We start from the raw sequence: 251,959 nt of genomic DNA, 5'->3' as shown, positions 1-251,959 counted from the left end.
CCGCCCCCACAATGGCTCCAGCGGCCCTGAGACTCCCCCGGCCTGCCTCCCCAGCGTGTTTCCCAAGTGCTTAGTACAGCGTTCTGCACAGGATAAGCGCTTAATAAATACGACTGAATGAATCTGGCCACGCTTGGCCCACCCGAGCTTTGCCCCGGTGGGTTTGGGTGACCGCCAGGGGGTTCTCCATCCCAGTCGGGGACAGGACAGTCCGCCGGGCAGGGAGGTCAGAGGTCAGAGCAGGGGGTGGGGCACAAATCCGCGATGCTGGGAGCAAGGGGCAGGAGAACCCGGTCAGCAGGGAGGTCAGAGCAGGGCACGGAGCAGGCGCACACGATGCCGGAAGCAGGAGGCAGGAGAGCCCACCCGGCAGGGAGGTCAGAGCAGGGCGTGGGGCAGCAGTCGGGGCAGAGCTGGCCAGACCGAGGCTGCGGGGGGCCCCCCCGACAGGCCATCTGGAGCAAGGATCAGACAAGGGTAGGGGCAAGGACAGCTAGGAGCCAGGCCAGGTCTTCCTCCGGGGGCTTGATGTCACGGTGACGTCATGAGGTCCCCTCCCGGCCCTAGTTGGCCGGGCTGGGCCGAACGGTGTCACGGTGGCTTGTCCGAGGGTCAGGGCGGCAGATGGGCGGGCTTTCTCCCCCTTCGGGGTCCTGTCCTTCCTCCCGGAGGCTGGGCGCAGCGTGTGATGTGATGGCAGTATGGTCTAGTGGATGGAGCGTGGACCTGGGGGTCCGAGGACCCGGGTTCTGCTGCCAGATCTGCCCCTCGTCTGCTGTGCGACCCTGGGCAAGTCACTTCACTTCTCAGGGCCTCAATTACCTCATCTGATTAGGACTGTGAGCCCCATGTGGGAAAGGGACTGCATCCAACCTGCATTTAGTACAGGGCCTGGCCCAGAGCAAACACTTAATACCATTTAAAGAAGAAGTCAGTTCTCTTTTCTGTGCCTCCGTTCCCTCATCTGTAAAATGAGGATTGAGACTGCGAGCCCCGTTGTTGACACGGACTGTGTCCGACTTGATTAGTGTGTATCTAAGCGCTTCGAACAGCGCCTGCCACGTAGTGAGTGCTTAACAAATGCCATTAAAAAAAAATGGGTCCATCTGGCTCAGACAGGTTAGCAACAGGCAAATAAGTCAGTCGATCTTATTTACTGAGCGCTTATTCTGTGCAGAGCACTGTACTAAGCTCTCGGGAGAGCACAGTATAATAATATAATAGACACACTCCCTGCCCACAACGAGCTTGTGGATGAATAAAGGGAGCGAGTCAGGGCGAAGTAGAAGGGAGTGGGAGAAGAGGAAAGGAGGGCTTAGTCAGAGAAGGCCTGATGGAGGAGATGGGCCTTCAAAAAGACTTGGAAGGAGGGGAGAGTCATTCTCCGTCAGATATGAGGAAGAAGGGCGTTCCAGGCCTGAGGCAGGACGTGAGCAAGAGGTCGGCGACGAGATAGATGAGCTGGAGGTACGGTGAGAAGGTTAGCATCAGAGGAGGGAAATGTGCGAGCTGGATTGCGCTAGAAGAGTAGCGAGGTGAGGTAGGGGGCCTGTTTACCGAGCGTTTGAAAGCCTACGGTCGGGAGTTTCTGTTTGACGAGGAAGTGGAGAGGCAACCACGGGAGGTTCTTGAGGTATGGGGAACCGTGGACTGAACATTTCTGTAGAAAAATGATCCGAGCGGCAGAGTGAAGTACGGGCTGGAGCGGGGCAGGGAGGTCGGCGCCCAGGCTCCGCCCTCCCACTTGGAAGAGCGAGGCGACTCGGCTCCCTAACCGGGAGAGCCGGGTCACGTTCCCGTCCGAAAGCTGCTCCGCCTGGGTCCTGGGTGAGCACTGAGCTCTCCCCCCTCGCCCCTCCACCTCCTTCCTCCCCTCCCCACAGTCCTTCGCCAGAGGTGACACCTCCTCAGCTCTGCCTCGTCATTTAGGTCAGCCCCAATCCTCCCCTCTCAGGCGCACAAACCCATAGGGCTCCGGGAAATTAGAGTGGGCCTCTTAGAATCCGTGCCCCTCGGGGCGGGCCGCCCCGCTCCTCACTGGTCCAGACTGTGGTTGGGGGCGTTTGCGGGTGGGGGTCGTTTCCCGGTCCGGCGTCTCTCACCTGAACTGCGGCCCGGAACCGTGCTAACTGGGGCCAGGGTGGGGACGGAAGGCTGTTGGGACCCGGGGGACCCCGTGCCCGGGGACTCCAGAGTGACCTCTGCAACCAGGCCCTGGGTCGGGGGGGGCAAAGGTGAGCTAGGTGCCGCGAGGTTCGGGGTTTTCTCCAGAGATGCCCCGAGGGGGGGCCCAGGGCAAGGAGGAGACACCGCTGACCCTTAAGACGAGAGGCTGGGGGGCAGGAGGGGGCAGTGGCTCTGCGGGGATCTTTCTATAAAGTCCAAGACCCCTTGGAGCAAGGAAGAGGCGAAATCGGACTTTGTTCCCCACGACGCGGGTGACCGTTGAAGAAGCGGATGCTGTCAGAAGGCACGGCTCCACTCCTCTGATCTTCTTAATAATATTTTAATAATAACGATAAAAACTGTGATATTTGTTAAGCGCCTACCGTATGCCAGAGACTGTATTAAGTGGAACTGTGATATCTGTGAAGCGCTTAATGTGTGCCAGGCACCTTACTGAGTGCTTGGGGTGGATACAAAGAAATGGGGTTGGACGTAGTCCCTGCCCCACTTTGGGCCCAAAGTCTTAATCCCCATTTTACAGTTGAGGGAACTGAGGCCCAGAGAGGTCAGGGGACTTGCCGAGGCCACTCGGCAGGCAGGTGGCAGAGCCAGGATCGGAACCCAGGTTCTTCTGCCTCCCGGGCTCATACTCTTATCACTAGACCGCGCGGCTTCTCCTCTAGGCTTGTAAGCCCGTTATGAGCGGGGAAGGTGTCTGCTCATTCCGTTGGAGTGAAGTCCCCCAAGTGCTTAGTCCAGAGCTCCGCACATAGTAAGTGCTCAATAAACGCCATTGATTCTGCTGACCGGACCCCTCCCCAGGACCATCCCTAATCCCCACGAGTCCGGGCCGTCCTCATGCCCCAGGGTGAGGCCCCGGGGGCCCAGGGGTGGCCTCTCTGCATACGCGGGGAACGTGGCACTTTGGACTTCCCACTGCAGCTGGATGCAGGCAGGGCCGGGCCGCCTGGACATCTTGCCCTTCCTCCCCCCGAGACCAGCGCAACTCAGCCTAGGATGCAGCCCGCCCAGCAGAGGAGCGGGGAATAATAAGAATAATAATAATTATTATTATTATTATTATGGCATTTGTTAAGCGCTTAACTATGTGCCGGGCACTGTACTAAGCGCTGGAGTGTATACAAGCTGATCGGGTTGGACAAAGTCCCCGTCCCATGTGGACATCCCCATTTTACAGATGAGGTAACTGAGGCCCAGAGAAGTGAAGTGACTTGCCCAAGGTCGCACAGCAGACAAGTGGCGGAGCTGGGATTCGAACCCATGACCTGACTCCCAGGCCCGTGCTCTATCCATTAGAAGAGAAGCAGCATGGCCTTGGTGGCCTGGGAGTCCGAGGGACCTGAGTTCTAATCCCAGCTCCCCAACGTGCCTGCTGTGTGACCCTGGGCAAGTCGTTTCTGGGCCTCAGTTCCTTCCTCTGTAAAATGGGGGTTAAGACTGTGAGCGTCAAGTGGGACGGGGACTGTGTCCAACCCAATTTACCTGTATCCACCCCAGCGCTTAGCGCGGGGCCTGGCGCCTAGTAAGTGCCTAACGAACGCCACAGCTACCACCAGTATTAGTCTCCCATCCTCCCACCTCCCCTCCACCCCGCTTCCTGCCCTCCCCTCCTCCCATCGGGCGTCTCCCAGGGGAAGAAGGGGCTGCAGCCTCCGCTCCTGGCTACTCCTTCTCTGGGGGGAGTCCGTTGGAGGAGCCTGAGGGGTCTTCACCCGCCTTCGTGCGTCTCCCGCCCTTCAGAGGGGGCCAACGAGGTCGGCGGTCCTCAACTCACTGCCCCCCGGGAACACCCCCCCGCGGGGTGAGTCAAGTCCCACCCCACTGCTCCTGGGGGGAGACCCTGGCGTTCGGGGGTGCGCCGAGGGCCCCGGGACTGAGAACGTGAGATAGGGAGCGGCCCCAGCCCGGGACGCTGTCTCCAGTGAGACCCGCCCTCGGGGTTAAGGGTGGACTGTCCAGTACCCCAGTTTTCCTTTTTTTATGGTATTTGTTAAGCGCTTACTGTGTGCCAAGCACTGTACTGAGCACCGGGGTCGTTACAAGCCATTCAGGTTGGACACGGTCCGTGTCCCACGTGGGGCCCACTGTCTTCACCCCCATTTTACAGATGAGGTCACTGGGACGCGGAGAAGCCGACTGCCTTGCCCAAGGTCACAGGCCTCCTGGGCTCCCCTCGACCCGTTGCCGTGGGATTTAGGGAAGAACGGCATTTCCAAGTGCGCCCTTCCCGGTTCGGCATACGCTTCCAGTCCCTGGGCCCCGGGGCCTTTCGGATCGTGGAGTCTGGACCCCCACCTCAGTCCATCGGTCGCGCGTGCCGAGCGCCTACCGTGTGCGGAGCGCTGTACTAAGCTCTTGGGAGAGGGCAGTGTAAAGAGCGGGTAGACGCGTTCCGTTAACTCCAGCTCCTCCTCCAACGGGTCCCTTCCAGCCCGGTGACCGGAGACGCCCGGTGGAGCCCGGCCCCTGGGGGCTCAGAGTCTCCGGGAGGATCCAGAGGGGGACAGGTGGATGGCGGGGGTGGGGGGAGTGAAGGGGCGGTCTCTGGAGGCCCAGGTCAGGACTTTCAGAGAAAGCGGCCCGGCCCTTAAGGGAAGGAAGAGGCTCTCTCTGGCTGTCGGGAAGCTGCTGGGGTTGGGGGAGCCCCAGGGGGAGGGAGAGCGCGTCAGGAAGTAGCCTGGGCTCTGTGGGGTTAGAGGCCGGTTCCTGCGGGCGAGCCCGGCACACAAATTGTTTCCTGGAATCGAGCAGCCGAGCTCCGCCCCGCCTCCACTTCAGCACAGCACCTGCCCCGGGGTGGACTGGGGGGGCCGGTGGACCCCGGAGGGGGAGGGATGGAAAGCCAGAGGTTCATCTCCCATTTCCGATGGGACCGTGCAGGGTGACCGTGCCGGCTGCCCGGGAACGGAGGAGTCCGTCCGTCCGTCCGTCGAATTTATCAGACGCTTACCGAGTGCAGAGCACTGTACTCGGGGAAGCGGCGTGGCTCAGTGGGAAGGCCACGGGCTTGGGAGTCTGAGGTCGTGGGTTCTCATCCCGGCTCCACCACTCTGCTGTGTGACTCTGGGCAAGTCACCTCACTTCTCTGTGCCTCGGTTCCCTTACCTGTAAAGTGGGGAGGAAGACTGGGAGTCCCACGTCGGACGACCTGATTACCTGGTATACTCTCCCTTCGCTTACGGTAGAGCTTGGCACATAGTAAGCGCTTAACAAATACCATCATCGTCATTATTATTATTATCACTAAGCTCTCGGGAGAGGGCAATACAGCATTCAAGTCACATTCCGTGCCCACAACGAGCTGACAGTCTAGAGGGGGAGGCAGACATGATGAGAAATCATTCATTCATTCATTCAATCGTACTTATTGAGCTCTTACTGTGTGCAGAGCGCTGTACTAAGTGCTTGGAAAGTATAATTCAGCAACAGGTAGAGACGATCCCTGTCCACAAACGGGTTCATAGTCTAGAAGGGGGGAGAATCAGTGAATTACAGATCTGGACATAAGTGCTGAGGGGCTGGGAGGGGGGATGAATAAAGGGAGCGAGTCAGGGTGACGCAGAAGGGAGCGAGAGAAGAGGGAAAGCAGGGCTTAGTCGGGGAAGGCCTCTCGGAAACAAGCCTTCGATAAGGCTTGGAAGAGGGGCAGGGTGACCCTCTGGTCGGATAGGAGGCGGCGAGACGGGCAAGATGGAGGCACGGTTAGCGGTAGAGGAGCGAAATGGGCGGGTTGTAATAGGAGAGTAGTCGTGGACAGGGAAGGTATCCGTTTATTGTTCTCTTGTACTCTCCCGGCTGCAGAGCCCGGTGCTCCGCACACGGTAAGTGCTCAAAAAATGCAACTGAATGAAAGGTAGGAGGGGGCAAAGGGGATCGAGGACTTTAAAGGAGCAAGGATGCAGGCTAACAGGAAGGCGGCACCACAGCCCTCCAGGTCCAAGGAGCCGAGCCCCCCGGGACGGCAAGCGGCCCCCAAAGTCCAGGCCGCCCAGGGTTTCTGGGGCGCAGCCGTCGCCGCTCCCCCTCGCCTGGGGCCTTCCCTCTTTGCTCCGGGACCCATTCCGCCCTCTCCCCACCCCCAATCCCGGCTCCCGTCCAACCCCGGCTCCGGTCGAAGGTCCCTCTCGGGGGAATTTGAGACCCAGCTCAACCGTTGAGGCCAGAGATCGTGTTTACTTATTCTCCGGTGCTCTCCCAAGCATCGAGGACATTGCCGTGCACACTGTCGACGCTCAGTGAATGCTCTTCGGTCGATCAATCAATCGATGTTATCCGTTGATGCTTACTGTGTTGGGGAGAGACACATTCCCTGCCCACGGGAAGCCGCGTGGCCTAGTGGATAGAGCGTGGGCCGGGAAGTCAGAAGGACCTGGTTTCTAATCCCTGCCCTGCCGCCTGTCTGCTGTGTGACCTTGGGCAAGTCACTTCACTCCTCCGTGCCTCGGTGACCTCACCTCTAACACAGGGACGAAGAACGTGAGCCCCACGTGGGATGCGGACTCTGTTCGACCTGATTAAACTTGTATCTACCCCGACGCTAAAAAAAGAAGGTGACAGCCCAGAGGGCGGGGGTCAGATATTAAATAAATTACGGCTATGTACATAAGTGCTGCTGGGCTGAAGGTGGTGTGAATATTAAGTGCTTAAAGGGTGCAGATTCAAGTGCAGAGAGGAGAGGGAGCCCGGGAAATGAGGGCTTAGTTGGGGAAGAACTCTCGGAGATGTGATTTTAATAAGGCTCTGAAGGTGAGGAGAGTGAGCATCTGTCGGATGTGAAGGGGGAGGGAGTTTCTGGCCGGAGGGAGGAGGTGAGCAAGGGGTCGGCGGCGAGACAGACCAGATTGAGGTACAGTGAGTAGGCAACTGTTAGAGGAACGAAACGTGCGGGCTGGGTTGTTGCAGGAAGTCAGCAAGGGAAGGTATTCATTCATTCAATAGTATTTATTGAGCGCTTACTATGTGCAGAGCACTGTAACTAAGCGCTTGGAATGAACAAGTCGGCAACAGATAGAGACAGTCCCTGCCGTTTGACGGGCTTACAGTCTAATCGGGAGAGACGGACAGACAAGAACAATGGCAATAAATAGAGTCAAGGGGAAGAACATCTCGTAAAAACAACGCCAACTAAATAGAATCAAGGCGATGTACATCTCATTAACAAAATAAATAGGGTAATGAAAATATATACAGTTGAGCGGACGAGTACAGTGCCGAGGGGATGGGAAGGGAGAGGGGGAGGAGCAGAGGGAAATGGGGGAAAAAGAGGGTTTAGCTGCGGAGAGGTGCAGGGGGGGCGGTAGAGGGAGTAGAGGGAGAAGGGGAGCTCAGTCTGGGAAGGCCTCTTGGAGGAGGTGAGTTTTAAGTAGGGTTTTGAAGAGGGGAAGAGAATCAGTTTGGCGGAGGTGAGGAGGGAGGGCGTTCCGGGACCGCGGGAGGACGCGGCCCGGGGGTCGACGGCGGGATGGGCGAGACCGAGGGACGGTGAGGAGGTGGGCGGCAGAGGAGCGGAGCGTGCGGGGTGGGCAGTAGAAAGAGAGAAAGGAGGAGCGGTAGGAAGGGGCAAGGTGATGGAGAGCCTCGAAGCCTAGAGTGAGGAGTTTTTGTTTGGAGCGGAGGTCGATAGGCAACCACTGGAGGTGTTTAAGAAGGGGAGTGACATGCCCAGAGTGTTTCTGGAGGAAGATGAGCCGGGCAGCAGAGTGAAGAATAGACTGGAGCGGGGCGAGAGAAGAGGAAGGGAGATCAGAGGGAAGGCTGACACAGTAATCTAGCCGGGATATAACGAGAGCCCGTAGCAGTAAGGTAGCCGTTTGGGTGGAGAGGAAAGGGCGGATCTTGGCGATATCGTAGAGGTGAAACCGGCAGGTCTTGGTAACGGATCGGATGTGTGGGGTGAACGAGAGAGACGAGTCAAAGATGACACCGAGATTGCGGGCCCGAGAGATGGGAAGGATGGTCGTGCCATCCACGGTGATAGGGAAGTCTGGGAGCGGACCGGACTTGGGAGGGAAGATGAGGAGCTCAGTCTTGCTCATGTCGAGTTTTAGGTGGCGGGCCGACATCCGGGTGGAGACATCCTGGAGGCGGGAGGAAATGCGAGCCTGAAGGGAGGGGGAGAGGACAGGGGCAGAGATGTAGATCTGTGTGTCATCTGCGTAGAGATGGTAGTCAAAGCCATAGTAGAAAGGGGTGAATGTTTTAAAGCCGATGGTGAGGGGTTTCCGTCAGATGCGGAGGTGGATGGGCAATGGTCCTTGAGGAGTGGCGAGACGTGGACTTAACATTTTTTCGAAAAACAATCCAGGCAGCTGAATGAGATTTGGACTGGAGCGGAGGCAGGGAGGTCGGCAAAGAGGCCGATAAAGTAATGAAGGTGGGATTTTTAAAGCATTTTAAAGCACCACCCTACCTCACCTCACTAACTACAGCCCAGCCCGCAGACTCTGCTCACACTCTGTGCCCCCTCCTCGACTACCTCGCCACCGACCCCTTTCCCGCGTCCTCCCCCTAGTCTGGAGCTCCCTCCCGCTTCATATACCTCCAGACCACCAGGCTCTCCGCCTTCAAAGCCTTACTAAAGTCACATCTCCTGAAAGAGCCCTCCCTTCTACAGCATCTAGGCACTTCCATCTGTGACCTTTGGACACTCTTCCCCGTCCCCAACTCCACGGCACTCATGTACATGTCTTCGAAATCTACATTGTAGATTATTTCTTCATATGAATGTCTGCCTCCCCCCACTAGACTCTAAGCTCATTCTGGGCAGAGAACACGTCTGCTGATTCTGTTGCACTGCACTCTCCCAAGCGCATAGTACAATGCTCTGCACGTAGCAAGGACTCGTTAAATGCAATCGATGGATTCACCGGTTGATTGATAAGTGCTGGGATCAGCAAAGTAATAGTTGGATGGAGAGGAAGGGCCGTTGGTTGACTGGGGCCTGGCCTGCGTTGAGGCCACCGTCGGAATTTCCCAGGGACCGTGTGCTAATTTACCGATCCCAGGGCGTGGGCCTCTCTCGGATGGGCAGTCAGCCCCCGAGCGACAGGGCCGTTGTCCGTCCTTGGTCGGTCGGTCTTCCGGAGTGCCAGACCTAGGCCTGGGAGATGGGCGTTCCCCCGTCCTGCCTGGGTTTCCAGGATCAGAGGCTGGACCACGAGGGATGGGGGTGCTCGCCTCTGCACAGGCCCCCGAGCCAGGACCGTGAAGCCCGGCACCACCTCAAGGCTTCGTGACCTCGTGACCAGCGAGCGTGGCTACGAGAAGCAGCGTGGCCTAGTGGAACGAGCACAGGCCTGGGAGTCGGTTCTGATCCCGGCTCCGTCACTTGTCTGCCGTGGAACCTTGGGCAAGACACTTGACTTCTCTGAGCCTGTTACCTCACCTGTAAAGTAGGGATGACGACCGTGAGCCCCATGTGGGACGGGGACAGCGTCTAACCTGAAAGCTTAGTACGGTGCCTGGCACACAGTAAGCACTTTAACAAACACCAGGTTTTTTTAAGAAAAGAGGGAGGGTTGGGGGGACCAAGGCCTGCAGCCGCAGGAGACTGCCCTCCCCCTCTAGACCGGAAGCTCGTTGCGGGCAGAGAATGTGTCTGCCAACTGGTATTTTGTCCTAGCGTGCCCTTCCGAGCGCTTAGTACAGTGCTCTGCACGGAGTAAACGCTCCATGAATACGATGACTGACCGGCGGCCCAGGCCTGCTACCCTCCGAAGGTGGCTAGGAGTCGACCGCGGCGGGCGGGGCCAGGCTGGTCGCCGAGGCGGGGAGAGAGGCTGGGGTCAGGGCGCCGCTCACCGGGACACGTGGCCTCGCCTCTCTGTCCTGCTCACACAGAGCTGACCCTTGCTCTGGGTCAGGGAAGGGGAGGGAATGGTGGGGAGGGAGAGAGCGGAAATCCTGAGGACCGGGGGTGGGGGAGGGTCAGACTAAGGTCAAGAACCGCCGCCCGCCCCCTCCCTTTCTCCTGCCCTCCTGTTTCCAGCATCCAGAGGGATGCAGGGGGAGCCGCGGGACAGAGGCAGAGTGGGAGGGGCTGGGATCCAGGGGACGGCTTGTCCCTGGCAAAAGACGGGGTGGGCGGGTGGGACGGAGAGAGGTGGGAGGTGGGGAGATAGTGGGGGGAGCGGAAGAGGCCGCGGGGGTGTAGAGAGGGATCGCTGACCGCCCCCCCTTCTGTCTCTCCCCACTTCACTCTGCTGCCCGCATCATTTTCCGACGAAGCATGCGGGCCATGTTTCCCCACTCCCCAAGAACCTTCCAGTGGTTGCCCATCCACCTCTGCGTCAGACGGAAACTCCTCACCGTTAGCTTTAAAGCCCTCCCTCACCTTGCCCCCTCCTACCTCACCTCTCTGCTCTCCTACTACAAATCAGCCCAACCAGGGCTCTCCTCTAATGTCGACCTTCTCGCTGCGCTTCGATCTCGTCCATCTCGCCGCCGACCTCTCACCCACGTCCTGCCTCTGGCTTGAGGTGCCCTCCCTCCTCTTATCCGACAGTTCCCCTCCCCTTCTTCCAAGCTTATTGAAGGCTCATCTCCTCCAAGAGGCCTTCCCTGACTTAAGCCGTCCCTTCCTCCCACTCCCCTCTGTGTCGTCCTGAATCACTCCGCTTATTCATCCCCGCTCCCGGCCGCCCAGCACTCGTATGCATATCTGTCATTTTATTTTTCTATTACTATCTGTCTCCTCTGGGCAGGGAATGTACCTGCTGTATTGTTACGTAGTACTCTCCCGAGCGCTCAGTACAGCGCTCTGCACACAGTAAGCGCTCAACAATTACAAATGGCTGTCTGTTCCCTGCCCACCAGAGAGCCCGACCGGCCCGTGCTCCCCGTCGGAGACCGGCTTGCCGCGCCCGGTCCTGGCCCTGGCCGGAGTCCCAGCAGCAGGCCGGTCTGCCCGCCGCCCCGCCCCACCTCTCTGGGCCGCCGTTTGCTAAGGGCAGAGCTGTTTGCTCAGGAGATGGCATGACTCACCGCCATCTCTCCTCTCCCGGAGGCTTCTGGGCTCCAGCCCGGGAAGGTGTCCGGCCAGCCCGGCGGGCAGCTCAGAGCCGCTGGGATTATCCGCCGGAAACCGTCCATGCCAGCTGCCGCCGGGAACTCTCCGAGCCCTGCCCTCTCTCCTCCCCGTCCCAGCCGCCGGAGCTGTGGCTTCTCGCTCTGCCCCGCTCCGGGGGCCGGCGCCGTCCCCCGAGTGAATGGTCGGGGGAAAGAGGGAAGGAGAGGCCAGGTGGACCAGGCGAGGGGCCGGGGGGTGACGTCGGGGGGCCCGGGGCTGCAGGCCGGGGATGGACTGGTTCCCCCAGGGAGGGGGATAATAACGATGATGGTATTTAAGCGCTTACTATGTGTCAAGCACCCTTCTAAGCGCTGGCGTACAGCGTACAGCGACGCAGTCCCGATCCCGCTTGGGACGCACAGTCTTAATCCCCTTTTCACAGACGAGGGAACCGAGGCCCAGAGAAGCGAAGTGACTTGCCCAAGGATGCAAAGGAGACAAGTGGCAGAGTCGGGATTAGAACTCACGTCCTTCCGACTCCCAGGCCCGGGCTCTAGCCATTAGGCCACGCGGTAGGGGCGGTGACGGCGCTTCTCCCCTCCCGGCCCCGGTCCTCCTCATCCCCTCCCCATCGGGTCCCCCATGTTTCTCTCCCCTCAGGGTCCCCCTATGTCTTTTCCCCCGCCAGTACCCCCATATCCCTCCCCTCACCTGGACCTCCCGTACCCCTCTCTTCACCAAGTCCCCCAAGTCTCTCCGCCCGCCCGGTCCCCAGATGTCTCCCCGCACCTGTCCCCAACAGTCCCCGACTGCCTGACTCAGCCTCTGCCGCTACCGGCCAGGCCAGGGAAATCCCCTCCGGGGTCCCGCTCCCCGTTCCTTGCCCCCCCGCCACCCCCGGACTCCCCCTCTCCCCCCGCCCCGGCCCCGTTCCCGGTACATCCACCACCACAGTGCCGGCCACAGTGGAGGGAGGAAGCCACAGTGGACTGACTTCCTGCCATCTCGGTCTCCCAAGGATGTGAACAAGAGGGTGACGCGAGGCTGAGGAAGGGGTGACCCAGATCTGAGACCGCAGGGCCAAAGGGAGATGGGAGGGGGACACGAGCGGGTCTCACTGTGACAGGCGGCCAGGGACCGCGGCGAGGAGTCGGGGGCAAGAGGAAAGCCCACCCGGCCCACCCACTCGGACATCCAACCCCCCAACCCCAACCCGTGCGCTCATCCAGCCATCCAACCCACCGACCTTCACACTGACCACTTCCATCCGGCCTCCCTCCTTGGCCACCGTTTCCCTGCTCCGGATGACCAGAGCCGGCCTGCGGCCGGGTTGAAAATCAGAGTAGGCCGCTCAACGGCAGGTGCCCCGTATTCTCTGGCAAACCCTAGTGTATCTTGGATTTCTGTCCCTCCCTTGTCCTCCGTGCCCCATCCACCGCCCCCCGCTCCGATCCTTCTCCGGTGACATCCCCAGATCTGCCTGCCTCACAGCCACCGGCCCCAGCCCTAAACGGGCCCTAGCCCTCGGCCGCAGCCGCCTCCTCCTCCTCCCGGGGCCTGACTTCTCACAGCTCCAGCCGGCCCAGGCACCTACTTTACATCATTAATTATGGATGGTGAATGGATGGATGGATGGATGGATGGATGGATAATTGTAATAATAACTGTGTGGTATTTGTGAAGTGCTTTCTATGTGCCAGGCAGGGTAGATGCAGGATGGATGAATGGATGGATGGACGGATAGATAGAAGGAAGGTGAATGGATGGATGGATCGCCGTATGAATCATCGGACGACTGGATCATGGGATGGCCGGGACGTCTTTCTGAAACATAGTTCTGAACCCATCTCTTCATCTCTTACAAGTCACCCAGTTCCCTCCACGTCAAGCAGAAAGCTCTTCGCCGCTGTTTTCCAGGCTCCCCGTCCGCCCTTACGTATGTACCTGCTCACTCCACCCGCTTCCCCCCGGCTCACACTCTTCAGCCCCACAGAGTTAGCTTTTAGGCACCCCATTCTCAACGCTCCTGTCTCTGATCGCCAGCCCACTCACTCTACTCCGTCTGAAAATTCCCACCCCTTTAAAATCCACTAGGCCATATTCCTCCATCTTCAAAGTCTTCCAGAAAACCCACCTCCTCCAGGAAGCCTTCCAGTTAATCTCCACCTTCCCGAGTTGAGTCATCCCAAGAGGCCTCCTTGGGACTTATTTATGTTTCCAGTCTCACACTCTGCTTATTTAGTCATTTACTCCTTTACTGTTGGTATTACAGTTTTTTTGGGCATTTCCCCTCCAGCTCCCAGTATATGTATTTATTCATTCATTCATTCATTCATTCATACTGATTGGGTGCTTACTGTGTGCAAAGCACTTGGAAAAGTACATTACAGCAATAAGGAGAGACAATCCCTGCCCACAACGAGCTCACAGTCTAGAGGGGGAGACAGACATCAATCCAAACACACAGACATCGATACAAATAAATACAATTACAGATTTTTACATAAGTGCTGGGGGGCTGGGAGAGCGGGGAAGAGCAAAGGGAGCAGGTCAGGATGACGCAGAAGGGAGTGGGAGAGGAGGAAAAGTGGGGCTTAGTCAGGGAAGGCATGTTGGAGGAGATGTGACCTCAGTAAGGCTTTGAAGCGGGGGAGAGTAATTGTCTGGCAGATTCGCGGAGGGAGGGCGTTCCACGCCGGAGGCGGGACGTGGGCCAGGGGTCGGCGGCGAGACAGGCGAGGTGGAGGCACAGCGAGAAGGTTAGCACCAGAGGAGCGATGTGTGCGGGCTGGGTTGTAGAAGGAGAGAAGTGAGCTGAGGTGGGAGGGGGCGAGGTGATGGAGAGCTTTAAAGCCAACGGTGAGCAGACTTTGTTGGAAACAGAGGTGGATGGGCACCACCGGAGATTTTCGAGGAGGGGGCTGACATGCACACAGTTTACATCTGCCCGCCTTCACAGATTAGATTGTAAGCACTTTAAGGGCAAGGATGGGGTCTTACTCTTTTATTGTACTCTCTTGAGCGCTTCAGATGGTCTCTTGCACACTCGATAAATACCACTGAATAAAGGAAGGAAGGAAGAAAAGAATGGTGAATCATCATCACAAAGCAAGACTGCACTGAGCCCTTACTGTTGTCTACTAATTCTACTGTCCTCTCCCCAGCTCTTAGCACAGTGCTCTGCACCACAGTAAGCTCTTAAAAAATACCATCGATTGGGTGACTCAATCCCCGGGCCCGCTCCTACTTTACCTCCCTCATTGCCTACCACAACGCAGCCCGCACATCTCACTCCTCTAATGCCGACCTACTCACTGTACCTCCGTCTCATCTATCTCGCCGCCGACCTCTCCCCCACGTCCCGCCTCTGGCCTGGACAGACGATCGCTCTCCCCACCTTCCAAGCCTTATTGAGGCTACATCTCCTCCAAGAGGCCTTCCCCAACTACACCGTAAGACCCACGGCACTTATGTACATGTCTGTTATTTCTTTATTTCTGTTACTGTCTGTCTCCCCCTCTAGACTGTAAGCTCGCTGTGGGCAGGGAATGTGTCTGTTATATTGTACCGTCCCAGGAGCTTAGTACAGAGCTCTGAACAGTAAACACTCAATAACTACCATTGATTGACTGATTGACTGATTACCCTGGGTGCTTATGAACCTACAATAGAGGTGGATGACTCCACACCTGCCCTCTAGAAGCTTAGAGTTCACTGTTGGAGAAAGAATGGTAATTCTCTGCCGAACAGAACAGCTGAAAGAGTAAGGGCGTATTGGGGGAAAACACACAGTAGGCAATTAAATGAGCACATCGCAAGTGGAAACGGCGTGGCCTACTGAAACAGCACCGGCCTGGGCCCCAGAGGACTTGGATTCTAAACCCGGCTCCGCCACTTCTCTGCTGTGAGACTTGGGCAAGTTATCTAACTCTGCTGGGCCTCGGTTCTCTCATCTGCAGAATGGGGATACAATATCTGTTCTCCCTCCTACTTAGACGGTGAGCCCCGGGGGACCTGATGATCTTGTATCTACCCCAGTGCTTAGTACCGTGCTTGGCACAGAGTAAGCACTTAAATACCATTATTGTTATTATTACAGTGCTTGGCACAAAGTAAGTGCTTAACAAATACCTCTATTATTGTGATCATCATCCTCATCGTCATTACTTTGTGCTAAGGTGGTTGTTGGGATGCAAGACCAGGATCGGGTCAAGCTTAACACGTCCAAAACGGAACTCCTCACCTCCCCACCCAAACGTTCTCCTCCCCACAGCTTTCCCGACGCCGTAGTGTAGTGTAGCGTAGTAGCGTAGACGACTCTACCAGCCTCCCTGTGTCCCAAGCCCTAATACTGGCATCGTCTTGACTCGTCTCTCCCTTTCAACCCGCATATCCAACCAGCCACCAAAATCCAGTCGGTTCTGCCTTCTCAGTACCTCCAGCACCCGTCTCTTCCTGTCCATCCAAACTGCCGTGCCGATCCAGACTAAGCGACTGATCCGACCTCTTATTCTATCCCACCTACTGCATCCGCCTCCTCGCTGACCTCCCTGCCTTCAGCCTTCCCCCCCTCCAGTGCATGCTTCACTTGGCGGCCTGGATCGTTTTTCTGAAAAACTGTTCTGTTTATATCTCCCCTATCCTCAGAAACCTCCAGTGGCTGCCCAACCATCTTCACATCAAGCAGAAACACCACAACATCGGTTTTCGGGCGCTTAATCAGCTCTTTTCCCTCCTACCCAGCTTCTTTCCTCTCCCTCTGCAACCGGGCCCGCTACTCTGGCATCCACCTGTCCCTCGATAGCATCTCTCTCACTACCCACCCCTTGCTCACACCCTCCCCCCTTCCTGGAACTCCGTCCCCCTTCATATCCGACTGACCACCCCTCTCCTCATCTCAAAGCCTTAGAAAAAACGGTCAGGGAACGTGTCCACCGACTCTTTTACGTTGTACCCTCCCGAGCGCTCAGTACAGTGCTCTGCCTGCAATAGGTGCTCAATAAATATGATTGCTCCCCGTCCTATTCTCCCTCCTTTGTGTGTGATCTCACACTTGGGCCCATATCCCTAAGGCATTTTAATACTCACTCCTCTTCCACAACGCTTGCGAACGTATCCTTATACTCTGCTTCTTCCCCTGTCGTTATTCGTTTTATAGTCTATCTTCCCAACTGGATTGTGAGCTCCGTGTAGGCAGGGATCATGTCTCGCAACTACACCGTATCGTCCCGTTGAGCAAGTCACTTCACTTCTCGGGGCCTCAGTTACCTCATCTGTAAAATGGGGACTGAGACTGTGAGCCCCACATGGGACGGGGACCGTGTCTAACCCGATTTGCTTGTATCCACCCCAGCGCTTAGTACAGTGCCTGGCACATAGTGAAATACTTAACAAATACCATCGTTATTATCATTATTATTACCGGCCCAAGCGCTTAATTCAGGGCTCAGCACAGAGTCAGCGTCCCACTGCCCGAGCGCTGAGAAGCAGCACGGCCTAGTGGATAGAGCCTGGGGCCTGAGTCAAAAGACCTGGCTTCTCATTCCGCCTCTGCCCGTGTCTGCTGTGTGGCCTCGGGCAAGTCGATTCACTTCTCTGTGCTTCAGTTCCCTCATCTGTAAAATGGGGATTAAGACTGGGAGTCCCATGTGGGACGTGGACTGAGCGCAACCTGATTAACTTGTTTCTGTCCCGGCACTCAGTACAGAGTAAGCGCTTAATAAATACCGTAAAAAGGTCGGGGGGGAGGGGGAGAGCTGTTCTTATAATCCCGCCGGGCGGTCATGGCTGGACAGACCTGAATGAGTGGATGCGGACCGACTGATGGCAGACAAAACGATGACGAGATGGACGGCAGACGGATGGACAGAAAAAGGCAAACGAGAGGCAGGATGGCTGAGTGAAATTCTTGTAATTTCAGGCTTCCCTTTGTCTTTTCCTTTGCCCCATATTGGGTTAATTCTGCCTCCCTAAGACCAGGGGCTCTCTGAGAGAGAGGCTGTGTGGCTTGATTTCCCCACCTGCAAAGCATTATTGAAAGTACATCTCCTCCAAGAGGTCTTCCCTGAATAAGCACTCCTCTCCTCGTCTCCCACTCCCTTCTGCATCACCCAGGCACTTGGACCTGTACCCTTTACTCACCCCTCATTCATTCAGTCATATTTATTGAGCACTGACTGTGTGCAGAGCACTGGAGTGATCGCTTGGAAAGTACAATTCAGCAATCAAGAGAGGCAATCCCTGCCCACAACGGGTTTACGGTCCAGAAGGAGGGAGACAGACGCCAAAACAAGTGACCAGGCATCAGTATAAATAGAATTATAGATATATGCACATCAAAACAAGTAAACAGACATTAATGTAATAAATAGAACTATAGATACGTACACAAGTGATGTGGGGTGGGGGGGGTAGAGCAAAGGGAGCGAGTCGGGGCGAAGGGGAGGGGAGGGGGAGCTGAGGAAAAGGGGGGCTTAAACTGGGAGGGCTTCCTGGGAAGTACAGTCCCTCAGCACTCGTGGCCATATCTGTCATGTATTCATTTATATGAATGCCAGTCTCCCCCTCTAGACTGTAAGCTCGTTGTGGGCAGGGAACGTATCTACCAACTCTGTTAGATTTTGCTCTCCTAAACCCTTAGTACAGAGCTAAGCACTGGGATAGATACAAGATAATCGGATCGGACACAGTCCCTATCCCACCTAGGGTTCGCAATCTCAATCCCCATATTACAGATGAGGTAACTGAAGCACAAAGAAGTAAAGTGACTTGCCCAAGGTCACGCAGCAGACGAGTGGCAGAGCCAGGATTAAAAACCAGGACCTTCTGATTCCCAGGCTCGTGCTCTATCCACTAGGACATGCTGCTTTCCTGCTCACAGAAGCTCTTACTATGAGCTAAGCACTGGGGTAGATAGAGGATTATCAGATCAGAGACTCCATTCCTGTTTCCCACAGGGGTCTCATAGTCTAAGGGGGAGGGAGAACATGGAATCCCCATTTTACAGTTAAGTTAACCAAGGCCCAGAAAAGTCAAGCGACTCGCCCAGGATCCCACAGCGGCAAGTGGCAGAGCCGGGATTAGAACCCAAGCAGCTTGACCTAGTGGGAAAACCACGGGCTTTGGAGTCGGAGGACCTGGGTTCTAATCCCTGCTCCACGACTCGTCGGCTGTGTGACCTCGGGCAAGTCACCTCACTTCTCTGGCCCTCGGGTACCACATCTGTAAAATGACGATTAGGTCCGTGAGCCCCATGTGTCCAACCTGATGAGCTCGTATCCCCCCCAGTGCTTAGTACAGTGGCTTGGCACATAGTAAGCGCTTAACACATACCATATTTTAAAAAAACCACACGTTCCTGACTCCCAATTCTGTGCACTTTCCACACGCCACCTTGCTTCTCTTGGTCGTGTAGAGGCCCACGCCTCAATGCCATCGGGCCCCGAGACGTGACAAAATGTGCCAGCTGCCTTCCTGGGGTGGGGCACTTGACGCACGTAGACACGCATCCATGGGTGCCCTTTAAAATGCCCCAGCTCCCCAATAAATTCTTGGTAAAATCTACAAGCTACCTCACGCGTTATTATTGTTCAGAACGAAAGGAGATGAAACTGCTAGTGGGCAGGACTTTCATGGGGTGACAGAAAGAGACAGATGAGGAGAGTCTGTTTTCCCTCCTAGTCATTCATCCAATCGTATTTATTGAGCACTTACTGTGTACAGAGCACTGTACTAAACGCTTGGGACAAGACAACAATAAACTGACCCATTCTCTGCCTACGATGAGCTTGCAGTCGAGGGTGGGGAGACTGACATCAATATAAATAATCGACAGAGGGGTACATAAGCGCTGTGGGGCTGGAAGGGGGGAAGAACGAAGGGAGCAAGTCGGGGCGATGCAGAAGGGAGTGGGAGAAGAGGAAAGGGGGGGCTTAGTCAGGGAAGACCTCTTGGAGGAGATGGGCTTTTGATAAGATGGGCTCTGAAGGACGGGGGAGTAATTGTCTGTCAGATATAAGGAGGGAGGGAATTCCAGGACAGAGAGAGGACGTGGGCCAGGGGTCAGCGGCGAGATAGATGAGATGGAGACCCAGTGAGAAGGTTACCATTAGAGGAGCGAAGTGTGTGGGCTGGGTCGTAGTAGGAGAGTAGCGAGGTTAGGGAGGAGGGGGCAAGGGGATCGAGTGTCCTAAAGCCAAGGATGAGGAGTTTTTGTCGGATGCAGAGGTGAACGGGCAAACGCTGGAGTTTTTTGAAGAGTGGAGGGACGAGTCCTGAGCGTTTTTGAAGAAAAATGATCTGGGCAACAGAGTGAAGTATGGACTGGAGTGGAGAAAGACAGGAGGCCGGGAGGTCAGCGAGGAGGCTGATGTGGTAATCCAGGCAGGACAGGATGAGTGATCGTTTTGACGCGGTAACAGTTTGGATGGGGAGGGTGGATTTTAGCCACGTTGAGAAGGTGGGACTCTGTTCTCCCTCCTATTTAGGCCATGAGCCCCATGCGGGACGGGGACAGTGTCCCGCCTAATTAACTTCTATCTACCCCAGTGCTTAGAATGGTGTTTGACACATTAGAAATGCTTAACAAATACCTTTTTTTTTTAAAAAAAAAGGCACCCTTTCTCTCTCTATCTCTCACTCACTCTCTCTTTCTTGCTCACACACAGACACACCGCACATTCTTACAAACAGCCCCAGAAATACCCTCCGCAATGTTATTCCTCGCAGAAGACAAATGGTCTGAAGTGGCGAGGGCAGCAGAAGGAGGGACCCAGCAGAAAACAACCCCCTCCCCTGCCTCTGTGGGCAGCCCTACTCCTTACTCAAGGCTGAAGGGTCTGTTGAAGCCCCTACCGATCCCAGGGACCCCCTCCTGTCCAAAGCAGTGTGGCCCAATGGCTAGAGCACAGGCCTGGGAGTCAGACGGACCTGGGTTCTACTCCCAGACCTGCCCCTCGTCTGCTGTGTGAACTTGGGGAAGTCACTTCACTTCTCTGGGCCTGTTATCTCATCTGTAAAATGGAGATTAAGACTATGAGCCCCACATGGGACAGGGACTGTGTCCAACCTTATCAGCTTGTATCTACCCCAGCGCTTAGTTCACGGCCTGACACCTAGTAAGTGCTTAAAAGATACTATAAAAAAAAATGTCAGCACGCAGGGCCAGGTCAAAGAGGGGACACGGCCCCTGGGCTGGGGGTGGGTGGGGGGAGATGCCTAGGAGGACATCACCGCCAACCCCACCCTTTTTCTCTGGGCTCAGGACAGGGCGGCCTGACCCAGGTCCAGCCCCCAAGGGTATCGCACAGTGGAAATGTTTAAAAAAAATCAACCACCGGATCGACCTGACAAACCTCAACCACTCGTTCGCCATCTCGGGGGGTGGGTGTGAATGTAGCTGTGAGGGTGTGTATGTGAGACTCCTGGAGAGAACGTGTGTGTGGTAATAACAATAACAACTGTATTTGTTAAGTGCTTACTATTTGCCAGGCACCGTTCTGAGCGGTGGGGTAGATACAAGTAAATCGGGTTGGACACAGCCCCTGTCCCACATGGGGCTCACGAGGGAGGATTTAATCCCCATTTTACAGTCGAGGAACCTAAGGTGCAGAGGATGTGCCTGTTTACCGTTATACTGTCCTCTCCCACGTGTTCTGCACACAGTAAGCACTCGATAAATACAGTTGAACGAATGAATGGGAAGTGAAGCGACTTGCCCGCGGTCACGCAGCAGACAAACGACGGAGCCAAGATTTGAACCGGGTCCTCTGACTCTCAGGCTCGATCTCTTTCCACTAGGCCACGCCGCTTCTGTTTCCCAGCCGGCCCGTCACCCGAACATCGGATCGTTGCTGAGCGAAGAAGCGGGACTTGTTGGCCTGCCAGGCCTGAGGTTTGGGCAAACATTCCCTGCACCCCGTGAGGGCCGTAACAAGGATGTGTCCTCTGGGTGCTAACTGAATTTTCTCTTCTGCTTTCGTGTTTGTTTTAGGGATTTAAAAGCGCTGCAGCCTACAGCTTCCAGAATCACCCCTTTCCTTGCCGGCAGAGAGTTCCACGCCGATTGGCCGTCTCTCCCTCCAGACTTTAAGCCGATCCTCCCCCGCCCCCCCCGCCCCGACCCTTTTATGGTATCTGTTCAGCACGTACTATGTGCCAGGGACTGTACTAAGTGCTGGGGTAGATACAAGCTAATTGGGTTAGACACAGTTACTACTCCACATGGAGCTCACAGTCTTAATCCTCATTTTACAGATGAGGGAACTGAGGCATGGAAAAGTTAAATGACTTGCCCCGGGTCACCCAGAAGGCAAGTGGTGGAGCGGGGGTTAGAACCCGGGTCCTTCTGACTCCCAGGGCCCACCCGCTAGGCCACGCTGCTTCTCAGCCCCTTGTGGGCAAGGAAAGTGTCTACCAATGCTGTTTTACTGCCCTCTCCCGAGCGCTTAGTACAGTGCTCTGCACACAGTAAGCACTCAGTAAACACTACTGATTGATTTATCGATTCCCCGCCGAATGAGTTACGGTACTTATTGAGAGTCTTCTCTGGAATAGGTTGGAGAGGATGAGATCCCACCAGTGCCAGGCCCTATTCTACCCGTGGCTCGCCATCCAAGAGCAATCGATCAAGGGCATTTACTGAGCCCTTACTACGTGCAGAGCACTGTGCTAAGCCTTTGGGAGAGAACAATACCAACGAGACGGTATGAGACACATTCCCTGATCACAAGTCTAGAGGAGGAGCTTACGGTCTAGAGGGAGAAGGAGATATCTTCTCCCCATTTGCAGATGAGGAAGCTGAGGCCCAGAGAGGTTAAGTCACTCACCCGAGGTCACCCAGCAGGGCAATGGCAGAGAAGGGACCAGGTCTCCGGAACCCCGGCCCACTGCTCTTTCCACTAGGCCACTCTGCCCCCAGAGACCAAACGTGTGGTATTTTAAGCACCCACTATGGGCCAAGCATTGAACCAAGCACCGCAGTCAATACAAGGTAACTGAGTCCCACTCGCGGCCCACAGTCTAAGTAGGAGAGCGAACAGCAAAATGATAACTGTGGAATCTGTTCAGTGTTCACTCTGTGCCAAGCACTGCACTAAGCACTGCAGTAAAGACCAGATAATTAAGTCCCGCACGGGGCTCATAGTCTACGTAGGAGAGAGGGCGGCTGTTTTGCAGACGAGGGAACGGAGGCAGAGGGACGTTGGGAGGCCCGCCCAAGCTCATCTAGGAGGCAGCTGGCGGAGCCGGGATCAGAGCCCAGGTCCTCTTCTTCTCCCGGGTCGGGCTCTTTCCACTAGACCACACCGCTACCCCAAGCCAATCACCCCCTCCTGGTTGGCTGAACGATGCCGGGCAGATTTTCCCAGGGTTTCCCTGTAAACTTTGCTGCCAAAGCTGGTTTTAATAGGTCAGCTTCCCCACTTGCACCCCTGGGGGTTTGGAGAGGGTTTTTTGGGTATTTTTTTGGAACAAAGCATTGTTTCTATTAATAAAAGTGTCAGATCCCCTCAGGGAGAGCGGAGGCCTTTCAGGCAGGACCGCTGCCCCTTCCCCTCCCAGTCTGCTTTCCCCATCCCCCTCCTCTGGGGTCCCCTCTTTGTTCTCTCCAGTCTGGGGAGCCCTCACCTCTGGAGGAGAATCCCTGCTCAGCTCCCCCTTCAAAACCCAGCCCACCCACGACAGAAAACCTCTCGGGCTCCTCCACAGGCTCTAATTACCCACCAGCTGGTGGGGGAGAGATGGGGGACGGGGAGAGAGGGTCACGCAGATAATTGAAACCCATCCACAATCCAAGAGTCTCATCCTAGCCAAGAGTTTCAGGCCATCTCCTCCCCCTCTCATTCTGACCAGAAATGACACAAGGTGCGGGGGCAAAAATCAGCGGGTTTCAACTTTCTCATTCTGGCCGAAGGACGGGCGCTCACGACAAGCGGGAAGGTGAGAGAAGCCAAGGCCCCGGATCACCCAACCCTGGGTAATAAGGGGTTGGCCATTTTGTTTTTCGGGACCAAGGGTAGCCAAAAGCAGGGAAAGGGGACTTGCGCCAGGGAGATCTTTGGGTCTTCTCAGGTTTCTGGCTTTCTGGGATTTCTACAGATTCAGACAGAAGCGACCATACCCGGAGCCTTGTCGCTCAGCAGAGCAGATCGGGTGGCCCTACCCCCCCACACCGGCCCACCTCCGTCCCCCCACTACAGGCTGGGGGTTCCCTTGCATCGGACGACTTTCCAGAACTGGGCCAGGCACCAAAAGGCCCGGCCTTAAGGGTGGAAAGCCAGGTGCTCCAGTTCCAACTAATGAGGTCTGAGCAGGCCACGCACACCGTTAATAGAATCCCTTATCAGGGGTTTGGACATCCCGTCGCTCTGGGACGTCTAGCGGAGGTCCCCCGGAAAGCGGAGCGTGGGGAGGGGGCCCCCGGAAGGCCAAGAAACCGTGTCTGTCCTCCCCCCACTCGGGGAAGACCCGGATTTTAGTCGGGGAGGGAGGAGGAGGAGGAGAGTGGCTCCTTTCTCTTCAGGACAGACTTTGGTCCTAGCCAGGGGCTAGCGGAGAGCAGGCCTCCTCCTCCTTCGCAGGTAGGGTCAGGCTAGGTTCCCCATTTCCCCTGGCCCCGGCTGGTCAGAGACAGGAAGGGCCCTGACTCATTTCCTATCCTGCCGCCCTGCCCCCTCCGGTCAGCCGTGGCACCGGACCATATCCTTTCCCCGTCAGGGTCCCGCGGGAAGCCCGCCAGACCAACTCCTCGGCGAGGGGTCACCTGGAACCCCGGGAACCTCCTTCGCCTGCCATCTCTTTCAGACTGTAAGCTCGTTGCGGGCAGGCAACGTGTCTGCCGATATATCGTACTCTGCCGAGCTCTCAGCACGGTGCTCAGAACAGAGTAAGCGCTCAGTGAATACTATTGAATGAATGAACAAAAGGAGAAGCGTTCAGATCAGCATAGTAGCAGTTTGGGTGGAGAGTCCGGCAATGTCGTGAAGGTGTCAGGCTGACGAGATCTGGTGACAGACCAAATGCGTGGGCCGAATGAGAGAGACGAGTGGGGGATGACACCGAGATCACCGGATCGTGAAACAGGGAGGATGGTGGTGCTGACTACAGCGATGGGAAAATCAGGACGAGGACAGGGTTCGGGTGGGAAGATGAGGAGTTCTGTTTCGGGCATTTTCAATTGAAGGCGGTGGAAGGGCATCCAGGTAGAGATTTCCTGAGGGCAGGAGGAAGTGAGAGAGAAAAAGAGAAAGAACGGGGCTGGAGAGATAGATTTGAGAAGCATCCTTGAAGAGATGGTAGTCGAAGCCCACGGGAGTGGGTGTAGATGGAGAATAGAAGGGGACCCAGAGCTGAGCCTTAAGGGACTCCCACAAGTTAGGGGGTGGGAGGCAGAGGAGGGGCCCGCGAAAGAGACGGAGAGTGAGCGGCCGGAGGGACGGGAGGAGAACCAGGAGAGGACAGTTGTCGGCGAAGCCGAAGTTGGAGAAGTTTCCGGGATAAGGGGGTGGTCAGTGCCGAAGGCAGTTGAGAAGTCCGGGAGGATTAGGATGGAGTAGAAGCCCTTGGATTTGGCAAGGAGGTGGTCACTGGTGACTTCTGAGAGGGCAGTTGCTGCGAAGTGAAAGGGACGGAAGCCAGGTCAGAGAGGCTCAAGGAGAGAACTGGAGGAGAGGAAGTGGAGACGACGGGCATAGACACCTCGCTCAGGGAGTTTGGAGTAGAATGGCAGGGGCGAGATGGGGTGATCGCTGGAGGGAGCTGTGGGGTCAAGGGAGGCTTTGGGTTTGGGGTTTTTTTTAGGATAGGGAAGCCATGGGAATGTTTGAAAGCAGTGGGGAGGAAGCCATTAGAAAGCGAGTGGATGAAGGCGGCGGTCGGGGAGGGAAGAAGGGAGAACGGTGGGGGCAGCATGGCCTAGTGGATAAAGGCACAGGCTCAGGAGTCAAAGGACCTGGCTCCACTCCTTGTCCACTGTGTGACCTTGGACAGGTTGCTTCACTTCTCTGTGCCTCTTTTACCTTTCTGTAAAATGGGGATGAAGACTGTGAGCTCCAAGTGGGACAGGGATTATGGCCAACCCGATCATCTTCTCTCTACCCCCATGCTTAATACAGTGCTTGGCACGTGATAAGTGCTTAACAGAGAGCATAAAAAAGATGATTTTTTTTAAGTATTCGGCTGGAGGTGCGACGGAACGGGATCGGAGGTGCAGGTGGCGAGGGTAGGTTTAGAGAGAAGGCGGGAGATGTCTTTGGGAGACGCCGCGAGAGATGGGAGAGGAGAAGGAAGGTCAGGAAGAGGGAGGGGCGGGAGGGGAGCAGGGCACCTCTTGACTGTACCTCCATCTCATCTATCCTGCCCCCAAACCCTCGCTCCCTCTGGCAAATCTTCCCTCTGGCCGGGACCTATTTTCATGTCTGTCTCCCCAGCTAGACTGTATTTCCTTGTGGGCAGGGATCCTGCCTACCCATGCTGCTGCCTGGTCCTCTCCCACGTGCTCTGCACGCAGTAAAGTGCTCGATAAATACTACCGATTGAACTCATTCCCCATCTTCAAAACCCTCCTCGAATCACCTCTCCTCCAGGAAGCCTTCCCTGACTAATCTCTTGCTTCACCACCCTCTTCACCCTCCCTTCTGCGTCACCTTTGCACTTGGCTCTGACCCCCTTTAGGCACTCTGATACTACACACTCGCAACGCTTACGTGCGTATCTTTTTACAAGAGAAGCAGGTCGGACACATTCCATGTCCCACCTGAGGCTCACGGTCTTAATCTCCATTCTCCAGGTAAGGTAACTGAGGCCCAGAGAAGTGAAGTGACTTGCCCAAGGTCACAGATCAGACGCATGGGGAAGGCGGGTTTAGAACCCAGGTCCTTCTGACTCCCAGCCCCGTGCTCTAGCCACTAGACTACATGGTTCCCAGGTGAGTTGAAGACTGAGAGGACCCCGTAGGCCCAGCAGGGTGCTGGAGAAGCAGCGTGGCTCAGTGGAAAGAGCACGGGCCCTGGAGTCAGGGCTCATGAGTTCGAATCCCAGCTCTGCCACTTGTCGGCTGTGTGACTGTGGGCAAGTCACTTAACTTCTCTGTGCCTCAGTTCCCTCATCTGTAAAATGGGGATTAAGACTGTGAGCCCCATGTGGGACAACCTGATTCCCCTATGTCTACCCCAGCGCTTAGAACAGTGCTCGGCACATAATAAGTGCTTAACAAATACCAACATTATTATTATTATTATTGCTCGGCATGGAAGCAACAGCAGGGTGGATTCACGCCCAGCCCAGGCCAACCTGGGCAGGGCAGGAAAGTAGGGGACAAAGGTAGTACGGCCATTTTCTAGTAACAGGGATTCCGGGCGGGGGATGGGGCCTCCCGTACTGGCTAGAGCACGGGGGTCTGGGCGTCAGAAAGACCTGGCGGGGGGGATGTCTCATCGCGGCTCTAGCACGTCTGCTGTGTGACATTGGGCAAGTCGCTTCACTTCTCTGGGCCTCAGTTACCTCATCTGTAAAACGAGGATGAGGAAGGTGAGCCCCATGTGGGCAGGGGCTGTGTCCAAGCTGATTACATTCTAATAATACTACTACTAATCGTGGTATTTGTTAAGCGCTTACCGTGTGCCAGGCTCCGAACTCAACACTGGGGTGGATCTAAGCAAATCAGGTTGGATACGGTCCCTGTTCCACACGGGTCTCCCTGTCTCAATCCCCGTTTTACAGATGAGATAACCGAGGCCCAGAGAAGTGAAGTGATTTGCCCAAAGTCACACGGCAGGAAGGTGGCAGAGCCGGGATTAGAACTCTTGACCTTCTGACTCGCAGGCCCGGGCTCTATCCACTATGCCATGCCCCAGCTCTTGGCATAGAGAGAGCCCTTAGCAAGTATTATTATTATTATTATTATTATTATTATTATTATTATCCCTCCTCAGCCTGCTGGGGGGCAGCTCCTCCAGCCCCTCACCCCACCCTTTCCCTTGAGAGTTTTAACAAGGGAAACCCAGGGATCCATTAGCAGGAGATGATCCCCGTCTGCTGGACGTGGACACGTTTCCCGCGGGCCTCCCCCCACACGGACGCCCGGCCCCCAGAAGAGAGGACACTCGGGCCTGGAGGAAGAGGGCGGGAGGGGACGCGTCCGCCGCCGTCCTCAGCCTCCGGGACCCACCTTCTGCCCCCGCTCTGCCGCAAGTCCATCTCTGGAGGCCTCGGTTTCCTCATCCGTCAAACGGGGATTAAAGCCGGGAGTCCCCCGTGGGACGGAGACCGAGTCCAATGCGACGATCTTCCATCTCCCCCAACGCCGAGAACGGCGCTCGACACGTAGAAAGTGCTTAATGAGCGCCGTTATTACTACCCTTGGGAGGATCAAAACGGGTTCACGGACGCGACAGAGCTCTGGACCTTCCAGACTACAAACACGCTGCGGGCAGGGGACCGCGTCTGTCCCTTCATTCATTCAACTGCCTTTACTGAGCGCTTACTGTGCAGAGCACTGTACTGTGCGCTTGGAAAGGACAGTTCAGCCATCAAGAGAGGCGATCCCCGGCCGCCCCGGCCTTACGGTCTAGAAGGGAGGGGGGAAACAGATATCAAAAGAAGTCTGTTACGCTGCCAGGCTGTGCTCTCCCGAGCGCTTAGGACGAGGGTGAGCGCTCAGTAGGGTTGACCGAGTTGGGAAAATTGGAGAAAAATCAAAGGCCTCGACGGGGTCGACGCGTGCTGTGATGATGGGGGGCACCCAAGGAGGTTATTCCCCATTTATTCCCCTTGCTGCCGGGGGGTGGGGGGCGGTTGGAAGGAGGAGCCCCCCCATTGTGGGGAGGGGGGCGGGGCGGCCCCAGCGTCCGGCCTCGGGGCGGCGCCACTGCGGCCTCCTCCTCCTCCTCCCCTTCTGCCTCCTCCTCCTCCTCCTCCTTCTTCTTCTCCTCCTCCTCGTCGTCCTCTCCCTCCTCCCTCCCCCCGCCGCCGCTGTGACTTCCTGCAGCGTTGTGGCCGCCGAGTCCCCGAGCCCAACGCCCAGGCCTCGGGGGGCAGCAGGGGCCGGGGGGCAGCAGGGGCCGGGGGGCAGCGGGGGCAGGAGCAGGAGGCGGCGCAGAGCCGGGGGGAGAGGGGAGGGGGAAGGGGCGGCTCGGCGGCCCGGACCAGCAGCAGCAACAGCAGCAGCAGGAGGAAGAGGAGGAGGAAGAGGAGAGGAGGAGGAGGAGCCGGAGCGGCCTCTGACAGCGGCCCTGAGTAAACAAGCCTCCGCCGCCGCCGCCGGGCCGCTCCGGGCTCCAGTCGACGCTTTCCCCCCGGCGGCAGCGGCCGGCGGAGAGCCGGGGCCCCCAGCAGCAGCAGCAGCAGCAGCAGCAGCAGCAGGCAGCAGCAGCAGCAGGAGGACCCCCGGCCTCCAGGCCCTCCCCGCCGCCGGCGCCGGCGCCGGCCGAAAAGTTTGCCCCTGCTTGTCTCCCGGGGTAAGCGTCGGCGGCTGGGCCCCGGCCTGCCGTGCGGAAGGCCGCGCCGACCCCCACGCAGCCCCGCACCCCCCTCCCCCCGCACCCCACCACTACCGGTAAGCTTTGTGGGGAGACCCCGATCCTCCCCACCCACCCCTCTTTCAAAAATCCCCGCCGCCGACACCCCGTCCTCGGCCCTCAGCATCCCGCGGGCGGCCGGTCCCGGCCCCCCTGCCCTTCCCATCCCACCCCATCCCCTGTCAGCGCCCCAGGGGTCACCGTTCCTTGCCCGCGGCCCATCGGGGGGCTCCGGGGCCGGGGAGTCGGGCCGGACCTCGGGCCTGGGCCCGCGGGCTCCGAGCTGGGCCTGCGCCTCCTCCAATCGTACCTCGGCCCCCGGGGGTCGAGTTTCTCGGTCAGCTGGGAAGGACTTTCCCGTGTCGGGGTCCTCCCCGAGGCCCGTGGCCCAGCCGCGGAGGGGGCACCTAGGGGAATCCAGCCCCGACCCCCGGACCTCGCACCCCTCGGGGCCCCCCTTCGAGCTCCTGCCCGCCGCCCGCCCCGCGATTTCCCCCCCTGCCTCCCCACGAAGCACGTGTGTGTCCACACACACCCATGTGGCGGCGAGGAAAGGGGTTGTGCCCGTGACTCACGACGGGGCTGTGCGGGCGGCCCCGGCCCCCTCCCCTCCGCCCCCAAGCCGGGAGCGGGCCCGGGAGCCGCTCACGTGGGAAGGGATCATGGGTGTCTCACCCCAAACCGGTTGAGACTTGGTGGGTGGGTGGGTGAGTCAGAGTCTGGGGGTGATGGGAATGTGAGGAAGGCCGGACACCGGGGGGCGGGGGACCGTCCTGGGGGGCGAGGATGCAGCGGGCCCGGTGACCGCAGGCCCGGCTTCCAGCGCTGTGCGGGCTAATTAAATATTTCTTTAATCACCTTTAACATCAGGCAGCTGCTGGCTGATCCCGCAGAGCCCTGAAACAGGCTTCGCCTGGCGAGTTTGGGCCGTGGGTGTGTGTGTGTGGTGCCTGTGTGCGGCCTTAGGCCCGAAAGCCCAGCCTGAGGGTGTGGAGGGGAGCAGAATCCGGGGACCTCTCCGGATCCTTGGGGGGAGAATTCGGGGACGCCCCCTCTCCGGGCCCCCCAGCCCAGATCCACCGGGGGGGGGGGGGGAGGCCGCCGACCAGCCCGGACCGGCCCCCCCAGCCCATCCCGGAGAAGGGAGCGGCGGTGAGGGGGTCGGGTGGCCTGGTGAGCGCCTCGTGCCTGGGGACCAGACGGCGGGCTGGGAGCAGCCCGAGTTATTTTGGTGTAAACTGAAAATATCCCAGGAAGTACAGGTGGTTTGTGTGTGCGTGCGTGTGTGTGTGCGCCCAAGGGAGGGTTGGTATGTGGAGGCCGGGGGAGGAGGGGAAAGGGCAATTTCCGGGTAGAGGATGGGCCAGGCCGGGTCTCGTTGCCCACGGACGGACCGGCGAGCGTGACCGCCTGTGGAACGCCCTCCGCCGGGGCCCCGTGGACGAGGACGAGGCCTGCTTTCCACGCGACCCCCCGTTGGCTCCCTCCGGCCCCGAAGGCGGGGGCGAGGGCACGGGGCTGGAGGTCTGGGTCACCTGGATCCTTCTCCAGGCTCCGCCGCTTGAACCTCACTGCGCCTCGGGTTCCTCGGCTGCGAAGAGGGCGTAGGATGACCCGTCCTCCTTCCCGGGAGCCCCCATGCGGGACAGAGATGGTATCATCTGATGGGATTATCGTGTGCCTACCCCAGCGCTTTGGCCCACGGTGTAATGCGTTTAATAAATCCATCCCCGGTGGGGTCGTTAAGCCTCCGGGGCTGGCGCCGAGGCTTTGGGGGGCTGGCCCACGGGCTTTCAGACTCCATCCCGTCTACCTGTGCCCGAAGGGGGGAGGGGTGGGGGGGGCCTTCTGGGGCCAGACCTGACACCCCCCACCCCCGCCAACTCCCCAAGCTGACTGCCCCCCACCCCCACCCCCGTCATTCTCCCCTCTCCCCGGCCTCCCCGGGAGCCCCCCTTGATCCTCTCCGCCGGGATCCTCTGACTCAGGAACCGGTTTGGAGAGCGGCTGGCCAGGGTCCCCGTGAGGGACAGTTATTCAGACGTGGGCAGCGGGACCGCTTCCGTTGTGTATGTTTGCCGAGGGAGGAGAGACAACACACGCACCAACTCCCTCCCTCCTCCCCCCCGCCCCCCGTTATTGATTTCCCTCCCCGCTCCCACGGTGCCGGGTGCGGGTTTGGTTTCGAAAGGCCTGGCGGTTGGGGGAGGGATGGGGGCTGATGTCACCAAATCAGGCCCCCTACCCCCACCCCCGGGGGGGCTGGTCCGCCTGTGGTCCCGGAGCCAGGCGGGGCTGGGTGGGGAGGAAGTCCCGGAGACTCCCCACCGTGCCCCTCGCACCCCACCCCTTCCCAGTGGGCCTGTTCTCTGCTCTCCAGGGAGCAGCGAGGGGTTCAAGGGCCCCGAGGCCTCCGGCGAGGGTCGGGGGAGCCCTCGGTGGCGAGTCCTGCCGTGGTCACCCAGCCGCCTTCCCACCCCCATCTCGGAGAGGCAGCCTGAGTGGGATAATAACAGTAATACTTGTGGTTTTCGTTGGAAACTTATTGTATACCGAGCGAGCACTGTACTAAACGCAGGGGGAGGGAGTTACCGGATAAACCGAGCAGATGCCGGTAGACTGTGATGTGCGGCGGGACTCACGGTGTAACGGGGAGGGGGAACCAGATGTCTCATCCCCATTTTTACAGGTGGGGAAACTGAAGCCCAGAGAAGTTAAGTGACCTGCCCACGGTCGGGAAAACGGGATTCAGACCCAGGGTTCCCCGACTCCCGGGCGCGCGCTCTTTCCCCTCTGCCACGCTGCCCGGTCCGGCCCGCCCATCGGGGGAGCCCCTCCCATCCCCAGTCGTCAGTGGCATTATTGAGCACCTAACTGGGTACAGAGCACCTTACTGAGCGCTTGGGAGAGTATAATGCCGCAGAGTTGGTAGACGCGGTCTTACCTGCCCCCAGCAAGCTCCCAGTTTAGAGGGGGTGATGGATAGTAATATGAATAAATAATTCGTCGTGTACGATTGAAAGATACGCACGGACTCGCCGACCCGAGGCAGCTTCCCCCACTGGCCCGGGATCAGCCCCGGCAGGGCGGGTGGCGAGGTGGAAAGAGCCCGGGCCCGGGAGTCGGGAGGCACTGGGTTCTAATCCCGTCTCTGCCACCTGTCTGCCGGGTGACCTTGGGGAAGTCACTTCACTTCCCTGGGCCCCAGGTCCCTCGCGTGAAAAACGGATGAAGACTGAGCCCCCTGTGGGACGGGGACTGTGTCCACTGTGTGATTGGCTTGTGTCCACCCCAGCGCTTAGTACGGTGCCCGGCACCCAGGCAGCACTTAACAAAGACCACAATAGTTGTTATTATTATTACTAAACTTCACCGTGGCTTGAGGAGGGAGGAATTGGGGGTGACCCAGAGCCCACCTGGCCTGGGCAGTGGCTTTCTGCCAGACCCAAGGTCCAGTGGGTCCAATCGGACTCTTCCTTCCGTTGGGCGGCATTGTTGTGCTGAGAGCTCTGTATTGTCATGCGGCAAGGGGTGGGGGCCGGGCTGAGGAGGAGCCGGCTCTTCCCCTCCCCCACTCTGTGGTGAGGTGGGGGTGGCAGGGGTGGAGGGTGGGGTGGGGGGGAGTGCCGTCTCCCAGGCCGGTCCCCGGTTGGCGGGGGAGGAGGTGGGCGACGTTCATCCCTTCTTCTCTGGTTGCTTTTCCAGCGTCCAGCCCTGCCCCGGCCTGGTCCTCCCTTCCCCGGGTGAGGGGCCACATGCCCGGCCCGGGGGTCCGGGCCGGGGGCCTTGGTCCGGCAGCCGAGCCCCTCTGACCGGGCGCGGAGGAGCGCAGGAGCGGAGCGGGGCTGGGCCCGCGCCCTTGCCCCATGGAGCCGCCCCAGCGTTGGCTGCAGTGGGCGGCCGTGGCCACGCTGACGCTACTGGCCGGAGAGGCCCTGGCCCAGACCGTGTACACCAACACGTGGGCCGTGCTCATCCCCGGGGGCCCCGCGCAGGCCGACCGGGTGGCCCGGAAGCACCGATTCCTCAACCTGGGGCCGGTGAGTATCTGTCCGCTCCCACCCCGGGAGACGGACGGAGGGATGGACGGGGCGGGCTGGGCCGGAGCGGGGGCGGGCCCTGGAGGTAGCCGCCGGCCCAGTGGCTGCCTTACCCTCGTCCTGGGGGATATCAGCAAACCAGCAAACTGGAGGACTCGGGCCTCCAGTCATCCCTGTGGCTGGCTGCTTTCCCCTTCTCCTACCCTTAGCCCACCTTCGACCCCCGCCATCCCTCGGCCCCTTTTCCGGGGAGAGCGGAGTCTGCCGTGCAGAGGGGATGGAGTCTGAGCGGGTCAGAATTCCCTCGGCAGCTGCTGCCGGAGGGGAGCCCCTGCAACCCCACCCACACACCCACACCCGGCAGCCAGCTGCCTCCTGGCTATATTAGTCTTGTGGGGGGTAGGGAGAGGGCTGAGGGGTGGTGAGGGTGAGAGCAGAGAGGAGAGGTCCAGAAGGCCCAGAGCAAAGAGATGAAGTCCGTCCCTGCCGAATGGGCAGCTGCCGCGTAGGCCAAGCAGATTGTGCCTGTTTGGACCCAGTGCTCCACGTGAAAGAGTGCTCTTACACTAGGGCAGAGTTGTGCTCAGAGGAGGAGGTGAGACCGCTTCCTCTGGAGCTGAGGCAGGTTTATGCAAATGATCAGGCAGATGAGCAGAATGGGGGGATCGGGGGAGGTAGTTAGACCACCGCTCCCCCACACTCCACCACCCTGCTGCCAGAGTTTTGCTGTCAGAATAGCTAATCAGATCCCGAGTCCTACTTTGTGCAGGGCACAGCGTCGAGCACTTGGTAGAGTGCAGTGGAGTTAGGACCCCTGCCCTTAAAGAGCTTACAGCCTAGTGGTATTTGGTATTTGTTAAGCGCTTACTATGTGCAGAGCACAGTTCTAAGCGCTGGGGTAGACACAAGGGAATCAGGTTGTCCCACGTGGGGCTCACAGTCTTAATCCCCATTTTACAGATGAGGTAACTGAGGCACAGAGAAGTTAAGTGACTTGCCCAAAGTCACACAGCTGACAAGTGGCAGAGCCGGGATTCGAACCCATGATCTCTGACTCCAAAGCCCCTGCTGGCTCATTATGGGCCGGGAATGTGTCTGTGCTCTGCACACAGTAAGCGCTCAGTAAATACGAGCGATTCGTTGATCTAGCGCGGGAGACGGACACTAAAATACAGAGTGGGTCGGAGGAAAGAAAAGGGAATCCGCCTGTGAGTTAGTACTTAAGTGATAGCGTGTGTAAGACGTGGACGAAAATGCCATGGGCGGTAGCGAGGAAGGACATCGATGCCGAGACGGTGCTGAGGTGATTTTTTTTTAATGGTTTGTGTTAAGCGCTTACCGTAGGTCAAACGCTAAGTGATAGGGTAGATTCCAGTGAATTAGGTTGGACGCTGTCCCTGGCCCGCATGAGGCTCTCAGTCTGAGGAAGATGTAAACGATCGATCGATCGATCGGTGGTATGTGTTGAGTGCTTACTGTCTGGAGAGCGCTGTAGTAAGCCCTCGGGGGAGTATAGTATAGTGGAATCGGTAGGTGCCTTCCCCGCCCTCAGAGAGCTTCCATTCTAGAGGGGGAGAAGTAAGGGAGGTTAGAAATGAATGGGGGGAGGCCTCCTGCGGAAGATGTGATTTCAGAAGGTCTTTGAAGATGAGGAGGGCCGAGGATGTGAAGTGGGAGGCGGGCGGAGGGTGGGAGCGAGGGATTGGGGGCGGGAAGAGGGAGGGAGCTTCAGGGAGGGGCCGGGCGGCGAGCAAGAGGTCAGAAGCAGAGAGACCCCGACTCGGGGTTCCGTGAATAGGTGATGGGTTCAGGGAAGCAGCGTGGCCCAGTGAAAAGAGCCCGGGCCCGGGAATCAGAAGGACCTGGCTTCTAATCCCGGCTCCGCCACTTATTTGCCGGGTGACCTTGGGCAAGTCACTTCACTTCTCTGTGCCTCAGTCACCTCATCTGTCACATGGGGAGTAGGACTGTGAGTTCCACGTGGGACAGGGACTGCGTCCAACCTGATCAGCTTGTATTTTCCCCAGCGTTTAGAACAGTGCCTGACCCATACTAAACACTTAACAAATACCATCGTGATTATTATCGTTATTATTACGGGTTGACGTGAGAGAGACGAAGGGCGTGAGATGGAGTGCGGTGGGAAGAGAGAGTGGATAGGCGGGAGGAAGGAGAGAGCCGGGGGCCCGGTGTTTCCCCTGGAGGCGGAGAGGAACGAATGGGTGACAGTTGGCGCTTTCGGAGGATAGGGAGACGTGTGCGTTTTAGGAAGATGATCCGGTCAAGGGCAGATTGGCTAGGGGAGAGACCGGAGGAGACGAACCAGCACGAGTCAAGCCTGGAGGGGACAACTGCCTGAACTTGGGGAGGGGGGGTGCTTTTGAGATGGAGAGGAAAGGCGGGGTCCCATCAGAGGTGTCGGAGAAGGACAAGATAAGGATACAGCCAGGACTGGGGGCTTCGGAGATGAAGAGGGTGATGGCGGCGAGGTTAACTGGGATGGGAAAGTTAGAGGGAGGATGGGATTCGGGATCGGCCTTTGGACGCTACCGTAGTGGTAAATGGTATGTACTAAGTGCTTACTGCGTGCAAAGCATGTGCTAAGTGCCAGGAAAGCCCAGGTAGAAATTAGATACAGTCCCTGGCCCTCGGCAGCTTACAACGTAATAAGGGCCGAGATGCCGTCGGACGGACGGCTAGGGAGTTGTCCTGGAGGCGGGAGCTCGTGGGAGAGAGTAGTCTAGTGGGCATGGTGTTTATTGCGCACCCACTTAGGTGCACTGTACCTAGCACTTGGGAGAGACTAACCAAAGCCCAAGACTCATTCCCTGCCCACAAGGAGTTTATCCTTTAATGGGGGAGACGGACAGATATTGATTGGGGGCCAAATCGGGGTGCTATCCGCCTCTCCCTTTTTTTTTTATAACAGTCATTGTGAAATGCTTACATTCTGCCAGGCACCATACTAAGCGCTGGGGTAGATACAAATTAATCAGGATGGACACGGTCCCGGCCCCACATGGGACTCACACTCGTCACCCCCATTATTCAGATGAGGGAACTGAGGCCTAGAGAAGTGAAATGACTCGCCAGCGATCACACAGCAGACAAGCAGCAGATCCGGGATTAGAACCCAGGTCCTTCTGACTCCCGGGCCCGGGCTCTATCCACTAGGCCACGCTGCTTCCCGACCCCCTCGGGGTTCCTACTCCAGCTCGCCCTCTCTTGCCGTTTCAGATTTTCGGGGACTACTATCATTTCTGGCACCGGGCCGTGGTGAAGAGGTCTCTAACCCCTCACCGGCCCAGGCACAGCCGCCTGCAGCGGGAGCCCCAGGTATGACACCCCCCCCCCACCTCCCTGTCCCCATCCCTCTCCTAAAAATAATAATAATTATGGTATTTTTTAAGCACTTACTATGTGCCAAGCACTGTTTTAAGCACCGGGGTAGATACGAGGTAATCAGGTTGGATGCAGTCCCTGTCCCACATGAGGCTCACACCCTTAAGCCACATTTTCCAGATGAGGTAACTGAGGCACGAACAAGTTAAGTGACTTGCCCAAGGTCACACAGCAGACTCCTCTCCTCTCCTTGTTCTTGTCTGTCCATCTCCCCCGATTAGACCGTAAGCCCGTCAAACGGCAGGGACTGTCTCTATCTGTTGCCGACTTGTTCATCCCAAGCGCTTAGTACAGTGCTCTGCACATAGTAAGCGCTCAATAAATACTATTGAATGAATGAATGAATGAATCCTTCTCCCCACCACCCGCCTTTGATCCGGTGCTGTGTAGGGACCGGGGGGATGGGAGTCGGGTGGAGGGCGGATGGGGCCGGAGGTGATCTGTTTGGAGCTGAGCGAGCTCGGTTGAGTTCTTTCTCTCCCGGCCCCCGACCCCTCGCCTATTCCAGGTGCGGTGGCTGGAGCAGCAAGTGGCAAAGGTGCGCAAGAAGCGTGACATGTTCACGGAGCCCACGGACCCCAAGTTCCCCCAGCAGTGGTACCTGGTGGGTAGAGCCGGGTCCCCTCCCGGACCCCTCCCTCGGGACCCCTCCTTGACCCGTGCCCCCGGTCAATCGTGGGAGGCAGCGTGGCCTAGTGGATAGAGCCCGGGCCTGGGAGTCAGAAGGACCTGGGATCTAATCCTGGCTCCGCTGTGTGACCTTGGTCAAGTCACTTCACTTCCTCTAGGCCTCGGTTCCCTCATCTGTAGAATGGGGATGAAGACCGCGAGCCCCATGTGGGACATGGATGGCGTCTATCCTGATTATCTTGTCTCTGCCCCAGCGCTTAGCACGCGGTGCCTGGCATATAGTAAGCGCTTAACAAATGCCATTTAAAAAAAAAATCAGCCGATCGACAGTATTTACTGGTGAGCGCCTGCTGGGTGCAGAGCACCGTCCTGAGCAACTGAGTTGGTAAACGGGATCCCCGCTTCCCCATCCGGCTCCGACTAGGAATGCCGCTGAGCTTCCCAGCCCTCTCCCGCTCCCTTCAGCTGGCAGGGGGGGAGTGGCCCTGGCTCCCTCGTCGGGGGTGCTGAGCCAGGCCCGGTGGGCGTCCCCACAGTACAGCGTGAACCAGCGAGACCTGAACGTGCGCGGAGCCTGGTCCCAGGGTTACACGGGCCGTGGCATCGTGGTTTCCATCCTGGACGACGGCATCGAGAAGAACCACCCCGACCTGGAGGCCAACTATGTGAGCGGTGCTGCGGTCTGCCCTCCCCAGAGAGGGTGGACGTGGTCGGGGCGGGGTTGGCGGAGGGGACCCCCGCGGGCCAATGCCTCCCACCCCCCTACCCCCTTGCTCCGGCGGGGCGGCTGACTGGCTCGCGTCTCCCAGGACCCCGGCGCCAGCTTTGACGTTAACGACCAGGACCCCGACCCCCAGCCGCGCTACACGCAGATGAATGACAACAGGTGAGGGGGGTGGGGGGCGGCCGCGGGGGAGGGCGGGGACTTGGGGACCAAGCACTTGGCCAGAGGAGGGACCGAGGAAGGAGGGTAGGCAGCTGAGGGGTGGCCAAGGGGAGCGAGGCACACAGAACTGGCTCTTTTACCGCCTCCTCCCTCCCTCCCCTTCCCCGTTAGATTGCAAGCCTCTCCTCCGACGGTAAACTCCCTGAGGGCAGGAACTGTGTCTTCTTGGATGCTCCTCAGTGCTTTGTACAGTGCTCTGCACACAGTAAGCGCTCAATAAATACCCCCGACCACTGATCCGTTTCCCCAATCCGACAGTGGCATTTATTGAGCACTCACTATGTCCAAAGCACTGCACTTGGGAGAGTGCAACGGAATTAGCCGACCCGTTCCCCACCCATAAGCACTTAATTCAGTGCTCTTCATACAGTAAGGGCTCAACAAATACGATCGCTCGATTGATAATGAGCTTACAGACTAGAGGGGATCCAACTCGGTAATTTGTATCTACCCTGGCACTTAGTAGAGTGCCTGACTCATAGTAAGCGCTTTCGATTTTTAAAAATACTATTCAAAAAAAAAAACTTAAGGAAGAACCTGGCCCCAGGTGTGTCGTGTCCCCTTTCCCGCCCCTCTGCCGCTGCAAAAAAAAAAACTGGTGTCAGTTCCGGGGAACAGGAGTGCCAGCCGCTGTACTGAATGCTTGGGAGAGCGTTGTGGGCGGGGAATGGGTCTGTTATATTGATGTTATAGTCTCCCAATCGCTTAGTTCAGGGCCCTGCACCACAGTAAGCGCTCTGTTAGTATGATTGATCGATTGAGAGTACAGTGATTGATAGGCCCAATCCCAGCCCTCAAGGATTTTTGCAGCCTACCAGACGGTAATCTCAGTGACAGACAGGAGGATGAAGGAAAAGCGGAGGTTACGTAGTGCTTTAGTAACAGGGTGTGTAATAGATGGACAGAAGTGCTGTGTTGAAGGGGCAGTGGAGAGTTCTAACTGCCACTTTAGGCAGCCTGGCTCCTGGAAAGAATTCAGAACCGGGAGTTGGAATCTGGGCTCTAATCCCGGCCCTACCCTCTTGTCCGCTGCATGACCTGGGCGGAGCGCTTAACTCTTCTGGGCCTCAGTTTCCTCACCTGTAAAATGGAGACAAGATACCTGCCCTCCTCCTGGCGAGTCCAGGGTGGGACAGGGACTTAGTCTGTTGTGGTGCTTGACACGTAGTAAACACATAATCGGTCATATTTAGTGAGCACTTATTGTTTGCAGAGCTCTGTGCTAAACAATGTTTAGTGGCCTAGTGGATAGAGCACAGGCCTGGGAGTCAGAAGGACCTGGGTCCTAATCCAGGCCCCGCCACTTGTTTGCTGTGTGATCTTGAGCAAGTCACTTCACTTCTCTGGACCTCAGTTCCCTCATCTGTAAAATGGGGATTGAGACTGTGGGCCCCATGTGGGACATGGACCGTGTCCAACTGGTTAAATTGTTTCTACTCCAACGCTTAGTACAGTGCCTGGCACATAGCATGCACTTAACGAGATCGAGGCACAGTGAGAAGGTTAGCGCCAGAGTAACAGAGTGTGCAGGCTAGGATGTAGAAGGAGAGAAGGGAGGTGAGGCAGGAGAGGGTAAGGTGATGGAGAGCTTTAAAGACAATAGTGAGGAGGTTTTGCTTCATACGGAGGGTTGATGGGCGACCACCGGAGATTTTTGAGGAGGGGGCGTGACACACCCAGAGCGTTTCTATAGAAAGATAATCCGGGCAGCAAAGTGAAGTACGCACCGAAGTGGGGAGAGACAGGAGGTTCGGGGGTCAGAAAGGAGGCCGATGTGGGATGGGATGAGTGATTGCACTGACATGGTAGCGGTTTGGATGGAGAGGAGAGGGCGGATCTTGATGATGTCGTGAGACCGGCAGGCTTTGGTGATGGGATTGGATCCGTGGGTTGAATGAGAGAGCGGAGTCAAGGATGACACCAAGGTTACGGGCTTGTGAGACGGGAAGGATGGTTGGGTCGTCCACAGTGACGAAATGCCAGAGGAAGAAGCGCTTGGGAGAGTACAGTACGACAGAGTTGGTAGACACGTTCCCTTTCCACAGAGTAAATTCCGGCTTTACCGTCACATAAGCAGAGGACTTGGATTTCTAATCAGGGAAGGCCTCCTGGAGGAGGGCTGATTTCACTAGAACTCTGAAGATAGGAGGGCTGTGATCTGGCAAGTTTGAAGGGAGTTCCAGAAAAGAAAAACTGGATGTAAGGCGGGAAAGACAAGAAAGAGTAGTTTAGCTGGAAAGGAATGAAAGCCGGGGGGAGGGGGGTGGGTAGGAGAACAGGACGGGTAAGAAGGAGAAAGGCTGAGGGATAGATAAAGCCTCAGGTAAGCATCATGGACTAGTCAATAGAGCACGATCCTGGGAGTCAGGACCTGAGTTCTAATCCCGCCTCCACCACTTGTCTGCTGTGGGACCTTGGGCAAATCACTTCACTTCTCTGGGCCTCAAGTCTCTCGTCTATAAAATGGGAATGAAGGCTGAGCCCCACGTGGGAATGTGTCCAACCCGATTTGCCTGTGTCCACCCCAGCGCTTAACGAGTACCACAGTTATTATTAGGCAAGGAGTTTGCTTGACGCAGAGAACAATGGGCACCCACTGGAGGGTTTTTCCAGGAGGGGGAAGACATGTACAAACTATGTTGTTTAAAAAAAAAACAAACAAAAAGAAAATTGACCCGGGCAACAGAGCGAAGGGAGATCTGGAGAGTGGAGAGACTGGAGGCAGGAGAACCAGCGAGGAAGCTGCCAAATTAGTAATGGCAGGCCCGGACAAGTGCTTGGGACAATCTAGGGGTCGTTTGGTTGGACAAGGAAGGACAGATCCTGGAAATATTGTGAAAGAAGAAAATTTGGCAATGGGGTTTGAAAGAGAGCCGGAGTGTGTCAAGGATCAATCAGCCCATGGTTTTTATTGAGCGCTTAGTGTGTGCAGAGCATTCATTCATTCAGTCATATTGATTAAGCGCTTACTGTGTCCAGAGCACTGTACTAAGCACTTGGGAGAGTACAACAATAAGCAGACCCATTTCCTGCCCACAGTGAGCTTGCCACGTAGAGGATGGGGACACAGACGTTAATAGAAATCAGTACATTTCGGATATGTACGTAAGGTCTGGGGGGTGGGGGATGAGTAAAGGGAGCAAGTCAGGGTGACCAAGAGGGAGTGGGAGAAGAGAAAAGGGGGAGCTTAGGGAAGGCCTCTTGGAGGAGATGGGCCTTCGATAAGACTTCGAAGGAGGGGGAGAGTAATTGTCTGACAGATTTGAGGAGGGAGGGCGATCCAGGCCAGAGGCGGGACTTGGACGAGGGGTCGACAGTGAGACAGACGAGATGGAGGCACAGTGAGAGGCATTAGAGGAGTGAAGTGCGTGGGCTGGGTTGTAGGAAGAGAGTAGCGAGGTGAGGTAGGAGATGGGGCAGGGGGATCGAGTGCTTTGAGGCCAACGGTGAGTTTTTGTTTGATGTGGAGGTGGATGGGCAAGCCCTGGAGTTTTTTGAGGAGTGGGAAAACATGCCCTGAACGTTTTGTAGAAAGCCGATCCGGGCAGCAGAGTGAAGTGTGGACTGGAGTAGGGAGAGACAGGAGGCCGGGCGGTCAGCGAGGAGGCTGATGCAGTAATCCAGGCGCAGAGGATGAGTATTAACTGTATTAACGAGGTAGCAGTGTGGTTGGAGAGGAAAGGGTGGATTGTAGCGATGTTGTGAAGGTGGCACTGACAGGATTTAGTACAGAGCACTGTACTAAGCGCTTGGGAGAGTACAGTACCACAGAGTTGGAAGTCACGTTCCCTAACCACTAGGAGCTTACAGTCTTAGAGGGGGAGATAGACATTAAAATAAATTATGGATATGTTCAAAAGTGCTGTGGGGCTGAGGGTGGGCTGAATAAAGTGCACAAATCCAAGCGCAAGGGTGACGTAGAAGGGAGGGGGGATACGAGGGTTTAATCGGGGAAGGCCTCTTGGAGGAAGTGTGATTTTTAATAAGACTTTGAAGATGGGGAGAGTGGCGGTCCGTCGGATAGGAAGGGGGAAGGAGTTGCAGACCGGAGGCAGGATGTGGGCGAGGGGTCGGCGGCGAGGTAGACGAGATCGAGGTACAGTGAGTAGGTGGGCAGTAGAGGAGCGAAGCGTGCGGGTTGGGTTGAAGTAACAAATCAAAGGAAAAGGATGATGCCAAGGTTGCGGGGTTCAGCGACAGGGAGGATGGTGGAGGTGGTTTCCACTGTGAAGAAAAAGCAAGGTGAGGGAGAGGATTTGGAATGAAAAACAAGCTCAATTTTGGACACGTTGGGTCTGAGGAGTCGGCTGGACATCTGTGTAGAAGCAGGAGGAAGTGAGAGATTGTAGAAAAGGGGAGAGGTTGTTGCGTGAGAGGCGGTAACGATGAATAATAGTAATTATGGTATTTGTTAAGCTCTTACTATGTGTCAAGCACTGTTCTAAGCACTGGGATAGGCACAAGTTAATCAGGTTGGGCACAGTCACTGTCCTCCATGGGGCTCACTGTCTAAGTAGAAGAGCAACAGCATGATCTAGTGGATAGAGCACAGGCCTGGGAGTCAGAGGACCTGGGTTCTTAACCCAGCTCCGCCGAGGGCCTGCCCCGTGACCTTGGTCAAGTCACCTAACCGCTCCGGGCCTCAGTTTGGTAGGGATTTAATGCCTGTTCTCCCTCCTACGTACATTACCAGCCCCCTAGTGGGACCGGGACTGTGTCCGATCTGATCATCCTATATCTTCCCCAGTGCTTGACACACAGTAAACCGCTTAACCAGTGCCGCAATTACTGGGAAGAACGGGTATTTAATCCCCATTTTACAGATGAGGAAACTGAGGCACAGAGAAGCCAAGTGACACATCCAAGGTCACGCAGTAGGCAATCGGTGGAGCCGGGATTAGAACCCGGGTCCTCTGACTCTCAGGCCCTCGCTCTTTCCACCAGGCCATGTTGCTTCTCTGGTAGATTTGGGAGTCATCTGCGTAGAGGTGGTAGTTGAAGCCATGGGACTGGACGAGGTCCCCAAGAGAATAAGGTTATAATGTAGAAGAGAGGAGGACCCGGAACAGGGCGTTGAGGAACATCCATATTCACGATGGGAGGCAGAGGGAGATCTGGCCAAAGAGCCAGAAAAGAAGCGGGTAGAGAACCGAGGTTTGGTAGAGTCTCGAGCGTCAGAGATGGCCCAGAAGCCAAGGAGCAACATGGGAAAGAGCACGGCCCTGAGAGTCAGAAGGATCTGGGTTCCAGTGCCGGCTCCGCCACTTGTCTGCTCTGTGACCCTGGACGAGTCACTTCACTTGTCTGTGTCTCACTTACCTCATCTGTAAAGTGGGGATTGAGACACTGAGCCCCACGTGGATATGATGTGCTCGTATCCACCCCAGCATTTAGTACAGTGCCTGGCACATAGTAACCTCATAACAGATCCCACAGTACCTAATACCACAGTACCGTGATAATAAGGAGAAGGTGGTCTCTGTGGAGTGACAGAGGAGGATCACAGATCGAAGGGGGTCAAAGAAGGGAGCTGGAGAGGAGGAAGTGGAGGCAGTGGGTGTATACCACCCGTTTGAGGAGTTTGGACCACCGTCAGAGGTGGGAGATGGAGCTGGATCGTGCAGGAGGCGGTCCTGAGAAGGCTTTTTTAGGCTAGGGGACACTAAGGAGCCCTGGGAGTTAGCAGTCAAAGATGGCGGTCAGGAAGGAAGGAGGAGGGACGCGGGCGCATGGGGTCGGAGACGCGAGAGGAAGGTTGGTTTGTGAAAGTGGGTGGGAGATCTGTCCTCGAGGCAGCTGAGGAGAATGTGGAGGGGGGTAGGTGAGGGGGAGACTTTGGGACACTCACGCTCCAGGGTGCTTGTCAGTTTTGTCAGCCGCGTAGTGGGCACGGCACACCGAGGGAGATGGGGGCCTCGGGCAAGATGGGGCGATGGCGGTGGGGCGGGACAGACAACAGACAAGCCTGATCCCAGGCAGCTCGGGGGGACTCTACAGGAGCGTGGTGTGGGGGAGAGGGGATGCGAGGGGCTAAAGGCCTGAAGGTTGTGGGGGGAGAGATGGAGGTTCCCGTGCGGCGTCCTCGCTCCCAAACTGCCCCTTCCCCTACCCGCTACCCCCCCAGCTGGCTCGAGGCTGGATTCTGGTTCCTTCCCTCCTGCCCAGGCCCCCGCCACCTGCTCCCCTGTGACACCCCGCCCCCAACCCCGGTTTCTGCCCCGGCACAGGCACGGCACTCGGTGTGCGGGAGAGGTGGCGGCAGTGGCCAACAACGGCATCTGCGGCGTCGGCGTGGCCTACAACGCCCACATTGGAGGTGGGTTTCAGGGTCGTGGGCGCCCAGGGTGACCGGGGGCTTTGAACCCGGTGTCCGAGTCCTCCATGGCACCTCCGGGGCGGGGGCCCTTCTGGTCCTGGCATCGCCGCTGGCTGTCCTGGCCGGGCCAGGCTCGGTCCAACAGCTCCGGCTGCCGGCCGGCCTCCGCCCAGCTGGGTCTTGAGCCAGGGAGCCTCCGCGCGACGGGTTGGGGGGGTCTGGGCGGGGAAGGGCTGGCGGCGGTGAGCAGCAGGCGGGTTCCCCGCGGTGCCCCTCCGCAGGCGTGCGCATGCTGGACGGCGAGGTGACGGACGCCGTGGAGGCCCGCTCCCTGGGCCTGAACCCCGACCACATCCACATCTACAGCGCCAGCTGGGGCCCCGAGGACGACGGCAAGACGGTGGATGGGCCGGCCCGCCTGGCCGAGGAGGCCTTCTTCCGGGGCGTCAGCCAGGTGGGGCCCTCGCCCAGGGGTGGGCACCGGCGGGAGGGGGAGGAAGGACGGGCAGGTACTGGTGGGGAAGGTAGGGGGGCAGGGGGTCTGCAGGGGTAGACTAGTCCTTCCTTTAGATTATAAACTCGTCGTGGGCAGGGAATGTGCTATTTATCGTCGTTTGTACTCTCCCGAGCACTTAGTACAGTGTTCTGCGCACAGTAAATGCTCAAATAAATACGACTGAATGAATGAGCGAGGTCTCTTCGCCCCCACTCTCTTCCCCTCTATACACACACATGCAGACACACACATACACACAGCGAACCCATCTCTGCTGAGGTCTCCTTTCCCCTGTATGCTTTTTTTTTTTTTTAAAGAAAATGGTACTGGGTAAGCACTTTCTGTGTACCAGGCACTGTACTAAGCACTGGGGTTAGGTACGAGCTAACCAGGTTGGACACAGTCTGTGTCCCACATGGGGCTCACAGTCTTCATCCCCATTAGACAGCTGAGGGAACCGAGGCCCAGAGGAGTGAAGTGACTTGCCTAAGGTCATGCAGCAGAGAAGTGGCAGAGTCCTTTCCGACTTTCAGGCCCGTGCCCTATCATCTAGGCAACACTTTTTCCTCATAGACACACCCACATGCATACTTACATACATGCATGTGTACACACACATGCACACACAATGACGCCTCCCCGCTGGAGTCTCATTCCCCTTCTTGCTCACCTCACCACTTCCGCTTCATGCCCACACGCACCCAGACACACAGGCAGCGACCCCTCCCCGCCAGGGTCTCTCTCCCCCACCCTTTCCCAGTGCAGAGCGTGCTGACCGCCCCCGTCTCGCTCCTCCCTCCCCCCAGGGCCGGGGCGGCCTGGGCTCCATCTTCGTCTGGGCGTCCGGCAACGGCGGGCGTGAGCACGACAGCTGCAACTGCGACGGCTACACCAACAGCATCTACACGCTGTCCATCAGCAGCACCACCCAGCTGGGCAACGTGCCCTGGTACAGCGAGGCCTGCTCCTCCACCCTCGCCACCACCTACAGCAGCGGCAACCAGAACGAGAAGCAGATCGTGAGTCGGGGCCTCCCAGACCGGCACCCGGGGAGAGGCCCCGCAGGTGGGGGCCCGGGCCCTCACCCCCACCCTGCCCCGCCCTCCCCCGGCCTAGGGCTCCCTCAGACGGGGCCGGGATCGCCCTGCGGGAGGGCTCCGTCCCTCCTCGGGTCGGGGTGGGGGGCACATGGCCCACAGGCTCCCTCTGCCCGCAGGTGACCACGGACCTGCGACAGAAGTGCACCGAGTCGCACACGGGCACCTCGGCTTCCGCCCCGCTGGCCGCTGGCATCATCGCCCTCACCCTGGAGGCCAAGTAAGGGCCGAGGTCACTGGGGCGCCCGGGGTTGGGGGATGGTGTCAGGAAGAAGGACGAGGAATAGGCACCCCCGCCTTCATCCCCAGCCCCACAGCCTCTGTAGGCCGTGGTCTCTCCTGAGGTGGGGCGGAGAGGCACTCGGGCACGGAGAGCCCGCTGGACCCGGCACCCCCGCCGCCCCCGGTCTCTCTCGAGGCGGGGGCCGGAATGCCCGCTGGACCGGGCACCCCCCACCGCCCTTAGTCCCATCATCTCGGTGGTCCCCGGTGTCTCCCGGGGGGGGCACCGAGGCACGGGGGTCCCACGGGGCTCTCCGGGGATCCGGCCTCCCCCAACGCCGGCTGCTCCCTCCCCACGGCCTGTAGCAAGAACCTGACATGGCGCGACATGCAGCACCTGGTGGTGCGGACGTCCAAGCCGGCTCACCTCAACGCCAACGACTGGGTCACCAATGGCGTGGGCCGCCAAGGTCAGGGGCCGGGGGCGGCCGAGCCGAGGGGCTGGGGAGGGCGCGTTCTCGTCCTCGTGTGGGCCCCCTTCCCGCCTCAGCCGTCCGGGGCGCCCCCTGACCCTCGCCTTCCCCGACAGTGAGCCACTCGTACGGCTACGGGCTGCTGGACGCGGGGGCCATGGTGGCGCTGGCCCAGAACTGGACCACGGTGCCCCCGCAGCGCAAGTGCCTCGTCGACATCCTCACGGAGCCCAAGTGAGGGGGCGGGACCTTGGGGGCGGGCAGGGGCGGGGCCCGGCTTAGCCCCTTCCTCCCACCACCGGGCTGCAGCCGTAGGGAGGCCCGGGGCTCGCTTCCCGAAGTCGGTTCAGCCCTAGGCTCCTCCCGCAAAGCGCGATGTCCACCCCGATGTAACGACGGCCTCCAGAATTGGGGCCAGAAGCCCGCCGCACGGGGAATGTAGTTTGCTCTCAGCACGTGTGCTCTTGCCCGGGCCTGAACGCCTCCAGTCAATCAGTCGGGGGTATTTATTGAGCGCCTACTACGTAGGGAGCTCTGTACTCAGCGCTTGGGAGAGTCGGATACAACCGAATCGGCGGGCACGTCCCCTGGCTACAGCGAGCCGACGGTCCAGAGGGGTCCCTCGATTCCCAGCCGTGGGGTCTCCGGAGAGGTGGGCCCTCGTAGCGAGGGGGGGTTCCTGGGTCCCAGCGGGCAGCAGGTCCTCCCTGGCCCCTCTCTCACGGTGGGTCACCCGGGGAGGCGGCGCCAGGGACCGAGTTGGGCAGGCTCTGCCTCGCCCACCCACGCCCGTGCCGGAGATGCCAGCCGCCAGCCCCAGCTGGTGGCCCTGGTCTAGCTCCGTGGGGCGCCGGTGCATGGCTTCCCCCTCCACCCCCCCCAGTGGTGCCCTCAGCCCCCTCCCCTCCCCTGCCCGTTGGCGCCGAGGCGGCCCCCGCTCTGACCCGGCGGGCATGACCCCCCGGCAGGGACATCGGGAAGCATCTGGAGGTGCGGCGGAGGGTGACGGCCTGCCTCGGGGAGGCCAACCACATCACCCGGCTGGAGCACGCCCAGGCCCGGCTCACCCTATCCTATAACCGCCGCGGGGACCTGGCCATCCACCTGGTCAGTCCCCTGGGCACCCGCTCCACCCTGCTGGCCGCCAGGTAAGCCCCTCCCCGACCCCCCGCCCCGGCATGTTCCGCCTTCCGCCCGCCCCTCCCCACCCCGCCTCCACGCTCTGCCCGCCCTCTCCCGCTCCAGGCCCCACGACTACTCGGCGGACGGCTTCAACGACTGGGCCTTCATGACGACGCACTCGTGGGATGAGGACCCCGCGGGGGACTGGATCCTGGAGATCGAGAACACCAGCGAAGCCAACAATTACGGTCCGCGGGGGCGGCGGGGGCCCCTCCGGGACGGGGCGGGTCTGGGGAGTGGAGAGGGAAACCCACGGGCCGGGGTTGGGGGAGGGGTCCCGGTAACCGTTGGCCTCCCGGACCCAGGCACGTTGACCAAGTTCACCCTGGTGCTGTACGGCACGGCCCCCGAGGGACCCGCCCTCTCTCCGTCCCCCGAGAGCAGCGGCTGCAAGACCCTGACGCCCAGCCGGGCCTGTGTGGGTGAGTGAGGGGCCCGGGCACCCCCACCCCGGGGAGGGGCACACCCGGCACGTGGATACAGGCGCGTCGGGCCGAGTCCCCGGGGACGGGGACGGGTCGGTGCCCTGGGGAGATGGGGCCCGGCGGGGTTCCGGATTCCGGCCCCACCCCCGCTCTCCTGGGATGGCGGGATGGCCTCGGGGAGGGGCACGGCTGGTGGGGGCAGGGAGAGGGCAAAGGGCCGATGGGGTGGAGAAGCACAGTCCCGGGGGCTTCGTGGGAGATCTGAAGGCAGTGGGGGGTTGACGGGGACCCGCACCCACTGGACTCCCCCTCCCCTTCCCCACCCGGGGCCTGGACACCCACCCGCTGCCCCACTGACCCCCGTTCTCCCTCCGACAGTGTGCGAGGAAGGGTTCTCCCTGCACGAGAAGAGCTGTGTGCGCCACTGCCCGCCCGGCTACACCGCCCTGGTCCTGAGCACCCCGTACGGCGCGGAGCGCGGCGCGGAGCCCGTCGGCCCCAGCCTCTGCGCCCCCTGCCACCCGACCTGTGCCAGCTGCCGGGGCTCCGCTCCCACGGACTGCCTCAGCTGCCCCGCCCACTCCCACCACGACCCCGCGCGGCTGACCTGCTCCCATCAGAGCCCGAGCAGCCGCGAGTCGCCCCGGGCCGGGGGCCGCCCGGGCGAGGACCTGCTCCCGGCCCACCTGCCCATGCTGGTGGCCAGCCTCAGCTGCGCCTTCATCGTGCTGGTCTTCGTCATCATCTTCCTGGTCCTGCAGCTGCGCTCGGGCTTCAGCCTGCGCGGGGCCAAAGTGTACTCTCTGGGCGGCGGCCTCATCTCCTACAAGGGGCTGCCGCCGGACGCCTGGCGGCGGGGGGGGGGACGGCGACGACGAGGAGGGCGGCCCCTCCGAGTCGGACGAGGACGAGGGCCGGGGCGAGAGGACTGCCTTCATCAAGGACCAGAGCGCTCTCTGACCAGGGCCCGTCCCCACCCCCCGCCCCGGCCTCCCCGCCCTCACCCTGCGGGCACTTTTTAATTCACCAAAGTATTTTTCTATTATCGGGACTCGGCCGGGGGCGGGGGGCCGGGCAAGGAGGGGGCTGGCCGGGCCCCGCTGGACCCCTGCCCCGCCCCTCCCACCCGGAAGCGGGTGCAGGGCCGGGGGTGGACCTCGGTCGCGTCCGTGACCGGGCACAGGCTAAGCCTCTGGCCCTGCCGAGGCCGGTTGCCTGGCTGCTCCTCGGGTCTCCCGCTCTCCGGAGAGAGGGCCGCGAGCCTGGAGCAAAGCGGTGGGTCGTGCGGCCGGGGGCCGGGGGGAGGGCTTTTTGGGGTGTCCGGCCCTGAAGGTCCGGGATGGGGGAGATGATTCCTTGTGGGGTTCCCTGCCCTTGCCCATAGACCCCTGCTGCTGGCTGCCCCCTTCTATAGCAATAACGGGCCCCAGCCAGGCCAGCGGGCAGCTTGGGGCACCGCTCCTCCCCATCCTCCACCCCGCCCCCCCCACCCCAGCCCACCGCCCACCACCGGGCATCAAACCTGCAACTCTGCAGCCCCTCCCTCCCCCCACCTCCCCCCACCTCCCCCCCCCCGCATCTCACCCCTCACACCCCCCGCCCAGGCTCTGGGGGCCTGAGCCCTCACAGCGGTCATAGGAAGAGCCCCGGGCCCAGTGAAGGGCAGGCGGCTTCCCCGGGGAAGAGACCCCGTGCCTCCTCACCCACTGCCCCCCGCCCGTCCACCTGCCTCCGCGCACACGCAGACCCACACGTGCACACGCAGACCCACAAGTACACACCCCACCCATGCCATGTGCGTCCACGGCACCGTGGGCTCCCGGGCTCAGCCCAGGCCGTGGGTTAGGAAGGCCTCATCCCCCCGCCCCTCACCGCCCTCCCATCTCCTGCCCGGCTTGGTCCCACAGCTGGTCTGGGCCCCACCCCTCCCACCCCCTACCCTGCGCTGGGCGGACTGGGCCCCCACACACCTCTCCCCCCCCCACCCCCAACCCAGCCGCTGGGCCTCTACTGCTTCCCTGTTCTCTGAGCCTGGGGCTTCTGGGCTCCCCTCCCTCTCCCAGCTCTGGAGCCCCCCTCGGGGGGGAGGGGAGCTATTCTCTTCCCCCCCGCCCCCAATGCTGCTTTCCCCCGTGGGGATCTCAGGGGCCGTTCGAGATATATTTTTCACTCTGTGATTTCACTTTAGATGCTGATTTTTTTTTTATATTTTTTTTTTAACTTGGGGCAGTAGCCAGGACCCCCCTCTCACCGTCCCCCGCACCCCCCCGCCCACCTTCCATCTGGCCGAGAGCCCCGTCTCTCTCCCACTCCGGCCCCAGCCCCTCGGGGGGAGGGCAATACTGAGCTGGGTCATTAGCTGGTGTGCAATGGGGGTTGGAGCCCACCTCTGTCCCGAATCGCCCGGAGCCCGGGGCGGGCAGGGTCTCGGGGGGGTCCCCTCCCCACCACGGGCCTTCAGGGGGAGAAGCACTGACTCTGAGGGTGTCCGCCCTCTCCCCCCTTCCGACGTGCCTTCTGCACCCCCTGCCCGCCCTATGGGACAATCAGCTCTCCCCCTGCCCCCACCCCCACGCCCCCTCCGTCCCCCCAAGGCCGGCCCAGGCTGGTTTTGTATGATACTGGGTTGGTGCACACAGTGACTCTGTTTTCTTGTAATTTAACGGGCCCAGTGTGGTGGGTTCTATTTAATGGACACGAGATGATGATAGAGATTTTAAAAAGTGATTAAATGTGCAGAGACTATGCAATTTCAGTGCGCGCTTCCCCTGCCCCCCCCTCCCCCATACACACAAACACACACCCACACACTCGTGACTTGTTCCTGCAGCCTGTGACCCCGCTGCCCCACGCCGTGCCCCGCCCCCGTGGGAAGGATGCCCTTCGCCCCGCCTTAGCTCTCCCGTGCGGCCCCTGTCCTCGCTGCCGATTTCATGAAGTCGCCTGCTTCCTTCCCCCTGGGTGTTGCATTAACCGCAGCAGTGGCAGCCCCCCCGCCCCCACTACCGCCACCACCACCACTCTACCCGGCAAACCCCGCCGCTGCCACCCCCCATCCTCAGTCTCTCAGTCCAGCGTATTTATTGAGCAGTTTGTGCGTACAGAGCACCACCGAACGCTTGGGAGAGTATGATACGATAGATACGTCCCCTACCCACAGCGAGCTTACGGTTTTCTCCGCCAACCCCGTGAAGGGGGGAGAGCTCCCGGCAGCGGCTGGCCTTCCTGGGCACGGGACCCTCAATTCCTGCCCCACCCCGGGCTCCAGAGGTGGCCCAGGTCCGGGGTCTAATAAGCGGCGCCTGCTCTCCCGGCTCCCTGTTTACCCCGTCCCGGGGAGCCGTCCCCCTGGCCTGCTGTGTCCCCCGGGCCTCGTGCGTCCCCCTGGCCTGGTGTGTCCACCTGGGCCTTGTGCGTCCCCCCGGCCTGGGGCGTCCCCCGAGCCTCGTGCGTCCCCTTGGCCTGGTGTGTCCACCTGGGCCTCGTGCGTCCCCTTGGCCTGGTGTGTCCACCTGGGCCTCGTGTGTCCGAGGGCCCTGGGGCACCGAGTGGTGTCCCTGGGGAGCTCCGCCCAGGCACCCTCGAAGCTTGGCAGTTGTGCGACTGGCTCGGGAGGGTGGGGGGACAGAGGGTCAAGACGGGAAGGGCGGAGGGCCGCCATTTGGAGGGTGGCGCAGCAGGGGGAACGGAAGGCCGAGGTTGGGGACTCTGGGGAGCTGCGGTGGGGTGGAGAGTTGACAGGAGTGCCACGGTCGGGGGTGCTGAGATTGTGGGGGGTGATGAGCAGCCACAGAGAGGAAGGGGGAGGTCCTGAGGTGGTGGGGGACGTGAGGACCGTGGTTGGGGGAGCTGCCGGACAGACCGGCCTCCGGGCTGTGAAGACGGCCCGGGGCGGGGGCCGCCCGACTTCTACGGCTTGGGGAGGGGGCCCGGCCGGGAAGGAAGACCCGGCGTCGAGCCCCGGCCCCGGTGGGGCGGGCGGAGAGCGGGGGTCCGGGGGCGGCCGCCTGCGGGGAGCCCCCCGGGCGGGTTGGCGGGGGGTCTCGGCATCCCGGCCCCCCCGCCCCCCCATTCCCCGGACCCGCCCCGGCGCTGCGGCCACGTGAAACGGCGGGAGCAGGAAGCGGCAGAATCAGGAACTGGTCAGGGCGGCAGAGGGGGCCGGACAGGGGCCGGACGGGGACCGGACAGCGACAGGGCCCGGAGCGGGGGCCGGAGAGGGGCCGGAGAGGGGCCGGAGAGGTCCGGGGTCCGCGCCATCCCCTCCTCCGGGAGCAGCGAGGAGCGCCGGTAACGGGTCCGGGCCCGGGGGATGGGGCGGGGGGCGGCGGCCAAGGACCCCGGAGGCTGCTGACGGGCGAGGGGCTCCGGCCCCATCCCAGCCCCGGGCCGGAGGGAGGGAAGGACGGACGGACGGACGGACGGACGGACGGACGGACGGGAGAGCGGGCGCCACCACCGTCGCCCGCAGCGACGGGCGCGATGGCCAGTCCCGCCCCCGGGGACCGGAGAGGCGGGGGCGAGGACGAGGGAGAGGGAGGGTCTTCTCCGCGCGCGGTGGGGCGAGGGGAGCCCCCGGGCCCGGGCCGGGGAGAGGGGAAGCCGGCCGCCTCCACGCTGGCCGCCGGCCCGCCTTCCGTCCGTTCCGCGCCCGGGGGGCATCCCTCTGCCCTCCGCGCCGGAGGCCGGCCGGAGGGACCGACGGGGCCTGTCCGTGGGCAGGCCCGGGGCCATGGGCTTCGCGTCGGAGCTGAGCAGCGCCCAGGGGCACGGGGCCCTGCAGCGCCTGCAGGAGGCCGAGCTGCGGCTGCTGGAGGGCATGAGGAAGTGGATGGCCCAGCGGGTCAAGAGCGACCGCGAGTACGCGGGCCTGCTCCATCAGATGGCCCAGCACCAGGACGGCACCGACCGGACGGCGGGACCCATCGGCCAGGTGGGCGGCGGACGGGGACCGACTCGCCCGGACCCCGGAGCTCACCCGGGCATCGGGGCCCCTGCCCACCGGGGCCTCCCGCTCCCTCCCGCCCTTGCCCCTGCCCCTGTCCCTGCCCCCGCCCCTGCCCGGGCCCCGGGGGACTAGGCCTCACGCTCCCTCACTCTCCGTCCTGCCCCTGCCCGGCCCCTGGAGGACTAGGCCTCACCCTCCGTCCTGCCCCTGCCCGGGGCCCCGGGGACCCGGCCTTCCGCTCCACCGCTCCGGCGGCCCCGCGGCCTGCACGTTCTCCCCGTTGTCCTGCAATCCCCAACTTCCTCCCACCCAACCTCCACATTCCCAACAACCCAACCTCCCTCTTCCCCCGTCCCCGACCTCCCTCCCTCCCTCCCTCCCAATCCCCAGTCTCCAACCTCCTTCCTCCACCCAATCGCCAACCTCCTTCCCCCGCCCCCCGCTTCAATCCCCGAGCTCCAACCTTCCTCCCCCAATGCCCGACCTCTCTCCTCTCCCAAGCTCCAACTTCCATCCTCTCCCTAGTCCTCAACCTTCACTTCCTTCCCCCATTGCCCAATCTCCTTCCTCCCTTCCATCCCCAACCTCCGACCTCCTTCCTCCCCCTCCCTCGCCAGCCCGCCTCCTGGCCCCCGCCGACCCCGACGTCGGTCGCTGCCCCAGCCCTGACCCCCGCCCCGTGCCCCTTCCACCTGCCCCCCGCAGTCTTGGTCAGAAATAGTCAGTCAGACGGAGGGCCTGAGCCGGATTCTGCGGCAGCACGCGGAGGATCTGAACTCGGGGCCCCTGAGCAAGCTGAGCGTCATGATTCGGGAGCGGCAGCAGCTGCGCAAGGCCTTCGGTGAGCAATGGCAGCGGCTGCAGCAGGATCTCACCAAGGTAACCGCCCCCATACCCCCACACCTCCACGGCCAGCCCCCCACCCGCTCTGCAGGGACCCGAGTCAGGGAACGGGGGTCTGGCGGAAAGAGCCTAGGTCCGGGAGTTGGAGGACCTAGGTTCTAATTCCAGCTCCGCCGCTCGTCGGCTCTGTGACAGTGGGCGAGTCACTTCACCTCTCTGGGCCTCGGTTCCCTCATCTTTCATTCATTCAGTCGTATTCATTGAGGGCTCACTGAGTGCAGACCGCTGTACTAAGCGCTTGGAAAGTTCGACAGATTCGGCAACAGATCGAGACAATCCCTACCCGACAACGGGCTCACGGTCATCCATGAAATGGGGATTAATGCCGCGAGCCCCGTGTGGGACAAGGGACGAGCGACCGACCCGATTAGCCTGTATCCGCCCCGGCACTTAGTACGGTGCCTGGCACGTAGTAAGCGGTTAACAGATGCCATTAAAAGGGAGGGGGACGCGGCAGGGAGCGGCGAAGGGCAACTCCAGGGGTGTGACGGCTCATGCCCTCCCCGCCCGCCAGCCTCGATCACAGGCACCGGCTCCCTCGGGGAATAAACGAAAGTGGTTTTACTCAGAAGCGGTTCCGTTCCCTATAACCACATGTTCCCCTCTCCGGGTTCCCCATCCCGGCCAGCCTGCCAGGTTTCCCTTCTCTGGGCACCCCGTCCCGGTCAGCCCGCCAAGCTGCCTCCCCCCTCCCCCCTCCAACTTTCTGTTGACCCCCGACACCGAGCTCCTCCTCCTCTTTCTCCTTCTCCTCCTCCTTCTCCTCAACAATGGTTTTGATTGAGTGCTTACTACATACAAGGCACTGTACTAAACTCTTGGGAGAGTACAACTGAGTGAGTGGACACATTCCAGTCAATTCGTCCTAATTGTTGAGCGCTTAACTGTGCAAGGCACTGTCCTCAACATTTGGGAGAGTACAATACGATGGAGCGAGCAAACACATTCCGATCAATCACTTGAAATTGTTGAGCGCTTACTGTGTGCGGGGCACTGTACTAAACACTTGGGAAAGTGCAATGCAGCAGAGTTAGCAGACACATTCCAAGCAATCGCTTGCAAATGTTGAGCCCTTTCTGTGAAAGTACAATTCAGGAGAGCGAGCGGACCCGTTCCAGTAAATAAACCGTATCCGTTGAGCGTTTACTGTGTACAGGGCGGTATACGGAACACGTAAGAGAGTACAGTACAGCAGAGTTAGCGGACGCGTTCCAAACAGCCAATGGATCACATCTGTCGAGCGCTTACTGTGTGTAGAGCAGTGTACGAAGCGCTTGGGAGGAGACAGTACGGCAGAGTTGGTAGACAGGTCCCCCGCCCGCAAGGAGAAGCAGCGTGGCTCAGCGGAAAGAGCCCGGGCTTGGCAGCCAGCGGTAGTGGGTTCTAACCCCGACTCCGCCACTTTTGTGTGGCTCTGGGCAAGTCACTTCACCTCTCTGGGCCTCAGTGACCTCATCTGTAAAATGGGGATTAAGACTGTGAGCCCCACGTGGGACAACCTGATGCCTTATTATCTACCCCAGGGCTCAGAACAGTGCTGGGCACATAGTAAGCGCTTAACAAATGCCATCACCATCGTTACTGTTATTATCTCTCGTCCGGCCTCCCGACCCCCGGTGGTTCCCCGCGTCCCTCCCGACCCCTTCCTGGCCGTGAGCCCCGGGCGCTGCGGGATAAGGGTGGGGGGCCCACCCAGCTCTAAACCCTCAAATCCCTCCTCAGCCCCCACTTCTCTTGAGGTCCCTCCGAGTGACCCCTCCAGGTCTGGCCATTAACAGGGTGGCGGACCCCCGTCCCTGGCGACCCCTGGCGACCCCTCCCTCCCTTCCCCCCGTCCCTTTGTGCGGGCTGGCGCTCCCGGCCTCCCTTCCTGCCTGCCTTCCGCCGCCGAGCCTCCCCTGCCCCCAACGTGCCACTCAGGGGCCTCCTGGAAGGGCCAGCGACCCCGGCCTGGGGGCCACTGGACCGGAAAGCTTTGGGCCCCGCCGGCCAGCAGAGGGAAGGATGGCGGCGACACCTAGTGGCCGCGGGGGCCCTCCGGGTGGCCCTCCCCACCCCACCTTACTAAGGGCTTACTATGTGCAGAGCACTGTACGAAGCGCTTGGGAGAGCACAGTGTAGGAAGATTCCCCGAGTGACGACGGGGATGGCGGCCACGGTATTACTAGATGATGTAGACCCAGGATGATCCGACAGGCCCCAGTCCCCAGGGGGCTCGTGGTCTGAGAGGGAGGACCTTAACGCCGCTCTCTTGATGAGGAGACCGAGGCACGGAGCAGTTAGGTGGTCCGTGGGAAAGCAGCGTGGCCTACTGGAAAGGCTCCCCTGGGAGTCAGAAGGACCTGGGTTCTAATCCTAGCTCTGCCACTTGTCTGCCCTGTGACCCCGGGCAAGTCACTTCACCTCTCTGTGTCCCGGTTCCTTCATCCGGAAAATGGAGATTAAGTCTACGAGCCCCACGTGGGATACGGACTGTGTCCATACTGGTCGGTTAGCTTAGTATAGTGCGAGCCACTTAGTAAGCACTTAAATACTATTTAAAACATAAAGAGGCTTGCCCAAGGGCACCCAGCAGGCAGGCGACAGAGCCGGGACTAAAGCCCGGGATGTCCCGACTGTTCGTCCCTTATGCTTTCCACTAGGCTTCATTGCTTCTCTTCAGTCTCCCCCCGCCGCTCCCCCCAGCCTCTCTTTGTAGACTCTGAGTCCCATATGGTACAGGGACTGTCAGACCTGTTTAACTGGTGTCTACCCCAGTGCTTAGAACAATGCTTGACACGTAGTAAGTGCTTAAGAAATATCTTAATAATAATAGTCCAGAAATCCTTTCAGTCTAACCTCTCTTTTGCGGGCTAGAAATCCCAGTTCCTTCAGCCTTCGTTCTGAGGTTCGTGCTACGTTCTCACTGGCCCCCGCCAAGTCTCCCCCGTCCCCACTTCTTCTTTCTGCGGTCGAGCCCCAAACCCGCTGACCCACCTGGGCCCGGAGGGAGGGCTCTGGCTGTCACTGCTGTCTCCGAACCTGGTCCCCTCCCGGGCCCCGGGGGCCGCCCACACCCAGCCGGGGTGGTGGGGGGAGAGGGTCTCGGCTGCTACCCCCCTGTCTCCCCCAGATCCACAGCCAGGAGATCGAGAAGCTGAAGAGTCAGTACCGGGTCCTGGCCCGGGACAGCGCTCAGGCTAAGCGCAGATACCATGAGACCAGCAAAGGTGAGTGGCCCACACAACGTGCTCGGTCTGCAGGCCCTCCCCCGGCCCCCTCTCCCCCCCGGCCCTCCCCCGACCCTCGGGGTCAGCTGGCGGGGGTGGGGGGACGGCCGGGCCGACGGGGTCCAGCCCCATCGCCCATCTGGCCCCCCGGGGCAGAGGGGCCTGGGGGAGAGGGCCGAGGGACGGAGAGGGGCACGGGTCGGGGTGGGGGGGCGGCGGTGGGAAAGAACCTAACTCTCCTCCTCCTCCTCCTCAACCTCCCCCAACCCGGGCCGGGCAGACAAGGACCGAGACAAGGCCAAGGACAAGTACGTGCGGAGCCTCTGGAAGCTGTACGCTCAGCACAACCGCTACGTGCTGGGCGTCCAGGCCGCCCAGCTGCACCACCACCACCACCACCAGCAGATGCTACCCACCCTCCTCCAGTCCCTGCAGGACCTGCACCAGGAGATGGCCCACATCCTGTGAGGGCCCAGGCGGCGGCGGCAGCCGGGAGAGGGGGCGATGGCTGAGCCGCGGCTCACTCGGGGGCGGGGGGCGGCAGGGGGACGGGGACTGGGGGAGGAGGGAGGTTGGGGATTGATGGGGAGGAGGGAGGCTGGGCGTCGAGGGGGAGGAGGGAGGCCCGGCTGATGGGGCTGCCGTGGGAACAGGAAGGAGATCCTGCAGGAATACGCCGAGATCAGCAGCCTGGTGGAGGAGGAAGTTGTGGCCGTGCATCGGGACATCGCCGCCGCCGCCGCCCGCATCGACCCCCACGCCGAATACCACAGCTTCCTGCAGCAGCACCGGTCAGCTCCCGCCCCTGCCCTCGCCTCGGCCCTAGCCCGGCCCATCCCTGGCGCCGCCATCCCATATCCCCTCCTTTCCCCGGGGTCCCTCCCCTGCTCTACCGTCCCGTGTCTCCTCCTGCCGCTGGCACGCCTCCCTCGGCCTCCCTGCGGCTCCACCACCCCACATCTCCTCGCGCCTCAGGGAGCGGATGCCCACCGGCACTCTTCACACAGCGTGTCCAAAACCGGACGCTTCATCTCCCCTTTTCAGCCCGCTCTGACAGCCACCCCCTGGTCCAAGCGGTCATCACCTTCTGATCGGATGACTCCATCCGTCTCCCCACCGCTCTCCCCGACCCCAACCTCTCACCCCTCTTCACTCTGTGCTGCTGCCCGGATCACGTTGCCAAAATGCAATTCGGAAGGCTTCGCTTTCTTCCTCGCAGACCTCCCGTGGCTCCTCTTCTCTCTCCGCGTCCCCTGGAAAAGAGGCCCCGACCCTTGACCCCAGACTCTTCGCCGGCCGATTCCTTCGGCTCCCCCCTCTCTTCTCACACTTTGCTTCTCCCAAGCTCCCCCGTTTATCGTGCCTGGCTTCCGGCTCTCCCATCTCCGACCCACCGCCCGCACCCTTCCGCGGTGGCGCCTGGTTGAGTGCGAGCCGAGGGGGAGCGGAAGGAATCAGCTGGTGGGGAGCCCGGCGTCGAGGGTCGGGGCCTCCTCCTTGCTAGGTGATGCCACGAGATGGTGTTGGTTGACATACCGTGTGCCAGGAACTGTGCTAATTGTTGGGGTAGCTACAAGACAGTCGGGTTAGACACAGTCCCCGGTCCACATGGGGCTCACAGTCCGAATCCCCGTTTTACGGCTGAGAGGCCCAGAGAAGTGATGGGACTTGCCCAGGTCATCCAGCAGACACGTGGAGGAACCGAAATTAGAACCCAGGCTCTCTGCCTCCCGGGCCCCTTGCTCTATCCACTAGGCCATGCTGCTTCCCCTTCTTTAAAGGCTCTTAAAAAGCCACTTCCTCCATTAATTTTTGCTGTAGCTTCTCACCAGCCATTTGTGTCGCTCACATTGTTTATCGATTCCACTGATGTAGTGATTTTTCGCTAATCCTGGCTCTTCTCAGCTGTGGCTACGTTTTTCCACCTGTCCTTACTCCCCGGGCCTGCCTGTCTCAACTATTCTACGGAAAACTCCACAGGGGGCAGGGCTATGTCTTCACATCTTCCATTTTTATGGTACTCACCCGAGCGCCTTGTGTAATCCTCTGCACACAGACGGAGCTCAGTACAGGATTCTGCATACAGAAGGCACTTAGTAGAATGCAACCAGAACAGCTCTAGGCACACAGAAGGGACCCGCTACAGCTCTCTGTACACAAAAGGGGCCCGGCACAGTACTCTGCACACAGAAGTCACCCGGTGCAACACCGTGTACACAGAAAGTGCTCAATACAGTTCTCTGTGCTCAGAAAGTGTTCAGTCTAGCTCTCTGCACGCAGAGGCGGCAGCAGCGTGGCCTAACGGAAAGAGCACTGGCCTGGGAATCAGAGGACCTGGGTTTTAATCCTGGATCCTCCACTTGTCTGCCGTGTAACCTTGGACTGTGTCCAACCTGATTAACTTGCACCTACCCCAGCGCTTAATACAGAGCATGGAGCATAGAAAGCGCTTAATAAATACCATTTTAAAAAAGTATTATAATAATGGTGGCATTTGTTAAGCGCTTACTATGTGCAAAGCACTGTTCTAAGTACTGATCAGGTTGTCCCACATGGGGTTCACGGTCATCATCCCCATTTTACAGATGAGGTAACTGAGGCACAGAGAAGCGAAGTGACTTGCCCCAAGTCGCTGACAAGCGGCAGAGCCGGGATTAGAACCTATGACCTCTGACTCCCAAGCCCATGCTCTTACCACTGAGCCGCGCTGCTTCTCTAGTGTCTAGTACAGCACTCTGCGCAGAGATGCCTAGACATCCAGTAAATAGATGCCGATGACTGACTGCCCTCGCCTTAATCAATCAATCAATCAGTAGTATTCATTGAGCTCTTATTAGGTGCAGAGCTAATAAGCACTCGGGAAAGTCCAAAACAAGAGAATGAGCAGGAATCCTGCCCCTGGCTCCCTCTCAGAGCCCGTGACGTCCCCACAGGTCGCCGCCAGACATCCCGCCCTGCGTGACCTTCGACAACTCCCTGCTGGAGGACTGCGAGCAGCTGGAGCCGGGCGAGCTGCAGCTGAACGAGCTGACCATCGAGAGCGTGCAGCACACGTGAGCCTGCGGGGCGGCCATGGGACGGGGAGGCGTGAGGGGGGGTCCCGGCAGGCCGGCCTCCCCGGCCCGCCGCCCACCTCCGCCAAGGCCAAGCCGGGCCAGAGGGGAGGGGCGTGGGATACACGCAGAGCTGGGCCGACCAAGGGCTTTGCCTCATGGCCCCAAACAGATGCGGGCGAGGGGCTGTGGCTCCCAGAGGTGGGCGGGGGCCGGGGGTCTGACGGCTTCTCCGGGTCGCAGCCTGACTTCAGTGAACGAGGACCTGGCCCAGGCCAAGGAGACGATGCTCCGACGTCAGGAGGCCATGGCCCAGCTGCAGATGGAGATCCAGAGTGAGGAGCGGAGCCTCCCGCCCAGGGACAGGTGAGGCCAGGCCGGCGGGGCCGGGGCCGGGGCCGGGGTCAAGGCCCGGGCCTCCCCCTCCCCCAGCCCCGGCTCCCAGCCCCTGAGCCTCCCTCGGCCCTCCCTTGCAGAGTGCAGTTGTTGGGGAAGCGCCAGGCCCTGCAGGAAGCCATACAGCAGTTTCAGATAGCCCACTGCAGCCAGGCCAAGCTGCAAGCCCAGTGTGACCTGCTGCAGGCCAAGCTGGACAGCCTGGGACCCGGGGAGCCACCCCCCGTGCTCGTGCTGCAGGATGACCGGCACTCCACCTCCTCCACGGTCAGCGCGCCCCTCCCTCCGCCCGCGGCCTCCCCACCCCCTCCCCGACCTCCCGGCCCAGGGGCACCTCCGCGTCCTCATGCCGCGGAACGACCGGCACTCCAGCTCTTCCAGTCAACGCACCCTTTTCCCCACACCCGGCCTCCCCTCCTCCCGGCCTCCCTGGTCCCCTCCCCGACCTATCCTTTGGGGACACCCCCCGTGCTCGTGTGGACTGGTCTTCCTCCTCCTCCACGGTCGGTCAGCCACCTCCCCACACCTCCATTCAGCCCAGCCCTGCTCAGAACCCAGCTGGGCCTCTGCCAGCCCCCAGTCAGCTCTGACCCCCCCTTCATTCATTCATTCATTCATATATTCATATTTATTAAGCGCTTACTATGTGCAGAGCACTGTACTAAGCACTTGGGAAAGTACAATACAGCAATAAAGAGTGACAATCCCTGCCCGCAACGAGGTCACAGTCAAGAAGGGAGGAGACAGACATCAGTACAAATAAACAGACATCAATATAAATAAATAAAATTACAGATATATACATAAGTGCTGTGGGCCTCGGAAGCGGGGAAGCGCAAAGGCAGAGGCAACACAGAAGGGAGCGGGAGATGAGGGAAAGTGCGGCTTAGTCTGGTAAGGCCTCTTGGAGATGTGCCTTCAGTAAGGCTTTGAAAAGGGGGAGAGTCTGGCGGATTCGAGGAGGGAGGGCGTTCCAGACAAGAAGTAGGACATGGGTCAGGGGTCGGCGGCGAGACAGGCAAGGTGGAGGCCCAGTGAGAAGGTTAGCACCAGAGGAGCGTAATGTGCGGGCTGGGTTGTAGAAGGCGAGAAGTGAGGTGACGTAGGAGGGGGCGAGGTGATGGAGTGCTGGTGAGGAGTTTTTGTTGGATACGGAGGTGGATAGGCGACCACTGGAGATTTTTGAGGAGGGGGTTGACGCGTCATGAACGTTTCTGTAGAAAGATGATCCGGGCAGCGAGGTGAAGTATGGACTGGAGTGGGGAGAGGCAGGAGGTTGGGAGATCAACAGTAATCTAGGCGGGATAGGCTGAGCGATTGTACTCACGAGGTAGCAGTTTGGATGGAGAGGAAAGGTGGATTTTAGCCATGTCGTGAAGGGGTGACCGACAGGATTTGGTGATGGTCTGAATATGTGGGTCGAATGAGAGCGAGGAGTGAAGGCTGATGCCAAGGTTAGGGGCTCGTGAGATGGGAAGGATGGTGGTGCCGTCTAAAGTGACGGGAAAGTGTGGGAAAGGACAGGGTTTGGGTGGGAAGATAAGGAGCTCTGTTCCTCCCCAGGAGCAGGAACGGGATGGGTCTCGCACCCCCACCCTGGAGATCCTCAAGAATCACATCTCAGGCATCTTCCGCCCCAAATTCTCAGTAAGTGGCCCTGCCCCCCTGGGGGTTCCGGCTCCCCCCGTTGGCCTTTCCCACGTCTCCCCGGGACGGGGAGGACCTGTGGGGGGTCTCAGGAGGATTGGACTCACTCAGTTGGGGTGCGAGAGGTCAGCCCATGGGCGGTGTTGCAGCTGCCCCCAAAGTGAGGTGACCTTAGTATCGGAGGCACCCACTGGGGGACCCGCCCCATCCCCGCCCTGCCCACCCTCCCCTTTGCCCTGCCCCACCCCGTGGCTTCTCGGTCGGGTCGGGGTGGGGGGCGGGGGGCGGCCCTGGCCTCAGCCGGGCCCAGCCTCTCTCCGTCCGCCAGCTCCCTCCGCCGTTGCCGCTGGTCCCGGCCACGCAGAAGCCCCTGCAGGATCAGGAATGGTACCACGGGGCCATTCCCCGCACAGAGGTGCAGGAGCTGCTGCAGGCTTCCGGGGACTTCCTCGTGCGCGAGAGCCAGGGCAAGCAGGAGTACGTGCTGTCCGTGCTGTGGGACGGGCAGCCCCGACACTTCATCATCCAGTCGGCCGACGTGAGTGCCCGGCGCCGGCCCACGCAGAGCCCGAGGGCCGGCGGGGAGAGCCCAGAGGGTGGTGGGGAGCCTGAAATGGTGGTAGTGAGATGGAGAGGAGAACCTGGGGGGGCCAATGGGTAGAGCCCATAGAAGAGCCCAGGGATTGCAGAAAGAGCTCTCGGGATGGCAGGGAGATGCTGCGGGGTGGTGGGGGGCCTGGAGGGCTGATGAGAAGAGCCCGGGGGTAGCAGGGAACCTAGACAGTTGGCCAGGAGAGGCTGGGACTGGCAGCAAGAGCCATGGGGTGGGGGGGGCCTGGAGGGCTCGGGGGGAGAGCATGCGGGGTGGCAGGGAGAGTACAGGGGATGGCAGGAAGAGCCTGCAGGGTGGCGGGGAAAGCCCTCGAGATCACAGGGGGAGCCCACGGGGCAGCAGGGAGCCTAGAGAAGTGGTGGGGAGAGCCCACTAGGCAGAGGAGAGAGCCCGCTGGGCAGTGGGGAGAGCCCAGAGGGTGGTGGGGAGGCTGGGGGGCTGGAGGCTGCGGGGCTAGCAGGGAGAGTCCGAGATGGGGGCGGCTGGGAGCCTGGGGAAAGCTCAGGGTTGGAAAGGAGAGCCCAAGGGGCAGTGGGGGGAGCCCACAAGGTGGTGGGAGGCTGCAGGGCTAGCAGGGCTAGAACCTGGGATGGGGGCAGCGGGAAGCCTAGAGAGGTGGCAAGGAGAGCCTGGGGATGGCCGGAGCAGCCCCAGGGGTGGTGGGGAGAGCCCGCGAGGTGGGAGGGTGAGCCCAGAGAGTGGTGGGGAGCCTGCAGGGTGGCGGGAAGAGGCGGCCGGGGCCGGGAGGGCGCCTGTGGAGAGGGAAAGAGGGAGAGAGCGAAGGAGGGGTAGGGGCCCAGACGGCCTATCGCCCCCTCCACCGCCCTGTGCCCGGGCCCGGCCGCCCCCTCGGACCCGCTCGTTCTCCCCGCCTCCGCAGAACGTGTACCGGCTGGAAGGGGATGGCTTCCTCAGCATCCCGCTGCTCGTCGACCACCTGCTCCGCTCCCAGCAGCCCCTGACCAAGAAGAGCGGCGTCATCCTGAGCAAGCCCGTCCCCCGGGTATCTGCCTCTGCCCCCGTCCCGCCCTCGGGGAGCCCGCCGTGGGGGAGGGAGGCGTCATACCTACGGGGTGGGGGGAGGAGGTCCGTTCCCTACGGCCCCTCCCGCGGAGCGTGGCCGCTCTTCCCCGTGGCTGACCCCATTCCCCCCCGCCCCCCAGGACAAGTGGGTCCTGAACCACGAGGACCTGGTGCTCGGGGAGCGGATCGGACGGGTGAGTACCTACTCCGACTCCCACCCCACGCCCCAGCAGGCGGACCTCTTCCCCCGCCACGCCCCCTGTGACACGAGCCACCGCCCCAGGCCCTCCTCCTCCGGGAAGACTTCCCCGGCGAAGCCTAAGCGGGCCCGGGCACATCCCCTAGCCCGCCCCGGCTCCTCGACCATTCCCACCTGTGCCCGACCGGATTCCCCGGCATCTACCCGCTGCAGCCCCCGGGAGGCCATGAGCTCCAGAAATACCCTATGACTGATGGTGGTGACAGAGCTGGGCCCCATCAGGGGGCAGCCCGGCCTGCTCCTGAATGCCCCCAAGTCTCGCCACTCCAGCCCGGCCGGACCGACATGTTACCGGCTTTTGGGACATCCAGGCCTTTACCCTCGTTCTCCCCTGGAGAATACGCACTGCCTGGCAGGGCGGTTTAGGGCCAGCCACCAGGCAGGACACAATCCCTGCCCGCGAGCAGCCTCAGGCCCGGGGACCGGGGGCCGGCGATCGGGGCAGACCTCGGGCAATGAGATGTACAGGAGTTAAGAGTCTGGGAACTGGGGAAAATTAAGGGCCCAGGTGAATAAAGAGGCATCAAATGCACACAGAGGAAGGGTCTAAGGAGGGAGGAGGAGGAGGAGGAGGAGGAGGAGGAGCCCATCAAGGAAGCCCTCCTGGAAGAGTAGGAGAAGATGGGGGTGCTTTTCAGGGGGTTTGGAAGGTGGGATGTCGTGACAGCCAACGGTGGGGTGGGAAGGCCGGTGAAGCCGAGGCAGAGGTCGGGGGGTGGGAGGGGTGCCTGGGTGCGAGGGGAGACCTGGGTTGTAGGGTGGGGCTGCAGGGGGCCCCAGCAGGGCCAGCGGATGGAAGGCCAGGTTGTTTCAGGGGAACTTCGGGGAGGTGTTCAGCGGCCGGCTGCGGGCCGACAACACCCTGGTGGCGGTGAAGTCCTGCCGGGAGACTCTCCCGCCCGAGCTCAAGGCCAAGTTCCTGCAGGAGGCAAGGTGGGTGGCCGGCGGGACCCCAGCCCCAGCCAGCCCCGGCCCGGATCGGCACATTTCCTCCCCCAGCGCCAGCGCCCCTCCCCGCAGGGCCCTCCTAGGAGGGGCTATCACCTCTGGGCGTCCCCTGACTTGTGTCTCTGGGAGACCCCAGCCCCGGCTTGGGAGAGGCCAAGGGAAAGAGGAGGCGGCCACATCCCTGACCCCGCTCGGTGGGTCCGCCCCTGCACCACCCCCACCCCCACCCCCACCCCCATCCCCACCCCCACTCCTCCCCGCCTCGCCCTCACACCGGCTTCCCCCCAGGATCCTGAAGCAGTACAGTCACCCCAACATCGTGCGCCTCATTGGAGTCTGCACCCAGAAACAGCCCATCTACATCGTCATGGAGCTGGTGCAGGGTGAGAGGCCGGGCGGGCGGAGGGGCAAGCAAGTGTGGCCCTCTGGCGGGCTCCGGGCCCGGCTCTCCTCTTCCTTCTCCTCCTCCTCCTCCTCCTCTTACTTCCGAAGGTGCCCCCCCCCCCCCCCCACGCCGAATGACTTTTGGGCAAAGGAGGAAGTTGGACCCGCCAACTGGACCCGGCGGGACCTGGCACCGGCCAGGGTTCTCTTCCCCGGGGGGAACTCCCTAGGTCCGTGGGGCCCGGCGTCATCCGGAGCTCTCCTTCCCAGGCGGAGACTTCTTGACCTTCCTGCGGACGGAGGGCTCCCGGCTGCGGGTGAAGCTGCTGCTGCAGTTTGTGGGGGACGCGGCGGCGGGCATGGAGTATCTGGAGAGCAAAAGCTGCATCCACCGGTGAGGATGGCAGGAGGGGCGGGGGATGGGGGGCAGAGCGGTGGGGCTCCCGGCGCCGTGCCCACCCCTGACGGCACACGTGGCGGGGGTCCTCCGCCCAGGGATCTGGCCGCCCGGAACTGCCTGGTGACGGAGAAGAACACGCTGAAGATCAGCGACTTTGGCATGTCCCGGGAGGGAGCCGATGGAGTCTACGCGGCCTCGGGAGGCCTCAGACAGATCCCCGTCAAGTGGACGGCACCCGAGGCCCTTAACTACGGTACCGGCTTCCCCTCCCCGCCCCCAGCTGAGCCCCGGGGCCGCGGACCTGGGTCAGACCCCCCCTTTCCTCCAGCCGGACTTCATCTCCGAAGGCCCTCCCCCGACTCAGTCTCCCCCACCCCCCGGGCAGGACGCTACTCCTCCGAGAGCGACGTGTGGAGCTTCGGGATCCTGCTGTGGGAGACCTTCAGCCTGGGGGCTTCGCCCTACCCCAATCTCAACAACCAGCAAACCCGGGAGCTGGTGGAGAAAGGTGAGCCCTCCCCCGGGCCTGATCCCAGCAGTCAGGAGCCCCCACCCCCAACCCGCCCCCCGCTGCCCGGTCTCCCGGTGCTGGGCCGGGAGTGAATCAGTCAGTCGGGGAATCGTATTTATTGAGCGCTTACTGTGTGCGGAGAACTGTATTAAGTGCTTGGGAGAGTACAGTAGAACAGACACATTCCCTGCCCACCACGAGCTCACCGTCTAGAGGGGAGGAACCCTCGGGTCCCGTCCCGCTGCCGAGCCCCCCGAGAGATGCCCCGCCGGAGCCGCCCCGTCCTGACCTCGGCCGTGCCCGCTTCGCCAGGAGGGCGCCTGCCCTGCCCGGACCTGTGCCCGGATGCCGTGTTCCGGCTGATGGAGCACTGCTGGGCCTACGAGCCCAGCGACAGACCCAGCTTCAACGCCATCCACCAGGAGCTGCAGGCCATCCGCAAACGGCACCGGTGATACCCGGAAGGGGAAGCTCACCCCTCCGCCGCGCCCCCGGGCCTCCCGCCCGACACCCACCAGCCCAGAGCCTGGGGCCGAGGAGCCCGACAGGAGGTTGGGGGGCCTGGCCGCCACCCTCCTCCGTTGCGGCCGGAGCCCGTCGCCCCCGGCGGGCACACCCCGCCCCGTTCCGCTCTTCCCCCAGGGCCCAGCTTTGCCTTTTGTTCTGAATTAATAATAAAGTCAGGGGCACCCAACGCTGGGCCTCACGTGTGTGTCTCCTTGACGGGGGAGGTCTTGGGGGAGAGAGGCCCGGGACCCCCCCGGGTACCGGAGAGGGCAAGCAAGCGAGGCTTGGGGCCACCGGGCCTGCTCTGTGCTGCTAGACTCAATCAATCAGTGGTATTTATTGAGTGCTTACTATGCACAGAGCACTGGACTAAGAGCTGTACAACAGAGCTGTACAACTGTACAACACAACAGAATTAATAATAATAATGACGGTATTTGTTAAGCGCTTACTCTGTGCCAAGCACTGTTCTAAGCGCTGGGGTAGATACGAAGTCATCAGGTTGTCCCGTGTGGGGCTCACGTCTTAATCCCCATTTTACCGATGAGGTCACTGAGGCACAGAGAAGTCAAGTGACTCGCCCAAAGTCACACAGCCGACAAGTGCCGGAGCCGGGATTAGAACCCAAGACCTCTGACTCCCAAGCCTGTGCTCTTTCCATTAAGCCATGACACGTTCCTAGAAGCAGCAGGGCCTAGTGGCTAGAACCCGGGCCTGGGAGTCGGAAGAAACTGGGTTCTCATCCCCGGCTCCACCGCTTGTCTGCCGGGTGACCTTGGGCTTCTCTGTGCCTCAGTTCTTCATCTGTAAAATGGAGATTAAGACTGCGAGCCCCACGTGGGACAGGCACTGGGTCCAACAATTAACTTGTATCCATCCCAGCGCTTAAACCAGCGCACGGCCCATAGTAAGTGCTTAACAAGTACCGTTATTATTACAGTCTGGAGGGCAGGAAGGAAGAGGCTGGGCGTCTACTCCATCCCTTCCGAGAAAAGCACGAAGAGCATTGTCGTAACGGCCCCCTTCCCTCCCACCAGCGAGGGGGCCCCGCTCTGGGCCTGCTCCGTGCCCACCGGGCTGGGGATAAAACTTGCTCCCGCTCAACCAGTCGGTCGGACTTACCGAGAGCTCAGGTCATACAGAGCACTGTACTAAGCGCTCGGGAGAGTACCGTGGGACAGAGTTGGCAGATGCGCTCCTTGCCCACAACCAGCTTCCAGTCTGGAGGGAGAGGCAGACGTTAATAGAAATCAATACATTTAAGATCTGGGCAGATCCTTGGGGCTGAGGGAGAGGTGTCCAAGTGCGCTCAGGACCTCTTCGTCGCCACCGAGACTTCGAGCTCGCTCTTTGTGTTTCATGTCGTGATTGATTGTTTCATCCCCCCCCCGATGCGTCGGTCTCCAGTCTCTTCCCATTTTAACTCTTTCACTCATTCATTCAATAGTATTTATTGAGTGCTTACTGTGTGCAGAGCACTGTACTAAGCGCTTGGAATGTGCAAATCGGTAACAGAGACAGTCCCTGCCCTTGGACGGGCTCACGGTCTAATCCGGGGAGACGGACAGACAAAAACAATAGCAATAAATAGAATCAAGGGGATGAACATCTCATTTAAACAATAGCAAATAAATATTCATTCAATAGTATTTATTGAGCGCTTACTATGTGCAGAGCACTGTACTAAGCGCTTGGAATGAAATAGAATCAAGGTGATGTACATCTCATTAACAAAATGAATAGGGTGATGAAAATATATACAACAGGGACCGTGTCTAAGTTCCGATTAAATATCCTCTCCCAGTGCTTAGAACAATGCTGTGCAAGCAGTCAGCGTGTAATAAATACTATTTCTGTTACCGTAAGCCTCGCTGTGGGCAGGGATCGCATCTACCGACTCTACTGTATTCTCCCCAACACTTAGCACAGGGCTCTGTACATGGTTAGGCGCTCAATAAATGTCAGTGATTGATTACTATGAACCGGCCCGAGAGGTGGGCTGCCAGAATTTTTTTTATTTTTTAAGGTATTTGTTACGCACTTCTGATGGGCCAGGCTCTGTTCTAAATGCTGAGGTAGATAGGGGGTAATCAGGTGGGACGCAGTCCACGCCCTCCACGGGGTTCCCAGTCTCAATCCCCATTTGACAGATGAGGGACCCGAGGCCCAGAGAAGTGAGGTGACTCGCCCAAGGTCACCCAGCGGGCCAGTGGCGGAACCGGGATCGGAACCCAGGTCCCTCTGACTTCCAGCCCCCTGCTCTTTCCCTCAGGCCACAGCGCTTCTCTGCCTAGGCCGGCCCGCCCTGCGGGGGCGGAGGGGGAGACTCTATGTGGGGGAGAAGGACGAGCCCCTGCGGCTCCCCCGATCAATCGATCGATCAGCGAGCGGTTACTGTGCGCAGAGCACTGTGCGGAGATCTGGGGCTGGAGACCCAAGGAGGAGGGGCAGTTGGGGCAGAGTCTGGGTGGACCTGATGTGGGGGGAAGGGCCTGCGGGAGGGGCCTGGGGGCAAGGCTGATGTGATGATGATGATGATGGTATCTGTTAAGTGCTTACTATGTGCCAAGCACTGTTCTAAGCGCCGGGGTAGATTTTGTGTTGTTGTCCGTCTCCCCCGTTTAGACTTGTGAGCCCGTCGTTGGGCAGGGATTGTCTCTCTCTGTTGCCCAACTGTCCATTCCAAGCGCTTAGACCAGTGCTCTGCACATAGGAAGAGTTCGATAAGTACTATTGAATGAATGAGTACAAGGTAATGAGGCGGTCCCACGTTAGGGTTCGGCTCTGCCACTCATCAGCCGTGTGACCTTGGGCAAACTTCCCTCCTCCATGCTTCAGTGACCTCATCTGGAAGCCCCACGAGGGACACCCTGATGACCTCGTATCCCCCCCAGCGCTTAGAACAGTGCTCGGCACATTCATTCATTCAATGGTATTTATTGAGTGTTTACTCTGTGCAGAGCACTGTACTATGGGCTTGGAATGGACAGTTCGGCAGCAGATAGAGACAATCCCTGTCCACTGACAGGCTCACAGTCTAATTGGGGGAGACAGACGGACAAAAACCATAGCAATAAATAGAATTAAGGGGATGTACATCTCAACAAAATAAATAGGGTAATAACAAAATAAATAGGGTAATTAGGGGGTCCCACATTAGGGTTCCGGCTCCGCCACTCGTCAGCCGTGTGACCTTGGGCAAATCACTTCCCTCCTCTGCACCTCAATGACCTCATCCGGAAGCCCCACGAGGGACACCCTGATGACCTCGTATCTCCCCCGGCGCTTAGAACAGTGCTCTGCACATTCATTCATTCAATAGTATAGATTGAGCGCTTACTATATGCAGAGCGCTGGGCTAAGCGCTTGGAATGGACAATTCGGCAGCAGAGAGTACATAGTAAGCACATAGTAAGCGCTTAACAGAGAGTACCAACGTTATTCAGAGCCCGGGCTTGGGAGTCAGAGGTCACGGGTTCGAATCCCAGCTCCGCCGCCCGTGGGCCCGTGGGCCTGTCACTTTGCTGTCACCTGGTCTGGAAAACGAGGATGAAGAGTGGGAGCCTCCCGTGGGAGCGGTGGATGAGCCCGTGGCTCCCCCAGCGCTTAGAACAGTGCTCGGCACATTCATTCATTCGATAGTATCGATCGAGCGCTTACTGTAAGCAGAGCTCTGGGCTAAGCACTCGGAATGGACAATTGGGTGACAGATAGTACATAGGAAGCACGTAGTAAGCATATAGTAAGTGCTTAACAGAGAGTAGCAACGTCATTCAGAGCCCAGGCTTGGGAGTCAGAGGTCATGGGTTCGAATCCCAGCTCCGCCGTCCTTGCGACTGCGGGCCGGTCACTTCGCTTCTCTGGGCCTCGGCGATCTGGTCTGGAAAACGAGGATGAAGAGTGGGAGCCTCCCGTGGGAGCGGTGGATGAGCCCGTGGCTCCCCCAGCGCTTAGAACAGTGCTCGGCACATTCATTCATTCGATAGTATCGATCGAGCGCTTACTCTATGCGGAGCGCTGGACTAAGCGCTTGGAATGTACAGTTCGGCAGCAGATAGTACATAGCAGCGTGGGAAGCAGAGTGGCTCAGTGGAAAAGCCTGGGCTTCGGAGTCAGGGGTCATGAGTCTGACTCCCGGCTCTGCCACTTGTCAGCTGTGTGACTGTGGGCAAGTCACTTGACTTCTCCGGGCCTCCGTTCCCTCATCCGTCAAATGGGGATGAAGACCGGGAGCCTCGCGTGGGACCGCCTGAGGACCCCGGATCTCCCCCGGCGCTTAGAACAGCGCTCCGCACATAGGAAGCGCTGAACAGATACCAACATTATTAGGCAGCTGTGTGACTGTGGGCAAGTCACTTGACTTCTCCGGGCCTCCGTTCCCTCATCCGTCAAATGGGGATGAAGACCGGGAGCCTCGCGTGGCACCGCCCGAGGACCCCGGATCTCCCCCGGCACAGAGTAAGCGCTTAACGGATACCAACATTATCACATAGTAAGCGCTTCCCAGAGAGCAGCCACGTCATTCATTCAGAGCCGGGGCTTGGGAGTCGGGGGTCACGGGTGCGAATCCCGGCCCCGCCGCCCGGGTGCCCGCGGGCCCGCCCCTTCCCTGGGCCTCGGCTCCCCGCTGGACCTGGGCCTGGGCCTGGGCCTGGGCCTGGAGGACGCAGCGTGGCGGATGAGCCCCCTTGGAGGGTCGGGCCACCGAGCGCGGGCCACATGACGATGACGCCGCGGATGCTGGTGCGGGAGGCGTGGCGGCGTCCGGGGCCCGTGGGGCGTGTGCGGGCGATGCCGTCGGAGCGGCGCGGGTGTCGCCGTTGGGCGCGGGAGGCGGCCGTGGCGGCGGCGGCGGCGGCGGCGGTGGAGGCGGCCGTGGCGGCGGCGGCCGTGGCGGTGGCGGCGGCGGCGGCGGCAGCGGGGGGGTCGGCGGCGGCCGTGGCGGCTCGGCGGGGCCGGGCCCGGGGCCCCGAGCCCTGAGCCCTCGGCCCCGGGGCCTCCCGGGCCGGGCCGGGCCCGCTCCCTCCCACCCCGCACCTCCGGAGCGGGACGGAGCCGAGGGAGGGGAGGGGAGGGGAGGGGAGGGGAGGGGGGCCCACCCTGGGGCGGGCTGGCTGGCTGGGGCTTCTCTCTGCAGGGGGAGGGGCGGCCTCGCCGGCCGACGGGCCGCTTAGGACGGCGCTTCGCACCCGGCAAGGCCCCGGTAAGAGCGTGCGGCCCGCCAGGTAGGTGCCCGGCCTGGGAGGGGGCCCCGGGGCACCTCGGTAACCACAGCCCTTCCTCTTGCCCTTCCCCCTCCGGCCGCCCCCGCCGACTAAAAATACACCGCCGGCCGCCAGCCGGGAGCGGGCTAAGTAGGGCACCCGCCGGGCCTCCCCCATCGAGGCCCTCCGGGACCTCCCGCCTTCTATATATAGACCCGGACAGACAGACGGGCAGAGAGAGTACTTGCTAAGCGCCTACCGCCCGGCCCGCGCCGTTCGAAGCGTCGGGGTGGCCACCGACTCGCCCGGCCCGTCGTCGGGACACCGCAGCGACACCCAGACGCGCGCCCGGCCCACCACGATCTCACGGTCCCCGGCCCGCGCGGGGTCCCAGGAGGAGGGAGGAGAGGGCGACGGGGGCACGGTCGCCGGCCGCGTGGCCTCGCCTCTCTGGGCTCTCACGGCGTCGGTCACGGGCTCGCCGCGCGCCGGCCACCGCTCCGAACAGTGGGGTCGCTACCGGCCGGTCGCCCGCGGTCCCCGTCCCGCGCGGAGTTCGCGATCTTAATCCCCGATGATGATGATAACGATGAGCGCTTACCTTGCGCCACCCGCCGTTCTGAGCGCCGGGATAGATACCGACCTATCGAGGTCGGACGGTCCCTGTCCCACCCGGGGTTTACAGTCTTAATCCCCGTTTTGTAGATGAGGTGACCGAGGCCCAGAGAAGCGACGACGCGACTTGCCCGAGGTCACTCTCTCACCAGACAAGGGGCGGAGCCAGGATTAGAATCCAGATCCTTCTGACTCCCAGGCCCGGACTCTTTCCACTAGGCCACGCTGCTTCTCTTTGTCCACAGAGCGGGTGAGTCCTAGACTGGATTCCACCCCCCGCCGCCCCCCATCCCGAGGCTTTGCCCCAGAGTGAGCCTTAAAGCTTCCTGAGCCCCACATCCAAACCCCGAGGTCGGGGGCCACAGCTCTACTTGCCCGGTCCCCGGGTTGGGGGCCGCGGAAGGCCCCGCCGGGTTCTTATGACTCCCGAAGCTGCGTCGTGCTCCTCTGCTCTGGGGCCCGGGGGTTAGCGGGGAAGGGGCGGCGGAGCGGAGCGGACCCCACGGCCTCGGAGGGCCCTCCCGGCCGGCGCAGGCCGGTCGGGGGGCCCGGAGAAGGACTGGCCCTTCCTGGGGGGTGGGGAGGGCAGGGAGAGCACCCCTTCCCCAGTCCAAACGCCCAAACCGAGAGATACGGCCCGCCGGGTCCGTTTCCTGGGCCGTAGGCCGGAGGCCCGGGATCCCGTCTCGCCTGCGGGTCGGCGCCCCCCCGGCGGAGGATTCAGCCCCCCCCATCCACCCGGGATCAGGGGGTCCGTCCGCCTGCTCAGCGGAGGCCCCCTGCCGCAGGTGCGCGCGGGGAGCCCGGCATGAAGCTGAAGAAGCAGGTGACGGTGTGTGGGGCCGCCATCTTCTGCGTGGCCGTCTTCTCCCTCTACCTCATGCTGGACCGGGTGCAGCATGACCCCGCTCGGCACCAGAACGGCGGCAACTTCCCCCGAGTGAGTCCCTCCCCCTGCTCCCCCAGTACCGCCCTCCTCCTCGGAGAGCCGAGGCAGGGATCTGCTCCTTGGGCCTCGGGGCCCACCCAGCTGGCCACCCCATCCCGGCCCCGGGTGACTCTTCTGGACCGGAAGGGATTTAGGGCATCTCCGGCCAGTGCCCCAAGAGTGAGGCCTCCCCCGACCTACCTACCTCCCGGCCACCGTCCCCAGTCCGGCCGAGTGGCCCGCCGGGCTCGGGCGATCTCCCCGGAGCCGGGCGGTCGAAGGGAGGGAAGGCGGCGGTTTGCCGGTAGGCCAGAGCCGGAGAAGATCGCCAGCTTGCAGCAGGCATCGGAGAGGGGCCTTCCTCTTCCCCTGCCCGGTCTCGCCGGGCCAGCCTGCCGGGATGGGGGCCGGGGCCCTGCCGGGCGAGCCGCGGGTAAGCGGTCCCGGCCTCCGGGCCTCCCCGCCTCCCAGCAGAGCCAGATCTCGGTGCTGCAGAACCGCATCGAGCAGCTGGAGCAGCTGCTGGAGGAAAACCACGAGATCATCAGCCACATCAAGGACTCGGTGCTGGAGCTGACGGCCAACGCCGAGGACCCCCCGGCCCAGCCCCCGGTCCAGCCCCCCGCCCGGCCGCCCTTCCGCGTGCTCAACGGCTCCTGGGGGCTGCCGCCCGAGCCCCGGCCCAGCTTCCTCTCCATCGCCCCCCAGGACTGCCAGTTCGCCCTGGGGGGCCGGGGCCCGAAGGCGGAGCTGCAGGTGAGGCGGTGGGAGGGGGCGGGAGGGGAGGCGGGCCCCCCCGCCCCCTCCCCGGGGTGGGCCGCTGAGCCCCTCGGCCGCCCGGCAGATGCTGGCCGTGTCGGAGGAGCTGCCCTTTGACAACGTGGACGGGGGCGTGTGGAAGCAGGGCTTCGACATCCCGTACAGCCCCCACGACTGGGACTCTGAGATCCTGCAGGTGTTCGTGGTGCCCCACTCGCACAATGACCCAGGTGAGGCCGGAGACACCCGTCGGGGGAGAGCGGTAGGCGGGACGCGGACCCGGTGGGGCCCAGCGTCCAAGTGGAGGCGCCTCCCCCACCCCCGCCCTATTTCTTTTCAAGCGGGAAGCGGCTCGGCCTAGTGGTAAAAGCCCGGACCTGGGACTCAGGAGACGTGGGTCCTAATCCCTGATCCGCCACTCGTCCACTGTGTGACCTTGGGCAAATGGCCTACCGCCTCTGTAAAATGGGGTTTAAAGCTGTGAGCCCATGTGGGACACGGACTGCGTCCAACCCGCTAACTTGCGCTACCCCGGTGCTTAGTTACGGTATCCGGCGTGTAGGAAGCGCTTAGTCCGTGCCGTGAGAAACAAAAAAGTGGGAAATGCTGGGGCGGAACTGTGGACCCTCCGTCTGGGCCGGGAAAGTGAGTGAGTCAGTCAGTAGTATCAGACTGCTTACTGCCCTGTACTGAGTGCTTGGGAAAGTACAGTAGAGCAGCGGGGAGGGTCAGGGGGCCGGTCGACCCTGCCCCTGCCTTGGGCGCTCAGTGCGTCGACCGGCCCGCGATCCCCCCCCCGCCAGCGTTCCGGGAGCCGCTGCCAGAGCCACAGCCCTGGGCGGGGGGCAGAGGGGGGCAGCCAGGGTCTGGGCTGCCCACCCGGGACGGCGGGGGACCGTCGCTGTGGCCGGAGCCTGCGGTGAGCCCCTCCCCTCCCCCCGACCTCAGGCTGGATCAAGACCTTCGACAAGTACTACGTGGAGCAGACCCAGCACATCCTGAACAGCATGGTGCTCAAGCTTCAGGAGGATCCCCGCCGACGCTTCCTCTGGGCAGAGGTGTCCTTCTTCGCCAAGTGGTGGGACAATATCAACGCGCAGAAGCGGGCGGCCGTGCGCAGGCAAGATGCCCCCCACCCCCACCGCGGCCCCCGACCCGCGGGGCCCCGGGTTCGGGGGGAGCCACCCTCCACAGAGCCCACGGCTGCAGGGGCTGGGGAGAAGGCGAGGGGAGCCGGGAGAGGGAGAGGGCGGAGTAGGCGGCTAATGGCGACTCTACGCTGTCAGCTCCTCGTGGGCAGGGAATGTGTCAACCGACTCTGTGTTGTACTCTTCCGAGCGCTCAGTACAGTAGAGAATAATAATAATAATAATAATAATAATAATAATAATAATGTTGGCATTTGTTAAGCACTTACTATGTGCAAAGCACTGTTCCAAGCGCTGGGGGATACAAGGTGATCAGGTTGTCCCAGATGGGGGTCACAGTCTTAATCCCCATTTTGCAGATGAGGTAACTGAGGCATAGAGAAGTTAAGTGACTTGCCCAAAGTCACACAGCTGGCAAGCGGCGGAGCCGGGATTTGAACCCATGATCTCTAGCCCGTGCTCTTTCCACTGAGCCACGCTGCTTCTCAAAGCAGCGTGGCTCGGGCCTGGGGGTCAGGAGGACCTGGGTTCTAATACCGGCTCCGCTCCGTGTCTGCTGTGTGACCCTGGACAAGTCACTTCACTCCTCCGGGCCTCCCCGGTACAACGGGGATCAAGACTCTGAGCCCCGTGTGGGACAGGGGCTGTGTCCAACCTGCTTAACTCCAACCTACTCCGGCCGCTTGGAGGACCACTTGGCACATAGTGAGCGCTTAACAAGTACCATTATGGTGCTCTGCACACGCTCAGTAAATGCCACTGATGTTGATGCCGCAGGCCTGGGAGAGGCATCGGGGGTGGACCCGGTGGTGGTGGGGATGGGGGGGCGAGCGTGCCAGGGGAGGGGGGGCATCCTGAGCCCGAAGTCTCCGATCCGCAGACTGGTGGGGAACGGTCAGCTGGAGATGGCCACCGGAGGCTGGGTCATGCCGGACGAAGCCAACTCCCACTACTTTGCGCTCATCGACCAACTCATCGAGGGACACCAGTGGCTCGAGAAGAACCTGGGTGAGTCCCAGCCGGGCCCCGCGCCCGTCCGCTCCCCCCTCCCCGCAGAGCCACCCCGGAGCAGCAGGAGCAGTAACTGTCTTCACCAAGTCCTCCCGGCGTGCGGAGCACTGTTCTGAGCCCCGCAGAGGGGCCTCTGTCCCTCGGGGACTCGAGATCTAAGCTTACAGGAAGAGGGGACGGGTGACAGATGCACGCGGAGCGGTGCGATGAAAAACATTAAAACAACTTACAAGATCAGGATAGATACCGAAAGGGGTGAATAAATAAATACATAAATAAATGCAACGCACAGTAGGGCACCGGGGTTAGAGGAGTGGAGTTTTGGGCTTTTCACGGCTCGGAGTCCCGCGAGCGCGGCCACCACGACCCTCCCCAAGGCCTGCGTTCTGTGGACGTCTCCCCGCTCCTCGGAAACCTCCCGGTGTTGCCCGTCCACCTCCACATCAAATGGAAACGCCTCGCCGTCGGCTTTAGAGACCTCAGTCGGTTCCCCCCCTCCTACCTCAACTGATATCCTACGGCAACCCAGACCCGAACATTCCCGTCCAGGGTGGCCTAGTGGCTAGAGCCCGGGACCGGGAATCAGAAGGACCTGGGTTCCGATGTCGGCCGTGCCACTCGTTTCCAGGGTGACCTTGAGCAAGTCGCTTCTGTGCCTCAGTTTCCTCACCTGTAAAATGCGGGTCAAAGCTGTGAGTCCCATGTAAGACATGGGCTGTGTCCCACCTGATTGACTTGTGACTACCCCAATGCTTAGTTCACGCCTGGCACATAACAGATGCCATAAAAAAGCAAAAACGAAACCTACTCTCTGTTCCTCCATCTCATCCATCTCACCATCAGCCCTCCCTCTTACCTGGAGCTCCCTCCCCTTACATATCTGACAGCACGCCACTCTCCGCGGCTCCCAAGCCCCGCTAAAGTCACCTCTCCTTCCCTAGCTTCTCATCTGCCCTCCCTTCTGCATCGTCTAGACACTTGCGGCCTTTTATCCCCTAAGCACTTGGGTACTCGCTCCCCCTTCCCTGCTCTACAGGACTTAACTGTGGGTCCTTAATACTCAGCTGCCTCCCCTACCTGTAATTCATTTTAACGTCCGTCGCCCCGACTAGGCCGTCAGGTCCCTCGGGGCAAGGTTTGTGTCGATTTACTCTGTTTTGCTCTCCCGAGCGTTTAGTACAGTGCTCTGCCCAGAGTTAAGCATCCAACGGATACCATGGAGGGATTGATTGGCTGTGGAGGTTGTGGGCTGCCACAGCTTGGGGCCTTCCTCCAGAGGTGGAGCGAGGCGGGATAGGAAGGGGAGGCGGCACGGCCTTCCGGCGGGCGGGCAGGAGGCCGCCTCCGTCCGGGCAGGGAAGGGGACACCGCGGGCAGGGTTGGGTCCGTCGGGGCGGGGAGGGGTAGCCCGGGGCCGCCTTCCCGCAGATCCCGCCGTAGCCGGCGAGGTAGCCCGGGCCCGCCCCACACTCGGGCGGCGGGCAGAGGCCGGGACCGTCGGCCCCGGGCCGGGCTCTGGGACTTCAGTCAAGGCTCATGACCTGCGCCCCGTCCCCGCCCGCCGCAGGAGTGACCCCTCGGTCCGGCTGGGCCGTGGACCCCTTCGGACACAGCTCGACCATGCCCTACCTGCTGCGCCGCTCCAACCTGACCAGCATGCTCATCCAGAGGGTCCACTACGCTGTCAAGAAGCACTTCGCCGCCACCCACAGCCTGGAGTTCATGTGGCGACAGACGTGGGGTGAGGGTGGGAAGGAGGGCTGGACCACGGGACCTGGGAAACGCCTCCTCCCTCCCTCCCTCCCTCCCTCCCTCCATCCAATCACGGGCCGGCTCTTGGGCAGAACGGGGTCGGAGGCAGGCCTGCTCCTCGTGGGGAGCTTGCTCCGTCTTCCCTGGCCCGCCCCGGGTTCAGGGGCCTTGAGTCCGTTCCCCCGTCCGTTTCCCTCCGGCCCCTCCACAGTCTTCCCTCCCCACCGGGCCCACCCACCTGCCCCTCACCCCTCCGTGCCCTCCGCAGACCCAGACTCCGGCACGGACATCTTCTGCCACATGATGCCCTTCTACAGCTACGACGTGCCCCACACCTGCGGCCCCGACCCGAAGATCTGCTGCCAGTTTGACTTCAAGAGGCTGCCCGGCGGGCGGATCAACTGCCCGTGGAAGGTGCCGCCCCGGGCCATCACAGAGGCCAATGTGGCGGAGAGGTACCCGGCCCCCGGCGGTCCCCCGGGCTTCCTACCGGCTCTCACCGTTCAGCCGCGTCAACCTGCCTCCCCCAGCCCCGGGAGGCCTCGGTTCCCAGAGTGCTCGTCTCCTGCCGGAGAAGTGACTTCTTGAAGGGCCCTGGCAGTGCTCGGAGATCACGTTTCGCAGCATCCTCTTCTCCTGGCAGAAACGTGGCTTCTTTTTTTTTTTTGGGTGGTATTGTTGAAGCGCTTCCTATGTGCCAGGCACTCTGCTAAGTCCTGGGGTATAATCGGGTTGGCCACGGTCTCCGTCCCATGCGGACTCGCGATCTTACTCCCCGTTTTACAGGTGAGGGGACCGAGGCCCGGAGGGGTGAGATGACCTGCCCCAGGTCACACAGCCGACGGGTGGCGAGGCCGCGATTAGAACCCAGTCCTTTCTGACTCCCGGGCCCGTGCTCTATCCACTGGGCCTGGCTGCTTCTCCGAGGTCCTGGGCAACCGCCCCCCTCCGGGAGACCGTGTTTCCCAGCCAGCTGTTCTCCAAGGGTCCCGGCAGGCCCGCCCAGCACGCGCCCACCTGCGTCCCTGCCCTCCCTCCCACCTCGACCCCACAGTCCCACGTCCTCCCCCGCAGGGCGGCCCTGCTCCTGGACCAGTACCGCAAGAAGTCCCGGCTGTTCCGCAGTAACGTGCTGCTGGTGCCGCTGGGGGACGACTTCCGCTACGACAAGCCCCAGGAGTGGGACGCCCAGTTCTTCAACTACCAGCGCCTCTTCGACTTCCTCAACGGACAGCCCGGCCTCCGTGTCCAGGTCGGGGCTGGGGTCCGGGAGGGATGAGGCCGGAGCACCGCGGCCGCAGGGACCCCGCCGCCCTCGGGTGGGCCGGGGCGGGGGGAATCGGGCCGACCTCTCTGAGCCCGCGCGGGCTGTGGGGCTCCCCGACTCCCTGCACTCGGCCGGCTCCCGGGGGGAGTCCCGGGGGGCACTGACGGGCCGGGGCGGGGGTCTCCTCAGGCCCAGTTCGGCACGCTGTCCGACTACTTCGACGCTCTGTACAAGAGGACTGGGGTGGAGCCCGGAGCCCGGCCCCCCGGCTTCCCCGTGCTGAGCGGGGATTTCTTCTCCTACGCTGACCGGGAGGACCACTACTGGACCGGCTACTACACCTCGCGGCCCTTCTACAAGAGCCTGGACCGCGTGCTGGAGGCTCACCTGCGGTGAGGGGCCCAGGGGCGAGGGGGAGATGAGGGTGGCCCGTTGAGGCCCGTATGTGAGGCGTGGCGGGGTGGGGGTGGACGTACGAGGTGCTCGACGTAGCGAATGAAGTGGGCATGGTGGGCCGCGGGGCGGAGGGGTGTGTGTGGGGCAGGTGAGAACGAGGCACCTGCGTGGCGTGCGAAGCGCTCGTGGTGGGTATATGTGAGGTGCGTGTACGGGGTGTGCGATGGGTGCATGTGGAGAACGTGGGAGGCGCACGCGTGGGGCGACGTGTGGTGTGGGTGGCGTGTGGTGTGCGTGAAATGCGAAAGGGGTACGTGAGGTATGTCTGTGGTTTCTGTCTGACTCTTACGTCGCAGTCTCAGCACCGCGCTCCGCACCCAGGGAGCGTTCAACGGATACGGTTGATTGATGTCGGGGGGGGAGGGGGCGAGAGGGGCGCGTCGGGCAGGCGTGAGGCAGAGCCCGGCGGGAGCCGGGGAGGGCGACGCGGGGCCGGGGTCGACGCCGGCCTCTGACGGGTCGGCGTCCGCGGCCGGGCAGGGGGGCGGAGATCCTGTTCAGCCTGGCCAGCGCCTACGCCCGACGCTCGGGCCCCGCCGGTAGCCGCTACCCGCTGTCCGACTACGCCTCGCTGACCGACGCCCGGCGTGCCCTGGGGCTCTTCCAGCATCACGACGCCATCACGGGCACCGCCAAGGAGGCTGTGGCGGCCGACTACGGCGTCAGGTGCGGCCCCGGGGGCTTCCGCCCGGGGGCGGGGAGGGAAGGGGGAAGCCCAGCCCCGGGGGGGCTTCAGCGCTCTCCTCTGGCCCCCCACCCCGTCCCCGCAGGCTCCTGCGCGCCCTGGTCAGTCTCAAACGGGTCATCGTCAATGCCGCCCATTACCTGGTGCTGGCGGACAAAGACACGTACCACTTCGACCCGGACGTGCCCTTCCTCAGCTCGGTGAGGCCGGGCTCCGCTCTCCCGGGGCGGGGATGGGGGCGGGAACCGCCGGTCAAGGTGTTGGCAGGAGGAGCCTGGCATTGAGCAAGATGTGGGTGGCCAAGGCCCCCGGGCCTCAGGCGCTGGGGCTGGGAGAAGGAGGAGGGGGCCTAGAAGTCGGGGCACCCGGGTTCCGATCCCGGCCCCGCCGATTTCTTGCTGCGTTACCGTGGGCAAATCGCTCGGCTCCTCCGAGCCTCGGTTCCTCAACTGAAAAACGGCGATTCGGTCCCCGTTCTCCCTCCTGCTTAGACCGTGAGCCCCATGCGGGAGAGGGACTGCGTCCGACCTGATTAACTCCCATTCATTCAATAGTATTTATTGCGCGCTTACTATGTGCAGAGCACTGTACTGAGCGCTTGGAATGTACAAATCGGCAACAGATAGAGACAGTCCCTACCTACGCCAGCGCTTAGAACAGTGTTTGACGCATGATAAGCGCTTAACGGGTACCGTGAGGAAGTGTGGCAATTTTGCTGTGTTGTACTCGCCCAAGCGTTTAATAGAGTGCTTTGAACATAGTAAGCGCTTGATACATACCGTTAGAGTGATCGATCTGCGGGTCTTCGGGGTGCAGCCGAGGCATCCGGCTGCCCCACCTGTCAGTCGATCAATCGATTGACGGGTATTTATCAGACACTTACCTCGTGCAGAGTTCTGTACTGAGCGCTTGAGGGGGAGAAGTACAACAGAGTCGGGAGACCCAATCCCTTGCCATCAGAGCTCACGGTCCAGATGGGGAGAGGGACCCGAGAATAAAGTCCAGGTTAGGGAGGCAGCCCTGTGGAGGCTTGGGCGAGGCCAGGTGGGGAACTGGTCGGATAGGGGAGAGTACGTGGGTTCCCCCCGCCCCCGCCCAAGATCCTGACGGAGGCTGTTTCCATGTCCCGGGTCCTCCTCCGCCCTGACCCGCCCCCCCCCCAAGGACGACACCCGCTCGAACCACGACGCTCTGCCCGAGAGGACCGTGATCCGCCTCGACTCTGCCCCGCGGTGAGCCCGGCCTGCCGGCCCGAGCCCGGCCTGAGCCGCCTTCTCGGTCCCCTCCTTCCGTCCTTCCCAGTCCCCTCCCCCTTGGTTGCCCTCCGTGTGACCCTCCCATCCCTTTCCCGGCCTCCCCTCCGCCTTGGCCTGCTCCGGCCGCTCCTCCACCTGGCGATCCCTAACCTGGCCCGGCACCGTTTCCCGGCAGGTTTGTGGTGCTGTTCAACCCGCTGGACCAGGAGCGTCTGTGCCTGGTGTCTCTGCTCGTGACCTCCCCCTATGTACGGGTCCTGTCCGAGGACGGCCGGCCCTTGGCAGTCCAGCTCAGCGCCCACTGGGCCTCGGCCACCAACATGGTGCCCGGCATCTACCAGGTTCACCTAGGGGCAGGCGCGGGCGGGCTGGGGAGAGCGGGGAATTGGCCGGCGGGGCTGGGAGGGCGGCCGACCGGGTGAGAGGGCGCGTTCACGGGTCGGGAAGGCTGGAGACCGCGTTCCGCCCCTTCCCCCGCCTGCCGGGCGACATCGGCCCGGTCACCTATCCTCTCTGGGGCCTCGTCGGCGATTGGGCACGATGCCATCCGTCTCTCCCCGCCTCCCAGGGATGTGGGCGGGATGAGGTGGGAAAGCCCGTTAGGAAAGTAAAAGTACGGGATCATTTCAGGCTCATCCCCAGCCTGAGAGATTGGAGGTTGACCCATTACTCTCCCCGAAGGTCCCAGAGTCTCCCTCGCCCCTCTCCCTGCCCGCTGGTAGCCAGGTGGGCCCCTGGTCCGCCCGCCGCCACCTGTCCCCTCCCGTTTTGCTTCCTCCTTCCCTTCCCACCGCACCCACCTGGGGCCCGGGATGCGGGGAGCGGGGGCCCCCGGGGTCACAGGGTCCGCGGAGGGCGGAGCTCAGCGAGGGGCGGGGGCGGCTCCGGGCTCACCAACCCCGGCCCGCGCAGGTATCCGTGCCAGCCCGCCTGCCCGCCCTGGGCCTCAGCGTCCTGCAGCTGCTCCCGGGCAGAGACGGACAGCGCACACTGCCCTCGTCGGTGCACGTCTACCTGCATGGCCGCCGGCTGCCGGTCAGCGACCACGAGGCCTTCTCGGTCAGGGTCAGCGAGGCCGCGGACGGCGATTTCGCCCTGAGCAACCGCTACATGCAGGTCTGGTTCTCCGGACGCACCGGGCTCCTGAAGGTAAGGCCGGACGGGACGGATGGGGCCCCCGGGGGTGAGCGGGGGGCTGGGGAGGAAGCTGTCCGGGCTTTGGAAGGGAGAGGTGGGGCCGGGGGCGAGCTGGACGTCGGGGGCCATTCTGGGCGCTGGGGCAACAAAGGTCTTTCGGACAGAGCCGGGGTGGCGGTCCTTTTTTTGGTTTATTCAAAAAGACTAATAGTAATCATTCATTCATTCATTCAACCGTATTTATCGAGCGTTTACTGTGTGCGGAGCACTGTGCTAAGCGCTTGGATGTACAGTTCGGCAACAGCTAGAGACGGTCCCTGCCCAACAGCAGGCTCACAGTCCAAAAGGTGGTACTCGTTAAGCGCTTACTAGGCGTCACACGCTGTACCGAGCACGGGGTAGGTGTAAAATCATCACGTCCCACATGGAGCTCACACTGCATGTCGGGAGAACAGGTATTGAGTCCCCATTTTACAGATGAGGAACTGAGGTACAGAGCAGCGAAGCGAGTCGCCCCAGCTCGCGCAGCAGGCCAGGGGCAGAGAGGCGTTAGAACCCAGGTCCTCTGATTCCCAGGCCCGTGTTCATCCCACTAGGCCACGCTGCTTCTCAGACCGACGGAATATGGTGGCGGGGGTCGGGGGGCTCATTGGGAAGGGGGAGGGAACCCAAGCCACGGCCCAGGGGGCCGCCCCTGTTGAAGGCCCAGATCCGGAGAGGGAACAGAGGAGGGCTGTCGTCACGTTCAAGGGGATGGAGAGGCCACGCTAGATCGGGAGAAGCAGCGCGCCTGGTGGGTAGAGCACGGGCCTGGGAGTCAGAAGGTCACGGGTTCTAATCCCGGCTTTGCCCTCGTCCGCTGCGTGACCTTGGACGAGTCACGTCACGTCTCTGAGCCTCAGCTACCTCATCTGTAAAATGGGGGTTAAAGCTGTGAGTCCCATATGGGATATGGGCTGTGTCAAAACCCGATTTGTTTGCATCCAACCCAGCGCTGAGTATAGTGCCTGACACACGGTAAGCACTTAACAGATACCACAATCATTATCATTATAGGGGGAGGAGGAGGAGGGATTAAGACTGTGAGCCCCAGGCGGGACAGGGACTGCGTCCAACCCGATTTGCTTGTATCCGCCCCAGGGTGTTGTACAGCTTCTGGCACACGGTAAGTACTTCAAGAGGGCGGTGGAATCAAACTAACAGAAGGAAAGACTTCTTCCTACCCCTACCTCCCCTTGGCTGCAGGGATTGCCTTGCAGAGGGGGTCCTGAGCGTTCCCCTCTCAGCTCGGACTTGGGGGTCCTGGGCACCCCGTCAGGCCCAATCCTGAACTGACTGCACTGATGTTGACCTTGGGCAAGTCACTTCACTGTGCCTCAGTTTCCTCTTCCGTTCTCCCTCTTAGCAGGCAGGGAATGGTTCTCCTGATTCTGTCGTATTGTGATCTCCCAAGCACTTTAGTACAGCGCTCTGCACAAACTCAAAAAATACGATCGATCGACCGGAAACCTTGGTAATCTGCTCCATCCCTGGGGCCCCCTGAGCCCCTGAGGTACGAGGCAGCCGAAAAGCACGGGCAGGTTTGGCGGGGTGCAGGTTTGGTCGCACGGTCCACTCCGGAGGGACCACCAGCCCCCAGTTGCTCCGAGTGTCCCGGTGCCGCTGTCGGAGACAGAGTCCCGGGCTGGGAGGGCGGGTAGGCTGGGCCCGATCAACCAACCGATGGTACGGATCGAGTGCCTACCGTGTGCAGAGCGCTGTTCCCAGCCCTAGGGGAGAGTACAGTGCAGTACGGGTGGTAGACCCGATCCCCGCCCTCTAGCCTGGAAGCAGAGTGGGTAACAGCACGGGGCTGGTGGTAAGAAGGACGTGCTGTCCGCCACTCGTCCGCTGTGTGACCTTGGGCAAGTCGCTTAACTTCTCTGCGCCTCAGCTCCCTCAACTGTAAAATGGGGATTTAAGAGCGTGAGCCCCATATGGGACGGGGGCCGGGTCCATCCTGATGATCTTGCGTCTTCCCCAGTGCTTAGAACAGTGCTTGGTACCTAGTAAGCTCTTAACGAAAACAAATACCATCATGATTCGACGGTAGGCTCGTCGTGGGCCGGGAACACGTCTCCCAACTCTTGCGGTATTGTCCTCTCCAGGGGAGGTGGGCAACCAAGTGAGCGAGGATCGGACCGGTCCGGGATCGGGGTCACGCCCGGTGTCCGAGCTTCAGCGCCATCTGTAATATCTATTCATTTATTATATCTGCAGTGTGTTTATGTATATCGATGTCTGTCTGCCCCTCTAGACTGTAAGCTCTCTGTGGGCAGGGAACGTGCCTGTTCTGTTGTCCTCTCCCAAGCGCTCAGTACAGTGCTACGCAGGCATTAGGCGCTCAATAAATACGATTGACCGACAGAGCGTCAGACGACTGGACGAGGAGCGGGAGCAGCGGGTGGGCGTGGAGTTGGTCGTGTACGGCACCCGCGCCTCCAAGGACAAGAGCGGGGCCTACCTCTTCCTCCCCGACGGCGAGGCCAAGGTGTGTACCCGCGGGGACGGGAGGGAGGGGCCCGGCGGGCCGGGCACGGCCTAGCGGGGCTCAGCGGGGATGGCATCTGCTTCGTCCCCAGCCCTACACCCCCAAGGATCCCCCCGTGCTGCGGGTGACCGAGGGCCCCTTCTTCTCCGAGGTGGCCGCCTACTACCAGCACGTGCAGCAGGCGGTCCGGCTCTACAACCTGCCAGGTGAGGCCGGCCGGAGCGGGTGCTCGGCAGCCTCCCCCCGCCTCCACCCCCCGGGCCCGCCGGCCCCGTCGTCCCCGACCCCGTCCCACTCGCGTGTCCCCCCCGGCCCCGGCCCCCAGGGCCGGAGGGACTGTCCCTAGACGTCTCCTTCCTGGTGGACATCCGCGACCACGTCAACAAGGAGCTGGCCCTGCGCATCCAGACGGACATCGAGAGCGACGGAGCCTTCTTCACCGACCTCAATGGCTTCCAGGTAAGGCCGCCTTCCCCGGCAGGCGGGCGGGCAGGGGAGGGACCCGACAGAGTGGCAGGGGGAGGCCGCCCGGGAGTGGGCCGAGGGAAGCCTCGTGCTGGGGAGGTCTCTCAGAGGGTGCTGGGGATGGGGGGGCCGGGGCGGTGGGAGGCCAGGGGGCCCAGGCCCGGGCGTCTCCCCCTACCACAGGTGCAGCCCCGCCGATACCTGAAGAAGCTGCCCCTCCAGGCCAACTTCTACCCCATGCCCGTGATGGCCTACATCCAGGACCGTCACAACCGCCTCACCCTGCACACCGCCCAGGCCCTCGGGGTGTCCAGCCTGGCCAGCGGTGAGCCGGAGACCCCCCCGCCTCCCTCTGGGCCCCCTGCCCCCTAATCCTGCAGCCCTTTTTTTTGTTTTATGGTATCTGTTAAGGGCTTACCGTGTGGCAAATACCGCTCTAAGCGCTGGGGTAGATACCGGTGAATCAGGTCGGAGACGGTCCCTGTCCCGTGGGGGGGGGTCACGGTCTGAGTAGGAGGGGGGACCGGGAGAACTGAGGCCCGGAGAAGCGAAGTGACTCGCCCCAGGTCACCCGGCAAGCGTTAGGCAGAGCCAGGATGAGAACCCAGGTTCTCTGACTCCCAGGCCCCTGTCCGCCCTCCCCCCGGTCCCTCCTTGGCTCCCCACCCCTCCCCTCGGACGGGCCGGGCGGCCGCGGGCAGGGTGGGGGCCGGGCGGGGTCGGGGGTGCTAGCGGCCCTCCCGGCTCACGTAGGCCAGCTGGAGGTAATCCTGGATCGGCGGCTGATGCAGGACGATAACCGGGGTCTGGGCCAGGGCCTGAAGGACAACAAGCCCACCTGCAACCGCTTCCGCCTGCTGCTGGAGCGCCGCACGGCCTCTGCCAAGGTCAGTCTGCTCGCCGGGAGCCCCCGGGCCCCCGCCCCGGGCCCCCTTCCCCCCCGGCCCAAAGGGGTGCCCCGTTGGGCCCGGACCGGTAAGCCCCAGGGAGAAGCGGTATGGGCTAGCGGCTAGAGCGTGGGCCTGGGAGTCAGGAGGGCGGGGGTTCTGATCCCGTCTCTGTCACCTGTCCGCTGTGTAACTTCGGGCGAGTCACTTCACTTCTCTGGGCCTCAGTTCCCTCGGGGGGATTAAGACTGGGAGCCCCATGCGGGGCAGGAACCGGGTGCAACCCGATTTGCTCGTATCCACCCGGGCGCTTAGTACAGGGCCTGGTACGTAGTGAGCCCTTACCGAATACCACGATTATTATTATTAGTGTAGGAGCCAGTTTGGGGCCGGGCGGAGGGAGGGGGAAGCCGTCCACCGTCCCATTCGTCTCTTTCCTGCCGCCCTGTCTCAATCGGTGGTAATTATTTGAGCTCTTACTAGGTGCAGAGCGCTGCAGTAAACGCCTGGGAGGGTCCAGTACAATAGAGTCCCCTGCCCATCCCAAGCCTCTGGGCCCAGCGTGCCCTCGGTCTCCCCCGGTAACCCTCCCGCCACCTCCCTCCCAGTCCCCCGGCTTTCTCTCCCACCTGGCCTGCATGCTCAGGAGTCTGGCCTCTCGCGGCAGCTGCGGCCAAGAGGTAACGGGGCGCGGCCTCGTCGTCGCGGTCCGCGGTGCCCGTAGCCAGACCCCCGGGGCCCTGGCCCGCTCAGTGTGGAGCGGGGACCACCCCCCACCAACCGCCGACCCTCACTGAGCCCCAGCCTGGCAGCTGTGATCATCTGATGGTGGGCCGGGCGGGGGGCGGTCCGTGGGTGCTCGCTTGGGACCCCGGCCCTGGTTGGTGTGAAAGGGGGGTCGAGGCAGGGACGCCCCCCGCTGAGGCCCAGCCCGGCAGCTCTGGTCAGCTGATGGTGGGCCGGGTGGAGGGTGGTCCCGGGGGCCGGCCGTGTGTGCGTGCGCGTGTCCCACGGCCCCGGGGACCCCGGCCCTCAGCCGCCCTCCCCGGCCCCACAGGTGTCAGACAGCCGCCCCACCAGCTTCCCGTCTCTGCTGAGCCACCTGAGCTCCATGCACCTGAACACTCCGGTGCTGGCCCTGCCCGTGGCCGCGGATCGGCCGGCCGGCTCCACCCTGCGCTCCTTCCACCCCTTCACCTCCGCCCTACCCTGCGACGTGCACCTGCTCAACCTGAGAACTCTCCAGGGCGAGGTCAGCGCCGACCCCCGGCCACCCTCCAATCAGTCAGTCGGTCAGTCCTAGTTATTGAGTGCCCGCTGTGTGCAGAGCACTGTATTAAGCACTCGGGAAAGGGCAGTGCAGCAATAAGGAGACACATTCCCTGCCACCACGAGCTTACGGTCTAGAGGGGGAGGTAGACGTTGATAGAAATAAACCGTGGGCACGTACGCGAGGACCGAGGGGCTGGGAGTAGGGATGAATGAAGGGAGTAAGTCAGGGTGACACAGAAGGGGGTGGGAGAAGAGGAGAGGAGGGTTTAAGGAAGGATTCCTAGAGATGATCGGATAGGAGAAGGGAGGGCGTTGCAAGCCGGGGCCGGGACTCGGGCGCGAGATCGGCGGCAAGATGGATGAGATGGAGATGAGCCATGGCCCGCGGGTGTCCTAGGCCCAAATCCCCAGTCCTGCGCCCTGGGCCCTCCGCTGGGCAGCGGCTGCTCCCGGGCCCGAGGGGGCCGCTCTTAACGCTCCTCCAATCTTTCTCCACCCTGGCCCCTCGCCTCCCTGTCCTCTCCAGGACGACACCCTGCCCTCCACCGACGCCGCCCTCATCCTCCACCGCAAGGGCTTCGACTGCGGGCTGGAGGCCAAGAACCTGGGCTTCAACTGCACCACGAGCCAGGGCAAGGTGGGCCGGGAGCGGGGTCCGGGCTGGCTCTTTCCGTGCCGTGCCTTCTCGGGGGGAGGGCGGACGCCGCGCCGGGGGTCCCGGAGGGAGCTCTGGGGACCGGTTAAGGTTGCCGGGTGGTCCGTCCCCTCCCCGGAGGGCACCTCGTTCCTCTCAGCATCCCGCCATCCGGGCCCGGGACCCTGGTGTCACTGGGCCCTCCGGCCGCCCTCTGACCTCTGCGCAGGTGGCCCTGGGGAGCCTGTTCCGAGGCTTGGACGTGACCTCCCTGCAGCCCACCTCGCTGACCCTGCTGTACGCTCTGGCCTCGCCCTCCAACGGCACCGACGTCCACCTGGACCCCATGGAGATCGCTACCTTCCGGCTCCGCCTGGGCTAGTGTCCCCCCGGGACCGTCGGGGATCCCTCCCACGTGGCGAAGATCGCCGCCCCACCCTGCCGCGGCCGGTGGGCCGGAAGCCCCCCCCCCCCCAGCTTCCCCCCAAGGGACGGGCCGGGCCTTGCCCCCTGTTCTCTGTTTATTGTTGCTTCGGTGTTGGAGGGCCCCCCGGGGGCCGGGCCCGGGCTTCGGGGGCCGGGGCCGCGGTGGTCGGTCCCTGGGCGGGGGAGCCGCCGGCGTGGCAGTGTGAGGTGTAGGGATGCAGGAAACGGTGCCCTCCCTTCTGGCTGCTGACTTGCAGTACGAGGAGATGCCCAGACCAGCATGGGCTCAGGAAGAGCGGCAGGCCCGAGGACCGCCGCCCCCTGCTTTGGTGGGGCGGGGACTTGAGGGGCGAGGCGGGGCCCGTCCGTCTCTGCTCCTGCCCCCCCCCCCAAGGGCCCCCAGAGGGGAGGGGGCCGTCACGGAGCTCCCCACCACCACCACCACCTTCTGCAAGGCAGAGCTGACCACCTCTCCGGCTCCAAAGGAAACCCCTCGAGAGGGCTCAGTGTGTGTCCAGAGTGGGGCAGGCGTTTGGCACCGGACCTGGGTCTGTGGCAGCCGCTGCTGGTTTCGCCCCCGGGGCCGGGTGCAGAGGAGAGCGGCGGGGAGGACTCTGGGTGGAAATGGAGGCGGGGACTGTGGCCGTGTGCCCACCACACCCATGTGAACAAAATTCCATTGGAAACTCAACACTGACTCTGCCCTTTGTGTCACGGCGGGTAGCTGGGCGGGGGCCCGGGGGATCAGCGGGCTGTGGTCACCAGGGCGAGAGCGGTCCAGGCCCCCGGCCCGCCGCTGCCCTAGGCCGGCCTCTTCCTCTGGGGCGGGAGCGGGGAGACTCCACGCCGCCCTGGGCGACGGGGGGCGGTCTCTGCTTCGCCCTGGGCGACGGGGGGCGGTCTCTGCTCCCTCCCTCCTCACCAGTCCTGGCAGCGATGTTTCCTCCGAGCCCGGTGGGCAGGGGCAGCCCCTTTACCAGTCGGATTCTTCACCCTCTGTCCCCATCCGGCCGGCAGGTGCCCGCGGCAGCTCCGGGCAGCTGCCCCTGTCCGTCCCTTGGCGCTCGCTGACTCCCGAGTGTGGTCGGCCTTTCGGGTCGCTGCCGAGCCTCCTCCGTCCACTCCCCGGGCCCTGCCCCTCCAGCCTCTGCCCACGCTCCCGGCCCCTGCCCATGTTGGCCTCTCTGTCCCCCAGCCTCCGCCCACACCCCAGACCCTGCTCCCTTGGCCCTGTTGTCACCCCAGACCCCTGCCTACTCCGGGCCTCTGCTTCCTCAGCCTCTGCCCATGCTCTGCTCCCCCGGCTCATACCCACGTCCGGGCCCAACTCCCCCGACCTCTGCTCGGGCCCTGCTCCCCCTTCACCCGGGCGCAGGCCCCGCTCTTCCGGCCTCCAACCCCAGCCTGGACTCCTGCTGGTGCTTGGGCCTCCGCCCCTCCTTGGCCTCCATCTCTCTGCGCACAGCCTCATCCACTCCCCAGACTCACCTGGCTCACGCCGGCCCTCTGCTCCCCCAGGCCCCTGCCCACCCTGGCCTTCTATTCCCTGGCCTTTGCCCATGCCTGGGTCTTGCTCCCCAAACCTGGGTCCTTTCTTCCTCGGCCTCACCCCGAGTCTCCTCTCCGCCGGCCTCCGTCCCCAGCGTTCGCTCTCCCCCAGCTCCCTTTCTTTCTGGCACCAGCCAGCAGCACCCCACGGGCCTGCTCCCTCCATCCAGTTCTGATGGGAGTGGGGCGACATCCCGTATGCATCTTCCCTTCAGGGCGGGCTGCCCCCGTTCCCCATTTCCCCCCACTCTTGGGAGCCGGCCCTCTCAGATCCCGTCCTGTTCCCAGTTCTCCCCTTCTGGACGGAAGTCCCATGAGGTAAGATGCCAGGTCCTGGACCCACAGAGGTTTCCAAACTGAGGCAGAGGGCGGTCTCTACCCTACCCCTCCCTCCCCAGCACCTCAGGTCCCGAGGGGAAGAGGGAGAGCGGAGGGTTACTGGAGGGGTACTCGGTGACTCTCTGGGGGGTTGGGGGAAGGGGGTTTGACTGGTGGATCGAGAGCAGGAAGAGGTTTTCTGGAGCCCGGCCTGTTTCAGATCCTGGCCCAGCCTGGGACATGTCCCAGGCCTCAGGGATATGGTTGATTGGCACGATCTACCGTGATGGGAAAGACGGGAAAGCGGAGTTTGGGCGGGAAGATGAGTTCTGTCTCGGATGTGTTTATTTGAAGTATCGGGGGGGGGGGGGGCGGGCATTGAGATAGAGACGTTTCGAGGGCTGGAGGAAATGGGAGACTGCAGAGAAGGAGAGGGGTAAGGGTTGGAGACAGATTGGGGAATCTGATGTCACCTACCTAAGGGATGGCAGCTGAAGCCATTGGAGCAAGTAAGTTCTCCAAGGTACGGGACTTGGGGGGGGGGGGTCAGAAGGACCTGAGTTCTAATCCTGCTTCTGCCATTTGTCTGCTGTGTGACTTTGGGCAAGTCACTTCACTTCTCCGTGCCTCAGTTCCCTCATCTGGAAAATGGGGGTTAAAGCCGTGAGCCCCATATGGGCTGTGGACTGTGTCCAACCCGATTTACTTGCATCCACCGCAGCGTAGTAGAGTGCCTGGCACAGAGTAAGCGCTTAACAAATACCACGTTTATTCAACACGCCTAACATTCCCCTCTCTGCACTTGCCTCCCCCCAACGGGGACCGATTCTGCTGGGCTTCAGCACAGCCCAGTGGATAGAGCACGGGCCTGGGCGTCAGAAGGACCTGGGTTCTGATCCCAGCTCCGCCACTCGTCTGCTGGGTGACCTTGGACAAGTCAATTCACTTTTCGGTGCCTCAGTTCCCTCATCTGTAAAATGGGGAGGAAGATTGGGAGCCCCATGTGGGACAAGGACTGTGTCCAAGCAGATTGTATCTGCCCCAGCGCTTAGAAGAGTGCTTGACACAGGGTAAGTGCTTACCAAACACCATCATCATCATCTTCAAGGTCTTCTGGGATCCAAGACGCTCGGGAGACTATCAGGAGGTGCTTCTGGAGGCTTCCGGAGCAGCAGCTATGCCAGTCTATAGGGAGGGGCGGGCGAGGGCTGTGTCCCGGTGCCAGGATGGGCAGCAGCAGAGCAGAGTGGGCTCTCGCTGTGCCTAAGGCCAAGGCGCCGATACTTGGGGGAGGATCCCTGAACTTCTGGCTCGTTCCCGTTCCCCTCTCTTTGCGACGGGTGATGGGGACAGCACTTTCATTTATTCATTTGTTCATTCATTGAACGGTATTTATTGAGCACTCCCTGTGAGCAGACCAGTGTACTAAGCACTTGGAAAGTACAATCCTGCAACAGAGACCATCTCTACCCAACAACGGGCTCACAGTCTAGAAGGGGTTGATAGATAGCAAAACGAAACAAGTAGACAGGCATCAATAGCACCAAAATAGGATGATAGATCTATACACATCATTAATAAAATAAATAGAATAATGTGTACAAATATACACAAGTGCCGTGGGGCGGGGAGGGGGGTAGAGGAGAGGGAGGAAGTGAGGGTGATGGGGAGGAGAGGAGGACCAGAGAAAAAGGGGGGCTCAGTCCGGGAAGGTCTCCTGGAGGAGGTGAGCTCTAAGTAGGGCTTTGAAGAGGGGAAGAGAGTTTGGCAGATGTGGGGAAGGAGGGCATTCCAAGTCAGTGGTAGGACGTGGGCCAGGGGTGGGTCGGGAACGAGGCCCAGTGGGGAGGTGAGCGGTGGCAGAGGAGCGGAGCGTGTGGGCTGGGCTGGGCTGGAGGAGGAGAGGAGGGAGGCGAGGTAGGAGGGGGCCAGGGGATGGAGAGCTCTGAAGCTCAGAGTGAGGAGTTTTTGTTTCATGTGGAGGTTGCTAGGCAACCCCTGGAGGTTTTTGAGGAGGGGAGTGACATGCCCAGATGGTTTCTGCAGAAAGCTGATCCGGGCAGCAGAGTGAAGTATAGACTGAAACGGGGAGAGACGGGAGGATGGGAGATCAGAGAGGAGGCCGATGCAGTCATCCGGTCGGGACATGATGAGAGCTTGTAACTGCAAGGTAGCAATTCGGATGTAGAGGAAAGGGCGGATCTTGGCGATGTGGTGAAGGTGAGACTGGAGGGCGTTGGTGACCGATTGGATGCGTAGGGTGAATGAGAGAGCAGAGTCGAGGACGACCCCAAGGTTGCGGGCCTGTGACACGGGAAGGATGGTCGTGCCGTCCACAGTGACGGGGAAGTCAGGGAGAGGACGGGGTTTGGGAGGGAAGATGAGGAGCTCAGTCTTGGACCTGTTGAGAGGATCCCCCTCTTCCTGACTTCCCCGTCACTGTGGACGGTACGACCATCCTTCCCATCTCTCGAGCCCGCAACCTCGGCGACTCGGCTCTTTCATCCACCCCACACATCCGATCCGTCACCGAGGCCTGCCGGTCTCACCTTTACAGTACTGCCAGGATCCGCCCTTTCCTCTCCATCCAAACGGCTACCGTACTGGTACGGGCTCTCGTAATATCCCGTCCGGATTATAGTGTCAGCCTCCTCTCGGATCTCCCTTCCTCCCGTCTCTCCCCGCTCCGGTCTATTCTTCGTTCCGCCGCCCGGCTCATCTTCCTGCAGAAACGCTCCGGGCCTGTCACTCCCCTCCTCAAAAGCCTCCCGGGGTTGCCCATCGACCTCTGCCCGAAACAAAACCTTCTCCCTCTAGGCGTCAAGGCTGTCCGCCACCTCGCCCCCTCCTACTTCTCCTCCCTTCTCTCTTTCCACCGCCCGCTCCGCTCCTCCGCCGCCCACCTCCTCACCGTCCCCCGTCCTCGCCTATCCCGCCGTCGACCCCCGGCCCACGTCCTTCCACTGTCCCGGAACGCCCTCCCTCCTCACCTCCGCCAAACTGACTCTCTTCCCCTCTTCAAAGCCCTACTGAGAGCTCGCCTCCTCCAAGAGGCCTTCCCACACTGAGCTCCCCCTTTTCCCTCTGCTCCCCCTCTCCCCCCCTTCACCTCCCCTCAGCTAACCCCTCTTTTCCCCCCTTTCCCTCTGCTCCTCCCCCTCTCCCTTCCCCTCCCCTCAGCACTGTGCTCATCTGCTCATCTGGATATATTTTTATTACCCCATTTATTTTGTTAATGAGATGTCCATCCCCTTGATTCTATTTATTGCTATTGTTTTTGTCTGTCTGTCTCCCCCGATTAGACTGTAGGCCCATCAGTGGGCAAGGACTGTCTCTCTCTGTGGCCGAATTGTCCATTCCAAGCGCTCAGTCCAGTGCTCTGCACATAGTAAGCGCTCAATCGATACTAGGGAATGAATGAATGAGCGAATGGGCTCCGCGTCGGGTCGGGCCGCACTTGGGAGAGGATCCCTGGGCCCGGCCACGCCCCCTCGGTGACGTCACGGGGCGCATGCGCACGGCCCGAGGAGGAGGAGGGAGGAGGGAGGGAGGAGGAGGAGGAGGAGGGAGAGGGAGAGGGCAGAGGCCGCCATGGAGCCGGACGAGGTGAGGGTCCCCGCCCTTCGCCCCGCATCCTCTTCCTCCATCAATCAATCAGTCAATCAATCTATCTATCCATCCCACCGCTTGAACCCTTCCCCTGCGCAGAGCGCTCTGGAGAACCCCAGGCCACAGAATTCATAATAATTATTCAATCAGTTCAGCGCTCACTAGGTGCCGAGCCCTGTGCTAAGCGCCGGGGGAGAAACCCACGTGAGGACCCAGTCTTCCCATTTGACAGATGAGGTCACCGAGGCCCAGAGAAGTGACTCGCCCGAAGTCACCCAGCTGACCAGGGGCGGGGCCGGGATTCGAACCCATGACCCCTGACTCTTGCCCCCGAGCCACGCGGGCTCTACCCAGCCCTAGCGCGTGTCCCGTCTAGAGGGGGACGCAGGCCTCGGTATAATTAGTGCTAATTAGTGGGTGCTGATTCTGCAAAGAGCACTGTACTGAGCGCTTGGCGGGGCGGGGCGGGGGGGGGGGGTCCAAAACAAAGCAGAATCAGCCCCCTCCCTGCCCATAAGGAGACGCGGTCGTTAATATAATGCGTTGGGGAGGCATCTGTTGAGCGCTTACTATGTGCAGAGCACTATACTAAGCGCTTGGGAGCGTCCAACCCAACTGAATCAGCCCCTTCCCTGCCCATAAGGAGATACAGTCGTTAAAGTGTAATGCGTTGGGAGGGTATCTGTTGAGCGCTTACTAGGTGCAGAGCACTATACTAAGCGCTTGGGAGCGTCCAACCCAACTGAATCAGCCCCTTCCCTGCCCATAAGGAGATACAGTCGTTAAAGTGTAATGCGTTGGGAGGGTATCTGTTAATAATAATAATGTTGGTATTTGTTAAGCGCTTACTATGTGCAGAGCACTGTTCTAAGCGCTGGGGGCGACACGGGGGAATCAGGTTGTCCCACATGGGGCTCACAGTCTTAATCCCCATTTTACAGATGAGGGAACTGAGGCCCAGAGAAGTGAAGTGACTTGCCCACAGTCACACAGCTGACAAGTGGCAGAGCTGGGCACTCATGACCTCTGACTCCAAAGCCCCTGCTCTTTCCACTGAGCCATGAGCGCTTACTATGTGCAGAACACTATACTAAGCACTTCGGAGCGTCCAACCCAACAGAATTAGCAGAAACACCCCCTGCCCGTACTGAGTTTAGAGTCTAGAGGACGACACGGACGGTAATGGTAATGTGGGTTTTTGTTCAGCGCTTACTCTGTGCCAAGCACTGTTCTAAGCGCAGGGGTAGATACAAAGTAGCTCACAACCTTCATTTGTACAGATGAGGTCACCGAGGCACAGAGAAGTCAACTGGCTTGCCCAGAGCCACCCAGCTGCCAAGTGGCGGGGCCGGGATCAGAACCCACGACCTCTGACTCCCAAGCCCGGGCTCTTTCCACTGAGCCACGCCGTAACCCATCAGTGCTGTCTTACTACGTGCAGAGCGCTGTGCTACGCACGTGGGAGAGTGCGACATTAGAGATTTTTCAGACCCGTTCCCTGCCCGCGACGAGGCGACAGTCAAGGGGACCGTGAGTCGTTCCCTCGCTCCTTCCTCCTTTCCCCAACCCTGTTTACCCGACCCCTCGTCACCCCGGGGGCCACCCTGGAGGTGCCCGGTGGGTCCAGAGCCCCTTTCTCGCCCCCCAGGCCCGCGCAGCCCGGCTGCGGGAGGAAGGCAACGAGCTGTTCAAGAGCGGGGACTTCGAGGGGGCCCTGACGGCCTACACGCTGGCCCTCCGCCTGCCCGCCGCCCCGGGGGACCGGGCCGTGCTGCACCGCAACCGAGCTGCCTGCCACCTCAAGCTGGTGAGTCCCCGGGGGACCGGGACCTTGCCCGGCCACGAGCCAGGCCGCTGTCCTCCTGCCCGATCCATCCGTCGCATCCGTTTACTCTCATGGTGTCTGTTAAGCGCTTACTGTGTGGCGGGCACCGTGCTGAGCGCTGGGGAGCATACAAGCGAATCGACGGTCCGCGGCCCGACGTGGGCCTCCCGGTCTCAAACCCCATTTTGCAGATGAGGGAACCGAGGCACAGAGAAGGGAAGCGGCTTGCCCGAGGTCACGCGGCCGACGAGCGGCGACGGGGATTAGAACCCGTGACCTGGCTCCCGGGCCCGTGCTCTATCCACTACGCCAAGCCGCTTCTCGGGGTGGAATCGGCCCCCGTCCCACCCTTACATCCCCATTTTACAGATGAGAGAACAGAGAAGTGAGGCGACTTGCCCCAAGTCCCACAGTAGGCAGGTGGCTGAGCCGGGATTATAATCCAGGTGCTTCTAACGCCCGGGCCTGGGCTCCGTCCACTTGGGCCACGCTCCTTCTCTTTTGGAGCGCTTACTACGTTCAGAGCCCCGTACCAAGCGCTCGGGAGTGTCCAGAGTGACAGAGTTGGAAGACACGTTCCGTGCCGCCGCCGAGCTTACGGTCTAGAAGGGGAGACGGACATTAATAGAAATAAATAAATTTCCAGATATGGGAGTCAGTGCTGTGGGAATGAGGGAGGAGCGAGTAAAGGGAACAGATCCAAATGCAGGAGCGTTGCAGAAGGGAGTGGGAGGAGGGGAAATTAGGGCCTCGTTGGGGAAGGCCCTCCCTTCCCTCACGCACACACTCATATTCAGTCAGTCGCATTTATTGAGCACCTACTGCGTGCAGAGCACTCAGCTAAGCGCTTGGAATGAGCCATCGGGCAACAGATAGAGGCAATCCCTACGTATGCGCGCACACCACGGTTTTAGGGGGCAGGAGACCAAACCCAGGAGCCCGGTGAGGTCGGGAACGTCCGTCACGCGCGCCCGCCCCCGCTCCCAGCTGACACCCAGGAGTCGCTCCTCCAGGAGGCGGAGGCTCAGGCTCTCAGTCGCCCGCCGGACGAATCCCGGTGCCCGCTGCCTGCTCTGGGCGGGGAGCTCAGACTGGGCCCGGCAGCTCCAAGTTAAAAAAAGAGCCTCGGTCTCCGCCCGCAGGGGAGGTTGCCAACCGAACGGGAGGCGTCCGCCAAGTACCACCCGCCCGAACACGTAGCTTCCCCCGCCACGGGCTGCGCCTCCGTAGTAAGCAGGGCAGTGTCCTAGGCGGGACCAGACCGAAGTTCCAGACGGTTCAGTCAGAAGATCGGTGGTGTTTGCTGAGCGCTCGCTATGTGCGGAGCCCTGCACTGAGCGTTTGGGAGGGTACGGTACCACAGACGTCGTGATCTCTACCCTCAGCATCGGTCGATCATATCTACTGAGCGCTTACCGGGTGCGGAGCACCTTCCCGAGCGCTCGGAAGAGTCCAATATAACGTATTCCCCTCCTACAACAAGCTCACGGTCTAGAGGGGGAGACAGACGTGGATAGAAATACATTTCAGATATGTACGTAAGGGCCGGTAGGAGGGGTGAATAAAGGGAGCGAGTCAGGGCGACGCAGAAGGGAGTGGGAGAAGGGAGAAGAGGCTTCACCGGGGAAGCCCTCTCGGAGGAGATGTTGGTATTTGTTAAGCGCTTACTATGTGCAGAGCACTGTTCTAAGCGCTGGGGTAGACACAGGGGAATCAGGTTGTCCCGCGTGGGGCTCACAGTCTTAATCCCCATTTTACAGATGAGGTAACTGAGGCACAGAGAAGTTAAGTGACTTCAATAATGAGAAGCAGCGTCGTATAGTAGATAGAGCACGGGCCTGGGAGTCGGAGGGTCATGGGTTCCAATCCCGGCTCCGCCACTCATCTGCTGTGGGACTCTGGGCAAGTCACTTCACTTCTTTGGGCCTCAGTTACCTCATCTGTAAAATGGGGACCGAGACTGCGAGTCCCGGGTGGGACGGGGGACCCCGTCCATCCCGATTTGCTTATATTCATCCGTTCATTCAGTCGTACTTATCGAGCGCTTACTGTGCGCAGAGCACCGTACTGAGCGCTTGGAAAGTACAGTTCAGCAACAAATAGAGACAATCCCTGCCCAGCTGCAGGCTCACAGTCTAGAGGGGGGAGAGAGACATCAAAACAAATAAACAGGCATCAATAGCCTCAATATAAGTAAATAGAATTATAGATATATACACATTAAAATAAATAGAATAATATATACACAAGTTCTGTGGGGCGGGGAGGGGGTTAGAGAAGAGAGAGCGAGTCGGGGCGATGGAGAGAGGAGGAGGAGCAGAGGAAAAGGAGGGCTTAGTCCGGTAAGGCCTCCTGGAGGAGGTGAGCTCTCAGTAGAGCTTTGAAGAGAGGAAGAGAGGTAGTTTGGCGGAAGTGAGGAGGGAAGGCATTCCAGGACGGCGGGAGGACGTGAGCCGGGCGTCGACGGTGGGACAGGCGAGAACGAGGGACCGTGAGGAGGTGAGCGGCGGCAGAGGAGCGGAGTGTGCGGAGTGGGCAGTAGAAGGAGAGGAGGGAGGTGAGATAGGAGGGGGCAAGGGGATGGACAGGTCTGAAGCCAAGAATGAGGAGTTTTTGCTTGATACTCAAGCAACCACTGGAGATTTTGGAGGAAGGGGGGTTACACGCCCAGAGCTTTTCTGTAGAAAGATAATCCACCCTGGCGCTTAGTACAGTGCCTGGCACAAAGTAAGTACTTAACAAGTGCCATAATTAATAAGGCTTTGTAGGTGGGGAGAACAATTGTCCGTTGGAATGAGGTCACGGTGGGGCCTCGGTGGATGCACGTGCCGTAGTTGAGAGAGAGAGATCAGATGTGTGTGACAGGCACAAGAGGCTAAACAAATCGAGGAGGAATCCCCAGCGCCGAGGAGGCTGTTGGGATTGCACGGCTCGGTCGGGTGACTCGGGGAAGGCCCCAGAAATACCCCCTGGGTTCCTTTCCTCTCCCGGGCGAGAGAACGTCACTGTTTCTGTTGGACCAGGGACGAATCCGGGGAGCGGGGAGGTGGGCCCGGGCCCAGGCTCCGAGGCGCAAGGGTGGTGGCGGGGTCCGGACCACGAATCCCCCCTCTCTCTCTCTCTCTCTCTCTCTCTCTCTCTTCCCGCAGGAGGATTATCCCAAAGCCGAAGCTGACGCATCCAGAGGTATCCGCGGTGCGGGCTCGGGGTCTCTGCGCTGGTCACACGCTTCTCTCTCCCTTAGGCCGGGACTGTCAGCTTCTCCTGGGACTGCTCCTCTCTTCTCTGTCTCTCCCACCTGCCCAGCCGTTTGCTCCTGGCCGGCCGCACCCCACCCCCCGCCTCCTCCGGCGGTCCCGAGACGCGCCCGTACACCAGTCCGGGCCCCCCGCCCCCCACCGGTCGCCGCCCCGGCTCGGAGACCCGTGGGCGCTCCGTGGAGCGCCCCGCGGAGCCCTGACGCCGCTCCCGTTCGTGCTCAGCCATCGAGGCCGACGGCGGGGACGTGAAGGCGCTGTTCCGCAGGAGCCAGGCGCTAGAGAAGCTGGGCCGCCTGGACCAGGCCGTCCTCGACCTGAAGCGCTGCGTCAGCCTGGAGCCCAAGAACAGAGTCTTCCAGGAGGCCATGCGTGCCCTCGGCAGCCAGATTCAGGAGAAGGTATGGCCGGGGGACGGGAGGGGAGGGGCGGGCCGGGGGCCGAAGAGAAGCCGAGGGTCGCGGAGGTCCACGCCCGGGCCGCCGGAACCGCCGTGGGTTACTGTAGAAAAAGAAACACACCCAGAAACCGGTGGTCGTGATCGAGGCGGATACTCCGCGGGGACCGTGTCTGTTGTACCGTCAGTCGGTCGGTCAGTCGATCGGATTTATCGAGTGCTCCCTGTGTGCAGAGTACAGTGTAACAAAATAATAAGTAGATGGTTGTGTCCTACTCTCCCAGGAGTTGAGTACAGTGTCCTGCACGCAGTAAGTGCTCAATAAACACCGTCAATTAACTGATACTCCGGGAGCAGAAAGACTTCTGGGATAATTGGTTTATAGCAAGAGAAGGGGGGCCCAATTTCATCTCTTCCTTTAGTAGTACTATTATTTATTGAACACCCGCTTGGGCACTGCGTTGCCGTGAGCTGTGGGACAAACTATACTGTGAGCTTCACCTCGAGACGTAAAAGTTCCTTGTAGGCAAGGAACGTGTCTTCCGACTCTGTTGCGGTGTCCTCTCCCCCATCGCTTAGTACGGTGCTCCGCACGCGGTAAGCGCTCAACGAATGCCACTGGTCACGAAAAGAAGAAGCGACGTAATCCCCGCTGTAATAATATCAGTGGTAGTTCAGTGCGTACTCTGTGCCAGCCTCTGTGCTGACAGTATGGCCCAGGGGAAAGAGCCCAGGCTTGGGAGTCGGAGGCCGTGAGTTCTAATCCCGGCTCCGCCGCTTGTCTGCTGGGTGACCTTGGGCAAGCCACTTCACTTCTCCGGGCCTCAGTTACCTCATCTGTAAAATGGGGATGAAGACCGTGAGTCCCACGTGAGACCGTCCGATGACCCCGCGTCTACCCCAGCGCTTAGAACGGTGCTCGGCACGTAGTAAGCGTTTAACAAATACCATCATTATTATTACTAAACGCCGGGGAAGATGCGGTGGAATCAGGAACTTACAGGCGAACGGGGGAGACAGACTTAAAAATGTTTACAGATAGAGTAGTCAGAGCGAGCGAATACGGGACTGAACGAACACGTACACGAAAGTCTGCGGGGAGGAATAAATACGCTCAAACCGCCAGAGGAGGTGGGTATTTGGATTTATAGGACTTGGGGTGCTGGGAAAGAATCGGGAAAGGCTTGTGGGAGGCGGCGAGATTTTATTGTGCCACTGGATGTAAAGTCCAGAAGTACGAGAATACGGTCTCTGCCACGAGGAGCGTACGCTCTGATATGGGAGACGGTCAGAAAAATCATTGCAGTTGGGGTAATCAGGATTAGGCGACGGTACAGTCGATCGTACCTACGAACGTACGTGCCGAGGGAAAATGGAAGATTTTTAGGTCAGACACTTGGGCTGTTGGAGTTCATCGAGGAGGAGGAGGAGGAGGTAGGCTTTTTTTTTTGGAGATGGGGAGAGCTGTGGCCCGTTGGACTGGGGCGGAGGGAGTTCCAGGCTGGCGGAACAGCAGCTGTGAGGGGAAGGAGGCGGACGTGTCGAGCAGCGTGGCCTACTGAGTAGAGCCGGGCCTGGGAGTCCGAAGGACGTAGGTTCTAATTCTGACTCTGCCATTAGTCTGCTCTGTGACCCTGGGCGGATTGCTTCGCTTCTCCGGACCTCAGTGACCTCATCTGTAAAATGGGGAGTAAGACGGCGAGCCCCAGGTGAGGCATGGACTGCGTCCAACCTGTTTAGCTTGCATCTACTCCAGTGCTTAGTACAGTGCCTGGCACAGATTGCTTAAGAAATAAAATGAGAGAGAGGGAGGGAGAAAGAGAGAACGAGAACATGGGACAGATGGGGAAAAAAGGGAGTTGGGGAATACCCGAAAGGAGAAGGGAAAGGTGTGGCAGAGCCAGGTAGCGGAGAGCCTCGAAGCCGACCGGGAGGGGTCTTGGCTTGATATGGAGCAGCGAGGGGAGCCAGCGGAGGGCTTTGGAGCGAGGAGAGCTGTGGGCCGGGCAGCGCCTCAGGAAGACGGTCCTGGCCCCGGCGGCCGGGAGAGATTGGAAGGGGAGAGACTGGAGGCGAGGAGGCCGATGCCTAGTCTAGCCGGGGTGAGATCAGAGCCGTCAAGTTGGACAAACTCCCTGTCCCACGTGGGGCTCACGGTCTTAATCCCCACTTTACAGATGAGGTAACTGAGGAACTGTGAAGTGAAGGGACTTGCCCAGGTTCACACAACAGACAAGTGGTGGAGCCGGGATCAGAACCCAGGTCTTTCTAGCACTTACCTGGCACCGTTCTGAGCGCTGGGGTTATCGACCGACATGGGAAAGCCAGAGAGAGGACCGGGGAAGCGGAGGGCTCTCACCCCGGGAAGCCCAGATTGGGGGTGAGGGGGTTAAGTCTGCTGCTCCTCATTTGCCAACAGCACCAGGGAGGGGCTCAGCTCAACTGAGACCCCTCTTGCCCCCCAGTTCAGAGGAGAGATGGAGGGGCGGGGTGGGGGGTGGGGGTCTCCTCCAAGGCCAAATTGACAATAACCGAGAAAGGGAAAGAGCCCTCCGGGGACCGCTGGAAGTTGCCGTCTATCCCCACCACCCCACCGTCATAGCTTTTTTTAAAAAAAAGATATTAAGCGCTTACTATGTGTCAGACACTTTCCTGAGCGCCGGGGAGGTCCAGGTTAATTGTCGGACACAGTCCCTGTCCCACATGGAGCTCACCATCTATGTAGGAGGGAGAACGGGGTCTCATCCCCATCTGATGGATGAGGTAACGGAGGCCCAGAGAAGTGAAGTGACCGTGGTCACGCGGTAGACAGGTGGCGGAGCCGGGATTAGAATCCAGGTCCTTCGGACTCCCGGGCCCCGGTTCTTTCCTCTAGGCCACGCGGCCTCTTTCTCCGAGCTGACCGGTCAGGCCTGGGGTGAGCCCTGGGTCAGCCTGGGGTCCCGGGCCGGGCGGGGATTAGCGAGGAGCAGAGAGCAGAGGTGACACGGTCGGGGGTTGCTGGTGTGTCTGGCGTCGGGTCTCAGGTGCGGTACAGTCAGTCGACGGACTCCAAAGTGGAGCAGATGTTCAAGATATTACTGGACCCCGAGGAGAAAGGCACGGAAAAAAAGCAGAAGGTACCAGCCCCCGACAGACCCCCGGGGACCTCGGGCAGAGTGGCGGCCCCCCGGTCCCCGCCGCGGCTTCTCCCGGGCCTTGTTCCATCCCGGGAGGACCGAAGAGTGGCCGGCTGCGGTGGAAATTGCCCCCTCGCGGAGGGCCGGGACCTGGGGGCTCCGGAGGGGCCGGGGGGCCGGGGGGAGGGCTCAACCCAGAAGCCACGGTTGGGCCCGGTGAGGGATCCCGGGGATCTTGGCAACCGGGATTTTCGTTGGACTCGCCGGGCTGGCCCCGGGACCCCTCGTGACAGGGTGTGAGCGCCCACTGCGACGCTCCTCCACCTTCTTCCGCAGGCAGCCCAGAACCTGATCGTGCTGGCCCGGGAGGACGCGGGCGCCGAGAAGATCTTCCAGAGCGACGGGGCCCGGCTCCTGCTGCGGCTGCTGGACACGGGCGAGGCCGACCTGATGCTGGCGGCCCTGCGCACGCTGGTCGGACTCTGTTCCGAGCATCAGGCCCGGGTGAGCGGGACGGGGCCTGGGACCCGCCGCCCTCCGGAGCCCCTCGCCGGGGCGGGTGGTGACGGAGAGGGAGAGATCAGGTTGGCCCCGAAACGCATCTGGCTTTTTTGCTGGTTTTGAACGGTATTTCTTAAGCGCTTGCCACGTGCCAGGCACCGTACTGAGCACTGGGGCGGATGCAAGCGAAGCAGGTCGGACACAGTCCCCGTCCCACAGAAAGCTCACGGTCTTAGTCGCCATTTTACAGACGAGAGAATGGAGGCCGGGAGAGGTGAAGTGACTTGCCCGAGGTCACACGGCAGACTAGGGGCGGAGCGAGCAGGGAATAGAACCCAGGCCCCTTTGACTCCCAGGCCCGTGCTCTCTCCACTAGGCCACGCTGCTTCCCCAGCTGGGTGGAGCCAGGTTTGGGTGCTCCCCTCTCAGTCAGTCAGTTGTATTTATTGAGCGCTTACTGGGTGCAGAACACTGTAGTAAGCACTCGGAGAGGCCGGGGGTAACGATAAATAGATGCATTTCCGGCCGGAGGCCAGGACTGCTGCCCCTGGCTTGGAGGTGTGGACTTCCATTCCTGGCCACCCCAAGGGCCACCTCACAGAGGAAGCAGCTTCCCCCGCTTCCCCAACCCACCTGGACCCATTTTGTTCACTCAAGATCCTCTGCTCCAGTTCGACATTATTCCCTCATCCAGTTCAGGAGGATTTAGGGGGCGCTCACTCTGTGCGGAGCGCTGCACTGAGTGCCTGGGAGAGTGAAACGTAGCAAGAAACGTTCCCTAGGGTGCTAGAACCAGGGTCAGCCCGGGTCGGGGTGAGGATCTCTGGCGCCCGGACACCGTCACCATCCGGGGCCTCCCGGGGTGGCGAGGGGGTTGGGAGCGGGTGGACCCCCGGGCCCGGGAAAGACCCAGATGTCCCCAGACAAGTCCAGGAGATCCCGGTCCAGACGCCTTCCCTCGGGCCAGGGCCACCACCCAACCTGAGGCTCCGGTGGGTCTGGGGGAGACGGGCCACGGGGCAGCGTTCAGGACCAGCCCTGCTGCAGCTGCGCTGGAAAGTGGGTCCCTCCCCGGCTTCCCCCGTCCTCGAAGGCCCCAGCGCGAAGAAGGACTTCAGCTGGAAGCAGCGTGGCATAGTGGAAAAGGCCTGGGAGTCAGAAGGACCTGGGTTCTAATTCCTGGCTCTGCCACTTGTCTGCTGGGAGACCTCGGGCCTGTCACCTAGCTTCTCCGTGCCTCGGTTACCTCAACCGTAAAATGTGAGCCGTTAAGACTGTGAGCCCCATGTGGGACAGGGACTGTGTCCAACCCGATTTGCTCGTGTCCACCCCAGCGCTCAGTATAGTACCAGGCACGTAGTAGGCGCTTAGTAAATACCATTAAAAAAGGGTTGGGGGGGGGGCCGTGTCTGTCCCGTCCTTGCTGGTGTCTGACCCTGCTTTCCCAGCTGGGGTGGGGCGGGCCCGGGGAGAGGCCCGGACTGAGGCATCCGACCCCCGCAGACGGTGGCGATCCTGAGCGTCCTGGGCACCCGGCGAGTGGTGGGCACCCTGGGGGCGGAGAGCCCGCAAGTCTCGCTGGCCGCCTGCCACCTGCTGCAGGTCATGTTCGACGCCCTCAAGGAGGGGACCAAGAAGAACTTCGGCGGGAAGGAGGGCGCCATCATCGTGGGTGAGCGGATGAGCGGAGGGCATTCTGCCCCGGTGCCGGACAGGTCCCCGCCCACTCCCCACGACCCAGAGCTGGAGGGGCGTCGGCCTTCCAGCGCCTCTCCCCGGCCCGGTCCGACACGGGGCCTCCTCGGCACCCCGTCGCAACCGATCGCCGGTACCCACCGAGCGCTTCCCCGGCAGATCCCGCCCGGGAGCTGAAGCTGCTGATCGGCAGCCTCCTGGAGGTGCTGACCCAGGCCGGGATCCCCGCCCAGGGCCGGGACAACGCGCTGACCCTGCTCATCAAAGTGGTTCCCCGGAAATCGCTGCGGGACCCCGACAACGGCCTGGCCCTCTGGGTCATAGACCACGGTAAGGGCCCGGGCCGGGGACCCGAAACTCCGCGTACGGGCCCGCCTGCCCCTGGGGCACCCCTCCCTGGCCCCCGTCCGTCCGCCCGGCCCCCGCGGTGCCCCACCATGGCCCTATTTCCATCCCCCCACCCTCCGGCACCCCACCCCGGCCCCCCATCCATCCACCTGCCCCTATGCCATCCCATCCCGTCCTCCTGTCCGGCACCTGCCCCGTGACCCCCGGTCCCCTGTCCACCTGCCCTGTAAGAATATTAGCTCCTCGTCTTCCCCACGGCAGCCCAGCCGCCCGTCAATCAGTCGGTGGTATTTATTGAGCGCTGACTATGTGTGGAACACTGTACCAAGTGCTTGGGAGAGGACAGTCCAACGGAATCAGCCGACACGTTCCTGCTCGGTGGAGAGCTAGGGGCCGGGCATTCTCCTGGCTCGGTGGGGATGACACCCGTGTCCCGGCGTTTCTCCTCCTCCCCACGGACAGCTGGCCCAGGGATTATCCAAACCCCTCTGGCCCCTGCCAACAGTCGCCCCCGACCCCCCCCAGCAGCCAAAAGCCCGTCGTGCCGGGCAAACGAGCCGTTGGCCGGCGTCAGCCACCGAGCCCCCTCCCCGGCCCTGGTTCCGCTCCGCCGGGGGCACGGGGGAGAACCGGGCCACAGCCGAGCCGGGCGTTCGTTCTAGGTCTGAAGAAGATCCTGGACGTCGGGGGTTCGGTGACGGAGACCCCCGGGGGGGGGCCGTGACGGAGAACACGCGCATGAGCGCCTCGGTCCTCCTCAACAAGCTCTACTGATGACCTGAAGGGGGACGCCGAGCGCGAAAACTTCCACCGGCTTCTGTGAGAGCTACATCAAGTAAGGGGGCCCGCCCCCGGGGAAGTCAGGCGATCAGTCGGTCGTTTTATTGAGCTCTTACTTGTGTGCCGAGGCGCTGTACTAAACGCTCAGTGTAAGCTCTGTCTGGGTAGGCAATGTGTCGGTTGTATCGTTGTGTTATACTTTCCCAAGCGCTTAGTTAGTGTTCAGATATCACACTGCTTGCCCGATTCGCTGTAACAGTAGGACAGATCCACTCCCTGCCCCCAAAAGGATTTTAGAGGGGAAGTCTGCCTGTAACGGGGAGAGGAGGCCCCGTGCAGAACGACCCTCCCAGGGTCCTAGGCCACACACCTGCCCTGCATGGCTTCCCCCAGAAAACCAGCCCTCGCCTTCTCCCTCTCCTCCCTGGGCCGGGGCCCTCCCGGGTTTTTCCCAGCCGGGCAAGGGGCTGAAGGGATGGGGTGATGTCTCAGAGCTGTCCCCTGGCCTGCTCCCCTTGACTTTGAATCCTGAAGCGTCTCTCCCAGTCTGCCGCTGGTAGTCTCCGCGTGCTGTGGGCCCTTTGAAGAGACGCAGCCGAGCGCAGTAGGGGATAGAGCACTAGGCCTGGGAGTCGCAATGTCGGGTTTCATTCATCAGTCGCGATTTATTGAGCGCTTTACTTGTGTGCAGGAGGCCGCTGGACTAGCGGTGGAACGTACAGTTCGGCCACCAGATAGAGACAATCCCTGCCCAACGACGGGCTCACAGTCTCAAAGGGGGAGACAGCAAAACAGAACAAGTAGTCAGGGCATCGATACCGACATCGGAAAAAGGTAAATAGAATCATAGATATATAGACATCGTTAAAATAAAATAGAGGAAATAATATATACAAATACACACAAGTGTCGTGGGGAGGGGAAGGGGGTAGAGCAGAGAGAGGGGAGTGGGGGCGATGGGGATGGGAGAAGGAGCGGAGGGAAAGGGAGGGCTCAGTCTGGGAAGGCCCCCTGGGGGAGGTGAGCTCTCGGCAGGCGCTTTGAAGGGGACGAGAGTTCGGGCGGAGGTGAGGAGGAGGGCATTCCAGGACAGCGGGAGGACGGGGGCCGGGGGTCGACGGCGGGACGGGCGAGAACGAGGCCCAGTGAGGAGCGGAGCGTGCGGGGTGGGCAGGAGAAGGAGAGAAGGGAGGCGAGGTAGGAGGGGGCCAGGGGATGGACAGCTTTGAAGCCCAGAGTGAGGAGTTTTTGCTTCGCGCGAAGGTTGCTAGGCAACCACTTGGAGGTTTTTGAGGAGCGGGAGAGACGGAGAGGATGGGAGATCAGAGAGAGGGCTGACGCAATCGTCCAGCCGGGATGTTATGAGAGCTTGTAGCCGTTCGGATGGAGAGGAGAGGGCGGATCTTGGCGATGTTGTGGGGTCTAATCCCAGCTCCACCACTTGTCTGCTGCGTGACCCCGGGCAACTCACCTCATGTCTAAATGGGGATAGAGTCCGTGAGCCCCACCCGGGACGGGGACCGCGTCCACTCCAGTTTGCTTGTATCCACCCCGCGCTTAGCGCAGTGCCCGGCACCTAGTGAGCGCCTGACAGATACCACGATCATCATTCTAGGAGCTGGTTTGAGGGCCAAGGACCGGCCGGGAAGCTGCGGGCCATCCAGACGGTCTCGTGCCTCCTGCAGGGCCCCAGCGAGGCCGGGAATCGGGCCCTGGAGCTGGGCGGCGTCATGGAGGGCGTGATCGCGCTGTGCGCCTCGGAGCGCGAGACGGAGCAGCTCCTGGCGGTGGAGACGCTGATCCACGCGGCTGGCAAGGCCAAGCGCGCCTCCTTCATCACCGCCAACGGCGTCGCCCTGCTCAAGGACCTCTACAAACGCAGCGACAGGGACACCATCCGCATCCGGGCGCTGGTGGTGAGCCGGGGACCGGGCCGCCCGAAGCAGCGGTGGCTCCGTGGAGAGAGCGTGGGCCTGGGAGGCAGAGGGACCTGGGTTCCTATCCCGCTTTCGCCATGCGTCTGCTGTGTGACCTTGGGAAAGTCACTGCACGTCTCTGGGCCTCAGTTGCCTCGTGTGTAAAATGGGGGTTAAGACTGTGAGCCCCAACGTGGGACGGGGACTGTGTCCAACCTGTATCTGCCGTGGCAGTTAGAGCAGCGCTTGGCACATAGTAAGCGCTTAAACAGGTCCCATTATCCGAGTCCGCGCGCCGGGTTTCCGCTGCTATCCGCCATTTTCCTAGGCGCGCAGAGGCCACCCTGGTGGGCCCACGCCATGGCAGCCTTATAATAATGATAACCGTGATATTCGTTAAGCCCTTACTCTGGGACAGGCACCGTACCGAGCGCTGGGGTGGAGTCAGTCCCCATCCCACCTGGGGCCCACGGTCTTCATCCCCACTTTCCAGATGAGGGAACTGAGGCCCAGAGAAGGAGAAGTGACTTGCCCAAGGTCACACAGCCGGACCTCCCTCAGAGACCAGAGGGCAGGCCGGATGGGCGATGGGGGGGAGGGGGTGTGGACATCTCTCTCTCCGTTCCTCCCGGAGCTCTCACCCTCCACTCCCCGCTCCCCCACAGGGGCTCTGCAAACTGGGCTCGGCCGGGGGGACGGACATCAGCATGAAGCAGTTCGCCGAGGGCTCCACCCTCAAGTTGGCCAAGCAGTGTCGCAGGTGAGCGGGGCCCCGACGGTCCGGTCTGGTCCGGCCCGGGGCGGGGGGTTGGGGGGGACGCGGTCAGCCAGCGCCCCGCCCCGTGCCTCCCCGCCAGGTGGCTGTGCAACGCGACATGGACCCGGGCACGCGGCGCTGGGCAGTGGAGGGCCTGGCCTACCTGACCTTCGACGCGGACGTGAAAGAGGAGCTGGTGGAGGACGAGGAGGCCCTGAAGGCCATGTTCCAGCTCGGCCAGGTAGCCACGCCGGCGTGGGGCTCGGGGGCGCCGCCCGGCCCGCGGGGCAGAGATCCTCCGGAAGCCCGGCCCGAAGCTCTCGCCCTCCGGGGAGGGCGGGGGGCGGGCTGCTGGCGGTGCCCTGCACGGTGGGGCGGGGGGTGGGGCCTCCCCGGGACTCGCAGGAGGCCCAAAAGCAGGTCCCGGCCTGGCCCGGGAGTCGCCCGGTTGCCCTTAGGCGGAAGCTCACGGCGCAGAGCGCCAGATCCTGGCCAGAGTCGTCCCCCGCCGCAGGCGGGGACGGGGGGACGGGGCGACGGCGGCGTGGCCTAGTGGGCCAGAGCATCGGTCCGGCGGCCACGCGGACCTGGTTCCAATCCCGGCTCCACCACTTCTTCTGCCGTGCGGCCCGGGGCAAGCCACTTCACTTCTCTGGGCCCGAGTTACCTCACCTGTAAAGTGGGGATTAAGATCGAAGCCCACGTGGGACGTGGTCTGTGTCCACTCCGACTGGCTCGTATCTACCCCAGGGCTCAGTACAGTGCTTGGCACACAGTGAATGCTCAACAGATACCAGAGTTATCATCCTTCTTCTTCTCTGGGCCTCAATTCCCTGATCCGTAAAATGGCGATTGAGACCGAGCCCCACGGGCTGGGTCCAACCTGATCAACTTGGATCTAAAATGGGGATGAAGACCGTGGGTCCCACGTGGGACAACCTGATGACCTTGTCTCTACCCCAGCGCTTAGAACAGTCCCTGGCGCCTAGTAAGTGCTTAACAAATACCGACGTTATTATTATTACCCCACCCCGTGCTTAATACAGTACCCGGAAGGTAGTGAGCACTCGATAAATACCAGAATCATCATCATGTTTATTCTCTGAGTCTCAGTTCCCTCATCTGTAACATGGGGATGAAGAACGTGAGCCCCACGTGAACCGTGTCCAACCTGATTAGCACGTATCTACCCAGCACTTAGTATACAGTGCCTGGCACGTAGCGAGCACTTAACAGATACCAATTTTTAAAAAAAAAGGCGGCAGCCGGCTGACCTCCTTGTGGTCCTGCAGTCGGAGGAGAGGTCGGTGCTGTTCGCCGTGGCCTCGACGCTGGTCAACTGCACCAACAGCCTACGACCCACGAGGAGCCCCGACCCCCAGTTGCTGGAAGCTGGCCAAGTATGCCAAGCAGCACGTGCCCGAGCAGCACCCCAAGGTGAAGGCGGGGGGCGGGGGCAGGTCGGGCCAGACCCCACCCTCCCGGGAGGCCAGAGGCCGGCCTGGTCGCCCCCATCTATCCCCAGCCTCCGGGAAGGCCTGGCCCCAGTCCCCCAGCGGAGACGGTCGGACCCCCGCCGCCCTGCCCGGAGGTTCTTCCTTGGAGCTCACCTTCAGTGCCCCTGCTGCCCAAGCGAAGGGGAGTTTGGGCATCGTTGCCGGGGGGCGGGGGGTTCTCCTCCCTGAGCCGGGCCCCCTCCCTACAGGACAAGCCCGATTTTGTGCGGGAAGCGGCGTGGCAGAAGCTGCTGGCAGCCGGCGCCGGTGTCGGCCCTGACCTGCATGGTGAAGAGCGAGGAGCCCGGCGCTGACCGATCCCTAGCCGGGAGCTGGAATCTCGAGGTCTGGCGGAAGGGGCGGCGGGTGGGGGGTGGGGGCTCGGGGGAGGGGCCCCCCTCGGGATTGGCTCTCGGGGCCGGGGTGGGGGGGAAAGGGGGAGGGCCCCAAAGAGCGAAAACCCTGCTCCCTCTCAGCGCCAGGGCACGGGGAGAAGCCTGGTGCCCCCGGGCCCCCAGGTGGGGCCTGATGGGCCGGGCTGCGGGGGGCCGCGGGGAGCCCCCCCCCGGAAAATCCTGGCGCGACGGTCCTCTTCCCGCCAGAGTGTTCCTGGCTTTGGTGCAGGGAAGCGGCAGGAGCGGGGACCGTGGTTGCCCAGGGGGGTGGCAAGAGTGGAGCGGGGTGCCAGGGATGCCCGGGTAAGACGGCCGGCGGACGAGATGCGCCCCTGGGCCGCGGTCTCCCTGAGGGCGGGGGCGTGGTCTGGGATGGGCCGGTGGGGGCCCGGCGTCCCCAGAGGGGGAGGCGCGGAGGCGACGTTCCCGGCCATCCCCCCAGCCCGCCTCACCTTGGGCTCTCTGTCCCTCTCTCCGCAAGGCGCTCCTCCCGCTGGCTTCTGGAGGGCACCGACACGGGGCAGACCAAGGCGGCCCAGGCCCTCGCCTAAGATCACATCACCTCCAATCCGGAGATGACCTTCCCTGGAAGAGAGGTCGATTCCCCTTCCTCCTCCTCCCTCCTCTCCGACCTGACGGCCCCCTTCTCCCCCGGCGGGTCGGGGAGGGGACAGCCGCCGGTCCCTTTCGGGGGGTGACTGCGGGGTGGCCTGTCCGTTGCAGCCTGACGCCAGGCGGGCTGGCGGCGTGTGACCTTCGAGCGTTCTGATACTCGCCCCCCACCTTCCGACCCCGCCGCATTTACGTACCTCTTTAAATTACAACATTATAAAGTATCTCGTTAATATACGTGTCCCCCTCTAAACCGCCCAGCTCGTCAGGGGCGGGGAACGGTCTGCTGATTGTGTCGCGTCGTCCTCTCCCGGCTGCGCTTAAGCGCAACGGTCTGCGCACGGTGAGCGCTCAGTAAATCCCAGTGATTGATCGTTCCAGATCTACGAGGTGGTCCGACCCCCTCGTCTTCTTCTGCTGCGCCTCAACTGCTCCGGGCTGCAGAACTTCGAGGCGCTGATGGCCCTGAACCAACCGTCGGCGGGATCAGCGAGAGCCTCAGGTAGGGAGCCGGGTGCGGGGGTGGCGAGGCCCCCCGGGGAAGGGACCGGGAGCGGGGTGGCTTAGTGGATAGAGCGCGGGCCTGGGAGTCAGAGGGACCTGGGTTCTAATCCCGGCTCTGCTGCTGGGTCTGCTGTGTGACTTCACTTCTGCGGCCTCCGTCCCTCAACTGTAAAATGGGGATTTAGGACCGTGAGCCCCTAGTGGGACAGAGGCCGTGTCCAATCTGATGAGCTTGTGTCGGGCGCTTAGAACTCAGAACAGAACTTGGCTTAACGAGTCCCCTAATCAGTGTGATTATCATGGGCGCGGCCTCACCGAGGGCTCCCCGTGCTCCCCGCAGGCAGAAAATCCTGAAGGAGAAGGCGGTGCCCATGATCGAGGGCTACATGTTCGAGGAGCACGAGATGATCCGCCGGGCCGCCACCGAGTGCATGTGCAACATGGCCATGAGCAAGGAGGTGCGGCCGGGGCCACGCGGGGGGGGGGGGGCGGCGGGCGGCCGCGGGCCGGACCGCGGGGCCCACTGGACCGTCTTCCCCCTCGCCTCCCGACCCCTCCGCAGGTGCAGGAGCTCTTCCTGGCCGAAGGGAACGACCGGGCTGAAGCTGCTGGTGCTGTACTGCGGGGAGGACGATGAGCTGCTGCGGCGGGCGGCGGCGGGCGGGCTGGCCATGCTCACGGCCTGCTGCCCCCGCCTCTGCGCCCGCATCCCGCAGGTGGTGAGTCCGGGCCGCCCCCACGCGCTCGGGGGGGCGGGAGGGAGCCGGTCCCCTCGGCCCCGAGGGGGGACAGGAGGAGAGCGAGTAAAGCGGTGCGGTCCGATGGAGAGGGCCGGGCCTGGAAGTCGGGGGGTGTGGGTTCTAATCCCGGTCCCGCCACGTGTCTGCTCTGCGACCTTGGCCGAGTCACTTCTCTGGGCCTCGGTTCCCACCTCGGAAACACGGGGGACGGAGGCTACGAGCCCCAAGCGGGACGGGGACTGTTTCCGACCCGATTCGCTTCTGTCTACCTCGGCGCTTAAAACGGTACTCGGCAGAGAGTAAGCGCCTGTCCGGGACCACAGTTAGTTTTCCCGGTCCTCCCGGCCGGGTGCCTGTCCCCCGAGGGAGGACAGGAGGGGCGGGAGAAGCAGGGTGGCCCAGCGGATAGAGCACGGGCCTGGGAATCGGAGGGACCTCGGAGGGGGCCACCCCGGGGCAAGTCGCTTCACTTCCCTGTGCCCCCGTTCCCTCACCTCGGAAGTGGGGACGAAGACCGAGAGCCCCACGGGGGCCGGGGCCCGTGCCCGCCCCGATCGGCCCGTATCCCGGCCCCCGGTAAGCGCTCGGGGGGCCGCGTGACTGAGCCCGGGGCCCCGGCCCGACTCCGGCCCCGCAGACCACGCACTGGCTGGAGATCCTGCAGGCGCTGCTCCTCAGCCCCAGCGCCGAGCTGCAGCACCGGGGAGCCGTGGTGGCCCTCAACATGATGGAGGCGTCGCGGGAGCTGGCGGCCGCGCTGATGGAGAGCGAGGCCCTGGAGATCTCGCGTCCTGGCCAAGGCCCGGCCGGGGCCCGGGGCCGCCGCCGCCGCCGCCTGTCTCGGGCGGGCGGTGGCCTACGGGCTCATCAGGCCCAACCGGGAGGGGGACTGAGGGCTCGGGGGGGCCCCCCGGCCGCTCGCGGGCGACACCGGCCGCTACGCCCGCCCGCGGCCCACCCGGGTCCCGCGGCCTCCGGGGGTCGGCGGGTACCCGGGGGAGGCCGGGCCCTGGCTGTCTTGGGCCCCACGGCCTTCCTGACGCTACCGGCTCGCCACCGATGCGCTCCTCGGGCGGGGGGCTGGGTGACCCCTCCGCTCCCCCTCCGTCCCCCCACACCCAGGGACCAGGCGACCCCTCTACTCCCCATCTGCCCCTCCTCCACCCGGGGACCACGTGACCCCTCTCTCCCCATCTGCCCCCCCCCACCCCCAGGGACCACGTGACCTCCTCTGCCCATCCGTGCCCCCTCCACCCAGGGACCACGTGACCCCTCTCCCCCCTCACCCCAGGGACCAGGTGACCCCTCCTCGCCCCTCCCAGCTGATCACTCCGCCGGGGGACAGCGGGAGCCGGCCCCCCACCCCACCCCCCACCCCACCCCCCACCCCCGCCAGTCCACGGGCACAGCAATAAATGAATTGAGAGCGTGGGAAACCACGGGCTTCGGCTGCTTGATGGGTGACGCGGGGTGGGGGGGGGAAACGCATGCTCCTCTGCCCACGTGATCGCGGGGGGGCGGGGCCGAGCGGAGATAAAGGGCGTGCACGGGCTGCGCGTGCGTCGAGGGGCGGGGCCGAGCGGAAAGGAGACGGATCTGCGCATGCGCCGAGCGGGGACGGTTGCGCGCCGGGGGCGGGGGCCGAGCGGGGGCTAAGGGGCGGGGAATGGGTGTGCGCAGGCGCCGAGGCGGGGGGGCCGCGTGGTTCCCGGCGGCGCGGGCCGGGCCGGGGACGATGGCGCGGCGGTCGGGCTGGTTCGGCTTCGGTTTCTGCGGCTTCGGGCAGGCGCTGGGCGGGGGCGGCGGGGCCGGCGGGGCCGGGCCGGCGAGCTCGGTGCTCAGCCCGGAGCCGCTGCGGCTGGGAGGCGGCGCCGAGGACGAAGGGGAGGCGGACGCGGGCCCCGCCGGAGACGACGGCCACGCCTGGCGGGTGCGACCCAGCTGGAGCTACAGCGCCTTCCTCGGCGGTGAGCGCGCGCCTCCCTCTTTCCCGACGCCCCGCCCCCTTGCCGCGAGACCCGCCCCTCTGTCGGGGGTCTCGCGCCCGACGCCCCGCCCCTCGTCGCGAGCCCCAACCCTCCCTCGCGCCCGGCGCCCCGCCCCTTGCTCTAAGGCCTCGCGCCTTTCTCCAGGGCCTCGCGCCCGGCGCCCCGCCCCCTCGCCGCGAGCCCCGCCCCCTCGCCGCGAGCCCCGCCCCCTCGTCCCTGGGTCGGCGGGGCCGGCGCCCCCTGGCGGTCGTGGCCGCGCTGACGGCCCGCCGGCCCCTCTGTCGTGGCCCGTGGTGTGTCTTCGTGGTGTGTCTTCGTGGTGTGTCGTCGTGGTGTGTCTTCGTGGTGTGTCGTCGTGGTGTGTCGTCGTGTGTCGTGGCAGAGGGCGGGCGTCTGCTGCTGTCGGGCTCCGCGTCGGGCGGCCTCCCCGCCGGCTGCCGGGACCTGCTGGGCTCCGAGCGCCACCTGGTCCTGCTGCTGGAGGGGCCGGAGGGGCCGGAGGGACCGGGCGAGCTGCAGGCGCGGGCGGCCGGCTCGGGGCTGCGCGGGGAGCCCCTCTGGAGGCGGGCCCTGACCCCCGGGCCCCCGACCCCCGGGCCCCCGACCCCCGCACCCCCGCCGCCCCTGCTGCCCGGACCCGGACACGCCAGCCCCCGGCCCCCCTTCTACCGGCCCTTGGCGGCCGGGCTGCGGGCCCGCAAGCTGGCCCTGGGCCGCCGCCACGCGCTGCTGCTCGCCCACGCCGGGGCCCTCTTCGCCTGGGGCGCCGGCAGGTGAGCGGCCCGGGGGGGGACGGACGCCCCGGGGGGGCCCGGTGACCCCGGCCGCGCCCCCCCCCCCCCCCCCCCCCGCCAGGCACGGACAGCTGGGCCACGGGACCCTGGAGTCGGAGCGGGAGCCGCGGCCGGTGGAGGCCCTGCGGGGGCTGCCCGTGGCCGAGGTGGCCGCCGGAGGCTGGCACTCCCTCGCCGTCGGCGGTGAGCGTCCCCGGCCGGGCGCCCGGAGCGGAGGCGGGCTCGCGCGCGGATCCCCCGCGACGCCGACGAGAACGGTCGGGGGGCGGAGGGGGTCCCTCCGGCGCTCACCCCGGGCCGGGCGCGGTCCCCGTCCCCATTTGACGGGAAGCGAGCGGCGGAGCCGGGGTGCGAACCCCCGACGTCAGACGCGCGGGGCGTCGCCACGGGTGCTTCCCGTGGGCCGGGGCGTCCGTCGGGTCGGACCCGGTCCCCGTCCCCCACGGGCCTCTCGGACTCACGCCCGTTCTCTAGACGGGGGAACCGAGGCCCGGAGAGGCGACCCGCTCGAGGCGGCGGCGGGGTTCCAACCCGCCTCCCCCGCCTCCCGGGCCCGTGCTCTCTGCGCGAGGCCGGGCGGCTTCCCCGGTCGCCGAGAGCGGTTATTGAGGGGTCGCCACACCCCATCCACCGACCCGGGGACGAGGGAGCCCCCCGCCCCGGGACTTGGCGGGGGAAAGACGGAAGGACGGAGGGAGCCGCCCGGCCAAGGGATCTTCTTCCCCTCGCAGAGAGCGGCGACGTGTACGTGTGGGGCTGGAACGAGTCGGGGCAGCTGGCCCTTCCCTGCCGAGCCCTGAGCGGGAAGCCGCCGCCTCGGCCCACCCAGGCCGCTGAAGGTGAGGAGACCCCCGAGGAGAGGCTGGGCGAGGGGCGGCGGGGGGACGGGGGGAGGTGGGCCGCCCCCGCCGTGCCGAGGCAGCGGCTGCGGCGGCCTTGAAACCGGGCCCCGGCGTCCCAACGGTTTGGGCGCTCGCCCCTCTACCTGCCCAGCGGCCCGTGGCCGGCCCACGTCTCCCCCGGGCTCTAAGCCGGGGCGCCGTCCGGCGGCCTCGAGGCCCTCCGGCGGCTCTCTCCTTCTCACCCGTGGGCGCTCTCCACCCTAAGCCATCAGGGCCGTCGGCCGGGATTTACGGGCGATCCCCAAAGATCACTTTTTGCTTCCGGCGGGCACCCGAGCAGAGTTTGCCCACGGCAATCCCAGCGGGCACGCAGGTCTCCTCCGTTCGGACAGAGGCCAAACGGATTCCTCCCGAGCCTCCTCGGCCTCGCTCTGCCCACGCTAGAATTCGCCCTCCCCGACCCTTTTTTCCAAATGGCATTCGTTAAGCCCTTCCGACGCGCCGGGAACTGTCCCGAGCACGGGGGTAGATACAAGCCGATGGGGTCGGACGCGGTCCCCGTCCCACTTGGGGCTCGCTGTCCCGATCCCCGTTTTACAGGTGAGAGAATCGAGGCCCAGAGAGGCGAGGCGACCTCCCCGACGTCCCACAGCGGACGAGTGGCGGAGCCGGTCTCGGAACCCAGGTCTTCTGACTCCCGGGCCGCGCTCTATCCCGCCTCGGCCACGCCGCTTCACTGCGGGGCGGGGAGCGCGTCCACCGATTCTCGCGTCGAGTACGGTGCCTCCGCACGCAATAAACGTTCAGTCGATCCCACCGATCGGTGGATCGACTGCAAAGTTAAGAGACCGGCGCCCAGCTCTCCTGACTTCCCGGTCCCTAACTCTAACCGCTTTACCGCTTCCCGCTGCGTAAAACGTTCGGCCATTTCAAGCGGACACGCTTAGACCGATCCGGGGATGGGTATCCAGCCAGCGTTTAGCACGAGGCAGGCACCTTTGCCGATACCCTGCTGTTTTGTTGCAGCTGGTTCTCTTCTCGTTCTTCTGCTCCCGCTGTTCATAAATAACTTAGACCAGCCGGTGTCTTCGGCGAGATCGTCAGCCCCCTCGGGGCCGGGACTTGGCTCCCGGGCAGTTCAGTGCCGTCCGATGACGCCGCTGTGGGCAGAGCGCCTGGACCGAGCCCTCGGGAGAGTCCGGAAGAGCCTTCTGCGGTCCGGAGGTGCTCACTAAAATAGCCCTGCTTAGTAGATTTTCCATCGTCGATGGAATTGAGCGCCTGCGTCCGTGGAACCGTCACCTGGCATTTATTGAACGCCTACGGCGTGCAGAGCACCGTACTGAGGCACTCGGAAGAGTACAGTAGGGCCGAAGTAACGGACACACTCCCTGCCCGTAACGGAGAGCGTCCGTGTGGCCCAGTAGAAGCGGCGTGGCCTAGGTGGGTAGAGCACGAACCTGGGAGTCAGACGGACCCGGGTTCTAAATCCCAGCTCCACCACTTGCGTGCCGTGTGACCGGGGCAAGTCGCTCACTCCTCTGGGCCACCGTGGCCTCATCCGTCAAATGGGGGTTTAAGCCGGTGAGCACCCACGCGGGACGGGGACTGCATCCAACCTGATAACCTGGTCTTCCGCCCCACCCGCTTGAAACGGTGCTTGGCCCGTAGTAAGCGCTCAACGGCGTCGTCGTCGCGATCGCGCGCGGAACCTCTACGAGCACTCGGGGAGAGCACGGTAGAGCATTTTTGCGGTGGAAGCGGCTCGCTGACCCGCGGCGGTCGGCCGATCTTCCAGGAGCCCGGCCCGGCTCGATCAGCCACGACGTCCAGAAGCCAGCGGCGGACGGGGACGGGGACGGGGACGGGGACCCGTTTATCGCCATCCAGCCGTTCCCCGCGCTCCTGGACCTGCCCCGGGAGCAGGAGGCCAGCAAGGCCAGCTGCGGGTCCCGACACACGGCGGTGGTGACCCGTAAGCCAGTGGGGGCTCGGGTTGGGGCGCGTGGGCTGGGGGGAGGCACTTTAGACTTACCCATCCCAGGGATGGGTTGGTTGGCTTAGGTTGGAGAAGAGAAGGCAGAGAGGGGTACGAGGGGGCTGACCGGTGTCCTCCCTGGCCGCCGAGGAGCGGACGGCAGTCAGGGCCGGAGCGCCGGCCCCGGACACGAGCGGCTCCCGCCCACCCGCTCTAGAGAAGCGACGTGGTCTAGCCTGGTCTAATCCCGGCTCCGCCACCTGTCTGCCCTGTGCCCTGTGCCCTCGGGAAAGGCACTTCTCCGAGCCTCAGTCGCCTCCACTGTAGAAGGGGGATTTGAAGCCCCACGTGGGCCGGGGACCGCGTCCGAGCCGATCGACCCGAATCCACCCCAGCGCTTAGAACAGCGCTCGGTGCGTAATAAGTATTTAACGGGTACCGGCCTTACTCTTCCTCTCCGGGCCTCGGTTCCCCCATCTGTAAAATGGGGATTAAGACCGCGCCCCAAGCGTCCAACCCCATCCGCTTGCCCCGGCGCTTAATACGGCGCCTGGCACGTAGTGAGCGCTTAACGAAGACCACGACCGTTATTATCCGTTGGCAGGCAGCGGGGAGCTGTACACCTGGGGCTGGGGTAAGTGGGATCGCCTTTCCCGTCGCCGCCGTCCGCGTGGGTGGGGCGGGGGTACCCGAGCTTCGCCTCCGTGGGGGCGGAGGGACAGCGAGCGGGCCTTCCCTACAGGGAAGTACGGGCAGCTGGGCCACTCGGACAGGGCCAGCTCGGATCGGGCCCGGCGGGTGGAGTATTTCGTTCGGCACCGGCTGCGTGTGGAGGAGGTGACCTGCGGCCCCTGGAACACGTACGTCTACGCCGCCGGCCGAGGACCGCCGACCTCGCCCTCCCGCCCCGGCGCCGCGGGGGCCCCAGCCGAGCCCAGGTGACTGCCGGACCTCAGCCGTCGGCGGCGCCTCGGGGTCCGGGCCCGTGAGCGGCGGCTCGGGGCGCGAGAGGGGAATCTGCCGTCTGCCCCACGCAGAGCTGAAACTGCGTTAAAATGTTTACCCGAGTTTGCCTTGCACCGGTCCCGCCTCGTCCTCCAGAGCCAGCCGGGTCCCGGCCGGGGCGGGGGAGAACGGGCAGTCCTCTTTATCGAGCGCTGACTGTGCGCAGAGCGCCGTACTGAGCGCGGAGGGGAGGGCGATGCAGTAGGCACATTCCCTACCCCTGTTAACCCCTTTGGTCTCACACGAGCTCTTCTGGAGCCAGCTGGGCCCCGGGCCCGTCGCTCAGGTTCGCTCCCGTGAGCTGATGGAGTCTTTATTAAAACGTTTCACCCTGTCGGTCTCTCCCGTGCCTCGTCTCACGCGGTCGAGCCGGCTGGGGCCCGTCCCTCCGGGGGCCAAGCGAGCTCCCGCCCCCCGACTGCTGGAAGCTGCGTAAAAACTCCCCCCCCCCCCCCCCCCCCCCCCCCGGGTCTCACCCTCTAGAGGCAGCTGGGGGGGCGGCGGAAGGAAGCAGACACGGAAGCGTTTGATAACCTTTTAATCGATAATATAACCATGTGAGAGAGCAACAGACCCCAGGCCCTGTCCAGGCAGGAGTGGGGCGGGGGGGCGGCCGGTCCCGCTGCCAAATAAATAACAGCAGTGGGTGGGGGCGAGGGGACTGTAGTGTCGGGAGGCAGACAAGGTGCACAGGTGGCCCCACCCCCCAGGCCGAGGCAGCTGAAGCTCGCGGAAGGGCAGGGGCCGGGGACGGACCCTCCCGCCCGGCTTCGGTGCCGGCCGAGCTCGGCACCGTGGGCTGGAGAGGAAAGGGCGAGACGGATGCGGGTTTCCTCCACCCCCTGCCCCGGGGAGGACGGTTGCAGGGCACCTCTTCTCTCTCCCTGACTCTGGAGGGGGACGGAGGGGGGCGGGACAGAGGAAGACCTGGCCCCCCCCCCCCCCCCGGCCCACCGCATTAAGCTTTGCACTTTTGAGCTGGATCCATTAACTAGCTTTATTGAGAGTCGGGGACTAAAAAAAATAACAGAGGAAAGGCAAGGGCCCGGAGGGCAACCCCCCCCCCCCCCTTCTGGAGCCCCGGGGAGGGCGGGGAGGTCCGGAGGGGCGGCCGAACCCCGGCCCGCACGGGCCCCGGGCCCCGCCCGCGGCCCCGTCACGACTGGATGTTGGTGGAGTTGAGGATGCGGGTGGTGACGTCAGATCTGGAAGCTTTTGAAAGTTCGCGCTGCGGGCGAGAGAGGGAGAGAGAGGGAAGGTTAGGCCCGGGGCGGGGACCGCCCCCCGCCTCGGGAGCGGCCGCTCGGAGCCCAGCCGGCTGCTTCGAGAGCACGGGGTCGGGAGCTCGGGGCGATAAGAGGATGAGTCGCGGCCTCTTCCCCTCCCGGACCCCACGCTGTCCGAGGAGCCCCATGCAGAGAGAGAGAGAGAGAGAGCGGGTCCCGCCCCCGTGATCGGCCAGCGACCGCGGCGCAGCCCGAGAGGGAATCCCCACCGGAGCGTGCCAAGAGGAGGCCGGTGAGCGGGCCGGGCGCCAGGCGGGACCACCACGCCGTGAGCCCGGGGCCGGCGGGCGACCCCTCCGCGCCATCCCTACGGGAGAGGGATCGCTTCCGGGCCGCCGGCCGGGCCGCCCGGGAACCAACCCCGGCCCCAGACACCGCCGAAGCTTCCTCCTCCGCCCCGCGAGGCCGTGGTGCCGGGGGCCCGGTTCACCCGAGTAAGGTGGGACGAAAGCAAGCCGTCGGGCGGAGCGGATGCTAGAGGGGCAGAGACGCCAGAGAGCAGACGGGAGCGGCAGCGCGGGGAGGGGGGACGGACGAAGAAAAAGGCTGGCAGCACACAGGCGGGCTTCCTCCTCCCCCCCGCAGCTCCCTCCCCTGACTAACTCGGCCGCCCCCGGGGCCGCCCCGGATCCCGCTTCGGGGGCGGCGGGGCCCGGCCCGCCCCGGCCCGCGGAGCTTCGGTCGGGGGAGCCGGGGGTCAGCGGGCGCGAGGTCGGGCGCGGAGAGAGCGGGGCGGGGGGGCCCGGACCGCCGTACAGACCTGAGCCCCGCCAGACGAGCGGTCAGAGAGGGAAGAATCCTTCTAGAGGGGAAAGAACGGGATCGGAACCAAGCAGAGGCGGGGGGCTGGGTAGGGGAGAAGAGGAGCCAGAGAGGGGGAGAGGGACCGTGCCCGTTCTCTCCGGCCCGGCGGCCCCGGGTGCCCCGCCCCGCCCCGCCTGATGTCTCCCAGGAAGATGGGCCGATTGGTTAGAAAAGGTGAATTACCGCAAACTCAGAATAGGTGCTGGCAGACAGAGATTAACGCCGAGGTTACGCCGGAGGGGGCCTGAGTGAGGACACCCACCGCTCAGGACTTTGCCATTCAACTCAACGTTCTCCTTGTCGGAGCCCTGCCGGCTCTTACTGGGGGTCTTGGGGCCCAGGCGGCCGGGGGTCCGGGCCGGCTGGCCAAACTGGGCGGAGGAGAGACGGACAGAAGGCCGGGTGAGCGGGCGGGGCCGCCGCGCCCCACGCGGCCCCGCTTCTCCGCGACGGGGGCCCCGGCCCCAACCCCCGCTAGCGCTCCACGGGGACCACGGCAGAGGGCGCCGGGTGGGGAGGTGAGGGGGGAGCGTGACCGGGGGCGGACTGACCTTGCCTCCGGAAGGCGGGAGGCGCGACGCGGGGGAGTGGCAGACCGTTCCGCCGAAGACGGAGCGCACGGTGGTGTTGGGAGTGGCGCTGGAGATCGAGGTGGTGTTAAACTGAAGGGGAAGACGGCAGGCGGGGGTGGGGGTGTGCGCCGGGGGCCGGGGGCCCGGGGGCCCGGGGAGGGGGCGGACCCGTCCAGTGAGGGGGGGACGCCGCCGAGGCCAGTGGGCCACCGGGGGACGGATGACCCGGTGAAGTCTGCCCGGTGTGCGGACGGCGCAGCTCCGGGGCGGGTGACCGCCGCCCCCTGCTCCGTCCCACCCCTTCACCGGCCCCGTGGTAGTCGGTGGGGGAGGAGCAGAGCACAGCTTTCCAGCCACCGGAATCCTAGGTGCCAGGCTCGGCTCCCCCCCGCCCCGCCGCCGATTCGCGGGGCGGGCTCGGGGGCCGGCGAGGGTGGGCCCCGGGCACCGTGGAGGGGCCCACCTCGGCTCCCGCCCCGGAGCGCTCCGCCCGCCTCCACTGCGGCCGCCCGGCCCCGCCGAGCCCCCTCCCGCCCCCGTGGCCACGTCCGCCCGGCCCTTACCTTGCGGATCTTGGTGGGGGTGGTGGGTCCCAGCCCACGCCGCTTGCTGGGGGTCCTGGGGGCGCTCCCGTACAGCATCTCCTCTTCCGTCTGCCGGTTCTTCTTCTGCTGCTGCAGCGAGCCAGGATTGGAGGAACGGACCGGATCAACGCCGGGGCCGGGGCCGGGGCGACGCCCGAGGACCCACCCCGGACCAGAGAACCGCACGCCCCGGACGCGAGTCTCCCGCCCGGGGCCCTGCCGGATGGCAGAGACGGGACCCGGGTGGACTCAGGCTCCCGCGGTGTCCCGGCAGGGGTTCCGGGTGGCAAGAGAGATGAGGGAACGGATCAGAGACACCCGCCCCCCGGCCAACGGGGATGCTAGTTAAGCTCCTCAGCGATCCTCCCCCCGAGCCCGCGGCAGGTGAGGAGGGGCTACGTCTGCGGGACCCTCTTTGGGTCAGCCTTCTCTGGTGGAAACAAGCTCCCGGCCAGACTAGCGCTGCCCCGGGGGGCCACCGGGGCCTAGCGGATGGAGCCTGGGCCTGGGAGTCGGAAGGAACCGGGTTCTGATTGCTCCGTGACCTCGGACGAGTCGCTTCACTTCCCCGCGCCTCCGTTACCTCGACCGGAAAATGGGCATTTTCCCACAGGGGACAAGAACCGCGTCCAACCCGTTCCGCTTCTATCCGCCCCGGCTCTTAGCGCGGTGCCTTGCACATAGTAAGCGCTCAAACGCCACGGTTATCATCGTCACTATTCTTAAACCTGGGGACGGAGCTGGCCGCAAAGAGCCACGAAGGCCCACGGGACGACGAGGGCCCCCGGGCGAGGCTTCGGTTCTGGGCCCGCGGGGCGGAGAGGGCCGGGGGGCTGGGGATCTTCCGGGTGCCCGGTCTGACCCCAAGGAGGCCCCACGCGACAAGAACGGACCCGGGGGGAGGCCGGCTGGCCGGCCCTCGGCCCCAAGGGCCCTCCGGCGCCCGGGACTTACTCTTTCCTGCTTTGCCCTCTCCTTCTCGGAGTGGTGCCTCTCCCACTGCAGCTTCACGTACTCCATGAATTTCTGTCCATTCACCAGGAAGGCCTTGGCGTGCTCCTGTTCCCACAGCTCGATCTGGGTCTTCAATTCCTCTTCCAGCTGGAGGCAAACAGAGAGGGGTGAGTCCGGTTCCCCCGGGGAGAGGGGACCTCATTTCTTTTTTTTTTTTTTTAAATGGTATCTGTTAAGCGCTTACCACGCGTCAGGCTCTGTACTAACCGCTGGGGTAGATACAAGATAATTGGACCCGGTCCCCTGGCCCACACGGGGCTCCTTAATGCCCATTTTTTTACGGACCTGCTCAGGGTCTCCCGGCAGATAAAGGGCAGAGCCGGGATGAGAACCCAGGGCCTCCGACTCCCAGGCCCCAGAATCCTTCCCCGAGGCCCTGCCCGCTTATCGAGTTTCGCTCTTGGAGTTTCGGGAGAAGGCCTGCCGTAAGCGGGGCCTGTGGGCCGGAACTCCCGCTCCCCTCCGAGACCACCGCCTTCCCTCAAGGGGGTCTCCACGGCGGGCCCGGGCACCCACGTCGAGGCCCGAGAGATGGCCCCGGAGAGGAGAGGGGTAGGGGTCCAGAAGCACCCTAGAACCCCGGGCCTTCGACCCGAGATGGAGCGGCCGACATCTCCCCTTCCCCGCCGCCCACAACCGACGTCACCTTGGGGAGAGTCTTCTGGAGCTTGGCCCGCTGCTTCTCTTCCTTCAGGAGGTTCCCGCCGCGGTTCGTAAACCGGCTCGGGTCCGACGCTTTCCTCTAAGGAGAGACGACCCGGCCCGGTTGGAGCCGGTCCCCTGCCGGCAGACCCCGGCGGGCCCCTCCCGGGCCCCGTTGCCCCCGACGCGCGGCCGGCTCGAGGAGGCCTTGGGAGGAGCGGGAGGGTGCCATTCCTGACGGGAGTCGAGGATACCCGACCCCCGGGGTCTTGGGCCCCTGAGAACGGTCGGCGGGTAGGGCCTCCCTTCAGAACAGGGAGGAGGGGTAGTTTTTTTTAAACGATATCCTTTAAGCGCTTACTATGTGCCGGGCACCGTACTGAGCACTGGGGTGGGTACGAGCTAATCCAGGTCGGACCCAGGCCCTGTCCCACATGGGGCTCACGGTCTTAATCCCCATTTTCCAGATGAGGGAACTGAGGCACGGAGAAGCGAAGCGACTCGCCCAAGGTCTCACGGCAGACCAGAGGCAGCGCCGGGACTGGAATTCAGGTCCCCCCGACGCCCGGGCTCCGGCCACCGGGCCGGGCCGCGTCCGGTTCTGGCCGGAGGCATCCGAAGAAGGCTCGCGGGGCCACTCAACTCTAACCGGATGGAATTCGGGAAAACTCCCCTCGTGCAAGGTGCCGGTGGATCAGGAGGGCCAGGCGATGAGCTCAAGCTAACAGTGAGGTTCTCCATCCGGGTTTGACCGATCTGGGGTGCCGGCTCAAGTTCTTCCCCCCCAGTTACTCCTCCCACCGGCTGCCTGATGCGGGGGGGGGGGGGGGGGGGGGGCGGGGGGCGACGGCGTTACCTCTCCCAACCCCCAGAACCCGTTCAGATCCCGGGTCGGTTCCCGCGGGGCCGGCGGACGGTACCTCGAAGTCCAAGAAAAGCCTCCAGCTCTCTTCCCACTTGTGGACCGCATCGAAGAGCTCTCTGTGCACGTCATAGTAGAGTTTCAACTGCACCACCTCGGCGTCATGGAGTTGGAGGAGGGTCTCCGTGAAGTCCTCTGCGGGGCCCGGAGGGAGGCCGTCAAGGCCGAGACCCTCGCTCTCCGCGGGTTCCCGGCCCGCGGCCTCCCTCCCCCGCCCTCCTGTCATCGGGCCCGGCGCCGGGAGCCTTGGGGGACCCAACCCAACAGATGCGGGCACAGCGGGGCCGGGCCTCCCTGCCCAGGCAACGGCCCCGTCTCCTCGGGGCGGGGGCGACGGTTGCTGGGGAGAACAGGAGCTCGGTCCCCCCGCCCAAGGGGGAGGCGCGTTTCGGGAGCGGCTCGGGCTCACGCGCCCCGGGGGGACTGACCGTCGTAGTAGGGGGCGAAGGCCCGCCGCTGCTCCTGGCTGTAGAAGCACTTGTCCCAGTACTGGGCCAACTCCACCCTGATGGCTTCGATCACCTTCTTCATGTTCTGGGCCTTCAGCTCCTCCAGGCGGTCTGCTTCTAACTGCAGCTGTGGAGGGAGGGGACTTCATTCAGATATTTATTCGATCGTATTGGAGCGCCTACTGTGTGCAGAGCACTGTACTAAATGCTTGGGAAAGTACAATATAACAATAAACGGGAACATTCCCTGCCCACGACCGGCTCACAGACCAGAGTGGCGGAGAGAGACATTGATCCAAATAAACCGACAGATATGAACGGAAGTGCTTTGGGGCCGGGAGGGGGGAGAAGAGCAAAGGGAGCCAAGTCGGGGCGACACGGAAGGGAGCGGGAGATGGGGAGAAGTGAGGTTTAGTCTGGGAAGGCCTCTTGGAGGAGATGGGCCTTCAGTAAGGCTTTGAAGCCGGGGGGGAGAGTGGTTGTCCGTAGGATTAGAGGAGGGGAGGGAGTCCCAGAGGCGGGACGTGGGCCAGGGGTCGGCAGCAAGACGGGCGAGATGGAGGCAAATGTGAGAAGGTTAGCACTAGAGGAGCAAAACGCGCGGGCTGGGTTGTAGAAGGGAGAGAAGCGAGGTGCAGTTGGGAGGGAGCGAGGTGATGGACTGCTTTAAAGCTAACGGACAGGAGTCTTTGCTGATAGGGAAGCGGATGGGCGACCGTAGGGGTTTTTGAGGAGGCGGGGCCACGCGTCCGGAACGTTTCTGTAGAAAAACAATCCGGGCAACAGAGTGAGGTGTGGACTCGAGTGAGGAGAGACACGAGGCCGGGAGGTCAGCAAGGAGGCCGTAATGCAGGCGGGAGAGGATGACCGTATTAGAACAGCGCTTTGCGCATAGTAAGCGCTTAACAGATACTATTATTGTTATTATTATTAACGCGACAGCGGTATGGACGGAGAGGAAAGGGCAGATTTCAGTGATGGGGTGAAGGCGGGCCCGACGGGATTCGGTGACGGATCGAATGTGTGGGTTGAAGGAGAGCGAAGCGTCAAGGGTGACGCCAAGGTTAGGGGCTGGGGAGACAAGGAAGGACGGTGGCGCCGTCTGCAGCGGTGGGAGAGTCAGGGGGAGGACGGGGTTTGGGTGGGAAGAGGAGGCGCTCTGTTTTGGACAGGTTAAGTCTGAGGTGACGGGAGGACATCCAAGTAGAGAGATCTCGAAGACAGGAGGAGACGCGAGAGTGGACAAAGGGAGAGAGAGAGAGAGAGAGAGAGAGCACCGTGCCATCGGGCAACTCCGCCAGGGCTGGGAGAGCCGGCTCTCGATCCTATTTCTCGAGCACTTACTGTGTGCAGAGCACTGCACTAAGCGTTTGGGAAAGGACAGGGCGTCGGAGTTGGTAGACGAGTTCCCCGCCCACGACGAGCTTAGGGTCTAGGGGCGGGGAAGACAGACGTTAATACAGACGAACTTAGAAATACGTACCTAAGCGCCGTGGGGTGAATAAAGGGAGTAAATCTAAGGGCCGGGGGGACGCGGAAGAGAGTGGAAGAAGAGGAAACGAGGGCTTAGTCAGGGCCCGGTCATGGTCAACAGGTCCCTCCGGGTGGGGGAGGGGTGGGTAGGGGGAGTGGGCCACGTGCGACAAGGGACACGGGTCACGCGTGGCTCTTCCGAATGGGGAAGCCACGAAGGAAGACGGTCATCTCCTCGAAGGCGGCGCCCGGGTCTATCTCCTCTACTCTACTCCGCACGGGGCGGGCACTCGACCCATGCCCCACGAGGGGAACGGGGCAACCAGCTGGGGTAAGCTCACCGTGGGCAGAGGATAGATCCTTTCTATCGTTCTCTCCCAGGAGCTGGGCCCGGTGCTCTGCACCCAGTGAGCGCTCGATAAATAGGACTGACCGACTGGCGTTCCAAGCCGGGCGACCCTCCGCCCGGCCCTCCCCTCCCCGCGGCGGCAGGGCCCGGCGCGTTCCCTCACTCACCGCTGCTTTCACTTGGGACTTGGAGCCGGTCATGTAGCCGGCCATGGCCGCTCTCTCCTCGTCCGGGACCTGGAGCCGGTCCCAGAGCTCCAGGATGCGAGCCCGCAGCCCCTCGCACACGGCCTCGTTCTGAGCCTTCCGCACCCTCAGCTGCGTCGCAGGAGGCCGGGGGGCGGGGGTCAGTGCCGGCCCCCGGCCCCCGCACCCGCCCACGATCCGCCGCCCCTCCGGGGACCCGACGTCTCCGCCCGGCAGGCAGCCGCCCTCAGGGAAATCTCTCCGGCGGGAACACATCCCCCCCCCACCTCCCCGCCCAGTCCCTTCCCCTACTTCGGGGCTTTCGCCGGCCCCACGGTCCCTCGGGCGGGGACCTCCCCCCGGCCGCCGCCCACCTGCTGCAGGAGCTCTTGCAGAGCAGCGATGTTGTCGAGCGACAAGCAGAAGGCATCTTCCTCCTCGCACACGACGTCCTTCTCGAAGCTGGTTTCGGGGAGGTGCTCCAGCTCCTCCATGCACGTGATGATCTGCCTCTTGGTAGCGACGAATTCCTCCCTCCGGCAAGCCTGGAAGGGGGAGGCCGACGTGTGGGGCCGACCCCCTGTGGCGGGCCCCGGGGCCGACTCCCGGGGTTGCCCCGGCCCCGTCTTGGGAAGACCGGGGCGGGCGCCGTACCTTGAGCTCCGCCATCTCGGCCAGGTGGCGCCGGAAGCGGTCCAGTTCGTCCAGGCTGGGCACGGCGCCGCAGTCGACGCCGTAGGGGGTGGTGCACAGGATCTCGCACAGGTCCCGGTCCTGTTCCTGGAGGGCGGCCAGCTCCCACTTCCTCTCCTTCCTCTGCTTCTGCAGCACTTCCACTCGGGTGCGCAGATCCTTCTCCAGCTGCAGGATGGTCGTGTCCTCCTCCTCCTGCCCGAGAGGAACGGCGGGGCTCCGGGGCTGCTCCTCCGGCCCGGGGGAGCTCGCTCCCGGATCCCAGCCCTCCGAGGAGCCGCAGCGTTCCTCATCTCATTCCCGCTCCTCCCAGGGAAGTTGGGGTCGAGGGGGCTCATTCGTCCCTTTAGTCAATCGTATTTATTGAGCGCTTAGTGTGAGCAAAGCACCGTGCTAAGCGTTCGGGAGGGGACGGGACGATTAACAGACACATCCCCCGCCTGCCGACAGCGAGCTGACGGTCCACAGAGGCAGCCGGACGTTAACACGAATAAAACTACAGATCTGGAGCCGCGAGGGAGGACGAGTCAAGGCAGCAAGTCGCAGAAGGGAGCGGGAGGAGAAGAAAGGAGGGCTTAGTCGGGGCAGACCTCTCGGAGGAGGAGATGGGCCCTCAATCGGGCTTTGAAGGAGGGGAGAGCGATCGTCTGTCGGATATGAGGAGGGAGGGGGTCCCAGGCCAGAGGCAAGACGTGGGCGAGGGGTCGGTGTCGACGCCTCGACCCAGGCGGTAGAAGAGATGGGGAGGGGAGGGGGGCGGAGCTCCGGGGCCGCGGCCTCAGTCCGGAGGCCCCGGGGGACAGCTCCCGGACCAGCATCAGCCCCCCGTCTTGGGGCTGGAGCCTCTCCTGCCTCATTCCCGGAAAATCCCCCACGTTGCCTGGGTAGAGGAGAGGCAGGTGGCCTAAAAGTGTGGCCCTGTATCTGGCCTAATCTGTATCTACCCGGTGCTTAAAGCCGCTTGACACAACGTACCCTTCTTTAAAAAAATTAACAGAAAGTGTATACCGGTGCTCTACACATTGTAAGCGCTCAGTAAATACCATCGATTGATTCTCTGTGAGGCATTAGAAGTTTACAGCCTTGAGTCTTGAGTTTAGGTAAAACTCTCTTGAACGCTAGAGCTGACGACCCTCTCCACAGCTGAGAACAGGCGACGAGGGCGGCGTTACGGAGGAGAGGCACGGTAAGGGCGCCCACCAAGCCTCATTAGCCCCAGGTCTTCTGCCAGGGGTCCGATTCCTTCCCAGACCCTGCTTCTCTTCCCTTGACCCGCCCCGGGGCCCTCGGGCGGGCTGAAGCGGGTCCCCGGGGAGGGGCCGGGGTAGTTATCGTGCCCAGAAACGGTAGTTCAAGGGGATGGGTGGCCGCCGGCAGGAACCGGTGCCCGCTTCCCGCTGCACCGTTGGACCCCCGGGTAAGGTGAGACAAGAACGCTGTGTGTGTTGGGGATTGGGGGGGGCCTGCGCGGACCCCAGGATTTCCCCACGTACAGTGAGTGGACTCTGTTACAGAGCTGTGAAAAATCCAGTCAGATGTCGCGCGTTCCTCCGTTTCCCGGCGCGTCGGTGACGGGAAAAGGAGGGCGTAAAGGGCGGACGGGTGGGCCTCGAGAATACCGACACGGCAAAAGCCCAACGTGAAGTTTCGGCGGTCCGCGCCCTCGGGACGGGGAGGAGGCGGCCCCCGGCCTCTCGCGACCCAGCCCGGCGACCCCGAGCGGCGGCCGCTGGCTCTCCGCACTCCCGCTCGCCCCGACGCTTACCTGGAAAGGTTCCAGGCTGAGCTCCCGGCACAGGGTATCCAGTTCCTTGCGACACAAATCAATGTTTTTCAGGAGTCTCCCTTTCAAATTCTCTTCCTCGGTGATCATCCTGTCCAAGAGGCTCTAGGGAGAGAGAGAAATTGGTCCCTACCGGTTATCGGGGGTTGGGGCGGAGGGGAAGGACTGAGCTCAGGAACAACTACGGGGAGATTTTTGGCCACGACCCAAAGCTTCTGAGGCAATTGGCATTGCCACCGGGCACCCAACAAAGACGGGGTGTCTCCCCCGCACCCCACGCCAGCCCACGTTTCCCCGTCCCCGGCCCCCCTCCCCCGGGGGACGTGAGGGCCGTAAAAGGAGATCCCGCTCACTTTGATGTGCTTCTTCACCACCTCGGTCCTCTGCAGGCGCTGGTCCTCGGGAATCCCGATCAGCTCCCAGATCTCCCGCAGGTGATTCAGGGCTTTGTTGAGGCAGGTGACCGCCTCTTCCGCCAGCACATCGCTGAAGGAGGGAGCCAGCAGACGGGGCCCGAGTCAACCCGGACGGCCCCGGACCACGATCAGAACGGCGATCGAGCCAAGCGCCGGGGCATCTACGGGGCGGCCGACCCGAGCGGTCTGAAGCGAGGGATCTGGGGGTCCCAACCTGAAGTGTTCTCGGTCTCCTTCGCAGGCTTCTCCTCCCCCTCCCATCCTCTAACTGTTGGGGTTCCTCAAGGGTCAGTTCTTGGCCCTCTTCTGTTCTCCATCTACCCTCACTCCCTCGGTGCGCTCATCCGCTCTCACGGCTTCAACTATCATCTCTCTGCAGATGACACACAGATCTACATCTCTGCCCCTGTCCTCGCTCCCTCCCTCCAGGCTCGTATCTCCTCCTGCCTCCAAGACGTCTCTACTTGGATGTCTGCCCGCCACCTAAAACTCAACATGACCAAAACTGAGCTCCTCATCTTCCCTCCCAATCCCGGTCCTCTCCCTGACTTCCCCGTCACCGTGGACGGTACGACCATCCTTCCCGTCTCTCAGACCCGCAGCCTCATCGTCATCTTTGACCCGGCTCTCTCCTTCACCCCGCACATCCGATCCGTCACCGAAACCTGCCGGTCTCACCTTTATTATATCGCCAAGATCCGCCCTCTCCTCTCCACCCAAACGGCTACCTTACTGTTACGGGCTCTCGTAATATCCCGGCTAGATTACTGTGTCAGCCTGCTCTCTGATCTCCCTTCCTCCTGTCTCTCCCCGCTCCGGTCTATTCTTCACTCCGCTGCCCGACTCATCTTCCTGCAGAAACGCTCCGGGCCTTGTCACTCCCCTCCTTAAAAACCTCCAGTGGTTGCCCGTCGACCTCCGCACGAAAAAAAAACTTCTCATTCTGAACTTTGAGGCTGTCCATCCCCTTGCCCCCTCCTACCTCTCCTCCCTTCTCTCTTTCCACCGCCCACCCCGCACGCTCCGCTCCTCCGCCGCCCACCTCCTCACCGTCCCCCGTTCTCGCCCGTCCCGCCGTCGACCCCCGGGCCACGTCCTCCCGCGGTCCCGGAACGCCCTCCCTCCTCACCTCCGCCAAATTCTCTTTCCCTCTTCAAATCCCTACTTAAAGCTCACCTCCTCCAAGAGGCCTTCCCAGACTGAGCTCCCCTTTTCCCTCTGCTCCCTCTACCCCCCCCTTCACCTTCTCCTCAGCTAAACCCTCTTCTCTCCCCTTTCCCTCTGCTCCTCCCCCTCTCCCGTCCCCTCCCCTCAGCACTGTACTCGTCCGCTCAACTGTATATATCTTCATTACTCTACTTCTTTTGTTAGTGAGATGTACATCACCTTGATTCTATTTATTTGCTGTTGTTTTAATGAGATGTTCTTCCCCTCGATTCTATTTATTGCCATTGTTCTTGTCTGTCCGTCTCCCCCGATTAGAGCGAGGGCAGGGACTGTCTCGACCTGTTGCCGATTTGTCCATTCCGAGCGCTTAGTACGGTGCTCTGCACGTAGTAAGCGCTCAATAAATACTATTGAATGAATGAATGAAAATGGGCCCGAGGCCCCCGGCAGCCATCGCCGACGTGCCGTGGACAGAGCCGTGTATTCCTCCCTCCTTAGCACTCATTTCCCCTCCCTGTCATGCGAGCCGCCTGCTTGACACACAAAGGGACACTTAACACCTCCCAAAGGGATAGACCCCGGCACCGGGAACGCAGCCGGGACACCGTACCTCCCAGATCCCACCAGTGGCCCCACTACTGCCATCGATATAAAAAGTCTCACTCGGGGCGAGGGCGGCGAGAGGCCGCTGATCACCTTCGGGGAGAAGAGAGCTGGGGAAGCCCCTTCCGGGCCGGGTGACGACAAGAAGCGGACGTGAGGGACGAGGGGAGAACAAGAACTGATTTAAGGGGCAGCTGGAGCAGCTGTCCACTTTCCGCCCCTGCCAGGGCGAAGACGCCCCCCCACGCCCCCCATCGTCTAGTCTCTGCTACCCCGGGCCGCGCGCAGAGCCGAGCGAATAGAGACCCTCCTCCCACCGTTAACCTCGGGCCTGAGATCACGGTTCGGTGAGCAACTCGATCCCATTCTTGCGGCTCACCTCCAGGCCGTCTCCTCTTCTAGACCGTAAGCCGCTTTTACTCTCCCGAAAACTCACTAAGCGCGCCGCTCTGCACACAGTAAGGACTCAAATACCACTGGCCCACGGACCGAGAGAGTGAGGATACTCAACTGGAATTCATCAAAGTGCCGGTGGTATGAATCAGTGCCCCCCAGCAATGGTTTCCCTCCCACCCCTGGTGGCTTGCGGGTCACCCTCTCCCCCCTCCGCCGACTGGGGCCCAGCCGTTTTCAAGACAGCCCTTCGTTCTCAAAACGATTTGACCGATTCAGACCATTTAGGCTGCGATGCTTCCAGTTTGGCCTTTAGATCTGGCCGCTCTCCAGGCACGATTAATCATCGATGGCATGTACTGAACGCTTACCGTGTGCACAGCACTGTGCTAAGTGCCCGGGAGAGTGCAACACAACAACAGACACATTCCCTGCCCACTGTGAGTTTACGGTCTAGAGGGGGAGACCAGACGTTGATAGAAATAATCGTATTTACTGAGCACTCACCGTGTGCAGGGCACTGTACTAAGCACTTGGGCGAGTCCAACACAATGGGACACATCCCCTACCCGCAACGAGCTTACGGTCTGGTTTTAATACACCGTCACCCAAGATCACGGCTGAGGGCCACCTCGCCTCACCCTCAGATGAGAATAAATGCACGTCGTGCCCGTGCTCTCACTTTTTCCGTTGTTTTTTTTTCCTTCTACGGTATTTGTTAAGCGCCTTCTCTGTGCCAGGTACTGTTGTAAGCTCTGGAGTAGATAACGAGATAATTTTGTTGGACGCTGTTCCTGTCCCACGTGGGCTCACGGTCTTCATCTCCATTTTACAGAGAAGGCATCTGAAGCCCAGAGAAATGAAGTGACTTGCCCAAAGTCACACCCCAGAAAATAACAATGATGACGACGATGGTATCTGTAAAGCGCTTACTCTGTGCCAAGCACCGTTCTAAGCGCTGTTGGAGAGACAAGGTCATCAGGTTGTCCCACGTGGGGCTCACGGTCTTCATCCCCATTTTACAGATGAGGGAACTGAGGCAGAGAAGCGAAGTGACCGGCCCAAAGTCACCGAGCTGACAAGCGGCGGAGCCGGGATTCGAACCCACGGCCTCTGACTCCCAAGCCCGGGCTCTTTCCATTAAGCCACGCTGCCTCTAGAGCCGGGATTAAAACCCAGGTCCTCCTGACCCCCAGGCCTCTGCTCAATCCACTAGTCCACGCTGATTCTCATCCAGCGTGGCTCGGCGGGGGGGGGCGGGGGGGCCCGGGGCTCGGGGGTCCGAGGGCACGGGTTCGAATCCCCACTCCGCCGCTTGACAGCTGAGTGACTGTGGGCCAGTCACTTACCCTCTCTGTGCCTCGGTGACCTCATCTGTCAAATGGGGATGAAGACCGTGAGCCTCACGGGGGACAACCTGATGACCCCGTGTCTACCCCAGCGCTCAGAACAGTGCTCTGCACAGAGTAAGCGCTTAACAAATACCAACATCATCATCGATATTATCAGCCCTTCGAGATGACAGGAAAGTCAAAGGGCCTCGCTCCGAACAACGCCACCTCCCGAATCGCCTACTACTCTAGGCCTAGGGCCAACCGCAACGCGGGCTCGGCTGAAATTCACACCGTCTCCTCCTCCTCCTCCTCCTCCTACCAGGGCGTCCGGGCCAGCCCAGGGGAGCGGCTGGCCCCTTCCACTTCCAAGTTTCTCAGCCGCCTCTTAGGGGCGGGGCCGGCAACTCTCGGGCGCTGGGGGTAGGGAACGACTGGAAACCGGAGAACTAGGGTGACCTGAATCAGGCCGCGGGAAGCCAACCTCTCCTACGGAAAAAAGGGTGGAGCAGTCAGGGCAGAGCCCGGCGGCTGCGGGCAGCGGGACGCTCCCCCGTCCCCACCCCTCCCCAAGGAACGCCTTCCGGGAGGAGCTGAGCGACCAATGCCACCTCCGAGGAGTTTAGGGTGGACGGGTATCGGGACAAGCGTGCCCCGCAACCCCCAACCCACCCCCCGGGATGTTTTAGTCCCCCTCGGCCTCGAGCGAGATCCCTCCAGGCTCACCACGGCCGGCGTCATGGCCTACGCTCTTCCCTTTGCGAGTCTGCCTGGTCCTCGAGGTGGTGGATGGGGAAGCTGGGCGGGTTCTAGTTCACCCCGCCGCCTCAGAGCAGGCTTCCCGGGACGATTCCCGGCCAACGATCTCACCCCAGCAGGCTTCCCGGCAGTGGGATGGCCCAGCCAGTTTTTATGGTGCTCCAGGGTGGGAGGGTTCACGCTTCCTTGAGTAAATCGTCTTTGCACTTCCTAAACTCAATTATCCACACCAGAGCCGAAAGCAAACCCAAATGCATCCTTCAAGAGCAGCTAAGCACGGGGCACAGCGGACTGATCGAATTTACTCCTCAATCTTTCCCCGTTCACCGTAGGCCTGAAGAGCTGGGGGGGTGTGGGGGGGGGCGAAGCTGGCAGGGGAAACCCCGGGCTCACTACGAAGAGAACCCCAGCCGATGGAGCCCCAGCCCCAGGTGGACACGGCAACAGAGTGACGATGATCACGGCGGCATTCGTTGAGCGCTTACTACGGGCCAGGCACCGTGGCGGACACAGGATGGACACCGTCCACGCCCCTCGTCGGGCTCACGGTCTGAGCGGTGGTATTTACTGAGCATTTACTCCGTGCAGAACACCGCGCTAAGCATCTGGGGGAGTCCAAGGGAATGAGCAGACACACTCCCCGCCCACTGAGAGCGGGAGAACAGACGAGGAGACCGAAGCGTAACGAGGTGACTCGCCCAAGGACACCCGGCAAACACCGGGGCAGTCGGTCGGTTTGTTTTCTCACGGCGTTCGGGGTAGACACGAGATAATGGGGTTGGCCGCGGTCCACGGCCCAGGCCGTCCCTGATCCCGCGGGTCACGCTGCTTCTCGGGCCGTGAGCGGGCACGGACTGGATGCCGAGGACTTCCAACTCCCAGCTGGGATGGGGGGCAGAGGGCGCCGAGCCCTCCTTCTGCAAGGAGGGACCCGGGTTCTAATCCCGGGTTCCACCACTCGCCTGCTGGGCGACCTCACGCTCCTCTGTGCCTCAGCTCCCTTTTCTGTAAAACGTGTGGGCGGGACGGGGACTGGGCCCAAACGCCTTCTCTTTTATCCACCCGAGCTCTCGTTCATTCAATCGTATTTACTGAGCGCTTACTAAGGGCAGAGCACCGTACTAAGCGCTTGGAATGGACAAATCGGTAACAGACAGAGACAGTCCCTGCCCTTCGACGGGCTCACGGTCTAATCGAGCGCTCGGTTCGGTGCCGTGGTGAGCGCTTAAGAGACGCCGTCGGAAGAGGCCCTCGACTTCTCCGTGCCTCAGTTTCCTCCTCTGCGAGATGGGGGTGAGGACGGCGAGCTGGGTCCAACCTGCTTGGTCCTCCATGTATCCCAACACCGAGTAGGGGGGTCTGCCACGTGGGAAGCGCTTAGCAGATGCCATTCAAAAGCCCAAAACACCCCCGCAACGCCGCAGGGGAGGGGAGGTCGGGGCAGGCGACCTCCTCCTCTCCCCACGGCACCGGAGCGAGTTTGTCTATATGGGGAAGCGGCGTGGCTCGGTGGCAGGAGCCCGGGCTTGGGAGTCAGAGGTCATGGGTTCGAATCCCGCCTCCGCCACTTGTCAGCTGTGGGACTGTGGGCAAGTCACTTCACTGGGCCTCGGTTCCCTCATCTGTAAAACGGGGATGAAGACTGGGAGCCTCAAGTGGGCCAACCTGATGACCCTGTCTGTCCCCCAGCGCTCAGAACAGTGCTCTGCACAGAGTAAGCGCTTCACAAATAGCAACGTTATCTATCCCTCTGTTTATTCGGTCACCCGGGTGCCCGTCCCCGTGATTCTCTTGATCTTGACGCCGTCGACGCTCGCTGTGGGGAAGCAGTGCGGCTCCGCGGCGAGAGCCCGGGCTGGGGAGTCCCAGGGCCCGGGTTCGAATCCCGCCTCTGCCCCCTGTCAGCTGGGTGACCATGGGCGAGTCACTTCCCCGGGCCTCGGGGGCCTCATCTGCTAAATGGGGGTGAAGGCGGGGAGCCTCCCGTGGGGCCAGCTGAGGCCCCCGGCTCTCCCCCCAGCGCTTAGAACATCGCTTAGAACACGTAGGAGGCGCCTAACAGCTACCAACACTCTTATTCCCCCTTTACCTCTCCGCAGCTAAACCCTCTTTTCCCCCCTTTCCCTCTGCTCCTCCACCTCTCCCTTCCCATCCCCACAGCACTGTACCCGTCCGCTCAACTGTATATATTTTCGTTACCCTATTTATTTTGTTAATGAATTGTACATCGCCTTGATTCTATTTAGTTGCCATTGTTTTTATGAGATGTTCTTCCCCTTGACGCTGTTTAGTGCCATTGTTCTTGTCTGTCCGTCTCCCCCGATTAGACTGTAAGCCCGTCAAACGGCAGGGACTGTCTCTATCTGTTGCCGACCTGTTCATCCCAAGCGCTTAGTACAGTGCTCTGCACATAGTAAGCGCTCAATAAATACTATTGAATGAATGAATGAATGAATGAATATTCCCCCGTCGCTCCGCACCTCGTCAGCGCTTTCCCCCCCGACCCCCACCGTGTCCCCTTGCAGCCCGCCCGCCCGAGGCCCCGCACCTTCTCCTCATGGCGGCGGCGGCGGCGACTCCGGTCCCGGGGTCCCGGGGTCCTCGGGGGGGTCGGGGGGGGTCGGGTCGGTTCGGGTCCGGTGGCGGCGCAGGCGCAGAGGCGTCGGCTCCCCGGCCCGGCGGCCCCTTGCCCTCCAACCGTTCGCGCTGCGCCAAGATTTGAAACGCAGCCGCCGCCCCGCGATTGGTGGGGCGTCACCACGCTCCGCTCCCCGTCGTCAGGGCGACGGCGGCGCGCGTGGTGACGTCACGGGGGCGGGGAGGCGTCGGCGTGCGTGGGGACCACCCGCGGGCGGGGGCGACCGTGGAGGGGGGAGACGTCGGCGTGCGTGGTGACGACACGCGGGCCGGGCGACGGCATTGTGCGTGATGACGTAAGGGGGCGGGCCGCCAGCGCCCCGCGCGTGATGACGTAAGGGGGCGGGCCGCCAGCGCCCCGCGCGCGATGGATTCAGCCGCTCGCGTCTCGAGCCGCCGAGCGCGCGCGGGGCCCTGCGCGAAGCGCTGAGGAGAGCAGGCAGTTGGCCAGAGTGGGTCGGCATGGCCCCTGCCTAATAATAATCGGGTTGATATTTGTTAAGCGCTTACTATGTGTCGAGCACTGTTCTAAGCGCGGGGGCAGACACGGGGGAATCAGGTGGTCCCACGTGGGGCTCCCAGGCTTCATCCCCATTTTCCAGATGAGGCCACTGAGGCCCGCAGTCACACGGCTGGCAGGTGGCAGAGCTGGGATTCGAACCCCTGACCTCTGGCTAGCAAGCCTACACTGACCTTGCCGGCTGTCAATCGGTGCTAGTGATGGAGCACTCCCTGTGTGCAGAGCACTGGAGTAAGCACTTGGGAGAGCACACGATTCACCCGGGTGGGTTGGGGTGGCCAACGGAGTCGGTAGGCACGTTCCCTCTCCACGATGAGCTTACAGTCAGTCGATGGATAAATCGGTGATATTTGAGCGCTTACCCGGTGTGGAGCCCTGTACTAAGCGCTTGGGAGAGCACCGGACGACAGAACCCCCTTCCTACAACTTGCCCCCTTTATTCATTCCCCCCCCCGGCTCCCCCGTCCCAGCCCCGCAGCATTCATTTACATCTCCCATCATTTCATTCATTTCTAGTAATGTCCATCTCCCCCTCTAGACTGTAAGCTCGCTGTGGGCAGGGAATGTGTCCGTTACATTGATTTTACTCTCCCAAGCGCTTAGTACAGAGTTAGGCCCACAGGAACCGCTCAATAAATACGATTTAACCGAAAGCGCTTACAGTCTGTCGTCAGTGGTATTTGAGAGCTTACTGGGTGCATTGATTCATTAAGTCGTGTTAAGCAGCATTAACCGTACTGAGCTCTTGGGAGAGCGCACAGTACCACAGAGTCGGTGGAACACGTCTCCTGCCCGCAGCGAGTTTACAGTTTATCGATGGGTGGTATTTGAGCGGTTAATTGCGTGCAGAGCACTGTACTAACCGCCGGGGAGAGCATAATACGACCGAGGCGGTAGACACTTCCCCTGCGCACCGTGAGCTCCCACATCTCCACAGCTCCGTCATTTCTACGAGCGACCCCTCGGATACATGTAACCCTAACAAAGGAACCCGGAGAAACGCGACGACCTGACCCGGGGAGAACAGCCAAAGGGCCGCTAAAAAGCAAATGGTTTTTTAGAAGTCGTTGGCAGACACCCTACAGACCCGTATGCAAGCCAAGGTGCAAGTGGGCGCGTTCTTTGGCAGTAGAGTGGGTCTAGGCCTTCCCGCTTTACAAACCGGGATTCGATCCAAAGCCGCCGGAAAGCCTGTGTGATTCCTTTACGTGCCCTGCGAGCATCGCTAACCCGTCGCTTCCTTTTTACCACAGTAATTCCAAGTACGTCACAATAGTCAATAAAGGAGAAGCTACCGTGCGACTGGACCTTCTGCGGAGGTAGAAATTGTGACCTTTCCATTTCGAGGAGAGGATCTGCTCATTTTAGGTTGAACGACTTTCCTTCGTAAAATGCCTTGGCAGGGTAACTCCTCGATACCACTGGGCTCCTCTTCACTCTCTCCAGCGAGGCGGTCTCCGATTTTCTCTGGGGACCTCTGAGCCCCTTTGAAATTCTTTCTTCTCTGATTTATAGCGATAGAGGCATCCGGTTTTTTGCCATCTTTAATCCCGAGGTTTTGGTGGATGGTGGGGAAAGAACCTCTTCAGCTGCTTCGACATTTGGCAAGGTGGCCTTGCCTTGTGGAAGTTCGATGAGGTCCTCTTTGGACTGTTGCTCCGAATGAGATGCAGTTTAAACTCCTCGCCCACCTTTACATTGAGGCCTATGGCTTTTTGGGTTATCTGACGCTGCTCGTGGCCAGAGTTTTCTCCGAGATTCAATCATTGCTAATTGCTTAATCCGGCTGTATCCCTGGACTGCGTGTACCTTGAGATAGCTGTGACCCGAGATATACAAAGCCTCCAGGTGAAAAGTGTACCACAGAACAAGAAAATGGTGAATTAATCCATCGATGGTATATCATTCATTCAATAGTATCTATTGAGCAATTACTATCAATCGCCAAGATCCGCCCTTTCCTCTCCACCCAAACGGCTACCTTACTATTACGGGCTCTCGTTATATCCCGGCTAGACTACTGTGTCAGCCTTCTCTCTGACCTCCCTTCCTCCTCTCTCGCCCCGCTCCGGTCTATTCTTCACTCCGCTGCCCGGCTCATCTTCCTGCAGAAACGATCTGGGCATGTCACTCCCCTTCTTAAACAACTCCAGTGGTTGCCTATCGACCTCCGCTCCAAACAAAAACTCCTCACTCTAGGCTTCAAGGCTCTCCATCACCTTGCCCCTCCTACCTCTCCTCCCTTCTCTCTTTCTACCGCCCACCCCGCACGCTCCGCTCCTCTGCCGCCCACCTCCTCGCCGTCCCTCGGTCTCGCCTATCCCGCCGTCGACCCTGGGTCACGTCCTCCCGCGGTCCTGGAACGCCCTCCCTCCTCACCTCCGCCAAACTGATTCTCTTTCCCTCTTCAAAACCTTACTTAAAAATCACCTCCTCCAAGAGGCCTTCCCAGACTGAGCTCCTCTTCCCCCTCTACTCCCTCTGCCATCCCCCTTTACCTCTCCGCAGCTAAAGCCTCATTTTCCCCTTTTCCCTCTGCTCCTCCACCTCTCCCTTCCCATCCCCACAGCACTGTACTCGTCCGCTCAACTGTATATATTTTCGTTACCCTATTTATTTTGTTAATGAATTGTACATCGCCTCGATTCTATTTAGTTGCCATCGGTTTTTACGAGATGTTCTTCCCCTTGACGCTGTTTAGTGCCATTGTTCTCGTCTGTCCGTCTCCCCCGATTAGACTGTAAGCCCGTCAAACGGCAGGGACTGTCTCTATCTGTTGCCGACTTGTTCATCCCAAGCGCTTAGTACAGTGCTCTGCACATAGTAAGCGCTCAATAAATACTATTGAATGAATGAATGAATACTATGTGCAGAGCACTGAACTAAGTGCTCGGGGGGACACAATACAACAGAATTAGCAGCCAGGAGGAGTTTGCAGTCTAGACGGGGAGACGGACAATGTAATCAATCGGTGGTATTTATCCAATCGTTCAACTTATTCAGTCGTATCTACCGAGCACTCACTCTATGCAGAGCACTTTACTAAGCACTTGGAGAAGTACAGTACAACCATGAGAAGCAGCGTGGCTCAGTGGAAAGAGCCCGGGCTTGGGAGTCAGAGGTCGCGGGTTCTAATCCCGGCTCCGCCGCTCGTCTGCTGCGTCACCTCTCCGTGCCTCCGTTACCTCATCCGTGAAATGGGGATTAAACTGTGAGCCCCAGGCGAGACGACCTGATTACCTTGTATCTACCCCCCCAGCGCTCAGAATGGTGCTCGGCACATAGTGAGGGCTTAACAGATACCATCGTTATTCACTATTATTTTTATTAACGAAGAGTTGCATTCCCTGCCCACAACGAGCTCACGGGCTAGAGTCGGGGTGACAGACGTCAATGCAAATAAATAAAATTACAGATGTGTACATCACCGCTGTGGGGCCGGAAGAGGGGAAGAGCGAGTCAGGGCGATGCAGAAGGGAGCGGGAGATGAGGAAAAGTGGGGCTGAGTCCGAGAAGGCCTCTTGGAGGAGATGGGCCTTCGATAAGGATTTGAAGGGAGGGGGAGTCATTATCTGGCGGATTGGAGGAGGGAGGGCGTTCCGGACCAGAGGCGGGATGCCGGCGAGGGGTCGGCGAGAGACCGGCCAGACGGAGGCCGAGTAAGAAGGTTAGCACTGGAGGAGCCCAGTGCGCAGGCTGGGTTCTTACTCTGTGAGGAGCGCCGTACTGAGCGCTTGGCAGAGCGTGCTACAACAGAGGTGGTGGGCACGTCCCCTGGCCGCCACGAGTTTACAGTCGAGAGGGAACCAAACGCAAATCCGGCCCAGGGAACCAGCACATTCATCACCATCATCAGCAGCGGTATTTACTGCAACTACCGAGGGCACAGGACCGCACTGAACGCGGGGGGAAAACAGGACGCATAATAAATAATCATAATAATGTTATTGTTCTTGTCTGTCTCCCCCCATTAGACCGTCAAAGGGCAGGGACTGTCTCTATCTGTTACTGATTTGTCCATTCCAAGCGCTTAGTACAGTGCTCTGCCCATAGTAGGCGCTCAATAAATACTATCGAATGAATGAATAATGTCGGTATTTGTTAAGGGAGTAGGATTTGATCCCCATTTTACAGATGAGGAAACCTCCACCGTTATTATTAGAGAAGAGAGAATATTATTATATCAGAGAAGCGGCGTGGCTCAGGGGAAAGAGCCCGGGCTTGGGAGCCAGAGGTCATGGGTTCGATTCCCGGCTCTGCCACTCGTCAGCTGTGTGACCGTGGGCAAGTCACTTCACTTCTCTGGGCCTCAGTTCCCTCATCTATAAAATGGGGATTAACAGTGAGCCTCACGTGCGACAACCTGATGACCCTGTGTCTCCCCCAGCGCTTAGAACAGTGCTCCGCACACAGTAAGCGCTGAACAGATACCAACATTATTATTACAGGGTGATCAGGTTGCCCCCTTGGGGCTCCCAGTCTTCATCCCCATTGTCCAGGTGAGGTCACTGAGGCCCAGAGAAGTCAAGCGACTGGCCCACAGTCACCCAGCTGGCGGGTGGCCGAGGTGGGATTCGAACTCATGACCTCTGCCTCCCAAGCCCGGGCTCTTGCCACTGAACCAGGCCCTGGGGGGAGGGAGGGAGGGAGAGAGATGGTGAGGGAGACTCCATCTCCCGGCAGGCCGCGCGGCCGATTCTCGACGTCATCTTCGGCTCGGGCTTCGGCTTCGGCTCCTTTCGCCGTCCCCTAGGCGACGGCCGCATCTCCCGGCAGGCCGCGCGGCCGTTTCTCGACGTCATCTTCGGCTGGGGCTTCGGTCGGGGCTCGGGTTTCGGCTCCCTTCGCCGTCCCCTAGGCGACGGCCGCATCCAAGATGTCCGCCGTCCAATGGGAGGAGGGAGCGGGCGGGCGGGCCCGGCTGCCGTCTCCATGGCGACGGGGGCGGGGATGTCGGGGGCCGCTCGGGGGCCCGGGGCGGGCGGAGGCGGCGGCGGCGGCGGGGTCCCCGGCGCCCGGGAAGCCCAGCCGGCTCCGCCGGGCCAAGCGCTGGACGGTAGGGGAGCCGGGACGCCCGGCTTTCCCCCCTCCACCCTCCCCCCCTTTAGGTTTTCAGCGGGATTTGTTTGAGCGCCTCCTCCTAGGAGCCGGAGGGGGGGGGGGGGTCGATAGACGCTAATCGGGTCTGCATCCCCATTTTACAGATGAGGTCACTGAGGCCCAGAGGAGCGAAGAGGCTTGGCCAGGCCCCCCACCACCACCACCACGGACGGGGGGCAGAACAGGGATTAGAACCCAGAGCCTCCGCCCCCCACGTGGGGAGCCTGAATGAGCCCCTTCCCTCCCACCGGGGCCCACAGAGCCTCTCCCGCGTCCCTTCTGACCTGCCCCTTTTCTCACGACCCCCCCATCGCCCACCTCCCTCGCCCCCATCACCCTCCCTTCAGCCTCACGACTCATAATATTAACAATCAGAACCGGGGTAGATGCTGAGCGCTTAGGAGGACTGGGGTAGATAGAAGGCAGTCAAGTCGGACACGGCCCCCGTCCCGCATGGGCCTCCCAGTCTCAAGGTAGAGTGAGAACGGGGCCTCGGTCCCTCTTTTGCAGCAGCGGTGGAAACTGAGGCACGGAGACGGCGACTGACTTGCCCAGGGTCAGGACGAGAACCCGGGTCTTCCGACCCCCAGGCCCGTGCGCCCGCCCCTCGTCACCCCGCTCCCGGAGCCCGTCCTCCACCATCCCTCGCCCCACGGACCACAGTCCCCCTACTCTCCCGGGCGGGGAGGGTCTTCCCGTGATTAGCCTCTCATCCCAATCGATAAGAGGAATAATCGCGGTGTTTGGTGAGCGCTCACTGGGTGCCAAGTACCGAGGTCCAGGCAGATCCGGCTGGACACGGTGGCTCTCCTCAATCTGCAGCCACCCCGGCCCTCCGAAGCGACAACGTAGCGCTCGCGTCGGTAGAGTTGCACCTCATTCCTCCCCCGTACCCGGATTTCCCTAAAGTGTCTGTCTCCCCTGCTGGATGGCAAGCTCCCCGAGGGCAGGAGTCGTGTCCGCCGATTCGAGCGTACTCTCCCAAGCACTTAGTACGGTGTTCCGCGCCCGCTAGGCACTCGATCGATGACGGATGTGCCCCTCGCACCTGAGGCTCCTCAGTAGGATGTCCACAGCCGGCGCTCGAGAATGCCGGAGACTGAGGCTCACGGCATTGCGGGCGTGTGCTATAAGTGACGTTTTGCAGAAGCGTGCCGAGCTCCCCCGCCACTGAAACACGTTCCGCGGGGAAGGAGGAGTGCGAGGGAAGGGATCCTAACGGCCCCCTTCACTTTAGAGCCTTCACGTTCCCCTCCTAAGGCTGCGTGAGCCCCGGAGCTCGGAGGAAAGAGCCGAGGCGCAGGGAGGCCGGGCCCTTAATCGATTGCATTCATTGAGCGCTTAGTGGGTCCTGAGCACTTGGGAGGGTACGACAGAACGGAGTTGGGAGACACGTTCCCTGCCCGCAGCGAGCTTACGGTCTAGAAATACCGGGTATCCTCCCGCCCAAGCACTTAGTACGGTGTTCCGCGCCCAGTAAGCGCTCGGTAAATGCCACTGCCGATAAAGTGCTGGGCGGGAGCCTGCCGTAGGGCGGTACTCGACCGGCTCAGAAATGAGAATGTTGAGTAGCCACCCGTTTGACACAACGGGAGCTTGCCCGTTTGATTCCCCATGTCTACCCCAGCGCTTAGAACAGTGCTTGGCACATAGTAAGCGCTTAACAAATACCAACATTATTATTGACACGCGCGTACCCATCTTTCCTCAGCCAACCCTCACGTCCCCCCGCCCAACTGTGAATCTCCTCCACCGGTCCCCTCCCCTCACCCGGTCTCCAGGTCTCTTCAACCAACCCCACCTCCTCCTCCTCCAGCCACGCGGACGCTGTCCCGGCAGGCAGGCCGAGAGGTCTCACGGGAGAGCGCCGGTCCGGTAGCCGGAGGGCCTCGGTTCGAGTTCGAGCTCCACGACCGGCCCGCCGCGTGTCCTTAGTTAACCGCTCCGTGCCTCAGTTTCCTCATCTGCAAAATAGGCGCGATGACACCTGCCTCCCAGCCTACCTCACGGGGTCGTCGTGAGGGCGAAAATGAGAAGTCCCAAAACGGGAGCACCACGTATCGATCCCGGCACCTGGTACGGTGCTCGGTGCATAGTAAGCGCTGTACAGATACCACGGTGATTAGTGTTATTTTGGAACGCAGCATCAGGACCCCAAGGAGGGAAAGTAAGCGGAGGTTGGCTCTCACCTGCCCCAGAACCCCATCGCCCCGTTTCCCGCCCGGAGACACCCCACCCCCGATGCCCCTCGAGCCCTCGGGCCTCGCTCATCTCTGTCCGGCTCCGCCGTGTGTGTCCTGCCTTGCTCGCAGCATCTGGGAGGATGGAGCCGGTGGTGCCCGAAGCCGGCGAGACGGAAGATGGGTCCAGCGAGGGGGAAGGCCGGTCGGAGGAGTCGGAAGAGGAGAGCGACGGAGCGGGCAACGGGAACTCCCCGGGGTCCCCGTCCGGGCGGGACGCCTCAGAGATCGGCGGGGAAGCCTGCGGGAGCGTGGCGTCGTCGACCTCCGCCTCCCAGAGCCCCCTGAAAAAAGCCAGGCCCCCGGAGGACTCGGATGTCGGGAGCAGGAAGAAGAGGCAGAAACCGAGGTAGGGGTGGTCTGGTCTCTTCCCAGCTCCAGGGAACTCTGGACGGCCCCGGGTGCAGGGCGGGTGTCCGGGCCTGGGGATCGTCCCTGTGGGAGGGCGTGGGGGAGTCACAGAAAGTTTCACCGCCAATCGGTCAATGGTATTTATGGAGTGCTTACTGTGTGCTAAGCACTGTACTGAGCGCTTGAGAGCGTCCACCGTACCAGAGTATGACGCATTCCCTGCTCACAGCAAGCTTACAGTCTAGAGGACTGCCTACACAGAAAAGGAAAATACACCCGTCGGCTCTGCTCTAGACTGCGAGCTCCTTCTTTTTCTTCGTGGTATTCGTTAAGCCCTACCTACCCCAGGGCTTAGAGCGGTGTATGACGCATAGTAAGCACTTATTAAATACCATAATCATGATGACTATCCAGTCGTCGCCCAAGCCTTCTGCCCAGGGCCTTTCCCCGGCCGGATTGGGATTTCTGGATCCCCTTTTTCCTCCTGCTCCTTCCTTCTGCCCTGCGCTCCCCGCCCACCCCCGTTTAACTTTTCCTTCTCCTCTCCACCCTCCTCCATTTTGCAGGCTCCTGGCCATCAATCTGACCAACTGCAAATATGAGAGCGGTAAGCCCTCTGCCTTCTGCCCGGGGCCGGTGGAGGGGTGGGGCAGGGAGGGGCTCCGCCGCTGGGGACCCCGCCGTTTCAGCCCCCGGCCCAGGGTCCGCCACCCAAGGGTCTGCTGGCATCCCGGGCTGGGCCCGTCGTGCCGGCGTCCCCAGTGGAGCCGTGCGGACCGGAGCCGCGGCCTTCCCCGGACACGCCAGCGGCCTCCCCGGGCCCAGCCAGGGGGCCGTTGGGCGGTGCCTCTGGGGACAGTCGGCCCTGGTGGGCAACACGGGGCCCAGGGAACTGACGCCCCGACTCCTCTCCTCCGGGAGCCCCGTACCGGCCACGGACTCCCGCGGGGAGCCCCGTCCGGGCAACGGTTTTGCGGCCTGCCCCGGGCCCGGCCCGCCTTGTCCTCCGAGGCGGCGCTGGAAGGGAGGGTGGCTCTGGACTGCGCCGACCCGAACGGAAGCGGGTTTCCGTGGGGCCGGGTTTTGGCATCAGAGTGACCGGCCCAGCGGGCTGCCTGCCGGAACACCCTTCCCCGGTCAAAAGCGAGGCGGGGGCCAAAGGCCCCCGTTCCCTCGGCCGAGGACAGGTGCGGTGTAGGCTCGGGGGGTCGGGAGTGGCATCTGGAGCCAGCCGGGCCTCCCTCTGGGACCGATGGAGCCGGGGTGGCTGGGCCAGATTTCAAGTGGCAAATACCCTCTGCCCCAGGGAGATTCCTGGGATTCCTCCGGAAAACCGTGCGTGCGGCCGGAGGGGAATCGCGGGAGGCCTCCCCAGGTAGCCTCCTTTGCCCTCCGAGGCGAAGAGAAGCAGCGTGGCTGCGTGGAAAGAGCCCGGGCTTGGGAGGCAGAGATCAAGGGTTCTAATGCCGGCTCCGCCGCTTGTCGGCTGTGTGACTTTGGGCAAGTCGCTTCACTTCTCCGGGCCTCATCTGTAAAACGGGGATGAAGACTGAGGGCCCCACGTGGGACAACCTGATTGCCCTGTATCTGCCCCGCCCCCGGGGCTTAGAACAGCGCTGGGCGCGTAGGTTAACAAATACCGTCATTATTATCGTTATTATCCCGAGGTGGCCGTGGCTCTGCCAGTTCCATCCCCCCTCCCCTTGGGGGTGGGGGCGAGGGAACCCCCCCGGTGAGCCGTCTGTCTCCGCAGTGCGCCGGGCGGCCCGGCTGTGCGGCCTGCAGGAGGTCGGGGAGGACGAGGAGTGGACGGTGTACTGGACCGACTGCTCCGTCTCGTTGGAGCGGGTCATGTACATGAAGAGGTTTCAGGTGAACACCGCCGGGCCAGAGGCGCGCCCGTCGATCGAGCGATCGGTGGGATGGACGGATGGATGGATCGAGGGGTTCCGGGCGGTGGGAGAGGGGTCGCGGGGTACCCCCCGCCCCGTCGCCGGCCGTCTCCAGCCCGCTCTCTGCGTTCCAGAAAATCAACCACTTCCCAGGCATGACGGAGATCTGCCGCAAAGACCTGCTGGCCCGGAACCTCAACCGCATGTACAAGCTGCACCCTGCCGAGTACAACATCTTCCCCCGCACCTGGTGCCTGCCTGCCGAGTCAGTGGGCCGCGGGATGTTGGGGTCCCCCCGCCCCGGGGGAGCCTCCGGGAGAGGAGAGGCCGAGGAGGGGGGGGGGGACGGAGCCCGGCGAGGCGGTCCGAGGGGGCGGGCGGGGGGTGCCGCGTCCCCTCCGACCGGTCCCTCCCGCCTGCAGCTACGGGGACTTCCAGGCCCACGGGCGCCTGAGGAAGAGCCGCACCTACATCTGCAAGCCGGACAGCGGCTGCAGGGGCCGAGGCATCTTCATCACCCGCAACCCCCGGGAGATCAAGCCCGGAGAGCACATGATCTGCCAGCAGTACATCTCCAAGGTAGGGACCCTCTCCCCCCCACGGCCCCGAGCCCGGGGAGCCCCCGAGCCCGGGACCTCCCCGACTCCGGGCCCCGCTGCCCCCTTCCCGCAGCCCTTCCTCGTCGACGGCTTCAAGTTCGACCTGCGCGTCTACGTGCTGATCACCTCCTGCGACCCGCTGCGGATCTTTGTGTACGAGGAGGGCCTAGCCCGCTTCGCCACCCTGCCCTACGTGGAGCCCAGCGTCGGCAACCTGGTAGGCGTTCAGGCCCCCCGCCAGCCCAGCCCTACCCCCGGGAGGCCCACGTGGCCCCGGGGCCTCACCCGACGGCGGGAGAGGGCCCCCGGCTCCGGCGGCCGTGGCCCCGGCCCTAAGATCCCGGCTTCGGGAGCCGAGGGAGTCTCAGGAAAGCGGGAGGAGAGACCCGAGCTGTGGGAGGGGAAAAACCCCACCGCCTCCTCTGGCTGCCAGAGTCGGGGCGGGAGGGAGGCCCTCGAAACCTCAGAGCCCGGCTCCGGCCGAGCGCCGGCGGGGGAGAGGACCGGGGACGGGCGACCCCACGGACAGAGAAACGGGCTCGGGGGTGCCGGGTGCCGGGACCGCCCTCGCGACCCGGCCCGAGGAGCCCCCGGAGAGGAGCCGAGAAGCCGGAGTGAAACCCGCACGGCCCCGGGGGAGGGCTGAGGGCAGTTTGGAGGCCAGGGAGCCGAGCCGAGAGGCGGGACGGCCCGGAGGGGCGCTCGGCCTCCGAGCCTCCGAGAGAGCCGGCCCAGGGACGCTGGTCAGGGTCCCCCCCTCCGCCCCCAGGACGACGTCTGCATGCACCTGACCAACTACGCCATCAACAAGAACAACGAGAACTTCATCCGAGACAGCACGACAGGCAGCAAGAGGTACCTCCTCCCGTCTCTTGGCCCTCGGTTTTGTTTTTCTCCTCCCGCGGTATTTGTCGAGCCCTTACCGCTCTAAGCACCGGGGTAGATACCGGCTGATCGGGTCGGACCCGCTCCGCGTTCCATCGGGGGCTCACGGTCGTGATCCCCATCTTCACGTGAGGTAGCCGAGGCACAGAGAAGTTCAGTGACCCGCCCCCGGGTCACGCACAGCAGACGTGAGGGGGCGTCGGGACCAGAAGCCGGGCCCTTCCCACTCCCAGGCCCGCGCTCTATCCACCGGGCCACGCTGCCCCTCCGGTTTCCAGGAGCCCCGGAGGCCGAACGGCCGGGCCTCCCCCTTCCCCCGGCTCGGCCTCTCCTCACCGTGGGCCTCCCGCCACGCGGCACCCCCGACGAGCCCGGGTCCCGCCCGGCGCCGGACGGCGGGCTTGGGGGCCGGCGGGCGTGGGGTTGGGGAGCCCCCGCGGCCGGGTGCGGGGGGCCCAAGAGCTGCGACCCCCTAGGAAGCTGTCCACGCTGAACGCCTGGCTGAAGGAGCACAGCTTCGACTCGTCCAAGCTGTGGGAGGACATCGAGGACGTCATCATCAAGACCGTCATCTCTGCCCACTCGGTCCTGCGTCACAACTACCGCACCTGCTTCCCCCAGCACCTGGGCGGCGGCACCTGCGCCTGCTTTGAGATCCTCGGCTTTGACATCCTCCTCGACCGCAAGTTGAAGCCCTGGCTGCTGGAGGCGAGGGCCGGGGGCCGGGGAGAGGGGCCCCGGGGACCGCCCGCCCGGCGGCGGGTCGGTGGGGCGGGGCGGGGGATGGGGGCGGCTCCCGAGCCCCGGGCGCTCGAATGCCACCCGTGGGGAGTCCGCGGTGGGCGGCCCGAGGGGCCCTCGCCCGGGAGAGGCCGAGCCGGGCCCACCGGGGGTGCTGCACGGCCCGGCCCCTGCCCGTTGGCCTCTGGGCCGGGCGGCGCTGTGCTGGACGGAAGCCGGGGGGAGAGGCGCCCGTCCCCAGCCCTCTGCCGTCGTCTCAACCTGCGGCCTGCGACCCGGTGGCCCCGGCCAGGGGGTCCCCGATCCGGTGACCCCGGCCCGGAGGTCCCCGGCTTGAGGTTCCCGGCCCAGTGGTCCCCAATCCAGTGACTCCCCCCCACCCAGATGATCACTAGTCAGTCAGCCGTATTCATTGAGTGCTTCCTTTGTGCACAGCGCTGTACTAAGCGCTTGGGAAAGTACAATATAACAGTATGACAGACGCGTTCCCTGCCCACGGCGGGCTTACAGTCTCGAGGGGGAGACGGGCGTTAATAGAGATCAGTAAATTACAGATGCGGTCCTCGGTGCCGGGAGGCTGCCGGGGGGATGAATAAAGGGGGCAAGGCGGGAGAGTCATCGCCTGTCGGATAGGAGGAGGGAGGGAGGGCGTCCCGGGCCGGAGGCGGGACGTGGGCGAGAGGCCGACGGCGAGACAGATGAGGTGGAGGCCCGGTGAGGAGGCTGGCATTAGAGGAACGAAGCGTGCCGGCTGGGTTGTGGGAGAGCAGCGAGGTGAGGTAGGAAGGGGGCGAGGGGACCGAGGGCTTTAGAGCCGACGGCGAGGAGTTTCGGTTTGACGCGGAGACCGCCGTTGGATGCCAGGGACCTCCAGCCCAGCGGTCCCCAGCCCAGTGGCCCCCGGCCCAGTGACCCTGGCTTGGAGGTCCCGGCCCAGTGATCGCCAGCCCAGTGGCCCCCGGTCTAGAGATCCCAGCCTGGCGGCTCCTGCCCAGTAATCACCAGTCCAGAGGTCCCCAACCTGGCAGCCCCAGCCTGCCAGTCCCCAGCCCGGGCATCTCCAGCCTGGCGGTCCCCAATCCAGGGACCTCAGCTCGGTGGCCCCGGCCCGGCGATCGTCGGTCCAGCGGTCCCCAGCCCAGAGGTTCCCAGTCTAGCGACTCCCAGCCCGGTGGCCCCGGTCCAGTGATCAGCAGCCCGGCGGTCCCCCATCCAGTGACCCCAGCCCGGCAGCCCCCGGCCCGGTGATCACCGGTCCGGCGGTCCCCGGCCCGGGGGCCCCCGACCCTGCCGGGCGACCCCGGCCCGGCGGTCCCCAGCCCCGGTGTCCCCGGCCCGGCTCAGGGAGTCAAGCAGGGTAATGAGCTATCTTATAGGTGAACCACTCGCCCAGCTTCACCACAGACTCACGCCTGGACCGGGAAGTGAAGGACGCCCTGCTCTGCGACGCCATGACCCTCGTCAACTTGCAGAGCTGCGACAAGAAGAAAGTGTTGGAAGAAGACAAGCGGAGGGTCAAGGAGCGCCTCACGCAGGGCCACCAGCCGCCCCGAGAAGCCAGGTACCCTGGGGGGACGACGCAGGGAAGCGTCCGGAGGGCGGGGCTCGGCCGGCACCCCCTCCCCGCCCCGGGCGAGCCCCGCGGGCCGGTGGCGAGAACTGGGGAAGCAGAGCCACGGCGGGGAGGCCAGCAGAAGGGGAAGGTGGCGGGAGCGGGCCGCCCCCGGTGCCCACCTGCGGGGAGGGAAGACCGCCGGGAGCCAAGCCGGAGTGGGCCGGGGTTGGGTGCCGGAGGGCTGGCCGCTAGGAGCCGGGGGAGGAGGAGGAGGGCAGGGCCCGGTTGGGATCCCCGGCCCCGGGCGCTGGCCGGGGGTGGGCCGGAGGGACGGAGGAGTTGCCGGAGGCGTGAGCGGCACGTGGGGGGGTCCCGGCCGCACCCCGCACTGAGGGGAGCTGTGTGTGAGGCCCGCAGGCGGGAGCAGATGGAGCTGTCCAATGCCATCTGGCTGGACCAGGAGATCAAGTACGAGGACTCTCACCTGGGCGGCTACCGGCGCATCTACCCTGGGCCCAACGCCGACAAGTACACGCCCTTCTTCAAATACAACGGTTCCCTCTTCCAGGAGACGGCTGCTTCCAAGGCCAGGGAGGAGTGTGCCAGGTACGTGGCCTGCCAAGGCGGGCTCGGGGCGAGGGGGCTGGCGGCCTCCCCCCCGGCGCCCCTCTCTCCCAAAGCCACGTCCTCTCCCGGGGCAGCGGGTCGTAAGGGTCGAGGGGAAGTCGGACCGTCGAGGGCCGGAGGGTGGAGGCGCTCGTCCCCGCAGCCGCCCGCTTCTGGTCCGGTTTGGGGACCGGGCCGATAAAGGGACCCGTTTCGGGCGGCGGGACCGAAAGGGCAGGAAAGGCAGCTGGTGGGGGCGTCAGGGGAACCGAGAGAGAGGGACCGGATAGGAGGCGAGGACGGCCCAGTGGCGTTATTCTTTTATTATTATCGGGCTAGCGACGATGGCGGTGTTTATTAAGTCTTAAGCCTGTGTCAACTATCTCGGTAAGCACGGGGATAGGTGCGAGATACGGGGACCGAGGGAAAGAAGAAGCGGGGAGGAAGAGGAGAAGCAGCGTGGCCTAGTTCTGCTCCTTTTCTTCATCCCCCCTCCCAGCCCCACAACACTGACGTACACATCTAGGAATTTATTTTGATTAATGCCCATCCCCCCCCCCCCCAGACCGCAAGCTCGTCTTGGGCAGGGGCTGTTACAGTTGCTCTCCCAAGTGCTTAGTACAGTGCTCTGCACACAGTGAGTGCTCAACAGATACAATTAGCTGGTGACTAACGGATTGAGCACGGGCCTGGGAGTCAGGAGGCCCTGGATTCTAATCCCAGCTCTGCCGTTTGTCTGCTGCGTGACCTTGGGCAAATCGCTTCGCTTCCCTCTGCCTCGGTACTTCATCTGGAAAACGGGGATTGAGACTGTGAACCCCATAGGGGGATAGGGACTGTGTCCAACCTGAATAGCCTGTATGTACGCCAGTGCTTAGTCCGGGGCCTGGGACGTAGAAGACGCTTAACGAATACCATTTTTTGAAAAAAATGGGAACGGGACCATTCTCTGAGCTGCCCGCCACCGGAGTCCCTGCCCTCCCAGACTAAGGGTCTCCCAAATTATAGAAGTTTGGGGGGCGGGGGGGGGGGGTCTTGGGGGCGGCGCAACGGAACAAACCCCGAACGAACCCCTTCTCAGACGTGTTCGGCCACAGTGGTAGCTACAGCAGTGGTGGGCGGGGGGGGTGGGGGTGGCGGGCATTGCCCCCAGAGAGGATGGGGAGGCTGGACTGCCTCTTCTCCCCTCCTCCTCCCCGCTGCTGGCCCTCCTGTCGCTCTCTCTGCCAACCAACCACTGGTATCTATTGAGCACCAACTACGTGCAGAGCGCTGTACCGAGTGGTTGGGAGAGCCCGGTACAACGGAATTAGCAGACAGGTGCCTTGGCCATAACGAGCGGGAGCTTTCCGCAGCCGTAGGCTCCCCTCGCGGGCCCCCCCTCGATGGCCGGCGGGACGGAACCGCCCCCCGGATCGTGCCCGTCGGGCCCAGAGGGGGACGTCTGGTCACGCTAGCCGAGGGCGGGCCCGGGGAGGACCGGGGACGTCTTTCGGTCCCTTCTCCCTCTGTCCCCAGGGCCCCAGACCCCAATCCCTCCCTCCCCCCCACCAAGGTGTCCTGTCCGTCCAGTCCCGGGGGGCTGCTCTGTCCCGCCAGGCAGCAGCTGGAGGAGATCCGCCTGAAGCAGGAGCAGCGAGAGGTATCTGGCAAGAGAAAGAAGGACAAGGAGGCCAGCCAGGGCGAGCAGACCCAGGAAAAAGCCAGGCCCTGGACTGGGGCCAAGGGTCCTCTCGTTCGCATGACCTACGTCGGCTCCCAGGCCCAGGACAAGCAGGTGCCGCCCCGGCCGAGGACAGTGGGGCTTCCGGAACGGGAGGCGGGAGGAGCAGCCGCCGAAGAGGTAGCGCTCGCCCTCTCCTTCCTTCCGGGGCCAGGAGGTTGAGCCCCGGGCCTGGCCGGGGCCGGTGGCGGGGGAGAGGCCGGGGAGCGGTCGGGCGCCCCGGGTAACCCTCCCCGCCTTGCGCCCTTCTCCGGCAGCTCCCATGCCAGCCTCCACAGCTGAACACCATGAAGCCCCAGGACATCGTGGAGGAGGAGGAGCTGGAGCGGATGAGGGCCCTCCTGCAGAGGGAGGATCTCATCCGGAGCCTGGGCATCGCGGACCACCTCTCCCGCCTGCTGGGCTCCAAGTACCAGCCGCAGGCCCGTTTCCCCGAGAGGCAGGTCAGGGCCCCGGCTTCCTCCTCTGAGCGGCCTCCCCGGGGAACGGCGGGGGAGGACCCGCGCCGTCGGGGGGCCCCGCGGGCCGACGGGGTCCGAGGTGGCCGGGCGGAAGCCTCCCCGCGACGGGTGGTCACGGCCCGCCCCTCTCCTAAAGAGGCAGCGGGGCTTCGCGGAAAGGGCCCGGGCTTGGGAGGCAGAGGTCGTGGGTTCTAATCCCGCCTCTGCCACCTGTCCGCCGCGCGACCCCGGGCAAGTCACTTCGCCTCTCTGGGCCTCGGTCACCTCATCGGGGAAAATGGGGTTTAAAACACGTGAGCCCCACCCGGGACAATCCGATTGCCCTCTATCTAGCCCAGCGCTTAGAACGGCGCTCCGCACGTAGTAAGCGCTTGACAGATCCCGTCATTATTACGATGATTCTCCTCCAGCCCAGATTCCTGCAGGACGTGTTCGGGGGGCGGGAGCTGCACGCGACCGTGAACCTGGTGCCCCTGACCATCCTGAGGACGCGGTCCATCCAGCTGGACCCCGAGCTCAGCCCGCTAACCCGGCCTCGCCACTTCAGCCCCAGCATCCTGGGGCCGTTAGCCGGGATGCGGGTGACCGTCCCCCACTCCTCCCAGTGCCACCTGGACCCCAAGAGCCTCTCCTGGGTGAGGGGCACCTCGGTGGTCAACCCCCCCCGCCCGCTGGCAGCGAAGAAGGCAGAGGGGCATCAGTCTGCCAGCGCCAGGGGCCGGCTGGAAAACCGTGAGTACCCCCTCCCGCCCCGCCGGCTTCCCGGGAAAGCTTTCCGGAGCCGAACGTTGCCCCAGCGGCTGCCGCCTCTGGTCATCGTGGCGTCGGTTCGGCGCCCGCCGCTCCCGGCCTTCCCCAAGACCGGACCCTTTTCCCTCGGGGCCCGGCCCCGCTCCGCTGAACTCCCCGTCCCGGCCGGGTCCCGAAAGCGCGGCCCCGTCCACCCTCCCCGGCCCACCAGCTGGAGGCCGGAGGCACCAGGTGGTGCCGTGGCCGGGGGAGAGGGGGCCGGAGGGACCTTATCCCTTAGGCGGGGGAAGCGGCGGGGTGGGACCGGGAAGGGCTGTCGGGGGTCGAGGTAGGAAGACGCCAGTGGGGGCGAGGGAAGAAGAAGAGCTCCGCCGGGGCCCCCCGGGAGTCCGGAAGCCATGATTTCCACTGGCCTTGGGGGCCTCCCTGGGGGTCCCTCAGGAGGAGAGGGCGGGGAGGGGGGCGGCCGGCGGAAGCCCCTCCATCCCCGCGGGCTCTGTCCTCCAGCTGCCGAGAGCCAGTCCAGCAGCGGGTTGGAAGCCGTGAGTCGGAGCCTGGCGGGGCTGGTGCCCGTGTCCCTGACCCCCGGGCGCAGCTACCCGCGGCCGGCCAGAGAGGCCGGCGCCGCGTGGGCCGGCTTCTCCACCGGGACGCACCTGCCGGGCGGGCCCCCGGCCCGGGCCCGGCTGCCCAGCCCCGCCTCCTCCCTGCTCCTGCAGTCCTCCGCCGCGCTCAGCCTCTTTGACATCAACTGCCCCAGGTGAGCCCTGTGTATACCGTGAGGCCCGCGTGCGCCGAGAGCCCCGTGTACGCCGGGAACCCCGGGGGCACCGTGAAGCCCGTGTGCACCGTGGGTCCTGGGGACACCACCAGACTCCGGGTGGAGCGCGGCCTGGGAAGGACCAGCAGTGCGGCCCAGTGGGAAGAGCACGCGCCGGGGTTCCAGTCCCCCCTCTGCCATTTGCCTGCTGCGTGACGGTGCCACGGCAGGTCACTTCAGGTCTCCGTGCCTCAGTTCCCCCGTCCCCGGAATGGGGATTCCACCCCGTTCTCCCTCCTGCTGAGAACCGTGAGCCTCACGTGGGACCTGACGATCTCGTCTCTACCCCAGCACGTAGTGCAGCGCTTGGCGCGGGGTAAGCGCGGAACGGACAACGCAGTGGTTGAGGCGGCCGGGAGCCGACCAGCGCCCGCTCCCCGCCCCGGTTTTTGGGGCGGGAGGCGGGGCACTAACGTCAGTCCTTCTCCGCCCCGGGGCGGGTCATCAGCCCGTGGCGTTTTGAACCCGTAGCCCCGGTGTCCCCAGTAGCCGGCCGCGGGCGGCCACATCTGTGGAGTGGATAAGCAGGGTTCCGGGGAGTCCGAAACCGATGGGTTCTAATCCCGGCTCCGCCGCTTGTCTGCTGTGTGACCTTGGGCGAGTCACTTCACTTCCCCGGGCCTCGGTTCCCTCTTCTGTAAAATGGGGATGAAGACTGTGAGCCCCTTGCGGGACAACCCGATGACCTAGTATCTACCCCAGCGCTTAGAGAAGCAGCGTGGCTCACTGGAAAGAGCATGGGCTTTGGAGTCAGAGGTCATGAGTTCGAATCCCAGCTCTGCCACTTGTCCGCTGTGTGACTGTGGGCAAGTCACTTCACTTCTCTGTGCCTCAGTTACCTCATCTGTAAAATGGGGATTAAGACTGTGAGCCCCTATGCGGGACAACCTGATTCCCCTAGGTCCACCCCAGCGCTTAGAACAGTGCTCTGCACATAGTAAGCGCTTAACAAATACCAACATTATTATTATTATCATTAGAGCGGTGCTCGGCACATAGTAAGCGCTTAACACATACCACCATCGTCGTTATTATCATGGGAAGCAGCGTGGCTCTGTGGAAAGAGCCCGGGCTTGGGAGTCGGAGGTCATGGGTTCGAATCCCAGCTCTGCCACTTGTCAGCTGTGTGACTGGGCAAGTCCCTTCACTTCTCTGGGCCTCAGTTCCCTCATCTGTAAAATGGGGATGAAGACTGTGAGCCCCACGTGGGACAACCTGATTCCCCTGCACCTACCCCAGCGTTTAGAACAGTGCTCTGCACGTAGTAAGCGCTTAACTAATACCAACATTATTATTAAAATGGGGATTGAGACCGTGAGCCCCATGTGGGACCGTGCCTGGCGCCTGGCCCAGAGTAAAATAAAAAGAAAAAAATGGTATTAAGCGGTTACTATGTGCAAAGCACTGTTCTAAGCGCTGGGGGCTACAAGGTGACCTCCGTTAACCGGGGGTGGAGACCGTGAGCCCGATTGGGTTGGCTCCGCCCCGGCGTCTAGGACGGGGCCCGGCACGTAGTGAGCGCTCCGCAATCGATAGGACCAAGTTCCACGCCGCTTGTGCGCCTGCGCCGGCCGGGGGGCGGGGCTTCGGCGTTCCCGGGGCAACGAGGCCTGCGCCGTCCCGCGCCTGCGCCGTCCCGCGCCTGCGCCGTCCCGCGCCTGCGCCGTCCCGCGCCTGCGCCGTCCCGCGCCTGCGCCGTCCCGCGCCTGCGCCGTCCCGCGCCTGCGCCGTCCCGCGCCTGCGCCGTCATGGCGGCCGCACGGGGCCTCTGGCGGTTCCTCCGGCCCGTCGTGTGGAGGCGGGGGGCGGCCGGGTGGGCGGCGGGCGGCCGCGGGGGGCTCGACCGAGGGGAGCCCGGACGCCGGGACCGGGACCGGGACCGGGAGCCGGACTGGGAGGAGGAGGAGGAGGAGGGCGGCGAGCCGGAGGAGCGGCTGGCGCGGGAGGTGACGAGGTGCGCAGGCGCACTGGAGCCGCCGCCGGGCGCGAGGCGAGGGGGCGCGCGGGGAGGGGGCGCGCGCCGGCCCCGCCCCCCCCCCCCAGGACCCGCTCCTTAAAGCAACCGGCGCGGCCCATGTACTGAGCGCTTATTGGGTGCGGGGCACTGTACTCGACGCGGTGCACGATGCTTCCCCCCTCCCGCCCCCCGCCACTTGTAGTAATAGTAATAATAATAACAGCGCCTAGAGAAGCCGCGTGGCCCAGTGGAAAGAGCCCGGGCTTGGGAGTCAGAGGTCCCGGCTTCTGCTATTCGATAATTCAATCATAATCAATAATGCTATGGAATGAATGAACAGTCCTTGGCACACAGTAAGCGCTTAAATACCATCCCTATCATTATTAGTATTAGGGCATTATTATTTAGGGGATTATTATCAGGGGAAGCCGCGTGGCTCAGTGGAAAGAGCCCGGGCTTGGGAGTCCGAGGTCATGGGTTCGAATCCCGGCTCTGCCATTCGTCAGCAGTGTGACTGGGGGCGAGACACTTCACTTCTCTGGGCCTCAGTCACCTCATCTGTAAAATGGGGATTAACTGTGAGCCTCACGTGGGACAACTTGATGACCCTGTATCTCCCCCAGCGCTTAGAACAGTGCTCTGCGCATAGTAAGCGCTTAACAAATACCGGCATTATTATTATGATTGTCAGCTGGGGACTGTGGGCAAGTCACTTCACTTCTCTGGGCCTCAGTGACCTCATCTGGAAAATGGGGGTGAAGACTGAGCCCCACGTAATAATAATAATAATAATAATAATAATGTTGGTATTTGTTAAGCGCTTACTATGTGCCGAGCACTGTTCTAAGCGCTGGGGTAGACACAGGGGAATCAGGTTGTCCCACGTGGGGCTCACAGTCTTAATCCCCATTTTACAGATGAGGTAACTGAGGCACCGAGAAGTTAAGTGACTTGCCCAAAGTCACACAGCTGACAAGTGGTAGAGCCGGGGTTCGAACCCATGACCTCTGACTCCAAAGCCCGTGCTCTTTCCAGTGAACCTGATTCCCCTGTGTCTACCCCAGCGCTTAGCACAGTGCTCTGCACATAGTAAGCGCTTAACAAACACCACCATTATTAATAATGGTGGTGTTTCTTAAGCACTTACTGCTCTAAGCCTGAGAAGCAGCGCTGCTCCGGGGAAAGAGCCCAGGCTTGGTGGTCAGAGGTCTTGGGTTCTAATCCCGGCTCGGGCGACTTTGGGCAAATCGCTTCTCTGGGCCTCAGTGACCTCATCTGGAAAATGGGGATGGAGACGGTGAGCCCCACATGGGACAACCTGATCAGCTTGTATACCCTCCCTCAGCGCTTAGAACAGTGCTTGGCACATAGTTATAGCTAAACAAATACTACCATTATTATTATTCTAGGCACTGTGGTAGATACAGGGTAATAATACTAATAATGTTGGTGTTTGTGAAGCGCTTACTGTGTGCAGAGCACTGTTCTAAGCGCTGGGGGTGATACAGGATCACCAGGTTGTCCCACGTGAGGCTCACAGTCTTCATCCCCATTTTACAGGTGAGGGAACTGAGGTCCAGAGAAGTGAAGTGACTCACCCAAAGGCACACAGCAGACAATAATAATAATAATAGTTATGGGTATTTGTTAAGCGCTTGCTATGTGCCAAGGACCGTTCTAAGCACTAGGCCGATACAAGGTCATTAGGTTGTCCCACGTGGGGCTCACAGGTTTCATCCCCATTTTCCAGGTGAGGCAACAGGCCCAGAGAAGTGAAGTGACTTGCCCAAAGTCACATAGCCGATAAGCGGCCGAGTCAGGATTCGAACCCACGATCTCTGACTCCCAGGCCTGGGCTCTTGGCCACTGAGCCACACTGCTTCTCTGGTAGCGGAGCCCGGATTAGAGCCCACATCCTCTGACTCCCAAGCCCAGGCCCTATACATTTCTGTCGTTTTATTTATTTGTATTGATGTCTGTCTCTCCCCCCCCCCCCCAGACTGTGGCAGGGATTGTCACAGTTTGTTGTTGAAGTGTACTTTCCCGGGCGCTTAGTACAGCGCTCTGCACACGGCGCTTAATAAGACACGATCGGATGAATGAATTAGCAGACGCGTTCCCCGCGCGTATTGAGCGAGGCGTTATAAAATTACGTCGTCTATTCCTATTAATGCAGAGAAGCAGCGTGGCTCAGTGGAAGGAGCCCGGGCTTGGGCGTCGGAGGTCATGGGTTCCAATCCCGGCTCCGCCACTCGTCGGCTGGGTGACTTGGGGCGAGTCACTTCACTTCTGTGTTCCTCCGTTAGCTCATCTGTAAAATGGGGATTAGGATCTCGTGCCCCGTGAGGGACAGGGACTGCGGCCAACCCGGTGTGCTTGTATCCACCCCGGCGTACGGTTCGGCGCCTGGCGCCTCGCCAGCGCGTAACGGACTCCACCGTCGTCGTTATTGCTATTAGTATTGCTAATTCTCTTGCGTTGTCCTCTCCCGAGCGCTCGGTACAGCGCTCAGCACAAAGTAAGCACTCCGTGCCTGGACTGTGAGCCCCATGTGGGACAGGGACCGTGTCCAACCTGATGGGCTTGTATCTCTCCTAGTGTGCAGAGCAGCGCTTGGCGCGTAGCGAGCGCCTGACAGATACCGTAAAAGATAAAGACCACTGATTGATGGGGTCGTCCCCGCCCCTGGGAAGGCACACAGGGTGAGGCCGGGTGGCTTTAGAGAAGCAGCGTGGCCTGGTGGTCAGAGCCCAGGCCCGGGAGTCCGAGGACCCGGGTGCTAATCCTGGCGCTGCCATCTGTCTTCTGCGTGACCTCGGGCAAGTAAGTCTCTTCTCTGGGCCTCGGTTACCTCACTGGGAGTTAAGACCGAATCCCGTGTGGGACGTGGACTGCGACCAGCCCGCTGACCTTGTCTCTGTCCCAGCGCTTAGAACAATGCCTGGAACCTCGTGAGGGCTAAGTAAATGCCACTAGTATTAAGATTACCGGGCCTACTGCCGATTCCGTTGTATGCGCTTTGCACGGGGCTAGCAAATACCACCGTTATCGTCACCGCTAATCCCGTGGCATCGGCTGCTCCCGAGCGCTTAGTACAGTGCCCCGCACGGAGTTAAAAAACCAGCGCTGCCCGCTGACCGAACTCTCTCCCCCAGCACCCTGAGACGGCAGCAGAAAGCGATTCAGCTCCAGAGACTCCGGAGGCAGATGGAGGGACCCGGCGGGCCTCCGAGGACCCTGACCAGGGAGGCCATGGAGCAGATCCGGTGAGCGCTCCCCCCGGCCCCGGCCCGATCCGGCCCGATCCCGGCCCGTTTGGACGCCTCCGGGCTCAGGATCCGCCCCCGCCAGGAACGCCCCGGGCCCCTGCAGCTCCTAGAGACGCAGCCTAACCGAGAGAGCGCGGGCCTGGGGGTCCGAAGGACCTGGCTCCTAATCCCCGCCTCCGCCGCTTGTCTGCCAGGTGGCCTGCGGCCAGTCGCTTCACTTCTCCGGGCTTCAGTGACCTCCTCTGGAAAATGGGGATTGAGACCGGGTGCCCCTCGTGGGCCGTGGACCGTGTCCAACCTGATGAGTCTGTACCCTACCCCAGCGCTCTTGTACAGTCCCTGGTGCGTCGCGCTTAACAGGTGGCCCGTCCTGCCCCCCAAAAAGTGGCTCTGGGGGCTACTTGCGACACCCCCCCCCAACCCTTCCAGGGGTTCTTGAAGCCTGGTCAGCCAGCCACCGGCTGGTATTTATTGGGTGTGGTTGAGCCGGTCACCTCCCCGGTTTGGGGCGGCCTGTGGAGGTGGACATGGCTGGATTCGGGGGGGGGGGAGGTGCTCTGCAGCCATCCAGTTACTGGCATTCGTTAAGCGCCTACCGTGCGTCAAGCCCCGTGCTGTGCCGCGGGAGAGATGATACAAGAGAATCAGGGCCCACCGAGGGTTCACAACCCAAGTGGGAGGGAGGACAGGTTTTGAATCCCCATTTTTGTAGATGAGAGAACTGAGGTACAGAGAGGTTAAGCCGTTTTCCTAGGGTGTCACAGCAGGGTATTCCTAGGGAGTTTTCCCAACTCCCAGGCCCGTGGTCTTTCCCCCCCGGGGCCACGCCGCTCCTCGTTAGCACCAGGTCCGCCCCGGGGGCCAGTTTCACCTTTTGCCCGGGGCAGCTTGAAGAACTTAACCCCGGGGTCGGTTTGGTGGCTCCGGCGTGGAGAATCAGCGGGGCCTAGTGAGTTGAGCGCGTGGGCCTGGGAGTCAGAAGGACCGAGTTCTAATCCCAGCACTGCCTCGTGGCTGCTGGGCGACCTTGGGCAAATCACCTGGCTTCTCTGGGCCTCGGTTCCCTCATCTGTGAACTGGGGGTGAAGACCGTGAGCCCCTCGTGGGACACAGATTGCGTCCGCGCCGATTAGCTCGTATCTACCCCAACCCTCAGAGAAGCGCTTGGAACGGAGTAAGCGTGCGACCCGTGCTGTAGTTATTATTGGTGGCAGCTTTGTTACTCTTCGTTCGGTCGTATTTACGGAGCGTTTACTGTGTGCGGAGCAGCGTACTGAGCGCTTGGTATCACCCCCTCCCCGGTCCTCCTTCGGGCTTTCGGAGCAGAAGCGGTGCGGGGCCGTCCCTGGGGACGCCGGCCACCTCCACCCCTCGGCGGGACTTTTGTAGAACTCGGAAGCGGCTCTGAAAGCCACCCAGGCCCAGAGAAGCCCCGACCTGGGGCGGGACGGGCCCTAGGCCCCGTGGCCCCCTGGCCTTCGGGCCCTCCCTCATCCCGCGGAGCCTTCCGCGGCCGCGGACCGACCCTCCCCGCTCTCGGCTCCCTCCTCTAGGCACCTGCTCCGGGAGTTCCCCGAGGAGTGGCCGGTGCCCAGGTTGGCCCAAGGCTTCGGAGTCAGCCCCGACGTCATCAAGAGGGTCTTGAGAAGCCAGTTCGTCCCCACGGCCGCCCGGAGCCTGAGGCAGGACCGGAAGGCGCTCAGCAGAGCCGGGATGGGCGGCCGCCTCCAGCCCCGGGCCGCCCTGCCCGCCGCCCCGGCCCTCCCGGTCCTGGCCCCGTTGCTGGCGTCGGGGAGGGAGGCCGGGCTCCGCGGAGACGCCGCCGGGATGCAGGAGCCCGAGCCGACGGGCGGCTCGGCTTGCCCGGTGCCCGGCCCGGTGCCGGAGAGGCATCCGCACGCCGGGCCGGCCGCCAGGAACGAGAAGCTCGGGGCGGGGCGGAGGCCGGCCGGGGAGGGGCCCGGGCCCGCGCCCCCCGCGTCCCGGCAGCCCCGGCCGAAGCAGCGGGCCTCGCCCCCCTCGGGCCACGAGGGACCCTCGCCCGCCTCACCCGTCGTCTCGGAGCGGCAGAGCGAGGACCAGCAGGGTCGCTCGAGGAACGCCAGGGCTGAAGACTTCGGCGGTAAAGTGGTTCAGAAGGGGAGGGAGTTCTTCGACGGCAACGGGAACTTCCTCTACAGGATCTGAGCGGGCCGGGGGCGCCGGAGCCGGGCCGGGGCCGAGCCGGGGCCGACCCCGGCCGGCTGGGGACGCGGAGTCGGCCCTGGGGATCGAGCGGAGAGAGAGAGAGAGAGAGAGAGAGAGGGAGAGAGAGAGAGAGGGAGAGACGCCTGGGTCACGGATAGGTGCTTTATCAGGACGATTTATTTACTTGCAAAATAAAATAAAAAACGCTGCGGGAAGCAGCGGCCCGCAAGGTCGCCCGGACGGTCATTGCGGGACGCGAGCTTTTCCCGGGACCCGGCCCACGGTACCCAGCGCCCGCGGCTCCTAGCGGTCGGGGGTAATAGTAACTAATAATAATGATGATAATGTTGGTATCTGTTAGGCGCTTACTATGTGCCGAGCACCGTTCTAAGCGCTGGGAGAGAGACGGGGACATCAGGTCGTCCCACGTGAGGCTCACGGTCTTTAATCCCCCTTTTACAGATGAGGTGACCGAGACACCGAGAAGTTAAGTGACTTGCCCAAGGTCACCCAGCTGACCGGTGGCGGGGCCGGGATTCGAACCCACGACCTCTGACTCCTAAGCCCGGGCGCTTTCCACTGAGCCTATGCTGCTTCCCTTTATTTATAATTATTATCGTGTATTCTTTTATCATTATATAATTCCTATTAAATATACTGGTATTTATTGAGCTCTTACTGGGGGCTCATGGTCATCAGTGGGATTTGTTTGAGCGCTTACTACGTGCAGGGCAACGTACTAAGCGCTTGGGAGGATGCAGCATCAATGGGCAGGGACGGTCTCCATCTGTTGCCGATTTGTCCATTCCAAGCGCTTAGTACAGTGCTCTGCACATAGTAAGCGCTCAATAAATACGATTGAATGAACAGGGTCGGTTGAAGCGCGCCCCCCCCCCCCCCCCAGGTGTCGTCCAGATGGGTCGGAGGGTGCGGGCGGAGCCCGGGCCTGGGAGTCGGAAGGACTTGGGTGCGAATCCTGACTCCTCAGCCCGTCTGCTGTGTGACCTCGGGCAAGTCTCATGACTCCCCCCCCCGGGCCCCGGTTCCCTCATCCGTAAAGCGGAGATGAAGACGAGGAGACCGGCGAGGGACGGTGTCCCACCCGATCGGCTCGTAGAGGCCCTGGCCCGGCCCGAGCGTTTGACCCACAGAAGCGGCGTGGCTCAGTGGCAAGAGCCCGGGCTTGGGAGTCGGAGGTCACGGGTTCGAATCCCGGCTCGGCCCCTTGTCAGCTGTGTGACTGTGGGCGAGTCACTTCACTTCTCTGGGCCTCAGTTCCCTCGTCTGTCAAATGGGGAGCCCCACGTGGGACGACCTGATGACCCTGGATCTCCCCCAGCGCTTAGAACGGCGCCGCGCACATAGTGAGCGCTTAACAAAGACCAACATTACTGTCCCCCGGGTCGCGGCGGCCTCGTCTGGAAAAGGGGGGCTAAGGCCGTGGGCCCCGCCCCAGGGTTTAGAGCGGTGCTTAGCGCACACTAAGCGCTTAACCAATAAGCGTCATTAGCAGCAGCCTCATTGTGACGGAGGCCGGGGTGGAGCGGGCGGGGGGGGGCGGGCTCTGGCCGGGGACTACGCCTGCGCGGGGGGCGGCTGGGGGGCGGGGCCGGGGACTGAGCCTGCGCGGGGGGGGGCCTCGGGGAGGGGGCGGGGCCGTGCAGGGGGCGGGGCTTCTGGCGGGGACTGAGCCTGCGCGGGGAGGGCGCGGCCTCTGGCCGGGGACTGCGCCTGCGCGGGGGGCGGGGCCTCTGGCCGGGGACTGCGCCTGCGCGGGGGGGGGCCTCGGGGAGGGCGCGCTTGGGGGGCGGGGCCCGGGTCCTCCGAGCCTGGCGGGGGCGCTGCGAGGAGGCGGCGGGTCCCGCCTCGTCCGTCCGTCCGTCCTCCCGTCCTCCCTCCCGTCCTCCCTCCCGCCCTCCCGCCCTCCCTCCCGCCCTCCCGCCCTCCCGCCATGAGCTCCCCGGAGGCGGCGCTGCTGCTGCTGTTGGACGCCGCCGACTTCGCCGCTCAGAAGCACCGGCAGCAGCGGCGGAAGGACCCGGAGGGCACCCCCTACATCAACCACCCCATCGGTGCGACCCCCGCCCCCTGCCCCCCCCCCCCCGCCCTTCGGCCGCGCGCGCGCAGAACCGGCCGAGCCCCGCCCCCACCCGCCCCTGCCCCTCCCCCAGGTGTGGCGCGCATCCTCAGCCACGAGGCGGGAGTCACCGACGTGCAGGTGCTGCAGGTAAGCGGGGTCCCCGGGGGGCCGGTCCTCCCTCCCTTCCCCCCCTCCCCGCCGCCCCCTCCCCCTCCCGTCCCGTCCCTTCCCCTTCCCTCCCCCCGCCGGCAGGCCGCCTTGCTGCACGACACGCTGGAGGACACGGACACGACGGCGGAGGAGCTGGAGCGGCGGTTCGGGGCGCGGGTGAGGCTCCTGGTGCAGGAGGTGACGGACGACAAGGAGCTGCCCAAGGCGGAGAGGAAGCGGCGCCAGGTGGAGGGCGCGGGGCGCGGCAGCCCCGGCGCCAAGCTGCTCCGCCTGGCCGACAAGCTCCACAACCTGCGGGACCTTCGCCGCTGCGCCCCCGTGGGTACGGGGCCAGGGAGGACCGCCTGGCCAAACCACGCCACCCGCTCCCCGCCCCGAACGCACGTGCAGACCTCGCGCCCCACCCTCCCACCTCCTTCTCGGCACCCGTTAGGCGCTTACCCCCTGCCGGTCACCTTTCCGAGCCGCCGGCGTCAGGGACGGGAGGCTCCCGACGGACGCGGGCTCGCTCCCGCTTGGGGCTCCCGCCCGCCGTCCCCGTCTTACAGCCGAGGCCCGGGCGCCGCGGACGTAGTCTGCGCGAGGTCCCGGTGCAGGCGAGTGGCGCGGCCGGGATTAGAACCCGGGGCGCCCGGGCTCCACCCGCCAGGCTTCCCCTGCGGCCCTCGCCGGTCCCCGGGCCGCCGCTCACGCCGCCCGTCTGCTCCCCCACCCCGGGCTAAGGACGTAGTCCGCGCGAGGTCCCGGTGCAGGCGAGTGGCGCGGCCGGGATTAGAACCCAGGCCCTCGCGACGCCCGGGCTCCACCCGCCAGGCCTCCCCTGCGGCCCTCGCCGGTCCCCGGGCCGCCGCTGACGCCGCCCGTCTCCTCCCCCGCCCCAGGCTGGTCCGAACAGCGGGTGCAGGAGTACTTCGAGTGGGCGGCCCAGGTGGTCAGGGGCCTGCGGGGGACCAACCCGCAGATGGAGGCCGCCCTGCGGCAGCTGTTCGAGGAGCGGGGCGTCCCGCCGTGAACCCGAGCCGACGTCGTCGCCTCCGCGGGGACGGCGGAAGACCCGCCGCTCCGGCCCGGCCCCGGCCCCGGCCCGCCCCGGCGGGCGGCGGCCGGGGCGAAATAGAAGCCGGTGGAAACGCTCGTTTTGTGTTCTTTACTCACGGGTCGCCTCCGGGTGTCGATCCGTCGGTCCGGGGCGGGTCCCGGGCGCTCGCCGGGTGCGGCGCGCTGTGCCGAGCGCTTGGGAGAGGACGGCGGACCCACCGAGCGGGCACGGTCCCCGCTCACGACGAGCTTAGAGTCCGGAGGGGGAGGGAGCATCCTCTTTTTAGCCGTCAGCTTCCGAGAAGGGTGACGGTCCACGGAAGGGGCTCGGGCCGCTCTCGCCTTCCCGGCCGACGGGTCGGGTTTCTCGAGCACTCCCTGGGTGCGGCGCGCCGTCCCGAGCGCGTAGGAGAGTACGACGCCACGGAGCCGGTTGGCGGCGCGACCCCCGCCCACGATGAGCTCGTAGTCTGGCGGGGTCGGGGGAGACCGTCCTCTGGAAATTCCTTCTCCAGCCTCCCACCGAGCCTCAGACAGCTCTCGGGAGAAGCAGCGAGGCCTGCTGCAAAGAGCCGGGCCGGGGAGCTCGGGGGACCTGGCTGCTGACTGCTCCCTCGGTGGCCACGGGCAAGTCACTTGACTGCTCTGTTCCCTCGGTGGTAAAATGGGGATTCGGTCCCTGTTCTCGCTCCTGCTTAGCCTGCGAGCCCCGTGGGGGACGGGGACTGTCCGAATTCATTCACTTGTACCTACGCCAGCCTTCAGAAGAGCATTTGACGCATAGGAAATACGTAAAAAAACATTAAAAAACAACATCAAAAAGCCCCAATAGGTCAGGGATGGAGGAAGCTGGGCAGGTGAGGCACCTGAGGCCCGAAAGGTGTCATTTCCTCTCGCCGGACCTGAGGGTTTCTTCCTTTTCTGCATTGGGGCCGGAGGAGGAGGAGGAGGAGGAGTCCGGCCTCTCTTCCCCGCCTGTCCCTCACATTTCTCTGTGCCGGGAGTCTCCGCCTCGGAGATGGCGGGGAGGGGGCTCCATCCCTGGGGTGCCGGCCGTCCAGCAGCCTCTCCAGGGGAAGGAGAGAGGAGACCGAGCCCGTGGTGGGTAGGGAGCGTGTCCGTCAATCAATCTACGGTGTCTCTTGAGAGCGCCGTACTAAGCACTTGGGAGAGGACAACAGCCACTGAATTAGCCGACACCTTCCCCGCCCCCGTGGACAGATGGGGACCCAGGCGGGCCTGCCGCCCGCCCCAGCCCTGCTGGATTTCTTTTCAAGTGGGAAACGTTCGTTCATTCATTCAATCAATAGTATTTGTTGAGCGCTTGCTATGTGCGGAGCACTGGACTAAGCGCTTGGAGTGGACAGTTTGGCAACCGATAGAGACAATCTCCGCCCAATGACGGGCTCACGGTCTAATCCAGGGAGACGGACAAAAACAAGACAACATCACAATTAGTAGAGTCAAGGGGATGGACACCTCATTAGCAAAACAGGGCAATAAAAATAGAAGCAAATGAGCACAGTGCTGAGGGGGGAGGAGCAGAGGGAAAAGGGGAAGCTCGGTCTGGGAAGGCCTCCTGGAGGAGGCGAGCGCTAAGTAGGGCTTTGAAGAGGGGAAGAGAGTTAGTTTGGCAGAGGTGAGGAGGGAGGGCGTTCCAGGACAGCGGGACGGTCGACGGCGGGATAAGCGAGAACGGGGGACGGTGAGGAGGTGGGCGGTAAAAAGAGAGAAGGGAGGAGAGGTAGGAGGGTGAAGGTGATGGAGAGCCTCGAAGCCTAGAGTGACGAGTTTTTGTTTCGTGTGGAGGTCGATAGGCGGCCCCTGCAGGTTTTTAAGAAGGGGAGTGACAGGCCCGGAGCGTTTCTGCAGGAAGATGAGCCGGGCAGCGGAGTGAAGAATAGACCGGAGCCGGGCGAGAGAGGAGGAAGGGAGGTCAGAGAGAAGGCCGACCCGGTAGTCTAGCCGGGATATGACGAGAGCCCGTAGCAGTAAGGTAGCCGTTTGGGTGGAGAGGAAAGGGCGGACCTTGGCGATATGGTAGAGGTGAAACCGGCAGGTCTCGGTAACGGATAGGATGCGTGGGGTGAACGAGAGAGACGAGTCGAGGATGACACCGAGGTCGCGGGCCCGAGAGACGGGAAGGAGGGTCGTGCCATCCACGGTGATAGGGAAGTCTGGGAGAGGACCGGCTTCGGGAGGGAAGACGAGCAGCGTGACCTCGGGGAAAAGACGTGGGCCCGGGAGTCACGGGACCCGAGTTCCAGTGCCAGCTCCGCCACTTGCCTGCCGTGCCACCGCGGGCGAGTCCGCTTCACCTCTCCGGGCCTCGGTTCCCTCATCTGTACGACGGGTTCGAGCCTTCGAGCCTCCGGGGGGACGTGGACGGTATCCAACCCAAGTTGTACGTATCCCAGCGCTTAGCCCAGTACCTGGCAGAGTGTGCGTAACAAATGCCGTTAAAAGAAGACAAAAACAAGCTCACAGTCCAGTGTCTGCCAACCCTCTCGGACTGTGCTCTTCCGGGCGCTTCCTACGGTGCTCGGCGCCCAGTGAGTGCTCAATAAATAATAACGATGGTGTGTAAGTGCTTACTCTGCGCCGAGCCCTGGTGTCAGGACCAGGTAGGTCAGGTTGTGCCCCACGCGGGGCTCACGGTCTCGATCCCCATTTTACAGTTGAGGTGACCGAGGCCCGGACAAGTGAAGCGGCGCGGCTCGGTGGGAAGAGCCCGGGCTTGGGAGGCGGAGGTCGTGGGTTCGAATCCCGGCCCTGCCACTTGTCAGCTGTGTGACTGTGGGCAAGTCACTTCACGTCTCTGGGCCTCAGTTACCTCATCTGCAAAATGGGGGTTAAAAAACGTGAGCCCCATGTGGGACTATCTGATGCCCCTGTATCTCCCCCAGCGCTTAGAACAGTGCTCTGCACATAGTAAGCGCTTAACCGATACCATAATATTAAGCGCTTACTATGTGCAGAGCGCTGTTCTAAGCATATAGTAAGTGCTTAACCAATACCAACATTATTATTAAGACGGTGTGAGCCCCACCCCGTCCCACCCCAGCGCTTAGAACAGTGCTCGGCACCTACTATGATAATGTTGGTATTTGTTGAGGTGTGTGACCTTGGGCAAGTCACTTAACTTCTCTTTGCCTCAGTGACCTCATCTGTAAAAATGGGGATTAAAAAATGTGAGCCCCACGTGGGACATTCTGATGACGTTCTCTCTCCCCCAGCGCTTAGAACGGTGCTCTGCGCGTAGTAAGCGCTTAACTAATACCAAAATACTGATTAAGCGCTTACTACGTGCAGAGCACTGCTCTGAGCACATAGGAAGCGCTTAACCAACGCCAACATTATTATTAAGACGGTGAGCCGAGCCCTGCCCCAGCACTTAGAACAGTGCTTGGCACATCATCGTCGTCATCATCATAATGTTGGTATTTGTTAAGCTGTGTGACCTTGGGCAAGTCACTTCACTTCCTCTGTGCCTCAGTTCCCTCATCTGTAAAAATGGGGATTAAAAAATGTGACCTCCACGTGGGACAACCTGATGACCCTCTCTTTCCCCCGGCGCTTAGAACGGTGCTCTGCACGTAGTAAGTGCTTAACCGATACCATGATACTAATTAGGCGCTTACTACGTGCAGAGCGCCGTTCTAAGCATATGGGAAGCGCTTAACCAATATCATGATACTAATTAGGCGCTTACTACGTGCAGAGCACTGTTCTAAGCATATAGGAAGCGCTTAACCAATACCATGATCCCAGCGCCCCCGCTTGTCAGCTGTGTGACTTTGGGCAAGTCACTTCACTTCTCTGTGCCTCAGTTACCTCATCTGTAAAATGGGGATTAAAACTGTGAGCCCCACGTGGGACAACCTTGATCACCTTGTATCCCCCGGGCACTTAGAAGGGTGCTTTGCACATAGTAAGCGCTTAACCAATACCACCATTATTTAATTAGGCGCTTACTACGTGCAGAGCACCGTTCTAAGCACACAGGAAGCGCTTAACCAATACCAAGATACTAATTAAGCGCTTACTACGTGGCAGAGCACCGTTCTAAGCACACAGGAAGCGCTCAACCAATACCAAGATACGAATTAGGCGCTTACTACGGGCAGAGCACCGTCCTACAGCACACAGGAAGCGCTCAACCAATACCACGATACGAATTAGGCGCTTACTAGGTGCAGAGCACCGTTCTAGGCACACAGGAAGCGCTCAACCAATACCACGGTACGAATTAGGCGCTTACTACGGGCAGTGTTCTGAGCGTATAGGAAGCGCTTAACCAATGCCAAAATACTAACTAGGCGCTGACTACGGGCCGAGCGCCTAACCACTAGGCCGATACTAATTAGGCGCTTAGTAGGTGCAGAGCGCCGCCCTGAGCGCCTAGGGAGCGCGTACCCGCCGCCCCCGTCCTCCCTAAGCGGCCGGGGGCCCCGGCAGGGCCGCCATGACGCAAGAGGGCAGGCGGGAGGGCGGGCCGGGCGGGGACGGCTTTGGGCGGGGGACGCTTCCGGTTGCCCCCGGAGGCGGCGCTCGCGGGGTCAGGGTCCGGCCGGGGCGCCGCTCCCCCCGCCCTTCCGTTCCGCGCGGCGGCCCGGCCATGGCCTTCCCCCTGCGGCCCGACGCCCCCGAGCTGCCCGACTTCACCATCCTCAAGCGGCTGGCCCGGGACCGACTCATCTACCTCCTCGAGCAGGTCGGCCTCCGCGCACGCCTTTAGTCCTAGCAGTATTCGTCGTCGTCGTCGTCGTCGTCGTCGTCGTAGGATGCTGATTGATAACCTTCCTCCCCCATCACCGCCCTCGCACGGCCCTCACCCCGCCCAGCTGTCTACCGAGGGCTTCCCGGGCGCTAAGCCCTGTGCTGAGCACTGGCGTCGTCCCCGCCCCCCCCACGACCTCACGGTCTAGAGGGCGGGGGGGGGGGGGGGGACGGACCCCCGCAGAGAGCATTGGACAGATGATAATGATGATAACGTCGCTGTCTGTCATTAATAATAATTACGTTGGTATCTGCTGAGCGCTGACTAGGTGCGGAGCACCGTTCTAAGCGCCGGGCGAGATGCAGGGTCATCAGGTGGGCCCACGCGAGGCTCACGGTTAAACCCCGTTTTCCAGATGAGGTGACTGAGGCCCAGAGGAGTGAAGTGACTGGCCCACAGTCCCACAGCTGACAAGCGCTTCCTAGGTGCAGAGCACCGTGCTAAGCGCTGGGGGAGAGCCAGGGTCATCAGGTCCGTCCCACGTGGGGCTCCCAGCCTTCATCCCCATCTGACGGATGAGCTCACCGAGGCCCACAGAAGTGAAGTGACTTGCCCCCAGTCACCCGGCTGACAGGTGGCAGAGGCGGGATTCGAACCCATGACCTCTGACTCCCAAGCCCGGGCTCTGTCCACCGAGCCACGCTGAAATGGATCGCGGATATATAAGTAGGCGCTGTGAGGAAGGTCGGAGGGATGAATGCTCTGCGCACAGTAAGCGCTCCCTAAATAGTAATAATGTTGGTATTTGTTAAGCGGTTACTCTGTGCAGAGCACCGTTCTAAGCGCTGGGGGAGATCCGGGGTCATCAGGTGGCCCCACGTGGGGCTCGCAGTCTTCACCCCCATCTGACAGGGGAGGTCACCGAGGCACCGAGAAGCGAGGTGACCTGCCCCCGGTCCCACGGCTGACAGGTGGCGGCGCCGGGATTAGAACCCATGACCTCTGCCTCCTAAGCCCGGGCTCGTTCCGCTGAGCCCCGCCGCGTCTCTAGAGGTGATCGACTGAGCGAATGAGGGAGCGAGCGGGAGGAGAGTGGGAGAAGGGGAGAGGCGGCCTCGGTCGGGGAAGGCTTCCTGGAGGAGGTGTGGCCTCAGTAAGGCTCTGAAGTGGGGGAGAGCAATTTCTTATCGGCTGGGAGGAGGGAGGGCCTGCCAGGCAGGAGCCAGGATGTGCGGGCGAGGGGTCGGGGGCCGGATAGACGACATCGAGGAACAGCGAGGAGGTTAGGACCCGGCCGACGAGATGTGCGACGGCGTCTGACCCGATTAGCAGACTCGGGTCTCCGAAAGGAGTAAAAGGAGGCTTGAATGAAATGAGATCGAGTCGTCTTTCTTCCTGCAGACCGGGCACCGCACTGAGCTCTGGGCTAGACGCGAGCCGGTCGGGTCGAACGCGGCCCGTGTCCCGGCCGAGGCTCACGGTCTCACCTCCCCGGAGCTTAGTGCGGTGCCCGGCCCGTAATGAGCGCTTAACAAATACCATCCCCCCCGCAAAGAAACGAGCAGGCACCTTCCCTGCCCTCAAGCTTAGAGTCTAGAGGAGGAGACCGACGCCGATGTGAATAGATAGGAAGCGGTCGATGATGTAGAATCCGAACGTACGTACCCAAGCGCCGTGGGGTCGGGGCCCGGGCGAACGTCGGTGGTCACAGATCGAAGCCAGCCGAGGAAAAGCCGCCGCCGGGGAAGAGCCTTAGTAACGTCCGGAGGGTGGGGAGAGTGGTGGCCGGGCTTCTGACGGGGAGGACGCGGGAAAGGGGTTGGCGGCGGCGAGGTAGACCAGATCGGGACGGAGCGGGTAAGCCGGCCCCGGGGGAGCGGAGCGTGCGGGCCGGGCCGGAGCGGGAGGTCGGCCAGACGACCGAGGGCCCTAAAGCCGGCGGTAAATACCGTCGACGAAGACGGTACGACGGAAACACCCCGGGCAGCTGACACCGGCTCCTCATCTTCCTTCTCCTCCCCCGAGCTCTCCCATCCTGCCGGCCCCGCCGCCGCCGGCCCCCCGGCCTCGTCAGTCGGTAGCGTCTGCCGAGCGCCCCGCTCTCCGCGGGGCACGAAGCCGCCGAGCCAATAAAGCCGTGCACGTAGAGCGGGGAGGGGCCTCGGGGAAGGCCTCCGGGAGGAGATGTGGCTGCGGAGGACTTCGAAGGTGGGGCGAGCGGCGGCCTTCTGGGAGTCCCGGGCGGCGGGGAGAAGATGAGCAAGGGCTCAGCGGGGAGAGGGAAACGAGAACGGGGCCCGGTTTATACTCGACGACACCCTTCCGTCCGACTTCCGTTCTCGGCCGGTCCCCAGATCCCGTGAGTTCTTCCTCCGCCGCATTCCCGCGACGGCCCCGCGGCTCCCCTTCCTCCGGACCGCCCCCGTGCCGGTCCGGGAATTGGTCACGTACTTCCTTGACCATTGATGGTATTTGTTAAGCGCTCACTCTGTGCCGGGCGCCGTCCCGAGTGCCGGGATGGATGCAAGCCGATCGGGTTGGGAGCAGTCCCCGTCCCACGTGGGGCTCGTCGTCTCAACGGCAGTAACGCTCATGATAACCGTGGTGTCTATGGGACAGGCCCCGTCCTAAGCGCTGCGGTAGATTTAAGCTAATCAGGTTGGACACAGACCCGGTCTTAATGATGTTGTTTAAGCACTTACTGTGGCCAAGCACTGTCGTGAACCCTTGGGGTAGATAGAAGCTAATCAGGCGGGACCCCGTCCCCGTCCCCCGTGGGGCTCGCGGTCTCAATCCCCATTTTACAGATGAGGTCGCCGAGGCCCAGAGAAGTGAAGTGACTAGCTCAAGTTCACCCAGCAGACAAGTGGCAGGGCCAAGATGAGAGCCCAGGTCCTTCCGCCTCAGCCCCTCGGCCACGCTGCCTCTCAGCTCCGCCTCTCCCCTCCGCGGGCGGGTCGCCTTCCCCAGACGTCGCCCGGTACCCGCCCGCCCCCTCCTCAACGGAGCCTTCCCCGAGTGTCCATTCGACCCCTTTCCGTTGGCACGAGGGCGGCCGGCCGGCCGGCGCTCTTCCCCCGCCGCCTCCCAGCTCACGCGTTTCGTTCCTCTCAAGCGCGCCTACCCAGGGCCTCATTCTCGCGCGTCCTGCCACCGCCCTCTCGCTCACCTCCTCCTCCCCGGAATTCATTCGTATTTATCGAACGCTCACGGTGTGCAGAGAACCGTACTAAGCGCTTGGGAGACCAGCCCGCTTCCCCTCACGTCCGGCGAGCCTCCCTTCTCCGCGTCGCCGAGGCCCTTCCGAAGTCGCCCCTCCTCCAGGAGGTCTTCCCTGACTGATCTCTCATCTCCCCCGGCCCACGCTTCACCCCCAACTGCCCCGTTAGCCGGTCCGCGACACCTGAGCATTCGGGTATTCGCAGCCGACCCCGGAGGACTTATGCGTCCGGGTCTTTATGCCCTAGACCGGGAGTGGGTTGCGGGCGGGCGGGCGGCGTGTCTCCCGCTTCTGTCGTCCCGTCCACTCCCGGGCGCCGTGCTCTGTACCCAGAGAGCGCTCGCAGATCGATTTATACCCTACGGCTTCCTCCTAACCGTCGTTTGGCGTCCGTCTCCCCCGTCGTTAGATCCGAAGGTCCTCGAGGGCGGGGGTCGGGTCCGTTGGGTCCATTGTACTCTCCCGGGTGGCTAGTACAGAGCCCCGCGTGGAGTAGACGCCGGGCGTCCCCGGGGCCGGCCTGGCCCGCCTCACGCTCCCGCAAACCCCTCCAGCTTCCCGGAAAGAAGGACCTGTTCATCGAAGCGGATCTGATGAGCCCGTTGGACCGAATCGCCAACGTCTCCATCCTGAAGGTGCGTCCGTTGGGAACCCCCCGGTGCCCCCCACCCCTCTCCTTTCTGTGGTGCTTTTTTGTGGTATTTAAGTGCCTACTACGTGCCGGGCACCGTACCGAGCGCTGGGGTAGATACAGGTCGCTCAGGCGGGACGCCGTCCTTGCCCCGCGCGGGGCGGCTCGCAGTCGGAGTCCTCTCTTTGTTAGACGAGGGAACCGAGGCCCAGAGAAGTGAAGCGGCTGGGCCGAGCTCGCGTGGCGGACAGGTGGTGGAGCCGGGATTAGAACCCGGGCCCCGCGGACTCCCGGGCCCGGGCTCTGCCCACTAGGTCACACCGTTCTAAGCGCTGGGGAAGGAAGGAGTGAATTGGGTCGGACGCGGTCCCCCTCCGGCGCGGGGTTCACGGTCCGAGCGGGAGGGGGCGCGGAAACCGAGGCCCGGAGAAGCGACGGGACTTGCCCAAGGTGATGCGGCGGACGAGGGGCAGAGCTGGGATGAGAACCCGGGTCCCCCGCCTCGCCACCCTGCTTCACCAGGCCATGCCCCCCTCCCAGGGGGCGGCGATGCCGGTTAGTGCCCCATCCCTGCCCGCGGAGCGGGCCACGGCCCGGCACCCGCTGCAGTTGAAGTGGGAGGTGTGGGGGTTCGGGGCCGCGGGCCGGGGTGGGGGCCGGGGCGGTCCCCTCCGCCCCCCCGAACCCCGTCCGTCCTCCCCTCCCGCCCCCGGGCCCCCGGCCGCGCCCCTCAACCCCCGCCGTATCTCCCCGTAGCAACATGAAGTGGATAAGCTGTACAAGGTGGAGAACAAGCCGGCCTTCAGCGACTCTGAGCAGTGAGCGGCGCCACCCCCCCCAGCTCCCAGCCCCTCGGGCGGCCCGGGTGGGGGGCCGGGGGCGGGGACCCACCCCACTCGGGGAGGGGCGGGAAGGGCCGGGTGGGCTCCAGCCTCGGTCCTCCCCGGCCCCGCCTTCTCTCTCCGCCCTAGGCTGTGCTTCCTGGTCCGTCCCCGCATCCGAAACATGCGGTACATCGCCAGTGAGTAGCGGGGCCTCGGGGCCGGGGGGGAGCGTCGGGGGGGGGGGGCACCCGGAACACGCGAGGCCCCTCGTATTCACATCAGCCGGTGGCCTTTCTCGAGCGCTTACTGCGGGCGGAGCACTATGCTCGCCGCTTGGGAGAGAACAGTCTAACGCTATAACGGTCACATTCCCTGCCCCCGACGAGCCGCCGGTCCCTCCGTCTCCCGCTCTGGACCGGAAGCCCGTCGCGGGCGGGGAACCCGTCTGCCAGCCCTGGCGCGTCGGGCCCTCCCGAGTGCTCGGTCCAGGGCCGCGCGCACAGTAAGCGCTCCGTTCACCCCGCCGCCGGATGGAGGACCGGGCCGGGGGACCCGGGCTCGGCGGGAGGCCGGGCACCCGGACCCCCCCCCCCCGGGCCGCTCCCGCCCCACCCCGGGATCCCCCCCCTCCGCGGACCCCGGGCGAGGGGCGGCCTGCTCACTCCGCCCTCCGCAGATCTGGTCAACGCCGACAAGGCGGCCGGCCGGGCCCGCAGATACAAGGTCATCTTCAGCCCCCAGAAGGTGAGCGGCGAAAGCGGGGCTCCCGGGGGAGGCCGCGCGCGCGGGACGCCCCGAGGGTCCCTGCCAGGAGACCTTCCGTCTGGGCGGTGGCCGCTTGGGACCCAGAGCCCCGAGGTTCCCGTCGAGGAGGCACCCCCGTCCCCCCCCCGCCCCCTCCGGACGCAGAAGCCCGGAGCGCCGGGGGGACGGTTGGAACCAAGCTGGGAGAGTCGACTTGGCTCTCCGTCCCCCTTCTCCTCCCCCCGGCCCCGGCTCCCACCCCAGTTCTACGCGTGTGAAATCATCCTGGAGGAAGAGGGAGTTTACGGAGGTGAGCGGGGCCGGCGGGCAGAGGAGACCGGAGGAAGGGAGGCGGGGGCCCGGGGCCGGCGGGGAGGGGAGTCCCGCGGCCCGGGCACCGGTGGGCGGCGGCGGGAGGAGCGGGCGGAGCGGTGGGATCTGTCGAGGGCCCGCTGCGGGCAGCGCGCTGGGCGCCGAGCGCTTGGGGAGGTAGAAAGGAGGCACCAGATGGGCTCCCCGCCCTCGGGGGGCTTCCGCTCCATCGGGGCAGGCAGACAGTAGCCCCAGACGGTGGAATCGCCGTAAAGGAGACGGACGGTCCACTCAGATGTCCGCGTACGCACGGGTGCCGAGGGTGAGCATGAGGAAAGAGCTGAGCACAAGGGGAGGCCGGAAGAGCGATGAGAATCCGAGGACTCGGCGAAGCGGCCGTGGCCCGGTGGACAGAGCACGGGCCGGCGGCGGGGGGGTCCGGAGGACCTGGGTTCTAATTCCGACTCCGCCGCTTGTCTGCCGGGTGACCTGGGCCAAGCAACCTCACCTCTCCGTAAAGGGCCGGGGATGAAGGCTGTGAGCCCCACGTGGGACGGGGACGTGTCCAACCCGATTAGCTTGTGTCCGCCCCAGCGGTTAGTACGGCACGTAGTGAGCGCTTGACCGACACCCTAATGAAAAGAAAATGCAATCGGTCGGACGAGGTGCCGTTTTAGGAGGGGTTTTTGCAGGGGGTGGGGGCAGGTGTCCGGCAGCTTTACCCGGGGGAAGAAATCCCAGGTCCCGGGGACGATGTGAGCGAGAGGATGGAGGCAGATGACAAGGTGAGAGCATCCAGGAGGTGGGTTGGTACAGCGCTCCGCACGCAGTAAGAACTCGATGGATCAACGAATCGTACTCACTGAGCACTTACTAGGTGCAGAGCACCGTCCTGAGTGCTTGGGAGAGGACAGTGTAACGGAGTCGGTGGCTACGTTCCCCGCCCACAGCAGGTCCGAGGAGGAGACCTACAGACGTACTTAGCGGTATCTGTTAAGCGCTCACTATGTGCCCAGCATTTTACTGAGCGCCTGGGTGGATACGAGCAAACGGGGTCGGACACGGTCCGACTCGCGGGTCCCAAGGCCCATTTTACGGAAACGGAGGCCCAGAGAAGCGAAGTGACTCGCCCGGGGTCATACGGCGGAGAGGTGGCGGAGCCGGGATCGGAACCCGTGACCTTCCGACTCCCAGGCCGGTGCTCTCTCCACTGCACCGTAAACGCCACTCGATAAATACCGCCGACGGACCGAGGGCTCGGTGGGAGCCGAGAGGGCCGGCAGGCCGGGCGATACGGTGCGGGGAGGGAGCCGGCAGAGACCCTCAAAGCCAGAGGCGAGGAGACCGCCGCTCGCCGTTGACGGAAGTGGGCCGCCCTCGGCCCCGTAGCGCTCAGGTTCCTCTCTCTGATTTATTTGGCCGTTTTCTTTATGGTATCCCTTAAGCGCTTCCTACGTGGCGGGCGCTCTTCTGAGCGCCGCGGCGGACACGGGCTAGCCGGGTTGGGCTCACGGTCTCAATCGCCGTTTTACGGACGAGGCACCCGAGGCACGGGGAAGTCAGGTGACTTGCCCAAGTTCACCCGGCAGGCAAGCGGCAGAGCTGGGATTAGAACCCGGGTCCTGCCGACTCTAAGCTCCCGGTGGGCAGGGAACGGGTTCCACCCAGTACAGTGGCCCGAATTCAGTCAGCGCTCAATCAGCGCCACTGGTCGATCGATCGAGGATGATAGCGGTGGCATCGGGGAGCGCGGACCGCAGTGGGGGGAGGCTGAGGCACGACCAGCGCTTGGGCCCGGGTTGTGGCCGCGCAGGTGGGGAGGAAGGGGCGGCCGGCGGGCCGGCGGGGAGAGGAGCCCCGGGCCGCGGGCGGAGGGGGCCGCCGGGCCGGGCTCCGGTCGGTCGGGGCCGGGCCGGGGTTGGCGGCGGGGAGGAGGGTCGGGCGGCCGGGCCCCGCCGGCAGAACCGGGGCCACGGGCTCTCGCGACCGTCCCGCAGACGTGAGCTGCGACGAGTGGGCCTTCTCCTTGCTGCCGCTCGACGTCGACCTGCTCAGCATGGAGCTCCCCGAGTTCTTCCGGGACTACTTCCTGGTGAGCGCGGGAAGGGGGGCGGCCAGCGCGGGGAAGGGAAGGGCCTCCCGCGGAAAGGGATCTCCGGCGACTCCCCCGCGGCTTCTCCTAGAGAACCGGAAAACTGCGGACCGGAAGCCTCCGGGCCGGCCGGGAGCCCGCTAGCCGGTCCCGCCGCTGCCTTCCCCTCCCCACCCCGAGCCTTCTCCCCCGGCCTCCCTCTCCCTCCTCGGACCCAACCCCTCCGGAGGGCCCCGCCCCGCCTCGACTCACCCTCCCAACCCTCCCCCCGGCCCGTGGAAGAGACCATCCCCGGTTAGGTCCCACCTCCCCGGCCGTGCCCGACCCCCCTCCTCTCTGTCCCCAAGGATCTTCAGGTTTAGCTGGGGAGACGGACGTTAAAACACGTCATTCATTCATTCATTCAATAGTATTTATTGAGCGCTTACTATGTGCAGAGCACTGTACTAAGCGCTTGGGATGAACAAGTCGGCAACAGATAGAGACAGTCCCTGCCGTTTGACGGGCTTACGGTCTAATCGGGGGAGACGGACAGACGAGAACAATGGCAATAAACAGCGTCAAGGGGAAGAACATCTCGTAAAAACAATGGCAACTAAATAGAATCAAGGCGATGTACAATTCATTAACAAAATAAATAGGGTAACGAAAATATATACAGTTGAGCGGACGGGTACAGTGCTGTGGGGATGGGAAGGGAGAGGTGGAGGAGCAGAGGGAAAAGGGGAAAATGAGGCTTTAGCTGCGGAGAGGTAAAGGGGGGATGGCAGAGGGAGTAGAGGGGGAAGAGGAGCTCAGTCTGGGAACGCCTCTTGGAGGAGGTGATTTTTAAGTAAGGTTTTGAAGAGGGAAAGAGAATCAGTTTGGCGGAGGTGAGGAGGGAGGGCGTTCCAGGACCGCGGGAGGACGTGACCCAGGGGTCGACGGCGGGATAGGCGAGACCGAGGGACGGCGAGGAGGTGGGCGGCAGAGGAGCGGAGCGTGCGGGGTGGGCGGTAGAAAGAGAGAAGGGAGGAGAGGTAGGAAGGGGCAAGGTGATGGAGAGCCTCGAAGCCTAGAGTGAGGAGTTTTTGTTTGGAGCGGAGGTCGATAGGCAACCACTGGAGTTGTTTAAGAAGGGGAGTGACATGCCCAGATCGTCTCTGCAGGAAGATGAGCCGGGCAGCGGAGTGAAGAATAGACCGGAGCGGGGCGAGAGAGGAGGAAGGGAGGTCAGAGAGAAGGCTGACACAGTAGTCTAGCCGGGATATAACGAGAGCCCGTAATAGTAAGGTAGCCGTTTGGGTGGAGAGGAAAGGGCGGATCTTGGCGATATTGTAGAGGTGAAACCGGCAGGTCTTGGTAACGGATAGGATGTGTGGGGCGAACGAGAGGGACGAGTCAAGGATGACACCGAGATTGCGGGCCTGCGGGACGGGAAGGATGGTCGTGCCATCCACGGTGATGGAGAAGTCTGGGAGCGGACCGGGCTTGGGAGGGAAGATGAGGAGCTCAGTCTTGCTCATGTTGAGTTTTAGGTGGCGGGCAGACATCCAGGTGGAGACGTCCCGGAGGCGGGAGGAGATGCGAGCCTGAAGGGAGGGGGAGAGGACAGGGGCGGAGATGTAGATCTGCGTGTCATCTGCGTAGAGATGGTAGTCAAAGCCGTGAGAGCGGATGAGTTCACCGAGGGAGTGAGTGTAAATGGAGAACAGAAGAGGGCCAAGAACTGACCCTTGAGGAACTCCAACAGTTAAAGGATGGGAGGGGGAGGAGGCTCCAGCGTAGGAGACCGAGAATGATCGGCCAGAGAGGTAAGAGGAGAACCGGGAGAGGACAGAGTCCGTGAAGCCAAGGTGAGATAAGGTATGGAGGAGGAGGGGACGGTCGACAGTGTCACAGGCAGCAGAGAGGTCAAGGAGGATCAGAATGGAGTAGGAGCCATTGGATTTGGCAAGAAGGAGGTCACGGGTGACCTTAGAGAGAGCAGTCTCGGTAGAGTGGAGGGGACGGAAGCCAGATTGGAGGGGGTCTAGGAGAGAATGGGAGTTAAGGAATTCTAGGCATCGATTGTAGACGACTCGTTCTAAGATTTTGGAAAGGAAGGGTAGTAGGGAGATAGGACGATAACTGGAGGGGGAAGTGGGGTCAAGAGCGGGTTTTTTTAGGATGGGGGAGACGTGGGCATGTTTGAAGGCAGAGGGGAAGGAGCCCTTGGAGATTGAGTGGTTAAAAATAGAAGTTAAGGAAGGGAGGAGGGCAGGGGCGATGGGTAGGGGGGGCGAGAGAGTCCGAGGACCTGGACTCAGGTCCCGAGGGTCGGGGAGGGTATCAGAGTCGGGTGCAGAGACGACGGAGGAGGGAGAAAGAATCGGGCGGGGAGATGAGGGATCGATCAGGAAGGGCTCCCCGGAGGAGAGGCGGTGTTTTTTCCGACTAGGGTTCAGGAGCTGGGGAGGGCGCCCCGAGGCCAGAGGGGAGACGTCGGCGAGGGGCCGGCGGTGACGCGGATGGGATCGGGGGGCCGGGCCGACCCGGGGGCCCCCGCCGCCCCCCGGCCCCTCACCCCCCTACGCCGGCCCGTGTCGCGGCCCCGCAGGAGGGAGACCAGCGCTGGATCAACACCGTGGCCCAGGCCCTGCACCAGCTCGGCAGCCTGTACGGACCCTTCGCCAACCGCTACGGGATCGGCCGCTCGGCCAAGGTGGGACCCCGGGGCGTGGAGGCTGAGGGAGACCCCACGGCGGGCACCGGGGCGGACCGCACCGCGGGCCCCGAGGCCCCTAGGTGGACCCCACGGCGGGCCACGGGGCGCCGAGGCCGAGGCGGGCCCCGGGGCAGACCCCGAGGCCCGAGGCCGAGGCGTCGCCCGCGCCCCGCCCTCGGCCCCCGGGAGCCGACCCTCGGAGGAGGGGCTGTCGGGGGGCTGGGGGTCGGGCACGGGGCGGGGAGCCGGGAGCCGGGTCCCGGTCGGCGCTCGGAACGGTGGGCGGAGATAAGCCCCCGGCGTCCAGGCGCTCGGTCCCCTCCAGCTCTGGCCCGGGCCGCGCCGCCGTGGCCGTGGGGGTCCGAAGCGGGGGCCGGCCCTGGTGTGTGCGTGCGCGTGGGGGCCGGGGGGCGGGAGGGCGATCCCCAGGGCCGGCCCGGCGCGTGTCCGTCGCGGGGCAGACCCCGTGAGCGGGGTCGTCGGGCCGGGCCGCCGGGGAGTAAGGGCCTTCCCGGGGGGGCTGACCAGATGGTGCGCGACACGTGGCAAGAGCTGGAGGCCGAGACCGAAGGGGAGATCAAGGGCCGGAGGCCGGAGATCGGACACGTCTTCCTCCTGGATCGAGGTCCGCCGGGGCCTCGCGCCCCGGGGTGGCGGGAGGGAGGGGCGGGGAGCCGGGGTCGCCTCGGGCCGCTGACGGCGGGACCCCGGTTTCAGACGTGGACTTCGTGACGGCGCTGTGCTCCCAGGTGGTGTACGAGGGCCTGGTGGACGACACCTTCCGCATCAAATGCGGTGAGCGGCCCCGTCGGCCCCTTCCCCGGGCCTCTGGCGGCGGGGTTGCGGGGGCCCCGCGTCCTCTCCCCGTCCCACGGTCCTGGGGGGGAAGGGTCAGGGGTCGAGAGGGAGGGGGAGGCGGGGGACCCCCCAAGCTCGCGGCGACCGTCCGTCTCCCCCGCCCCAGGAAGCGTCGACTTCGGGCCGGACGTCACGTCGTCCGACAAGAGCCTGAAGGTGCTGCTCAACGCTCAGGACAAGGTGAGCCCGGCGAGGAACGGGAGACCCTGCCGGGAGGCGGGGGAGCCCGGGATCCCCCGGGCTCAGGTCCAGCTTGATCTCCCACAGGTGTTCAGCGAAATCCGCGACGAACACTTCTCCAACGTCTTCGGCTTCCTGAGGCAGAAAGCCCAGAACCTTCAGGCCCAGTATGATGTGAGACCCCGGCCCCCGCCTCTGTCTTCCGCCCCCGGGGCCCCCCCCGGCTTCCCTGCGAGCCCCCTTCTCCGCCTCGCCCCACCTCCACGGCCGAGCGGGGAGGGGCACGGTGAGAAACTGGGGGGCCGGGGACCGGATGCCGACTTGGAGAGCAGCAGGGGGGCCTAGTGGAGAGAGCCCAGGCCTGGGAGTCAGAGGGACCCGTCTTCTCGTTCCTCCCCACCGCCTGTCTGCTGCGCGACCTCGGACGAGTCACTTCGCTTCTCTAGGCCTCGGTTCCCTCATCTGTAAAATGGGGATTCAGTCACTCTTCTCCCTTCTACTTAGACTGTGAGCCCCGTGTGGGACCTGATGACCTCATACCTACCCTTGCTCTCATCACAGAGCTTAACAGATACCCCGGTTCTTACTGTTGTCCGTATTGGTTCCGCGCAGCGCCGACGAAACATGGACATCAAGCAGATGAAGACCTTCGTCTCCCAGGAGCTCAAAGGGCTGAAGCGGGAGCACTACTTGCTGAGCCTACGTAAGTCTGTGGGGACGGAGGGTGGGGCGGGCGGACGGCGGGAGGGGGGGGTGGACGGATGGAGACTGGGACCGGAAGGACGGAGGGTGGGAGGGACGGACGGAGAGCGGGACCGGACGGACGGAGACGGGGACCGGACAGACGGAGAGCGGGACGGACGGATACAGGGGCAGGTCCGACAGCAGGAGTCACGGGAGGATGGCAGAGGAGTTCGGGCCGGAAGGACACCCTGCCTTTCCCGGAGCCCACGGGGAACAGAGTCGGCTGGGTCGGGGCGGGGAGGGTGGCGGGGTTCCAGAGGGCCCGGGCAGAGAAAACGCTCCCCCCCCCTCAGTGGAACCCCCCCCCCGGTCCCCCAGTGGGGTCAGGCCACCGAGTTAGGGCGGACCGCCGGGGTCCCCTTCGCCTGGCTGCTGCAGATGCTGGGTGCCGGGGCTCGCGGTGGGTCCGTGGGTCCCCCCCGTTGGGGGTCACCCCCCCACCCCAGCCCCTCCATCCCCACCCCGCCTCTCTGACCTGCAGACATCGGGGCCTGCGAGGCCATCATGAAGAAGAAAACCAAACAGGACTTCCAGGAGCTCCTCAAGACCGAACACGGTAAAAGCGGCGACCGGCAAGGCGCTCCCCATCCGCTCCTGCTCCCCGCTGGGATCGTCCCCTCCTCCTCCTCCTCCTCCTCCTCCTCCTCCCCTTCCTCCCCTCCGCCACACCTCCCTTACCCCATGGGCGTGTGCCCACCTCCTGCTGGCGTGGGGATGGGGGTCTCGGTCTAGAGCGGCAGGCCCGTCGGAGGGAAGAGTGAGGGCAGGGGGCCCGGTGAGGGCGGCGGCGGTCCCCTCTGGGGCACCCACCCCTTCTGCCCAGCCATTAGGTCACCTCGGTCGTGGGATGCCCCCTCCCCTGGCCGGTCAGGTGGCGCTTCCCCCGCCAGCCTCCCCCCGCCCTCCCTGTCGAGCGGAAAGCCTGTCGAGCAGGCGCAGCGGAGCAGCGTGGCCTAGTGGGTAGAGCCCGGGCCTGGGAGTCGGGAGGACCTGGGTTCTGATCCCGACTCCGCCACTGGCCGTAGCGTGGCCTTGGGCGAGTCGCTTCACCTCTCTGGGCCTCAGTACCCTCATCTGGAAAATGGGGATGAAGACCGTGAGCCCCACGTGGGACCCGGATTGTGTCCAACCCAGTTTTCTTGCGTCCGCCCCGGTGCCGAGAACAGCGCCTGGCACGTCGTGAGCGCTTAATTACTATAACTATGACTGCCGAACGGGGCCGGGGATGATGACTCTGGCCTCTCCCCTTGCTCTGGCAGCGCTGCTGGAGGGCTTCAACATCCGGGAGAGCACCAGCTTCATCGAGGAGCACATCGACCGGCAGGTGGGCCCACGGCCCGAGGGCGGGGTGCCCCGGACCGAGAGCCGGGGCGGCGGGCCGAGGGCGGGGGGTCCGGGGGCCCGGCCCCGGAGGAACCCGGCGGCTCGTCTCGTCCCCCGCAGGTGTCTCCCATCGAAAGCCTCCGTCTCATGTGTCTCCTGTCCATCACTGAGAACGGTGAGCCCCGCTCCGTGGGGGGGAGGCCGGGGGAGCCGGGCCGGGCCGAGAGGAAGGAGTCGGGCGGAAAGACGGAGAAGCGTGCCACTCTGTCCACGGGAGCCATAACGTAGTCGAGCACCCGTCGGGCCCGTGTGCGGGCAGGGGCGCCGAACCGCGGCAGTAGGCGAGCGTTGGGCCGGCGTAAAGGACACCCCCACCCTCGAAGAGGTCCCGCTTTCTTCGGCCGGCGGGCCGCTCCGCTTCCGCTCGGAGCCCAGCGGGTCCGACCCGCAGACGCCCCGCCGGCCGTGTCTCCACCGGTCCCGCCGGACCGCCGACCCGGCATCCGGGGGGACGATCCGGGGTCCGCCGATCCACCCCCCTGCCCCGACGCAGGGGCGCACCTCCCCGCAGAAGGGTGCTTCTCCTAACGGGGGCAGTCTCCGGGATCTCCCTTCGGGAGAGGAGAGTCTCCCGCCTCGTTCGGCCGGAATCCCTTTTCCCGGTCAGGACCTTCTCGTGTCCGAGTCCTCGACCGCAACCGTCTCTGCCCACCAGATCACAGGTCTTTTCCGACTAGTCTCGGAAGCCTCCGCGACGGTCGTGGGCGGGGACCGCGGGGCCGGCTCTGTTGGATCGTGTTCTCGCGAGCGCTTAGGACAGTGCCCCGCACGTGGTAAGCGCTCAGTAAACGCCATCGGTGACGATCACGGCGGTGATCGTCGACAAGGGGTCCGGAGAGCAATTCCGTTTGTCGACCTCTCCGAAGAGATGAAATCTACCGGCCGACGACCTCGATCATCGGAAAGTCTTTCCGCGGCTAGGTGCGGCTTGGACTCGGGTAAAGGTAGAGCCTGGGCCTAACAATGACAATGATGATAACGATAAAAAAATCTTTGTGACATCAAGCAGTTAACTACATGCCGAGCGTTGTCCCGAGTCCTGGGGTAGGTACAAGATAATCAGGTCCCTCGTAGGCATCGAGTCCCCATTTTGCAGGTGAGGGAGCTGAGGCCCAGAGAATCGAAGTGACTCACCCAGGGTCACAAGTGGAGGAGGCGGGATTAGAACCCAGCTCCCCTGCCTTCCAGGCCGGCGCTCCTTCCCCTCGGCCACGCTGCCCCCCAAAGAGCCAGGATAACTAGAAACTAGAGTTTGAGCCGGCCGAGGTCGGAGAGGCGGCGTGGCCAAGTGGGAAGCGTACGGGTCTGGGAGTCAGAGGAACTGGGCTCCGATCCCGGCTCCGCCACCTGTCCGCCGTGTGACTTTGGGCAAGTGACTTGGCTTCTCTGCGCCTCAGTTCCCTCATCTGCAGAACGGGGATTCGATCCCCGTTCTCCCTCCTATTTCGACTGCGAGCCCCGCGTGGGGGCTGACGATCCCGCATCCACCTTAGCGCCCAGGACCGTGCTTGGCACATAGTAAGTGCTTAACGGCTGCCGTCGGCGTCAATATCGTCGTCGTCGTCGGCCGCTGTTTGGAGGCCGGATGGACCCCGGCGTGGATCGAACTAACCGCCGTCGGCGATGACGGAGAACGTGTCGGCCTTCCTTGGGGTCCAGATGCGCTGGGGCCCTCCCGGGCTGGAGGGAGGAAGAGGGGAGGTGGGGTCGTCCACCCCCGAGGCGTTCGGAGCTCTCCTTCTGCGTGCCCAAGCACCTTCAGGAAAGCGCTCTGGCGGCAGAGAAGCAGCGGGGCCCAGTGGCCAGAGCGCGGGGCGGGGAGTCAGAAGGACCCGCGCCCTGATCCCAGCTCTGCGACTCATCTCCGTGGACAAGTCGCTTCCCTTCTCTGGGCCTCGGTTACCCCATCTGGAAAATGGGGATTAAGACCGCGGGTCCCGTGTGAGGCAGGGACGGTGTCCATCCTCATCACCTTGTAACTGTCGCTGTGCTCAGTGCGGTGCCTGGCGCCACGTAAGCGCTTAACGAATATCATTTAAAAAAAACCGCAGCGGACATCCGGCGTGCTCATGAGGCGTCCAGTCCTGTTGACGCCCGTGAGTCCTCAGGAACGCGGCCTCGGATGAAGAACGTTCGATCCTCTCGCGCCTTCGAGGGCGGGTCTCTGGGCCGCTGGGCCGGCGCTCTCTTTCGAGCTTTCCCGGGTGGGAACGGGCCCGGAGCTGGCACCGCTGAGTCCGGTCAGTCAATCCGTGGGATTTATTGAGCGTTTACTATGTACGGAACACCGTGCTTGGGCGAGGGCAGTACAACAGAGTCGCTAGACACGTTCCCTGCCCACGACGAACCTAGTCGAGGGAACTGGCACGTCTTGGTCGTCCTCGGGCACGGAGGGTAGTCCGCCCCGCCCCCTCCGCCCCCACCCCCCGGCCCGGTGGGACCCCCCAGTTCGTGGCCCAACCGCCCCCGTAACTTTTGGTGTCTCCCTCTCCGACAGGTTTGGTCCCCAAGGATTACCGGTCTCTGAAAACCCAGTACCTGCAGGTGCGCACGGGGCGGGCTGGGGGAGGGTGGGGGCCGGGCCCTGGCCAGAAGCAGCGTGGCCTAGTGGGTAGAGCTCGGGCCCGGGAGTCAGGAGGACCTGGGTCCCCTTCCCGACTCCTCCACCTGTCTGCTGTGGGACCTCGGGCAAGTCGCTTCCCTTCTCCAGGCCTCAGTTACTTCATCTGGAAAACGGGGACCGAGACCTTGAGCCCTGGGCGGGACAGGGACTGGGTCCAACCCCTGGATCTACCCCAGTGCTTAAGAACGGTGCCGGGCACCTAGTAAGCGCCTAACAAATGCCGCAATTCTCCTCCTCCTCCTTTCGCCCCCTCCCCCCGCCACGGTCCAGCTCCCTACGGCAGTCGGGCCCGGAACTGTCCGGGACGACCAGGTCGCAGACCCGAGGGCCCCCCCCCCCGGCCCCGGGGGCCCCGCCTGCCGGTCGCTGGCCCCGGGGAGCTCCCCCCGCCCCCCCGCCCCCATCCGACTCTGGGGCCTCGTGTCTCCCGCAGAGCTACGGGCCCGAACACCTGCTGACCTTCTCCAACCTGCGGCGGGCCGGGCTGCTGACCGAGCAGGCCCCGGGCGAGACCCTCACGGCCATGGAGAGCAAAGTGGGCAAGCTGGTGACCGACAAGGCGGTCGGTAAGGGCCGGGCCCAGCGGCCGCCCCGTCCCCCTAGGGCCCCCCTCGGAGCACCGGACCGGGGAGGAGGGCGGGAGCCTACCGGCTCTATGGTGCTCAGTCGACCGATGGTATTTACTGAGCGCCCACTGTGTGCGGAGCGCTGTACTGAGCCCTGGGGAGAGAACGGTACAGCGGAGCCGTCAGACGTGTTCCCAGACCACAACGAGCTTACAGTCTAGGGCTTTCAAGTGTACTGCCCTGCACACAGCAAGCCCTCGACGGGTAGCGTCGATGGATTATTTGAGCAGCGTAGGCTAGCGGGAGGGACACGGGGCTGGGAGGCGGGAGACCCGGGTTCTCGTCCCGGCTCCGCCGCCGTGCTGCCGAGTGACTCCCGGGCTTCAGTTTCCTCATCTCCTCTCCCTCGCACCGTGGGATCCCACGTGGGACAGGGCCAGCGTGTCCATCTGGGCGCTCCGTACGGCGATTGGTCCCTAGCGGGTGCTCGATTGAGAGTGTGAACCCCACGTGGGACGGGGACTGGGTTCAACCCGATTAGCTCGTATCTACCCCGGCGCTTAGATCGGTGCTCGGCACACGGTACGCGATTATTATCGATGATGATCCGCGCCGTCGTCATCCCGGGGGCAAGGGGAGGCGGACAGGGAGGCCGCGCCTCGCGGGAAGGGCAGCTCGGGGAGACCCTCGCGTTCGCCGGGACTCGGGCGGTCCGTGGTGGGGGGTCCCCCGGACGGGACCCAGCCCAGAATCCTCCCCCAGGGAAGCTCACCGACGCCTTCGGCTCCCTGGCCAGGAGGAGCAATTTCCGTGGGCTCAGCAAGAAGCTCGGCCTGGTGAGAGGAGCCAAGGGGATTCCCCCAAGCCGGAGGCGGGCGGGGGCGGGCCGGACCTCGGGGAAGGACGTTTTGGATCCGGGTCACTGGGGATCCGAGACCCCGGGGTGGTAGGTTTGCAACCTCGGCTCCGCTTTGCAGAGGAAGGGGGCCGGGGTGGTCGGGGGGGGGGGGGCCCGAACGAGGGTCCCCGGCAGAGCCGGCCGGCGCTCCCCGCACCCTCCGCCTCTGCCCCGCGCCGAGCCCGCGAGCCGCCCGTCTGCCCCTCCGGAGTCCCGAGGGTCCCGTGGGGGTGGGTTCCGGGAGCCGGGGACCGGGCTCGGGACTCCCGGGTCTGGTCCTCGACCGGCAAGGAGACCGACCCGGTGGACACGGCCCCCGAAGGGCCCCGGGGCCGAACTGGATCGCTTCCCCCTCCCCGGGGCCCCGGCGGGGCAGCGGGAGGGGGGGCCGTGGCCATCCGCCGCCACCTCCGTCCCGCGCAGATCCCCCGGGGGGACGTCACCTACGACCTCAAGGTGCCCCGGGACATGGCTTACGTCTTCAGTGGCAACTACGTGCCTCTCAGCTGCCGGATCGTCGAGCAGGTGAGGCCAGGGAGTCCCCTCCTTGCCGGGTTGCGGCCCGCCCCTCCCCTCCCACCCCCCGCCCGGGGCATAGAGCCACGCTGGGGTGCCCTCCCCAGGTGCTGGAGCGGAAGAGCTGGCAGGGCCTGGAGGACGTCGTCCGGCTCCTCAACGGGAACGAATTTGCCGACCTAGGTGAGCGGGAGGGGCCGGGGCCGGTCTAGGGCGGCGTTGGGGATGGGACCCCGGGAAGCGGGGCCCGGAGACAGGATCGGCCCCGCCCCCGTCCCCGTCCCCCACAGACACCACGGCCGCCGAGAACCCGCCGAGTGACTCCCAGCGCCTCATCCTGGCCGTCTTCCTGGGCGGCTGCACCTTCTCCGAGATCTCGGCTCTCCGCTTCCTGGGCAGAGAGAGAGGTCAGCGGGCGGGCACGGGCAGGGGCGGCCCCGGGGCCAGGGAAGCCGAGGGGAGCGGGGCCCGGGGCGGGGGGGCGTCTCCGCCCGGGGCCCGGGGGCACCGCCCGCCGTGGACGGGCCGAGGGGGCCCCAGCCGGGACGAGGACGGGGCCGGGGCGGCGGGTCCCGGCCGAGCGCCGTCCGTCGGCGGTCGCGCCGGCTTCGGCGGGCCCCGGGCGGCGGCTACCGCCCGCCCGCCCAAGATGCGCCCCCTCACTGCGTTCCTTTTGCCTCCTCAGGGTACAGGTTTGTTTTTCTGACGACGGCTATCACCAGCAGCGCTCGCCTCTTGGAAGCCATGAGTGAGGCGAAGGCCTGACTGCTCCCCCTCCTCCTCTCCCCGCCCTCGCCCTCGGAGAAGCTCCCCGGGCGACGGCGGGCGGGTCCGCCGACCGCCCTCTCGGGGCCTCGAGCCCCCCAGCCTCTCGGGGCGGAGGGGCGGCCCCGGAGATCGGCGCCCTCCCCGCTCCTCCTCCTCCTCCCGCCTGGGGCCGTGGGGGACGACGACCGGCGGGAGGCCGGGCCCGTGTAAATCTCCCTTCGCCAATAAAGACGCTACTCCTCCGGAGTGTGGACCGTCCCGCCCGGCCTGGGCTAGGGGAGGTGCCGGCCCCAGATGGCCTTGGGGCGGGCGTTCCGATGGCAGTGGGCGTCCGCCCGGGCCGAAGCCGAGCGGAGAAGCGCTCCCTTCTGCGGCGCCCTGACCCCCGGCTCCGCTCTCTCTATTCGCCCCTCCCTCAGCCCCACAGCGCCGACGTCCCCCTCCCTCATTTAGCGATCTATAATTAATGCCCGTCTCCCTCTAGACCGTAAGCTCGTCGCGGGCGGGAAACGTGTCTGCCAACCCTGTTGTGTCGTACTCTCCCACGCGCCCGCGGTGAGCGCTCGGTAAAAATGGACTGATCGGAAAGAGATCGGAGCCAAAAGAAGAATAAAGCGAGCGGAGCCCGGGCCTCCTGGGCAACGGGAGCGGGAAGCGGCCTTCTCCCTCAGGGAGCCCGGCCCACGAGGCCAGGGCCGGGAAGGGCGCGGCCTGGCAGCCGGCGATCCGGCCTAGGAGTTCCAAGCCTCGGATTCTCGTCCCGGCTCCACCCGGTGCCCGCCGCGTGACCGCGGACGAGTCGCTCGGCTTCCGTCCCTCGTTTTCCTCGCCCGTCGAAGGGGACTTCAAGGACCTGTAGACCGCGCGCCTCACGGGTTGCGATCGGACCGTCGCGTGTCCGCCCCGGGGCTCGGGAAACAGCATCGTGTAGCGGTCCGGAGGTCACGGGTTCGAATCCCCGGTCTCCCGTTCGTCTGCCTCGTGGCCTTGGCCAAGTCGCTGTGCTTCTCCGTGCCTCAGTTACCTCGTCTGCGAGATGGGGATTGAGACCGTGAGCCTCACGGAGGACAGGGACCGTGTCCAACCCGAAGTGCTTGTGTCCACCCCGTGCTTAGTACAGTGCCTGGCCCAGAGTAAGCGCTCAACCGACACCGGGATGATGATTATTCACTTCCTTCCTTGTGTAGCTCTGCTCTATTCCCATGACACTGGAGCTTGCGATCTTCACTCCCCCGCAGCCAACCCACCTAGCGTCCTTCCTTCTCGACACTCCCATCTCCGACCCGCTCCAACCCGCCGTTCGTGTCTTTTCGACCACTCGCTATTTACCGAGCACCGACTGCGTGCGGAGCACGGTAGGAGACGCGTGCGAGAGTGCCGTGTAACAGAGTCGGTTCCCTCTTTCCTCCCCTTTCAGATCCTCCAGGTTTCAGCTCGCTTCGGAGCCTTCCAGTAGCAGCCCAGAAGGCCCTCGCCGACTACCACGGACTGATTTGTCAGCAGCAGCGGTAGTGAGTAGGATCCCAGGTTCCCAGTCCGAGAATCCGGATCTTAGGACGCTCGGAGATTTCCCACAATCGGTTCCGCCAGGCTACGAGTCAAGGAAGACCCGTCTTCTACTGGACGCTCCTCTGCCGCGCTCACACCTCCTCACGCTCCCAGCCGGCCGGGTGCGGGGGCGAGCCGTGAGCCGCTTCCGGAGATCTCCGTTGTCTGCCGTGCGACTTCGGGGAAGTCCCTTGACTTCTCTGGGCCTCGGTTCCCTCATCTGTAAAATGGGGGTGAAGACCGTGAGCCCCGCTCGGGACCACCCGATGATCGCGCGTCTACCCCAGCGCTTAGAACGCCGCTCGGCACATCGTAAGCGCTCGACAGATGCCGTCGGTCGTTATTATAAGCATTCTTTACGTATCGCACCTGCATACGAGCGTTTCCCGGGCGGCACGTACAGCGGGGATGCGTCGGAAGGTTTCTCCGTGGTCTTTCTCCGTAGCCGCCTGCCCCTTCTTAGCCGTAGACGCTAAGCTTGTCACGGGCGGAGAACGGGTCTGCTGATCCCAAGTGCGCACGGTAAGCACTCAGTAAATTCCGACGATTGATTGCTAGGTCAGCCGTCTTCTTCCACGTTCACGCACGCGTGCCTTCCACCCTCCGAGATTTACGAGAGCAGTTTCGAGTCCCCGCCCGGGGCTTGGGAAATACAAAACCGCAACGTGAGCCGTTCCCCGCTCCCGAGGAGCTCGGCCTCTTACAGGGTAGACGGTCGGAAAGAAGGGACGATACGGCTCAGAGGGCCGGGGGGGGTTATATCTGGGGAGAGCTGGGGTCCGTCGGATGCGGGGACGGAGAGAGTTGGGTTCTTGAAAAATCTGTCCCCTTCAGGAGGCACCCCCCCAATTAACTAACAGCGAGGCCTCGGTGGATCGAGCCCGGGCCCGGGAGTCGGAAGGACCTCGGTTCTGATCCCGGTTCTGCCGCTTGTCTGCTGGGTGGCCGGGGGCAAGTCACTTCTCTGGGCCTCGGTTCTCTCATCTGCAAAATGGGGATTCAATACCCGTTCGCTCTCCTACTTAGACTGGGAGCCCCATGTGGGATCTGATGATCTAAACCCCAGCGTTTAGTAGGGTGCATGACACATACTGAGCATGTAAAAAAAAAACCACGATTCTTTTTATTATTATTAATGACCCCCCGACCCCGATCTCATCAATCCAACAGCCACTCTGGCGCTCTAGAGATGCCCAGTCTCCACGTATTTATCCACTTATTTATTTAGCTCTTGATTTTCCCAACTTCGGGTCTTCCCAGTTGTTTCTGTTATCCCACTACCTGTACATGACGACGCGGTCAACTGTCCGAGAGCACCAGGGCCCGTGTCTTTCACTTTTCACGTAGCCTCCCGGCTGCCCCGGACAGAGAAGGGGTCCGCCCGATACCCACCTCCCCCGCCCCCATTCGCTATATCATCAGTGGTATTTACGGAGCGCTCGCTTACTGCGTGCCGAGCACCGTACTGAGCACTCGGACGAGGACGAGACAGAGCCGGCAGACGGGTTCCCTGCCCACGCCGGCTTCCGACCTAGAGGGGTGGGGCGGCTCCCGCCAACGCAGCGAGTAGCGGTTCCCCTCTGGGGAATTCCCACCCGCCTAGACCCCCCCGCTGTATGCCGAGCGCCTCCCCTCCCGGCCGGCCCCCGGCATCCCGCTGGGCCGCGGGGGACCCCCGCACGGACGCGCCCCCCCGGGCCCCGTCCTCTGTCCGAGCGGAGGCAGCGGGACGGCCGGAAGGCGGGCCCGGGGGTGCCTCGCAGCGGGCGGCCCTCGGCGCCGGGGGCCGGGGCGGAGCGAGGACCCCCCCGGGCTAGTCCAAGAGCGCCAGCAGGTCCCGCTGCAGCCGGGCAAACCGGTCCGGGGGCAGGAGGCAGCTCCGGATGAGGCTCATGGCCGCGGCCTCCGTCAGGTCCCGGAAGTCCCGGGCCGTCTTGAGGGGCAGGTGGCCGGCCAGCTCGCACAGGGCGACGTTGAAGGCCGCCCCCTCCTTGACCCCGAAGCCGGCCCGCCGGGGCCACAGGACGAAGCGGAGGCCGGCGGGGGCCCCCGGGGCCGGCGGGTCCCCCGGAGGGGCCCCCCGGGTCACGAAGAGGTTGTGGGCGATCTCGCCTTCGGCCAGGTGGGCGGCCACCCGGCAGACCCCGCGGACCGCCGGGCCCAGGTCCGGCCCCTCCGCGAAGAAGAGGAATCCGGGAGCGGGGCCCCCCCGGAGCAGGTGCATCCGGCCCCGCGGGTCCAGGGGCTCGCTGGCGGCCGTCTCCACCGGCAGCGGCCGGGCCAGGTAGTAGCCGTGCAGGTGCAGGTGGTTGACGGAGGCGAAGCCCCCCAGGCTGTTGAAGCCGACGCGGAAGCCGGGGTGGGTGCTGAGGAGCACGGCTTCCGCCGCGAGGAGCAGCGGCTCCTCCAGGAGGAGCTGGGGAAGGCCCAGGGCGGGCTCCGGCACGAACAGCACGTGGCCCCGCTCCAGGGGGCTGACGTTGATGACCACCAGGACCCGGGCCCCGCCGCCGGGCTCCCGGCCGGGCTCCCGGCTCAGACGGAAGAGGACTTCGCCCGGCCGGATCTCGTTGAAGTTGAACTGGCCGGGGTCGAAGGCCTGTCTGACGCTCCGGACATCCTGGGGCCGCCGCCTCCGCTCCCCCCGCTCCACGTTCAGCTGGGCCACCAAGCCCAGGGGCCCCGGCAGGACCCGCGTCGGCAGCTCCCCCAGCCGATAGCGGAACAGGCCCTCCTCCATCCGCCGCCCCCAGGCCGCCCCCAGGGCTTGGTCGAAGCGGGACGGGGCGGGGGGCTCCAGCTCTCCGGACGCGCCCCTCCGCCACCGCACCCCTTCCACGACCAGGTCCTCCCGGCCGTACGCGAAGTCCGGCGCGGCCGACCAGGGGCCGCTCGGGCACTCGGGGCCCGGGGAGCCGTCTGCTTCCCGCGGCAGCGCCATGGCGGGGCTCCGGCCCCCACCCGGGACGGCTTCCTCACCTGGAACGCAGAAGCGACTCTCAGCTCGTTGTGGGCGTCTGTTGATCGTTAAACCGCCCTCTCCCAACCGCTCGGCGCGGTGCTCCGCACACAGTAGACGCTCAATCCATAGGATCGAGGTGAATGAAGGAAAGGAACGCGATAATAACCGCGGTACTCGTTCGACGCCTGCCGAGACGCCGTCCGTAGCCCTGGGGTAGATACAAGATAATCAGGACGGACACGGTCCCTGTCCCACCTAGGGCCCTCACGGCCTTAACCCCCATCTCGCAGAGGAGGGAACTGAGGCGCAGAGGAGCGAAGCCACTCGCCCGGGGTCACCCGGCAGAACGGCGGCGGAGCCGGGATTAGAACCCAGGCCCGCCGACCATCGGGACCGTGCTCTTTCCATCGGACTGCGTTGTCTGTTGTGAAATCGCACTCTCCCAACGCTCAATTCATTCGGTCTTATTTTCTGAGCACGATGCGCGGGGCGCTGTACTGAGCGCTCGGAATGCTCCACAAATACCATCGACGGCGAGGCTTCCGTCGGACACCCTTCCCCCCACCTTCCGCGGGAGCTTCTCGGGGTCCGAGCTCGGGGCGAGGGGAGGCCGGCGGGGCGCCAGGGGAGCGTGGGAGCGTAAATCCGGCCCGCCGAATGCGCGCCGGCGCTCACGCGGTCAGAGACCGGGCCCAGTTCGCGGCCGATCGGTCGGTCACCGGTATTAATCGAACGCTTAGGATGCGAAGCGCCGGACGGACCGCGTGGGAGGAGGCGATAGGGGTTGGTAGACAGAATCCCGGCCCCCCCGGGAATTGTAAATCCAGTGGGGGCGGGGGGGGGGAGAGACACGGAAATAAATTACAGGTAGGCGAAGGACACGTGTAGAAAGGCGAGTGCGTAGAGACGAGCGTCCAAATGCGGAGATGACAGCAGGGGGAGGAATAGGGCAGGGAGAGAGAGGCCGCCTGATTCTCCTCTACGCTTCCCTCCGTCTTCCTCCTACTCCTGTTAATAATTCCATTATTTGTTAAGGGCCCGAGTGGACACGGGTTAGTCGGGACACACTTTCATTCCACAGTATTACGCGCACAGCACCGTACTGAGCGCTTGGAACGTACAATTCGGCAACAGGTAGTGACAATCCCTGCCCAATGACGGGCTCACGGTCTAATCGGGGGAGACGGACGGACAAAAACGAGACAATAGAGCCACGATAAATAGAATCAAGGGGACGGACACCTCATTAACGAAATAAATAGGGGAATAAAAATATATCCAAATGAGCTCCTGAGGTACCCGGGTTCTAATCCTGGCTGCCGGATGCCCGCCGCCTGTCCGCTGTGTGACTGTGGGCAAGTCACTTCTCTGGGCCTCAGTTTCCTCATCTGTAAAATGGGGATGACGACTTCGAGCCTCACGCGGGACGACCTGATGACCCCGTATCTCCCCCAGCGCTCGGAACGGTGCTCGGCACATAGTTAGCGCCTTACGGATACCGACGTTGTTATTACTACTATAAGTCCCTTTACTAGAGAAGCAGCGTGGCTCAGTGGAAGGAGCCCGGGCTTGGGAGTCTGGAGGTCGTGGGTTCGAATGCCGACTCTGCCCCTTGTCAGCTGGGGGACTGTGGGCAAGTCACTTCGCTTCTCTGGGCCTCAGTGACCTCATCCGTCAAATGGGGATTAACCGTGAGCCTCCCGCGGGCCAACCCGATGACCTGTATCTCCCCCAGCGCTTAGAACAGTGCTCTGCACATAGTAAGCGCTTAACAGATGCCCACATTATTCTCTGTGCCTCACTCATTCATTCGTCTCAGAACGCCCCGCTCTCCCCAGAGTTTTCTCGAGAAGCAGCGTGGCTCAGCGGAAAGAGCCCGGGCTTGGGAGTCTGGAGGTCGTGGGTTCGAATCCCGGCTCGGCCCCTTGTCAGCTGACTGCGGGCGAGTCACTTCACTTCTCTGGGCCTCAGTGACCTCATCTGTCAAAGGGGGAGGAAGCCCGGGAGCCTCAGGTGGGGCGACCCGATGACCTTAGAACAGCGCTCTGCACAAAGACCAACCTTATTCTCTGTGCCTCACTCATTCTTTCATTCACATTTATCGGGTACTTACCGTGTCTGCGGTCGGTATGTAACCCAGCGCTTGGGGCAGGGCCTAGCACAGAGTAAGAGCTCGCGGGCAGGGAATGCGTCTGTCCGCGGCCAGCGCTCGGCGCAGTGTCTTGCGCACACTGAATGAATGAACGGATACTATTAAAAGCAAGAGCGAAACGTGCCGGGGCCGGGCTGCAGCCACCTCGGGTCCCCGCCCGCCTCTCCCTCCCTCCCTCCCTCGCCGCCCCGCTCCGGCCAGGGGGAATGGGTCCGCCGGTCGTCGGAGCGCTCAGCACAGCGCTCTGCACACGGGAAGCGCTCCAGGAGGCGATGGAACCGACCGAAGGCGCTTCCCTTCCCGGGGAACAAGACAGAGCCAGAGAAGGGCAGCCAGGCTTTCGCTCCGCCTCGCCGGACACCAGTGCGCAGGCGCGCTCAGGCCACGCCCCCACTCTGGACTAGGCCACGCCCCTCTGGGACTAGGCCACGCCCCTGCGTCTAGACCACGCCCGTTCGCGATTGGGCCACGCCCCTCTGCGAGAAGAAGAAGAAGAAGAAGAATGATGGTATTTGTTAAGCGCTTACTATGTGCAGAGCACTGTTCTAAGCGCCGGGGTAGACACAGGGGAATCAGGTCGTCCCACGTGGGGCTCACAGTCTTCATCCCCATTTTACAGAGGAGGGAACTGAGGCACAGAGGAAGTGAAGCGACTTGCCCACAGTCACACAGCTGGCAAGTGGCAGAGCCGGCATTTGAACTCACGACCCCTGACTCCAAAGCCCGGGCTCTTGCCACGGAGTCACGGGAGAAGCCGCGGGGCTCCGTGGCAAGAGCCCGGGCTCGCGAGTCGGAGGTCGTGGGTTCGAATCCCGCCTCCGCCACCTGTCAGCTGGGTGACTGCGCTCACTTTCATTCATTCCATAGTACTTATTGAGGGCTTACTATGTGCAGAGCACTGGACTGAGCGCTTGGAATGAACAAGTCGGCCCCAGATAGAGACGGTCCCTGCCCTTTGACGGGCGCACGGCCTAATCGGGGGAGACGGACGGACGAGAACAATGGCAATAAATAGAGTCAAGGGGAAGAACAGCTCGTAAAAACCATGGTAACTAAATAGAATCAAGGCGAGGTACAGAGGTCATGGGTTCGAATCCCACCTCTGCCACCTGTCAGCTGGGTGACTGTGGTCACTTCACGTCTCTGGGCCTCAGTCACCTCATCTGTAAAATGGGGATTAACCGGGACCCTCAAGTGGGACCACCCGATGACCCTGTATGTCCCCCAGCGCTTAGAACGGTGCTCTGCACGGAGTCAGCGCTTCACAGATACCAACATTATTATTAGGCCCCGCCCCTCCGTGCCTCCGCCCCACTGCCCGCTCTCTTATGAGGGCGACCCCGGGCCCTTCTCCCCTTCGTAAAAAAACGCTTTATTTTGATAATAATAATAATGGATTGTGTTGAGCGTGTCTGTCTACTTGTTCTCTTTTGCTGTCTCCCCCTTTTAATAATTACTGACGTTGGTATCTGTTAAGCACTTACTACGTGCAGAGCGCTGTTCAAAGCGCCGGGGTAGATACAGGGTCATCAGGTTGTCCCACGTGAGGCTCACCAGTCTTAATCCCCATTTTACAGATGAGGGGACTGAGGCACAGAGAAGTGAAGTGACTTGCCCACAGTCACACAGCGGACGAGTGGCAGAGCAGGGACTCGAACCCATGACCTCTGACTCCCAAGCCCGGGCTCTTTCCACTGAGCCGCTGTGAGCCCAGTTGTTGGGAGGGGATCGTCTCTCTCGCTCTGTTGCCCCATTGTACATGCCACGCGCTTAGTACAGTGCTCCGCACCCAGGAAGCGCTCAATAAATACGATCGAATGAATGAATGCCAGCCACCGCGCTATGCGCCGGAGTGGATACAACCAAATCGGGGTGGGCACAGTCCCTGTCCCAGTCGTCCCATTTTACTAATGAGGTAACTGAGGTACGGAGGCAAGGTCACGCAGCAGACAAGCTACGGGGCGGGCATTCGAACTCACGATCTTCCGGCCCCCGTTACATTACACCGTGCCGCCTCTTACCACGTGCCAGGCACCGTGCTAAGCGCCGGAGTAGACACGAGCTGATGAGGTTGGACCCAGTTCATGTACCTCATGGGGCTCACGATCTTTTTTTTTATGGTATCTGCTAAGTGCTTACTACGCGCCAGGCACCGCACTGAGCGTTGGGGTAGGTATGGATAGAGTTCGTGACCTCACGGGGCTCTTAATCCTCATTTTACGGATGAGATAGCCGAGGCACAGAGAAGTGAAGTGACTTGCCCGAGGTCACCCAGCCGACCGGCGGTGGGGGCAGGAATAGAACCCAGGGCCTTGTGATTCCCAGGCAGGCAGGCAGGCAGGCAGGCAGGCAGGCAGGCAGGGAGCTCCTCTACCCTTTTCCTAGGAACAATAATAATAATGGTGGTATTCGTTAAGCGCTCACTAGGTGCCGGGCACCGTTCTAAGCACTGGGGGAGATACAAGATAATGAGGTCGTCCCGCGTGGGGCTCACAGTCTTCGGCCCCGTTTTACAGATGGGGTCACTGAGGCCCAGAGAAGCTATAAGCGGCTCGCCCAAGGTCACCCAGCTGACAAGTGGCGGAGGCGGGATTCGAACCCCCGACCTCTGACTCCCAAGCCCGGGCTCTTGCCCCTCAGCCACGCTGCTCCTCCTCCTCCTCCGACCTCCTATTCCCACCCATGGAGGAGCTCCCTTGACCTCTGACCCCTGCCCCCCGGCCCCCGCATCTCGGGCGACTTGGTGCCCAGATGTCGCGTGACCGCGGGCGGGCCGCCCCCCTTCCTCCGGGCCTCAGAGCCCGGGCTCGGGAGCCAGAGGCCATGGGTTCGTATCCCGGCGCTGCCCCTTGTCGGCTGTGTGACTGTGGGCAGGTCGCTTCGCTTCTCTGGGCCTCAGTTCCCTCATCTGTACAATGGGGATGAAGACCGTGAGCCCCACGTGGGACCACCTGATGACCCTGGATCTCCCCCAGCGCTTAGAACGGTGCTCCGCACATAGTAAGCGCTTAACGGCTCAGTGGAAAGAGCCCCGACTTGGGAGTCAGAGGTTATGGGTTCGAATCCCGGCTCCGCCACCTGTCAGCTGGGTGACTGTGGGCAAGTCAGTTCGCTTCTCTGTGCCTCGGTTCCCTCATCTGTAAAAGTACAGCAGCGTGGCTCAGTGGAAAGAGCCCGGGCTTTGGAGTCAGAGGTCATGGGTTCGAATCCCGGCTCGGCCACTTGTCAGCTGTGTGACTGTGGGCAAGTCACTTCACTTCTCCGTGCCTCAGTTACCTCATCTGTCAAATGGGGATTAAGACTGTGAGCCCCACGTGGGACGACCTGATTCCCCCGTGTCTACCCCAGCGCTTAGAACAGTGCTCGGCACATAGGAAGCGCTTAACAAATACCAACATTATTAAAATGGGCATTAACATCGTGAGCCTCACGTGGGACAACCTGTATCTCCCCCAGCGCTTAGAACAGCCCTCTGCACGTAGTAAGCGCTTCACAAATACCAACATTATTATTACCCTGTATCTTCCCCAGCGCTTAGAACAGGGCTCTGCACATAGTAAGCGCTTCGCACCAACAGGATTATCACCCCGTACCTCCCCCAGCGCTTAGAACGGCGCTCCGCACAGAGTAAGCGCCTCACAAACACGATTAAATAAATTATTTAATCGATCAATTAATACTAATACTAATACTGCTAATAATGATAATAATAGTAAAGGCAGTTCCGGGCCCGGACTGGGCGCCGGGCCGATCCTGCGGGTGCGAAACCGGCCGCCCTCTAAGCGCGGGCCCTTTAAGGAGGGGGCGTGGCCTGCATGCAAATGAGGGGCTCCGCGCGCGCGCGCGCGCCCCTCCCCCCTCCCCCCTCCCCCCTCCCCCCGTCCCGGGCGGAGCGGTCGTCATGGGGACGGGCTGAGTGACGTGGGGCCGGGGAGGGCGGAAGGGGGAAAGCGGCGGAGGCGATGGGGGGCTCGGCCGGACGCCTGGCCCAGGACCAGCTCAGCGAGTACCAGGTCCCGGGACGGGCTGCGGGGGGCGGCGGGAGGAAGGGAGGAAGGGAGGAAGGGAGGAAGACGCCTAACCCCGCCTCTCTGTCCGCGCAGGAGCTCACCTTCCTCACCAAGCAGGAGATTTTGCTGTGAGTCCTCCCCGCCACCCCCCAACCAGCCCTCCCTTCTTCCCCTGCCCCCCCCCCCCTTCATTACTAGAGTGGTATTTGTTAAGCGCTTCCAATGCGTTCTCAACTCGGAGGGGATACGAGGTTGGGTCTTCACCCCCATTTGACAGATGAGGGGACTGAGGCCCAGACAAGTGACTGGCCCAAAGCCACCCAGCTGGCAAGTAGGGGAGTCGGGATTCGAACCCACCACCTCCGACTTCTAAGCCGCTGAGCCGCGCTGCTTCTCGGCCGCTTCTGCGTTCACCGCCCCGCGATACTAATGATGTTGGTATCTGTTAAGCGTTTACTATGTGCGGAGCACTGTGCTAAGCGCTGGGGGAGATACAGGGTCGTCGGGTTGGCCCACGGGAGGCTCACGGTTAATCCCCATTTGACGGATGAGGTCACCGGGGTCCAGAGAAGGGAAGTGACTTGCCCACAGTCGCACAGCTGACAAGTGGCATATTTTCTTCTCTTCCCGGTGGCCTCCCCCTCTAGACCCTGAGCTCTTTGCGGTCGGTTGGATCGTCGTGCCGTACTCGACCAAGCGCCTAGTACGGTGTCCGCCCCCCCCATAGTAAGCGCCCAATAAATACGACTGGGCTGGCCCCTTCTCCCCCGACCCTGTCCCTGCCCCGGAAAACTGGGGCACGTCCACTGGGAGGCCCCCATCCACCCACCCCCATCCCCACTATCACTCAGACGGTGGACTTCGCAGCCCAGTGGAAGGGGGTGCGGTTCCACTCTCCTCTGACTTCGCCCCGGTAGGGTTCACGATCCATCGGTTGCGTCCATTGAGCGCTTACCGTGTGCAGAGCACTGTAGTAAGCGTTGGGGAAGAGTCCAGTGCGACGGAGCTAGCAGACGAGTAGCCCCTGCCTCCAACAGTTTACAGAGGGGGAGACGGACATTAATATGTGTCAGCCTCCCTCTTTTTAAAATGCTATTTAAAGTACTTAATGTGTGCCCGGTGCTGGAAGCGCCTCCAGTTAGCGCTGGAGAAGGCTGGACGCACAGTTCACGTCCCGCGTGGGCTCACAGTCTTAACCCCCACATTACAGATGAGGTAACCGAGGCTCAGAGACGTGAAGTGACTCGTCCGGGGTCACACGGCAGGCAAGCGGCGGAGGGGGCGCGGGCATCGGAACTCTCACCGGGCCCCGCTGCTTCTAAAGTTTCTTGGGCCAGATAGTAATGGTGGTTGGATGTACCGAGCGCCTACAACGTGCGGTCGATCGGCCGCGTTTATTGAGTGCTTACTGTGTGCAGAGCACTTCGCTAAGCACTTGGGAGAGTGCGGTATAACCGAGACGGGCGTGTTCTCTGCCCACAAGGAGCTCGGCAGTGCCTGGCCCAAAGTCACGTGCCAGGCAAGTGGCGGAGCTGGGATGAGAACCCGGGTCCCTCTGACTTTCGGGCTCCGCGCTATCCATTGGGCCGCGCCGCTTCTCCTCCCTGACTTCCGTGCCCCTGACCTCTCCCCGCTCCAGGCCGTATTCCCGGATCATCTTTCCAAGATCTCCTTCCGCCCAGTCGCCTCCTTCCGCCTTGCCACCTCAGCAGAGACTTTGGGCCGCTGGCCGAAAGGCCCTCGATCGGCTCTCTCCAGCCCACTTGTCCGCGCTCTCTTATCCCAGTCAATCAGTAATACGTATTGAGCATTCTGGGTGCAGAGCACTATACTGAGCGCTTGGTTGAAGCCAATACAACAGGGGTGGTAGACATAGTCCCAGCCCACGAGGAACTTACCGTCTAGAGGTGGGGACAGACATTAAGATAAATTAGGAGATCTCCCTCCTTTCAAAATCCACCCTCTCCACCTGTACTTCCCTTTGCACCTTTTCAGAACGACTGCCCCCTCCTTTCTTCCTTTCCTGACCACCATCTTCAACGGTTCACTTTTCTTTCTATGGCGTGTAAGTGCTTACTGTGTGTCAGACGCTGTCCTGAGGGCCGAGGTAGGTACAGGCTAATTAGATCGGACAAAGTCCCTGCCCCGGGTGGAACTCACGCTCTAAGTAGGAGGGAGAGCGGGTTTTGAATCCCCGCCTAGAAGGTGAGGGAACTGAGGCACGGGGAAGTCAAGGGGCTCACGCAGGGTCACATGGCAGCAGCCGGGTGGCGGAGCCAGGATTAGAACTCGGAGCATCCGACTCCCAGGCCAACGCTCTCTCCGCTAGGCCGTGCTACTTCCCCACTGCTTTCAAACGTGTCCACGTCTCCCCTCTCCTAAAAAAAAACCCTCCCTTGAGCCCACGGCTCCCTCCTGTTACCGCCCCCATTTCCCTCAGTCAGTTCTTGTCTAAACTCCGTGAGCGAACCGTCTTCGCCTGCTGCCTCCACTTCCCCTCCTCCGCTTCTCTGCTTGGGCCCCTCCAGTCTGGCTTCTGCACCTTTAACTCCCCGGAAAATGATGCCCTCTCCAAGGTCACCAGTGACCTCCTTCTTGCCAGATCCAGCGGCCTCTACTCCATCCTCATCCTTCTCGGTCTCTTTTTCCGGCTCCTCCTCCGCCTCCCACCCCCTGAATGTGGTAAACCCTCAGGGTTCAATCCTGGGTCCCCTTCTGTTCTCCGTCTACACCCACTCCCTTGGAGAAAATTCCTTTGCTCCCCCGGCTTAAACTACCGTCTTTACGCGGATGAATCCCAAATCTCCATCTCCAGCCCTTCTCTGCGGTCTCATATTTCCTCTTGCCTTCAGGACATCTCTATCTGGATGTCCCGCCGACATCTCAAAATTATCTGTCCAAAACAGAACTCCTGTTTTCCCGTCACCAACCCCACCGTCGTCCCCGCCTCACAAGTCCATAACTCCGGCATTAACTTTTCATTCATTCAGTAGTATTTATTGAGCGCTTACTATGGGCAGAGCACTGTACTAAGCGCTTGGAATGTACAGATCGGCAACAGATAGAGGCAGTCCCTACCCTTTGACGGGCTCACGGTCTAATGGGGGGAGACAGACAAGAACAATAGCGATAAATAGAATCAAAAGGATGAACATCTCATTAAAACAATAGCAAATAAATAGAATCAAGGTGATGTACATCTCATTAACAAGATAAATAGGGTAATGAAAACATACACAGTTGAGCGGATGAGTACAGTGCTGAGGGGAGGGGAAGGGAGAGGGGGAGGAGCAGAGGGAAAGGGGGGAAAATAGGGCTTAGCTGAGGTGAGGTGAAGGGGGGGTAGAGGGAGCAGAGGGAAAAGGAGCTCAGCCTGGGAAGGCCTCTCGGAGGAGGTGAGCTGTAAGTGGGGTTTTGAAGAGGGGAAGAGAATTAGGTTGGTGGAGGTGAGGAGGGAGGGCATTCCAGGACCACGGGAGGACGTGGCCCAGGGGTCGACGGCAGGATAGGCGAGACCGAGGGACGGTGAGGAGGTGGGTGGCGGAGGAGCGGAGCGTGCCGGGGGGGGCGGTAGAAAGAGAGACGGGAGGAGAGGTAGGAGGGGGCAAGGTGATGGAGAGCCTCAAAGCCTAGAGTGAGAAGTTTTTGTTTCATGCGGAGGTCGATGGGCAACCACTGGAGGTTTATTAAGGGGAGTGACAGGCCCAGAGCGTTTCTACGGGAGGATGATCCAGGCAGCGGAGTGAAAAATAGACTGGAGCGGGGAGAGACAGGAGGAAGGGAGATCGGAGGAAGGGAGATCAGAGAGCAGGCTGACGCAGAAACCTAGCCGGGATATTACAAGAGCCCGTAACAGTAAGATAGCCGTTTGGGTGGAGAGGAAAGGGCGGATCTTGGCGCTATTGTAAAGGTGAGACCGGCAGGTTTCGGTGACGGATCGGATGTGCGGGGTGAAGGAGAGAGCCGAGTCAAAGATGACACCGAGGTTGCGGGCCTGAGAGACGGCAAGGATGGCCGTACCGTCCACGGTAATGGGGAAGTCAGGGAGAGGACCGGGCTTGGGAGGGAAGATGAGGAGCTCAGCTTTGTCATGTTGAGTTTTAGGTGGCGGGCAGACATCCAGGTAGAGACGTCTTGGAGGCAGGAGGAGATACGAGCCTGGAGGGAGGGAGAGAGGACAGGGGCAGAGATGTAGATCTGTGTGTCATCTGCAGAGAGATGATTGTTGAAGCCGTGAGAGCGGATGAGCGCACCGAGGGAGTGAGGGTAGATGGAGAACAGAAGAGGGCCAAGAACTGACCCTTGAGGAACCCCAACAGTTAGAGGATGGGAGGGGGAGGAGGAGCCTGCGAAGGAGACCGAGAATGACCGGCCAGAGAGATAAGAGGAGAACCGGGAGAGGACAGAGTCCGTGAAGCCAAGGTGAGATAAGGTGTGGAGAAGAGGGGGATGGTCGACAGTGTCGGAGGCAGCTGAGAGGTCGAGGAGGATTAGGATAGAGTAGGAGCCATCGGATTTGGCAAGAAGGAGGTCACGGGTGACCTTTGAGAGAGCGGTCTAGGTAGAGTGGAGGGGACTGAAGCCAGATTGGAGGGGGTCCGGGAGAGAATGGGTGAACTTCTCCCATGAAGTTCTCATGGGAGAGAACTTCTACTCAGCTCTCTCATTCAACCCACGTATGCAGGCCTTCACCAGATCCTGTCAGTTCACCCTCCACAGCGTCTCGAAAATGCGCCTTTTCCACTCCGTCAAAGCGCTTACCCTGTCCCGCCTTGTCTACTACATCAGCCTCTCTGCTGACCTCCCTGCCTCCTGTCTCTTCCACCGCTCCAAATCCAGACTTCACTCCGCTCCCCGGATCATTTTTCTAAAAAAGGTTCACTCCACCTTCAATCCCACGGCACTTATGTACGTACCCGTAATTTATTCAAAGGTCCGTCCCCGCTTCTAGACCACGGGCTCGCTGCGGGGAGGGAACGGGCCTATCAGTGCCATTGGTTTTCCTTTTTAGGGTATTTGTTCAACGCTTACGATGTTACGGGCACTGTATCGAGCGTGCTGGGGTAGATAGAAACTTATCAGGTTGGATACCCTCCCTGCCCCGCGTGGGGCTCGTGTAGAGCGCTCTGCACACAGTGAGCGCGCTCAATAAATTCCATCGACTGATTGCCGTGGGGCCGACAGCGGGGGGAATATCATGTGCTTAAAGGGTCCAGATAGAAGCTTGGACCTTTCGTTACCTACCTCCCGTCTCCACTCGAGCTCACCTCTTGCCTCACGCCCTTCCCATCCGGCAGATCGTGGCGCTCCCCATTTTCAGGACCCTGCTGAAATGACATTTCTTCCAGGAGGCCGTTTAGGTGCTTACTACGTGCCGGGCACCGTGCTAAGCGCTGGGGTAGATACAGGCTAATGGGGTGGGACGCGGTCCCTGTCCCATGTGGGGTTCACAGTCTTGACCCCCATTTTGCAGTTGAGGCAGCTGAGGCACAGAGATGTCGAGTGTTCGCCCCAGGTCACCCAGCTGACGAGTGGCGGAGCCGGGATGAGAACCCAGATGCTCTAGACTCCCTGGCTCTAGACTGTGAACTCGTCGTGGGCAGGGAACGTATCTGCGATATTGTACTCACCCAAACGCTTCGTCCCAGGGTTTAGCACGATGCCTGGCCCAGGCCGAGTGCTTAATAAACAGCATAATTAATTACAGCGCTCTGCACCCAGTAAGCGCTCGGTAAATACAATCGACCGACTCGGGTCCGGGCTCTTTCCGCTAGGTCGCTCTGCTTTTCCGATCTCTGCTTTCGTTGCCCGCCGCTGCCTCGTTTGGGCTTCCGAGCCACTTGGACAGAGTTGCTCTCCCTCCCTCACAAAGCACTTCTGTCTGTATCTTCCGCGCTCGATCGCTTGAGCGCCAACTCCTGTACGTAACCCCCTTTCCTTCCTCCTGTCGGTGACTTATGCCAGTCTCCCCGGCCAGCTTGTGTGATTTCTCGAGGACCCTCCCAAATACAGAGGCGCTCCGTAAATTCAACTGCCGCATCGACACGAGCTCGGGCCTCCCGGCTCCTGGAGCCCTCCGCCTGGGGCCCTCCTGGGACGGGGCAGCGGGGCCCCGGCGGTCGGTAGGGGAACGGGAAGTTGGGTCGTCCCGAGAGTACTCTCCCCGGAGGGGGCGGAGGCGGTGGCGGGCCCCCCGGGGCACCCCAGTCCCGCCACCGCCCTCACCGGCCTGCCGGTTCCATTCCAGGGCCCACAAGAGGTTCAGCGAGCTGCTGCCCCAGGACCGTCAGAACACCGATGACTCCTTGAGAGAGCGAGTCTCCCGCGAACAGATTCTCTCGCTGCCGGAGCTCAAGGTGCCCCCTTCTCTGCTGTCCCGTCCCCCACCCTCCTGCCAGGAAGCGGGGGGGTCTGACTCTCGGGGAGGGGAGGCGCTGACGGGCCCCCGACCCGCCCCGGAGCTCACGGGAGCCTTCTTTGCCCTCGCCTCCAGGCCAACCCCTTTGGGCGCCGTATCTGCCACGTTTTCTCCACGGGCCAGCCCGAGGGCAGCCTCAGCTTCGAGGACTTCCTGGACCTCCTCAGCGTGTTCAGCGACGCGGCCACCCCCGACGTCAAGTCCCACTACGCCTTCCGCATCTTCGGTGCGGGGCCGGGGCCGGCTGGAGGGGCGGGGGAGCGGGGGGAGAGGGCCGGCGGCCCCGGGGACCGGCCGGCGCGAAGGGAGTGGCCTCCGGCCTCCCTTCCCTCAGCCCCCGGCTGCCCCCTCTCCTCCCCCAGACTTCGACGACGACGGGACCCTGAACAGAGAGGACCTGAGGCAGCTGGTCAACTGCCTGACCGGGGAGGGCCAGGAAACGGAGCTCAGCGACTCGGAGATGAAGCAGCTCATCGATAACGTGAGGGCCGGGCGGGGCCGTGTGGGGGCGGGGACCGGACGGCGGACCGACGGGGCGTGACCGAATCTCCTCCTCTCCCCGGGGCAGATCCTGGAGGAGTCCGACATCGATAAAGACGGCACCATTAACCTCTCGGAGTTCCAGCACGTCATCTCCCGCTCGCCCGACTTCAACAAGTACCTGTCCGGGGACCGCCGCCCCGGCGGGGGGCCGGGTGGGGGAGAGGCCACGCGGGCGGGCGGGCAGGCGGGCGGGCCCCGGAGCCACCCGCCGCCCGAAGTGGCCCGAGCCAACTTTTCCGCCGGTCCGGCAGGGGTTGGCCCGAACTCAGACCGGGGGCCGCGGTTAGGGAGAGGCCTCCCCTCACTCCATTATGTCGCCCTGGCCTGTCTCGCCCCGTCCGGGGCGTGCGTCCCTCGGCTGCCCCGATTATTTTTTAAAGAAACCTTTCTGCACACATCTCCCTCCTTCTCAGAATCCTCCAACGGTTGTCCATCCATCTAGGACTTTTGCATCTTCTCAGGGGCAAGAGCCCGGGCTGGGGAGTCAGCGGTCATGGGTTCTAATCCCGACTCTGCCACTTGCCAGCTGTGTGACTTTGGGGAAGTCACTTCACTTCTCTGTGCCTCAGTTACCTCATCTGTAAATTGGGGATGAAAACCGTGAGCCCCACGTGGGACTACTTGATCACCTTGTATCCCCCAGCGCTTAGAACAGTGCTTTGCACATAGTAAGCGCTTTACAAATACCACCATTATTATTATTATATTCGCCCCACCCCCCAAGCCCTCCTTTCCGGCTCAATCTCCCTCCTGAGCCATCTGTGCCTCTCAATCTGTGACCTTTGGGCATTTGATGTTCGCCCCACCCCCAACCCCACGGCACTAACGTACATATCTTTAAATTCCATATTATGAATTATTTATGTTAATTACTGGACTTGTAACGAAGGTATTTGTTAAGCGCTTACTATGCGCCAAGCACTGTACTAAGTGCTGGGGTAGATAGGAGCAAATCGGGAGCCCCTGTCCCGCCTGGGGCTCACGGTCTCGCTCCCCATTGTACAGATGGGGTAACTGAGGAACAGAGAAGTCAAGTGACTCGCCCATGGTCACAACAGCAGACAAGTAACGATGATAATAATCACGATGGTATCTTTTGAGGGCTTACTATGTGCCGAGCACCGTTGTAAGCGCTGGGGTAGACATGAGGTCATCAGGTTGTCCGACGTGGGGCCCGCGGTCTTCATCCCCATTTTACAGATGAGGTGACGGAGGCACAGAGAAGTGAAGTGACTTGCCCAGAGTCACCCAGTTCTGCTAATTCTGTTGCATTGTACTCTCCCAGGCGCTTAATACAGTGCTCGGCACATAGTAAGCGCCCAATAAATACGACCGATCGTTTATTGAGCGCTCACCGTGTGCCGAGCACTGTACCGAGAGCTTTGGAAGGTATAATGCAACGGACTTGGTAGACCCGTTCCCCGCCCAGAACAGGCTTGCGGTCTAGAGGAGGAGACGGACAGATTAATATTTATTAATATATAAATAAGTTAGGGATATGTACCTAAGAGCCGTGGGGCCGAGGGAGGGCTGAATGAAGAGTGCAGATCCAAGGGCAAGGGCGATGCAGAAGGAAGTGGGAGAAGGGGAAACGAAAACTCAGCCAAGGACCCGCGGAGGAGATAGGCACTTAATAAGGTTTCGAAGGTGGAGCGGGCCTGTCGGATACGGGGAGGGAGGGTGTTCCAGGCCAGTGGCGGGATGCGGGCGAGAGGTCAGCGGTGAGCTAGATGAGCTCGAGGTACAGTGAGCCGACGGCGTTGAGGAGCAAAGTACGCGGGCTGGGTTGCACTAGGAAATCAGCGAGGCGAGGTAGGAGCGAGGTGACCGAACGGTTTAACGCCGAGGGTGAGGCGTTTCCCGTTGCCGTGGAGGCGGATAGGCAGCCGCCGGAGGTTCTTGAGGGGTGGGGTAACAGGGACGGAACGTTCTCGTAGAGAAATGATCCATTTTTGCAGAGAGGTGATCCGGGGGGGCAGACAGAAGTATGGACTGGAGCGGGGAGAGGCAGGAAGCAGGGAGGTCAGCGAGGAGGCTGATTAATCGATCGGTACTGTGGGCGGGGCACTGTACTAAGCACTTGGGAGATTACGATATAACAAGAGTCGGTAGACGCCCTCCCTGCTCACCACGAGCCTACGGTCAAGAGGGACGAGGCGATCAAAGTGCTGGGATGAACACGGTGCAGTTCGGATGGAGGAGAAAGGGCGGATCGTTTCGGCGGTTTGGTGAAGCCGACGGGGTTCGGCGACAGATTAAATATGTGGGTTGAATGAGGGAGACGAGTCGAGGACGGCGCCGCTATTTATGGGTCTGTGAGACGGAGGAAGGTGGTGCCGTCTAGAACGACGGGAGAGTCGGGGGGAGGACGGGGATTGGATGGGATGTTAAGGAGTTCTGTTTTGGCCGGGTTTAGTCTGAGGTGTCGGCGGGACATCCAAGTAGAGCTGTCCTGAAGGCGGGAGGAAGGGCGAGAGTGCAGAGGAGGAGAGAGAGCAGGGCTGGAGATGTAGATTTGGGAAGCATCCACACGGGGCTGGTAGTCGAAGCCACGGGAACGAATGAGTCCTCCAAGGGTGTAGATGGAGACTAGAAGGGGACCCAGAACTGAGCCTTGAGGGGACTCCCGCGGTTGGGGGGGCGGCGGGAGGCAGAGGAGGGGCTCGTGAAAGAGGCTGAGAGGAAAACCGGGCGGGGGACGGTGTCGGCGAAGCCGAGGTCCACCGACGTTTCCAGGGGAGGAGGGTGGCCGACGGTGTCGGAGGCGGCCGAGAGGTCGAGGAGGATCAGGATGGAGTAGAGGCCGTTGGATTTGTTTAGAAGGTCACCGGTGACCTCTGAGAGGGCGGTTTCTGGGGAGTGGAGGGGAAGGAAGCCAGATTGGAGGGGGTCGAGGTGCCAATTGGAGGAGAGGAGACGGTGGGTGTGGACAACGCGCTCCAGGAGTCCGGAGGGGGACGGTGGGAGGGAGAGGGGGAGATAACTGGAGGGAGCCGTGGGCTCGAGGGAGGGTTTTTTTAAGCTAGGAGAGACGCGAGCCTGTTGGAAAGCAGGGGAGAAGAAGCCGCTGGAGAGTGGGCAGTTGAAGCCGGCGGTCAGGGAGGGAAGAAAGGAGGGGGCGAGCATTCTGGTGATGTGCGAAAGGGTGGCACTCTCACCTACTCTCACTCCTCTCCCACCTCAACCCGGCCTGCACGCTTCGTTCCTCTGACGTCAACACCTGACTCTCATCTCTCTCGCCGTCGACCCCTTGATCGCGTCCCCCATCCCACCTGGAACTCCCTCCCTCTTCATCTCGGCCTGGTGGCCAGAGATCGGGCCTGGGAGTCCCAGAGACCGGGATTCTGATCCCGGCTCTGCTACCTGTCAGCAGTGTGACCTTGGGCAAGTCACTTCACTTCTCCGGGCCTCGGTTTCCTCATCCGTAAAAATGGGGGCTTAAATCGAACTTCCTTCTACCTAGACTTTGAGCCCCACGGGGGACAGGGCCGGTAGCCAAACGGGTACCTTTGGATCTGCTGAAGTGTTTAGAACGGTGCTCGGCACATAGCGAGTGCTTAACAGATGTCGATTATTATATCCGACAGACCACCGCTCGCCCTACAGAGCCCTACTAAAATTGTCTCTCCTCCGGGAAGCCTGCCCTGACCGACCTCTCCTCTCACCACCCTCTTCCCCCTCTCCCGCGTCACCTGTTTTACTCTCCCGAGCGCTTAGTTCAGTGCTGCGCCCCCCAGTAAGTTGCTCGTTAAATGACTGCTGATGGACCGACTCGGTGTTCCTCCCTCCCCCTCTTCCACAGCTCCTTCAAGATTGTCCTGTGACCAGAGACAAGGCGCATCAGATCTCTTCAGCCGCTCAACTCTTCCCTCCCTCGACCCCGGGGCCAACGGCGGCCGGGCCTGCCCTAGCCTTGGGGCCGGCCCTGGGGCGGCCGGGGCCCCGGACAGCAGAAGCGCCCTGGCGCTGGGGTTTTGCGCCGGGTGGCCCCGCCGGGCGCCCTTCCACAGGTGACCAATAAAAGTTTTGCACTCTGAGCCGGAGTTGTCGTCGAGGCTGCTGGGCGGGCGGGAAGGTCGCCGGGGCCAGACGGGGGTGGGCCCGAGCCCGGAGGAAAATCAGGGAAGTAGGGAGAGGCCTGCGGCCTCTTCTCTCCGGCTGACCGACCCACCCTCGGAGGCCGGAGGCTGGGGCCGGAGGGAGGCGTCTAAAGTCACGGGGACTAAGCTGCCTCGGATCCAAACTTTTATTAAAAAAAAACAAAAGTAAAGTGCATGTTATAAAAAAAAAAAACAAACGTAGAAAAACTCAGGGCGTCGAGTCCCCAGCGAGCAGTGTCATTGCGCCCAGGGCCGGGGCCCCGAGCTGGCGGGAGGGGAGTCGAGGGGGGTCCTCGGGGAGTTAGTGGATGTGGAGAACCCAGAAGAGTTCCATCCTGGCAGTCAGATGCCGTCAGTCACTTGTTCGGGTCAGAGGGTCCCCGGGGTCCGTGGGCCCGGGACCCGCCGTCTCAGGTGGCAGCCGGGGAAGGAAGGGAGGACCGGGGAGGGTGGGGGTGGGCGGCCGCGGCCCGGGCCCCGGCCGGTCCCTTCCGGTGGGGCTTCCGGCCCCGGGGGATCTGATGCCCTCGGGCCGGGGGGCGCCGCAGGGGGCCCCGACCCGTCGTCGTCGTCGTCCCCATCTCCCTGCCACGCCAGTCTGGTCCCTCGGTCTGCCCCTGGAGAACGAGGGGCGGAGGGCGGAGGTGGGCTTTAAACCGCCACGGGCCGCGCGGGGCCCCCTCACCCCTGCTGGGCGGAGAGGAGCTCCTCTCTCGATTCACATTCTCAAATCAGTTTTTTAGGAAGAGGTTGGAGAGGGCCCGGGCTCCGTCTGAGGGACGTCGGTTTTCGCAGTGCCGGCGCCTGGCCGGATGAGGGGGATCCCCCCCGTCGGGTCGCAGTTGTCGTCTGTGGGCGGCGTCCGCGGCCCCGCGGCTGCCCCGCGGCCCGGCCCGCCTCCGGGGGCGTGGGGCGGGCCTCGGTCCGGCCCCTGACGGGGGGTGGGCAGCCTCGGCCGCGGGGGATCCCGGCTCTGGGCGGGGGCGGCGCTCAGACCACCGAGTCCCGGATCTCCGAGCCCAGCCGCACCCGGGGCCGCGGGCACGCGGGCGACACCTCCACGAAGCTGTCCTGGACGCCGAGGGGCCGCTTCTCCGACGCGGCGAAGGCCCGGGGCGGCGGGCCGCTGTCGGCCAGGGCCTGGTAGCCCCGCAGGTCCCCGGGCGGGGCGCTGGGCGGGCCCCCGCCGTTGAGGGGCCGGGCCTCGGGCGGGAGCGGGGGCCGGGGCCGGGGGTGCACGCTGGCGCACTCGCCCTGCTTGAGGAAGACCTTCATGCCGTCGCGGTGCCGGTACAGCAGGAAGAGGGACAGGAGCATGACGGCCGAGACGAAGAGCACGCACATCACCAGGAACTCATTCCAGTACGTCTTGTCGGGGAGCCGGCCTGCCTGGCCGCCGACCGGCGAGCTGACCCGCGAGGTGCTGATCACGTCCGGGATGATGGCCGCCACCTCCACCGCCGCCGCCGCCGCCGCCAAGGTCTCCTTCTCTTCCTCGGCCTCCTCCTCTTCCTCCCTCTCCTCGGGCCCCTCCGCCCCCGCCCTCGGGGCCGGCCCCACGCAGTAGCTGGCCGCCAGCTGTCGGAAGCCCTCCTCCAGGGACCAGCACTCGTAGGTTCCCCGCCCCTCGAGGCCGCCCACCAGGAGCAGGTCTCCGCCGGGCAGCACGCGGGAGGAGACCGAGGCGTTGATGGGGGCCCCGTTGTGGAGCCACTGCCGGGAGGCCAGGTTGGAGAGCAGCGGGCAGGGGAGGGTGTTGACCGTGTTGGGCCGGAGCGGGATCTGCTGGCACGGGGCCTCGCCTGCCGGGAGAGACGTCCGGGCTGGGGTCACCGGGGGGCCGGGGCCCGCCCCGTTCCCCCCGCCGCGGCACCGGCCTGGGTCTGGGGTCCTGGCTTCCACTGGAGAGGCGGGAACGGCCCCCCGTGATGGCATCTGACTGACCCAACCCCCCACCCCCTCCTTATCAGGACAGATGGCATCTGACTGACCCAACCCCCCGACCCCCTCCTTATCAGGACAGGTGTCCTTACCGGCCGGGGCGGAAGCCCTGGGGCTCGGGGTGGAGTTCCCGCAGAGGCGCCTGGTGTCTGCGCCTTCGATATCCTGGATCCAGGGCCTAGCGGGAGCGGGAGAAGGGGCTGGTCGGCGGGTGGGGTTCCCAAGGCGGGACGGGGGCAGGGGCGGGACGCGGGGCCCATCTCCTCGCCCCTCCCTGCCGCCCCCGGGGCCGCTGAGGGGGGCCTGGCTGAGGGCGGAAGGAGAGAGAGGGGGCGGGGGGGGCAGGTGGGCGGTGGGAAAGGGGCAGAAGCCGGCCTCCTCCCCTCCCCGCACCGAGCGCTGAGCCAGGACCCGCTCCTCGCCGCGAGGCCCGATCCCCGACCCCGGCTCGCAGCTGCCGGGGAGGAGCTGGGCGGGGGGACAGGAGGAGGAAGCGGGTTGGGGACTCCCCCCGCCCCCGTCGGCAGTGGCGGCCGAGCCTCACCGGTGGTCTTGGTCGGGCCGGTAGGTGGTGACGTCCCGGCAGGCGGAGCCGGTCCAGGCGCAGTAAGGGTCCCGGGACAGGACGCACTGGCCGCAGCTCCGGTACAGGCTGCAGTTGGCCACGGGGACCTGGGCCACGGCCGAGTACGAGGTGGCGTACAGCAGGCCCTGCGGCGGGGGTGGGGGGCGGGCGGGCGGGTGAGAGGCCGCGAGGGGCCAGCCAAGACCTCCACGGGCCCCAGCTGGTGGGGATCCTGGAGCCGACGGACCCTTTTCCTTCTCCTCCTTTCTCCTCCCCTCCATCTCCTCCACCTCCACCATCTCCTCCTTTCTCCATCTCCTCCTCCATTTCTCCCTCCTCTTCCTCCATCATTTCTTCCTCCTCCTCTTCCACGTCCTCCTCTTCCTTCATCTTCCTCCATTCCCTCCTCCTCCATCAAACAACTATTTATTGAGCACTTACTGCCTGCAGAGCACTACTGAACATTTTGGAGAGAACAGCCTAATGGAGTTGGTAGAGACATTTCCTCCTCCGTTTCCTCCTCCTCCCCGCATCCGTCGCCGCCCGCACCCCGCAGCCTCGCCACCCTCACCCTGTGGGGATCCAGAAGCAGGCTCTGCACGGGGTGCCCGGAGGGGAAGAGCCGAATCTCCTCGATGATGCGCGCCTTCTGCCGCACACTCACGGCCTTGTGCAGCCGACCGTCATCTGGGGGGCAGCGGGAGACTCAGCCTGGGGCTCCCCGACCCCGCGGCCGTGCGCGCGCGCAGACACGCGCGCGCACGCCCGCACAGATCCACGCCCGCATGCGCCCGGCCAGCCTCTTCGGGGACGCACCGGTGCCCAGGAAGATGACGTCGTAGGCGTGGCGCAGGCCCCGGAGCCGGTGGACGGCGAGGCGCTGGTAGCGGACCCGGCCCTGCAGCAGGAGCGGGACGCTGCGCACCGGCGTGTCCATGAGGAAGTGATCCTTGAGGAAGTGCAGGACCCGGTCGGGCAGCTGCAGCGAGGAGTTGATTCTCTTGTCCCGGGCGCTGTCCGTGATGCACTGGAGGGAGGAGAGGGTGGGACGGCGTCAAGGGCGGGGCAGCCCCTCGGACCCTGGGAGGGTGGGGGGGGTGTTGGGGAGTCCTGCCCAGAGGCAGGAGGATGAGCTCGATGACCTCTAAAGGTCACCCAGGATTCTATGGACGTATGTCCAAACCCTGTTTCTCTCCTCTCTCTCCACCCCCCAAGACGGGGCAGGCCGGGACTCACCCCCATCCCTCCCAGCCAAGCCCTTCTCCACATGAGACCGGATCCCCGTTCCCCACAGTTGCGAGAGCAAAGCAGCATGGCCTAGTGGAGAGATCAAGGGTCTGGGGTTCTAATCCTGACCCGCCACCCGTCTGCTATGTCGCCTCGGGCAAGTCACGATTTCTCTGCCTCAGTTCCGTCATCTGTAAAATGGGGATTAAGACCGTGAGCCTTCTGCGGGACGTGGTCGGTGTCCAACCTGATTAGCTCGTATCTACCCCGGCACTTAGAACAGTGCTTGGCACGTAGTATGCGCTTAACAGACACCACAATCACTATTACCATCATTATCATCGTGTGGAAGGGAGGTACTCACGGCTCCGGGCCGGGGGGTCGGGACGGGGTTGACCACAGTGTACCACTGCTGGGTCTCCCGGTTCACCTCCTTGTACAGGCCGCTGAAGGCACGCTGCACGTCCTGCATGCTGAACACGCACACGGCCGAGCCTCCCGCTGCCCCGTGGTGCCTGACAGCCGAGACGGGGCGGGGTCAGAGCGGCCGGCCTCCCCCCCCACCGACCCACCCCCAGGCCCGGCCCCCAGCCCGGCTCCGCAGGGCACCGAGGCTCACCACTGGCTGGTGAAGACGCCGTAGAAGAGGGTGTGGCGCCAGTCCTGGGGCCCGGGGCTGAGCACAAAGACGTCCTGCAGCACGTTGAAGGGGAAGCCGTCGTCCGGCCGCGAGCAGAGCAGCTGGGCCTTCAGGAAGGACGTCCAGCGCCGCTGCAGCACGCGCTCGCCGCCCAGGTCACCCTGATACGACCAAGGGGTTACACTGGGCCGGGCAGGTGGCCGGGGGATGGGGGCTGGGAAGACTTGGCGGGGAAGGGGCCGGTCCTGGGGAACCCGGCACCGGTCCTGGGCGGAGGGGCCGTCCAGAGGGACCTGGGACCTCGCAGAGAGGGGCCGGTCCTGGGGGGATTTGGTGGGAGGGGCCAGCCTGGGGGCGTCGTATTGTACTTTTCAAGTACCTAGTACTCAACCCTTCATAGGTAAGCACTCAATAAATACGACTGATTGTTCGACTGACCCGGGTGGGGAGGGCCAGCCCTGCTGTCCCCCTGCAATCCTATGGAGGAGAGGGTCAGCTGGCCTGTGGGTCCCCGGCCGGGGCGGCCCCCCCAGCGAACCCCCTCTTCTGTGTGGTCTTTCCCCGCGCCGACCCCAATCCAGAGCCGGCCCGGTGGGGAACCGACAGGGCCCCGGATCCACCTCTTCCTGGGGGTTCTCGGTCCATCCTCGGGGCCTCCTGCCCCGGGGGCCCAGCCGGGGAAGCTCCGCTCGGGCTCTCCAGCCGCGCCCCCAATCCCCAATCCCCAATCCCGCCGCACCCGGGGGCCCTCACCTTGCAGACCCGAGCGATGCGGGCCACGATGGTGTTCTCGAAGAAGTCGAACTCCTTGCCCGTTTCGCTGAAGAAGAAGTAGACCTTGTCGTCGTCGCCCTGGGAGGGGCCCAGGCTCTCGGGGATGTAGGCCGAACCCACGAAGGCCGGGTCTGTGGGGAAGGTGTGGACGGGATGGGGGGGAGGGCCCTCAGGACCGGTCTCAGGGCCCCAGATGACCTCCCTACCCGGGCATCTCACCCACAGAAACCCAGCCAGACTGGGGCGGCTTACCCGCTTTCTGTACTGAAAGCTTGGGAATGTGTCTATCGACTCTGTCATATTATACTCTCTCAAGCGCTTAGTACAGTGCACCGCACACAGTAAGCGCACGATAAATACGATCGACCGGGAGAACCTTCCAACCAACCTCAGGAGGTTCTTGGGGTGTTTGGCCCCAGTTCCTGAGCGAAAACCCCAGATTGTAGGCTACGTTAGAAGAGAAGGAGGGGCACCCTTTGACCTCTTTGGTAAATGGGCTCTGTCCCTGTGAGCATTGTTTCAGTTCTCCATTTTGTTTTGCTTTTTAATTTGGGATCTGTTAAGCACTTTAAGTATCAGGCACTGTACTAAGCTCAGGGATAGATACAAGTCGGACACAGTTCACATCCACATGGGTTCACACTCTTAATCCCCATTTTACAGACGGCCCGGAGAAGTGAAGTGACTTGCCCGAGGTCACACACAGAGCCAGGATTGGACCCCACGTCCTTCTGACTCCCAGGCCCGTGCTCTTAGCCCTCAGCCTCAGCTGCCCCAGCCAGCCCCACCCCCCCGCCCCCCACCGGCCTATGTCCGGGCCCTGCCAGGGCCCGGGGGGCTTCCCCTCTCCAAGGGGCGACCCGGGGGGCCGGAGAGCATCCGCACCTTGCAGCCAATTGAGGGAGTTCTCGGTCTTGAGGGCCAAACGGGACCCCTGGCTCCGGGAGATGGTTGGCTCGTTGCCCTGGAAGTTACTGACTGTTCCGGCGTAAAGTTCGCCGTCTGCCAAGAGAAACATTCCCATGGGAACGGCCCGGAGAGGCCCCGCTCCTTCCCCGGCCCCCTCGATGCTCTGAAAACGGCCCCCCGGCCCGACGTTGGGGTCCCCCCTCCTGTCCCCCGGCCCCGGGGCTCCCCACGGCAGACCCCTGTCCCCACCGGCCGTTCCGGGCTCGTTTTACCCCACCGGTCACTTGGGGTCCCCACGCCACCGGTCACTTGGTGGTGGCCCTGTGACTCACCGACCATGAGGGCTGTGGATTTGTACTCGGGATCAAAGGGGCAACGTCCTTTCCCGTCCTCCAGCAACACTTGCCCCTTCCTGTCTTGCTCCAGGCTGAAGTTCTGCAGGTTCTGGGGTGACAAAGAGGCTAGGTCAAGCCCCTCGAGGGCAGGAACCACAGCTCGGGGGGTGGAAGGGGATGGGGATGGGATGGACAGAGCCAGCAACTATAGGATGGGAGCAAGGTGTGTGGGCATGTCAATTTGTGTAACCGAAGGTGCATATGTGTCTCTGTGTTTGTGTGTAGAGGGTGTCGGGGGTATGTCGCTGTATGTTTGTCGATGGTGTTGGGGATGAGAGTGTGGATACGGGTGTGTGTGGATGTCTAGGCCTGGCGCACATAAGTGTGATCGTGTTCCTATGCACTGACGTATACGACTGGATATAATTCGGTAGGCGTCTAGGAATTTCGAAGTCTTGGGAAGTGGAAAAGGCCCCCCCGGATCTTTCCCATAACCACCCCCCTCAAATCCTTTACTGAGGCTCAAATTCAGCGATGGGTCAGCAAATGCATGAGAGGCCCGTGGTTTGGTTTCCGTTCTGTAGCCCCGGGCTGCGGTCTCTCTACCAGCCGGCTGGCGGCACAGACCCGCCGGACATGGGGAGGGGGCACCAGGGCGAGAGGGTGGGGATGGCTCAGCGCAAACCACTCGATGCTCCTCGAGGGCAGGGGCCGGGCCTGCTAGCTCCACTGGGCTCTCCGCTTAGTCCAGCGCTCTGCACGTGGAAGGGGCTCAGAAAATGAGAAGGATGGATGGCTGGACGGACGGTTGGGCGGGCGGACGGATGACAGAGGGTTGGACGGTCGGATGGACAGTTAAACGGACGGGCGGATGAACTGTGTCGCTCACCACGTAGGCGCAGGCGGGGCTGAAGGCGGCCGTGCCACAGGTGTACAGGTGGCTGCTGTTGAGAGGCAGGAGGATCTTGATGTAGTTGTGGCAGTCACGCTGGCGGGAGGAGGAGGAAGAGGTACAACGTTACCGGCCTGGGCCCTCAGCCCCTCCCCGCCCCGTAGGTCCGGCTCCCCAGATGCCCCAAGGCCAGAAACGGGCTGGCAGGGAAGAGGCTGTGGCCTCGGCCTATTGCCCGGCCCGGAGCCTGGCCCGCCCGGGCTCACCTGGGGATCTTTCCCCTTGAAGGCACACTGCCGCTTCTTCTCGGGGTCTGCGCCCCACACCAGCTGTGGACCAGAGAGGGGAAGGAGGGTGAGTGGTGAGGGGAGGGAGGACGGAGCATGAAAAATCAGGCCGGGGGAAAGGGGAAGGGTCAAGGTTGGTACATGGCTTCTGTGCCCCGTGGCTGCTTCTGTTCTGTTCCGTGCTCTGCACATAGTAAGCGCTCAATAAATGAATGAATGACTAATTAGGCCATCCCAAGGTTGGGGCTAGGGTGGCACAAGCTGGCCAAGACCCCCCGGACCCCGAGGAGACACGTGTGCCAGTGTGTGTGTGCGAATGAGTACGTGGATGAGTGTGGGCTGGGATAGGGAAGCAGTGTGGCTTAGTGGATAGAGCATGGGCCTGGGAGTCAGGAGGACCTGGGTTCTAATCCCGGCTCCGTCACTGTCTGCTGTGTGACCTTGGGCAAATCATTTCACTTCTCTGGGCCTCGGTGACCTCATCTGGAAAATGGGGAATGAAGACTGTGGCCAGCCTGATTAACTTGTATCCACCCCAGCGCTTAGAACAGTGCGTGGCACATAGTAAGCGCTTAAGAAATACCATAGTTATTAGTATGGCGCTCAGCCTCGGTCCTCAGGGCAGCGGGAGGGGCAGTTGCTCCCCGAGTGCCCGGCTGTGCCCCCCGTCCTCCGCTCGGCAGCCCTCCCCGCCGGGCGCAGACCCCGCTGAGAAGCCCCTCACCTGGCGGTGCGGCCCCCCGGGCCGGAAGCTGCCGCTCTGGCTGAGGGCGAACAGGGCCTCCCGGGCCCCCACAAACAGCGTCTCCCCATCCTGGCTCAGCAGCAGGGCTGTATAGTTGGAGACCCCGGGGGCTTCGAACCAGTTGACCGCCCGCTCCGTGGAGCCTGTGGGAGGGGGGAGGGGAGCGGGGCCATCAGGGGGGGCTGTCCGGCTTCCCCCGCAGCCCCGAGAGGCTTATTGAAACCTTTTTGAAGGCCCATCTCCTCCAAGAGGCCTTCCCCGACTAAGCCCTCCTTTTCTCTTTTCCCACTCTCTTCTGCAACGCCTCGACTTGCTCCCTTCATTTGTGCCCCCTCCCGGCCCCAGAGCACTCATGTCCATAGCTGTAATTCATTTATTTATTTACATTAATGTTTGTCTCCCCCAAATGATTATGAGCTCATTACGAGCAGGGAATGTGTCTGTTACATTGTACTCCCCGAAGCCCTTTGAACAGTGCTTCGCTCAAAGAAAGCCCTCCATCGATAGGACTGACCGGCCGACTGACCGGCTTAGCGGTTCACCGGGTAGAAGACGCAGCTGAAGTGGGATGGACTCTTGACCCCACGTTGCCCTTGGCTGGGGGTTCTCCAGCCCCCCAAATCCAACATCCCCTTTGGAATCGGTTCATTGGCAATGACCCCTCAGGACCACCAGAGGATCTGGGTTCCAAGCGTGGCTCCGCCACTTTTCAACCAGGTTTTTATCAGCTTTCTCTCCAACAGACCATCGCTCTTCCCACCCAGTGAGGCGCAGCGAGGCCTAGTGGAAAGAGCACGGGCCTGGGAGCCAGAGAACCTGGGTTCTAATCCCGGCTCCGCCACGTGTCTGTTCTGTGACCCTGGGCAAGTCACAGTTTCTCTGCGCCTCGGTTATGTCATCTTTAAAATGGGGATTCAATACGTGTTTCCCTGCTACTTAAGATTGTGAGCCTATGGGGGACAGGGTCCCCCATATGGTTCAGAAGCAGCGTGGCTCAGCGGAAAGAGCACGGGCTTGGGAGTCAGAGGTCATGGGTTTGAATCCCGGCTCGGCCACTTGTCAGCTGTGTGACTTTGGGCAAGTCACTTCACTTCTCGGTGCCTCAGTTACCTCATCTGTAAAATGGGGACAAAGACTGTGAGCCCCACGTGGAACAACCTGATTCCCCTGTGTCTACCCCAGCGCTTAGAACAGTGCTCGGCACATAGTAAGCGCTTAACAAATACCAACATTATTAGGGTCTGCATCTGATCTGATCATCTTGTATCTTCCACAGCGCTTAACCCCTAGTAAGCACTTAACGAATACCACTGTTATTGTTTGATCATCCCTGGAAGGTAGGCAGAGGCCCATTTTGCAGACAAAGAGACTGAGGTACAGAGAGGGCACCCAGCAGGCCCGGGGCAGAGTCAGAACGGGAATCCAGAGCCCCGCGTCCTTTCTACCAGGTCCTACTACTTCCACCTGCCATGGGCGGTAGGCGACAAGGCGACCGTTAGCTCATTGTGGGTAGGGAATGTATCTGTTATATTGTTCTATCGCCCGCTCCCAAGCACTTAGTACAGAGGTCTGCACACAGTAAGTGCTCAATAAATACAATTGACCGACTGACTGATTGACCGACAAGGGCGACACTCCGGCTTCTGTCCTGGCTCCAAAGCCCAGGTCCCATGTCTCCTCCTGCTCTGCTTTAGCCTGGTGGTTCTGGGTCACTGGGAAGAAGATACCGTCCATTAAACCCCCGGTCTGGAGGCCAAAGCCTCCTGCCCCACCCCAACGGCTTCAGAAATCCCAGAATCCCTGAGCCGTTCAGCAGTCTGGGGTGGAGACTGAGAGGGAGAGCTCAGGACTCCTGGGTCCCAAGGAAGCAGTGAGGCCTCATGGATACAGCATAGGCCTCCAGAACGCCTGGTTTCTAATCCCGGCTCTGCCACTTGCCTGCTCTGTGACCTCGGGCAACTCGTTTCATTTTTCTGTGCCTCAGTTCCCTCACCTATAAAATGGGGATGAAGCCTGTGAGCCCCATGTGGGACAGGATCTGTGTCCAACCTGATTAGCTTCAGTTTCCTCCACTGCAAAATGGGGATTCCTTGCCTCTTCCTACTTCAACTGCGAACCCGCTGATTAACTTGTATCTACCATGGGTCTTAGAACTGGGCTTGACACAGAGGAAGTGCTTAACAAGTAGACTTTTTTTAAAAAAAGGCCTTTTCTCCCGCCTACGTCCTTGGTGATTTTCCTTCTCTTTCTCCCTGGCTCTTCCAGGACCCAGGCTCCGCCCTGGAGAAAGTTTGTCCCTGACCCCACCCACGCTAACAAGCTGGGCTCTAATTACTCTGTTACTGGTACTTGCTGGTCCTCCTGGGCACGAGGAGTTCAGCTGGGGGTCACTAGGCTCCAGACTCCCCACGCCCAATCCGGTCCGGTCCGGTCTTTGGTCGAGGTGTGACTAGCTGGAGATATAGTGGGCCGGGCAGCTGGGGCAGGGCAAGCTTAGGACCGATCCCGCGTCCTTCGGTCATTTGATATTCGCCCCACTCTCAACCCCACAGCACTCGCATACAGATCGATACATTGTATGTTATTACTTCTTTTCTTATATTAATATCTGTCTGAAAACCAAAGCCAGCTGACCACCCCCCCGCGAGCCAGAGTGAAAAGTCAGGTGTGAAAAGCTCCCACTTTCAATCAGACAATGGTATGTAGAGAGCGCTTACTACGTGCAGGGCACTGTACTGAGAACTTGGGGGAGTACCATAAAACAGAGTTGGTAAGACACGTTCCCTGCTCATAACAAGCTTACGGTCTAGAAGCGGAGATCGACGTTAACATGAATAAATGAGTAACTTATGTGATTTAGAGGTGCGTTGACTCTCCCAAGCGCTGAGTACAGTGGGCTGCACAGAAGAAACATTCAGTAAATACCGCTGACTGATTGACAGATGAACTCGACCTTGTAAACCAACTCAAAGTTAATGGGCTGCCCCAGGGGGCAATATCAACCAGGCCTTCACTAGTCTCCCAGAGAAATGGCTTCTTGCCCTGAGAGAGGGGCTACTGAAAAGGCAAAATGGGTCTTGATGCCCACGGGGGTCACCAGATCCTGATCCCTGGGCAAACTGTGTGGTCTAGTGGAAAGAGCCCGGGCCTGGGAGTCAGAAGGAGCTGGGTTCTAATCCCACTCCGCCACTTGTCTGCTGTGGGACCGTGGGCAAGTCACTTCACTTCTCTGTGCTTCTGCTACCTCATCTGTAAAATGGGGATTAAAGACGGCAAACCCCAAACAGGACAGGGACCTTATCCAACCTTGTATCTACCCCAGCGCTTAGCACAGTGCCTGGCACATAGTAAGTGCTTAACAAATACCAGTTACAAAACCAGCCCTGAGGATTCTGTCCAAACCCATTTGGACAGGATTGATTGATTGACTGAAACCCAGCAAGCCAGATGGCTTCCAATGCTGCCTGTGGGGCTGGGCTTGCCCTGACTGGGCGAGGGGCTCTGGCCCAAATCCCAGGGGCCATTCTGAGTAATCGCGTGGACGGATGGTGAGATGGGGCCCGGGCACAGAGGTGGGTTTGAGTTGGCACCCGAGGGGGTTTTTTTGTTGTTGGTTTTGGGTTTATTTTGTGTGTGTGTGTGTGTCTGGGCCCCAGTTGAAGTGTGGACTTGTGGGTGTTTGGTTTCTGACCCTATGATGGTGTGGCTGACAGTGCAGCCCTGACGTGGCAGTGACTGTAAGAGGAGACACGCAGCTGTGTGTGTGAGCATGTGTGTGTACAGCGGCCTGCTGGCCTGTCACAATGTGGGCACAGGCTATTGTGTCTTTTCCCGAGACTGGCTTGGTCCCTGTGCTGCCCCGGGGGTCGACTTGTATGTGTGTATGTGTATGTGTGTGTGTGTGTGTGTGTGTGTGTGTGAGAGAGAGAGAGAGAGACTCCCAGGCCAGCTGACCGGCCACCACGGACGGGTTTGGCCAGAATTTCCAGGTTTGGCCAGAATTCCCGGGAGCAGAACCTGCCTGCGGTTGGGCCACATTTTCCTGGTTGGGCTGCCGGGGGTGAGGGCTGTCATCGGGTTTTTTCCATTTGGATTGAATTTTGGATTTTCCCCAGCACCTGCTCCAAGGGGGAGTGGGAATGGGCTAGCCCCTCCCTAACACATAATAATAATAATAATGATGATGATGGTGTTTGTTAAGCGCTTAACTATGTACCAGGCACTGTACTAAGCGCTGGGTTGGATACAAGCAGATTGTCCCTGTCCCACGTGGGGCTCACAGTCTCAATCCCCATTCGACAGACGAGGTAACTGAGGCCCAGAGAAGTGAAGTGACTTATCCAAGGTCCCACAGCAGACACGTGGAGGAGCCGGGATTAGAACCCATTCTCTTCTGAGTGCTCTATCCACTATGCCACACCCCCCCGAGGTGGCCACGCACCCCACCCATGGAAGGGAATGGACCACCCCCCACACACCCCCACCCCCGACACCAGATTCCCAAATCCTGGTCGTTAGATTCCAGACTCTGGGCCGGGGGTGGGGGAGCCCCCCCGAACCTGCAGCGCTCCTCACAGCTGCAGGAGATGGGGAGATGTGGAAAACAGAAGGGATGGGGGAGGCCAAACTGCCATCCAGGGCAGAAGCGGGGTGGGATGGTCCCCTGACGAAGCGCCCCTTCCCCCCCCGCCCCCCCCCCCCCGCAGCGGCTGGCGGAGTCTCTGGGCAGGAAATGACGAGCCTGTTATTCCCGGCCTCACCTGGAGTCTCTCCCTCTCCTCCCTCCACCCCCCCCGCAGTGACTCAGCCAGGGCCAGCCCAGACGACGAAGAGAAGTTGCAGGGGGTGGGCAGGGGAGCCAGGTGATTCAGGCTGCTTCCTCACACTCTTACTCCACCGGCCTCATCTCTCCCCGGCAGCCGCACCGGGGCCCCTCTTCCCCCTCCCCTGGCTTGGCCATGATGGAGCGGGACCGGCTCTTCCCATCCCTGGGGAGTGGGATTCTTCCCTCCCCACCCCCCACCCCCGGCCCCCATCCCTGTCTCCGGCTCCCTTTTGCTCAAGTCTCCTACCGTGGCCTCCCAGGACCCCGCGGAGGCCCGCACACCCTTCCGCCCATCCAGTCACGTCCTCCTGGGACGCAGACTGCTGAATCAGCTGTCAATCAGGGCAGGTTTGGGTCCCGGACCGTTCTAGTCCCGACGGTGCCCTCCGCCCCTGGCAGGGCTGGGCCCCGGGGAGATAAATCCGTGTGACACAGGGCCCCGTCACTTCCTGGCCACTGGCATGGGTCACGGCTGAGGATCTGTGGGGGCAAGCCCCCCGGCCTGACCTGCCAGCGGGTCCCCTCCCGGGACCAGGTCATTAACCAGAACCGAGGGTCAGGGGCAGACGCGGGGGCATCGGACAGAACCGCCTCCCGCCCCTCCTCCACCGTCGCCTGGCAGGAAGGCAGAGCCGCTGGCCACCAAACTGGACTCTTTGCCAGAAAGCCCGGCCTCCCATCTGGCAGCACGTCCAGCCGTTGAGGGCCGGGGAAGTCGGCATCGCCAGCTGGCCCGGGCGGCGGCCAGAAGCACATCCCGCCGGCGGGCAGCGCCGTCCGCTCCGTTCCTCCATGGATGCCATCTCTGGAGGTGAGACGCTGCCCCTAGTCCTCCAGGCCCCCGACCTCCCCACCCCCACGAGGTCCCGGGAATAGCCAGAGGCTGCCAAGGCCACTGCAGGCTTTCCACATGCCCTCTCCGCCCCCGCCTCTCCCGCCCCCCGCCAAGTCTCATCATTCCTCCCCTCTTCCCGCCCACTCTCTCCAGCTTTTTTTTTTTTATGGTACTTGTAAAGCACTTTCTGTGTGGCAGGCACTGTATTAAGCACTGGGGCAGTTACAAGCTAATCAGGTTGGACACAGTGACACAGTCCCTGCCCGACATGGGGCTTCCAGTCTTATCTCCATTTTACAGATGAAGGAACTGAGGCACAGAGAAGCAAAGTGACTTGCCCAAGGTCACACGGCAGACAAGTGGCAGAGCGGGATTAAAACCCAGGTCCTCCTGACCCCCAGACCTGGGCTCAATCCACTGGGCCATGCTGCTTTTACCCAAACGAGACACGGCCCCCATATCCCTCCTTCCCCCTGCACAGCGGAGCCCCGGCTCTTCAAAGCTCCGTGGAGGGGTCAGTCCTTGCCCGTCACCGGAGGAGGCCCCGGTCCCTCCGCAGCAGACACGTCATTCAGAGGGATCCCCGCTAGACTGTAAGCCCACTGTGGGCAGGGAATGCATCTGTTATATTGTCGCAATGTACTTAGTACAGTGCCCTGCATACAGTAAACGCTCAATAAATATGACTGATGATCAATCGATTGATCCACGGCTGAACAGTGGGTCTGTGCTGGGTGGCCGGAGGGAAAGTCAGGGGTGGAGAGGAAGGGTAACAAGCACAGACGGTTGGGAGACCCCAGGCGGGGATCTGACACACATGGCTGTTTTCAGGGGCTTTGGGCAGAGAAGCCAAGAGGGAAAGGGCTCGGAAGCAGGACTGGGGACACGAGCCCATCTTGCCGCCGACCTCTTGCCCGCGTCCCACCTCTGGCCCGGCGGGCCCTCCCTCCTCGTATCCGACAGACAGTGACTCTCCCCAACTTCAAAGCCTTATGGAAGGCCCATCTCCTCCAACACGCCTTCCCCCACTAAGTCCTCCTTTCCTCTTCTCCCGCTCCCTTCTGCGATACCCTGACTTGATCCCATTATTCATCCCCGCTCCCAGCCCCACAGCACTTATGTCCATGTCTGTCATTTATTTATTTCTATTCATCAACGTCCATCTCCCCCTCTAGACTGTAAGCTCGTTGTGGGCAGGGAATGTGTGTGTTGTTGTACTCTACTCTCCCAAGCGCTTAGGACAGTGCTCTGCACCCAGTCAGCACTCAATAAATATGACTGAATGACCGACTGAGTCGGAAAGACATCTCCAAATCCAGGCACAGGGCACTGTGCAGTCGAGGACGGGGCAAAAGGGTAGACTTGGGATGGGGACACTAAGGTAGATCTGGAGCAAACCCTCCTGCAGAGCTCTCTTGGGGGGCTACTGGTCTGTCTCCCTGCCCTGGACCCGGAGTCTCACCTTCAACACAAAACCAGAGCGACCCCTTGGAGATGCGCATGTTCTCAGGAGGGAGTTGGGAGCTCTCCTAAGTGCTTAGTACAGAGCTTTACACACAGTAAGCGCTCAATAAATACGATTAAATGGATGAATGAATGAGCTCCCAGCCACAGCTATAGATTCAGTCCCGGGCAGATCTAAGCAGTGTGGTGTGGTGGCCAGAGCCCGGTACTGAGAGCCGGAAGGACCTGGGTTCTAATCTCCGCTCCGCCACTTGTCTGCTGGGTGACCTTGGGCAAGAAGTCACTTCACTGCTCTGGACCCCAGTTCCCTCATCTGTAAAATGGGGATTAACTCTTACTCGCTCCTACACAGACTGTGAGCCCCATGTGGGACAAGGACTGTGTCCAACCTGATTACTCTTGTTTCTCTTCCCCAGCGCTTAGACCAGTGCTTGGCATATAGTAAGCGGTTAATAAATACCATTAGTGTTATTATTGTTATTATTAGATCTCTCCTTCCACTATCTACTGGTTATGGCGACGACGATGTTACTTGTTAAGTGATTACTATGCGTCAAGCACCTTTCAGAGTGCTGTGGTAGATACACGCTAATCAGGTTGGACACGGTCCCTGTCTCAGATGGGGTTCACAGTCTTTATTCCCATTTTACAGATGAGGTCACTGAAGCACAGCGAATTTAAGTCAATTGCCCACACTCAGACGGCAGACAAGTGGCAGAGCCGGAATGAGAAACCAGGTCCTTCTGACTCCCAGCCTGTGCTCTTTCCACTAGTCTGTGCTGTTTATTATTATTATTAGTAGTAATAATAATAATAATCACAACAACTGTGGTCTTCGTTACATGCTTATTATGGGCCAACCGTTGTACTAAGCACTGGGGTAGGAACCAGATCATCAGGTCCCTCAGGGGCTCACAGTCTAAGTAGGAGGAACCACAGGGATTGATGAAGGAACAGAGAGGCGAAGTGACTTAGCCAAGGTCACCCAACAGGCACATGACTGAGCTGGGATTAGATCTCAGGTCCTTCTGACTCCCAGACCCGTGTTCTTTCCATTAGGCCACGTTACTTCCCTTCAGAAATAGGGAACTTGAGGAGCACAGAGGGAGGACTGCCCAGTGGGGCCACAGCCATTCAGCAGAAGAGATGTGCCCCCCCTGTTCCCCGCTCCCCCGCCCTCTCCCCTGCCAAACACACTCACACACAGGCTCCCGAGTCTGCCTGGGATAAGTCGGGCCCACATGGCACCAGTGGGAACATGAAACAGAGTCATCCTCTCCTTCCCTTCCCTGTTTTTTCCTGCCGGAGGCCAGGGGCCCCAGAAAGGTAGTTTGGGGCCAGAAAAGCATGTTTTTTCCATGGCGGGACCTGCTCTGACAGCACCCAAAGGCTGGGCCGGGCCGGGCCGTGACACCGATTCCAGCCCCAGTCTGGAGCTGGAAATGCTAGTTCCTGGAACTAGAGGTTTGCCAACTCAAGGAAAATGCCATTTCCAATGAAACGGGACCAAAAACCCAAACAATTCCTGGAAGCATTTCCACTCTCAGAGGAAAATCTCTTCCCTGCTGCGACCTCTCCTTGTCGGCTGAACTGTCAGAGCTCTGTCCCCTCTGCCTCCCCGTCACCGCCCCCATCCTGCTCCACTGGGCTTCTTCCACTAACCACCCGCCGCCCCCAACCTCCAGCAACAGAGTCCCAATCAGGGGCAAGTGGGAACATCTGTGGGTCTCCCGGGGTCTCCGGGGCTGTCACGAGCCTCTTCCCGGGGGGCATTTATCAGGAAGCCCCACCGCAGAAGCAATGTGGCCTAGTAGCTACAGCATGGGCCTGGGAGTCAGAAGGAGCTGAGTTGTAATTCCAGCTCTGCCACTTGTCACTCATTCAGTCGTATTTATCGAGCGCTTCCTCCCTGTACTGAGCACTTGGAAGAGGACGATCTAACAATATAAACGACACATTCCCCACCCGCAACGAATTTAAGGTCTAGAGGAGTTGTCTGCTGTATATCCTTGGGCAAGTCACTTCTCTGCACATCAGTTCCCTCATCTGTAAAATGAGGATAAAGATTATGACCCCCCATGTGGGACAGGGACTGTGTCCAACCTGAGTAGCCTGAATCTACCCCAGCACTTAGTATCATACCTGGCATGTAGTAGGCACTTAGCAGATACCATAAAAAAAATACGTATCAGAGTGGACACTGGGCAACTCCAGACCCCTGCTGGGGGAAACTACTATGGAGGCTCCATGGAGACAGATGCTCTGATTCCCCTCCTGGGCCCTAAGGGGGCCACATGGACCACCCCACCCCACACACACACACACACCTCTGCACTCAGGACCGGGGGTCTCCGGCGTCTCATTCTCAGAGGGAGACGCTCCCAATGCTAAGCATCCTCCGGTCAGCCGTGGGCCCCCGGGACAGGCCCGGTGCCAGGGGCGGCTAACGAGGCCCCGGAGACCGAGCAGGAAACAGGAGCAGCGTGGGCAGCGCTCCAGGCGGAAGCCAGTTCTGTCGCCAGGGTAGCCCTCCCTCCTGGGGCCGTCCCCCCGGGGCCTCTCAAGTGGAGGCCGGCGGGGTGGGCCGGGGTGGAAGGGAACGGGCCTGGGGAGGCACTTGCCGGGTCGGTTGCCCACCTTGCGAGGGGCCAGGGCATGCGCCCGACAGCCTGGGCACGGGAGTCCCCCGGGGGCGGGGGGAAGGCGGGAGCCAGGGGGCAGGAGCCGAAAGAAGCAGGAGAGGCTGGCCTGGGCCGGGCAGAGCGTAAAGGGCCAGGGAGGTCGTATTCCATCGCCCACAAACATGTGCTCACAAGCCACCTGTGGAGGTGGGCCCGGTCGGGTACCCATCAACCTCGGGAATAATGACATAGACCGTTCTTGAGCTCAGAGTGCTCCTTTCATCGTGGAGTTACATAAACATTGTCTCATCCATTCACAAGTATCAACCCCCCTGCTCCAACCACCTCCTCCTCCTCCTCCTCCTCCTCCTCCTCCTCTTCCTCCTCCTCTGCCCCCCACGGCCCATTTAGGATATCCAGTTTTCCAAGCTGACGGTGGCCCGAGCTGGCATCCGGATGTTTTGTTTCTACCCCAGGGCTTGGCACAGAGTAAGCGCTTACCAGACACCAAGCTCGTTGGGGGAAGGGAATGTACCTACCGACTCTGTGGTCCCAAGCGCTTAGTACAGTGCTCTGCACACAGTAAACGCTCAATAAATACGATTGATAGATTGATGATTCTTTTATAATTATCATTCAGGTCAGGGAAGGCATGGTCCCGCCCCTAGCCCGGAGATTCTCAGCGATTCCACGTCGGACTGGGCTATCCCCGGACACAACAAAATAAAGGACCCCGGCAGCCTCCCTCTACCTGCCGGCCGGATATTTTCTGGTGCCGAGGGGTGGGTGTGGGCAACGGTTTGGGTGGGTGTGCTGGGGGTGGAGGAGGAGAACAGGTGGGTGATACACCTGCTGGTGTTGGGGGGCCGGGAGGGGTTGGTTCTCTGGTGAGTTCAGGTGGGGTGCTGAGTCGCGAAGCTTCGGGCGACACGCTATAAGATTTAGATTGTGAGCCCCATGAGGGACAGGGACCGTGTCTAATTCCCGTCTGGGGAGTCTCTCCCAGTGCTTAGAATTCATTACGCCCTGACTGTGTGCAGGGCGCTGTACTATCACTACTACTATCCACCCTTTCCTGCTCAGGGGGCGGAGAGTAGAAGCGGCCGGGCTTAGTGGATAGAGCAGGGACCTGGGAGTCAGAAGGACCTGGGTTCTAATCCCGGCTCTGCCACTCGTCTGCTGGGTGACCTTGGGCCAGTCACTTCACTTGCGTGAGCCTCGGTGACCCCATCTGGAAAATGGGGACTGAGACTGTGAGCCCAACGTGGGACGGGGGTCGTGTCCAACCCCATGACGTGGTGTCTCCCCCAGTGCTTAGTGCCTGGCCCATAGCACGGACGACACAGTTATCGTTATTCCAGGGGAGAGGCAGGACCCCTTCACCCGCACCCTTCGGTTGGGTGTTATATGGCTAGTGGGGCGAGGGAGAGAAGAGGCCAAGGCGGCGTGGGGTTGGTACAGAGGAGGAGGGGAGGATGGGTGGCCAAAGCTTGTGTACCCTTCTCCCCCTTCGGGCTCCCCCGGCGCCCCCGGGGCCCTCCGTCTGCCCCGGGGAGGGCGGACGGGGGGCAATTTCCAGGTGCCTCGTGGGTCCCTGGGCTGCCCGCCCTCCGCGGACATGGGGGTGGAGGTGTGTGTGTGTTGGGGGGGGAGACCACCGAGCGGAGGGGAGGTGAGGGGGGCTGAGCCGCGGCTCCCGGGGCCCCGCTCCGACTTGCCCCGCTGTTTTCGCGGCGGGGGCTGTTGGGGGCAGGCCGGACCCCCTCCCCCTCCTCGGCTCCCCCTCCCCAAGGGGCCCGGCTCGGGGGCGCGGCCGGGCAGACAAGGCTCTGGTCAGCGTCAATGGGAAGGGGGCGGGAGGAGGGCGGGGGGCGCCGAGACCACCCCCAGGGGAGGGCCCGGTGGGAGGGAAGGAGGGAGGGAGGAGGGCTCTGCCCCCGGCCCCTCCCCCCTCGGAGCCCCTCGGAAGGGGAGCCATCGGAGGAGGGGGGCAACGGGCAAGAGGGGGCGAGCCCCTCCCCCCAGGACTGCCCGGGGGCCCGGTGCCCCGCTCCCCGCCCCCCATCCCCTCCCCCCGGCCGGACTCACCGAAGCGCAGGCTGAGTCTGGGCACGGTGGCTTCGGCCGCGGGGGGCAGCGGCAACGGCAGCGGCAGCAGCAGCAGCAGCAGCAGCAGCAGGAGCAGGAGCAGCAGCGGCGGGGCCGGGGGGCCCGGGGGGCGCGGGGGGCCCGGGGGGCGCGGGGGCAGGGCGCCCGCGGGGTCCGGCTGGCTGCCCGGGCCCATCGCGGCCGTTGGTGGCGGGACGACGACGACCAGGAGGAGGAGGAGGAGGAGGAGGGGCAGCGGGGAGGGGGCAGGGCCGCCTCGCAGGCTTCGGGGCTCAGGTTGCAAAACTTGAGTCGCTGGCGACGTTGGCAGCCCCCGCCCCTGCACCCTCCTCCTCTTCTCCCCTCCTCCTCCTCCTCCGGGCCTGCAGCGGGGAGAAAGAAAGAACAGGTGGTTGGCAGGGAAGGGGAGGGGGAGCGGCGCCCACCCCCCCATATACACACACACACACCCCCTACCCACTCCAGGCCGGCCCGGGGGCCGCAGGGATGGACGGGGCCGGAGGGCGGGTGGTCAGCGGGCCCCTCCTCCGCTCCGTCTGTCTGCCTCTGCCTTCGGTCCCCGCGGGTCTCAGTTTCCCCCACAGCACCGGGGGGTGGGGGAAGGTCGCGGCCCCGCCTCGGGGGCTCGGGAATAAATAGGCATCGATGGGCGAAATGGCGGCTGTGAGAAGGAGCCGACCTTCCCCATCGCAAACGCCCCCCTCCCCAAACCCGCGGAGGGAGGGGGCCGGGCCGGGGGTCTCCGGGAGCGAGGAGGGGTCAGGGAACGCCTCGGACCACTGTCGGCTAAACCCCACCCACCCAAACCCCACCGTGGTAGCATCCTCGGGCCCCGGAGGGGCAGGAGCTGGGGCCGGAGAGGCCCTTTTTTCCTTTTTTGAGTTATCTATTAAGTGCTTACTATGTGCCGGGCACTATACTCAGCGCTGGGGCAGACAAACAGGATGGACACAGGTCGGGTCCCAGCGTCTCAATTCCCATTTTACTTATAATTAATTACGGTATTTGTTAAGCGTTTACTATGTGCAAAGCACCGTTCTAAGCGCTGGGGTTGATACAGGGTCATCAGGTTGGCCCACGTGGGGCTCACGGTCTTCATCCTCATTTTACAGATGAGGTAACTGAGACACAGAAAAGTTAAGTGACTTGCCCCAAGTCACACAGCTGATAGGTGGAGGAGCGACATTAGAACCTGTGACCTCTGACTCCCAAGCCCGAGCCCTTTCCACTGAGCCATAGTATCTGATAAGCGCTTACTACGTGGCAGGCACTGTAGTAAGAGAAGCAGTATGGTGTAGTGGGTAGAGCCCAGGTCTGGGAGACAGAAGGTCATGGGTCCCGATCCCAACTCCACCACTTGTCTGCTGTGTGGCCTCGGTTAAGTGACTTCCCTTCTCTGCGCCTCAGTTCCCTCATCTGCAAAATGGGGATCGAGACTCTGAGCCCCACGTGGGACAGGGATCGGGACTGTCTCCAACCCGATGGGCTTGTATCCACCCCGGTGCTTAGTACAGTGCCTGGCAAATAGCGCTTGGTAAATACCGTAATTATAATAATTATTATTAAGTGCTGGGGTAGATACAAACTAATCGGGTTGGACACGGTCCCTGTCCCACGTGGGACTCACAGCAGTGAAGTAGCGGTTCCCGGGCCCCTCCAGTAGTAGGGGAGGCCTCCCTGGAGTCCAACCCGGCCCTCCCGGGGCCTCGCCAACCCCTATCGGCGCCTCCTGCTTATCGAGGGTCCGCAGGCAGCATGACCCCGCTGGGGGTGGCCTTAGGACCGAAGGAGACTGCCTTCAAGCGTCTTTAAGCGCTGGGATCGATACAAGGTAATCAGGTTGTCCCACGTGGGGCTCACAGTCTTAATCCCCATTTGATAGATGAGGTAACTGAGGCACAGAGAAGTTAAGTGACTTGCCCAAAGTCACACAGCTGATAAGTGGAGGAGCCGGGATTAGCACCCATGACCTCTGGGCGAACAGCACTGAACTACGTGCTTGGGAGAGTACCACATAACAATAAACGGGCACATTCCCTGGTCACAGCGAGCTTACAGTCTGGGGGGGATGGGGACCGGCAGACAATACAGATAAATAAATAACAGATGTGGACATAAGTGCTGTGGGGCTGGGAGGCGGGAAGAGCAAAGGGAGCAAGTCAGGGCAACGCAGAAGGGAGTGGGAGAAGAGGAAAGGAGGGCTTAGTCAAGGAAGGCCTCTTGGAGGAGATGGGCCTTCAATAAGGCTTTGAAGGGGAAGAGGGTAATTGCCCCCGTCCCCGGGGAATGGATAAAGTCCCCACAGAAACTCCTGGGGGGCGGCTTCACAAGCACTCTGATGACCCAGACATGGCCACTAGATCGGCAGATCCCTCGTGGTGGGCAGGGACTGTCCCTCCTTAGTGGAGAAGCAGCGTGGCTCAGCGGAAAGAGCACGGGCTTTGGAGTCAGAGGTCATGGGTTCGAATCCCGGCTCGGCCACTTGTCAGCTGTGTGACTTTGGGCAAGTCACTTCACTTCTCGGTGCCTCAGTTACCTCATCTGTAAAATGGGGATGAAGACTGTGAGCCCCACGTGGGACAACCTGATTCCCCTGTGTCTACCCCAGCGCTTAGAACAGTGCTCGGCACATAGTAAGCGCTTAACAAATACCAACATTATTATTATTATTATTAGTGCCGTATTACACTTTCCCAAGCGCTCAGTACAGTGCCCTGCACACAGTAAGTGCTCAGTAAATGCAATCAATCGAATGAACGGACGGCACAAGCCCGGACCCGCACAGGGCTCAGTCTGAGGAGGGGAGGGAAAGTCCTGGAACTCCATCTGACAACCCAGGCGACTGAGGCACAGTAAAGTTAAGTGACTCGCCCAGGGTCACCGGCAGTGTGGCTCGGTGGAAAGAGCACGGACTTGGGAGTCAGCGGTCATGGGTTCGAATCCCCACTCTGCCACTTGGCAGCTGTGTGACCGTGGGCGAGTCACTTAACTTCTCTGTGCCTCAGCTCCCTCATCTGTAAAATGGGGATTAAAACTGTGAGCCCCACGTGGGACGACCTGATCACCCTGTATCTACCCCAGCGCTTAGAACAGTGCTCTGCACACAGTAAGCGCTTTAACAAATACCAACATTATTATTAAGTGGCGGAGCTGGGATTAGGAGAGAGCCGGGGGGAGCGCTCGGGTCCCCATCTTCCCTCCAGACCCTCCCATGCCACCCAGTGGAAGAGGGCCCACCCCTCAGCACCCTTCCCCCCTGCCCCGGGGCAGCTTTCGAGCCCCTCCTCCCTCACGGGGCACCAGACTGGCACCCCGCCCGCCCGGGCCGGGGAGAGACACGCTCTGGCAGCCCTCCAACTTCTCAGGCCCCTGGGGTCTGGAGCCCAGCCACCATCCCCTGCCCCGCCCGTGCCCCTCCCTCGCTGGCCCGTGCCCATGTACATCTGGACCTGCCCCCCGCCCCGCTCCCTTCCCCGGGGCCGCTGGCGGAGCCCGGGGCTCCTCCCTAGGGCGAAGGCTGGCTCTGAACTGCTGCATCAGGGTATTTTTGCCGAGTGGCACAGCCCTCTGTGTTTTCAAACCCGCCAGCCGCCCCGCCCTGCCCGCCCCCGCCAGGCTCGCCCCCACGGCCGGGCTCTCCTGGCAGAGGGGGTGGCTTGGGGTTTCATTGCCATCCATTCAGTGCCGCCCTCCCCCAACCTCCTGGCTTAAATTTGGCCCACGGCCCCGGTGGGGAGCTGTGTCGCCCTCTCCCCGCCGCCCCTCGGGCCTCCCAGAAGCCGCCTTAGCTGCCAGGGTCGGCCTTCACCTCAGATCGCCCCTAGCGTCTTCCTGTGCCCTCTGGCTCGGACACACAAGCTCTGACAACCCCAGCCCCCGAATTCCCCCCCAGCCCTGCCCCCAAAGGGGCCTGACTCCCACTAAGGCCCATTCCCCGATTTGGGTCCGGGCCCCCACTGCTCCTCCTCCTCCTCCTCCTCCCCTCCAGCCTCAGGCACCCCCTCTTCTCCCCGGCCACCAGCCCCCCGTGGCCTGCAGCCCCCAGCTTTGGGCTGAGCCTGCTGAGCCTGCAGGTCTCGCAGGGGAACCGGATGGCCCGGCCCGGCCCGGAGCCCCGCGGGAGTCAGACGGGGCGCTCGGCCCGCCTCGGCGCCGCCCCCGCTCAGGGCCAGAGCCTGTTCAGACCTGAGCCGACCGCTCCCCAGAGGGGAAGCATCGGGCAGGGCCGGGCCACGGCCATTAGAGCAACGTGGTGCCCGTCCGGAGTGGGGGGCGGGGAGGGTTGGCGGCGGCCGCCTGCCTGCCCCGGGGAGGGGGATGCCCGATCATTAGTTTGGTTGGCGTCAGGTGCCTGCCCCCACAAAGGGAACACCAAAGACCGCTGATGCGGCTTCGGCCTCTGCCCCTGAGGCCTGGCAGCTGAGCCTCCCCCTGTTCCCCTCCAATCCCTGCCCCCCCCCCAATCCCCAGGCCAGTGGCGAGTGAGCCCAGGGGTCGGGAAGAGGGTCCTGCCCCCACGTGCCCGGCGTTCCCTCACCCACCCACCCCAGCTGCTCCTGCGACCGCCCGGGGGGTGCCCAGACAGCCGAGCAAGGCCCTCCCACGGCCCCAGGGCCTCTCTCACCTCCCTGCCTGGCCTGAGGCGTCCTCTCTGCCTCCCTCAGGCTGCCGCGGTCACCCCTGGGAGGGTGACCCGACAGTGGGGAGCGAGAGAAACGCTTCATCATATCCGTAATAATGATAGTAGTAGAAATAATAATCATGATATTTGTTAAGCACTTACTATGTCCCGGGCTCTAAGCTCTGGGTAGAGACAGGATAATCAGGTCCCACATGGGGCTCACAGACTAAGTAGGAAGAATAACAGGGATTGAATCCCCATTTCTCAGTGGAGGGAACTGAGGTACAGAGAAGTGCAAGGTTATACAGCCCAAGGTTATACAGCAGGCAAGTGGTGGAGCTGGGATCAGAGCCCAAGTCATCCGACTCCCATGTTCGGGCTCTTTCCACTAGGCCACTGTGCTTCCCCGGGGCTGATGCGGGGAAGCGGGGGCAGAAGGGTCGGCCATCCAGGTCCAGCATTTTGGACCTCTGGCTAAGAGCCCCCAGCCTTTCCAAGCTGACCCCGGGGACGGTGACATCCCAGGTCTGCCAGCTCCTTCCCCCCTCCCCACTTCCACCCCCACTCCCTCCCACCCCCACCATCTAGACAGGCTGTCAAAGCTTAGAGATGGCAAGGCTGAAGACTGGCCTCGGAGGCGGGCGCTACCTGGCAAACAGGACAGTCCCGAGACCTGGCAAAACGAGAGCTGAATCTCTGCCCTTGGCCTCCATCCGAGAGGGAGGCAGACCCTAACATGAGTCCGGGGCTGGACCAGAATTCCTGGTGCCCATTTCTGAGCAGGGTGTGGGAAAGCGTGGCATATGCCCAATTTTGCTGTGGGCCAGTTAACTTACAGGCCAGTGTCCTCCTCACCCCTCTGCCCCCCATGACGCCCCCTGCAGTCAGGAAGTTCCTTGGGCCATTTCCAGGTCAGTCTGGAGGGGATTTGGGTGGGTTTGGTTTTTTTTAATGATATTTGTTAAGCGCTTACTACGCGCCAGCCACTGTTCTTAAGCACTGGGGTAGATAGAAGGTAATCAGGTTGAACACAGTCCCGGCCCAACGTGGGGTTCACAGTCTCCATCCCCATTTTACAGATGAGGTCACTGAGGCACAGAGAAGGGAAGTGCTCAAGGTCGCACAGACAAGTGGTGGAGCCGGGATTAGAACCCGGGTCCTTCTGACTTCTAAGCCCCTGCTCTATACACTGGGCCATGCTGCTTTGAGCCTGGCATTCAACTGTCAACATCTACGTCCACTCTAATTAACTTGTACCTACCCCAGTGTTTAGAACAGTGCTACACGTAGTAAGCTTAACACATACCATTAAAAAAAATCTGGGGTTGGGTGAGGCACAGCTGGGCCTGGGGTTTGCGGGGCCGGGCCCTGGGGGTCATCTGGCCCAAGCAGGGATGCCCAGGGAAGGTGGTGAGGGGGGCAGTTCTTGGTGTGGGGAATAATAAATGAAGTGGGGCAGCGGGGGTTATAGCCTGATGGGAGAAATACGGCAGCGGAACAGTTGTCCCTTCGAAAAGCACCCCGGAGGTTATCGTACTGTCCTCTTCCAAGCGCTTGGTAGAGTGCTCTGCAATCAGTGGTATTTACTAAGCGCTAACCCTGTGCAGTGCACTGTAGGAGAGTACAGTACATCAGAGTTGGTAGACACGTTCCCTGCCGGCAACAAATTTACAGCCTAGAGGACCGCATCCAGAAAACGCTCAACAAGTACCACTGATTGATAGATTGACTGACGGACTTCCGTTCCATTAAATGGACAGCAGCGGGTTCCTCAGAGGCCCGCCAAAGGTTTAAATGTCTCCTGCCTCCTCCGTCCCCTCTCCGAGCGCCAAGTGGGGTTCAGGAAGCAGAAACAAATGCGAGTGGTTGGCTCCCAGACTTTTAGGCACTCGACCATCTCCGTCCCTCCTTATTTTATCCTCCCTGATTTCCTACTCCGACCCAATCCGCGCGCTTCACTCCTCAAACCCCAACATACTCTCTGTACCTCGATCTCGTCCGCCCCCCCCCCCCCCTTCCCCATATCCTCTCTGGACTTTAAGCTCGTTGTGGACAGGGAATGTGTCTGTTCACTGTGTGCTCAGTACAGTGCTCGGCACTGGGTAAGCGTTCAATAAATACAATCGGTCGACTGGGGCTTGACCCGCTGGGGACCCCAAGGTGACCCAGCCCGGGTCCCCCCATGGCCCCCCGCCCTTGGATCCCCAGCTCAGGGCCCGGGGTGGCCGCTGCCCCTTCTGGAGGGGCCGGCCACCCCCAAGGTGGCTCTCTTCCGATTTGCCCAAGCTCTCAGGCCCGAATTGGCTCCACCACCCCTGGGTCGAGTGTCGGGGGCTCCGGCCAATGTCTCATTCAAGCCGCCCCTTCCCCCGGGGGGAAGAAAACTTGTTAACCTGCCCTGTTATCTCCACTGGCCTCTCTCGGGCGCTCAGTACAGTGCTCCGCACAGAATAAATGAACCCAGTCAATGCCATCGGTCGATTTGACCGTGGGCCCGCAAGGGCTGGGGGTTGGATGGGGGGGGAAAGCGGGGTAGGGGGACGACGACGAGAGGCCGAGAAGTTTTTCCTAGCGCCCTGGCCCTCTCCCCTTCCTCCCTCCCCCAGCCCCTGGAAACCATCTCGGAGTTCAAGATGTCCCAGCCAACAGGCAGAACGGAGAGAACAGGATTTAGCCACGAGATAAAAGCTGAAAATCCTCTCCCCACTCCAGAGCCGGCGAGAGGCGTGTCCGGGCTGCTGAGCAGAAACCAACAGGCCTGTTTTGAATTCAGCCAGACCCACACCTTCGGCCCCACCCCCACCCCGGCCGCTCCAGAAGGGGTTTCTGCCCTCTCGCAAACAACAACCCCCCATCCCCGGCCCCCCATCCCCGGCCCGGTCCGGTCCTGACGCTCTCGGGGGCGCCACCCAAATTGTCGATGGGGGCGAGAGAGAGAGAAAGAGAGAAGAAAGGGCTCCCTCTCGGCGTCCCCTCCCCAGCTCCCCCCGCCGGGGTTCGGCTTGGGAGGCTGGGGATGCTGGAGGCGGGGGGCAGATCCAGGAATTTGCTTGGGAATTGCAGGAGGGGGCTCGTGTGGCTGGGTGCTGCCCCCCCCCCACGGGACCCCTCTTTCATCAGTGCCAATCCTAGGAGCCCGAGCCCTTCTGGGAGGGATGGGGGTCTCCTTTCGGAAGGTTGGGCTCGCCCGGGGGGACGCGAGAGCGCAGGGGGCGACGATCTTCCTTCCCGGCGTCCCCTTCCCTCTCTGCCCCTGCCCGCCAGCCCTTCTCCCCTGAAACTAGCTGCTTTAGTGGATTTGGGGGGCTTCCTCCCTCCCTCTCCCTACTGTCTCCCTCCTCCCCCTCCCCGGTTGCCATAGAAACACGGGACCCACCTCAGGCGGTATCCTAGCAACCCGGTGCCCGGCGTGCCCGACCCCTCTATCCTGCCAGAGCGTGCCCTGGCTGCCTCCACGCTACAGGGACCCGGGGAGGGGGGTGTTGGGGGGCGAGGGGGCTCCCAGGGCCGGGGGACCGAAAGAGAGGCAGGGGCGGGGGGAAGGTCTCCCCCACCAAAGAGAGCCCGCCCCCCCGGGATTCCCTCTGGAGGAAAGGGCAGATGCCCCTTGCCCCTGCAACAAAGAAGTCCCCCTTTCCCCAACACATGGCTGACCCTTCCCCTAATGCATATATGCCCAATGCCCCTGACACATAAATGTCCAACATCCCCTACACATAAATGCCCCTTTCCCCCACCCATAACTGACCCTTCCTCTAAGACATATACGCCCTAGGACCCCAACACATAAATGCCCAGTGCCCCCCATGCATAAATGCCCTTTGCTCCCCAACACATACATGCCCCTTGCTCCTCAATCCCCCCACACCGACCCTCCCCTTAATGGGTACATACCCAATGCTCCCAACACATTAATGTCCCCTCAACTCATAAATGCCCCTTCCCCTAACACATACGGGCCCAATTCCCCCAACACATAAATGCCCCTTCACCTAACACATATGTGCCCGATGTCCCCGACACACAAACATCCCTTCCCCCAAAACACAGCTGCCCCTTCCCCTAAACATACACATGCCCGATACTTCCAACCCGTAAATGTCCAATGCCCCCCAAGCTCATCGTGGGCGGGGAGCGTGTCTGTTTATTGTTATATCCTACGCTTCCGAGCGTGCTTTGCACACAGTAAGCGCTCAGTAAATACGGTTGAATGAACATATAAATGTCCCGTCACCCAAACCAGAACTGCCCTTTCTCCTTCCTTCCCCTGACACATAGGTGCCCAAAGCCCCCCAAAACATGCCCTGGTCCCCGCTGCCACACAAACACACACACACACACATACCCCACACACGCTCCCAGCTCCCTTCCCTCCTCACCCTTTCTAGGAGCAGCCACAGCAGCGGCAGAGCCGGACTCTGAAGCAGCAGCCCCAGCCGCCCCGGAGGGGCCCGGTAGTACCCGCAACCTCTTCCCGAGTCGGGTGGGATGGGGGTTGGGGAGGTGCCCGGACTCGATGGCACTCTCCCCGGCGGCCCAGGCGGAGGAGATGTCTGGAGGTTGCCTGTGATGGGCGCTCCCAGGAAATGCTGGCCCTGGAGTCAGGCTCCTCCCTCCGTTTCCTGGAAGGGGCACGACCACCGCGACGACGACCGTGACGACGATGACCGATCGGGTGTCTCACCCTCTCTCGACTCTCCCCAGAAGATTCCCCTGCCCCGCGGCCCTTCCCACCCTTCCGCGGTTAGCAGGTTTTTCCCTGCCTTCCCCCGCCCCCACCCCCAAACCCCATTACCCCTAGGGAACCGGACGCGTATATCTTGGAAATAGTGGGCCTGTATGTGTTTAGGGGAAGGAGCAGTTATGTGCCGGGGGAAGGGACATTTATGTGTTGGGGGCATTGGGCATATATGCATTAAGTGAAGGGGCATTTACCCCTAGGGCACCGCCACTTTGGGAACAGCCCCAATCGATCGCTCAATCGCGTTTATTGAGTGCTTACTCTGCACGGAGCAGTGTACTAAGCACTTGGGAGAGTTCACTACAACGGAATCGGCAGGCACGTTCCCTGCCTATAACGAGCTTACGCTGGGTGGCGTTGCCGGGATCGTCTGGGCCCCAAGGTGGCCGGGCCCTGGGGTGTGATACCGGTGACCCAGTTTCACAGGGACCGGTTTCCCCATCTCCAGAGTGGAGAGGCCTAAATTTCCCTGCCCAGCCTTGCCTCCTGCCCAAAAACAAGATGGCCCATGCTGAGGCAGGGACTGGGGGCTGTCAAAGGAAGCCAGCCACCGACTGGAGAGGCCTCAACCTCCCTACCCAGAAACAAGATGGCTCCTGTCTGGGGGCTGTCAAAGGAAGCCAGCGGCCAACTGGACAGGACTCAACCTCCCTGCTCGGAAACGGGATGGCCCCCACCGAGGGAGGGTCTGGGGGCAGTCAAAGGAAGCCAGACGCCGACTGGAAAGGCGCCAACTGGAAAGGCTTCCACCTTCCTGGCCAGCCCCGCCCCCTCTCTGGAAACAAGATGGCCCCCGCCAAGAGGGGTTGAGGGCTGTCAGAGGAAGCCAGCTCCCCGGCATGTGGGGACACAATCCTCCACAACTCCACTCTCCTGGCAACCTTGGGCAAGTTCCTCCCTCCCTTCTGGGTCCTGGCTCCATGGTTTTGTGCTCAAGGGGAGCAAGGTTGAGCAGGCATACATGCACACGGACACACTCATGGACTCTCACACACACGTACACACCTAATAATGGTGTTTGTTAAGCGCTTACTATGTACCAGTCACTGTTCTAAGTGCAGAGGTAGATATAAGATGATCGGGTGGGACACAGTCCCTGCCTCATATAGGGCTCACAGTCTTCATTCCCATTTTACAGATGAGAGAACTGAGGCACGGGGAAATGAAGTGATTTGCCCAAAGTCACAGAGCGGACAAAGGGCGGAGCCAGGATTAGAACTCAGGTCTTCTGACTTCCAGACTCCCAGACCCGTGCTCTTCCCACTCCGTCATGCTACTTCTCTTCCATATACTCACTTGCACTTACATCTTTAGACACAGTCACAACTTACCCACATCCATGCACTCCACACTCATACACATACAAGTCCCTCCCTTCTACATACACATCCTTTTACTTTTGCCCCACACGCATGCCCACACAAACACACACATATCCTCATCCCTTCGTTCTCTCACCCTCCCAAGGAAAAACACAGTCACACACACTCGCTCCCCACTCGTAGCCTGTGAGCTCGTTTTGGGCAGAGAATGTCACTCTTTATGGTTGTATTGCACTTTCCCAAGCGCTTAGTACAGTGCTCTGCACACAGCAAGCACTCAATAAATACTATTGAATGAACCTACACCCACAAACATTCCCCCCATTCTCAACTTCTCATCCCGACAGACACAGACACACAGACACACATCCTCATCTCCTCATTGCCCCAACATTCATTCATTCATTCATTCATTCATTCGTGCTTACTGAGTGCTTACTGTGTGCAGAGCACTGTACTAAGCGCTGGGAATATACAATTCGGCAACAGATAGAGACAATCCCTGCCCAACAACGGGGTCACAGACTAAAAGGGGAGACAGACAACACAACAAAACAAGTAGTCGGGCATCAATACCATCAAGATAAATAGAATCATAGAAATATACACATCATTAATAAAATAAATAGAGTCATAAATAATACATACAAATATGCACAAGTGCTGTGGGGAGGGGAAGGGGGTAGAGCAGAGGGAGGGAGTAGGGGCGATGGGGAGGGGAGGAGGGGCAGAGGGAAATGGAGGGCTCTAGTCTGGGGAGGTCTCCTGGAGGAGGTGAGCTCTCAGTACCACATGCACACACAAATAGACAAAGACACACACACACATACACACATCCTCCCCTCCCCGTCCCTTCATCCCTTCATCCCCCACAGTCATATGCCTCCCTCCTACCCGGCACATCCTCATCCCTTTATTCTCTCATCCCCACACTCAAACAGGCACGCTCACACTTACACACACAGACACGGACTTCGTCTTTATCTCCTCCCCTCTTCACCTCCCCACACACAGACACACAGTCACAAATACCCACATCCTCATCTCCACATTGTCCCACCGTTCTAGGCACACACAAATACACACATACGCATCCTCAACTCCTCATCCCCTCATTCTCCACCCCCAACACACTCATCCTCATCTCCTCATCCTTTCATCCCCCACCCCCACATACACCCCCCCCCTCACCCCCTCGTTTTCCCCCCCACCATAATAATTATGGTATTTATTAAGCGCTTATTATGTGCCGAGCCCTGTTCTAAGCTCTGGATGTGCACACAAATCTCACACTCAAATACACACACACACCCTCATCTCATCCCCCCACCCCCACACTCACATATGAACACACATACCCTCCTTTGCCCTCACGTCCACAGACACAGCCACATTTACCCATATCCCCTAATTCCACATTCATGCCCACACAAGCCCTTCCCCACCACATACATATCCTTATATTTTTGCACCACATAAATGTCTCCACACACACACACAGACACACATATTCACATCCTCATTCCCTCATTCCCTCACTTCCCCCCCAGAAACACACAAGCACACACACACACTCCCTCACAGTGAGCGAGCAGTTCTGTTCTCCGGTCTCCGCCAGTTCTGGGTGTGTGGTGTCTGTCCGAGGCGTGGCCTGCAGTGACAGTTACTCGGTCCAGACCAGCTAGTCTGGGGCCCGAGTCCTTTTCCCCTAAACCTCCACAGGTTGTGAAACGAAGCCTGAGCGCGGACAAAGACCAGAGGCCTCCGCGCCCACAAGCCCCTGCTTGCTCTCTCTCAGAGGGAGGCCCCATCCAACCCACCCATCCGAGGTGCCAAACTATTCATTTTAAATGTGGGGGGTGGTTGGGGGGGGAGCACAGATTTCAGCAAGGAGCGAACAGGTCAGGGAACCACCATTTTGAGTCTTCTCAGCCCTTTTTTGTTTTTAATGGCATTCATTCATTCATCCATTCAATTGTATTTACTTAGCGCTTACTGTGTGCAGAGTACTGCACTAAGCGCTTCAAAAGTACAATCTGGCAACAAATAGAGACAATCCCTACCTAACAACGGGCTCACAGTCTAGAAGGGGGGAGACAGACAACAAAACAAAACAAGTGGACAGGCAGCAGCATCGATATAAATAAATAGAATTATAGATATATGTGCATCATTAATAAAAGAAACAGAATAATAAATCAAGCGTTTACTATGTGCCAGATACTGTACTACTAGGCCCCGGGGTAGATACACCATAATTGGGTTGGACACAGTCCCTGTCCTCTCTGGAGCTCACGGTCTTAGTCCTCATTTTACAGATGAGGAAACTGAGGTACAGAGAAGTTGAGGAACTTGCCCAAGGTCACGCAGCAGACAAGTGGCAGAATCCTGATTGGAAACTCGGTCTTGTTAGAGACCAGAGATGAGCATCAATCAATCAGTCAATCAATGGTATTTATTGAGTGCTTACTATGTGCAGAGCACTGTACTAAGCACTTGGGGGAGGACAGTAGAAGAGAATTAGCAGACACATTCCTCACCCACAGCGAGCTTAAAGTCTAGGAGGCAAGAAGCTGGCTGCCCTTATCACCCCCACCAGCGCCTCACCCCTCTTGTTAGTGTGCAGGCTCCTCGAGGGTAGGGATCAAAACTTTCATTTTCTCATTGTCGCTGACATGTTCCTGGGGAGGCAGCATGGCCTAGTGGTTAGAGCAGGGGCCTGGGAGTCAGAAGGTCGTGGTTTCTAATCCTGGCTCTGCCACTTGTCTTCTCTGTGACCCTGGGCAAGTCGCCTCACTTCTCCGGGCCTCAGTTACCTCGTCTGTAAAATGGGGATTGAGACTGTGAGCCTGATGCGGGACAGCGACCGTGTCCAGCCTGATTTGCTTGTATCCGCCCCAGCACTTAGTATAGTGCCTGGCACTCAGTAAGCACTTAAACAAATACTATCATCATTATTACTATTCCCCAAGTGCCATTGACAGTGATCTGCAAATGATAGGTGCTCGGTACAGTGCTTCACACAATGTAAGAGTCCAGTTTGGGGTTCAGCACACAGGAGGCACTCAGTGCAGCCCTTTGTATCCAGTAGGTATTGAGAACAGTGCTCTATTTATTAATAATAATAATAATAATGGTATTTGTTAAGCATTTACTATGTGACAGACACAGTTCTAAGCACTAGGGTAGATACGAGGTAATCAGATTGTCCCACATGGGGCTCGCAGTCTTAACTCCCATTTTACAGATGAGGTAACTGAGGTACAGAGAAGTTAGGCGGCTTGCCCAAGGTCACACAGCAGACAGGTGGCGGAGCTGGAATTAGAACCCACGTTCTCTGATTCCCAAACCCGTGCTTTTTCCACCAAGTAGCGCTGTTGTTCTTGGTACTGTGTTCCACAGAATGAAAGAGTCCAGCTCAGTGGTTAGCACACAGTAGGCACTCAGTGCAGCCCCTTGTACCCGGTAGGCATTGAGTAGAGTGCTCCATAAGTGCTCAGTAGAGGGCTCCGCACACGGCAAGACGCTCAGTGCAGCTGATCCTGGGGATCTGCTTGGTAGCGATTCTTCTTCTCCTCTAGTTCTTCTAGACAATGCCTTGAAAACCACTCCCCCTTCCTGGGATGTTGGGCAACCTGGCTGCTTCCATTTCACAGCCAACGTGGCCTGGTGGAAAGAGCTTGGGCCCGGGAGTCAGAAGGACCTGGATTCTAATTCCAGCTCCACCGCTTGCCTGTTGTGTGACCTTGGGAAAGTTACTTCGCTTCTCTCTGCCTCAGTTCCCTCATCTGTAAAATGGGGATTCAATCCCTGTTTTACCTCCTACTTAGACTGCGGATCCCAAACGGGACCCAATGCTTCTGTATCTTCCCTGGCACTTAGTACAGTGCTTGGTATGCAGTAAGTGCTTAACAGCTATCCCAAATTATTACAATTATTCTTATTACAGCTGAGGTCCATGTCAGCTAAGAGGCTAATCAATGACCCAATAGTCTGTCAGTAACTTTAGGACAATGGGAGTTTAGGAATGTGCTCCCACCCAGTGAGCGCTCGGTAAATATCACTGATGGGTGCTGAAAAAGTTAGAATTTCAAGGTTCTTGAACTGCTTTTGCGGGGCTGAGGAGGATCTGGACTTTTTTTTTATTGGATTTAAGTGCTTACTATGTGCCAGGCACCATACTAATTGTCGGGGTAGATACGAGTTAATCAGGTTGAACATAGCCCCTGTCCCACACGGGGCTCACAGTCTTAATCCCCATTTTACAGTCGAGGAAACTGAGGCCCAGAGAAGTGAAATGACTTCCCTCAGGTTGCACAGTAGACAAGTGGCGGAGTCAGGATGAGAACTCAAGTCCTTCTGACTCCCAGGTCGGCGCTCTATCCACTAGGACACCCTGTTTCTAACTTGTTCCTACCCCAGTGCCTAGAACAGTTTTTGACACATAGTAAGCACTTAACAAATACCATTTAAAAAGAAAAAAGGCCTGGGGATCAGCCGGGAGCAGGGTAAAACTGTCCAACACCACAGAAACCGACTGGGCCGAGGGGATTTACCCCTGACTGCAGACCCGGAAGTCTTCCGCCTTCCTTTTTTTCTTTTTTTTAATTAATTTGTTTAAGTGTTTACTATGTCCCAGGCCCTGTTCTAAGAGCTGGAGAGATATAAGCTATTCAGGCTGGACATTGTCCATATCCCCTCTTTATGTCATATCATGGGGCTAACGGTCTTAATCCCCTCTTTAGTCAGTCAGTCGTATTCATTTAGCACTTACCGTGGACAGAGCACTGTACTAAGCGATTGGGAGAGTGCAGTGTAACAATATAACAGACACATTCCCCATCCACAGTGATCTTACAGTAATAATAATAATGATGATGATAAGACTATTTGTTAAGTGCTTACTATGTGCTAAGCTCTGGGGCAGATAATTAGTTTGTACCATGTTGGGCTCACAGTCTTAATCCCCATTTTACAGATGAGGTAACTGAGGCACAGAGAAGTTAAGTAGGCTCGCCCAGAGTCACACAGCTGACAAGTAGCAGAGCTGGGATTAGAACCCATGACCTCTGACTCCCAAGCCCGTGCTCTTTCCACTAAGCCAATGGTATTGTTAGGCACTTACTATGTGCCAAGCACTCTTCTAAGTGCTGGGGTAGATACAAGGTAATCAGGTTGAACACAGTCCTTGTCCTACATTCATTCAATAGTATTTATTGAGCGCTTACTATGTGCAGAGCACCTTACTAAGCCCTTGGAATGGACAATTCGGCAACAGATAGAGACAATCCCTGCCCACTGATGGGCTTACAGTCTAATCGACGGGCTTACAAGTCTAATCGACAGGCTTGGGGCTCACAGTCTGAATCCCCATTTCACAGTTGAGGTAACTGAGGCCCAGAGAAGTGAAGTGACTTGCCCCGGTCACCCAGCAGATGAGTGACGGACCCAGGATTGGAACCCAGGTCTTTCTGACTCCCAGGCCCGCGGTCTATCTCCTCAGCCGAGTCCACCGTCGGGTTGGCCCGGACCGGCTAGAAGGGCGGGTTGGGTGCTGGCCCTTTAACGAGAGAGTCGGGCCCTGGCGGCCTGCCAGCCTCTTTGCCCTCTAGCTCTGTAGCTTGGTTCTGCCAGAGCCCGGCCGGGGCCAAACCCCTCCTTCTCTGCAGGACCTGCCCCTCTCCCTACTCCCTACTCCCTTCCCGGCACCCCCTCCGCCCCGTTGCCTAGATCAGCCCTTCCCCCTCCCCGGTTAGCTTGGCCTGTCTTGGGGCCCTCATGAAGATTTGGCTGCTCCCCGTGACGTCAACGCCCCTCTCACCGCCCCCACGGTCCACCCACTGCCCTTCCCTTCCTGGACCGTCACCCTCCCCCGCTCCCACACGCCTTGGAATTTCCCATCCCACTCTCTGGGGTCACCAACACCGTCACTGACCTCCTCGTGACTCACCCGCGTGTCACGGCCCGAGAGCTGGTGCCCCCAACGGGCCCCCTGTCCCGTCCCCCGCCCCTCCTGGCCCCGCGACAGTGCTGAGCCAATTCCCCGGGCCCACCGAGTCCTGGGGACCACTGCTGCTGAACAAGCAAGCCCACTCCCGTTTTTGGCCTGACCAACTAAACTGAATGAAGCGAACTCAACTGCCTGGGTCTTAGGGAGCCTTCCTCTCTCCATCAGGAAGCTGGAGGGGGCAGGGCAGGCACTGACTTCCGGGGAATCTGGTTTGGGGGGGGTTCCGATATCAATCAATCAATCAATAATAATAATAATAATGTTGGTATTTATTAAGCGCTTACTATGTGCCGAGCACTGTTCTAAGTGCTGGGGTAGACACAGGGGAATCAGGTTGTCCCATGTGGGGCTCACAGTCTTAATCCCCATTTTACAGGTGAGGTAACTGAGGCACCAAGAAGTTAAGTGACTTACCCAAAGTCACACAGCTGACAAGTGGCCGAGCAGGGATTCAAACCCATGACCTCTGACTCCAAAGCCCATGCTCTTTCCACTGAGCCACGCTGCTTCTCCAATCAATCAATGGTATTGATTGAGCACTTACTGTACTAAGCACTTGGGGAGCAACTACAACAGAATGAGAAGAAACGTTCTCTGCCCACAAGGAGCTTACAGTCTAGAGGGAGTTTACAATCCAGAGGTGTAATAAGGCCTGTTTTTGGGGTTGGGGGGCGGGGTAGAGGGGTCACTGAGGATCACACAGGAAGAGAACTCTCCTTTCTCCCATCAGAGAAGGCTACAGGAACTGTGGGGCAGAGGATGGGGCAGAGGATGGCTTAATCATCTTCCAGGGAATTCCGGGAGCTTTCAGGTATCAATCAATCAATCAATTGTATTTATTAGATAAGCACTTACTGTGCGCAGAGCGCTTGGGAGAGTATAGTACAAGAGAATGAGCAGTCACGTTCCCTGCCCACAGTGAGCTCACAGTCATTCATTCATTCTTTCAATCACATTTACTGAGTGCTTACTGTGTGCAGAGCCTGTACTAAGCGCTCAGGAGAGTACAATACAATAATAAGCAGACACATTCCCTGCCCCCAACGAGCTTTCAGTCTAGAGGCCGGGAGACAGACATTAATATAAATAAATAAATTTCAGTGTAGAGGCTGTTCTTGGGGGGATTAAAGGCTTTTCTTGGGGTGGGGGTGGGGGGTCACAGAGGATCGAACAGGAAGAAATGGGGTGTCTCTAAAGCAGGAGAGATTGTGGTAGGATACAAGGAGGAACTTGCCTATCAACCTTAGCACGAAGCAAAAACTCCTAACTCTTGGCTTTAGAGCTCTTCATCACCTTGCCGGGGATCTTTAAGGAGAGAGCAGACATGGGTCTGTCCTGGACAGATTAGTGACTCGCCTGCCCAGAGGCAGGAGGTTGGGCCGGATGATCTCCCTCTGATCCCCTGATTCCTCCCTTCGACTCCTCCGCTTCTGGAAGCAGGGACAGAGGAGGCAGCAGAAGCCAGAGGATCTGGCAAAACTCAGATTCCAACAGAGTTTAGAAACCGGGCCAAGACACACCATGTTATTAGTAGTAGTAGTGGTAATAGTAGTAATAATAATTATTATGTTGCTCATAATTGTTAAGCACTTAGTAAATGCCAGGCACTGTACTAACTGCTGGGGAAAGTACAAGCAAATCAAGTTGGACACAGTCCCTGTCCCACATGGGACTCATAGTCTCAATCCCCGTTTTACAGAAGAGGTAACAGGACCAGAGAAGTGAAGCCATTTGCCCAAGGTCATAAAGCATGCGAATGGCAGAGCCAAGATCAGAACCCAGGTCCTTGTGACTCCCAGGCCCGGGCTCCGTCCACTAGGCCAGGCTGCTTCCCACTGAAAATGAAAATGAAAATGAGTTTCACCCCACAAAGGCGAGCGTGTTAGTGGAGGAGTGCTTTCAGGGGCGTCCTTGATGCGTGCCTCCTGTGGTGCCCTGGCATCGGTGCCCTCGCCTCCACCTCCACCCCCGTAGGGAATGGAGGCCTGCCATCCGCAAACTGGCTCTGGGCAGTCAGCGGCTCAGGGGTGACAGGATTCTTTCAGATAAGCAGCGTGACCAGGGGGAAAGAGCCGGGGCCTGGGAGTCAGAAGGGCCTGGGTTCTCATCCCTTCTAGGCTCCGCCACTTGTCAGCTGGGTGACCTTGGGCAAGTCACTTAACTTCTCTATGCCTCCGTTCCCTCGTCTGTTACATGGAGGTTCAGTACCATGCTGTGCTCCGTTCTACTTAGACAATGTGCTTGATGAGAGACAGGATTGTGTCCTACTTGATTAATTGTATCTACCCCAGTGCTTAGAACAGCATTGACACCTAGTAAGCACTTAAAAATACCATTAAAAAAAGGGAGCACTTGAAATCTATGCCTTGAGTTGTGGCCCCAAGGACCCAGCTGCTGTTTCCTCCTCCTTCTCCACTCCCTCTTCCTCCTCCCTCTTTCTCTCCCTCCTCCTCTCCCTCCTATGTCTCCTTTCCTCCCTCCTCCTCCTCGTTCTACTTCTTCCCACTCTTTGGCTTACCACGTTCCTCCTGCTCTTCCTCCTCCGCCTCCTCTTCCTTCTCCCCGTCCTCCTCTTCCCTCCTTTTCCTCTTCTCCCTTCTCCTCCTCTTCTTCCTTCCCCCCTTCTGCCCTTCTCCTTCTCCTCTTCTTTCTTCTTCTTCCCACACTTTGGACTACCATGTTGTTATTCCTTCTCCTCCACCTCCTCTTCCTCCTCCTTCTTCTCTTCCTCTTCTTCCCCATCTCCTGCCAGCTGAAAGGGGCACCATGGTCTCATCTCCCTCCACCCACCCGTTTCCTCGGGCAGGTGCCCAGGGACCCAGGTCACCCTGCTCCCCAGAAAGCTGAGGCAGCCCAAAGGAGACTGTCTATTTTCTTTAGATCGAGCCCTCTTTCTGCCTCGGATTCACTTAGAGTGCCTCTTACAATCAATCAATCAATCAATCAATCAATCATATTTATTGAGCACTTACTGTGTGCAGGGCATGGTACCAAGCTC

At 61.9% G+C, this 251,959-nt stretch overlaps 12 protein-coding genes across 20 annotated transcripts; 9 read left to right on the top strand and 3 right to left on the bottom strand.

Annotated features, from left to right (window-relative positions):
• The first annotated feature begins 28,339 nt into the window (after positions 1–28,339).
• FURIN (furin, paired basic amino acid cleaving enzyme) lies at positions 28,340–48,979 on the top strand. Its single transcript, XM_029051501.2, is given in 17 exon segments — positions 28,340–28,647; positions 32,413–32,747; positions 35,985–36,083; positions 36,658–36,753; positions 37,316–37,444; positions 37,589–37,665; positions 43,953–44,041; positions 44,323–44,495; positions 45,344–45,556; positions 45,754–45,854; positions 46,223–46,326; positions 46,446–46,563; positions 47,298–47,477; positions 47,575–47,699; positions 47,817–47,933; positions 48,315–48,811; positions 48,813–48,979. Coding segments are annotated over 16 exon segments (2,376 nt in total). The 5' UTR covers positions 28,340–28,647; positions 32,413–32,573; the 3' UTR covers positions 48,897–48,979.
• Positions 48,980–52,153: 3,174 nt separating this feature from the next.
• Positions 52,154–66,924, top strand: FES (FES proto-oncogene, tyrosine kinase). Of its 2 annotated transcripts, XM_029052122.2 has the most exons (19): positions 52,154–52,226; positions 52,659–52,869; positions 53,590–53,763; positions 56,900–56,996; positions 57,277–57,460; positions 57,650–57,787; positions 59,930–60,049; positions 60,293–60,415; positions 60,526–60,712; positions 62,009–62,092; positions 62,421–62,630; positions 63,586–63,708; positions 63,869–63,922; positions 64,802–64,920; positions 65,224–65,318; positions 65,590–65,713; positions 65,815–65,972; positions 66,105–66,227; positions 66,543–66,685. In XM_029052122.2, exons 2-19 carry the CDS (start codon positions 52,669–52,671, stop codon positions 66,683–66,685), a joined length of 2,457 nt encoding a protein of 818 aa, XP_028907955.1. In that variant the 5' UTR covers positions 52,154–52,226; positions 52,659–52,668. The 2 variants fall into 2 exon arrangements, with proteins under 2 accessions (XP_028907955.1, XP_028907956.1); XM_029052123.1 differs by lacking the exon at positions 52,154–52,226 and having other exon boundaries at positions 52,669–52,869; positions 66,543–66,924.
• Positions 66,925–72,766: 5,842 nt separating this feature from the next.
• MAN2A2 (mannosidase alpha class 2A member 2) lies at positions 72,767–89,860 on the top strand. Of its 4 annotated transcripts, none has more exons than XM_039910208.1 (24): positions 72,767–72,806; positions 73,345–73,496; positions 73,959–74,240; positions 74,329–74,473; positions 75,192–75,363; positions 76,272–76,399; positions 77,970–78,143; positions 78,423–78,609; positions 79,229–79,406; positions 79,611–79,813; positions 80,358–80,543; positions 80,648–80,762; positions 81,727–81,794; positions 81,994–82,159; positions 82,731–82,967; positions 85,363–85,485; positions 85,577–85,691; positions 85,811–85,944; positions 86,134–86,275; positions 86,704–86,837; positions 87,446–87,517; positions 87,895–88,089; positions 88,636–88,746; positions 88,973–89,860. In XM_039910208.1, exons 2-24 carry the CDS (start codon positions 73,365–73,367, stop codon positions 89,123–89,125), a joined length of 3,552 nt encoding a protein of 1,183 aa, XP_039766142.1. In that variant the 5' UTR covers positions 72,767–72,806; positions 73,345–73,364; the 3' UTR covers positions 89,126–89,860. The 4 variants fall into 4 exon arrangements, with proteins under 4 accessions (XP_039766142.1, XP_039766141.1, XP_028906822.1 ...); XM_039910207.1 differs by having other exon boundaries at positions 73,956–74,240; XM_029050989.1 differs by lacking the exon at positions 87,446–87,517.
• A 4,715-nt stretch (positions 89,861–94,575) lies between these two features.
• UNC45A (unc-45 myosin chaperone A) lies at positions 94,576–113,944 on the top strand. The gene is given in 32 exon segments (XM_029051893.2): positions 94,576–94,641; positions 96,293–96,451; positions 99,619–99,655; positions 99,952–100,127; positions 103,150–103,242; positions 103,579–103,746; positions 105,247–105,415; positions 105,598–105,768; positions 106,449–106,499; positions 106,502–106,557; positions 106,559–106,603; positions 106,605–106,621; positions 108,182–108,482; positions 109,148–109,242; positions 109,340–109,350; positions 109,353–109,480; positions 110,532–110,630; positions 110,632–110,676; positions 110,945–111,001; positions 111,003–111,056; positions 111,059–111,080; positions 111,340–111,359; positions 111,361–111,411; positions 111,612–111,629; positions 111,631–111,726; positions 112,124–112,213; positions 112,216–112,244; positions 112,587–112,704; positions 112,809–112,844; positions 112,846–112,965; positions 113,624–113,769; positions 113,771–113,944. Coding segments are annotated over 32 exon segments (2,802 nt in total). The 5' UTR covers positions 94,576–94,626; the 3' UTR covers positions 113,880–113,944.
• Positions 113,945–114,721: 777 nt separating this feature from the next.
• RCCD1 (RCC1 domain containing 1) lies at positions 114,722–119,927 on the top strand. Its single transcript, XM_029051078.2, has 7 exons — positions 114,722–114,953; positions 115,357–115,747; positions 115,830–115,951; positions 116,500–116,607; positions 118,409–118,585; positions 119,193–119,222; positions 119,331–119,927. The coding sequence occupies exons 1-7, from the start codon at positions 114,722–114,724 to the stop codon at positions 119,528–119,530; spliced, it is 1,260 nt and encodes a 419-aa protein (XP_028906911.1). The 3' UTR covers positions 119,531–119,927.
• Positions 119,928–120,714: 787 nt separating this feature from the next.
• Positions 120,715–137,605, bottom strand: PRC1 (protein regulator of cytokinesis 1). The gene is given in 16 exon segments (XM_029052147.2): positions 120,715–120,821; positions 121,640–121,681; positions 121,867–121,890; positions 121,893–122,054; positions 122,235–122,345; positions 122,819–122,929; positions 123,794–123,940; positions 124,500–124,595; positions 125,416–125,552; positions 125,846–125,993; positions 127,856–128,005; positions 128,248–128,418; positions 128,528–128,761; positions 130,332–130,454; positions 130,703–130,835; positions 137,567–137,605. Coding segments are annotated over 16 exon segments (1,872 nt in total). The 5' UTR covers positions 137,578–137,605; the 3' UTR covers positions 120,715–120,749.
• A 5,579-nt stretch (positions 137,606–143,184) lies between these two features.
• NGRN (neugrin, neurite outgrowth associated) lies at positions 143,185–163,540 on the top strand. Of its 2 annotated transcripts, none has more exons than XM_039910299.1 (17): positions 143,185–143,231; positions 145,588–145,864; positions 146,433–146,473; positions 147,620–147,738; positions 147,893–148,023; positions 148,181–148,337; positions 148,431–148,574; positions 149,127–149,212; positions 149,719–149,950; positions 151,360–151,544; positions 151,956–152,144; positions 153,744–153,921; positions 154,125–154,310; positions 154,739–155,060; positions 155,586–155,838; positions 161,011–161,121; positions 162,678–163,540. In XM_039910299.1, the coding sequence occupies exons 2-17, from the start codon at positions 145,599–145,601 to the stop codon at positions 163,309–163,311; spliced, it is 3,234 nt and encodes a 1,077-aa protein (XP_039766233.1). In that variant the 5' UTR covers positions 143,185–143,231; positions 145,588–145,598; the 3' UTR covers positions 163,312–163,540. The 2 variants fall into 2 exon arrangements, with proteins under 2 accessions (XP_039766233.1, XP_039766232.1); XM_039910298.1 differs by having other exon boundaries at positions 153,744–153,987.
• Positions 163,541–165,241: 1,701 nt separating this feature from the next.
• HDDC3 (HD domain containing 3) lies at positions 165,242–166,696 on the top strand. The gene is made up of 4 exons (XM_029049857.2): positions 165,242–165,383; positions 165,483–165,538; positions 165,644–165,884; positions 166,444–166,696. Exons 1-4 carry the CDS (start codon positions 165,263–165,265, stop codon positions 166,572–166,574), a joined length of 549 nt encoding a protein of 182 aa, XP_028905690.1. The 5' UTR covers positions 165,242–165,262; the 3' UTR covers positions 166,575–166,696.
• A 4,490-nt stretch (positions 166,697–171,186) lies between these two features.
• VPS33B (VPS33B late endosome and lysosome associated) lies at positions 171,187–192,470 on the top strand. Of its 2 annotated transcripts, XM_029051789.2 has the most exons (23): positions 171,187–171,314; positions 175,095–175,175; positions 175,928–175,989; positions 176,143–176,192; positions 176,672–176,739; positions 177,004–177,049; positions 179,049–179,143; positions 181,722–181,826; positions 182,358–182,454; positions 182,547–182,624; positions 182,794–182,867; positions 182,955–183,041; positions 183,480–183,570; positions 184,093–184,167; positions 184,871–184,935; positions 185,055–185,109; positions 187,492–187,538; positions 188,051–188,183; positions 188,946–189,019; positions 189,505–189,606; positions 189,705–189,780; positions 189,888–190,004; positions 190,283–190,611. In XM_029051789.2, exons 1-23 carry the CDS (start codon positions 171,219–171,221, stop codon positions 190,360–190,362), a joined length of 1,854 nt encoding a protein of 617 aa, XP_028907622.1. In that variant the 5' UTR covers positions 171,187–171,218; the 3' UTR covers positions 190,363–190,611. The 2 variants fall into 2 exon arrangements, with proteins under 2 accessions (XP_028907622.1, XP_039766187.1); XM_039910253.1 differs by lacking the exons at positions 189,888–190,004; positions 190,283–190,611 and adding an exon at positions 191,783–192,470.
• A 543-nt stretch (positions 192,471–193,013) lies between these two features.
• Positions 193,014–197,392, bottom strand: GDPGP1 (GDP-D-glucose phosphorylase 1). Of its 3 annotated transcripts, none has more exons than XM_029049855.2 (3): positions 197,311–197,392; positions 196,989–197,106; positions 193,014–195,083 (listed from the first exon to the last, which is right to left on the bottom strand). In XM_029049855.2, exon 3 carries the CDS (start codon positions 194,852–194,854, stop codon positions 193,727–193,729), a length of 1,128 nt encoding a protein of 375 aa, XP_028905688.1. In that variant the 5' UTR covers positions 194,855–195,083; positions 196,989–197,106; positions 197,311–197,392; the 3' UTR covers positions 193,014–193,726. The 3 variants fall into 3 exon arrangements, with proteins under 3 accessions (XP_028905688.1, XP_028905689.1, XP_028905687.1); XM_029049856.2 differs by having other exon boundaries at positions 193,014–194,892; XM_029049854.2 differs by having other exon boundaries at positions 193,014–194,892; positions 196,989–197,392.
• Positions 197,393–200,930: 3,538 nt separating this feature from the next.
• On the top strand, positions 200,931–212,035 carry CIB1 (calcium and integrin binding 1). The gene is made up of 7 exons (XM_029050840.1): positions 200,931–201,040; positions 201,131–201,165; positions 207,285–207,393; positions 207,531–207,681; positions 207,818–207,936; positions 208,024–208,112; positions 211,801–212,035. Exons 1-7 carry the CDS (start codon positions 200,990–200,992, stop codon positions 211,820–211,822), a joined length of 576 nt encoding a protein of 191 aa, XP_028906673.1. The 5' UTR covers positions 200,931–200,989; the 3' UTR covers positions 211,823–212,035.
• Positions 212,036–212,230: 195 nt separating this feature from the next.
• On the bottom strand, positions 212,231–232,322 carry SEMA4B (semaphorin 4B; the record flags this gene model as incomplete). Its single annotated transcript, XM_029051076.1, has 14 exons — positions 212,231–213,900; positions 214,132–214,217; positions 214,584–214,750; positions 215,176–215,291; positions 215,421–215,631; positions 216,196–216,346; positions 216,451–216,632; positions 217,225–217,376; positions 218,131–218,247; positions 218,487–218,598; positions 219,379–219,477; positions 219,648–219,710; positions 220,393–220,556; positions 232,247–232,322. Coding segments are annotated over 14 exons (2,508 nt in total), but the record flags the coding sequence as incomplete, so codon positions are not given.
• Between the last annotated feature and the right edge of the window lie 19,637 nt (positions 232,323–251,959).

This window comes from Ornithorhynchus anatinus, chromosome X1, assembly GCF_004115215.2.
Source record: "Ornithorhynchus anatinus isolate Pmale09 chromosome X1, mOrnAna1.pri.v4, whole genome shotgun sequence".
NCBI classification, from domain to species: Eukaryota; Metazoa; Chordata; class Mammalia; order Monotremata; family Ornithorhynchidae; genus Ornithorhynchus; species Ornithorhynchus anatinus.
Note: the sequence above shows the minus strand (reverse complement) of the source record. Positions and strands in the feature narration are given on the sequence as shown.

Coding starts and splice junctions, on each gene's coding strand:
- FES (XM_029052123.1), top strand. CDS start 52,669: ATGGGCTTCGCGTCGGAGCTGAGCAGCGCCCAGGGGCACGGGGCCCTG. Junction 52,870..53,589: donor CGGCGGGACCCATCGGCCAG/GTGGGCGGCGGA, acceptor TGCCCCCCGCAG/TCTTGGTCAGAAATAGTCAG. Junction 56,997..57,276: donor ATACCATGAGACCAGCAAAG/GTGAGTGGCCCA, acceptor CGGGCCGGGCAG/ACAAGGACCGAGACAAGGCC.
- MAN2A2 (XM_039910207.1), top strand. CDS start 73,365: ATGAAGCTGAAGAAGCAGGTGACGGTGTGTGGGGCCGCCATCTTCTGC. Junction 76,400..77,969: donor GTGGCTCGAGAAGAACCTGG/GTGAGTCCCAGC, acceptor CGCCCGCCGCAG/GAGTGACCCCTCGGTCCGGC. Junction 80,544..80,647: donor GCGGCCGACTACGGCGTCAG/GTGCGGCCCCGG, acceptor CCGTCCCCGCAG/GCTCCTGCGCGCCCTGGTCA.
- RCCD1 (XM_029051078.2), top strand. CDS start 114,722: ATGGCGCGGCGGTCGGGCTGGTTCGGCTTCGGTTTCTGCGGCTTCGGG. Junction 115,952..116,499: donor GCACTCCCTCGCCGTCGGCG/GTGAGCGTCCCC, acceptor TTCCCCTCGCAG/AGAGCGGCGACGTGTACGTG. Junction 118,586..119,192: donor ACACACGGCGGTGGTGACCC/GTAAGCCAGTGG, acceptor ATCCGTTGGCAG/GCAGCGGGGAGCTGTACACC.
- NGRN (XM_039910298.1), top strand. CDS start 145,599: ATGGAGCCGGTGGTGCCCGAAGCCGGCGAGACGGAAGATGGGTCCAGC. Junction 148,338..148,430: donor GCCAGCAGTACATCTCCAAG/GTAGGGACCCTC, acceptor CCCTTCCCGCAG/CCCTTCCTCGTCGACGGCTT. Junction 153,988..154,124: donor GAGGAGCAGCCGCCGAAGAG/GTAGCGCTCGCC, acceptor CTTCTCCGGCAG/CTCCCATGCCAGCCTCCACA.
- HDDC3 (XM_029049857.2), top strand. CDS start 165,263: ATGAGCTCCCCGGAGGCGGCGCTGCTGCTGCTGTTGGACGCCGCCGAC. Junction 165,539..165,643: donor CCGACGTGCAGGTGCTGCAG/GTAAGCGGGGTC, acceptor CCCCGCCGGCAG/GCCGCCTTGCTGCACGACAC. Junction 165,885..166,443: donor TCGCCGCTGCGCCCCCGTGG/GTACGGGGCCAG, acceptor CCCCCGCCCCAG/GCTGGTCCGAACAGCGGGTG.
- VPS33B (XM_029051789.2), top strand. CDS start 171,219: ATGGCCTTCCCCCTGCGGCCCGACGCCCCCGAGCTGCCCGACTTCACC. Junction 183,042..183,479: donor ACCTTCAGGCCCAGTATGAT/GTGAGACCCCGG, acceptor GGTTCCGCGCAG/CGCCGACGAAACATGGACAT. Junction 188,184..188,945: donor GGTGACCGACAAGGCGGTCG/GTAAGGGCCGGG, acceptor ATCCTCCCCCAG/GGAAGCTCACCGACGCCTTC.
- GDPGP1 (XM_029049854.2), bottom strand. CDS start 194,854: ATGGCGCTGCCGCGGGAAGCAGACGGCTCCCCGGGCCCCGAGTGCCCG.
- CIB1 (XM_029050840.1), top strand. CDS start 200,990: ATGGGGGGCTCGGCCGGACGCCTGGCCCAGGACCAGCTCAGCGAGTAC. Junction 201,166..207,284: donor ACCAAGCAGGAGATTTTGCT/GTGAGTCCTCCC, acceptor GTTCCATTCCAG/GGCCCACAAGAGGTTCAGCG. Junction 208,113..211,800: donor CGCTCGCCCGACTTCAACAA/GTACCTGTCCGG, acceptor CCTCTTCCACAG/CTCCTTCAAGATTGTCCTGT.